At 40.1% G+C, this 288,358-nt stretch overlaps 2 protein-coding genes and 3 long non-coding RNA genes across 8 annotated transcripts; 3 read left to right on the top strand and 2 right to left on the bottom strand.

The window, feature by feature from the left end:
• Nucleotides 1-78,350: 78,350 nt before the first annotated feature.
• On the top strand, nucleotides 78,351-90,907 carry LOC134296201 (uncharacterized). 2 transcript variants are annotated; one of them, XR_010002816.1, is made up of 2 exons: nucleotides 78,351-78,480; nucleotides 89,883-90,907. It is a non-coding gene; the product is annotated as an uncharacterized LOC134296201 (long non-coding RNA). The 2 variants fall into 2 exon arrangements; XR_010002818.1 differs by lacking the exon at nucleotides 78,351-78,480 and adding an exon at nucleotides 78,567-78,795.
• Nucleotides 90,908-115,195: 24,288 nt separating this feature from the next.
• On the bottom strand, nucleotides 115,196-136,646 carry LOC134296199 (uncharacterized). 2 transcript variants are annotated; one of them, XR_010002815.1, is made up of 3 exons: nucleotides 132,953-136,646; nucleotides 132,520-132,618; nucleotides 115,196-117,387 (listed from the first exon to the last, which is right to left on the bottom strand). It is a non-coding gene; the product is annotated as an uncharacterized LOC134296199 (long non-coding RNA). The 2 variants fall into 2 exon arrangements; XR_010002814.1 differs by having other exon boundaries at nucleotides 132,520-136,646.
• A 60-nt stretch (nucleotides 136,647-136,706) lies between these two features.
• On the top strand, nucleotides 136,707-160,960 carry msh6 (mutS homolog 6). The gene is made up of 10 exons (XM_008102710.3): nucleotides 136,707-136,956; nucleotides 148,267-148,469; nucleotides 149,024-149,196; nucleotides 149,822-152,366; nucleotides 153,801-154,072; nucleotides 155,093-155,210; nucleotides 157,083-157,172; nucleotides 158,820-158,974; nucleotides 160,333-160,532; nucleotides 160,802-160,960. The coding sequence occupies exons 1-10, from the start codon at nucleotides 136,811-136,813 to the stop codon at nucleotides 160,872-160,874; spliced, it is 3,975 nt and encodes a 1,324-aa protein (XP_008100917.1). The 5' UTR covers nucleotides 136,707-136,810; the 3' UTR covers nucleotides 160,875-160,960.
• fbxo11 (F-box protein 11) lies at nucleotides 160,929-247,454 on the bottom strand. Of its 2 annotated transcripts, XM_008102708.3 has the most exons (23): nucleotides 247,075-247,454; nucleotides 195,974-196,101; nucleotides 195,253-195,334; nucleotides 190,708-190,852; nucleotides 187,350-187,479; nucleotides 186,302-186,385; nucleotides 186,085-186,217; nucleotides 178,757-178,863; nucleotides 178,552-178,663; nucleotides 177,862-177,968; nucleotides 177,644-177,781; nucleotides 173,217-173,434; nucleotides 172,764-172,849; nucleotides 172,583-172,677; nucleotides 170,753-170,875; nucleotides 170,590-170,675; nucleotides 169,277-169,353; nucleotides 169,042-169,185; nucleotides 168,085-168,195; nucleotides 164,741-164,848; nucleotides 162,485-162,593; nucleotides 162,299-162,397; nucleotides 160,929-162,216 (listed from the first exon to the last, which is right to left on the bottom strand). In XM_008102708.3, the coding sequence occupies exons 1-23, from the start codon at nucleotides 247,319-247,321 to the stop codon at nucleotides 162,087-162,089; spliced, it is 2,799 nt and encodes a 932-aa protein (XP_008100915.2). In that variant the 5' UTR covers nucleotides 247,322-247,454; the 3' UTR covers nucleotides 160,929-162,086. The 2 variants fall into 2 exon arrangements, with proteins under 2 accessions (XP_008100915.2, XP_008100916.1); XM_008102709.3 differs by lacking the exon at nucleotides 247,075-247,454 and having other exon boundaries at nucleotides 190,708-190,849.
• Nucleotides 247,455-255,734: 8,280 nt separating this feature from the next.
• LOC103277566 (uncharacterized) lies at nucleotides 255,735-268,418 on the top strand. The gene is made up of 3 exons (XR_505498.3): nucleotides 255,735-261,192; nucleotides 263,313-263,428; nucleotides 266,723-268,418. It is a non-coding gene; the product is annotated as an uncharacterized LOC103277566 (long non-coding RNA).
• Nucleotides 268,419-288,358: the final 19,940 nt, after the last annotated feature.

The raw sequence follows: 288,358 nt of genomic DNA, 5'->3' as shown, positions 1-288,358 counted from the left end.
GAAATCCACAAGTATGTGGACCATTTCAACAGAAAGAAGGAAACCATGAAAATGAACAAAATCTGGCTACCAGTTTTTAAAAACTCTAAAATCAAGACAGTAAATAAAGAACAACACTCAGAAAACAGGGGAGTTCCAGACATGAAACAATCAGGGCCAGCTAACACCTCCTAACAAAGGATTCCACCAGTCAGGAAGCAGCCAGTCTTTGAAGTTGCAAGATCATTCAATGCTAATCAAGCTGGCCAGTTGCAACATTCACACTTGCCTCAAGCAAACAAGAGGTTGTTTTTTCTCTCCCAACCTGGACATTATTTCCACAGACATATAAACCCCACTTGCCCAGTTTCCAACAGAACTCACAACCTCTGAGGATGCCTCCCATAGATGTGGGTAAAACATTAGGAGAGAATGCTTCTGGAAAATGGCCATACAGCCCAGAAAACTCACAGCAACCCATTCTACAGGAGGTTTTTAAGCAGAGCCTGGATGGCCATCTGTAGGGGGTGCTTTGATTGTGATTTCCTGCACCGCAGGGGGTTGCACTGGATGGCTCTTGTGGTCTCTTCCAAATCTATGATTCTGTGATTCTTGGGTCCACAGCTTTACCCAGAAAATAATGCTGCGACTCTTCAATTGTAACGAAAACAACAACGCTGTGTGTTCCCTTGATAAATGTCATCAATCTGAAGAAAGGCGTATTTAAGCTTTCCCACCTCCAACTGGGATTTATTCCCAGGAGGCTTTTCTAAATGATGCTCAAGGCAAGAGCATTTATTCCAAAATGAAATCATTATTTTGATGATCCTGGATTTTGCTTCATGCTCTGTGAATCTATCTGGATGCTGTGAATTTCATGCTAGCAAAGTAATCAGCTTTGCCGAGTGCTCCTTAATAGAGGGCATGTAGGATTTTTTTAAAGATAGTATCGTAGACTTACCTTTCACAATTCATAAAGATTTCATTGGAAAACACAAACGCTTAAAATGTGGGAAAGAGTGGAACAGCTATAATGTGTCTGTTTCTATGGAACAAGACAGTGTTAAAACGCAATGACAAGTGAGGTTATTTCCGACGAGTAAGAAATAACAAATATTGTGATTAAAGGAAAGTGTTATTGCAACTGGCAAAATACCAAGGGCAGGATGGGGTTGTGAAAGTGTACAAAGTTTCCTTATACAGCCCTTTGGTGATTTTGCTGGCTGTCGTTGCTTTCTAATGAGAAGGCTGAGTTGGTGAGGTCTGTGTTTCATTTTCAAACCTGGTTCCTACTGGGAGGGATTGCTGCAATGGTGACACCCCCTGGGAAAGATAACAGCTCTTATTAACAGAATGACAGTCAGGGAACATTTTCATAAATGATGATGCACTCTGGAAAATATACACACAGGCTAATGAGAACATAATTGAGGCTTATTTCTTACAGTTTCTCTTGATTGCAAAGGAACAGGGGGCTATTTCTATCTCTATCCCAATGTGGGCTAAACGGGCTAAATTGGTTTCATGACATTTCTATTTTTCATTGTGAGAAATGGGGGTTGTGAAGACAAGGTCCTTCCAGCACTTTGAGGTTATTTAGGGTGAAGAATAGCATGCAAACGTCAACTGGGGAGAGGAGGCTTTGAAGATCACCTAAGGAGCATTAGGTCTTCAGGACTGGATCACAAAGGTCATATATTGGTGTCTTGGGCACATATCTGATCCCCTATGGAAATGGTTGGACATTTTGTTTGTTGTGGAAGACTATGTTCTGTTCATGGCTGCAAAAGAGGAATTGCATATGTACACATGCACATGGGGTTGTGTATTGAGCACTGCTATTGACTGTACATTCAACCTGTAGCACAGGGGTCCTCAAACGTTTTAAGCCGAGGGCCGGTCTACAATCCTTCAGACTGTGGAGGGGCCGGATTATCATTTGAAAAAAAAAATACAAACAATTTCCGATGCACACTGCATATGTCTTATTTGTAGTGTAACAACAACAACAATGAAAGAACAATACAATATTTAAAAATAAAAACAATTTTAACCAACATACATTTATCAGGATTTCAATGGGAAGTGTGCTCCTGCTTCTGGCCAATGAGATAGTCAAGTTAATTAGGATTGTTGTTGTTGTTGTTGTTGTTGTTGTGTGCCTTCAAGTCGTTTCAGACTTTGGGCGAGCCTAAGTCTAAAATGTATTTATTTATTATTTATTTATTTACTGCATTTATTTACTACATTTGTATCACACCCTTCTCACCCCAAAGGGGACTCAGGGTGGCTTACAAATTATATGTACATACAATATATTATATTATTAGCATAGCACAATATAAGCATTACATATTACTATATTGAACTATACTGTAATATTATTAGTAATATAATATGTAATATAGAATATATAATTAATATTATCATATGGTGTTATTATTAGTGTTATATTGTATTACATTATAATATTATTATCAATATTATATGTATATACAAATATTATATTATAAAACTGAGGGTGGGGGCCAGGTCAATGACCTTGGAGGGCCGCATCCGGCCCCCGGGCCTTAGTTTGGGGACCCCTGCTGTAGCAGGTTGCCATTCAAAAGAAGGGCCACATAGACAATCAGTGAGTTATTCTGCATCAGAGATTCTCTTTCACTTCCCCCATCCTCTTTCTCCTTCTCTTTCCCCAACAACCCCTACTCTAATTCAACAGCACTTCAAATGGAGGACTCCTCTTTATATCAGTGGCTCCCAACCTTTTGTTTGACCAGGTACCACTTGACCAGGGACCACTTTGACCAGGGACCACTCTCCAACATTAGTACCAAAAGGGTTACGAATCAGTTTTTGGTCAACTTTGGATTCGGTTTGGTTATTTAGGATGCTGATACAGAAAACTGCATTGGATAGACCTTACTTACTTACTTACTTACTTACTTAGGTAATATCTCTTTATCTGAGTATGATGGTCCTCTAAGTGTAGTGTCTTGACAGTAGGTACATAGGTGACTTTGTAGTCCTATTCTTGACCCGCATGTTCTTCCACAGTGAGGGCATCAGATTCCAGATGGAAGGCAGTCCTGGTCAGGGGTTGGATTGACCACATCAGCTCTAGTTTCTGATACAGAACATATGCCATCCAGTAGTTGCCATCTGTTCTCCCACAAAAAACCATATTTAATAATCTAGAGCTGATGTGGCCTATCCAATGCAATTTTCTGAATCAGCACCCCAAATAATCCCAGGAACAGGCTTAAAAATGAAGACACCAAGGTGTCCCCACTTCCAGGCACCACATGGAACGTCTCCGCTCAGGGGGAGGGAGAAGGGGGAGAAGCAGCAGTCAGGAGGCTTGTTGTTGGGTAGCCAGCCTCCCCCTCCTGACAACCCCATTGCCTTGGCACTATAAGAGGGTTTCATGGTGTAGTAACAGTGAGGCTGCGGACCATATTTTAGTTCTTGAGGACCACTTCCATGGACCACAGGTTGGGAACCACTGCTTTATATACATTACACTCTGGTTAGAGTATATCCTACATGGAACAATCCAGAATTTTAGACAAAAAAAATCAACCCAAAATCTTGTTCAGTATATCCATGAGTCAATGTGAGACACAGAATCTATTGCGTACCTTAACTCTTATAAATAAGGAATAATCCCTTTCTCTGTGTAGAGTGATGAAAGGCAAAACTTAGTCTATTCCGGGAGAATTTCAAAATGAATCCACCCTCTTGAGGCTCCATTTCTGGCCTGCAGAATGACCTTTGACTTAGCCATCGGTGGTATCAAAATCCATAATTCCCCGCCTCCCCTTTCCACCCCATGATGTCCTTGACTTATACATGAGGTTGATTTATAATTGTGCATATACAGTATTTCATGGACTTCTTCCGTGGCCAAAGAGGATGAATTAGGAATTAATCTGTTCCGCCAGTAAAAGTGGGTGTTCCAAGCCTTGAAAAACAGGCCATGTGGAACTTGATAGATATAGACAATTAATCCACACACCGCATCCTCATTTGTATTAAACAGCAATGCATCCTTGTCAGAAATAACAAAACAAAGTGGAACAGATTCCGATGTCTCATTTAGATATCCTCACTAATCATTTACACATGGAAAAGAATCATGTGCCTGACCCGAGGAAAAAAAATCTGGATGGCCCAAAAAAGGGAATTATAAACTTCCCACTCTCTATCTGATGGTTAATTATCCCTTTATTAGTCTACTCCCCTGAAATGATAATATAATCACACTTCTATTTGAGGTAACATTTAGTTAATGAATCCTACAGTTGATAGATATCCTCACTGTTGTTGTGAAAAGGTAATTAAGGAGTCCCAATCTTACTTAAAGTTGATCAAAGGTTTCTCCTTAATCAGAATAGTCAATTAGTCCATCACAGCTTTTTCGCAGATCTGCATCAGCCATTTGTCTTACGCTAGGGTAACTGGTTCCTTCCATCTACGACAGCAGATAATTCCATGCAAGTGTTAAAATATACAATTTCAGCTGAAAAGTTTCGATTTTTGAAGCATCCCAAGTTCAGACAAGTTTTGAGTTGTCATGCATATGGGTTGCTAGATCGTCTTCTCCCTTGTTAACTGAAAGACAACGCTTGCTGAGTTCAAGATGCCATTGGAATAATGATACCACATTTATATATAGCACTTTTTAAACATCCAAAATGCTTCACTTTTCTGACTGAAAATAGGAAAATTGAGTTTTCAATAACTCTGTAGTGACCCACGAAGGTAACAAGGACATAAGGCCTCTTTTCCTTCCCTCTGTTGCTGCCAAAAGAGGCAGCACATCTGTTTTTCAAAACTATTTTTCAATACTTTCTGTTCCAATTAAAAGACAGGGAACCTACATATCTCCAGTTTCTTTGGATTGAAACTGCCATCACTCTTTGAATGATGGAACCAGTGGCTGAGGCTGAGGAAGGCTGTCCAGCAACATCCAGAGGGCAACACATTCCCATTCTTGTTCTAAATATGGTATTAGATTCATATACAGCCAGACTTACAAAAAATTGCTGAAATGAATAGGATTTCATTTGTGTTTGGGCATCTTGAATAAAGCAGCTCCATGAATTTTATATGGGCTGCATCTACATGGAACACTTTACATCTGTATGGTCAGTCCCTAGGCTACTGAGGAAGTGGAAAGGAGTAACGATTGTCCTGTGGCATCAAGTCTGGTTTGATGCCATTGGACAACCATCTTTACCTTTCCCCACCTGTTCTTATGGCTGGTGGCCATCACTTGTCAACTGGAATGACGTTGGCTGGGGCACCAGAGCGATGTGGGAGGAGGAGGAGGAGGAGGAGGAGGAGGAGGAGGAGGAGGAGGAGGAGGAGGAGGAGGAGGAGGAGGAGGAGGAGGAGGAGACATTGTGCTTGGAGGCCAATGTTGCTCCAGTTGACAAATGACAGACACCAGCCATTTTGGGGCTAGTGGTTGCTGCTATAATAAGAACAAGACTGGGGAATAAAGGATAGCTATGTAAACACTTGCAACCAGTTCCATATCAGAACAGCCCAACTGTTTACAGGGCTGATAGTCTGGGTTTGCTCTGAGTCTCAGGGAAATTCCAGAGCAACCTGCAACCTTTCTTATTACCAGCTTCTGATGATACGCCACTTGCGCCTCTTCCTAGAATTGGAGAACTTAAAGATGGTGGTGCACACACTGGTAACCTCAAGGTTAGAGTTTTGCAATGTGCTGCACATTGGGGCTACGCCAGGCTGTGGTGCAGGCTGGTGAGCAACCAGCTGCCAGCTGCAACAAATCACTCTGACCAAGAGGTCATGAGTTCGAGGCCAGCTCGGAGCCTGTGTTTGTCTCTGTCTCCATTCTATGTTAAGGCATTGAATGTTTGCCTTATATGTGTGCAATGTGATCCGCCCTGAGTCCCCTTCGGGGTGAGAAGGGCGGAATATAAATACTGTAAATAAATAAATAAATAAATACCTCTGTACCAAGTTCAGAAACTCCAATTAGTTCAAAATATGGCAGCCAGACTAGGAGTGGGCATCTCACTCATTGCCAACTAGTTTCCAGGCAAAGTAAAAAATGTTGGTTTTGACCTTTAAAGCTTTACATGGTTTGGGTCCAGGTTACTTACAGGACCACTTTCTCCTTTACAATCTGCCCCTAACACTGCGGTTCTCTAGGGGGTGGTTCCTCCAACCACGCAGAACCCAACTGGTGACTATCATTCAGAGGACCTCTTCTTTGGCCTCAAAAGAAGACTGTGGAATGACCTGCCAGAATGGCTCTGACAGCTAAATCAGTTGTCAGAATTTAAGAGATAATTGAAGTCCTATCTCTTTTGGCAAGCCTAACCAGTCAATTTTTAACAATGAATTTCAAGGTCATGTCCTGTGCCTACTGTATTTTAATCTTGGTTCTGTATATTTTAATATGTGTATGTGGTGGCACAGTGTGTTAAAGCGCTGAGCTGCTGAACTTGTGGACCAAAAGGTGCCAGGTTCAAATCCTGGGAGCGGAATGAGCACCCGCTATTAGCCCCAGCTCCTGCCAACCTAGCAGTTCGAAAAAATGCAAATGTGAGTAGATCAATAGGTACCGCTCCGGTGGGAAGGTAATGGTGCTCCATGCAGTCATGCCGGCCACATGACCTTGGAGATGTCTATGGACAATGTCGGCTCTTTGGCCTAGAAATGGAGATGAGCACCAATCCCCAGAGTCAGTCACGACTGGACTTAACGTCAGGGGAAACCTTTACCTTTATGTATATATGATGTGTTTTTAACTTTGTTGAGGCCTGGGTTGAGCCATGAGAAGAGGTGAATAAGAAGTTTAATTATCTTCCTCTTCCTCCTCCTTCTCCTCCTCCTCCTCCTCCTCCACAGCCTTGGTTCATGTTAACCTGAATGAACTCTGTGCATTATGTAGACACCACAGATTTGCTTTCCCTTTGGGGTTACATGTACATCCACAAATAATGTTTCCAGATTTTGCATTGGTCATAGGTACTGAACCAATTCCAATATTATATGAAAATGTATTGTTTAACTCTTGTTTGAAGAAGAGAACAGTTTTGTTTCTCCTTCATCTTTGTCCTTGCTTCCTGGAAATATCATGTTACGTCCTGGCTTAAAGAGTCCTACAAACATCCCTTTCCCTTAAAAGACACCAGTGGAAACTACCGAAATAAATTACACCGTACATCACTGAAAATGAGCAGTTCAGACGATATGAGATCCTGTTCTGAAATCAAACAGCGCAGATGAGACAGCCAATTGCTACCATCACAGGCCATTTGGCATGATAAATGTGCTCTATTCATATTTTTATCTGTTGCATATTCTTTAATAAATACTCACCCTAGGGAATGATAAGAGGCTCAAAGAATGTTCTGCAAGAACAAAACTAAATTCTACTACTGTAGCTAAGTCAGTGGAAGTATCTCTAATGGCCAGGTAGGCAATATATGGTCCATGGACCACATCTATTCTTCAGGGCCTATTATTGTTATTTTTAATACGTTTATTTATATCCCATTTTTTTTCTCCACAAATGAAACTCAAAGCAGCTTCCCTCTCCTCATATCTTTTCCTCTTCCCTTTTGCTTTCTTCCTTCCTTCACTGCTTTTTTCTTCCTTCCTTCTCTCCCTCCCTCTCTTTCCCTCCCCATTCTCTGTTCTCTGGTTCTGAGAGTGTTATTGAAAAATTGACCCCCTCCTCTAATAATAATATCTATACATTTATATCATATTTTTTTACAAATCTTAGCTGGGTTTTAGCCCCAGCTCAACCACAAACATTCCTGGGAGGATTAAACCCTCAGGCCATAGGCAATGCCATTCAAAGAAGACAATAGCCCCCACACCCCTCATAGAGACTGCATTGACAAAACATTTTAGGCTTCTCCTATGTCTTGATTCAGGTTTATGCTTTATTAACAAACAGAAAAAGGCTCACATATAAACATAAAAACTGGGGTACAACCATAGACACATTCCTGGGCACTTAAAGAAACTTGATATAAAATGGGCTTGGGAAACTGTTGGGAAACTCAACATCCAGGAAGCACTAATACTGATCAACTCTCCTTTTGTGATTCTTAGGAAGTCAAGATTAGGCTGTGACTATTAACCTTTCCTTCACCTCCCAAGCCTCATCATCACAGCCTGACAGACCAAGCTTTTTCTCTATGTCTAGTGGGAGTCTCTTTTCTTTTTTCCAAACTGCTTCACCGGTGCAAAACTGAATAATCATACTGCCAACTCCAATATGTTACCATTCTGTTCTTACAACTGAGCCCCTGCTGTATAGTATGTTGGAGTATGGTTGTATTTGTATGAAATGTAAATCAAGTGTTTACTGCTGATGAGCTAGAGTGTGTATTTTTCAGTAATGAAATAGTTAACAGCAGGCTAGTTTTGACTGACAGCCTGTTGTGATTGCTATGACCTATCAGGCTTGATTTCCTGCCTTTGAGGGTTGGAACTTCCTCCGGACTGAGGAATGTTGTTATCTTATCTGTGGAGTTCGGCTTGAGCATTCGCTGAAGATGGACTATGAATGCTATGCTTTGAAGCCAAGAAATGCAAACTGTAAATAGACATGTAAATAAAGTTAATAAACAGTTGGACTTCGCCTGCTGGAGTGTTTGTTTGACCAGTGCTGTTTCTCAGCATGGGAATACAGTCTGGAGAAGGAGGTGAGACGAGGATGATGAATTTTGGAATTCACTCTGCATCCCATCATCCCCTGACATAGTAGACCAGTTCAAGATCCATATCATAACTTAAATTATGTAGTGCTTATGTGACTTTAATGTTGATACACAGTGCCCCCCTATATCTCTAGTCCTTTTTACTTCCCAATTAAGACTGGAAATCAAGGAGACTGAAATTCAATAGTTAAATTCTGCATAACAACTAAGGGGTGGCCCTTACAATCAGAACAAGCCAAGATAGGGTCAAGAAAAGTACCACGTTTGATTGCCTCTGGATCATGGGTTTTATAGTCTCAAACTGACACAAACATGCACATGTACACTTGAAATCAAACATCCCTTTTCTTCTGTCTGTCTGTTATTTTCCCTTTCAGAGCTTATCCTTCTGTTCCAGCGCCTCTGTGTTTCTGTTCATAAGCATCCTTTTATTTTCTCTTTTTTCTGCAAACATTTCCTTGTGTTTCTAAATTTTTGCTCATTCTTTCCTGTTCCATCTTCTGTTAGATCAGCTCAATCTCCTTCTACTTTTTACTCAACTCTCTCTTGTACTGATACTTAGCAACACCTTGTCTCTTTCCACATTCCTTTTTGCTCCTTTTTCTCCTTTCCCATTCTTGAATTCACTCCTCCCTGTGAAATTCACTTTACATTTTCCTATTCCCAACACTGGACTATTTGGCTGCCTTGAAAAGCAACATAGATTCTTCCAGTGGACTCTCTGCTGAGATACTGATTGTCAGCAACCTCCAGGACCCAGGACTCATCAAATACTTTGTTTACCCACTTGATTGACTTTCCAGATTCCCAAGTCTCATGCTTTGTGTAGTAATTATTCCAAGCTTCCAAACTCTGTTAGTGCTAAATATGCATTCATTCCAGTCTGGACAATGGGTCCCACACTCTCAGATGTGGGCACAGCAACAAACGTTTAACTTTGAATACCCACCAATCCCAGCTGTTCTCTCTTTCTCTCAGCTCCAGTCTTTGATGTCATGAGGAAGTCTCAGCCAATGAGAAGGCAGATTCTAGGGGACACCTCCCCTGATCAACTAGGAGGGGGAATGCGAGGTTTGAATAGCTACCAAACTTTATAAAGTTATGTCTGTCTTTTTGACAATTACGGTGTTCTGTCATCCATCTGACCAGGTGAATAAAGCTCTGTTATTGCCTTCAAACTCTGACATGTTTTTCCTAGCTTTCAAAGTAGCATGGTGTTCCAGGCAATAGACCTACACTGTCCCCTGATGGCATATAGTTGAATCCAATAACAAGAGGTTCTACCTTGAAATCTTTCCCTGGCAACATGGCTATCTTTGTGGCTTTTAGTTTCCTTCCTTCCTCCTTTCCCCTCACACATGTCACCTTTCTTTCCCAGTGACATCACAGAGGACCACTTCACCTAGGAACAACCATTGTGGTACAAACAGACAGATGAAGATACTTGGACACACACACATACAGAGAGAGAGAGAGAGAGAGATTTCTATGTTCTAGTTCTCTTTCCCCCTTCTTTTTAATAATGTCTTTAAATTTTTATCATTTTTATTGTATCTGGGGAAAACTCTTAATATATAGTGTATTATGCACACATATTTAAAAAGGAAGTGGACAGAAATTACTTCCTAAATTGCAATTCATGCATAAAGATGTGTATGCTGTCCATTTTTCTTTTTATCAAAACATCTTGGGTGGGGGGGGGGAGAGAGAGACTGCTGGTGAAGAAAATGGAGCTGTGAGCAGTGCCTCAGTGATGGGATGTCCTTGGAGGTTTATCAATTGTATGAAATTGAGAAATATTTTTCAGAAAAGAAAAGGCACAAATGCAACCCCTCAAGATTCAAAGGATGTTCCCCAATAAAGCAGAAGAAGGGGGAGAAGAGGTGGGGACATTGTATACCCCAGCAACATTGTGATACATGCAGATGTGGACAGAAACATGCTTTGATTCACTTCTTAAAATACTGTATTTATACAAGATCTGAAAAAAAAACCTAAAATACACTCTTAAATCTGCTGTAAGCTTACCAACTTCATGGGCAAAAACATTTCTGGGCAAAAACATTTCAAAAACATACAATTGCCAGAACAGAAAATGAAAATATTGGGTTTTCTATAGAATCAAGGGAAAATTAGTAGTTCATGAATGTATTTATTTATTTACATTTACAATATTTATGTTCTGCCCTTCTCAACCTGAACGGGACTCAGGGCAGATCACAGAACATACATATGCAGCAAACATTCAATGCCATTTTTATACACAGACAAGACAGACAATTGAATATAGAGGTATATAGGCTTTCCCCATCTTTGGCTTCTTGGAGACTTGTGCTGTGTTCTGGCCACAAGGGGTGCTGTTGCTTCATCTCCCTGCTGAAGAGCTTTGTTTGTAACTTCCTCATTTTGATCGAATCACCATTATTTCCTTATGGGTGCCTTAATACTTCCCTGCTTTTAAGTGATCCTGCTTCTTGGCAGGAGGTTGGACTGGATGGCCCATGAGGTCTCTTCCAACTCTACTATTGTCACGACCCAGGCTACAGAGCACCAATAACCATACGCAGAGGCCAGATTCTATCTAATATCTTTATTAAGGAAATATATAAAGTTAGTAAAAGCAAATGTAAGAGTTAGTCCAGAAGTAGACCTTTCAGGGAAGGTCAAAATTAGTCCAAAAAAGCAATGTCCAATAAGAAATATTATGGTCCAAAGTTGTAATCCAATAACCGAAACACTCACTTTGCCAGGCAAAGTGAGGGGAGATGACAAGGTCCTTTAGTCCATAAACTTGAGCAAGGCTAGGAAATAACTTGATACTTGAAACAAGGCTTAAAACGTGGAACAAGGTAACTAGGAACAAGAACAAGGTCCGTGGAATAACTTGGTAAAATCCGTGGAACAAGGCAAGGATTGATCCTGGGAAACAAGGCAAAGTCCGTAGATAAACAAAGGCTGGGAAGCAAGGCGAGGGCTGGATAGCAAGGCAAGGCTTGAGCAGGAGCGAGGCTTGAATCGGAGCGCGCTGTCCAGACACAACTCGCTCCGTAGGCTGACGAATTGACTCCGCGAAGTTACTACGCGGGTAAAACACCTAAATAGAGTCTAACTTTCCCGCCGAAGCAGTTCTCTGGGAATCAGAACCGAAAGCTAAACTCTGAGACCAGATGTGAGACTCCCCAAAGATTCTCACGAGAAGCAGTCTTAATTGGCCACATTCTTAGCTGCAATCCTCGCACTCCTGCGCGAAGCTGATTCCAAACTTCTCTGTTGTTTACAAAACTCCCGGCGCAAGAACACGGGAGAAGTAGGCTCTGGGGTTGTTTGACATACTTCTGGGAGACAACTTTCTTGCAGGTGCACGGTTCCCAGATCTGCCTGGGAAAGATCTGGCTGAGAGGAATCCAGTTCAGACTGGGAAGGTAAAAAACCCAAGTTTTCATCTTCATCAGGAATTACAATGTCCTGAGCAGGACTACAAGGCCCATGGATCATCACACTATCCCCCTCCTCAAGGCCCCTCCCAAACTGGGACTCTCTCCCCGAAGCGCGAGGCCGCGGTTTGGTGGGATAGGTCTGATGAAAGCGACGGGTTAGATCAGGAGCGTGAACTGTGGAGGCGTCTTCCCAAGAGCGCTCCTCAGGGCCAAAACCCACCCAGTCAATGAGATATTGCAGGCGGCGGTGGTGAAAGCGAGAATCCAAAATGTCCTCAACCTCGAACTCCTCCTCCCCATTCATCAAAACAGGAGGGGGGGCCGGTTGGTCTGTATCAGGACGCACACCATCCGCCGGAAGGAGCAGAGAACGGTGAAACACTGGGTGAATGCGCATTGAACGCGGAAGTTGGAGTTTGAAAGTCACGGGGTTTAATTGCGCCACCACTGGATAGGGGCCAATGAAACGGGCATCTAACTTCCGGCAAGGGCGGTGGGAGGGCAGAAAGCGAGTGGACAGGAAAACCCGATCTCCTACCTTGATTTCGGGGCCCGGCTGGCGATGTTTGTCAGCGTGGCGTTTATAGTCCTCCTTGGCTTGGTCCAGTTGCTGGAGCAAAAGTTGTTGCACCGCTGTGAGTTCCTGCAGCCAATCCTCTGCTGCGGGGACTTCTGAAGTTTCAATGACAGGGGGAAAGAAACGTGGGTGGAAGCCGTAGTTTGCAAAGAACGGCGTTTCTTTTGTAGAAGCTTGAACTCCATTGTTGTAGGCAAACTCAGACAGTGGTAACAGAGAAGCCCAATTGTCCTGTTGGTAGTTTACATAACAGCGAAGATACTGCTCCAAGGTGGCATTGGTGCGCTCCGTTTGCCCATCTGTTTGAGGATGATGAGCTGAAGATAAACGAGAGTCTATGCCCAATAGTTTTTGTAGTGCCTTCCAAAAACGAGAGGTGAATTGAGAACCACGGTCTGTGACTAAACTCTTGGGCAATCCATGTAGTCTGAAAACATGTTGAAGGAATAGATCTGCAGTCTCTTTGGCCGTGGGGAGACCTTTACAGGGTATGAAATGGGCTAACTTGGTGAAAAGGTCCACCACCACTAGGATCGTGGTGAATCCACAGGAAGGTGGTAGGTCAGTGATGAAATCCGCAGAAATTATTTCCCATGGGCGAGATGGGGTAGGAAGGGGATGTAGAAGCCCTGAGGGTTTCTCCCTTCTTATCTTGGAGCGCTGGCATACTGGGCAGGTGTTGACATATTTTTCCACATCCTTGCGGATCTTGGGCCACCAAAAATCCCTTAGGATCAGATGCATGGTTTTAAATAGTCCGAAATGCCCTGCTGGTTTGCAGTCATGACACAGACGAAGCGCTTTTTCCCTGCCCGGTCCGGGTGGGATATAAACATGATTTCTATAGCAAAGCAGTCCATCTTTAAGCGAAAAGGGAAAATGCAGACCTTGACGAAGTTGGTCCTGCGCCCAGGCATCTGCTTGCTGACTAGCCCTGATTTCTTGAGCACAGATGGGTCCTGGAGTAGAGGAAGTTGAACCAATGGGAGTGGATTTGGTGTTCCCCACTGTGAGCGTGGCAAAGTTCTCGGGTTGTAGTAGTTGGGATTCAAAGGTCTCCTTGCGTCCTGCAGCGTATTCCGGTTTACGTGACAGGGCGTCTGCTTGCTTGGTTTGGGCTGGGGTCACATAATGGATCTGGAAGTTGAAACGTTCAAAGAATAAAGCCCAACGTTGCTGCCTCTGATTTAGTTTGCGGGCAGTTCTTAGATGTTCTAGATTACGATGATCAGTGTGGACTTCAATGGGAAATTTGGCCCCTTCTAGCCAATGTCTCCAAGTTTCAAAGGCTGCCTTTATGGCCAGTAGTTCTTTTTCCCAAATGGTGTAATTCCTCTCTGGTGTGGTTAGTTGACGAGAGTAAAAGGCACAGGGATGGAGGTGATCTCCCACCGGTTGTAAGAGTACAGCCCCAATTGCCACATCAGAGGCGTCCGCTTGCACCACAAAAGGGGTTCCAGGATTTGGGTGCTGTAGAATTGGCTGGGAGGTGAATAGTTTCTTTAGTTGCTGGAACCCTTTCTCTGCTTGATCAGTCCAGCGGAAAGGCTGCTTTCCACGGATGCAGCTAGTGATGGGGTCGGACCAGCGGGCAAAATCTGGAATGAACTTGCGGTAATAGTTCGCGAACCCCAAGAAACGCTGCACCTCTTTCTTGTTAGTTGGCGCCCGCCATTCCAATACTGCTGAAACCTTGGCTGGATCCATGGAAAGCCCTAGAGGCGAGATGCGGTAACCAAGGAAATCTACCTCTTGTAGATCAAAGGCGCATTTTTCCAGCTTGGCATAAAGTCCATGATCCCGCAATCGTTGTAACACCATTTTGACGTGGTTCTCATGTTCTGATTGTGATCTAGAAAACACCAAAAAATCGTCCAGGTAGATTATCAAGAACCTGTCTAGATAGTCCTGAAAAATGTCATTGACAAAATGCTGGAACGTTGCGGGAGCTCCGCATAAACCGAAATTCATAACTCGGGACTCGAATAATCCGAATTTGGTCTGGAAGGCGGTCTTCCACTCGTCCCCTTCCCTGATGCGAACTAAGTTGTAAGCCCCCCGAAGATCCAGCTTGGTGTAAACCTTGGCTCCTCGAAGCCGATCCAGTAGATCCGAGATTAAGGGCAGGGGATAGCTGTTCCGCTTGGTGATATTGTTCAATGCTCTGTAGTCCACCACCAAGCGTAGTTCCCCTGACTTCTTCTTCACAAACATCACTGGGGAGGCGGCTGGGGATTGAGAGGGTCTGATGAATCCCTTGCGAAGGTTTGTCTCTAGGAATTCCCTGAGAGCTTCTTGCTCTGGTTCAGTCAGGGAGTAGAGATGCCCTCGCGGGATCGGGGCCCCCTCCACCAAGTCAATGGCACAGTCATAAGGTCTATGTGGGGGTAATTTTTCGGCTTCTTTCTCATTGAATACATCCCAATACTCGGAGTACTTCTTTGGCAAGGTGATGATGGGCTCGGTGTCTGTGGCATGGCAGACCTTGGCTACGAGGCAATGGTTTTGGCAGTACGGTGAAGCAAACTGCAGTTCTCTGTTGGACCAGGAGATGTTAGGGTCGTGGAGAGTCAGCCATGGAATTCCCAAAATCACAGGGAAATGGGGAACCTCGGTAACAAAGAAGGAAATCTCTTCCATATGTTCCCTTATCCACATCCTGGTGGGTTCCGACCACTGACTTACGGGGCCCGTCTTGAGGGGGCGGCCGTCTATGGCTTGCACCACACGGGCATTCTTGAAATCATGATATTGTAATCCCAGAGAGTCGGCATACTCTCTATCAATGAAATTGTTGGTAGCTCCAGAGTCTATCATGGCGTGGATCATGACGGGTCCCCTTTTTGCTGACCATAATGTGACCACGAGAAGGAACAGGACCCCGGTTGGCGGCTCTTGAATGGATTTTTTGACCGGGTTGGCGAGCCTCTCTACACCCGGTCGTTGGCTTCCCCCGCCGGCTGTGTGCCAGTCGGCTCAGACGCCTTCGTCTCCGTGGAGGACGCCGCCGCAAGACGGGCGGCCGGCTTCCCTTTGGCTGGGCACTCTCTGGCGAAGTGGCCCCCGTTCCCGCAGTACCAACAGAGGTTTAAGCGTTGACGACGGGCCTTCTCGGCGGCATCTAGTCTGGGACGCACATTGCCCAACTGCATCGGCACCTCCTCGCCTCCTCTGGGGTATGGGGTTGGCGGTGGGGGTCTCCACACTGGACGTGGCTGAACGCTGGCGGGAGCGGGGGGTTTTGCCCCGGCTCTACTGCCCTGGCCTCGAACCCACTGTTTCCTGTTGGCAATCATGACTTCAGCCCGTAAACATTGATCAATGAGTGCCTCGAGGGTCTGGGGAGGATCCACCTTGGAGATTTCTTCCAGCATTTCAATGTTGAGACCCTCCCGGAATTGTCCTCTGAGGGCTACATCGTTCCAGCCGGTGTTGTGGGCCAGCACTCGGAACTCGGCTATATACTGAGACATAGGTCTGTCTCCTTGGAAAAGGCGACGGAGTTTGTGACCGGCTGCCTCCAAATTGTCCTCGATTCCCCAAGTCTCCTTGAGGTGGTCCAAGAAGTGTTGCGCTGATCTTAGGTGTGGAGAGGCTTGGTCGAACAGTGCCGTCGCCCAATTGGCCGCTGGCCCGTCTAGAAGACTGTAAACCCACGCCACTTTGATGTCTTCTTGGGGAAACTCGGCAGCCCGGGCCTCTAGATAAGCTTGACATTGGCGACGGAAAACATGAACCTTGGAAGCTTCTCCAGTAAACTTGGTTGGCAACGCCATGGCCGGAAGACGAATTCCGCGTTCCTTCAAACCCTTTATTTCTCCATCCTGTGCGTTGAGCTTATCACGGATTCGGTCCACCTCATCCTTGTCGATGGTGTAGGTAATCGGCTGGCCGCTCGGCCCAGGTACGACTCCGGTAGACATTCTGGCCGAGGTTAATTGGTGCTTAGGTTGGCGGAGTCAAACTGTCACGACCCAGGCTACAGAGCACCAATAACCATACGCAGAGGCCAGATTCTATCTAATATCTTTATTAAGGAAATATATAAAGTTAGTAAAAGCAAATGTAAGAGTTAGTCCAGAAGTAGACCTTTCAGGGAAGGTCAAAATTAGTCCAAAAAAGCAATGTCCAATAAGAAATATTATGGTCCAAAGTTGTAATCCAATAACCGAAACACTCACTTTGCCAGGCAAAGTGAGGGGAGATGACAAGGTCCTTTAGTCCATAAACTTGAGCAAGGCTAGGAAATAACTTGATACTTGAAACAAGGCTTAAAACGTGGAACAAGGTAACTAGGAACAAGAACAAGGTCCGTGGAATAACTTGGTAAAATCCGTGGAACAAGGCAAGGATTGATCCTGGGAAACAAGGCAAAGTCCGTAGATAAACAAAGGCTGGGAAGCAAGGCGAGGGCTGGATAGCAAGGCAAGGCTTGAGCAGGAGCGAGGCTTGAATCGGAGCGCGCTGTCCAGACACAACTCGCTCCGTAGGCTGACGAATTGACTCCGCGAAGTTACTACGCGGGTAAAACACCTAAATAGAGTCTAACTTTCCCGCCGAAGCAGTTCTCTGGGAATCAGAACCGAAAGCTAAACTCTGAGACCAGATGTGAGACTCCCCAAAGATTCTCACGAGAAGCAGTCTTAATTGGCCACATTCTTAGCTGCAATCCTCGCACTCCTGCGCGAAGCTGATTCCAAACTTCTCTGTTGTTTACAAAACTCCCGGCGCAAGAACACGGGAGAAGTAGGCTCTGGGGTTGTTTGACATACTTCTGGGAGACAACTTTCTTGCAGGTGCACGGTTCCCAGATCTGCCTGGGAAAGATCTGGCTGAGAGGAATCCAGTTCAGACTGGGAAGGTAAAAAACCCAAGTTTTCATCTTCATCAGGAATTACAATGTCCTGAGCAGGACTACAAGGCCCATGGATCATCACAACTATTCTATGATTCTATGATTCTATGATCCCTATTTATCTACTCACATTTTGATTTTGAACTGCTAGATAGGCAGAAGCTGGGCTAAAGGACAGGAACTCATCTTGATCCGGGCTTTGAACTGTCAACCTCTCGACTGACAACATTCATTGCAGCTGGTGGTTTAACCTGCTGTGCTAAAGCTCGGCTCGATATGTAAGTATAACAAGAAAAGAAAAAATAGGGAAGTTAGTGATAGGAATAACAGGATCCTTAATGATATCCAAGGGATCCTGGAAAGCTAATCTACCAGAGATAAGAAGCTTTATGACAAAAAGAATATTTTTTTTGATAAGGAAGAAGACAGTAGAGACAGGGTAGGAAGCATCAGTTGGGATTTCTATTTTCCATTTCACAACTTTTCTATCTTGTTTGTTTCAAAACACTATACAGCCACTTCTCTATCCTTCTGTTTTAGATAAGAAATGTTCTTTTTCTTTTTTAGCATCATAGAAACCGTTTTTGTATTAGATAACAATGGAAGAAGACAAAGATGCAAGATGTTAAAAATGCCCCTGTTCTAATCTACTCTTGTACCCTTTTCTCATATATTTGCAATAAAAATATATGGAAACTATTATTATTACTATTATTATTATATTTATTTATTTATACTCCTCTTTATCTTCCCAAGGGGGACTCAAAGCGGCTACATCTATGGGGGATTTAAAACAAAATATCTATGGGGGATTTAACATGGGATCCCAGACCAGATCATGTTCCCATTTCTGTTTCCTAATGAACAATTCCCTCTTCAGCTGCCATTTATCCCTCAAAGATGCTATTTAATTATAATTTGTGTGTTTTAAAAACTGAACATTGAAAGAAAATGCACACTAATTGTCACATTTAGTTTAGCCCTGAAGGCATAAAAGCCTAACAAAGTGAAACAACGAGGCTTTCCTGAATGAATAAAAAGTTCAGACCTGGCAAATTTCCCATAGGATAGGATTAAGAAATAAGCAGCTACTGTTCTTTTTTCTCCTTTTATAAAAAACAAACAAACATGTTTATATTCTGTTCGTTTCATTATGATCAAAGAAATAAATCCCCAAAGCTCAGCACTGAAGATTCTGGATTTATTTCGTCAGAACAATGATTATTATGGATGAACAGAGAAAAAGACAAAGAAACAGAAAGCAAATAAGAAACTGATTTCCAGACTTCTTAGTAGCAATTAATGTTATATTAATCTATAAGAAAGAAAATTACAATGCTTTCCTAGTACCTGACTTAATCATCTTCCTTCAAATTTAGTGTTGATAATATGACAATATGACAATTTAGAGAGACAGACTATCCCACTGAACATTTAAGCATTGTACCCAAATGTTTAATATCATTTAAAAATCATCTAGCCTTTCTGTAGATTCATTAGATATTATTCATAATAGCATTTAGTAATAAAATTTAACTATTTATTATTAATCTTCCTTTACTATGTCAAACACCATTTTGTCTCTTAGCTATACCAGCTTCAATCACATGAATCAAATTACTTTCTTCATCTTCTCATTTAACAACCACCTAACATAACATCAATTATGCTTCTCTTTCTCTCATTTCCCCTCCGCTCTCTATGCAACCACTAACAGTCATATTCTTCTATGTGTAAACATTATTTTCAATAATATATTAACATTAATTTCAAAAATCAATCTTCTTTATTCTATTTACTTTTTCCTTAAGACTGTGACATTACCAATCAAACAGGAAGGAGACAAAAAAAATCCATGGACCTCCTGTTGATATCTTCAACCAAGGGCTTGACCAAAAAACAAAAACCTTCCACAATCCAGACTCACTCTATATGGAGGGTTGGTTGCCTTCACAATACACAGCTATTTCCAGAATTTATCCTGGTTTGGGGTTTTTTTTGGGTTTTTTTTTGAAGTAGGGTTGTTTTTGTTTTGCTTTAATTCAACTTTCCCCTTCCATGGACAAAATCAGAGAATATTGTCAAGTTTGCTGGAAACTCTGGTGTATCCCATGACTTCGGGACAGTTTGGACAGGTAGGCTAAGTTTTATTTCAACCCATTTGCTGTTCAAACCCAAAATCGGGCACTTCTACATTGACACTGTAATCCATTTTGGAACTGGTTTAGAAGGAACCAGTTTCACTGTTTGGGTGATCAAATTACCATGCCTAGAATTCGTTTGATGTCAAGAAGGTGATTTTATTTACATGTCTCAAGCCACACTGATGCACTTCAATTGGGAAAAAGGGGGAAGGAGACAACAGTGGGGAGAATAAATTCGCCATCCCCGCAGGTTGATTTGCCACCTGCTGCCTAGCCATGATCTTGGGGCATTTTGGGTATTCCTTACCGCACTTCAGAAGGGGTGGAAGTCCACAATGTGCTTTGTGTTTTGTGAAGTCAATTTCATCCTGGATCTGGCATGCACTGCTTCTGCTGCAGCACAGTTTTTGACCAAACCTGGACTTTCCTGATACTTTTAAAATGTATACTCTTAATTGTGCACTTCAGCATGCATTACGGATGTGTGTCTTATGGCCACAGTGGCCTTGAACTGTCATCGAACTGCATTATTGTTGTGGACAGTGTGGAAAGCATGCATGGGGGAATGTGGGTGGAAGGCTCAGGGGTAGACCTGGAGCCTCATCCAAAAACAATCTAAGGAGACTTGTCTAGCTTGTGTTTTCTTTCTCATTAAAGCTTTTTCCATCTTGACTGCGTTCCAATGTTGTTGTGACACGTATTTTCATCTGTGAAATGTGGAAGGCAACATTGGCAACCTTAGTGATGGATCCTCTGAATGAAAATATACTTGTCCTAAAAAAAAGAGAACTTACTTTGGACATCACTCCACTTAACAACAACTTACCATTATGATAAGGTTGCCCATAGCCGCTAGCATCGCACAATTGCAATATCTCTCCTGGGAGAAGCTGTACTTCCGAATCAACAATACAACTCTTTCCATCTCTGCCTTTGTTTTTATGATGATGATCATCATCATGTTTTTATGATGTTTTTATGATGATGATCTCATTGCATAAGGTAAGTCTTGGGACCATGGCCGATTGGCAAGAAGTACCACACAACATTGTGAAATAGGGACTGTCACCAAAGGTGGTGATCTTGCTACTCTGCTGGTTCGTCACCTTCATGCAAAAATCCAAAAGCAGACTATAAATGTAATTATCAGACAATATAGCCATCATGACCCATGGAGTCAGTCTGTAATCAAATAAAGCTACCGTGTAAGTCTAATTGCTCAGTACTCCTGAATCACTTGGCCTAAAATAATCTAAATCAATTTCCTGTTCAATAATGATATTACTAACTAGTATAAAGTCTCACATTTCTTACCTTGTGGAGTATGGCAAGATAAGCATTCATAAAATATGACATCCAGAATCTCAGGAGACTTCATTAAGTTTAAAATTGGCCATGCCAAATGGATGCACACTGTCAGCAATTTTGACGCTCTCAACTAGCCATCGCGGCCACACCTCATCAGTCTTCACATTGTTGCTGACTTGAAGATAATTGCGAGATTTGCCCGGCTGAACAACGCACACCGAGGAGAGGCGTCTGGAAGAGTCTAGAACACCAAGGGCGATACTGGGAAAATGTGACAACAGGTTTGTCCAAATCTTGTCTTGCCTTCTGTTTACATGACAACAACAAACATATTGTCTGTGCTATCAAATTCTACGGGTCGTGGTAAGATGGCATTTTGTCATGCAATTTACCATATTCAAAATGCTATCAGCAGCGCCTCCACATTCTGGTATTTGTCACTCTTGCGCATATGTATACCAGTGCATTTTTCTTGGCTTAAACTAAATGTAAATCATCTATGATTTCACAATAAAAATCAGTCGATGACAAGAAAAAATTAACTCTCCCACACCTGTGCAGACAGATAAGCTGGGCCAGAACTGTTCAGGGCTTTAAGGGCTAAAGCCAGCACTTTGCAATGTGCTCGATAGCAGACTGGCAGCCAGTGGAGCTGACACAACAGGGGAGTTGTGTGCTCCCTGTACGCCACTCCGGTGAGCAACCTGGCTGCTGCCTGTTGGACTAATTGAAGCTTCCAAACAGTCTTCAAAAGCAGTCCCAAGTAGAGTGTGTTGTAGTAATCTATACAGGATGCAATAAGAGCGTGTACCACCATGGCGAAGTTTGACTTCCCAAGATACAGGCCCAACTGGCGCACAAGTTTTAGTTTTGCAAAAGCTCCCCTGGCCACCGCCGAAACCTGGGGTTCCAGACTCAGTGATGAGTCCAGGAAAACTCCCAAGCTGTGGGCCTGTATCTTCAAGGAAAGGGTAACCCCATCCAACGCAGGCTGTAACCCTATTCCCTGTTCAACCTTGCGACTGAACAAGAGGACCTCAGGCAGCGAACGAGGCAGATGGAGTAGATGGAGCCCGGAGTGGCCAGCAACGCTGACTGCCTCATGAAACCAGCCTCCGTCGATCTGCAGAGCAGAGAGCAGATACAATTCAGCCTTCCAAGGAGCCTCCTGATGATCACTCACCCCAGGACTCCATCCAGAATTGCAATGAAGGTGGAAATCACAGCCACAGTGGGAGTAGCAGGAGCAGTGGTGGTGAGAGCAGCTGGACAGGTGCTGCTAGCAGTTCCCTCTAAGCCCTTGTAGTCCAGAAGGCAGGCAGCAGCAATGCTGGTGTAGAAGCTCTTACCTTCTGGACTGTTTCTGCCACTGAGATCAGGAAGCTCTTAAAGGGTCCAATGACCCACCACCAAATGCAGCTTCCCTCAAGTGGGAGCCACACTAGGTACGGCGAGCTACACCCAATTTGTAAGTAAGCTTGCTTGGCAGCAGTTCTCGCAGCTTTTGCAGTCCAGAAGTCAGGCAGCAGGAATGCTGGTGTAGAAGCTATTACCTTCTGGACCGAGAAAATAAGAAAGATTTCTTCCCCCATATCATAAGGATCATGAGAACAAATTTGCCACGTACTCCTACAATGTTTTAGGCCTTTTTAAACAGGAACTGAGCCAAAGTTGACCAAACTTATCCCAGGAGTGACCCTGGAAACATGGTAGGAGTACAGGCTTTCAACATCTCTCAAAGGGCAGATGTGGCCCCCAAACCTTGCTGTAGAATTTTTACAGTATGACATGCTATTGCTCATTGCATGTTAAATGTAGTTTGTTTGACATACATTTACTGACAAAGGCAGGCTTTTCCATCTTCATACTACTGAAGTCAGGGCCGGCCCCACTATTGAGGCACCTGACGCCGCCGCCTCGGGCGCAGGCCCGGGGGGGGCGCCGTCAGGCTGGGCGGGAGGCGGGGCACCGCCCTGTCGGTGCCGCGCCTCCCGCCCAGTGCACCCTAGCCCGTCTGGCCTGCTAGAAAAGGCCAGACGGGCGAGCGGGAGTAGCGTGGGAGGCGGGGCCAGCTCTGGCCCCGCCCCCCCGCCCAGCGTGCCCTGGCCCCGCCTCCCACGTTGCGTGGGAGGCAGGGCCAAGGCACGCTGGGCGGGGGGGGAGCGGCGTCAGAGCTGGCCCCGCCTCCCACGCTACCCCCGCTCGCCCGTCTGGCCATTTCTAGCAGGCCAGAGTTCAGCGGAGGTCCCTCCAGGCCGCAATCGCGGCCTGGAGGGACCTCCGCTGAACTCTGGCCTGCTAGAAATGGCCAGACGGGCGAGCGGGGGTAGCGTGGGAGGCGGGGCCAACTCTGGCGCCGCCCCCCCCGCCCAGCGTGCCCTGGCCCCGCCTCCCACGCTGCGTGGGAGGCAGGGCCAGGGCACGCTGGGCGGGGGGGCGGGGCCAACTCTGGCCCCGCCCCCCTCACTATTCGCCCTGGCCCCGCCTCCCACGCAGCGTGGGAGGCGGGGCCAGGGCACGCTGGGCGGGGCCAGGGCGCCGGTGGCGGGGGCGCTTTTCAGCACCCCCGCTTCACATCAAAAAATATCTCCGGCCGGCCCTGACTGAAGTGTAACATTTCTAACCAGAAGATGTGGTAATGGTACGTATAATATTATATATATTTATTATAACACTTACTTATATTCCACCCTATCTCCCCAAGGGAACTCAGGGCAGATCACAGTACACATACACTGCAAACATTCAGTGCCATTTGGACAGACAGGACAGAACAGACAGAAAGGAGGTATGGTGTGTCGAAGTCCAGCTTTGTGTCTTGGAGGTTGTGTTCGGATTCAGCCATAGGGGAGTGCCATTGCTCCATTCTCTATAACGAAGTCATCAGGATTTCCTAATTCCTTTTGGTAACTGGTATTTTGTTCTTTTTCTTTTATGGTGTTGTAAAATCCCTCCCCTGGTTAATTAGCAGTACCTAATTTCTCTACTTACAGCTCTAGGTTGTTTTCGAACTCCTTAGGTAAACAGTGAGCTGGGCTTGACAGTTGGGTGCTCACCCTGACCGGGCTTCGAACTGGCCAGTTTTCAGTTCATAGATCTTATTATTGCTGGTCATTTACCAGCTGAGCTAATAAAACAGTCCTAAAAAAATAGCTATAAAACAAATTCTCTTAAATTATAATCTCGTTTTTTAAAAAAATGTAACATGGGTGTATGTGCCCTCAGGTTGTATGTGGTCTTATGCTGACCCCATTAATTTCATAGGGTTTTCTCAAGATCAAAGAACCATAAAATCTTAGGGTTGGAAGGAGCCACAAGGACCATCTAGTCCAATTTTCTGTCATACTGGCAGAAACAACAAAAAGTCCTCCTGAAAGATGCCCATCCAATCTCTACTTAAAGCTCTCCAAAGATGGAGACATTCATCACATTTCAAGGCAATCTATACAACTGCTAAATAGCATTTTAAATAAAAGTTTCCTCCTAATCTTAAGATGAAGCCTCTTTTCTTTTAACTTGAATCTATTGGATTTTTTTCTAGTCTCTGGAGCAACAGAAAACAAACTGGCTACATCTTCTACATGGCATCTCTTCAGATGTTTAAAGATAGCTATCGGGTCACCTTTCATCCTCTCTTTTTCAAACTAATCATAGCTGACTTCCTAAGTCGTTCCTCATAATGCTTGGCTTCCAGACCTTTGACCATTTTGGTTATCCTTCTCTGAACATGTTCCACCTTGTCAATACCCAGGACACAGGAAAGAATACTAAGAAGTGTTTTGCCAAACCTTCCTCTGAAATAGAGAAATGCAATCAATAACACTTGGTATTCCTTAGTGGTCCCATAGCCAAGTACTAACTACTAACTAAGGATATATAACCTCCAAAATTACACTGATGAAAACTGGAGCATATGTGACCAAGCAATATCGAAGTGTGGTCACGATAGTGAAAGATATTACGGAAGAAGAATAGGCAAGTTAAGAGACATTGCAGCAATTTCCTTTTGCCCGAGCCTACAGGAAAGGAAAAGATTCTACTCCCTCCTCTCCTTTCCCACCACATTTGCACTTTGAATTAATTTTGCAGCATTGAAATTTTCAGTGAGTTGCTGTGAGTTTTCTGTTGCTGTATGGCTGTATTCCAGAAGCATTCTCTCCTGATGTTTCGCCTGCATCTATGGCAGGCATCCTCTGAGGTTGTGAGATCTGTTGGAAACTTGGCAAGTGGGGTTTTTATATCTGTGGAATATCCAGGGTGGGAGAAAGAACTCATGTCTGTTTGAAGCAGACAATTGCAATTGGCCACCTTGATTAGCATTTAATGGGCTTGCAGCTTCAAGGTCTGGCTGCTTACTGCCTGGGGGAATCCTTTGGGAGGTGATTAGCTGGCCCTGATAATAATAATAATAATAATAATAATAATAATAATAATAATAATAATAATAACCCAAAAAAACAGTACAAGAAAACCGCACTGCAAACTAGAGCTGACAGCTGGCACAACAAAACATTGCATGGAAAGTTCCTTGACAAAATTGAAGGAAAAGCTGATAAAGAGAAGACCTGGCTCTGGCTCACAAATGGGACCCTGAAGAAGGAGACAGAAGGCCTGATCCTTGCAGCCCAGGAGCAAGCCATCAGAACAAATGCAATTAAGGGCAAGATCGAAAAATCAGCTGATGACTCAAAATGCAGACTATGCAAGGAAACCGACGAAACCATTGATCATATCCTCAGCTGCTGTAAGAAAATTGCACAGACAGACTACAAACAGAGGCACAACTATGTGGCCCAAATGATTCATTGGAACTTATGCGTCAAGTACCACCTCCCAGCAGCAAAGAACTGGTGGGATCACAAACCTGCAAAAGTATTGGAGAATGAGCACGCAAAGATACTGTGGGACTTCCGAATCCAGACTGACAAAGTTCTGGAACACAACACACCAGACATCACAGTTGTGGAAAAGAACAAGGTTTGGATCATTGATGTTGCCATCCCAGGTGACAGTCGCATTGACGAAAAACAACAGGAAAAACTCAGCCGCTATCAGGACCTCAAGATTGAACTTCAAAGACTCTGGCAGAAACCAGTGCAGGTGGTCCCAGTGGTGATGAGCACATTGGGTGCCGTGACAAAAGATCTCAGCTGGCATTTGGAAACAATAGACATTGACAAAATTACGATCTGCCAACTGCAAAAGGCCACCCTACTGGGATCTGCGCACATCATCCAAAAATACATCACACAGTCCTAGACACTTGGGAAGTGTTCGACTTGAGATTTTGTGATATGAAATCCAGCATGTCTATCTTGTTTGCTGTGTCATAAAATACAATAAAATTATTATTATTATTATTATTATTATTATTATTATTATTATTATTATTATTATATCTTGTTTGCTGTGTCATACAATAAAATAATAATAATAATAATAATAATAATAATAATAATAATAATAATAACAACAATACCTATTATTTATATTCCACCCTATCTCCCCGGAGGAACTAAGAAATTGTTTCTTGACAACCTCAGAGGATGCCTGCCATAGATGCAGGCAAAACATCAGGAGAGAATGCTTCTGGAACATGGCCATACAACCTGGAAAACTCACAGCAACCCAATGATTCTGGCCATGAAAGCCTTCGACAATACAATGAAAAGTACTGTTAGTGAATATCCATGAATTTTGAAAATATTAAGAAAGGAAATCCAAAAAGCAAACTTTGTATTTTACTAATTTATATAAGGGCCCCCATTTTATTATGCTTTTGTATATACAGTAGAGTCTCCCTTATCCAAGCTAAACGGGCCGGCAGAAGCTTGGATAAGCAAATATCTTGTATAATAAGGAGGGATTAAGGAAAAGCCTGTTAAACAGCAAATTAGGTTATGATTTTACAAATTAAGCACCAAAACATCATGTTATACAACAAATTTGACAGAAAAGGTAGTTCAATATGCAGTAATGTTATGTTGTAATTACTGTATTTACGAATTTAGCACCAAAATATCATTATATATTGAAAACATTGACTACAAAAATGGCTTGGATAATCTAGAAACTTGGATAAGCAAGGCTTGGATAAGTGAGACTCTACTGTAATGAGTTTTGAGTATTTTGGTATCCACTGGAGGGGGCCCTGGAACCAAACCCCAGCGGATACCAAGGGTCCATATAACCCATTCCTCAGAATGTGTGTGTGTGTGTGTGTGTGTGTGTGTGTGTGTGTGTGATAATTAAGTTGCTAAAATGACACTCCTGTGACGCCCATCCTCTTCGACTATGCTTAGCTGAAGCTGCTGGGTGTAGTAGGTTAAGATGCCCTGGAAGGCCACGGAATCTCTATCCCTTTTCTACAGCCATCTTACAGTATTAACAAATGCACCTTGATTTTCAATTTTTCATAAATGTTTTCCTTTGTTGGCAGATCGTAGCAAATCTCTGACAAATGAATTCACTACCTTTGTACCAGCAGCCCAGGAAATGTGTCATCGCTTTGTAATGTTGTCTGCAGTGGGTTGCACAGAAGATCAAAGGCCTTTTTGTTGCAAAGATGTTATTTATTTATTTGTTAAAACTGACATGTTTTACTGTTATATTGCATGCATTTTATATTATCTTATTTTTAGTACTGGCTTATGTGCTGTTGAGCCCCTGGTGGCATAGTGTGTTAAAGCACTGAGCTGCTGAACTTGCGGACCAAAAGGTCCCAGGTTCAAATCCCAGGAGCGGAATGAGCGCCCGCTGTTAGCCCCAGCTCCTGCCAACCTAGCAGTTCGAAAACATGCAAATGTGAGTAGATCCGGCAGGAAGGTAACGGCGCTCCATGCAGTCATGCTGGCCACATGACCTGGAGGTGTCTATGGACAACACCGGCTCTTCGGCTTAGAAATGGAGATGAGCACCAACCCCCAGAGTCGGTCACAACTGGACTTAACGTCAGGGGAAACCTTTACCTTTACCTTTATGTGCTGTAGCAGTGGTGGGCAGGCTTTGGGAATCAAGTGGTCATTTTGATGGCCACAGGATCCTCCATGGGTTACACCAGGCATTCCACATGAGGCTTGAAGTCACCTCCATTTTTTAAAAGTTGTTTTTTTAAAAATAGGTTTCATGCTAAAACAAGGTGAACGTGGAGGAGTGACCATGTTTTAAAGAACAATCACATCCCTTAGATAAACATGTCTGTCTTTTTTTTAAAGAAAAGCAAAAAAGGGAGTATGGGTTGGAAAGGGGGGTTGGTTGGGATGTGTCTACATGTTGTTTGATAAAGTGTGTTTGGTGCCATAACTCTGCTGCTGGCTCTAAAGAATTTGATAGATTTAGATATAGGAAGATTTATGAAATTGTAAAAACTGTATCAAATGAAATTAACTTTAAAAGTCTTGCTAAAACTCCAGATCTGCAAAGCTGCCTTGCTTAATCCTATGCCTTAGGACAGGGAACAGGCTAAAGCCAGCTAATGTATGCAAACCTGAAGATGCCCAAGTCTCATTGATGGAGTCTCTATTGTGTTTCTGTGAACCAAAACTCCTCACCATTGACAAACCTCTTTCCTATTGATAAATCTTCTGACGTGTATTGGGAAATTCCCTGGATTTCATTGATAAATTGGAGTTATCGGATGATATTGGCCGAGCCAGCCCATTATGCCATCAAGAAATTGCAATCACCCTTTTGCATTTTCTGGACTACTCCTTTCTGTTTAACTGGGCTGGCCATTAAGTCAATCATGGGACCATTTGCATTTGACAACGTGTTTCTGGTTTTGCACCCCTCATAGGGGTGGACCTTTAAATGGACTTGGGCTTTAAACCATCCTACTACGCGGTTGTTGTATGTTTTCCAGGCTGTATGGCCATGTTCCAGAAGTATACTCACCTGACGTTTCACCCACATCTATGGCAGGCATCCTCACAACCTCTGAGGATGCCTGCCATAGATGTGGGCGAAATGTCAGGAGAGAATACTTCTGGAACATGGCCATACAGCCCGGAAAACATACAACAACCCTGTGATCCCGGCCATGAAAGCCTTTGACAACGCATCCAACTCCGGTTTGGATCCAGGAGCCTGGATCCAAACCGGGGTGGCTTTTCAGCTGATCGGGCAGGGTGCAGGCATTCTGAATGGCTGTCAAAAGTAAATAAAATGCATGCCTTATGTCAATTCTTTTGAGAGTGCAGACTATGTACTGATATACTTATTGGCCAGAAAAAATAAACTGTTCGTTTTGCTTTCAAACCTGATTCGTGTCTTGATCTGGTCTTTGGAATAGTGAAGTGTGCCAGGCTCCAATCCCGCAGCAAAAGCCCTGGCATTCCAAGATTTAAAAACAAAACACAGAGAAGGAAAGCACTTTCAGAATAAGAGACATATTTGGATTCCCAAACCCATATAAAAGAGGAAAAAACTGTGAACTTTATGTAAACTGTATTTACAGGTATATGGAAATTTTTACATCTTCTGTTAGTATGATTAGATGCTACTTTTGTTGTTACTTAGGTATTAGAAGAAAGATATAATTTACAGACAATATATCAGTTTTTATATTAAGTAGAGTAAGCGATATTTTGCATATGGCCAATTAGAAACTTGTATGTTAATAGAGAACTTGATACTATAAATATCATATTCAAACTTGTAATCTTTAGCTAACTGGTCTTTTGTTGGTTATCTCCCAATTGGTCGCTCTCTGCAGATTTTATGATGAAATCTGTTGAGTGATTTCCTACTCTTGGTGTGATTTTCTGCGCACTAGACATGGCTGTTTGAGCGGCAACAACATGAAACACTGAAAAATCAAGCACAGCATCTCAAGGTTGGGCTCTTACAAACCCCAAAGCAGTTGCTTGTAGTGTTTGTTGTTTGTATCTGCTTTTTGTGTGCTTACTGCTCTTGGGTTTATTTGATTCTTAACCTCTGGACTGACTTGTGGTGTATGTCTCTTTGTTTTTCCCTTTATTTATTGTGAGTGCTGGCTTGTCATGATGGATCCTGGCATGACTGAAACCTTGCTATTGAGGCTCCCTTCAGCCTGAGTAAACCCTCTTGATTGCTCTCTATGACCTCCACTGACTTGACTCACTTGTACTGTAACTGCATCTTCTACAACCCGATTCTTTTGGCACTTGCTGCTCGTAGGCAGGGAAACATCTTAACCCATTCCCTCCTGTCTTTCCTTGTCTTGAGGGATGGCCAGCCATCCCACATACTTACCCATCTTTGCCCTGCTTTCTTCCGCATTCTTGCCAGGTGTCCCAGATTTTAATGGACGGTTCCATATTTAGATAAAATGTCCCAACTAGGACATCAGATGTCCCTTATGTCTGCTGATCACATGGAGCAGGGTGTCCCTTATTTTCACCTTCAACACCTGGCAACCCTAGTCAGGTAACACCTAACTCCTGAAGATGGGCTTCGGGCTCGTGTGGTGGCCTCCATGGGACTCTGTTTCTTAAGTGCATGGAAACGGAGCCCGAAGAACATCTGATAAGGTCCTATGCCAACATTCATGAATCTTAAATATTTATCTTCCAGGATGCGTGGAGATGTGGGGAGGCAATGCATGCTTCTCTGGAGATTTTTTTTAAAAATAATATTTATTGAAGTTTAACAGTTGCATATTTAAAAGAGTTGGTAGACAAGTCTGTGATGGGGAAAAAAGGAAAGGGGGAAAGGAGATAGGTAAAGAAGGGTTAGTCTAGGAAAGAAGGGGGGGCTTGTACTTCCATTCTTTTTCTTTGCAATCCTTTAAAAAAAGTATTTATCAAGTCTCTCTTTTTTTCTGTTTTCTCCCATTTTTCTTCCATCTCCTTCTTTATCCTTTATTCAAGGGCTTTCTCTCATTTAAACTTTCTTTCTGCTTATTTCATATTTAGATCTTTCTACTTCCTTTACATTTTCAAATATTCTGTTACAGGTCTCCAGTCCATGATTCTAATATGTCCTCCTGTACTTCTTTTCAATAGGTATGTTAACCTATCCATATCCATGATTTCAGATGATTTCAGCCAATCATCTTGGGTTGGAATTTTTGCTTGTTTCCATAATTTAGCATATGCCATTCTTGCTGGCGTACTTAATAGATTTAAGTACTTAATACACAAATAGAATATCTTTATTTCTATCCCATTGCTCTTCCTCTTCATCAATCATACTTAACAAAAAATACTCTGGTTTTAATTGTATTTTGGTTTTGATGATCTGTTGACAGGTTGTATGGACCATTTTCCAATAATTTGCTGCTTTTTTACATGTCCACCATGCGTGGTATAATGTGCCTTCTTGTTCACCACACTTCCAACATTTATTTTGTGAATTTTTTTTACATTAATCCTAATTTTTGTGGTGTCATATACCATCTGTACATCATTTTGTACCAGCTTTCCTTTAAATCAGTTGCATATGTGTATTTCAATTTTACATGCCACATAAGTTCTCAGTTTTTCACTTTTATTGTTCTGCCAGTATTGGAGGCCTTCTCTGGAGATTTTTAAGCAGAAGCTGAATGGCCATCTGTTGGGGTTGCTTAGATTGTGTTTTCCTGCAAGGCAAGGGATTGGACTGGCTGCCCTTGCGGTCTTTTCCAACTCCATTATTCTATTATTCTAAGTCATATGCCATAAGAAAAACCAAAAGGGAAGCCTGAAGGATGAAAATAAGAGACCAAATCAGTCAAATATCAGAATAATGGGTAGAGTAAAGGAGGAATATTTAGTTGAGAATAAAGGTCTAACATTATTGGAGGAGCAAAGTGATATTGGGAATCCTGTTTATTCCAAATATTTCTATATCCATCTTCCTGGAAGGCATTTGGGGAAGAAATTGAGGGGTTTGTTTGTTTTCGGGTTGTAGAGGGAGTTCTTTGGGAAGTGGGTAAGACAAAATTGTTGCCCATCCATATTTGATAAGGAGAGAAGAAATCTCCAATGTATGACCTGGCAGCCTCACATCAATACCAGGCAAAATTCTGGAAAAGATCATTAAGGAAGTGGTCTGCGAACACTTAGAAACAAATGCGGTCATTGCTAATAGTCAACACGGATTTACCAAAAACAAGTCATGCCAGACTAATCTGATCTCTTTTTTCGATAGAGTTACGAGTTGGGTCGATACAGGGAATGCTGTGGATGTAGCGTACCTGGATTTCAGTAAGGCCTTCGACAAAGTCCCCCACGACCTTCTGGCAAACAAACTAGTAAAATGTGGGCTAGACAAAACTACGGTTAGGTGGATCTGTAATTGGCTAAGCGAACGAACCCAAAGGGTGCTCACCAATGCGTCGTCTTCATCATGGAAAGAAGTGACAAGTGGAGTGCCGCAGGGCTCCGTCCTGGGCCCGGTTCTGTTCAACATCTTTATTAACGACTTAGACGAAGGGTTAGAAGGCACGATCATCAAGTTTGCAGACGACACAAAACTGGGAGGGATAGCTAACACTCCAGAAGACAGGAGCAGAATTCAAAACGATCTTGACAGACTAGAGAGATGGGCCGAAACTAACAAAATGAAGTTCAACAGAGACAAATGCAAGATACTTCACTTCGGCAGAAAAAATGGAAATCAAAGATACAGAATGGGGGACGCCTGTCTTGACAGCAGTGTGTGCGAAAAAGACCTTGGAGTCCTCGTGGACAACAAGTTAAACATGAGCCAACAATGTGATGCGGCTGCTAAAAAAGCCAATGGGATTCTGGCCTGCATCAATAGGGGAATAGCGTCTAGATCCAGGGAAGTTATGCTCCCCCTCTATTCTGCCTTGGTCAGACCACACCTGGAATACTGTGTCCAATTTTGGGCACCACAGTTGAAGGGAGATGTTGACAAGCTGGAAAGCGTCCAGAGGAGGGCGACTAAAATGATTAAGGGTCTGGAGAACAAGCCCTATGAGGAGCGGCTTAAAGAGCTGGGCATGTTTAGCCTGCAGAAGAGAAGGCTGAGAGGAGACATGATAGCCATGTACAAATACGTGAAGGGAAGTCATAGGGAGGAGGGAGCAAGCTTGTTTTCTGCTACCCTGCAGACTAGGACACGGAACAATGGCTTCAAACTACAGGAAAGGAGATTCCACCTGAACATCAGGAAGAACTTCCTCACTGTGAGAGCTGTTCGACAGTGGAACTCTCTCCCCGGGGCCGTGGTGGAGGCTCCTTCTTTGGAGGCTTTTAAGCAGAGGCTGGATGGCCATCTGTCGGGGTGCTTTGAATGAGATTTCCTGCTTCTTAGCAGGGGGTTGGACTGGATGGCCCATGTGGTCTCTTCCAACTCTAGTATTCTATGATTCTATGATTCTATGATTCTATGAACTCTGATCAAGGTTGGTAGATGTCACGACCCAGGCTGCAGAGCACCAATAACCATACACAGAGGCCAGAATCTATCTAATATCTTTATTAAGGGAATATATAAAGTTAATAAAAGCAAGTGTAGGAAATAGTTCAGAAGTAGACCTTTCAGGGAAGGTCAAAATTAGTCCAAAGAAACAATGTCCAATATGAAATATTAAGGTCCAAAGTTGTAATCCAATAACCGAAACACTCACTTTGCCAAGCAAAGTGAGGGGAGATGACAAGGTCCTTTAGTCCATGAAACTTGAGCAAGGCTAGGAAGTAACTTGATTCTTGGAACACAAGGCTTGATACAAGGCAACAATAAACGAGGAGCAAGAACAAGATCCGTGGTAATTACTTGGCAAGGTCCGGGAAGCAAGGCAAGATCCGGGGAGTAAACAAGGCTGGGAGCGGAGGCTTGGAAACAGGAACGAGGCTTGGAAACAGGAACGAGGCTTGGAAGCGGGAGTAGCGCTGTCCACACACACTACTCCAGTAGCTGACGAATTGACTCCGCAAGATTCCTAAAGGGCAAGGAACCTAAATAGGTTCTCGTTTTCCCACCAAAGAACACTTCTCTGGGGAAATCAGAACCGAAAGTCAATCTCTGTGCCCAGATGTATGACTCCCTAAAATTTCTCATGGAAGCAGGCTTAATCATCTGAATGCTTTGCTGCGATTCTCAGGCTTCTGCGATTAGCCTGCTGAACTCCTTTTTGTTGCTGATAATAATTACGGCGAGAAAATGGGGGAGATTTTGACTCAGGGCTTGTTTGGCAGATTTCTGGAAGACAAACCTCCTGCAGGTGCAAGGGCTCCAATTCTGGCTGGGAAAGTTCCCTTTCTGGCTGAAATGGTGGAAAACCCAAGTTTTCCTCTTCATCCGTCACAACAGCACTAGGAACGGGACTACATGGCCCATGAGTCATCACAGTAGAGGATCAAAGATCCAAAAATGGTTAGGAAAGGCATATCATATATTCAGTCTTTCTGACAAACTATGGCCACTATATTCATGGAACTTATATACAGTAGAGTCTCACTTATCCAACATCAGCTTATCCAACATTCTGGATTATCCAACGCAGTCTGCCTTTTAGTAGTCAATGTTTTTGTAGTCAATGTTGTGATATTTTGGTGCTAAATTCGTAAATACAGCAATTACTACATAGCATTACTGCATATTGAACTACTTTTTTGGTGAAATTTGTGGTATAACATGATGTTTTGATGCTTAATTTGTAAAATCATAATGTAATTTGATGTTTAATAGGCTTTTCCTTAATCCCTCTTTATTATCCAACATTTTTGCTTATCCAACGTTCTGCCTGCCCATTTATGTTGGATAAGTGAGACTCTACTGTATGTGGTTTCACTTATCCACAGTTTCACTTATTCTCTTATACAACCTGTAGCTACAGCATCTCTGTAGTTTATCTTATTAAAAATAATAGGGTTCACTATTTTCCATTATTCAATGTACTCATGTGAAGTCCAGGAACCATAAAGTTCAAAACATATTTAGGCTTGCTCAAAATTATAGTGATTACAGCCTTATTTGCTAATTAAATATCTCTAATGTTACAGTTTTCAACAAAATTATCACAGTTGTTCAGAACAGAATGGATAAATGCATGCAATTAGTGTATTGATCAAAGTGTAAAATAAGCTTTTAAAATACTGAAACAAAACAATAGACGTAATTGCATAAATTACACAAAGCTTCAACCCCAGAAATTAAATGTATAATTTTGCACTTACTTATTTTATTACCTAATATTCCTGTCTCACATATTTTTCTTCTTCTTTGTTTTTTAAAATATATAGTTAATGCTATGTACATACAAGTGGATGGATGATAGGTAAACTGGTTAAGACAGTCCTGTGTGTGTTCCTGTAGAATTATATCTGATTTTTCTCTTCTTAAAACAGTGACAAGAGGCAATAAATATGCTAAGCTTTCCCAGGCAGGCTTAGATATGGCATGCTGATGTAAAACCAGGGAGTGATATATTAGTTAATCTGGAATACAAGGGCAAGATCATGTTTACAAGAGAAATATCTTTCACAATCGACTTTTAAAAACATTGATAGAGGTACACATTTACCTATCAGCACAGAAAACAACAACTTTTTCTAATTTGTTTTTCAACTCTAATTGGTCTTAGAACGTAGCTATTTGTGAGATGAGCATGATGCTAGAGATAATATTTGCAACCCCCGTAAATAGGCAATTGGATTAAACCCACTGATGAACTGGGCAATTTGTACACTCTCAGCCTCAGAAGAAGGCAATGGCAAACCGCCTCTGAACAAAGATAGCCAAGAAAATCCTGTGATAAATTTGACTTAGGTCTTCATCACCTGCAAGTCCCCTCCACAAATTCCACACACTTCTAAAACAGTTCATGGACGAAATACCATGGAGCCCATCATATAGCACAGACAGACATCCAGCTGTCATCTGTGGTGTTTCGTCATTGAAATGTGTCAGAAATATGGACAAACTAGGGGAACTGACTGGGGAGAAACTGTCTTCTGAGCTCCTGATGCGCCTGGAAATGGGAGAAACCATTTAAAATCACATGGAATGGGATCTGTCAGAATCAGTCGTGTTGAGTCATTTCAATGACGTGGTAGAATGGGCATTCTCAAGAACAGTGCCTTGGGTCTCCTCTGAGAAGATGATTGAGGGGGGATGAGGCAATCCTTGTGATGGGGGTAAATAAATTCTCCGTCTTCTTTAAAGATGGAATCCCATGCAAAGAAGACGATTCCACATGAAAGAAGATGATTTTTCTCATTTTCCCCAGCTCTGCCTGATGAAGTCCTTATTTATTTATTTACTAAATTTATATCCCACCCTTCTCACCCCAAAGGGGACTCAGAGCGGCTTACAAATTATATGTACATACAATATATTATATTATTAGCATAACACAATATTACCGTTAATGGCGCTCCATGCAGTCATGCCGGCCACATGACCTGGAGATGTCTATGGACAACGCCGGCTATTCGGCTTAGAAATGGAGATGAGCACCAACCCCCAGAGTCAGACACGACTGGACTTAACATCAGGGGAAACCTTTACCTTTTTTAACACAATATTAGCATTACATATTACTATATTGAACTGTACGATTATACTGTAATATTATAATATTATATGTAATGTATAACATATAATTAATATTATTATATTGTATTATTATTAGTATTATATTGTATTACATTACAATATTATTATCAACATTATATGTATATACAATATATTATATTATTAAATATTATTGTATATTGGCCCCAAAGCATCAATTGGTGATAGGGGAGGGGCCTCCAACTGATAGCATAGGAAACAAGATGGTCTTAGATTAGAAATGACTTGAAGGCACACCACCAACACCACCACCACAACAACTACAATCCAGTTAAGGAAATGTATGTGTCCCTAGCCATTACTTCTTTAATGCAAAATATCAGAGATAGAAATAACTAAGTTTCTAGATTGCAAAAAAGAAGAACATCTTAACATGTTCCAACAAAATGTAATGGAAATAACATGCACATATGAAATTAAACAACCCATCCAGGTAAGGTTTGCACAAGGGACCAAACACATATTGAATCTTCTGGAAATCACTTGAAGTCTTCTTTCAAAAATACACCCAAGAATGTTGTTTTTTTCACAAGCCTCCATTCCATTTTTGTTGAAATCATAAATAAGCATCTATGCTTTTTAAAACATTTTGGTGGTGAGCTGCTGAGGCAGGTTTGTAAGCTTTCCCCCTTTCTCCCTGCTTTTCCATTTCCTCATTGTCAGTAAGGGATTCTGGAGAAAGCTGCTTTTCACCTTGCCTGTTGTAGGAGGGTGTATATGGCTGAGGTAAGATCAGCTAGAATAAAATCCTACTCTTTCTCCTGTTTTGTTTCTTGGATTGCTTACTATGTGCTGTTGCAACTTGATGTCAAAAAATGTGTTTCTCCGCCCCTTTTTCAACATCTTCCCAATACAAATACTGATAAAACACTTCCAGCTACACAAAGCATGAGAAGGAAAGTGAGGACTGCTCAGATGGAAAAAAAGACTTTGTAAAAAGGAGCTTTAGTCTCATTTTGTTAATTGCAGTAGGCATGTATAAGGAATGCTTTTTTGGTGCAAAAATTCGAGTTCTAGATATGTAACACTTGAACAGCAGGTGGATAGACAGCTCACTTCTCATTACATGGCATCTCAAGAGATGGAAGCATCAGGTTTCTGTAGACTAACTATTCACAACCTGTCCTGTTCCCGATATATAACATTTGGGGCAGCAGGTGGATAGACAGCTCAGGTATCATTAAATGGCATCTCAAGGGATGGAAGCACCAGGGCTCTGTAGACTAACTTCATTCACAATTTTTTTTGATTTTTTGCAGATCTATTTTGTGAATATGAAGCAAAGGAAATTATAAAAGGGTGGGTGACAGAGATAAAAAAGGTATTATGGAAAATAATTAGCTTGCCCTCTTTCTTGTGTTGATCCCTCTTCTAAGAGAGATAGTTCCTTTTAGTAAACTTTAAAATCTCTGATCTGCAGCAACTCTTTCTGGTGGGTAATACTGACACTAAGGTAGAGCATGTTGCAGCTGAGGACCATTCTTGTGCCACTGTCATAATCACTCATGCCATGCAACGATGAGCTCCCCGGTACTGACATAGAGCACATGGCCAATGGCCGAAAGGGAGGACAGGATGCTGCAAGGACACATGAACCAGCCGTGAAAGTCAACTGCCCCGAGGTGTAAGAAGGTGGACTCTGGTATGTGGGAAAGGGCAGGCACTAGAGGTTTTGAGTGATTTATGACATTGTAGCTATTAGGCCCTATATACCCTGTTTCCCCAAAAATAAGACATCCCCAGAAAATAAGACCTAGTAGAGGTTTTGCTGAATTTCTAAATATAAGGCCTCCCCTGAAAGTAAGACCTAGCAAAGTTTTTGTTTGGAAGCATGCCCGCCAAAAACACCAGAGCTTGCAGGATCAGTAAATGTACGTTGTACATGGAAATAATTGTAGTAACCAGAAATTCTTGATAAGATTCGCAGTTTGTTTGGTTATGCTGGTTTGTGATGACAACTACTGTACAGTATATAATAAATGTTCATTTTTTGTTCAACAATTAATGTGAATTCTTCTTCATGGAAAAATAAGACATCCCCTGAAAATAAGACCTAGCATATCTTTGGGAGCAAAAATTAATATAAGACACTGTCTTACTTTCGGGGAAACACGATAGATGGCCTGTGGGGGCCCTGGTGGCGAAGTGTGTTAAAGCGCTGAGCTGCTGAACTTGCGGACCAAGAGGTCCCAGGTTCAAATCCCGGGAGTGGAATGAGCACCCGCTGTTAGCCCCAGCTCCTGCCAACCTAGCAGTTTGAAAACATGCAAATGTGAGTAGATCAATAGGTACTGCTCCGGCGGGAAGGTAACGGCGCTCCATGCAGTCACATGACCTTGGAGGTGTCTACAGACAACGCTGGCTCTTTGGCTTAGAAATGGAGATGAGCACCAACCCCCAGAGTTGGTCACGACTGGACTTAACGTCAGGGGGAAAAACTTTACCTTTATAGATGGCCTGTAGTTGAGACTCTTGTATTCCAAACAATAAAAATGTATGGTACCTTCAGCCCCTGTGTGTCTTGGCAACATAGATGGAGCAAAAGACCCTTACATCCTCCCAGGATGCTTTTCAGATTTGCAAATTTTGTTGGGTTGATTCCCCAGATTTTTTGTTCCCACCTTCCTTCCTTCCTTCCTTCCTTCCTTCCTTCCTTCCTTCCTTCCTTCCTTCCTTCCTTCCTTCCTTCCTTCCTTCCTTCCTTCCTTCCTTTCTTTCTTTTGTATTTCCCCAAGTTATTAAAGAAAGTGGTGCATGGAGTTGGGGTTCCCCACAATTGCCCTGGAGAACCAATTATCTCTCTTGGAGGGCCAATGGAAAGCCTTTCACGACCTTTCTTGCCACAGTAGTCAGCTCTACTCATCTTTAGGTTCCACATCCATGGATTCAACCAACCATGCCTTAAAATATTTTTTTAAATTCCCAAACCAATGTACTACCATTTCATAGATTTTCAGGTTCCCTCCAGATCTCATTTGTGTCATTTACCATTTGATATAAAGGATGCCACTCTACTACACCATAGAATGGGACTTGAGCATCTACAGATTTTGGCATCCATGGAGAACCAAACCTCAGCGGATACCAAAGGTCCATTGTACTCTACCTTTCCAGAAGTGAAGGGAACACTTTTGGATCACTTTTAAAGCTACTCTATGGTACGGTCTAAAGTTCTGACATATTTCTCCATGGTAGAGAGCTGCTGCACTGTAGAAGTAATGCAAATGGATACCATTTTAACTACTGTGGCTCCATGCTATGGAACCATGGGAGTTGTAGGTCTTTCTTCTTCTTTGCCAAAGGGTGCTGGTGCCTCACCAACTACAACTCTCATGATTCCCTAGCAAGGCAGTTAAAGTGATGTCAAACTGTATTACTGGTAATTCTGCTGTGTAGATGCACCCTGGGAGCCTACTATGGGGTTCCCCACATCATCATAGGCTATCACTCGTGGCTGAGTATGATTGTTTTCCAAGTGTAGAGTCTTGCCGGTGGATCCGTGAATGTCTGTAGAGACCTATTTTCATTCCGCATGGTCTTTCCCACAACCTTGAAGTGAAGAATGCATTTTTAGACTAAAACAATGCTCCTAGCTGATACTTTTGTTGATGAAGTCCAAAGTGCATGTAGAAAATAATATGCTCTTTGATTAACATTTTTATCTATGTGTTTATAGTCAGATGAATCAGGCAAAAATGATGTTTACATCTCTACCTGTTCAAATGAATATTTGTCTTTATTCTGCTTTTTAGCCAAACTGCTTTGAAATGGGAACTACTACTGCTCAGTATACAAGAGATAAGGCATGGTCTTGTCTTTTACTTTGTTTGCATCAGCGTTGCCCATCTTTTGCTGACATTTATAGTCTCACAATCAGGAAGAGGCACAAAATCAAAGTTTTGTTATAGCACAGCTCGAGACAAGCATGTTTTCAGGCAGGGCTCCAGTCATTCCGGCCATGAAAGCCTTTGACAACACAATACACCATGTAGCATACCTACTCATTTCATCTTTCTTTTCCGGTAGTGAGAATAAATATTGGAGTAAATGAGTGAACAATAATGACCAGAAGATATTTATTTTAAAGAATTGTACTTGAATTAAATGCAAGGAATCCAAAGGAAACAGGAAGAACTCAGGAGTTTGGTCATAGTTACCTGCTTCCTCTCTCTCTGATCATACTAAACAAGAAGACAAAGTTCATTCTATTCCAATATAATGAGCGGAATTCTGGGTAGAATTCAAAGTGCTGATCATAATCTTTGACCTAGATCCAAACTATCTCTGTAACAACACACCTGAATTTTTAGATCTTTGTGGAAGAGCTCTTTTTTTTGTTCAGTCGTCACCACAGTAGGGCACATCTGCGGGTACCAAATGCACATTTTTAACAAACCATAGATCGTCAACATGCCTCACATTATTCAATGATGGTGACATTTTTGCTTTAAATATGATGAAAGACGCGAATTCACAGCACCAACATTAATAATATGGGGCATAAAATCATAGAGTTGGAAGAGACAACAGAGAAGAAACCTCCACAACTCCAAGGCACCACCGACAAGCAGCTCTCACGGTCAGAAAGTTGTTCCTAATATTTTGGTGGAATCTATTTTCCTGCAGTTTGAATCTATTGCTCTCTAGAGCAGCAGAAACGCCAGCTCTCTTTTCAATAGACATCCTTTCAAATATGTAAGCAGACCTAGTTTTTTTTTTGAACTGAACACGTCTACCTATATTTTATAATGTGTTTTATCTTATAATGTGTAATCTAATCTCACATATCTACACTGTACATTTTATAATGTGTTTTTATCAGTTATAATTTTTTAACTGATTTATATTGTACTGTATAATTTTTTATATATGTGTTTTATTGTAAGCCGCCCTGAGTCCCCTGTTGGGTGAGAAGGGCGGAATATAAATATTGTAATAAATAAATAAATAAATAAGCATGGCTATCATGTCCCTTGTCAACCTTCTATTCTCCAAGCGAAATAACCCCAGCTCTCTGTGCTGCTCATGGACTGTAATAAAGTCTTGATTGATTGATTGATTGATATCCCCAGCTCCTTCAACCACTCCTCACAACACATGGCTAGAAGCCAGGGTGGCGCAATGGATTAAACCCTTTGCCAGCTGGACTGCTGACCTGAAGGTTGAGTTGCTGACCTGAAGGTTGCTGGTTTGAACCTGTGGGACGGGGTGAGTCTGTCAGCTCTAGTTTGCAGGGATATGAGAGAAGCCTCCCAGCAGGATGGGTAACACATCCGGGTGTCACCTGGACAACGTCTCTGTAGAGGGCCGATTCTCTCACACCAGAAGCGACTTGAAGTATGTTCTCAAGTCGCTTTTGACATGGTCAGAAACAAAAAACAAAACAAAACATGGCTGTCAAATCTTTGACCATTGTGGTCACCCTTCTTTGGATAGGTTACAGCATAATTATCCACATTTTTTCACATCTGCACAAGGTCTAGGAACCTAACCCCTATGGATACAACTACCCTACTATATCCTACTCTTCTCAGTAGTAGGTTACATGACTTTGAACTCCTTTCCACCACAGGTTTATTTGGGGTCCCCTCTCCTGTTTTATTTCCAGCGGGTAAAGACTTTTTTATTTAGACCAGTTGTTGGCTCTTAACCCATGGGACAGAATGGGCTTGTATCTTTTTAATTGTGATTTATATGTCTTTTAAACTGTTTTTATTTTGTTTGTTTCTCAAGTTGTTCCTGATACGAAGAAAAAAACCTGTTATGATTTTGTGCTAGGAATATAATTGTTTATTTAATTGTTTATCTTTGGCATAATAGGTTATAAGTATGTGAAAGCTTGCAGACATCAGCAGAGCCGGCCCTAGGTATTTTTCAAGTGTAGGCGAACAGAATTTTGCCCCCCCCCCAAAACCAATCACTGAAAAATAAAAGCGTTGGATAAGCGAAAATGTTGGATAATAAGGAAAGATAAAGGAAAAGCCTATTAAACATCAAATTACATTATGATTTTACAAATTAAGCACCAAAACATCATGTTTTACAACAAATCAATAGAAAAAGCAGTTCAATACATGGTAATGTTATGTAGGAATTACTATATTTGCGAATTTAGCACTAAACCTTGAACAGGGATATAGGGCAGTGTGGATTTAGATAACCCAGATAGCCCTCAGTATTAAAAAAACTCTAAAATCAGGACAATAAATAAAGAACAACACTCTGAAAACAGAAGAAATCCAGACAGTAAACAATCAGGGACAGCTAACACCTCCCAAAAAAAAGACTCTCCCAGGCAAGAAGAAGCCAGGCCTTGAAGCCACAGGGTCATTAAATGCTAATCAAGGTGATTAATTACAACATTCACACCTGCTTCAAAGAAAAGTTCTTTCTCCCACCCTGGACCTTCTACAGATATATAAACCCCACATACCTAGCTTCCAAGTTCCCACAGACCTCACAATCTCTGAAGGCCCCAAAGGTGGGCTCCCGTGGTGCGAAGGTGGGTCTGCGCCGGCCGGTAAGCCCAGCACGGGCACCGGGAGGCCCAGCGTGGCCGCCGGAAGGCCCAAAAGAGAAGGAGGTGGAGAGTGGTGCCCTCCTCTCAGGACGATGGCGCCCCTGGGACGATGGCGCCACAGGCAAGTGCCTAGTTCGCCTTATGGTTGGACCGCCTCTGGACATCAGCCAAAACAGAATACCATAATTCCTCCTTTCTTTGGATGCCCTCAAAATTGTCAAAGGATGGATTCTTATTTTTGTTTTTGCTCTTGTTATTTTATCTTTTCCATGCTTTACTTTTTTTCCTCTTTAATGGCTCACTAGTCAGACTAGTAGTTTAAAATGAAGTCTATTTTTGGAAGCAGAAGAGGGAGTAGGACTCAAAGCGCATAGCACATCATATGTCATTTTATTATATTGTAAGAGACAGAGTATTGCAACCAGACTGAAACTTGCAATTAAAATCTTTTGAAATGGTGCCATTATTGGATGACTTCTGAAGATAGTTTAGTTTTATGTTCAAGGCGCGCCATTGGCACATGTACAATACACAACAAATATAAAGGCTATCTTTTTGGAATAACAATTAAATTATGAGTTTCTCCTGCAGGATATCTGCAAATACAGGTGCATGTTGGAAAGCTGTTCCTGGCTTCCCTTTTGATTTTGAAAAACAACTAGCCCATTAAGATTAGTTCACAAGCATATGTGCATCCATTTATTTCTCTGCATTTATTACTGCCAATTTTTGAAAGCTAACAACTACAGTGAAAAGTACTGCGTTATGGTTATAGTTACAAGTGTTTATTACTTACACGTCATCCTTTGATACTACAGTTATCAAGGGATGAAGATTTATGTGTAAACTATCCTTCAGCCACATAAACACCCTCTCTTTGATTGATAAGTCAATATGCTATGTAGTTCACTTTAATGATCACTGAAGAAAGAAACAAGGCTGGATATGTCATAATTCACTCCCATGTTCTGTAGCAGCTTAGAAATGCTGCATAGGTTTTTCTTGCCAAGACTTATTCAGAGGAGGTTTGCCATTGCCTTTCTGTAAGACCGTGTGGCTTGCACAAAGTCACCGATTGAGTTTCCATGGTTAAGTGGAGATTTGAATCCTGCTCTTCTGCAGTTCTTGTCCAACAAATAAGTTATTATACCATGCTAATATCCATTTGTTGGCAAACATTATAGATTTCTTTGTTTTTAGGTAAAGGTTTTCCCCTGATATTAAGTCTATTCGTGTCTGACTCTGGGGGTTGGTGCTCATCTCCATTTCTAAGCAGATGGCATTGTTCATAGACACCTCCAAGGTCATGTGGCCGGCATGACTGCATAGAGCGCCGTTACCTTCCTGCCAGAGCGGTACCTATTGATCTACTTATATTTAACCTGTGGGTGCCGCGAGGCAGATGCAGAAGTGGAGGACTCAGAACACTTTTTCTTAAAATGCCCCTATTACAACAGGATTCGATCTCTCTATTTAGAGCCTCTGCTTGAGAACCACACCCATTTAGAGAATAAGGAGAAACTGCACATCTTTCTACGGGGTTCAGATAAAAACTCTATTTTAAAACTGACCCTTTTTACACAAAAAGCGCTGGCCATCCGTGAGAAGATGGAAGCGGACAGCTGTGATATTAATGCCAATAACAAAATCCAAATTTAAAATTTTACTATAGACAAGCCACTAGTTTTACTTACCTTTGTCCCTGCTTAAACCTTACCTTAAGGGAATTAATTAATCTTAATTTTAATCTTTTTATTCTGTACTTGCACAACTACCAAGGAGTGGGTTGGTAGGCTAGTAGGCCAGGACGCCTTGTTTTTACATGGTTTTATTGTTTTACATGATTTTACTGTATGTATGGGTAAGGGTGTACGTTTTGTATGTTTTACATGTTTTGATATGGTCAAAACTGACTAATCAATAAAGAGTTGTTGTTGTACTTACATTTGCATGTTTTCAAACTGCTAGGTTGACAGAAGCTGGGGCTACCAGCGGGAGCTCATGCCGCTCCCCGGATTTGAACTGCTCAGCTTTTGGTTAGCAAGTTCAGCTCAGCAGTTTTATCCGCTGCACCACCGAGGGATCCTTTATTTGTTTTTAGTTTTTTTTTACTTTTCACCAAATGCTCTCAATCTGATTTAAATTCTTTATGATATGGATCTCCTTAAAGATGTACATATCCCTAACATATAATTCTACTTTTTCACCTTTCCTGTTCAGCATGTACTTTTGGAATAGCGTATATCCCTCTACTACTATATTCCAATCATACGATTCATCCCACCAGACTTCAATTATGTTGATTAAGCGACATTGCCTTTGTGTGCTAAGAGTTCATGTTTATCTTGTTTATTCCCTGTGCTCTCTGCATTCATGTAGACATATTTGGTACCATGGGTCTTTCTCTCTAGATGCTTCCTTATTGTCTTCTTCCTTTCATTGTTGACTAGTTGGTCCAATTCCTCCTGAATCATTGACATTTTTGACTGCAGTACTTGATGTTTCCCTATCCCATGTAATACTGTTTTCATTCTTGCCATACTCAGTTTAAAGCCCTCCTGAAAGTTAAACACATTAGCTGGCATTTAATGAATTAAATCAATTTAATATTGTGTCTCTCAGATGGGTCTTGGGAACTGTCATTTCTATGGGAAAAGATGCTAGGAATCTCTAAGAGACAATGCTCACCAGCTACAATGAACTGCAGGCCCAGAATTGTTTGCGTCAGGACACCCAGGGACTTGATACTAAGCTGATAAACCTGTGTCATTTAGAAATGTCCTTGGAAAAATTCTGGATCTCAGCTTGAAGAAAGACAAGACACTAATTGCTAAACTTCAGCCAAAGCCAGCCTTTAATCTTCCAACAGATGCCAAGGAGCTTAAGTGGCTAGAAATTATATTGACCTTGGATTTTCTGAAAAACTACTAACCTTCATTTAAAAATTGCTATTAGAAACCGTGTATACATTGTTCATTTGCCGTAGCCCATCTGTACAACTCCAAGTGATGTTCAGATTAGTTCAGAGCGTCTTAACATCAAAGGTAAAAGATATTCTCCTCTAGGGAATAAACTTTCAGAATATAATTTTCAAACAAGGCAGTACCTGCGGGCAGGAATTCAGGTATAAGAACCCCCCGTTTCTTATCCAGAGCTTTATGTCATCTGCTTAATATTACTCTCTTGCTGCTGCATTACCAGATTAACCCATATAGGAAATGAACAGGTGATTAAAAGCAAAATCAATTTCTCTCTGCTGAATTACAAACCATTAGGAATTTAAGATGGAAGCTTACACTATATTGAGCTGAAACGATTAACACTGTATTTATCCCAAACTTGAGTCCTATGAACAATTACCATTGGCATTATCCCAGAGCCCTGCAATGACTTGAAAATGGACACTGATCACCTCATCACATTGAGAGGGGATGGTGTGACCATCCCTTTAAGAAGAGAGAAAATGAGTCCAATTTCTCATTCTGCCTCCCCATGACACTCTCATTTGGAAACTTAAAGAGCTGGCAATACATTCATCTTCACAAGGTCAGTATTTATTTATTTATTTATTTACAGCATTTATATTCCACCCTTCTCACTCCAAAGGGGACTCAGGGCGGATCACATTACATATATAGGCAAACATTCAATGCTTTTTAACATAGAACAAAGACAAACAAACATAGGCTCCGAGCGGCCTCGAACTCATGACCTCCTGGTCAGAGTGATTCATTGCAGTTAATTGCAGCTGGCTTGCTCTCCCGCCTGCACCACAGCCCGGGTCAGTATTACATTTTTGTTTTTAATCAGAAGAAACAATATCTGAAAACCAAGAGATCCCTTGCCCTGCCCAAAGCCCCTTATATTAAAGGAGAATGACACCAGGTGAAAACCACTTCTTTCCATGGGATCCTATTGTTCTGCCCCAAAACCCATAGGATACAAGAGACAATGATCCAGGTTAAAGCCATTTCTTTCCATGAGATCCTATTGTTCTGCATCAAACTGCATTGGATACAAGAGACTGCTGACGTCTGGGCAATGAAACAGGACGGGAAACTTTTGATGGTTCCCATCCCACAAGTTTTTCAGTTGTAAACATGGGAGTAAAGTGTGATAAGCAGTAGGAGTTCTGAACACGATTGCTGGCCTGTTGTCAGAGTTCCCTCCTTTCAGGACATCTGCCTCTTTTCAACCCTGGAGCATGTGATGAGCTCCGTGCCTCTCCATACTTGAAAATAGGCTGAAGTGTCCTACGAGGGAGACATTTCTCAATGTGATAAGGTTGATTGCCAAAGTTCCCTCCTTTCAGGACACTTCTACCTCTTTTCAGACTGGGCTGTGGCGCAGCTGGCTAATAACCAGCTGCAATAAATCACTACTGACCGAGAGGTCATGAGTTCGAAGCCCGGGTCGGGTTAAGCCCCCCCGACCATTAAATAGCCCAACTTGCTGTTGACCTATGCAGCCCGAAAGACTGTTGCATCTGTCAAGTAGGAAATTTAGGTACACTTTATGAGGGAGGCTAATTTAACTAATTTACAACACCATAAAACTGCCAGCAACATGCTGGAAAAGGAATGAGGAAGTACAGTCAATAGTGGATGGTGAAGCAACAGCTCCCCCTGTGGCCAGAATCATGAAGCTGGAATGTTAAATACCTCTGTGTGTGTCTATACTGTATGTTGTTTGTCTGATGGCATTGAATGTTTGCCATATATATATTCACTAGCTGTGCCCGGCCACGCGTTGCTGTGGCGAAGTATGGTGGTATGGGAAATAAAGTATTGAGGAATTGGTGGTAGTTAAGGTCAAGGGTAAAGGTTTTCCCCAGACATTAAGTCCAGTCGTGTCTGACTCTGGAGGTTGGTGCTCATCTCCATTTCTAAGCCGAAGAGCCGGCGTTGTCCGTAGACTCCTCCAAGGTCATGTGGGATGACTACATGGAGCGGCGTTACCTTCCCGCCAGAGCAGTACCTATTGATGCACTCACATTTGCATGTTTTCGAACTTCTGGGTTGGCAGAAGCTGGAGCTAACTGTGGGGGCTCTCTCTGCTCCCCCAATTCAAACCTGTGGCCTTTCAGTCCAGAAGTTCAGCAGCTCAACGCTTTAACACGCTGCGCCATCAGGGGATATTATTTCCTAAAGGTTGTGAATATACAATATTTCTGATTGGGTTTTTTTGTTTGTTGGAGGCAAGTATGAATGCTGCAATTAGGAAAAATGATTAGGATGTAATGGCCTTGCAGCTTTAAAGCCTGGCTGTTTCCTCCCTGAGTGAATTTTTTGTTGGGAGGTGTTAGCTGGCCCTGATTGTTTCCTGTCTGGAATTCCCTTGTTTTCAGAGTGGTGTTGTTTGCGATATTTTATGTGCTTCTACTGTCTGTGGCCCTGAGAAAACAGAGGATTTTCCAGACTTTGATGATGGGAATACTTTGTTGGGAGGTGTTAGCTGGCCCTGATTGTTTCCTGTCTGGAATACCCTTGTTTTCAGAGTGATGTTGTTTGCGATATTTTATGTGCTTCTACTGTCTGTGGCCCTGAGAAAACAGGATTTGCCAGACTTTGATGATGGGAATACTTTGTTGGGAGGTGTTAGCTGGCCCTGATTGTTTCCTGTGTGGAATTCCCCTGTTTATTTACTGTCCTGGTTTTAGAGATTATATTGTTCTGCATTATTCTATCCCAGTAATTATTTCATATTAAAGAAGAATCTCACTTATCCAACATTCGCTTATACAATGTTCTGGATTATCCAACGCAGTCTGCCTTTTCATAATCAATGTTTTTGTAGTCAGTGTTTTAAATTCATTGTGATATTTTAGTGGTAAATTTGTAAATACAGTACAGTAGAGTCTCACTTATCCAACATAAACGGGCCGGCAGAACATTGGATAAGCGAATATGTTGGATAATGAGGAATTAAGGATAACCCTATTAAACATCAAATTAAGTTATGATTTTACAAATTAAGCACCAAAACATCATGTTAGACAACAAATTTGTCAGAAAAAGTAGTTCAGTACACAGTAATGCTATATAGTAATTACTGTATTTATGAATTTAGCACCAAAATATCACGATATATTGAAAGCATTGACTACAAAAATGCATTGGATAATCAAGAACATTGGATAAGCAAGTGTTGGATAAGTGAGACTCTACTGTAAATACTACATAGCATTACTGCGCATGGAACTACTTTTTCTGTCAAATTTGTTGTATAATATGATGTTTTGGTGCTTAATTTGTATAACGATTACCTAATTTGATGTTTAATTGGCTTTTCCTGAATCCCTTCTTATTATCCAACATATTCACTTATCCTGCCGGCCTGTTTACGTTGGATAAGTGAGACTCTACTGTATATTTCTAATCTTATATTATCTGCTCAGAACTGGATTATATGAGGCTCCTTCTTCACAGCTATATAAAATGCACACTGAAGTGGATTATATGGTAGTGCGGAGTCAAGATAATCCAGTGCAAAGCAGATAATATAAGATTCTAAATGGGTTATATAGCTGTGTAGAAGGGCCTTGAGTCTACACTGCCATATAATCCAGTGCAAATTAGATAATCTGTGGAAGAAGCCTAAGTGAGGCCTAAATCTGCCTGTCCCCTAACTGAAACCTGGCTGTCCCTTGGTTGCTAGGCAACCAAATGGGCAGAGATTAGCCCTCTAAACTGGCAGCAATTGGATAAAAAAAAATTATTGCTCTCCCTCTAATTAGGACTTTATTTTTCTTTTCTTTTTGTTGTATCAACCTTGAGGCGTGGGTGATGGGTTGTGTTGTCAAATTTTGAGGTTGGGGGGGCCTGTACTTTTGTTGTTTTGTGAATTGCCGTGATGCCATCACTCTTTTATATATATAGATTGTAATCTGCCCTGAGTCCCCTTCAGGGTGAGAAGGGTGGAATATAGATACTGTAAGTAAATAAATAAGTTTTCAGCCATGGAAGGCGATGCATGACAGCTCGAAGTAGTTTAACTCCTGTGATGAGCTCAGTGCTTCTCCATGCTTGAAAAGAGGCTGAAGTGTCCTACGATCAGGGAATTTCTCAATGTGATAAGGTGATATTTTCAGGAACCAGAAGAGCCATGGAAAATTGCCTTTCTTGAGCACCATCTCTGAACTGGAAACCCTATGCCCCAAACACATGAGCTGGAGGCCATGGATGAGCCTGTTGTGAATCAAAGACTTGGACAAATGGCTTACAGATCCTGAGCCTAGTTAATTCACCAAAGAATTGACATGCCCTCCTCCAAAGGCAATGGCAATGCCTTCTGAACAAATCTTGAAAGGAAAGCCTTATGATAGGTTTGTCTTAGGTCATCATAAGTTAAAAAATGATTTGAAAGCGGACAATAACAATAAGAAATGTGCAAGAATGCAGACATCATATCGGATATAAGTGCTTAGAAAGATAGCAGAGTGCTGGGTTCCAGTCCAGAGACCTGTTCCTTTAAATCTTAAGATCTTCCACTTTTCAGTAAGTTGGTGGAGTCCTAGAGACAAAGCTGGCAATCAAAGTATAAAGAATATCAGTCTGGGTTGTTGTATGTCTTTCGGGCTGTGTGGCCATGTTCCAGAAGCATTCTCTCCTGACGTTTCGCCCACATCTATGGCAGGCATCCTCAGAGGTTGTGAGGATGCCCTCACAACCTCTGAGGATGCCTGCCATAGATGTGGGCGAAACGTCAGGAGAGAATGCTTCTGGAACATGGCCACACAGCCTGAAAGACATACAACAACCCTGTGATCCCGGCCATGAAAGCCTTCGACAACACAATATCAGTCTGGGTTTGGTTTTATTGAAGCAAGTTGCTCCCTTAGAGCTGTCATTGATTTCATGTGATATTCTGCCACTCCTGATGCAACACCTTGGGACCAGGACGTGACATCCATTTACAGAATTTGGCAAAGTTACTTTTTTGAACTACAGCTCTCAAATAGCCATAATGGCCGGGGCAATTCGGAGAATTGTGATCCAAAAAGTGACTATTCTCAACTTTCGTCATTTCTATGGTCTTGCTCATGCCTGATAACTTTAATGTGCAGACCTTTGATTTTTCTCATATGACGAAAACTTCTATTGATTGTAGCTCAAAGTAAATTTTTTTCTCAGCATTTCCCTCAGTCTTAGAAATGCTAGTAATAACTACATGAGTGAAAATTCATTATCAGACCAAGCTGGAGTGATAAAACAACCTCACTGTGAGTGTTAAAAAATCATGAAAAAAGTCATTCTCTGGTAAGAAAACATTTATATGTACATAACACAAGAACTTCATTATTTAGTGGTGTGGCACCAAATACAACCAACATTGTAGTGGGTTGAGTTTTGGACTACGACTCTGGAAACCAGGTCCAATTGTCTGCTTGGCCCTGGAAACCCACTGGATGATCTTGGGAGAGTCACATACTCTCTGCCCCAGAAACACTGTAAATAACTTGAAGGCACACAGGCAAAACAAATCCATCAAGTAATACAAGGGCTGTCAGGTCTTATCTCTGCTGCCACAGAAGGTAGGGTCAAATCTGATGTTTTAAAGTTACAGGAGATGGAGGCAGTTGCCCAGAGAGTTGGTGGGGTCGTCTTCTCTGGATGTCTTCAAAACGTGGGTGGACAGCTACCTACTGGAGATTTTGCACTGAACAGGGGATGGGACTATAAGGTCCCTTTCAGCTCTGTGATTCCAGGAATGTCTGTTGGCCTTCACAGAATATGGTTATATTTGAGATTATGTGAAGCAACAGAAAACTCTTGCTAGCTGTTTGGCTAGTGTTAGCTAGTTCACATCTGCAAGGCATTGCTAAATTGTGCTTTTAATCACATGCTAAACATACATGTGTATACTCACCCTTAGTGAGTCTTCATAACTCATAATTTCAACAAAGATGGAGAACATGGTACAGCCCAAAAAAGAAGCTGAACTGTAAGGTGATATGGGATATTTCTCTATGATCACTCACCATGTGAATACTGAATGTGGGAACTTACCTGAATGTTTGCATGGAATGTTTGTGTGAAAAAGATAAAGGGACAGGTTTTATAACTGGCCTTGCAGCTTCATTTGCAGCAGTGGTTCCCAATCTTTGGGCCTCCAGATGTTTTGGACTTCAGCTGTTGGAAACTGTGGAAGCTGAAGTCCAAAACACCTGGAGGCCCAAAGGTTGGGAACCACTAATTTACAGCCTGAATAAGAAGGAGACATCTGAGATCAGTGATAGTCAATGAATCCAGTATCAGTAGGGCAGTTCATCTGTTCTGAGTCAATCCCCAAATCAGAATTCTTTCTCCAAAATATGTGACCTTCAAGTTGCTTATCGACTTATGGTATCTCCATGAATTTTATGGAAGTTTTTCAGACAAGGAACATTCAGACGTGGTTTAGTCAGTTCCTTCTTCTGAAATATAGCCTCTGATATTCCTTGGCAATTCTTCTGGCCTTGGGGAAAGTTCTTGTTTTTGGACTGTCACTCCAAAAATCCTCCAGCAAGCGATAGTCCAAAAAGCACCTTTTCCCATGCTCTGGAAGTTCTAGCCTGGAATGTTTGGGGGAAAGGGATCAAGGTCAGATTTTGTTTGTCTATGCACCTTCATAGGATTTTCTCAGGCAAGGAAAACTCATGGGTGGTTTTTCCAGTTGCTTTTGCTGAAATATTGCCAACAGCATCAAAGTGCTCACCAAGGCTTCCTGCTGAGCTTCCAAGATCAAATAGGATGTGGTGCCTTTAGGGTATTAAGGCCCTTCCATTCATCAGAGGTACTCCAAAAATTTTGGATCCAAGGAAGCTGACTGTTGATTGCAAATCAAATGCTATTGCAACAAAGACAAACACAAAACTTCAAAACAGTTGATACATTCAAAACATTAATATAGAACAGATTTTTAAAAGCAGTTGACATATATAAATAATGATACAAGTATAAATAGACATCCAGTATAGCCCCAATGAAAAGACCTTCTGTACCACTTAGTTATCTATAAATGAAGATGTATGTATCTGTGAAATCTATATATCATTCAAAATATCTGAGCGCTATTTTTAATAAGAATGCAGCTAACATTTCCTCTGATGTAGTGCCCTTTAATTTTGCATGCAGTTCCAAGAACCTGCAGCAAATATTATCTGATTTTTCCATTTTCTCTGCCTTCCATATATTGACTTCTTTCATGATCATTTCGTTGACGCATCTCTCAGAGTTTGTTGTGGATATTTGTTACCATTACCTGAGGACTACATGTTTAACAACTGAACCCAGGTTCTGGGCTATGTTTGTAGTGAGTCCATCCAACTCAATCCTAACAAACCCCAGGAAAAGTAATTTTTTCCAACTACAACCTTTAAACCTCAGGAAGTTGTAAACCCCACAAAAGTTTCAAGTTTGAGGTCAAGTCCTGTTTTGATTTAAGAGTAACAGAAAATGCTGATTTTACTTGTAGTGTTATTTTCTGTCATTTGCAATGCTTTAATTAATCTGGTTATTTGATTATGTTATTTTAAAAAATATCTTCATAACTCTCCATAGAGAGTTGGAATAAACATCTATAGAATTATAGATTGAAAATATATTTGATGTAAATCATCATCATCAACGGCAATCACTCGTGTCCGAGTATGATTGTCTTCCAAATGTTGTGTCTTGGTGGTGGGTCCATAGGTGACTGTAGACACCTATTCTTGATCTGCATGTTCTTCCACAGTGAGGACATCAATTTCCAGGTGGAAAGTGGTCCCGGTCAGGATTGACTTGATGTGCCTTCCTCTTGACACGTTTCTCCCTTTCCCCCTCCATTCATGCCTCTTCGAATTCCACAGCATGATAAGGATAAAATAATAAAAACACTAACCTACTAACAATCTAATGGTTGAACCTTCTTTGTAGATATTAATAATAAATATTTTTTTAAAAGTTTTAATGTGAAATAATCTGCTTCAGTTTAATTTCCATTCAAGAAGAATTGGAAAAGAATATATGAAGACCATGTTGTACCCTAAGCACTGAGACACCCTTTCACCCAGCACCCCACCAAGAGTCCAGTGATCCAGTAATAAAATGTTTATTGAAGAAAGTATATAAAAAGGGGGAAAGGACAAATCCAAAAGAAACAGTCAGAATATAAAATGTATTACACACATTACGTCAGAGTTCAATAGCAGCAATCCAAAAATGCCAGGATAAACTCCAAAACCAAGGAATCCAAAAACATAGAATTAATTCAAGGTATTTCCATGAACATGAACACAGGAACCTCTCCAAGGTAAATTTCCCAAAGGTACATAAGCATAGACAGGAACATGAAACAGGAATCTTGACAATACAGGAACCAGGAACTTGGAAATATGAACAGGAGATGGATCCCCATTAGCAACGTTGTCTCTTCTGAAATGCCTGAAGTCAAATGCCCGTGACATCATGCCTAACACATCTGGACTTCAGATATGAGGAATATCTAGTTTGCCTGCTTTTCATGCCCTGCGTTCTCAAGTCTAATCTACACTCCCTTGACACCTCCTCATCTTCCCAAGGCCTTTTCTCAAGGGAACTGGTTCTTTGATTTTCCCCTATTGCCTTGGAATGATCTGAAGAATTCCAAACATCAGTTTTGTCTGTCTGCAATTCTCTCTGAACACTCACAGATGCCTCATTTGGAACCCATTATTCCCCTCATCCTCTGAACATTCAGAAAAATCCTCTGATGTTTGCCAGACTATAACAGATCAGGAGACAATGTGAAAAGACAAAAGAAGATACAACCAACCAATGGACTTAAAATTAAAATGGTTAAATCCTCAATATATTATGTAATGTGTGTTAAATAAATAGAGAGAAAGACTTGTAATGATGATAATATAAAAGAACCCCTTATTCCTTAGCAATCTTCACCCTCTTTGTTTTCTCCTCATGGCACAGTAGACATTTGTAAAGATATAACTAACCAATAATTATTATACCCACATTTTTCTTTTTTTTCTTCCCTTGTCCCCCCATCCCTTACTTTCCCAGTAAATGTTTAATTTAAAAAAACTTGAGTTGGAATAAGCAGATAGATAGACAGATAATAATCTTGGCAATACATCTAGCACTTGATCAAAACAGAGCTAGGTGGTTCTATCTATTGATAGTCTGACTTACCTTTGAAGTGCCAAATACTTAAAATATTGGCTCTTTTTGTTGTTTGTTTGTTCAAAATTGGCAATGTGTTTATGCAGTATACCCTTCATAAATCCTCTACAGGAGACAACATATGGCAACACTGTTTTGCTTGCCTCTGACGAAATGTCAGGACGCATTTACTTGTCTTGGTTTTCAAATTAATTAGCAGATAGTGTTTCAGAGGTGTTCTTTTTTCCTTTTTTAAAAAGCACTACCTTGTACTCTCCTTGCTGGGACAACTTTTTCAGTGGATTAAGCCAGATTTGGCAGAAACCTGGCTGCTTTCAAGAGCCGTCTGGAATCAGAAGATATATGTGGAGGACTGCAATCTATAAAATGGTTTCAACAAAATCTTCTGGAATCAACTAGAAGAATAGTTTATTAAGGCTGGTTTCTAAGATTTTTGGTAGTCCTTTATGCCAGTCTCACCCATTGTAGGTGGTGGTCACCTGCTGGTTCCTGTCAACCTTTGGATCATAGAATCAAAGAACTGAACAGTTGGATGGACTTCAAGGGATGCACTCTAACTATCCCAATTTGACGCAATTCTAATTAATTCTCTGTCATCAGTGCTGTAACATTGTAGTGTGAAATGTTACCAGACCTCAGCATACTCTACTTTTCCTGCAAGAGACAAGGAAAAGTAGGAAATAAATCCCTGCTAATTATCACCCATCAAAGTTTTTCTGCAATTGTCCTATCCAAAACAAGCTATGCTGCAGAAATGGATCTTTACACATTGGACAGAAAGTGTGTACGTTTGCATCTATTTCAATTCCCAATGAGTCCTTTGAGCAAGGCAGCCTCCCCAGTATAGATTACAGGAGTCCAGACCTCCACAAAATCATTACATTTTCATAATTAAACGTGGCTCTCCTTTCCTGCTCACCCCCTTCATTATCTGACGGAGATGTTCTCAGCTGACCCCTATCTAGCTAATGGGAGCTTTACTGCTTACTTAATGCTGCATAGGCTCATTTTTATTGCCTCAATTTCATATTTAGGAGGAATAATTTCCTGCCTTCCTCCATTGGATTCAATAGGCAATTGAGGCTGGTTTTAATTTCTCCTTTGGTGAGGTGTCCGATCCTTCAGACTCCATGTAACAGACAGATGGTCCAAAATCAGACCCTTGCTTTGCATTTTGAACCTTGATGAATTATGGTTTCTCCTAACTGCTCAGCTACAGATTCATCTATACCATCTAATTACTTTATTTATATCTTACCTTTCCTTCTAAAACTGGGATACAAGCTGGTTTACAAAATAAAAAGAATACAAGTTGAGTATCCCTTATCCAAAATCCTTGAGATCAGATGAGTTTTGGTCTTTGGGTTTTTTTGGGATTTTGGAATATAGTAGAGTCTCACTTATCCAAGCCTCGCTTATCCAAACCTCTGGATTATCCAAGCCATTTTTGTAGTCAATGTTTTCAATACATCATGATATTTTGGTGCTAAATTCATAAATACAGTAATTACAACATAACATTACTGCGTATTGAACTGCTTTTTCTGTCAAATTTGTATAACATGATGTTTTGGTGCTTAATTTGTAAAATCATAACCTAATTTGATGTTTAATAGGCTATTCCTTAATCCCTCTTTATTATCCAAGATATTCGCTTATCCAAGCTTCTGCTGGCCTGTTTAGCTTGGATAAGTGAGACTCTACTGTACCTTTATTTGTATGTATGTACCCATTGAGATATCTTGGAGCTAGGACTCAAGTGTAAATGCAAGATTCATTCATATTTTATAGCTGGAACATAATATTATACAATATTTTTAAATAATTGTGTGCATGAAATGAAATTTTGTACACTGAAGCATCGGAAAGCAAAAGCTGCTACTTTCTCAAACACTTATGTAGTATTTAGCTTTCTCTGCCAGAGTGCTGATGCCTTGCTAAACTATAACTCCCAGGATTCCATAGCATTCAGCCATGGCAGTTAAAGTGGTGTCAAGCTGCATTAATTCTGCCATGTAGTATGCACCCTGTGTGATCTTAGCCATGCTGTCTGGAGTACAGAGAAAACAACTTTTCCAAACTGTGAGAAAGAAAGGACCTAAATATAAGCAGATGAGAAGAAAGAGGATATACTGTATAAAGACTAGCTTTCTTTTAGGAGCTCTGAATCTACTGCTAGTTAGACTTCTCATATTATAGGAGAAAGAACATTTCTCTCTGTACCATATATAATTTCCAAGCAGCTGCAATAGGAAATGGCACAGCAATTGTTACTAGTTAGTCACTGTACTGTCTGGAAATGCTTTCTTAGAACATCTTCCAAAGAAGTCTGGGATTTCAGGGCAGCGGTAGGTCAATGTGCGCTACTGTAATGATTTGCTGTGATTTAATCAACTATCATCCAGATGGAGACATTTTAGGAGAAAGAGATACAGCACCACTCTCTGTCATTTGATGTTCCCTCTTGGATCTTCCCTCCTTCTTGGACTAAATGCTGCTACATTTCCCTCCTGACTTTTATTTGATTTTATTTGTTTCAAAACCTGACCATACAGTTCATAAAGGCAACTTGTGTTTCATTTGTAGGTGTCTCTAGTGATGACAAGAGTTGGTCTATGGGTTGACCAAGGGATCTTTCAAAACCCAACCATATCAGCATTCAGTTGCTACACTGAAAATGGGAGACTATTCCTGTATTTGAATTGTATTGTATTTTTCAATGTATAGTCTGTCTTTGTAATGGAATGCTTTTGTGGGAGTATAGAAATCATTTTAACATATATTGCTTGTTACTTAGTTGCAAGACAAGCAACACCTATTGTTGCACCCTAAAGCTACGAGAGCACTCTGAAAACCACACTTAAGCCAAATTCACAAGCAAAGCAGTTTAATAAAGAATATACACATATATATGAAAGAGCAAGCAAATAACAAAAAGAGTCAATAGAACTAATAGTCCAATAATATAATGTCCTCAACAGTTCTGTAGATAGTTCATCAAAGTTTTATAAAGTTGTAATCCACAAACAGGACTTAAATAATTCCAACAAAGAGTCAAAGTCAGTTAATAGCCAGGAGTTGCGAGGATCAGAGACAAGACTCAGTAAAAACCATCAGTTATAATCCACATGAAAGGCAGTCATTGGAAAGCAGCAAGAACAAGATTAACAAGGCAAGGTATACTCGAGAGTCACAAGGCACGACCCTCAACTGAGAATCCTGGAAACAGCACGGGAACAAGGCAAGGATCAGGAGACTGGAATGGAGATGCTTCTCCCAAGGATGGCAATGTTGACACCGCAACGAAATAGGGAGCGAGGTACCTTTAAGGAAATTTCAAGGCTACTGAGCAATGAGAATGAGGACATTCACAGCTTCACATGGGAAAGTATTCATTAGAGCACTTGAGAGCCAAGCGTTTACTTCGTCTCACAACCTCCCTTCTACAACTCCATCTGGCGAATCCAGTCTTGAGTGAATATCGGAATGTTCCCCAATTAGCTGTTCCTCTGGAATCACAACTTCGGGCACCTGCAAAGCCATTGGGCTCTGATCCAAGTCCTGGAGAGGCCCAGCATGAGTCAAACTCTGTCTCCTGTGGACGGTCAGATCCTAACAGCTGAACTATAACACCTATTGAGATTTCCTCTTCTGCTGATAAACCCTTGTGCCGGCTGGACTGTTGACCTGAGGGTTGGGTTGCCGACCTGAAGGTTGCCAGTTTGTATCTGCAAGATGGGGTGAGCTCCTGTCTGTCAGCTCTAGCTTGTGGAGACATGACAGAAGTCTCCCAGCAGGATGGAAACACATCCGGGCCTCCCCTGGGCAACGTCTCTGTAGACGGCCAATTCTCTCACACCAGAAGTGACTTACAGTTTGTTCTCAAGCTGCTTCTGACATGATAAAAAAAACCTTAAAGGTATATCAGCAATTTTCTCTAGTTGCAGTTTTCTTCATGGTTATACCGTATGGAATTCTAGAGTTTGCAATAGTGGCTTGAGCACTGGATTGCAATTCTGGAAATGCAGTATGGTGACTCTGGGCAAATCAAACTTTCTGAACAAATCTTGCCAATAAAACCCCATGATAATTCATTTTAGGGCTGTCATAAATGAAAAATGACTTGAAGGCACACAAGAACAATAAGAAGTAGAATTCTCTGTCTGAGAATCCTCAATATGCCTCCTTAAATTGCATCTCTTAGGCTTTCATAGGAGATTGCTATGACAGAATGGAATTAAAGGACCATAATTGTTTAGTGTCAAAGGGCCCTCATTCTCTTGCCCCTGTCTCCAGTTTGAAATGTTAACATTCTCCTTCTTCTCCTAAGACTCCTAACTCTAAATCCCCTTCAGCGTTAGTCCAAAATTATATTGTAAGCAAGTATAGTCAGTCCTCCATATTTGTGAGTTTGATTTTTGTGAATATGATTATACACAGATTCAACTGAAATGTTCTTAGGAATCTCCATGCCCTCTACAGTCAGCTTTTACTGGGAGTTGATCACAGAGTCATGATGGAAGACCCAAGAGTAAACACTTCTTTGGGAATCTCTAGGTTCTACAATACAAATTCTGTGTTCAACTTCTGGTAGAAGGGGACCATAGTCATGCTAGGGAACCTGGAGATTCCCAGAGAGGTGTAAAATAACTAGCATTTTTAATATTTATGGGTTTTTTAAAAAAAATTATGAGGATCCTGTACCCCTAACTCCAACTAATGTGGAGAACTGACTGTACTACAGAGCCTCTATGAAAGATCACAGATGACAACATTTTGGGAAAAACTAAGGAAGATCTTCTGCTTCATGGAATCTGAAAATTCAGGATTGAATTTTGAAGAAGGCTGCGATGTTGGATTGGGTTATGACATTAGACAACCACTTTCTTCTGAGTAACAACATGGAGTTGGATTTTGGGTTCCTGAATCAAATTAGTGAGGGAATAAACACACACTTATTATTTTGTAAAAATAAATAAATAACAAGGCTGTTTTCAATTCACTGAAGGAAAATGGGTTTCCTGGAACTACAAAGACAAGTTTCCACTGTTATATTTATTTATTTATTTACAGTATTTATATTCCGCCCTTCTCACCACGAAAGGGACTCAGGGCGGATCACATATAAGGCAAACATTACACATATAAGGCAAACATTCAATACCATATAAACATAAAACACAGAGAGAGAGAGAGACGCAGAGGCAATTTAAACCTTCTCCAGCTTCCAGCTTCCTGAGGGTATGCTTGAATCTGGCCAAAGGGGGAGCAGCTGCTTCATCATCCACTGCGACGGCAACTTCCTCATTCCAACAGTGGCTGGATGATTTTTATGGTGTCGTAAATTAGCCTCCCCACATATAAGTGGTACCTAAATTTCCTACTTGATAGATGCAACTATCTTTCGGGTTGCTTTTTATTTTAATTGTCGAGTGCTCATCCTGACACTGGCTGGCCTCGAACTCATGACCTCTTGGTCAGAGTGATTTATTGCAGCTGGCTGCTAACCAGCCTGCGCCACAGCCTGTCACAGTAATACAGAATTTTTATAGTAATACAGAAATTTTTTTTGAATGCCATTACACCTATATTTAGTTCAATGCATCAATATGAATGCAAAACAAATAAAGCCATAAAAAGGACTGTTAGAATCACAGTAAAAAGAATATTTTTCTCTTGAAAGATTAATTAACTCCTCTTCTTGTACACAAAAATTGTTCTTTACTAGGAAATAGTAGACTCCAAATTCACGAATCGATTCCTCTTCTATATAATAATTGTTCTTATTTCTTTACTATGAAATAGCGGACTCCAAAACCATAACGGGTTTCAACTCAAGAGAGTCTTCATCAGGTGGAATGTAGCCTATTATCTGTATTATTTTTCTGAGTTTTTTTATATGGATCCTATAGGGAACATATATAGGGCTAAAGGTTATTTAAAATACACATGGTTGCATGAGATATATAATATGCATAACAAAAATATTGTAAAAATTATACTCACAGTAATGTCTATTTCTTTACATTCATACTCTGCTAACAGTTTTATTCCAATGCAAGTATGAAGCTGAGTAACTAATCTAACTGTTCATATGGGAAGCACGTCGGTCAGGTGGTTGCAAAGTAGCTGCTGTTACTCATGAATAGGAATATTCCCAAATAAAAACACTCAGAAAAACAATACAGGTAGTGTGATACTCTAGGCTGCATGAGCACTGGAAACCAGACACCAAGCCAATAAACAATCTAATATCTTTATTAAGGAATTGAAGAAATAAAACAAAAGTATGCAGAATATATAGTTCATCAAAAAACCTTCTGGGAAAGGTCAAATATAGTCCAGTATAAATAAGTCCAATGTCCAATTTTGGAGTTTAAAGATGAAATCCGTTAACCAAAACACACTCAAACTTCCAAGCCGTTTGAGTGGGGAATAATCCAGATCTTAAGCAAGAGTTCCAAGGTTCAGTTCAGAGGCTGGGAATTCAAGGCAAGGCTAGGCAAGGAAACAAGACAAGGCAAGGCTGAAAGTAGAGGATCCAAACGTGAGCCTAACTTGACTCGAAGGCGAGGCGTTGCGCCCAATCTACACACGAGTAGAACGCCACAAGGACTAGAGGCAAAGTGTTCACTCCAACTGACACGTTGACACCGCGCTGGCTAGCCAGCGTGCAGAACTTTTAAGGAACTTCAAATCTCCCTTTCAAACAGGTGTCCAACACTTTTCCCAGGGGAAAAACTGACTAGAACAACACCTCCAGCAGATGCGAGCCTCCTTGGAAACTCTCAAGGGAAACGGGCTAATTAACATTCTCTTTGGCCGCTAATCTTGCACTTCTTCTCAGGCCCGCTTTCTCAGAACGACTCACTTCCCAAAATAACCGCCGGGGGAAAGGGGGAGAAACGCTGGGAACCGATTCAGTTTCAAGGTCCTCCTTAATGAGCTCCGGGCTTGGATTGTCAACAGGGAGCATCTGGAAGGACGTGGACTCTTGCTGAGGCGGCAAGATTCCTAAATCTTCATCGCTCTGGTCCGCACTGAATGCAGGGCCATGACCCGAAGGTTCTTGTGACATCACAGGTAGTAGGCTACATTCCACATGATGAAGATTCTCTTGAGTCGAAACTGGTTATGGTTTTGGAGTCAACTATTTCATAGTAAAGAAATAAGAACAAATATTATATATGAGAAGATGAGTCGATTTGTGAATTTGGAGTCTACTACAGTAGAGTCTCATTTATCCAACATAAACAGGCCAGCAGAATGTTGGATAAGCGAATATGTTGGATAATAAGGAGGCATTAAGGAAAAGCCTATTAAACATCAAATTAGGTTATGATTTTACAAATTAAGCACCAAAACATCATGTTAGACAACAAATTTGGCAGAAAACATAGTTCTATACACAGTAATGCTATGTAGTAATTACTGTATTTATGAATTTAGCACCAAAATATCATGATATATTGAAAACATTGACTACAAAAATGCGTTGGATAATCCAGAATGTTGGATAAGCGAGTGTTGGATAAGTGAGACTCTACTGTATTTCCTAGTAAAGAACAATTTTTGTGTACAAGAAGAGGAGTTATTTATCTTTCAAGAGAAAAATATTCTTTCGACTATACTCTAACAGTCCTTTGTTTTCAATTCAACCCATTTGCAGCACTGGCCAAGATAGACTAACTTTATTGGGAAGCACCAGCCATTTATAGGACTTTTGACATTACATCAACAGAGAGAGATATACGTGTGTGTAAGTTGTTTAATGTATGTGGCAACTTTTAAAGAACAGAGTCGTGATTCTTATTAGGACAAACATCATTTCTATAAACAACCAGATGTTCTCAGGATAGGACATCCAGTTTCATGATGGGAGAAGAAAGACAAAAGCACCTAGGGCTTTTTCTGTTTGGAAAGAGAAGATTTCTTAAGTTAGAGAAATCTGTAACGTCATAAACAGTTTGGGGGCAATGCATTCTACTAGCTTCTCTTCTTGTCCCTCTTGAGATATTAAAATTCAGAGTGTTGCACAGAAATCGATCGACAATGGATCTGAGACCGAATAAACAAGCCAACAAGAAAACCACACAAAAATGCAGCCAGTCAGTTAGATTTATTGGATTTTTTCCTTTGCCAAAAGCCAGCACTACCACTGAAGATCTATTTTTTTAAAAAATATAAAGAAAAGGGAATTATTATCTCATAGAACTTTTCATGGGATGTGTATACATGGCATAATTATAGCACTCTTAACTTCTATAGCTCCATCTAATGCAGGCATGGGCAAACTTCGGCCCTCCAGGTGTTTTGGACTTCAACTCCCACAATTCCTAACAGCCGGCAGGCTGTTAGGAATTGTTGGAGTTGAAGTCCAAAACACCTGGAGGGCTGAAGTTTACACATGCCTGATCTAATGGAAGCTATAGGTCCAGGGAAGAGGCCTGGAACGATATAGTTCACTTCCCTGAACTACAGTATTAGAGCTTTCTAGCTGATAAGGTCTTTTTATAAATTATGAATAGCCACACCAGTACTTTCTCTTTGAGTGCTAGACCACACTGACTGTGCTTACATACTTTTCTTCTTTCTATTTCTCAAGTGTCAGAGGGGTTTAAAAAAAAAAAACACAATAGCAACAAATAAAAAACACACTTGCATGCAGATATGATATCTGTTGATGAATGGTAGGATCATAGTTGTTGTAAGAATAAAAATGAAATGACGAACAAAACAATCTTGTGCATCAGAAGGAAAATAATTTTCTGGTCTTTTACTCGACAGCTGCATTTGTCTTCACAACCTGCTGGCATTCATCTTTTTTTTTTCTTTTTAAATGTTTTCCTCTATTTTGCTACCTGATCTCCGGGCATTATTGCAACATGCAGTTTTATTATGCTAATAGTACGGTGCCAATTTGTTTACTAAATACAATAACCCATCCATCCTTGTAGAGTCTAGAGCAGGCATGAGCAAACTTCAGCCCTCCGGGTGTTTTGGACTTCAACTCCCATCATTCCTAACAGCCTCAGGCCCTTTCCTGAGGGCCTGAGGCTGTTAGGAATGATGGGAGTTGAAGTCCAAAACACCCGGAGGGCTGAAGTTTGCTCATGCCTGCTCTAGAACCACTACAGAAGTGAAAAAAATTGAATGTAAATAAAAATGATAAACACTGGGGGGTTTTTCTAGGCACTAGAATCATAGTGGAGCACTTAAAAATTCCTCCTAGACAGAACACTTCTTTGTGCATTTGCCGGTCCTTCAGCGCAATTCTCTTTTCAATTTTTGGCTTTGTTACATGTGAAAAATTATTAGAAATATTGCATTAAATTCACATTCAGACTATGTCTATCAGGTATATGAGAAATATCAAAGAACTCCCAATGGTGCAGTGGGTTAAACCCTTGTGTCAACAGGACTGTTCACCGACAGGTTGGCAGTTCGAATCCGGGGAGAGCAGGTGAGCTCCCTCTGTCAGCTCCAGCTCCCCATGCAGGGACAAGAAAGAAGCCTCCCACAAGGATGGCAAAACATCAAACATCCAGGCGTTCCCTGGACAACATGCTTGCAGATGGCCAATTCTCTCACACCAGAAGCGACTTGCAGTTTCTCAAGTTGCTCCTGACATGAAAAAAAAGGAAATATCAATGAATTTCATGATTTAGGTTTGGATTCCATTTCCATGATATCTCACTATGTACATATATGCAAATACAGGTCTTCCAAAATCTGGGGGGAGGGGGGGATCCAAAATCTCAAACACTTTCGGTCCTAAGCATTTTGGATAAGGGATATGCAACCTGCAAGATCAATATTGAATTAATAATTGGAAACAACCGATGTTTCCAGAAACCTTTTCCCATTAGGAGGCACCCATAAAAAGCTATAAAAGTGCAAGAAAGGGCAGTGAGGAGGAAGGAGAACATGATGCCATGCCCTGCTGCCATGCCAGCTGTCACAAATCAATACTGCCACAAGAATAAATCTCAGCACTTTGCATAGAGCCTGTAACAAATGTGAGTGTCATGGGAGGCTTTTCATGGAATTGTGTATTTAAGCACAACACAGATTTTAGTACCACATCAGCTCTTTTCAGCTTTTCTGCATTCACAAGAATGATTGGCTGTCGTCTCATTGACATATGGAGAAAGAGCTGGAGTCCACAATCATGCTGTAAATCTGGCTTGGATGCTGCCCACTGGTGTGTAAAGCTAAATTGGTAAAGAGAACATAAGCTCAAGAGGGGAACCGAGATCCCTGGATCAATGCCCCAGAAAGTTGGTGTGCTGTTGGCAAGTGTCCTCTCAAGGGAGCTACACGGGTGCTACATTTAGCACAGTACCCACAAAGCTATTGGGAGCTTTCTACTATTTATCTTATACTACCTTTTTCAGGATGGGTGGGTTCCTTCTACTAGAAACTGGCAGGAATGGTACACACACATACTGTATTGGTTAATATCATATCTTCCAACTGTCTTGATTAGGCAGGGACAGTTCTCATTCATCCTCTGTCTGGTGTTGTGACCTGGGTGTCAGACTGTTATTCTAGGGTGAGTTCATATTGGCTGGTAAATTCATGGCCAATCCAGAGCACAAATTCTTCAGACTATCCCTGGAGACAGCTACATGTATTTTGTTGAACCCACTGCAACAGCAGGTTGCCATCCACACGGTCCAGCCATGCTGAAACCTCATTAACCCCATTGAACCACCATTTACCTTCCATATTTGTTAGATTTTACAATGTATTGAGTCATGCACTGCTAATGGGCTTCTATTGGGAATGCTGATTGATTGTATATGGGGAATCGTTTGGGGAATGTGTTTGGGCCTACTCCAGGTGATTGTTAATGATGCAATCCTGAGTTTGGGTTGGGTCAATTAGTTGGTAACCAATCAAGGATTACTATGTGTAATTGTATTGTATATAAGGAACCATGTTCAGTGTATTTCCCCCCCCCTTTTTTTTTTTTTTTTTTGATGTTGTGAAGTCTATATGCAATTAAACCTGTCTACTAGGACAAGATACTGCGTACTGTGGTGAGTCTGTAATATCATCTAGACTAGGGGAAAGACAGTAGTAAAAACTGACAATGGCCGGGCATGTGCTCAAGTGTCTACTGTGGAAGCAGACTGGAAGACTGAAAGTACTGAGCAGGTGTAAGCTACTGGAAGGCGCTGAGACTGTGCAAGTATAAAGTTAAATCTTAACAATATTGCTGTCACCACTCCCAACTGCCACAAAGTTTTATGTAAGCTACTTTTTCCTATGGAAAGGAAGCTAGGTACTCACACAATCCTTATGGTCTCTTCCAACTCTAAGAAGGAGAAGTGGGCCAATTCCTGACCACACACCAGACATATTGATGTCATATGGGGTGCTCACATGGAGCTCTGACTGAGAGCGGCAAAGGAGTTCCATGTGCATGATCTGTCTTTTTTTTTTCCTTTTTCCCTATGCTGGTGAGTGGTAGGAAAAGGTAATGGTGGTGGTGTCTTGTGTAAACAGCAGACTAGTCTGAACCAGACCCAGTCCAGCTGTCTACACTGCTCCAAAGTTGCGGATATCTGGAGTTTTAAGCAAACTCCATGTTAAGATATACAGAAAATGGGGTGAGTTTTGCAAGTATCAGCACCAAGGTTGGAGTAGATCAGGGGTCCTCAAACTTTTAAAGCAAAGGGCCGGTCCATAATCCTTCAGACTGTTGAGGGGCCAAATTATCATTTGAAAAAGAAATACGAACAAATCCCTATGCACACTGCACATGTCTTATTTGTAGTGCAAAACAACAACAATGAAAGAACAATAAAATATTTAAAAATGAAAACAATTTTAACCAACATAAACCTATCAGGATTTCAATAGGAAGTGTGGGCCTGCTTCTGGCCAATGAGATAGTCAAGTTAATTAGGATTGTTATTGTTGTGTGCCTTTAAATCATTTCAGACTTTGGGCGAGCCTAAGTTTAAAATTATTTATTTATTCATTTACTACATTTATTTTCTACATTTATATCCCGCCCTTCTCACCCCGGATTCGGAGCAGCTGTATGTACATACAGATACAATATATTATATTATTAACATAGCACAATATTAGCATTATATATTACTATATTGAACTATACCACTATACTGTAATATTACATGTAATATATAACATGTAATTAATTGGACTCTGCTGTTTCCTCTTTCATCTGTGTGAAGCTACTCTGTCTCTGATGGACTATATTCTGTATAAACTGCAACACTCCAGAGCAGGAGTCCCCAAACTTTTTAAGCAGAGGGCCGGTCCACAATCCTTCAGACTGTTGAGGGGCCGAATTATCATTTGAAAAAAAACAAAAACAAATTCCTATGCATACTGCACATGTCTTATTTGTAGTGCAGCAACAACAACAACGAAAGAATACAATATTTAAAAATGAAAACAATTTCAACCAACATAAACTTATTAGGATTTCAATGGAAAGTGTGGGCCTGCTACTGGCCAATGAGATAGTCAAGTTAATTAGGATTGTTGTTGTTGTGTGCCTTCAAGTCATTTCAGACTTTGGCCGAGCCTAAAATTAATTATTTATTTACTGCATTTATTTACTACATTTATATCCCACCCTTCTCACCCCGAAGGGGACTCAGAGCAGCTGTATGTACATACAATATATTATATTATTAGCATAACACAATATTAGCATTATATATTACTATATTGAACTATACCACTATACTATTATATAATATGTAATTTATAACATATAATTAATATTATTATATGGTATTACTATTAGTATTATATTGTATAACATAAGATTATTATCAATATTATATGTATATACATTATATTATATTATTAAAACTGATATAAAAATATTATATTATAAAACTGAGGGCGGGGGCCAGGTAAATGACCTTGGAGGGCCGCATCCGGCCCCCGGGCCTTAGTTTGGGGACCCCTGCTCCAGAGCACCCCTCAACTTTGCCTGAAGCAGGGCAAACTTGGCATAACCGAGGATAATCCATTATACTCACCAGAAGTGCAGGAACGTTGTGAAGATAGGAGTTGGGTCTGGGTTTTCATGCTTGTGTAGAAAACACTAGGAGAGCAAGGACTGAAGTTTTGTTTAGCTATAGAAACCCACTAGCTTAACTTGGAAAAAACTACATCAAATCAAACCTGCTTCAAATCAGTCAATTTCAAGCCACATTCTAATAATGAGAAAGCAGAAAGGGGTGCTATTTGAGTGCTCCGCAATGACACTTTCAGACATTGTTTGGGTTGATTTTCATCTTTAATTTTGTTTTGTTTTCAGGGAAGATTGAAGGCTTTGGATGACCAGAAGAAGAAAACCATTGTGATATGGACACATATTTGAGAACATTTCTCGAAAATTGGCCTGAATTTATTTTTGGTCTGTGGGGATTAGGGAACTATTGGGGCCACGGCTGAGGGATCTCCAGAGTTGAATGCAACTCACAGGCCCCACCTTGCCACCACTGTGCTAGTGTAAGATGCAGGTAGGAGGAGATTATGTTCTGATTAGATACTACAGAGGGAACATAGAACTTTATTGCACAAAGCCGCTATTCCATGGCAGTTACTCTACCAAAGATAGAAGCTACATACCAGCAGTTCTATCACATGACTCTCCATCCATGCAACTGCACTAATTTGCTGATTTGTGATCCCACACTTATACATCTGCATAATCTCATAACTCCTTGTGTGATAATGTCCAGAATAACAAGCCATGAAGTAGGATATTACTGTCTCAGCAAAAGTAGTAATGTATTTACAGCTTCTTCTGAGGAAATAGTCTATGAAAGCCCATGCTACCAACTTTGTTTTCTCTGTTAATCTCTAATGTGCTTTATGCAAAAGACTCCTTTGCATAATGTATTTACTTTCCTTTGAAGACATTTTTCTGCAGAGAACGTCTATGGATCAAAACCTATTGGAAAATTCGAAAATTAATGGAACACGATGCTTTTAAGAACCTGGAAAGTATCTTCTCCAACCAGGAAGCATTCATTTTTTTCTTGACCTTTAATTACAGAAGCTAAAAACTCAATCTTTTTTGCTTTAAATATCACCGTTACAATTTAGTATTGCTATGTTTAAAATTATAACAGCCCTGGCTACTCTCTTCTGGCAAACTCTAAAAACAAATTTCTACTTTACAGCCATTAAAATAACCTCGACAAGCAGCAAAATCAAAATAAGTGTCTGCTCTCTTTTTAAAATGGCATTCAGCTTTGTTTTCATATACCCTTTGATATTTCTCAAATGCTACCTTGGACACCTGAACTTTGGGTGGTGATAAAAGAAAATCATCAGCTGGGGGATGGGGGCAGGAAGGAGCACCGGCATTTCTACAGAGAGGTAACAGGAACAGCACGTTGCAAGCTGTGTGAAAAAATAATGAAGAGATGGCTGAAAAATTATAGTTGTACTGCCAGTCGAAGTTGTGCCTGCACGTACAATTCTTCAACGTGGCATGGAGTTAAATTAGTATGATGACACTGGAGAGGTTGATTAATGACCAGTGACTTTAGAAATATATATTTAATGGTGCTGTGCAACTTTTCCCAGCTTTGAAGAGAAAGCGGGCGAGGGAAAGGCAAAATGCAAGCCAACACAGGCATCTGTGCTACTATCAGGCTAATCTGAGTCCTGTGGGCAGGGAGATTTTCTTTAGCAAAACCTGAGGACTTTATAACACAAAGCTGCTCTTCCATGGCAGCCGAGCTGATACCGGATACATACCAGCATAAGCACCTTTATTATAGCAACTATCTCAATTCATGCAATTGAGCTCATTTATTGATCCATGGTCCCGTGATTTTATTTCTGCATATGCTCGTAACCTGCCTTTCTGTATGTCTGCTGTTTTATTTTTTATTATTTTAAAATAATTTTGCAGTTCCAACAATGGTTCCTGAAATGTCAAATTTTACTATAAAACATAAAAGAAACAGTTAGGAAATAGCTAGAGGAAGGGGAGGAGAGTCGGAAGGGGAGGAGAGTCGGAAGGGAGGAGAATCCTGCTCCCTGAAGTCACTTCAGTGTTGGCATGAAGGCACAGAACATACCCAATGCACAAGATAGGTGATGGAAACATTACCAAACACACTCCAAACGCAGCCCCATATAGAATTGCATTGCAATAATCCAATCAGCATGTAACCAAGGCATGTGTCATTGTGGCCAGATCAGATATATCCAGGATAAACATTGCTGTTTTTGCTAAAAAGTCAAAGAGAACTCAATAAGATTTTGCTACTATAGTAGATTCTCAGTGAACCGGAACTCTCAAGCAACCAGCATTCCTTAGATCAATTTGGTTTTAAAAGCTTATCAGAATAAAAAGGTTTTGTCCTGTTGTTGGAAGAATAACAAGGAAGAGACTATTCTAGCTTCTTGAGGTAGAGAGATACAAAGTCTCTCAATCCCACCATGCAAGTGAAGATGGTGGGATTGAGAGAAGGGCCTCTTCCAATGATCTCAGAACCTGAGCCGGCTCATACAGGGTTATATGATCTGCCAAATAGCCTGGACTTGATCCACACAGCTTGAGCTTTATAGCCAACACTTTGAATTGTGCCTGGAAACAATCCAGTAGTTGGTGGAGATGTTTCAACAAGAGAGTTGTGTGATCCTTGTAGCCAGCCCCAGTTAGCAATCTGCCCGCAGTTCTTTGAGTCAGCTGAAGTTTCCAAACACTCTTCAAAGGCAGCTCCAAGTAAAGTGCACTACAGTAATCTAAACTTTATCCTAGTAACATAATATGTGTTATTAAAAGGTGCTTTAACTCATTATCACAGTTCCTATAAGCTGAAAAATACTATGCAGACCAACAGAAATAGTGATGTGGAAAGAATTACTTGTAAGCAAAAAGTATGTCATAGCACACTTGAAAATCATTTTTACTTTACTATTTCATTTTACGAAACATTTACACCCTGCAATCCTGCACAACCTTACTCAGAGGTAAGTCACATTAAATTCATTAGAGCTTACTGTACATTAAGTAGGAACATGCCAGAATCGAAACCTTAAGCTTTATATTATCTTATGCCAAGATTAAAATATTATTTTGGAAATGAAAATGCTCCAAAAAGTGTAGTCAAAGTTGCACGGTGCCAGGTCTGAAATACTGCAATGCGGTCGCCTTGTGTGACAGGTCTCTTTTGATCCATTGCAGAAATTCTCTCCAGATCTTCAGTGTCTATTTGGCTCTTAATACGATCTGACCATTTGCTGGGTTATATATTAATTCTCAAGTGTTCCCGGAACTTCAAAATCCACTTGAACTGAAATATCTTTCTACAGTGCCTCAGGGCTAAGTAGCGATTGACTCAGATGAAACATTTTAGATTCAGTCAGAATTAATCTTGAAGGTTGGATTCCAAAGTGGAGTGCAGGATTTCTTTTCACCAACAAGCCTTCTGTATTCCCAAGACTCAAATGACAATTGACAATGCCTGACACATGTCTTTCAGTGTGACTTTGCTACGTTCTAACCTAAAGCAAGGGGAGGGTTTCAGATAAAGCATCAAAGAGGAGAAGAGACAGGGCATGGCAAATTTCCAGTGTAATTCCTGCATCTCTTTCTCTCTCAATACACTAATATATACAAACACCCATAATTCAGTTAGTAAAAGTTTCTGAATGACTGAAGGTGCACCCACACTGTATAATGGATGCAATTTGATACAACTTTAATTGCCATGGTGCAGAATGAGAATCATAAGCCTCTGGACACATCTGGTCAGGTAACCAGTGTAAAACACAGCCTTAGCAACAAAGTGATTATCTGTCTTTAACACACAAAGGATTTCATCAATAAGCTGGGGAGATCGCTGGAGGGATATTTCTCAATGGTCCAGCGATCTCAGTTCCCAGGGGCTTATGTTAGTAGAGGTAACTGGGTAAAATGGTGCCTTCACAGTACAGCTGATTGGACGTTGTACAATTTCAATTAATACAACATACATAAAAATATCATTTTATATATTTAGTTAGTTAGTTAGTTTAGTCTGATAAAGTGTGGGGTTTAGTCTGATAAGATGTGAGATACGACTGCTGTTGGGTCCTTCTGAGGCTTCCAACTGCTTCGCAATAGCAGAACTTTGGGAAAAGCGGAAAAAATTAAAGATGAAAAGAAAAATTCATATAAAGCACGTCTGGAAATGGCTAGAGAAAACGAGAGGAGGGGAAACTGTAAACTAATGGCTAAACTATTTCTCTGCTTTAAAACTTGAAACTGAGAAGACTTTAAGAAGCTTCCAGCTGTTGGGGTCACAGTCCTCACTTTTTATCTTTGATGTTCTTCCTGTTGTTCTGTCGGGGGATCTTGTGCAAGAAGAGACCATATGGGGAGTGAGACAAAGGCCAGAAAAATGCAACTCCAGAAAAATGCAGCAGTAAAGTCACTCCTTTTGGGATACAGAATGTCTCTTTCCTTTTGTGAAATCAGAGGCTCTTTTCTCGCCAGAGAGCACTGCATTTCTGAAGAAGTCTCTGTATTGCTACCTCTGGAGACAGTTCGACATCCTCCACTGTTACTAAGGGCAGAGGATAGGATCAGATCCCTTGCAAATCATGTGTTTGAGATGAAGAACCAAACAATAGAAGCATCATCTAGCAAAAGCATCTTACAGGATTCAGGGAGACTGAAAATCAGGAATGAAGCCTTTGAGATCTTCAGGCGCCTGGTAAACACTGTTTATATTTACAGCAAACAGATTTCTTCAGGAGTAACTGGCTGCTGCTTTTAGAAATTCTGGCAAAGAGACTTTCTTCCCCCAAGGAGCTTACTCAAAGGTCATCAAGAAAAATATCTCTTCCATAGTTTTTCCCTTGCTACATGAAGTTGTCTCATATTTGCGGTTTTTGTTTTTTGTTTAGCTTCTTATCCTCTCTTGCAAAATGCAATAGGGAGAGAGAGTGAAGCTATTTTTAGCAAAGCCTCACTTCAAAGCTGGTTTTAATACTGAATAAAGCAGGTTTCTTTCCCAAATACAGGCGGTTGGGTTTTTTTTTAGTTCTGAACTGAATAGGCAGAACTGAATTGACACCTGACAAAGATCTTCAAAGAAATATTTGCCCCTGGTTTTGCTTCTGATGTATTTTTTTTTTTTGCATTGGACCAAGAGAAAATCATGTTTGTAAGTTTCACTGAGACCACTTTTTGATGCATCTGACCAAACATTGATGCATTTGCCTTTGGATAACTCTCTGCTGGATACAAGTGTTCTGTTTCTCTCTCACACACAAACACACACTCTCATACAGAAAGAGAGAAAGATAAAGGTCTTCTAAGTCAGCATTAACATCAATGCCAGATTGATGTACAATCTAATTACTATGTATACTCATAAGTAAGTCTAGATTGTATAGTCAAAAGACCAATCCCAAAAGTCTGGATCAAATTATCCACAGGTCAGAATACATACTGTATTATAACAGGGATGTCTTATTGCCCCAACCTTATTTTCTATCTTCATCGCTATACTTCATCTTGTTGATGGGAAGCTTCCCACCGGAGTGGAAATCATCTATCAGACAGACAGCAAGCTATTTAATCTCAGCAGATTGAAAGCTAAAACCAAGGTCACAACAACATTTGTTATAGAACTCCAATTTGCCGATGATAATGTAATCTGTGCGCATTCAGAAGAAGACCTACAAGCCACTCTAAACCCCTTTGCAGAAGCATACGAGAAGCTCGGCCTCTCATTGAACATTGAGAAAACCAAAGGTATCTTCCAGCAAGCACCAGCCAATTCCTCTGCAAGGCCAGAAATACAGCTTAATGGTGTAATATTAGAAAAGGTCGACCGTTTCCACTACCTTGGCAGCCACCTTTCCACAAAAGTCAACATTGACACCACACCTGGAAGACAATCATGCTTGTACAATGAGGGTTAAAACAGGAACTATCCCCTTCTCTAAGTAGAGTGACAAAAGGCAAGAGTTGAGTCTGTTCCTGGAGAACCTCAAAGAAGCACTGAACCCATTTACTCTCAATGACATGGCACACTTCTGACCTTTTTGAATGCCTGGGTGAGAAAATGACAATGGCCGTGGCCAAGGATGGAGGCTCCTTGCGGTGCTTTCTCCTCTATTTGGAATGACCAAAATCCATAATTTTGGCCTCCAAACCTGTCTCAACTAATACATGAGGTCGATTTAACATGAGTTAAACTTATCCATGATAAGTAACAGCTTATACATGGTTAAAAAGTGCGTAAATGCTGTGAACAGATCGAGCGCAGGTAACAAAAGGACATTCTATGATTGAAAAGTACCATATTAGTGAAGTGCCTTATAACAAGGTACACCTGAACTAATAAGAACATCCCTGCTTTTAGGGTTTCTTCATCCAAACTAATAATACACAAGGATTATGCTTTGATACCAGTTTGATTGATGGGGCTCCCTCCTATAAATGCTGGGAATTTTAGTTATGTAAGGCATATAGACTTATCTGCCATTCAGCTTTAGCTCCTCATTAAACTACATATCCATTGGATGCAGCCATGTCAACCGAGGTGCTATAAAAGTCCCGTAATTGTGTAGTGTGAAATAGACTGCAAAGTTAGCTTCCTGTCACTTACCAAGAAAGGAAGTCTTCCTAACCTTGTGTTGGTGATCTTTCATCTCATCCATGGTGACCTTCTTTCTACTCAAGCTGTTCGATCTGAAGTCTTCGGTTTCCTGAGTGAGCTAGATAGAACAAACTCCTGGATACTCAACCCATCTCAATAGTTGAATTTGCTCATATGTTGTTTTCTATTGCTAAAGTATGATGTTGTGTCTGTTTCTGTGAGTTTCAAGCAAGCATTGCAGTTTGAGATAAGAAAAGAGAATGTAATGATCACAATTCCTGCTCTTAGAACAACTTGATTTTAAAAAAGCTTAGTACAAACATAAGAAGTGGTCCTTCTTCAAACAGACATAAAGTGAAGAATGAATTGTATGTTGTATAATTAAATGTGCATTAACCAACATAACTAGTCCACATCATGGCTTGAGATTTACACAACCAAAACTGCAATGGAGCTGGGCACTACCATACCTTCCAATTCATCTGACTTGGCAGAGACAGCCCCAATTAGTCTCCTGCTGTCCCTCTTTCTCACTTGCTTTTACAACACTTTCCTCTGCCCACTTTCTGCTCACTTCAGTTGCTACAAACTGAGTTCAAAGTACAGCTTTAGTTTCACCTTTTTAGTTCAGCAGGAGGGAGAGCAGTGGGTATGAAGTCTCGTTCTTCCTGAACTCAGCCCATGCATTTGTGGGTTTCTCTGCTTTTTCTCGTTGTTCATACGTTCTTTCTCACTTAACCATATTGCTCTTTAATTGTCTGACCTCAAACTTTGATGACAGCTGATGAAGATCAGCCACTGTCAGGACCATAGGTCCTACTTTGCTGGTTTGTCATGCTTTAGCAGATGCTGTGTAACACTGAATTGTAAGATGTGTGATATAGCTGGTGATGCTGAGGAGAGGGATTATTTTTCACTTGTTACTTGGAATAATGAGCAGATATGTGAGGGAGGAAAACCAAAGACCTGCCAAGGCCATTCTTGTGAGAAATACAACACCAGATTCACAAGGTGGCAAACTGCTATTTGGGGTGGTGTGGAGCCATTTTGTCACATTATTTGGTTTCAGCCAATAGGTTTAAAACTGTATGTTGTGTGCCCATTGGCTGGGAGGGAACTCAATCACCTTGGGTGTGGTTTCCATTCTGGTTAGATGATTCGCCATTTAATCCAGTGCTGGAGCAAGCTCTCATCAGTTTTCTCTGAGCTTCATCCGACCTTCTACCTATGTCTTGTGAAACATTTTGTGCATTGTTAATTCCTCACAACCTTTATAGGGTGGTTGACATAGATCATGGATCCACGATAAAGTGTCCATTATACATCAGGCATTGGTTGTGGTGTGGTGTGGGTCATGGATCCAGGATCATGTGACCATTAGAGAACTTGAGGTGGTGGTCCAGAAAATATATTGCCCAAGTAGGAGACAAATACTTTCCATCGTCACCCCTGGTGACTGAGAGACCACGGCTTGGGTGACCCAGTGGGCACTTCTCGTGCCATTATGTGGAGATTTGGCACAGGAACAGATATGCAGGCTCATAGATCAACAGCTGGGTTGGCCAATGCCTGAATCTAGACCTATGTGTGGGCCGGGCTTTAGCAGAACAGGTTGACCACCAGCTGCAGTAAATCTTGCCAACCGAAAGGTTGACAGTTCGAAGCTTGGGTTGGGGTGAGCTCCTGGCCTTTAGCCCAGTTTCTGCCTATCTAGCAGTGAGTAGATAAATAGATACCGCTAAAAAGTGGGGAGGTATTAAGGCACCCGTAAAAAAATGCCAGAAAAATGCCTGAGGGACTAATTTAACCAGGGAAGTCAGCCATAGCAGAGCACCTGATGAACCAACTTAGACACAGCATATTATATGAGAACAAAGAAAGGCTGGACCACTCCAACAACTACCATGTCAGACTGCACAGAGAAGCCATTGAAATCCACAAGAATGTGGACAATTTCAACAGAAAGGAGGAAACCATGAAAATGAAAAAAATCTGGCTACCAGTATTTAAAAAAACCTCTAAAATTAGGACAGTAAATAAAGAACAACACTCTGAAAACAGGGAAATTCCAGACAGGAAGTAACCAGGGCTAGCTAACACCTCCCAATAAAGGATTCCCCCAGGCAGGAAGCAGCCAGGCTTTGAATGTGCAAGGTCATTCAATTCTAATCAAGATCGTCAATTCACACTTGCTTCAAACAGACAAGAGTTCTTTCTCCCAACCTGGACTTCCCATAGTCCCCCACTTGACTAGTTTCCAACAGACCTCACAACCTCCATGCCTGCTATAGATGTGGGCGAAATCTCAGGAGAGAATGCTTCTGAAACATGGCCATATGGCCTGGAAAACTCACAGCAACACAGATTTCATCTCACTTTCTGTCATTGTGATAATTGGCTGGAGTTGCATTTAAAGATGCACCTGTTTCAACTTACAAACAAATTCAGCTTAAGAACCTGTCTTGCTCATAACCTGGGGACTGCCTGTGTATTACAGCTATGTATGTCGCAGTTTTCATCCTTTAAATGCTGGGGAGGATGTACTAGCAGGCATCACACAGCAATACTCTCAGACATTGCAGTATAAAAGGGAACCATTTTCATTTGTTATCTTGCTCTGCATTGTATTATCATCACAATTTATCCAGCTTTGCCTTTGCAATGCAAAATAAGAGCAGCCCCTTGAAGCAGAATTATACTCCACTCTTTACAACATCCGAGAACATTTTCCTTAATATAAATGACCTTATCTTGAAATGGAAGGGTTCATAGTGTCATTGATAATACAAGCAGTTCCTGGGCAACTTTTGCTGAATACTTCATTAAATTGCCCAGAATCTGCTCTTGACAAGACAAATGCACTTTCTTCTATGAAGGAAATAAATGGGATGTGAAGCTATCCATCCTTCAGGCAAGCTTTGCATGACAGAAGGCACATGTTTAGCTGATAAAACAAAGTGGCAAACACTGCAAGAAAAGAAGCAACTAGGCATATTGCATTAACTGAGAGTCACACGCCATATCGATCATTAAGATAAATAAGGAATGGAGCAAAGGTAAGTTTCATAGCATAGGAGCAGAACACTTTAAATTTCAAATAGCATTTCTCACTAGAAAAAAGCAAAGGTGCTGTGCTTCAAACTGTGTGCTTTTGCAACTCAGTTCTATACTTAGAAGGCATGAAATAATGAATACATTATGGAAAGAAGAACATACCTGAATACATGTAACTTACTCCACAGGGAAATATCACAAAGAGCAGGAAGCACATTTATGTAGTCATAGTGAAAATCAATGTTATGGACTTGGACTCAAGAGACCTAGGTTCAGATTTCCACTGAGTCCTGAAAATTATTGGGTAATATTGGCTTAGTCCTTGGCTTGTCACTCATTTTCTACCTGGCCTTTTTCACAAGGATGGTGTGAGGATAAATAGGGTCATCCAGTCCAACCCCCTGCCATGCTAATTGTGCAATCTGGAATATCCTTTCAGAACCCGAGAGCAGCCACCACAAGGGGAGAGGTGTGTTCAGCACATGGCAGTGTGGTGCACATGTGATGCTGGAGTGAGGTTCGCACCTTTTAGTCCCTTCAAGGCAGGGGGGAAAGTGCCCACGTGATGTGGGACTGTGAGTGGCCCAGCAGCATCAGGAGGAGGAGGAGCAGCAGAAGCAACTTAGGTAAGTTGTAATGCTATTTATTAGAAAAAAGTCAGTCTTTTGTTTTTCTTATTGTTTTTGGTGAACTACAACTCTCAGAATTCAAAAACAGCCCCCCACCCCACCAGTATTTTTTTTCCCGTGTCAGGAGCAACTTGAGTTGTACTTCGACCTATGTACTTCTGCTATGTACTTGAGTCGACCTATGTACTTCTGCAAACAGAAGCAGAATCAACAAACAAAGTAAACATTCCACTATGCCAAGGGGAGAAATCAATAGATATGTTCCTTGTGGAAATATACAGAACACAGCTCTTCAGCATCTTCTGAACCAAGGTAAATTAGAATCTTTAATTTTCATCTTAATTAGAAAATTAATATTATATTTTTCCCATTGCCCTCACACTGTAATTAGGCAAGACCAAATATCTCGACAACACTCAATTGCAAACAAGAAAATTAAAACAAGGATAACAGGACCTCACCACTCAACAAAACATCTCAAATTGAATCCCTGTCAATTGGAACTTTGTATTTCATTGAGTACTTTAAATTGGAACAGATGGGGTAACAAAAGTCATGTACTCCACTCTCTAAGTCTGGAGTGAGAGAATTGGCCATCTGCAAGGACGTTGCCCAGGGACGCCCGGATTTTTTAAAATGTTTTTACTATCCTTGTGGGAGGCTTCTCTCATGTCCCCGCATGGAGCTGGAGCTGATAGAGGGAGCTCATCCGTAGTCTCCCCGGGGGGGATTTGAACCTGGCCGCTTTCAGGTCAGCAACCCAACCTTCAAGTCACTTTGTCCACTACGCCATCTGGGGGCTCCTACCCCACCAGTATTCATTGTTGGCCATGTAGGTAGTGTGCCAAGTTTGGTGCAGATCCATTGTGTGCTCAGTTCAGAGTGCTCTTTGAGGGTAGGCTAACTATAAATCCCAGCAACTACAACTCCCAAATGACAAAGTCAATTCCCCAACCCCACCAGTATTCAAATTTGGGCGTATCAGGTATTTGTGCCAAATTTGGTCCAGTGAATGATAATACATCCTGCATATCAGATATTTATGATTCATAACAGTAGCAAAATTACAGTTATGAAGTAGCAACGAAAATAATTTTATGGTTGGGGGGCCGCCACAACATGAACTGTATTAAGGGGTTGTGGTATTAAGAAGGTTGAGAACCACTGCACTATGGTCTCTTGCAAGACCAGCAGGCTGCATGGGAGAAAGGTGAGAAGTCCTGCAGAGCTTATTTTGGAATATTTTTTTGAAATATTTTGTTTAATAGTTCAATTAAACAAATATTTGAGTACTGTATATTTTTTATTGTTTTCAATCCGCAAGTGGTTGAATTAAGAGATCCAAAGCCCGTGGATAGGAAAAACTCACTGGAGCAATCATGAATACAGAACAGTTACAAAGATTTACTTTGGCTTCACTGTCTACTCTGGAGCTTCACTGGCTGCCATTTACTTTCCGGGCCCAATTCAAGGTGCAGGTTATCACCTACAAAGCCCTAAACGGTTTGGGACCCACCTACCTTAGAGACCGCATCTCCCTCTATGAACCCACACGTTCTCTTCACTCGTCGGGGGAGGCCCTTCTCTCGCTCCCACCACCCTCACAGTCACGGTTGGTGGGGACGAGAGAGAGAGCCTTCTCCGTCGTGGCCCCCCGGCTTTGGAACTCTCTACCTAGAGAGATCAGGCAGGCCCCTACCCTCCTCTCCTTCCGGAAGAGCTTAAAAACCTGGCTGTTTCAAAAGGCCTTCGATGTTTAGTTGTTGCTGGATTGATCTATCTGTCCATTCCATAATAGTCCCATTGTTGTTGTCTTGCCATTTTATACCGCACTTTATTGTCCAACTGTGAAATTTCCTTTTCCCATTTCGTATCACTCTGCATTTTGCCTGGGATCTACGAATTAGTCTCCTGTTTTTAACACTGTGTCCTGCTTGTTGATTTTAATAATTGTTTTTATTGATGTTGATGTTTTTTACTGGGATAATTGTTTTATTGCTTTGTTACTGTTTTGTTTGTTTTATCGGGCCTGGCCCCATGTAAGCCGCGCCGAGTCCCTTCGGGGAGATGGGGCGGGGTATAAAAATAAAGTTATTATTATTATTATTATTATTATTATTATTATTATTATTATTATTATTATTATTACTCATCTGTAACTGGGTTGTTGTATGTCTTTCGGGCTGTGTGGCCATGTTCCAGAAGTATTCTCTCCTGATGTTTCGCCCACATCTATGGCAGGCATCCTCAGAGGTTGTGAGGTATGGATAAACTAAGTAAGGAAAGGAAAGAATATATATCTGTGTAGAGTCCAGGGTGTGGCAAGAGTCCTTTGTCACTGGGAAGCCAGCATTAATGTTTCAGTTAATCACCCTAATTAGCATTGGAAATGTTAATCTGTAACTGTTCCACATTCACAATTGCTATTCAGTATGTTTATTGTGACACTATTGCCATGATAATAAGCCTCTACCACTTACTTTACTGAAAAGAAAACGCATTCTCCCCAGAATTGGAGAACAACTGAATGATGCTTCCATCATGTTTTGAGGGAGCAGTAGACAAAAGAAGTTAGTTAAGTATTTTGAATGCAATTTTCCTGCTTCTGGGAAGGGGTTGGACTGGATGCCCTGTCCTATGTTGGATGTTCTTCTCTTAAGATTTTGGTCAGAGGGTCAGGGATGGCAATTTTATGAAGTGCCATGACGAACCTTTTCAATATAGTAAAAGTAATGTCTCAGCATTTCCCTAACATGGAAGTAACTTAAGTATCAAAGGAGTCCCTTATCCCATAAGTATGTTGCTATGCCTCATACAACTAGACATGAATTGCTACTTTATTCATTTAAGTCTATTCCTCTTGTGGTTGCCTATAATGAACTAACTGTCAGTGCTTCATTTCCATGGTATACTAAATGAGGCACATTTGCACAAAAGTGTTTTCAACTACAAGGCATAAATTAGGCATTCAAAGGAACCAAAATCAATTTATTTTAAGAATCAGCCAGGGTTTTCTGATGAAATACTAAACACCTGTTCAGGTGGATACCTTGGTGAATATATATCTGTATATATACTTGCACACAAAACAGTGAAACAGAACCCAAATCCTAGAAGAATACCACAAACATAAAATAGATTTACATTGGAAACAGGTGTTTATATCAATATAGCATTGGATTTTTCAGCTTCAATCCTTCTTGGTCATATTCATTGGAGTGTGTGTATGCTTATATTTCTTGCAACTCAATTATTAAAGTTTTGTGCTAAATAAAATTATCTGATTCTCCCTAGTGGGTCTTCCAAGTCAGCAGCGTCCTATTCCCTGAGATGTGAGAAACAAAAAATGAGACCAGGCAGAGGGCCTTTGTAATATTACAGAGGTCAATTGAGAAAAGATTAAAAGGGGAGCTGGAACAGTTTTTGTGCTAGTTAATTATTGATGTGATCTCAAGGAGATTATAGCTAACGGCGTGATGGATCCACATCCATGCACCCACCATCTCTTTCCCTAGCTTCTGTCTCTTGGTGTGTGTAGCACTGATGTTACACAAGCACAAGCCACACAAAAAACATCAGTGTCCTGAACGTGAGAGCCCTGACACAAATTGGGAAGTTTCAGCAATGGACACTTAGGTTTTAAAACTATTGCACAGTCTGAAATAAAGCTTTTTCCTTCTCCTCTCCCACTTGAACTGAGATTTGCTATTTGGTCTGGTGGCTTAGGGAAGCAAAGCAAGTCCCCTAGACTACTGAGACTACTACTGATGAAATGGAGACTTTCCAATTTTTAAAAAACACCAACATTTCGCAAGATATCCAGTCAACGTGAGCCCAAGGCTGGCTCATGCAGCCACTGAATATTTAAAGATGAGCCATTTTTGTAGTATTTATTTATTTATTTACAGTATTTATATTCTGCCCTTCTCACCCCAAACGGGACTCAGGGCGGATCACATTATGTACATATAGGGCAAACATTCAATGCCCATAAACACATCGAACCGAGACAGAGACAACAGACAGACAGGGGATGTTCGATTCTGGCCACAGGGGGGAGAGGCTGCTTCATCATCCACTCTGATGGCACTTCCTCACTTCCTCATTCCAGGTTGTAAATTAGTTAAACTTTCCTCTCCACGTTTTTATAAGTGGTACCTTATTTCCTACTTGATAGATGCAACTATTTTTCGGGTTGCTAGGTCAGCAACGAGCAGGGGCTATATTTTATTTTTAATTGACAGGTGCTCACCCCGCCAAGGGCTGGCCTCGAACTCATGGCCTCATGGTCAGAGTGATTTATTGCAGCAGCTGTTTACCAGCCTGCGCCATAGCCCGGCCCTTTCCATGGAGGTGGGGTTTCATGCTCCAGTGAGGTATAGGAACTCATCTATACTAGAAGTGCTCTAAGGTGATCCTCAAGGCTATGGAGCCATTCAGATTTTTTCCCTGACCTCAGAGTCCTGAGAGTCGACCCAAGCAAAAGAGATTAAGCCCAGCTGGACTGTCATTCTTGTCATTGCAGCAGCTGTCTGGAGAGTTCTTGATAGCTCCTAGCCATTATTTTTCCTGACCATCGCTCCATGGCAAACTGCCACAGTGTTGAACATGGAACAGCCCTGATCCATTTGAATCCAAGGAAAAGGAGATGGTGGCACAGGACCACATGAACAAATGATTGTTTTGCTTTAGAGACAGCCACTTGTCCACACTCAACCTGAAAGCAAAATGCTAGAACTTTACCCAAATTTGCTTAATGCAGGACTAAACCAGCTTAGTTGGGTTTACCCCACGTAAAGGACCAGAAGTCCATTGACTTTATCTGGACACCCAGGTTCAACCTCCGATCCACTTTGGATTGTAGGGATGGTATTCACAAGCTCAGAATCCCCCAAGCAGACAGATATTTGTCAGAGAGACATTTTACTGAGGAACTATTTAAACTACCAAACTGAGGTTATTGTACAGTAGAGTCTCACTTATCCAAGCTAAACGGGCCGGCAGAAGCTTGGATAAGAAAATATCTTGGATAATAAAGAGGGATTAAGGAAACGCCTATTCAACATCAAATTAGGTTATGATTTTACAAATTAAGCACCAAAACATCATGTTGTACAACAAATTTGACAGAAAAAGTAGTTCAATACGCAGTAATGTTATGTTGTAATTACTGTATTTACGAATTTAGCACCAACATATCATGATATATTGAAAACATTGACTACAAAAATGGCTTGGATAATCCAGAAGCTTGGATAAGCAAGGCTTGGATAAGTGAAACTCTACTGTACTTTGGACATATCATGAAAGGATATGACTTATTTGAGAAGACAATATTGCCAGTAAAATAAAGACAATAGGAAAAGAATTCCGCATTACAGATGGATTGATTTAAACCAGGCATGGGCAAACTTCAGTCCTCCAGGTTTTTTGGACATCAACTCCCAGAAATCCCAGCCAGCTTACTGGTTGTTAGGAATTGTGGGAGTTGAAGTCCAAAACACCTAGAGGGCCAAAGTTTGCCCATGCCTGGTTTAAACCAAGGAAATAATGGGCCTAAGTTTGCAAAACCTGGGCAGGACTGTTGCTGACCAAGGTCCATGGAGGTCTACCAAACATAGAGTTACTAGAGGACAAAGTCAACTTGACAAATAATAACAATACATCTTGAGGGGTCTACAAACTATAAAGAAATGTTTTCAGTGACAATTTTGAGGGATATCACTCTCTCTTGACATAGAATAGCATCTTTGTTTACGATTCTTCCATTCTCACTTTACTGTGACAACAGAGAAAAATGACTTCTGCAGTGATACATTTAGCACTATTAATGTAGTGCTACTTTATTGTTTTACTTTTGTCAAACAAAAAAGTTTGGTTTTTTTTTTAAGAAAGTTGTTTCTCCAGGTTACTCAGAGTTTTATTTAATTCTCTGAAGACGCTCATTTATATAGATTTGTTTTTGTATTCTATGCTGCTGGTAAATTGGATTTAATATCTATTGATCTGAACTGGATTGGGTTGTTGCTATTACCTTGGTGTTTTTTTTCTCTTGTGTTTAATTGCTTTTTTAAAAAAATTACACTAGTTTGGCTGCCTTATGCTTCATTGTAAATTACATCAAGTGCTCCTTTAACAGGTAAAACAAGCTTTTAAAAATGGATAAACTAATTAAGGGAGAAAACAATGCTACTGCCTTTATCACAGGCCCGCCTTGTGGGAACAAGGGAGAGGGCCTTTTCTGCTGTGGCCCCCCGTTTGTGGAACTCACTGCCCATTGAGATCAGGCTAGCCCCCACTCTTTTAGCCTTTAGGAAAGTTTTAAAAACATGGCTCTTCCGGTGTGCTTTCGGAGAGTAATTGTATATACCTCCTGTGTTTCTCTCCCCAACATGTATTCTGTAGACCCTGTTCCCCATGGTTTTATTCTTATCTCTTCTTACCCCGAGTTTTTAACCTTGTGTCCATGCGGCCCGCCCTTGTTATGTTATGCTACGTTCTGCTTTTTTGCTCTGTATTGTGTAGTGTTATTGTTGCATTGTTTAATTGCATTCTGATATGTTGTTTTTATATTTTGTCTATTGTATTGTCTTGGGCATGGCCCCATGTGAGCCGCCCCGAGTCCCCGTTGGGGAGATGGTGGCGGGGTATAAATAAAGTTTTATTAGTTTTTATTATTATTATTTAATATTTTATTTCTTATGTAAGCTGTAGTTCAGCTATGCTGAAAATTGAACACGAGCTTTTCTATCCACTTCTGTTGTTGTTATGTGCCTTAAAATTGTCCAACTTATGGAGACCCTAGGACCAACCTGCCTTACAGTTGTCTTGGCACAATTGTTGGGAGGATGTTTGCCACAACAGGTTACGTATCCTTTATTCAGAAATCCCAAATGCTTCAAAATCCAAAACTATCCACATGGTTGGTTGAGATAGTGACAACTTTGCTTTCTGATCAGATAAACAATTGACTTATTATCAGGATAACTGTCTCTAAGGATGTTCAATGTGTTGTCAAAGGCTTTCATGGCCAGAATCACTGCGTAACTGCAGGTGGACAATTTCAACAGAAAGGAGGAAACTATGAAAATGAACAAAAATCTAGCTACCAGTATTTTAAAAACTCTAAAATCAGAACAGTAAATAAAGAACAATGCTCTGAAAACAGGGGAATTCCAAACAGGAAACAATCAGGGCCAGCTAATACCTCTGAACAAAGGATTTCCCCCAGGCAGGAATCACCCAGGCTTTGAAGCTAGTAAGACCATTAAATGCTAATTAAGCTGATTAATTACAACATTCACACTTGCCTCCAACAGAAAAGAGTACTCTGGACTTTCCACAGACATATAAACCTCCCTTGCTTAGTTTCCAATATATCTCACAATCTCTGAGGATGCCTGCCCTAGATGTGGGTGAAACGTCGGGAGAGAGTGCTTCTGGAAAATGGCCATACAACTTGGAAAACTCACAGCAATCCAGTGATTCTGGCCATGAAAGCCTTCTACAGCACATTAAAACTATTCTTGTTTTGTTCTGTTTTGTTTTACACCTCTCCTGTTTGTTTGTATTGTTGTTTTCCCGAAATTGTTTCAATATAAGCCTCTAGTTAGGTAATTCGCAGTGTTTGGTTTAACAGTTAAAAGAGTTTAAAATGTCAGACCATCTGTCCTCAAAGACAGGATGGAAAGAAGATGTAAGATAAATTTAAAGTAGCATCTGCTGAATTACATTATCAAAATGGTTGTTATCCTCAGTGCAGTTGATTTTAACAGGGATATTCTCCTAGATATTTATGGTGGGATGATTTAGCGGTTTGAATGTTGGACTGATACTTAAATAACTTTGGCCAAAGGGTCTACCAAGTCCCAGCACTACTTTTGGTCAAACCTATTCGTAGCAGTGTTTGAGATAGATGTCATTTATTTCAAGTATTTTATAGAACTTCAGAGTTATGCAGACAACAATGTCCACATGAGGAATATCTAATGCATATTATGCAGTAATCCTTATCTGAGGTCTATGTGACCATGTTTGTTGTTTAAGAGGATGTTCTCAGTGTCTGGCACTGTATGTAGCCATAACTTCTGTTTGTTGGTCCCGGGCACATCATATTGCAATGACAGCATTTACAGCCTAATACAAATGACAAAGCTCAACATACAATACGTGGGGAAACGTCAACTCTTCTTGAAACAGATAAGCATACAATTGAATCTTTAATTCTTATTTGATGTCAACATGTATACCAGAGAACAAGAAAGGGTACAAAGGGGAAGCAGCAACTGCAAAAGAGATAACAAATTAGGTTAGCTGAGGAATTAAATGCAATTGGTCTATGGTGACTTTACTTTCACCACTATGCCACCATTATGACTCAAGGGTTATAGACGTCTTCATTGAAATCTCACTTGCCTGAGCTAAATGCACAAACTGATGTTGAATCTCTGAATTGTTTTATTTATAGCAGCAGGATACCAGCCTGCCTTTGAAATACCATTAGCTGTGTGGTGATAATTTTTACTACATTGCATTGCTTTGGAATCCTGTTGTGTTCTTTCTCCAGGCTGCAAATTGACACAAAAGTGGGGCCACGGGTTCATACTGTTTGTGCTTAGCAGTCTTCACTTTGGATTTTTTAAAAACTTATATTTGTATCTTAAATCACTGAGTACAGTGAATAAATGGAAAGAAGAAATGCATTGCAAGCAATGTTTAAAATGTACAAGAATAAAAGTGAGTCTTCTTCCATATCTGAGTTCTTTCAAATTACTCTGAGGTCCCATCTACACTGAATCCAGATTGTCTGCTTTGAACTAGATTATATGACAGTGCAGACTCATATATTCCAGTTCAAAGCAAATAACCTGGATTCAGAAATTGAATTATATGGCAGTGTAGATCCAGCCTGAGATGTCAAAAGGGATGCTTGGCTTTTTGTACTTTCTTGCTTCACCCTTGAACATAATATGTCAAGTTAATCGTAAATATAGTATCCAAAATTTGGGGCAACCTTGAAAAGAAATTGTAGCTCACTGGTAGACCACATGCTTTGGATGTTAAAAGCTCCTAGGTCCAGTTCTTAGTATCTTCAGGTAGGGTTGAAAAGCCTCTTGCTTTAAACTTTGAGAGGGATTAACAGCCAAATATCTTTTCTCGTGAATCTTGCTGTCTCATGATATGTCCAAAGTACAATAGCCTCCATTTACTAATCTTTGCTTCTAGCAAAAGTCCAGGCTTGATGTCCTTTAAGTTCCTTTTATTTGCCTTTTTAGCAACTTACGGGATTTACAGAACTCAGCTCTAGCTTACAATTTCAAAAGAGCCAATTTTCTTCCTGTCTGCTTTCTTTATTATCCACTTTTCCCAATACCAAAAAATAACATTTCTCTGTAAATACAGTAAGCACTGCCAGCTTACAGTGCCACTTACATGACCAATTTGTGTTTTAGCCTCTAATTTAAAGTTTTAATTTAAAATCGCTATAGTTGATTCTTATTTAATGCTTGTATTTTAATTACTTTCATTTCTTTGTACATTAGTCAAGACATTGAGATGTGATATGTCGCATGTAGATTGTAATAACTGCAGTATCTGTTGGAAATTACAATCTTCTTCAAGCCTCCTCTAGAAATTTATCTATAATCCTGTTGCTTACTTATTGTATGTATGTTCCAATATGCAGCTTTATTTCCTTGCTCTATGTTTTCCTGAGAAGTTGTGGGAGGGACTGCAGACCACGTGATCCATTCTGAGACTAGCACAGACTTATGTAGACTTTCGGACTGCTCAGATCGCAGACTTGAAAACACTTGCCTGCTGTTTATTGTAAGAGAGATGTTCTGTCCAGATGGCACAGAAACTATCTCAAACATACCTGATAAGTTGTGTACCTGTGTATGCTGAACACATGAAAGTTGTGAGTAAACCAAAACATTATTTTAACAAAGTCTACTTTATTTTGTTTCTTGAATGCATAATATAAAACAAGTTGTTTGGGCACTGAAAAACACTTCTAAAGAACGGTTATTTTTATGCACTAACATATTCTTTGCTCCTAAAAGATCAGAGACAACAGGTTGCTCATTCTAATAACTGAAGCCAATTGCTTTGCATAATTACACTTGATTGTATGCCACTTGAGAAGATTCTACTCAAACGTGTTTTGGACTCTTCTATAAAAGGCTATGATCTCAAAAGGTCATGCTTTTATAAAAACATGGCATATAGATTGTAATAAGAACAATAACTGCAACTGGTACTAAAAGACTGGTACATTTTATTTGGTGTTATTTACAATAGATTTTGAGAATGTTCTATTTTAAATATAGTAGATGTAAATTGATACCAAAACCACCATTCTTTCTTAGTCTGCTTTAGTTTTTAATATCATCTTATTCTGCACTGTTTGAAATAATCCTCTAATTTTCCTTGTTTCATATAAAAAAAATTCATTATAATAGACTACCTGGAGACACTGTAGAATAGCTTTCTTTTCATTGTCTCTTGTTTGCGATATTTTGTATGAAATAATCTCTGGCGTATGCATAGTAGAAGTCGATTCTAAGTTCCAGTGAGGATAGGACCAACAAATCAAAAAGGATTTGATGAGTTAACACTTATGTAAGTTCCATTGATTTTGTGGGTCTATGCAACTGTGTTTCCCCAAAAAGACATACCCTGAAAATAAGACCTAGTAGAGGTTTTGCTAAAAGGAGCCCCGGTGGTGAAGTGTTTTAAAGTGCTGAACTTGCAGACCGAAAGGTCCCAGGTTCAAATCCTGGGAGCGGAGTGAGCGCCTGCTGTTAGCTCCAGCTTCTGCCAACCTAGCAGTTCGAAAACATGCCAATGTGAATAGATCAATAGGTACCGCTCCGGCGGGAAGGTAACGGCGCTCCATGCAGTCATGCCGGCCACATGACAACGCCGGCTCTTTGGCGGACAACGGCGGCTCTTCGGCTTAGAAATGGAGATGAACACCAACCCCCAGAGTCAGACATGACTGGACTTAACGTCAGGGGAAACCTTTACCTTTTAGAGGTTTTGCTGAATTGCTCAATATAAGACCTCTCCCAAAAGTAAGACCAAGCAAAATGTTTTAGTCTGTTATGATGAGCTCCCCCGGTGGCCGGAAGCTGCAATACTCACAGAAGCATTGGGAGTAAAATTTAAAGAACAGCAGGGATGCTGTGCAAGTGGTCCAGGAACTGCTGTGGGAGAGCGTTACAGTCTCCTGACAGTGTATGGGAGCCAGGTACTTTACAGCCCTTATTTTTTGTGGCCCTGTGTGTGAGTCGGGCAACCAGTGTGTCACTTTGATTCTTTAGGAAATGTCTGCTTTTCTGCTGAAAGTTTTAGAGTACAAGAAATAAACAGTGCTGGTATATTTTTACCCCTAGACATGAGCACAAAAAAAGAGCTATTCCGTCGAGTACAAGAATGGGATCATGGAATTCTTCTTCTGTTGTATCCCAGCCACAGGCTGGCCACGGCCACGTTCAAGATGATGACACTGAAGGGGATTTTGGTTTCCAAGATGGAACAGAAGAGGATTCTGGTTTGGGGATTTTGCAGCAGTCTGAGCTTCCTGTTAGAGACATGCAGTTTCACTTTTAGCAAGATGACCTGCTGGCCCCAGAAGAGTCAGATAACGGTCAAGCTGACATTCTTTCTTTGGGAGTTTTTGAGGAGGATTCGACAGTTGAGAGAAATAATGAGGAGGTAACTGGACAACTAACAAATAATGACGGAGCCGGGGCAACTGAAGACCAGGTGCGAGATAACAGTGACCCTGAGCTGTCCAGGCAAGACCGTTTGTCTTGGCGGGGCTCTGAGCTCCGCAGAAGTGATCGTTTGGCGCGCAAAAGACAGTTTTTGAAAGAATCAAGCTGTGGCAAAAGAAACGCCTTCTTGGGTTGCTATTAAAAGAAGCCTGTGCAGACCATGCCCTTTGTCAGAGCAATTCATCGCTTCATCCTTGTGCATGTTTCCCTTGCCAACGTCTTGGAAGCTAGGGCCTTGTTTTGTGCTTTCTAAGGACTACACTTTGCCTCTGGGATTACTTTGCATTCTTGGACCCTGTTTCTTGCTTCCTACGGATTAATACCTGGTTTTGTGGATTACTTATAGTTTGGACCTTGTGTTTTGGATCCTGTGGACTAAGACTTTGTGCTCTGAACTTCATGTTTTGGATTCTATGGATTAAGACCCTGTGCTTTGGATTTCATGGACTAACTCTATGCCTTATGGATTATTGCTATTGCTTTGCCTTTTGAACCAATGGACTTTGCCTTTTGAACTGATGGACATTTATGCATTATTGATTCCCTTCTACCTTTGGACACTTTCCTTATAACTTTGAATTATCTTTTGATTGCTTGCTTCATCTATATACTACTTTGCTTTAATAAAGACTTTAAAAGACTATTTGTGTGTTGACTGGGTATCCTAGCAAGGTGAACTTTGCCTGAGGTGCGACATCTTCATGGACTAATAAGACATCCCCTGAAAATAAGACTTAGCGCATCTTTGGGAGCAAAAATTAATTCAAGACACTGTCCTGTTTTCAGGAAAACAGGGTAGTAAAGACCAACAACAGGATTTTGGCCTAATTCAATCTAAAGCAAGGATCTCTTATTACAAAATGGAAAAAAATGATTCTTTTCTTATTGGATCAAATTTAAGATAAATTAACATTGGGCAGTTCCACACAGCACTTTAACCTGGGAGCAATTGGGTTTTAAAAACACGATTGCGCCCGGGTTGAAGTCTAAACACACCCCAGAATGCATGTGTTTTTCTGGGGGGCTTTCCAGAAAAGCACGGCTTTCCAGCAGCACACCAGGGCACAAAACAAAACCCCAAGAAAAGCCTTTTAAAAAGAAAATAACTTACCCAGCTGGCATTTCACTGGTGCCGGAGCTCTCCTGGTGTGTAGAAATGATGCTCTAGGCGAAGGGTGGGCGTTTGGATGCCACATGTGAAAGCATGAGCGCTCACGCTTTTAAGGGACTATCTGGATGCATCCATTGAAATATGTGGAAATCTGATGATAACATTCCAAAACAAACATGTTTCTCCAGCTATCTTATGATAAACCATACCCTTCAAATCTTCCATTTTGGCAGGACAATTCCAATTAATGGGACACTTCCAATTACTGACAGGGACAATTCCAATTAATTCTGTCGTCCCACATTTCTGGTGTTTTAAGGTACCCATTTTCTCTCCTTCTCCCCATTTATCTCCTTTTTCCTCAGATTAATGTATTTGCTCTAAACTGTGTCCAAAGTGCAAAAGTAGCTTGCATTCAAAAATTTCATAGAGGGAATCTTGCCCTTCCCAGTACCTCTGTCCAGCTTGTGTATTCTTCCTCATTAATAACTTTTGCCATTTTGAACACACTCTGGCCACATGTGTCTTGGTTTTTATTGGAAAATATGATAAACTAGCCACTGAGATACATCATAATGCCCTCCAGTATTTCTTGGCATCGGACCACTGTTATTTCTTGTTCATTTGTTTTAATCTTGCTTCTTGTTCTGTTAATCCTTGACAGAATAATGGCCAACTGGGCACGGCCTTCCCCACTGTGATAAGACATATTGTAATTCTATTTAAATTATAGTCATTGACTAAAATCCAAGATCATGGTTACATAGCACAGATTGCTGTGTGTGGAGTTATGCACTGTTTCTACTATGCAACTTTTGCAATGTCACCTAACCAGATTTGTAGTGAAATACACAATGCAGTGTGAAATGGCATTCACGTGAACCAATTCTGTATCTACAAGTTTGAACTGAATGTGGGCGTTCTGCAAGGAAGAAAAACATCCGCAGGCAACATATGTACGTATAAGACAACGACAGGATTTTGAATATTATTTCTAAATTTGCATCTATGCATATAAATTAGCGTATGTAAATGTGATACATATGTTGTTGTTAGTGTTGTTTGTCCTTAAGTTGTTTCCTAAAGCAGTGGTTCTCAATCTTCCTTTAATACAGTTCCTCATGTTATGGTGACCACAACCATAAAATTATTTTCATTGCTACTTCATAACTGTAATTTTGCTACTATTATGAATTGTAATGTAAATATCTGATATGCAGATTGTATTTTCATCTACTGGACCAAATTTGGTACAAATACCCGATATGCCCAAATTTGAATACTGGTGGGGTTGGGGGGGATTGATGTTGTCATTTGGGAGTTGTAGTTTCTGGGATTTATAGTTTACGTACAATCAAAGAGCATTCTGAACTCCACCAGTGATGGAATTGAACCAAACTTCACACACAGAACTCCCATGATCAACAGAAACTACAGGAAGGGTTTGGTGGGCATTGGCATAGAGTTTTGGAGTTGTAGTTCACCTACATCCAGAGAGCACTGTGGACTCAAACAATGATGGATCTGGACCGAACTTGGCACAATTACTCAATATGCCCAAATGTGAACACTGGTGGAGTTTGGGGGAAAACAGACACTGAAATTTATAGTTCACTTACAATCAAAGAGCCCCTTGAACCCCACCAACAATAGAATTGGACCAAACTTCCCACACAGAACTCCCATGAGCAACAGAAAATACTGGGGAGATTTGAGAGGAATTGACAGTGATTTAGGGGAGATGTAGTTCACCTACCTCCAGAGAGCACTGTGAATTTATGTGTTTTCTGATGGTTTTTGGCGACCCCTCTGACACCCCCTTGCAACTCCCCCAGGGATCCTGACCCCCAGGTTGAGAAACGCTGTCCTAAAGTGAAGCTATCACTGGGTTTTTTGCAAGATTTTTCAAAGGGATTTTGCCATTGCCTTCATCCAAGCCTGAGCAACTGTGATTTGCCCAAAGTTATTTAGTTTCTTTCTGTGGCCAAGTATGGATTTGAACCCTGGTCTCCAGGGAGCCCCAGTCCAATTCTCACATCATTGCACCATATACGGCTGGTACATATAATTGTTCATTTTGTCCCTTTGCATGGCAGTGCATTTCCTCTTTTCTGCTAATGAATGAGTGGACACAATTAAAAAATGTGGGATGGCCTCCCATCTCACTTCAGGCCTTGGCAAGGAGTTCTTGAACTGTCTCTGCCATCAGCTTATTTTTTTTTCTTGCAATAAACAAACAAAGCCTGTCCATAAATGCAGAAGTTAGGTTGGCATCAGTATTCTGCTATCTTGATCATGCGGATATTTTCAATTTATTAAATCTGGTGCCTTCACAGAGCATTGTAACAATATATTGTAACAGGATTAAATCAAATCCCATGGAGTTTCTCCTGAAATCAAGGATGTTGTGTGACCTGCGTTGCTAAACAGTTTGAAAAAGAACAACAAGGCCTGATTGCCTCTTCGAGAAAAGAGCTCACCTTATCACAGAACAGGAAATTTCTCTCGTCAACAGCATTAAAGAAATTGTAATTTGTGAATGTGCCCTAAAGTCACAGGGAGACTGCTGAAACAGAGGAAAGCTTGAGAATGCTCCATGAATTGTAGAGATTAAAATTGTGCCTTTTTGTTCATGCCGTCTTGCGAACCACAAACATTTACACTTCCAGTCCATTGCTTGGCCCCTTTCCCTGCTCTAAGTCATCTGGGCTGTTTTAATTCCTTCATCCAAGACTGTTTCCAAGCAGTTTAGTACCTAGCATTGAACTAGTTACAAGGAGTGCATATACAATGGGGCCACTCCATCTGCAAGGGTTTGATCTCATAGGTAAAGGTAAAGGTTTCCCCTGACATTAAGTCCAGTCGTGACCAACTCTGGGGATTGGTGCTCTTCTAAGCTGAAGAGCCAGCGTTATCCATAGACATTTCCAAGGTCATGTGGCTGGCATGACTGCATGGAGCGCCGTTACCTTCCCGCCGGAGCGGTACCTATTGATCTACTCACATTTGCATGTTTTTAAACTGCTAGGTTGGCAGGAGCTGGGGCTAACAGCGAGCGCTCACTCCGCTCCCGGGATTTGAACCTGGGACCTTTTGGTCTGCAAGTTCAGCAGCTCAGCGCTTTAACACACTGCGCCACCAGGGGCCCCTTTGGTCTCATATCTAGCTGCTAATACAAAAAAAATTAAGGATGATCACATACAATATTATTAAATTGCAATGATGTAAACAAGCATGTCTGCATGTTCTGCATTTACATCACTGCCATTTAGTAATATGGGGCACAACTGCACCCATTTATTCCATAGGGGTCAGTCTTACATCTGCAGTCTGATTCCAGTGTCAGGCTTCAGGTCTCTGAGCACACAGGCGACTGTGTTGTGACAATGCTAGATTTACCGGCACAGGTAACTAAAGGCAAGACTTCTACATTTAAAAAAAAATCCTATAACTCATCTAGAGCTTTATTATTCTGGCCACACACTCGGGCCAGAAGTCTACAAGGCCTTCCGGGATAAAACCTGTTAACCTGATTTTACTCTGCGTTAAAAGAAGCCAGGGGATGCTTCAGAGCTTCCTGAAACTTCAGAGCCACACCACACTTTGAGACTGGTGTGAACAGCTCAGTTGTTCCTAATTCAGTCTGATTCAGTTCTTCACATCATGCCATTTTTCCTGTGCACCATAGGAAAAGCCAGCTTGATTGTACAGGGCCAGTCAAGAATTCAGTATGACCGCCGCCCGCCCCTACATAGAACCAGTATCTGCTGTTTCATTCATCCACGTGCAATTCTTTGGTTTTCCTGGGCTAGAAATCCTTTGTTCCAATAAGGTTCGCTATTATGGTTTTATATATCCATGCAAAGTCCAGGAATGTATCTCCCACAGAAATGGGGGTTGTGCTTTATTTAAATGTCAAGGACACTTCAACCTGCACTTTTTGGATCCATCAAGTTGGGTAGGTGTTACTTGTCACTGAGGATTCGTGACTGTAGCTCAGCTCTCTCTGACAGAGGATTAATTTTGTACCATAGCAAGCGCTAACATGGAACCAATACGTTAGCTCTGGCTTGCCTAAAAGTTTAGTTTAGAGATATATAATTCTTACAAGCCAGTGATATTCCCTTGCCAAAACCATTTTAATGCATGACAAATGAATGGTTTGTGTTTATACATTAATTTGTGTGCCTTCAAAATACTGGCATAAGAATGAGCAGATCTCTGGGGTGAAAATAAATTAATAGAAACAGAAAACATATACCTATGGGAGAAAGGCTTGAATAGAAATTGTCACTTGGATGGTGTGCCACCTACAAAAAGCAAATAGGGAGCTGCTGCATTTTATATTGGGAAATGAATGGGACACAGTGCTTTAATTAAATAGAGCAAATTAAACATCCAATAACTGAAAAACTGTTTATTCAAAGGTGCAGAACATAACACTGCAAACTGTATAAAGCACAGAGATCATGCATATGATGGGAGCAAAAAACAAGCATTCATGTGCAAACTCATATCATAAGTATATATGCATAATACACCAGGTGAACTTCTGCAAACACAGATGAAGAAGAAAGACGTAGCCTCAAGCTTTTATGGTCATAGTGTTATAGTTGGAAAATACTACAAGGGCCATTGTGTCCAACCTCCTGCCATACATTCTGCTTGTTGTTCTGTGGTACAGTTGAAGATGCGGGCAGTAGGATGGGGCTGATCTCCAATGAGAGATTTAGGTACATTTGAAAGTAGCAGTAGAAAAGTTATTTTTTTTTATTTTTGAACTACAGTACAATTTTGTTAATCGCACAGTCACCATATGAGTTGCAATACAGACTTCACCAAACATTCTTGATTATTCAGCTTGGCAACTCTAGTGTCTATTCCCTTTAATCACTGGATACTAGAAAGCAAAACATATGAATTAAATTCATCCAGTGAACTGAGCGCAGGAGACCACTTTAATGTTTTTTGAGATATTTCCACTATTATCCATTCTTGACCATGGTTAAAGTCAGCCGGATATCACTATTGTGCTATCGCCACTCAGGGTGAGTCTACATGGGCATGAAAATCCTGACTCATCCTGAATTGACTCCTGGATGTTCCCATGACATTCCAGTAATTCTGGTGAGTATTGTGTGTTTTCCTGCGCTGCTTCAGGCAAAGTTGGGGGAGGCTCAGGAGTTTACTACAAAAATTGGGGTATTCCATTGCTTCAGGACAGTGTGGACAGCTTGATGGAGTCTGATTCGGACCGGTCCACTGTCCACATGGGATGCCACTTCCTTCTCCTTTCCCCTGTGTGAAAAAGGGTGAAGACATCTGCAACAATCACTAGCTTGCATGGAGCTCTGTGACTGACTGAGAGCAACAATGGCAATACCAGAAGTTGAGAGGACAGAACAGCAAGGCCAATTTGGACTTGGCCTGGCTGGACCGTATGGACTCCCACTCACCACTGTAGTGGGTTTGAGGGTGTGTAGCCACCGCCAGGGCCAGTCTTGAGCATATCAACTCTGGACTAGGCCTGGATTTAACAGCCAGTGAAGAATTGCTTTGAGTCATGCTGAAATTACCAGTTATAAAGCAATTTATGGAGGATGCGGCTATCACTACCTTCTATTTATGATTGATGTGTTTTGTGGAGCTAATAGGCCTCTCACTACCAGTTGCTTGGCTTGGGAATACAACGAGGAGGAAACTGTTACTCTTCTATCCTGCTGTTGGGCTTCCCATTGACATCTGGATTATTGCTGTGGGCAAAAAATGCTGTGTTAGATATGGCTTAGATCGGATTTGGCACAGTTCTTTTATCCTTAAATGAATGGTCTGCTAAAGCTTGCAGCCACTTCCCAATTCATCTTGTGATTGTAATTCACCTAGTACATCCTGGGATGACTTTCAAGACCAGGTTGGGCAACTTGGCAAAGGGAAGGAAGAGCACAGCATGACCTGCAAAACTTTCCACAGTCAGTCTTGGAAGATAACCTTCTCCTTGTTCTTCTCATTCCGGTTATTCATAGCTGTATTTGAAGAAGCCAGGGCTTTCTGAGCCATCACCTGAGCCCTTCCAGCACTTATATTGCAGTTGGCTGCCACTCACAGTTTGGAAGACATTCAGCTAACAGAGCATCTTCTTAAATGTCTTCATTGACTGCCAAAGAAAAAGAAGTTCTGCTGGAAAGTGCAGCGTCTAGAAAAAGATACGGGCTCCGTAGTCAATAGTTAAAAAAGCTACAGAATGTGTCCTTTGTGATTAAATTCAACACTGAATTGAAGGGGGAAAATACATTGCTAATAAACAAAGAATTAATTTCTACTGAAAGATTAATGGCTGGGGATCAGGAAACCTGAAATAAAATGCCCTTACATAAGAACTTACCTGAAATTTGAGATTCTGAGCAGATGGTGAATCCAACCATCTTGATGGGTTATTGAATTCATGAGACAGAGCCTCTTCTGTAGCAGCACCAGGATTGTAGAATTCCTGCCAAAGGAATGTCAGGTGAGGTCTAGCCATGTTGAGTGGTCAGCAAAAACTGGACTAATCCACATGACCATGGTTTTTAAATTTGTTTTTTTGAAATTGGCTTTCCGTTTTTATTTATTTATTTATTTACAGTATTTATATTCCGCCCTTCTCACCCTGATGGGGACTCAGGGCGGATCACATTGTAAACATATAAGGCAAACATTCAATGCCATATAACATAGAACAGAGACAGAGACAGACGCAGAGGCAATTTAAACCTTTTCCAGCTTCCAGCTTCCTGAGGGTATGCTTGATTCCGGCCACAGGGGGAGCAGCTGCTTCATCATCCACTGCAACGGCAACTTCCTCATTCCAACGGCGATGGGGTGATTTTTATGGTGTCGTAAATTAGTTTTTGAAAGTGGCTTTTGTTGTTTTGTGCCTTCAAGTCATTTATGAGTTAAGGTCACCCTAAAGGGAATTAGTCACAGAGGTTTCTCGCTGTCTTCCTCTGACTTGCCCATATTCACTCAGTGGGTTTTCATGGCCAAGCGGGAAAGTTATTATCTGTATTTACAGGGAACATATAATATCATCCAGATGTTTTATGGACAGACGTTTTATCTCCCAAGTTGTTCCATATGATAGGGATCACACAGAGGATCTCTTTAGTGTCTGTTGATAGGTGAACTACACTGTAGAATGAATACAGTTTAACTTTAGCTTCCATGGCTTGAGGCTATGGCATTCTGGGATTTGTAGTTTGGGGAGGCACCAGCACTCTTTAACAGAGGAGAATTGTTGTTTATTTGTTCAATCACTTCCAACTCTTTGTGTCCTCATGGACCAGCCCACACCAGAGCTCTCTGTTAGCTGTTGCCACCTCCAGCTCCTTCAAGGTCAAGTTAGTCACTTCAAGGATACCATCCATCCATCCTGCCCTTGGTCGGCCCCTCTTCCTTTTTCCTTCTGTTTTCCCCAGCATCATTATCTTCTCCAAGCTTTCCTGTCTTCTCATTATGTGACCAAATCTTTGCCTCTAATATCCTTCCCTCCAGTGAGCAGTTGGGCATTATTTCCTAGAATATGGATTGGTTGGATTTTCTTGTGGTCCAAGGAGGCTTAAGACCTTGTAAAACTCCAATTGCCATTATTCCATTATTGAGCCATGGCAGTTAAAGTTGTGCCAAACAGCATTTATTCTACAGTGTAAATACACCTAAAGTTGCAGATTTTTGTAGCAGGCTAATAAGCAGGCCCTCTAAAGATGAATCTAAAACCATTCATATTATCTCCATACTGATAGCAATACATGAATGGTTTTCGACACATTTTTAAAGACAATGTCTTTCTCTATAGGTATAAATTACTTTTATTTTCAGAGGCCTTGCTTGTTAGCAAGAGCACTTGATCCTCCTTTAGAATCTGAAAAATGGAATGCAAATGCTTGTATAATTATTGCAATAATACTTTAGAAGCCTAGCTGTCATTTTTCTTGAGCAGCATCTTTGCCATGATCGACGGCTTGGGCTGAAAGCGCTGGAGGATCATCATCTCATGCTGCCCCCTCCCCCCCCCCCCCCCGCCATGCCTCAGAGCAATTACTCCTATCATGAGCAGAGGCTGCAATGCTGCAGTAATAATAATAGCAGCAGCTGTAATAATTGTTTCCCTGCTGAGATGTCATTATCTTGGGGTTTTTTAAAGCTCGGACAAGCGATAGGCCACAGGGAGATGGAGAATGGATAACAGAAATGTTTTTAGGCTTGGCACCTGAAATAAGCCAAGAAACCTTTGCCTCTGAAGAACTATGGCCTACACATGACAGAAGCATAGCTCTGTGGGAAGAGATGATTTTACATGCAATGTAAAGAGTGAAGAGTGATAGGAGGTGTACTTTAGTAGGTCATTCTATAGTTTTTCAGGTTGGAATGATTTGTTTGCTAGCAGGTGACGGGAAAGACCTCTCTTTAATTGTTGTGTGCCTTTGAGTCATTCAAGATGCAAAGCAAACCTATTAATGGGTTTTCTCGGGCTGAGAGTGTGTGCTTTAGAAGATCTGGAAAATTGTACTTTGCAAGAGAGGATTTAACACCTTCCAGAATAATATTAATTCATATTAAAGTCTTTGGCAGGGAGATGGAGCGACAGCACCCCTTGGTAGCACAGCCTGTAAAGATGCCGAAAGATGGGAAAGCCTATATATATGGTGTATACACACACACACACATCTATCTGTTGTCTGTTTTGTCATTGTTATAATAGTCTCCAAATGTTTGCCGTATATATGTCCTGTGATCCACCCTAAGTCTCCTTCAGGATGAGAAAGGAGGAATATAAATACTGTAAATAAATAGATAAATCAATTATTCTTCCTCAAAACTATTATAGAATAGTGTGATCGAGGTGACCACCCTCCCCCCCCCAGGACTTTGTAAAAGATAGTTCAAAAGTCAAGACTTTATGTTCTATATTCCATATATTTATAGTAGAAGGTGATTGAGACTTTTTTACTGGAGTTTACTGTGGATTATCCCTGCACTCTGAGGCAAGAGATAACAACTTCATGAATTGTAAAATCATGCTGCTAAAACTCCACTTTTATGAATTTCCATATTGGGTTCCCCAGATGTTATGAACTTCGTTCTTATCAGATATTTTCAATTGTTTATATCATTCATGATTCCCCTTTATGCAATGTAACTCACTTTTATGGATTCTCCCTTATTTCCATGAAATCTATCTATCTGCCTATATGTATTTGTACTCTTTAGGATCCCCGGAAAATATGTATTTTTCCCAGCAGGGTTTATATTCCAACTTTATTTTATTTTTCATTTTATTTCATATAATTGTCAAATCATGAAATCAAATGGGAAATATTTTGACCCCAACATGAACCCCAGATCCTATGACCCAGGCTTCCCTTCCCAAAAACAAAAGGATAATCTGCCACAGCTTAATCCAATCTAATTCAGATTGCATGGACAATATAAGGCTTGAGTCGCCGAATTAAAGGTGATTCGCCCCCAAGGCAAACATTGTCATATCTCATCCTAAGGAAATTCCAGGACACCTCAGGAAGGCGCCCTGTGGAGCCTGTAAATATGGCTCATTACCACCCATCCTTACTTCCACCTCTGACACCCCAAGGCATATCTAAAATCTGTATACGTGACAGGAACCCTTGATTGCTGTCATTAATCCCTTTAGAAATCGGTCTAGCAGGAATTAATATGATATTTCCTGCCCTGTCACTTCATTGTTTCAATAACTCCCGCCTTCTCCTTCCTGATTGGCCTGGGTAGAGACAAAAAGCAGCTCCCTATTGGGCCAGCAGAGCAAGGCGGGAAACGAAAGCCCGCCTCGTTCAACCTTCTAGCCTATCAACGATCAGATGGGCGGGGGAGCGGGGCGGGAAATTCAAGGGGCTGTCAGACTGAGACTTTGTATAAATATGACTTTATTTTGATTATATGGTACCCTAGTAGACTGAATGATCACTACTAGAGTCCTTTTCAGCTGAATCGCTCAATAAAGACTCCTTGGCGGATTTTCCTTCAACTTTGGCGGACCTTCTTCATTTCGGCTTCAGGTTGTATTGCGGCTCATATTCTCCTATTGGCTCCGCCAAGGTCCGTTCTCTCAGGACCGGATCGGCTCTCTCCTTAAGGGGCCCAATCCCCTAAAAACGCGTTCGACAACAATAGTACGAAGAGAAGAAAGCGCTACTCACCAGGCCTAAATTGAAAAAAAGGAAAACTCAAGGTAAATTAGCTGTCTCCAATAACCAGGTGGTGGGAGAAGATTGCAATACCATTCGTATGTGCAGCTTCTCTTTCTAATTGGCAAGAATAGCATACATACCAGTCACTGTGATATACTGTGGTGGAAGAACACATATTTGTTCAATGTGTCATCTGAATGCAAATGCAGCCATACTTTGACTTGATTCCTCATCCTGACTCATCCCCACTCAGGGTTTGTTTTAAGGTTTTTACTCTCAGCATCCAACATCTCTTCCGACCACAATTTTGCCCAGATTTTGGTCAATTGTGTCCCCTGATGCAGATGACTCTGTGGGCTTCTAAGAAAAATGTTGCACTTTAAGGCTGATTGGGCCCATTTGGGGACAGAATATTGCCCAAAAATTGGCCCCCGAATTTAATTTAAAATAATTTTGGTGGACTGGCCATTGGATAAATCATTAAGAAGGCACATTTATCCACCCCGTCATAGAATAATAATACATAATACACTTTATTTATAGTCTATTTTAACTCCCCAAAGGGACTCAGAGTGGCAAACATTCAATGCCTTTTTACACAATGACATACAATACACAGCCTCTTTTCATCTCCAGCGTCTGGAGGCGATGTTCAACTCCGGCCATGGGGAGGTACTCTTGTTCCATTTTTCCATGCCAAAGAGTCTATTGTCAATAGACATCTCCGATCGTGTTTTGCTGGCATGTCTGCATGGAATGCCCTTTTACCTTCCCACCGAGGCGGTATCTATTGATCTACTTGCATTGCATGCATTCGAACTGCTAGGTTGGCAGAAGCTAGGGCTGACAGTCGGGAGCTCACTCCAGCTCGAGGCTTTGAACTGCTAATCCTCTGGTTAGCAGCTTTCCCTCTGTGCTATTGGGGCCCTGAAGATATTATTCAATTATACAACACAGTAAATATAAACAACAGTACTAAAATTTAGATTAGATAAAATAAGATTAGATAAAAGCATCCCCAGAGCAATCAACTACAATATCAACAATTAAATTTTGCCATTTTTTCATTGCTGCTAAAGCAAAAAAGAGAAACATTTCAAAATAGCAACAAGGGATGGTGGAATTAATGTTCAGCAAGGTTGACAATCAGGAAGTAGATATTAATATGTTTGCGTTCTACCAAATTGAAGAATTGATTTTAGCCATGTATTTCCTTGAAAATTGAACATGTTAAGCACTTTCATAACTTACATTTCTGCCTTTATATCCTTGGTTAGTCTATATAAAAGGAAAGCCTTATAATAAGGGACACCTGACAACCCTAATTGGAAAGATGTCATATCAGTTCCACTTCATGTTAAAGCTAGGCTACTAGGTGACCGAAATATTTCTGGAAGCTGTGACATTAGGAGATGCTTAAGGTGGGTAGTTTTCACTTTTAAATTGCCTTATAAATGGCCTTTGAGATAATCTGGGGACTTTGTGAGTGCACCACGAGGCTTCATTCTTGTTGTGTGCCTTCAAATCTTTTCTGAGTGATGATGACTGTAAGGCAAACTTTTCACAAAGTTTTCTTGGTAAACCTTGTTCAGAGTGGTTTGCCTTTATCTTCCTCTGCGACAAAGAGAGTGTGACTTGTCCAAGGCCACCTAGTAGGTATCATGTACTCCAGTTCAGAAAACAAAAGCACTCAAAAGTCTAGAAGCTTTATTTAAGAAAAAAAGGATTGATTTCAGCACAATGTTGTTGTTGGGATTGAAGGAATTGCAATTATACAATAAGTTTTATAGGTAAAGCAATACAATTTTTGTGAAGGCTCCAACCCTATTTGTCAATTAGTAAAAATATTCCCTCTTTTACACGGATCCACACTGGCCCCCCATTTATCAAAAAGCCACACATTTCCTATCTCTGCAATAAGGGTCCCACAGGGTAGAATTTAGTGGCTTGTTTACTAGCATGCTGCTCATGCACAACCTAACCTACCATGGTTCCCACAATGCCCAGGCCTGTCATGTCATGCTGCCCTTTCCTGAGAGTGCTTGTCAGTTACCTCCTAATCCTAATTGAGGAAACATAAACCAACCATTCCAAGCTACTGCACCAATTTCCTGAACAAAACAGTCATCTTCAACAATCTGTTTGGAGAGACACCCTGCCATTTTACCCTAAGACAGAGTTGTCTGTGTTTGTTTTTAGGAGAAAAAAAATGAATTACGGTACATTTTGTAAGAATTTCATACAGCATTTCTGCCAAACTCTTGAAAAGCCAACTTTCTGAAGCACTGATTATGCTAAGACCTGTAATAAGGTTCAAACATCAGACGGCTAGAACAATGCACAACAATGACTTGTGTCGGCTGCCAGTTCACGAGGTAACAATCCCTCCAGGCTGGGACTTTCAGAGTCTCAAATTCAATGTCCTGCTTCAATTAGATGCCTGACTCCAGGGAGTAGCTGTCTGAGCCATTTGCTTCCTGGTGACTTCAGAAAATCCATGTATCTTTTAGAGAGCACATTGTGGAGCAGTCCCTGTGTAAACAGGTTCATTATTATTTGAGCAGAATATTTCCACTGTGATTTCTTATCATGTCCCCAAATAAAAATGACTGAATCCAAGCTCCTGGATTATGCATTGTGCCAATATGTGACTAAGGAAGATCTTTTACAAAACTTTGACAAATGTACAGAAGTAATTTTAATACATTTTCAATGCGCACAATTTAGTTGGGAAATAAACTTGTAAGTGTCAACCAGGATGATAGCAAAGACATGACAAAGAAACATGACCTCTACACAGAATGAAAATGTATTTCAATATCAGCCACTAACAACAACAACAACAACAACAACAACAACAACTTTATTTTTGTATCCCACCAACATCTCCCCGAAGAGACTCAGGGTGGCTTACATGGGGACCAAGCTCAGCATAAAGATAACAAGCTAAAACACAATTAAAAACATCATAACACATAAACAATCTAATTAAAATAATTCAAAACAGCAGAGTAAAAATATCATAAAAATACATCAACCAACCACTTTTAAAAGCTGAAGTTGTCCATGCACACTCAGGTTTCCAAACCTTCTGTCCACAACATCCCTCTCCCCAGTTTTTGGATACATCATTCCTGATAACACTATGTAACACGATTTTTGTCCCTGATTTCTAAATATCATTTCCTAATTGATTCTATCATTTAAAACATGGGGAAAGTTTATTAAACTGCAAAAACTTTGTTTTTTGCGGTCTGCACAAAAGGCTACAAATGGCAGATGAAAAGTTAAAAATGGCACATTAAAAGGTTAAAATTAGAAGCAACTAAAACAAAATTTCTGGAGTATAATAACTACTTTCAAAGTGAGTACTGTACAATTAAACAGGAAATAACACTTTCAAACCAGGAACATAATTTTTTTCAAATTTTGTTACATAGTGTAGTTAGAAGTATGTTTCTCCTAAATAATTGTAGTCCATTTTTTTTCCGCAGATGCCCTCCCAGTGCTGCAATTTTTTAAAAAACACAGAGTATCATCCGAAGTATCTTACCTGGTGTAGCCTCATACCTGTCTTAGATTTCTGAATGGATAGAAGATATTCCCAGTATAGTGAGCAGGACCACAGAGCAGTACAGGTGGTTTTTCTGTATTTGAGTCACTATTCCAAGGTCTGTAGCTAGAACAGGGAAAGACTTAAGTAGCAGGAGAGAGAGTGAGACAGGTAACAGGAATTTTTATCTTCACATAGCGCAAAATTTATGACGGTGGAATTTTCTTTCACAATAGGTAGGGATAACCATGAATGCAAACAACTTTAAATGGAGACAAATTCATGACGGATACATCTATCCTTCACACTAATTAGCCATGATGGACATTAGCTCTGATTTCAGAGGCATTGTATCTTCAACAATTAGTTGGTGGGAAACACAGGTGTGAAAGTGAAATCTTGCTGAAGGACTTTACATGGGCATGTGGTAGGCCACTATGCAGAGCCAGCCCTAGGTATTTTTCAAGTGTAGGCGAACAGAATTTTGGCGCCCCTCCCCCAAGCCAATCACTAAAAAATAAAAGTGTTGGATAAGCAAAAATGTTTGATAATAAGGAGGGGTTAAGGAAAAGCCTATTAAACATCAAATTACATTAAGATTTTACAAATTAAGCACTAAAACATCATGTTTTACAACAAATCAACAGAAAAAGCAGTTCAATACCTTGCGGAGGCAGGCCGCAGGAGACAGAACTTGCCTCGATGGTGCCCCCAACAAGATGGCGCCACAGGCAACTGTCTAGTTGGCCTGGTTGTTGAACCGCCTCTGCCACTATGTTTGTTGTTTGTCACCATAATGGTGGCCATGGAGCTCTGGAGAGCTCCTGGCCATCATGGGGCACTTTTGCGAATATCAGCAAGGATACCGCATGACTTGGAAGGCAAAATAGAAGGGGTCTCCTTCCTCTCTCCAAGTTGTGTGGGTTTGCTGACATTGGCAGAGATATCTGATGATTGCCGTGAGTGCTCCACACAAGCTATGTTGACAAACAATGACAAAGATAAGAGTGGTTGTCTAGCAGGTTCAAACTCAAGTTCTCTGGAGCTCCATGGCTGCTGTTGTAGCAACAAACAACACCAAAGTGCCATCCCTTTTTCCTTGCACTATGGGGCATGGGGTAAAAAGTCCTAATTCCTATTCTTAAGTAACATTCCATCCCAAATGACATCAATTATATATATTATACCCTCCAACTGTCCTAATTTGAAAGCAGCAGCCCAAATAATAATTTTTCAGTTGCTTTTAAAATATTCTCTTTCCTCTTATCATTTTCCCACTTTGTCCCTTGCTGACTTCAGTTGCTGCAAATTTAGCTGAATGTGCAAAAATAGTTTGTATTCAGTGGAGAAATGAAATATGAAGATTTGACCACGTTTTGATATAACTTAGCGCCATGCTTCTCATTTTTCAACTGTGAATTGTTGGATTTTATGCTATATACACACGGTGCATACAACTATGCTTTCTGTCATAGTACAGTAGAGTCTCACTTATCCAACATAAACGGGCCGGCAGAATGTTGGATAAGCGAATATGTTGGATAATAAGGAGAGATTAAGGAGAAGCCTATTAAACATCAAATTAGGTTATGATTTTACAAATGAAGCACCAAAACATCATATTAGACAACAAATTTGGCAGAAAAAGTAGTTCAATACGCAGTAATGCTATGTAGTAATTACTGTATTTATGAATTTAGCACCAAAATATCATGATGTATTGAAAACATTGACTACAAAAATGCGTTGGATAATCCAGAACATTGGATAAGCGAATGTTGGATAAGTGAGATTCTACTGTATTATACTTTTGCAGTAAAGATCATGCACAATACTACTCATTTGCAAGCAAGTTTTTTGAGGTCTCCAAAGCTCCTCCCAAGGTTGGATATTAAAACAAATGAGCTTGGGCAGAAGATGTGATATGAAACCAACAAAGTCTGTGAAATGTAATAGTTTCACAATGGAGTCCAGAGGAAGTTGCAAAGACGTAGTTTTGTCTTTCCCAAAATAAGATTTGGGTTTCACAAGGAAAAAGAAGCAATAACAGGGGAAAGAAGCAATAATAGCTTTTATATCATATTTTGTAGGTATAAGATCTAGCTATTATTCTCAAAAACCCAATATTCAGTCTTCAGGAGGAAAGAACAGTTATTTCAGATGAAATTTCCAATTGTTGGGACCACTTTCAACTGAAAGTCTTCTATCTCCCTCTACTGGTAGAAGATAAAATTACTTCCAATTTACAATCTGTCCAATGTGCTCAGAACAAGACCAATTGGGCACTGTTCCATGCAATGCAGGTGCATGAAATTTAAATACACACAGATGGATGTTCTGTATTTCTTCTTAAACATCACAATGATTTTTCTCTATAATTTCCAAAGTATTCTATAGTTTGCTCTCCATATCTATGTTTCTGCATCCACAGATTTAACCATCCACAGTGTGACAATATTTTTGAAAAATTAATAAGACAAAGCCTGATTTTGCCATTTAACATAATGGACATCATTTTACTTTGCTGTTGTGCATAATGGTACTTGAACACTGATAGATTTGGATATCCACAAGAGGTCCTAGAAGCAAACCCTGGCAAATACCGAGGCCCCACCGTATGTGAGTTAAGATGTTTTCTTAATACATCACGAAAAACAGTCTTTGCAAGTTCTTGTAGACAAAAGCTTACAGTATCCCCAGTTAGGACTGCTCGTCATCATGCTGTCTGGGATGATCTGGGAAAAGTAGTAAAAAAAAAAAATCCCTGAACAATATAAGACACTTTCAACCTAAGGAAGGTAAAAGGCTGTCTATCTATGTATTATCTATCTGTTAAAACATTTACTATATCCCACCCTCATTCATAAAATCTCAGGTTGCTTTAAAATAAATATTAACAGAAAAAGACAAGTCGACAAGTTAAAACCAGCTTTAAAACTGAAATCAATTAAAAACATGTCCATGAATATCTTAGAATCGAAAGGATTGAGTAAATAACTGTTTTTACTTGGCACCTTTATAGCAAGTGTTGATAGAGGCTGGGCTTTAGCACAGCAGGTTAAACCACCAGCTGCAGTAAATCTTGTCAATCAAAAGGTTGACAGTTCGAAGCCCAGGTCAGGGTGAGCTCCTGGCCTTTAGCCCAATTTCCGCCTAGCGGTTCAAAAGCAAAATGTGAATAGATAAATAGGTACCGCTCAAAAGTGGGAAGATATTTTAAGGCACCCATAAGGAAATGCCAGAAAAATCCCAGCGATTCGATCAAGGACAAAGTTTAAAAACAAAGCAAGGAGATGGAGCGACAGCACACACACACACACACACACACACACACACCATGGCCTGAACCGAGCACAAGCCTCCAAGATGCCAAAGATGGGAATAGCCTATATATATGTATACCTCAATCTATTTACAGTTTCTGTCTTATCAGTATATAAACGGCATTGAATGTTTGCCGCATATGTATGTTATGCGATCCATCCCAAGTCCTCTTTGGCGTGAGAAGGGCGGAATATAAATACTGTAAATAAATTTTTTAAAATCCTAGAATAATAGAGTTGGAAAAGACCACATGGACCATCTAGTCCAACCCCCTGCCATGCAGGAAAAACACAATCAAAGCACTCCTGACAGATGGGCATCCATCCTGTTTAAAAGCCTCCAAGGAAGGAGCTTCCACTACACTCTGAGGCAGAGTTCCCTACTGAACAGCTCTTCATACTAGTTAGACTTCCAAGGTGAGGGCATTCCAAATTGGGGTGTCACAGCTGAGAAGTTCCACGTTTTACACTATATTTTACCTCACCCACCAAAGAGGGGTGGGTGCTCCAGAAGACCACAATATATAGGGAGAGGCATATTGAGATCCCAAGCTGTTTCAGGGTTTGGCATCTTGAATTCAGACGAGAAGTGTATGCCCAAGTGATGGTAAAAAGTGAGATGGGGGAAAGGTCCAAAAATATCACTCAAGGTACAGGTTGAGTATCCCTTTTCTAAAATAATTGAGATCAGGTTTGAATTTCAGATTTTTTTCAAATTACTTTACTATGTCTGCTACCGTCCGCCATGTTAGAATTTTTGTAGATTCTCTGTTGTGATAAAGATTGCTTTTCTAGTTTCTTCTCTTAATCAATTGAGTTTACCTATTTCATTACATTTTGTAATTTTGCTAGAGCCCTGTCTTGAGTCGTTTGGGAGAGTTTATAGAAGTTCTTTATCAATAACTCTTCCGTAACGGCGCTCCTTGCAGTCATGGCAGCCACATGACCTTGGAGGTGTCTATGGACAACATCGGTTCTTCGGCTTATAAATGGAAATGAGCATCAACCACCAGTGTCAGACACAACTAGACCTAATGTCAGGGGAAAACCTTTACCTTTACCTATTATCTCTGCTTGGTGTTTGTTCCTGCTCAGGCTCAGGCTCCAGCCCTGTTTGCTTTATTTTTTGCTTTAGGGGTTATTTTCCAAATTTGTTTCCTCGGTAGCAAAGGTCTAATACAAATATCTTTGAAATAGCATACAGCGAAGATTCCCGGAGTACTTAAGTATGTCTTCTTGCTCATTAATAGTCCAGGGATAAAAGAATCCTTGAAATAAAGCCACATCCTTGTAAAGTCCAAAGTCTCCATCAGAAGCTTAACTGCTGCAGTTTAAAATCCATCTGCATCCATTACTGCTTACTTCGCTGTTTACATTTAATCCTTCCATTTGAAATAATAAGCAATATATGCATGTCTTTTTACCCTATAGAAATTGGAAGTAAAAATTTAAATTTAAATAAAAACTATCAATACTTGATAGTTTTATTTGCATTAAAACCTTTAAAGTTAAACTCTTAACTGAAATTAGAAATTTGACGAAACAAGACGTTTCTCTGTTTGACAACACAAGGTAACAATTATAATTTAGTATGTGTACAAACGGGTGCCCCGGTGGCGAAGTGTGTTAAAGCACTGAGCTGCTGACCTTGCAGACCAAAAGGTCCCAGGTTCAAATCCCGGGGGCAGAATGAGCGCCCGCTGTTAGCCCCAGCTCCTGCCAACTTAGCAGTTCAAAAACATGCCAATGTGAGTAGATCAATAGGTACCGTTCCGGCGGGAAGGTAACGGCGCTCCATGCAGTCATGTCGGCCACATGACCTTGGAGGTGTCTATGGACAATACCGGCTCTTCGGCTAAGAAATGGAGATGAGTGCCAACCCCCAGAGTCAGAAATTACTGGACTTAACGTCAGGGGAAACCTTTACCTATTACTATGTGTAAAAACAGAAGATCAACTGTCTGAAATCCAAAAAAATCTGTACTTTCTTGTACAGCACACTTTATGGCAAACAGCTATCAACAGCCACCAGAATACATAAAACATCTATATTAGCAAAACAAACAAAATGGTTTTTAGTCAATGTTAACCGTTTAAAGAAACTTTTAGGAAAGAAGTAATGAGTGGCCTACAGGAATGTCAATAGCACTTATAATAACGATGGACTGAACCCCTTTTTCTTTTTCCTTTCCCTTCCTCCCTTATGAGCCTCTTCTTGTTTTTGAGATTCCACCGGGTGCTTTCTAAAGCCCTATGTGAAAGAGGAAGGATGTGGTGTTGCATATCAGTGAACATCTGTGCTCTGTTCTTGGTAGAGGACAGGTGCACGTTATTGCCACTAATAGACTGCTCTCCCCTATCAGTGCTCCATGAAAATAAGTTTGATCACCATTGTGTTAAACTTGTGCGACCCAGCAGAAGGCCTTTCTCACTAGGAGAGGGTATTACTCTGGTGTTAGAAGTCAACTTCCTCTTGCCTAACCCCAACTTCCATGGAGCTTTCTTCTTCAGAAAAGGTTGGACAGCTGTGTCCTTCATTTCCACCCGGGTAGATTGCATGGCAGATAGATAATTTGAATTACTTCAAGACTCCTCCCTTTCTAGTGATCTTTCTATAATGTCAGAATGCGTTCCAATTTAGTGTCTAGCTTGATAATCTGTTTATGTGTCTCAATTCTGTCCTCTTCACGAGACCTTGCCAGACCCATCAGTATGGCACTGTCTTCCGCCACTTCCTTAAGGTAGGCTTCTCTGTTCATCCGACTCTGTTAGTGTTTTCCATAATGCAACTTACAATACTTTATCTACGCTTTCCCCAAGATTTTTCCAATCTTGAATAAGTTGCTTCTATCTGGAACTGGGAGCTAATGCAGCAACATTTCTTGGAGCCTCTTCTTCTGTAGGAAAGAGTATGATAATCAGAACCTAGAGCATATTAAGCAGAGGTATTCCACAGATTTGTGCTAATGGTCCTTTTAAAAAAATTACATGTGGAAGATTTCACTCTATCAATAGTACTTATTATAGTAATGTTACTTATAGCAAATGTTACTTATAGCAAATCACTTGTTTTCATGATAATAATGCAACCCTTACACAAAGTATTAATACACTACATATACCTTCTCCTGGAAAAATGTCTCCTGTATAGCCTTCAGGAAACCCGGTTGATCCTCTCCTTGGTGTTGAGCAAGGTGATTGAGATAGCATTGGTGGAACGTGGACTTGGAAATGGTCAAAATCCTCACTGGCAACAAAAAAATAGTCTCGCTTATCCAACCTTCTGTGATGACTCATGGGCCTTGTAGTCCTGTTCCTAGTACTATGGTGGCAGACGAAGAGGAAAACATGGGATTTCCGCCGTTTCAACCAGAGCCGGAGCCTCTCCACCTGGAGGATGTTTGCCCTCCAGAAGTTAGCCAAACAGGCCTTGGGCAGAATTCCCCCCCGTTTCCCCGGAGGGACAATTATAATAGAGATAGAGGAGTCAGAGAGGTTAATCGCCGGAGCCTGAGAATCGCTGCCAAACAACTAGCTGATTAGGTCTGCTTCCCTTGGGAAATTCTAAGGAGTCATGCATCTGGACAGAGTTGGGTTTCGCTTCTCGTTCTCTAGGGAAAGTGTTCTGTTGGCGGGAAAACGAGACCCTATATAGGGGTTTTGCCGCAAGGGGAACCTTGCGGAGTCAATTGATCAGCTTGAGGAGAGAGATCGTGTGTGGACTTCGTAACCCCAGTTCCTTGCTTCCCGGATCAAGTTCCAAGCCTGCCTTGTTTCGCGTTTTGCCACGGACCTTGCTTCATGCTTCATGCTTCATGTTTGCCTCGTTCCAAGTCTTTGATCTAGCCAAGAATCAAGTTTATTTTCCAGCCTTGTTGTCAAGCTACATTGGACTTTAAAGACTCTGTCATTTCCCCACACTATTGCTTGGCAAAGTGTGTGTTTCGGTCAAGTGGATTAAAACTTTGAACTCTAATATCTTATATTGGACAATACATTTATGGACTATAATTGACCTCATCTGAAAGGTCTGCTTCTGAACTATATTCTTCACTTGTTTTTATTGACTTTATATATTTCTTTAATAAAGATATTAGATAGATTCTGGCCTCTGTGTAAGGTTATTGGTGCTCTGCAGCCTGGGTCCTGACACCTTCACTGATTCAACGTTCTGTATTACCCAATGCAGTCTGCCTTTTAGTAGACAATGTTTTTGGAGTCAATATTTTCAATACATTATTTTGTTTTAATTGTTTTATAGTCGTGCTATTGATATTGATTGTCTTATCGGGATAGGCCCCATGTAAGCCGCCCCGAGTCCCTTCGGGGAGATGGGGCGGGGTATAAAAATAAAGTTATTATATTATTATTATATTACATTATGATGTTTTGGTGCTAAATTCATTAAATACAGTGATTACTACATAACCTTACTGTGTATTAAACTGCTTTTTTCTGCCTGTTTGTTGTAAAACATGATGTTTTGGTGCTTAATTTGTAAAATCATAACATAATTTGACGTTTAACAGGCTTTTCCTTAATCCCTCCTTAATATCCAACATTTTCGCTTATTCTGCTGGCCCGTTTATGTTGGATAAGCGAGACTCTACTGTACTTTCAATTAATAAGTTGTTTACAAAACAAATTTATAAACAGTAGAATCATACAGTACTTGCCAAGACGCCAAGATCAGGTATTTCCTGATTGCACTGTGGAGTATGATTCCAGAGTTTGGTGTATTGGTTCTGAGAACTTACAGCATTATAAGCTGTTGGTACTTTAACTAACTTTGGGGGGGGGGGGGCAGGGGGGGGGGGCTTATCACACAAAATTTACCAAAATGTGAATTTGATATCCCCTCTTTTTTAAAAGCACAATGTTCCAATTCAAAAATAACATGTTGTGGACATGGTGATACAAAAAAATAATGAATTCATAGCTGTGCATGATTTACCCATTGTCCTTCTCTGTCAGTATATATAAATGCAAAGACAGCAGAATTGCTATTGCTGTTTATATTATGAAAATAAAGAGGAATTATTTTTAAAAATTATAAAAAAAACTATTAAATTGGGGTTGTTGTATGTCTTTCGGGCTGTGTGGCCATGTTCCAGAAGTATTCTCTCCTGACGTTTCGCCCACATCTATGGCAGGCATCCTCAGAAGTTGTGAGGTATGGATAAACTAGGCAAGGAAAATATATATATATCTGTGGAGAGTCCAGGCTGTGGCAAGAGTCCTTTGTCACTGGGAAGCCAGCATTAATGTTTCATAGTGTTACATAGGGACCACGAAACGCAGCACCCAAACAAGAGTCAAAGAACATGAAAGGCACTGCAGACTATTTCAACCAGAGAAATCAGCCATAGCAGAGCACTTGATGAACCAGCCTGGACACAGGATATTATTTGAGAACACAGAAATGCTGGACCACTCCAACAACTATTATGTCAGACTACACAGAGAAGCCATTGAAATCCACAAGCATGTGGACAACTTCAACAGAAAGGAAGAAACCATGAAAATGAACAAAATCTGGCTACCAGTATTTAAAAACTCTAAAATCAAAACAGTAGATGGGAACCAACACTCTGAGGGCAGAGAACAGCTAATGACCGAACAAAGTATGCCCCCAGGCAAGAGACAAAACCTTTTCAATGCTAATTAGGGTGATTAACTGAAACATTAATACTGGCTTCCAAGTAAGAAAGGACTCTTGCCACACCCTGGACTTTCCACAGATATATATAAACCTTCCTTGATTAGTTTCTCCATACCTCACAACCTCAGAGGATGCCTGCCATAGCTGTGGGCGAAACGTCAGGAGAGAATACTTCTGGAACATGGCCACACAACCCGAAAAACATACAACAACCCTGTGATCCCGGCCATGAAAGCCTTCGACAACACAACTATTAAATTGTTGTTAGCTGATAGAAAATAGTTTGTAGTAATGGCTTCTTCTCTTTGGTCGTCCAAGCCCCCAGGAATGCTGCAGAATCTGTTGCAAGAACTGAGGTTTGGGGGAGAGGCATGGCCTCAATACAGCATGGTTCCTCTTTTACAAAACACTGCCTTGAAGATAGTTTCTGATTCTGTTTTATCCCATGCTCCTAAATCAAAACTATAGCAGTCTGGTGTTCACAATATCTTTATTTATATAAAAAGTTCTTCAATATTGTCATGACATACACCACATACATTTATTGCATTCACACACACACACACACACACACACACATATACACACACACACTTTAAATTGGTTACTCTGGAAAGTTTTATTAGATCAGAAAGTGCTTGAGGCCACACAAATCGGGGTTCTCGATAAGCCATAGGCAATTCACATTAAAAATTGAGACTATTCCTTTTGGAGCAACAACACAAGTTGCAGAAGGTAAATTTCAAGAGTATGACACACTAACATTTAATTGTATAAATAAACCATTAATTAGGATTAGATGACATATTTTTATGACTTAATTTGGCACTGACATATGAATGCCTATTCAGTGACATGTATTTGGAGATAGGCCCATAATATCACATGTATAATGTTCTCAAAGCAGCATTTGGTTCCAAGTGCTTAATTTTTACAAGTCTAAGTTTCTATTTTTGTGTGTTCATGTGCCGTCCGCCGGACAATAAAAAAAAACTATAAAGCTGAAACGTGCTGTCCTTTATCCGGGCGAACTGCAAATCCCTATAAGCTGTCCTATAGATATTGAACGACTGAGTCTGGATAACTTCAAAAAAGGATGTTTATTCATACAAGGTTGTAAACCTGGCACAGATCTTAAAGTTGCAGAAAATGAAACAAATTTCTATAGGTTTTAGGTACAGAATTATCCCTGGTTCCAGAAAGCAAAGGTGATTATAAAACCACTATACCCTAATCACGCTGCCTATATTAGAAGGAGAAACTCTTTCCTTCCCTATCTTTACAGCAAAGATTAGTTCTAGAAGCGATGGAATAACCCTGCTCCTCTAACTAGATTTCCTATTCCAGATCAGTATAATTCAATACTTATCTAATTTGGATAGGCTTAGATTGGCCTGGTTTTGAGGATGATTTGTCCCAGTTAGCCTTGCACAGCTCCAGCACGTTGGAAGACTATAGCCAGAATGAAGCTCCAAAATGGAGACTAGACCCTGGTAAAAAGGGCGGTCCTAAGATGTTGCATTCTTTGACCAATCACTGCAAAGAAAACTGCAGCCAGCTCTTGCAGATTCCAAGCCACTTTTCCTAGGCTTTTGCAGCCAGAGGCTCAAACAAAATGTAAAGGAGGGAAAACAAACAAACGACCAATAGGTAAGGCAAACCATCGTCCTGGGGGACGGAACAGTTCAACTGTGTTGTCTCCTTTGTTTCCTAATTGTGTTGTGGCTGATAGGAGAGATAACACCAAGAAAGATCCTTTGTTGAAGCCAAAAAGGACAGTTTTTTTCAGCTGAGGCTCTGATGTGGAATTCCCTCCAAAAGCAAACCAGAGCGAGGATAAAGGCATTTACTTTCCCTTTTATACATTTTCAAATACAGGCAAACAAAGAAACATGCTCTTACATACATGTCGTCATCAGTACGTCACTTCACATGTCTACATACATGGACATATATATGCATGTCTCAGCATTTTCCTATCTAAGCACTCTAAAAGCAGCCTGCAGCCAGTTACAGATAACTAGGGTTCAGCTATAGACATCGATCAGGGGCCTACTTTTGACTTGTCAGGAGAGAGAAATCCATTCTCCCTCCATTAGCTGTTACAGGGACCATCGTGCACTGGAATGTATAGATAACAGGCCCCCCTTCTCCTCCTTGTCCTGCCAGCTTGTGCATCCTTAGAATCTAACACACAGAGAGGCTGATTTTTCTGCATTTCAGTGCTTCTAATGTGCATAAAATGTATGTCTGAAAATCTATATTTTGCAATAAAAGGTAAAAGTTTCCCCTGACGTTAAGTCCAGTCATGTCTGACTCTGGGGGTTGGTGCTCATCTCCATTTCTAAGCCGAAGAGCCAGCGTTGTCCATAGACACCTCCAAGGTCATGTGGCCGGCATGACTGCATGGAGCGCCGTTACCTTTCCGCCGGAGCGGTACCTATTGATGTACTCACATTGGCATGTTTTCGAACTGCTAGGTTGGCAGAAGCTGGAGTTAACAGTGGCCGCTCACGCCACTCCTGGGGTTTGAACCTGGGACCTTTCATTCTGCAAGTTCAGCAGCTCAGTGCTTTAACCCACTTTGCCACCGGGGCTCCATTATTTTCCAATACTTCTTCATTAATTGGTTTCTCATATACAACAGCTAAATAGCAGACAAGTATGTTACAACCATGTTTGTGTGACAAAGAACCATGCCTACTAACTTTGGCCAATACAGATGATTACCATTTTTGTTGTTCAGTTACGTTTTTGAGAATAACTTGACAATATCAACACATAAATTTGATGGAAATAGCTTGATTTTTTTAACATGGAAGAAAATACCTCTCATACTCTCTAACATGTCACAGATGAAAAATAGGGCATATAGAGCCAGACCATGGCCACATCTACACTGAGCACTTAGGTCAGTTTCAAACTGACATAGAATCGGTTCCAGTATGCCAATGATTAGATTGGAGATCCTGGAACCAGTATATTTATTTATTTACAATATTTGCACCCCACCCTTCTCATCCTGAAGGGGATTCAGAGCGGCCTTAGGCAGCAATTCGATGCCATATGAACAAACACAATAGAAATAACGTATATTGCTTTTTAATTTAATGTTTTAATTTATAAAACATTAGAACCAGTTATTAAAACCACACAACCCACTCTGGACATTGAGGTCTTCTGGGGGATGCTTCGCTTACTCCAACAAGCCAGAATGCGATTGTTGACTGTCACCCAGACCGTCTTTTCTACAAAGTTACAAAGGAGTCTTTTCTGAAGAAAAACAAAGATGTCTAAAATTAGTTTGGAATATAACCTTGAAAGACTGGCTTAGACAAAAGTAAACATTGCTTTACTGAATAACATTCAAGTGCTTTATACACACATGCATAATAAATAAATGAATATTAACTTACACCCCCCACCCCCCCAGGAGGGGATTAGCTGCCATTTTTACTACATGTGATATATAATATATATGTTGGGGGTGGCGACTTGATAACGAGACAGGTAGGAGGCGGACAGAAGATACTGTGACTTCACCATTGACACCAGCCAAAGGGGAGTAAAGGAGAAAACATGTGGTTGGGAATAGGGAATAAATAGAGAGCTTTTTATGTTTATCTTTGAAGCTGAAATCAGCTAACCACTTAAGGAGTGGTGTGGATCAATCACCTGGCGTAACTTGTCAGCTGCATGATGAAATTGATTAGAAGACAACAGACAGAGGTTTATTAACTTTCAGGCCTGAAATGATGTCTTATGCAGAGTCTGCACTCAAAAAGAATTGAACATACTCTTGCAACTCAGTGCAAACCATATCTGTTATGACTGAAACACCTGGATGTTCTCTCAGAATCTGATCTTAATTGGATCTTGAAGAAGAATGTCCTCCTGTTTGCTTTGCCTCCCTGAGGGAATTTCCTCCCAGCAGGACACTGGACCAGCTTCCCAGATGTGCCAACCCCAACAGTTTCAGAAGCATATATGTCACCATAAGATCTTAAAGTTCCCTGGGTTACACTGGGTCATATCTGCTGCTGTCCTGGCCAGTGCACCCTAATAAATTTCTTTATCTATTTCCAATAAATCAGCTCTATGGACCCAAACATAAGGGAAGCCTTAAAACAGTGGTTCTCAACCTGTGAGTCCCCAGATGTTTTGGCCTTCAGCTCTCAGAAATCCAATCAGCTGGTAAACTGGCTGGGCTTTCTGGGAGTTGTAGGCCAAAACACCTGAGAACCCACAGGTTGAGAACCACTGCCTTAGATGCTTACATAAACTTTGTTAAAGCTTGCTGAGTGACGGGCTGGGGATTATCCCATTGTCTGAGGTACATTTCCTTTTAATCATATTGTGAGCACCCCTGTAACTTGCCCTGCTAGACACAGATGGCTTTAAGAAGCCACCAGACCCTCCTGATATCGAGCTCTTTTAGATCGCTATCTAAAAGAGCTCGATATCACTCCCCTACCCTGTGGGCATTATCAGCATTAGCCTTGCACATGGTGGATTTGGGATGAAGAGTTCTGACTGATAAGAACTAGACAAAGGGAGGGTGCAGAGCAGAGGATATGGAGTATGAGCTGAAATTGCCTGATTGTCCTTTAACCAATTAAGTCTGACAATGATTGAGTGACACTGCAAAACAGTGGCACAGCACTGTGAAACTATAAAAGCAAATGTACTGTCACTGCTCAGGGCCCCTTCATTTTGGAGGCATCACTGAGAGCTTCAGTTCTCTGTATTTTCTACCTCATTTTAGTTTTTCAAAATAAAGCTTTCTTTCTGAAAGCAAGAAACGCCAACTGGTCATGTCTCTAAAACCACACTTTTTAAGAGACTGGGGTGACAGTTTGTGGTGCTGTGAAGTCAGATATCTGATAGACTCCGCGGGTGGAGGTGGAATTTTGGAGCAATCAGGTGGGAGAGTGCGGTGTCACAGACAGGTCTGGCAGCAGCTTAGCAAAGCGGAGTCAGACGGCAATGGTCCTTTGCAACATGACTGTCTTCTGGGCTGCACTGTGGGGGCAGGCCTTTCTGCTATGTTGTGATGTCTCCTGATCCAGAGAGCAGTGTGGCCTGTCTGAGTAAAGCCACACGGCATCCCCACCACATTGGTTGGATCTCACTGGTGAGTGGAACTTCTGACGGATTGGGGAACTGGGGACACCCAGTGTTTTGGTTTAAGGGGGTTCCGGAGAGGAATGTGTGTGTGTGCTTGAGACGTTCAATCGTGAATGAAGCAAAAAGGATCTGGGCATAATGCATTTCCAGATTTTCTCATGAGAGGAGTGGTCAGTTCCACAGCAAAATGTGTGGAATAAAGTTGCTTTGGTCTGGTGTGGTCTGGTGAGAGTGGCCTCCAAAACAGCCCATTGGTCTCAGATTTGGTCAGGGTGATCTCCAAACTTGTTTGAGTAAGTCAAGGAAAGGGGTCCCTGAGGAGGAGAAACCCCTAAGGCTCCTAGATTGTGATCTGCAGGACTGAGAAAAATTGGGATATGGGAGGAGTAAGAAAAGGCTCAGAAAAGTACTGCACTGAAATTTGTCTGCAGTACAGAGTCCTGGGATTGGATCAATGGGACACATTAGATGTTAAAAAGTAGTTCAATTAGATGTACAAGGTGGGGAAAATGACACAGATTATATAAGTGTCTTCAGTGAGGTATCAAGTGGGTTCTCTGTGAACCCCTGCTTGTGCACAAGGGTAGTCTGTGTGTTGTGTAAGGCCTTAAGATGTAAGGATCTGTGTGTGCTGTTTCTATTGTAAAATGAAGGTGCCTGTCTGAAAAAAACACACCAAAGGCTGTTTTAACTTCTCTTTTTTTCCTTTCTGCCAAAGTGTAAATTGTCTAGTACAGATACTTGAAAGAGAAAAGGACTTTCAAGGAAGAGGGGGAGAGATCCCTACCCCCATGAAGGCTGTAAATTATCTGCAGTCCTGATAAGCCTGCTGCCTTCTTTCTGCATCTATCTGTTTTACTTTGAAAATGCTATTTGAACAGCTTTCACTGACCTGGAGATAATGGAAGTTGTTTTTAATGCATCTGGCTGGGGCATGCTGCCATGAGATTTTGATTGATCCTTGACCCATTGGGAAACTGGAGTCTTAAAAGTGATCGGTGTGTTTTAACTGTGTTCTTTTTATTTTAATTGTATTCCTACTCCTGATGAATGCTTGTAACAAAATCCACTGTGTCTCTTCTTTCTTTATCTCAAACATACATAACCGAAATGGTTTGGTGGTATTTTATTTCTCCTCCTTTTGAGTGTGTCTAAACATTTGCTTTTTAAATGATAGAGCAAACATACATTTAGCCACGTCAATTTTAAAATAAAGTTAACATTGCTTTGCTGGTATTCAAAAGAGAGGCCCAAGGCATAGGAAAAGGGAAAAGATGTGAGGAAACCTGGAGACTTTTTTCTAGAATAATAATTGTGTGCGCACCTGTCCTTGAATGCAATTCCAGAACAAAAACTTCCCTATGGTCCAGCCTATGATGGTACAACCGAGCCTTTGGGAGAAGTATAGTGTCTGGCTTTAGTCAGGAGCAATCTGTATACCTTCTGTTAAGATCAAGACCCTTAACATACAGAGACACTTTAGGCAAGTGAGAAGATAACAATAACGAGTTTACTGAAAACAAGATGAATAAAGGGTTAACTACACCCGGGACTATTATAAGATAGCTTAGGACAATACATTACAAAAGGAGATTTTTCTGGTTGCAGTCATCTCTCTGGAGTCCTTGAAAGTCTTCCGCCTCTGATGCAAAGTGATGGTTTACAAGTTGGTGCTCATAACCTGTCTCAGTCTTCTTCCTTTTGAAGCTTAAGCTGGTCAAAAGCTTCTGTTGTCTCTGGGACTAGTTTTTTGTGTGTGTCAAGAGTGACTTGAGAAACTGCAAGTCGCTTCTGGTGTGAGAGAATTGGCCGTCTGCAAGGACGTTGCCCAGGGGACGCCCGGATGTTTTGATGTTTTTACAATCCTTGTGAGAGGCTTCTCTCATGTCCCCACATGGAGCTGGAGCTGATATAGGGAGCTCATCCACGCTCTCCCTGGGTTGGATTCAAACCTGGAAGCTTTCAGGTCAGCAACACAACCTTCAAGTTACAAGGCTTTAACCCACTTCGCCAGCGGAGACTAGTGATATATGAATACTGGCTAAATGCAGGATCCTGTTTTGGATTGCTTGGGCCTAGGATTACCAGGCAATGGCAAGCCTCTGGTCACTGTAGCCCTGCTGAAGAAAGAGGAATCTAGCAAGAGAGCTCTATACAGGCAAATGGAATAGACCACCTAAGGTTGGCTTTTAGGTGTTTTCTTATGCTCCACCCAAAACTAATACAAAGGGAGGTATCTACACTATTGGGAAAACCTACAAACAGGGGGGACTAAAGCAAAGGAGAGGAAAAGGCAAAGCCAAGTCTTCACAGTCCAGGTGATAACAAAATTCCTGCCCTTCAAAGAGGGCTAGAAAAAGCTGCAAGGCAGTGCTTTTTATTGATGGACTATTGAAGAAGGCTGAGATTTTAAAGGTGTGAATTTTAGAAGAAGAAAGTTCTGAGAATGAGTTACAGAGTGGGGAGAAAGGAGTGAAAAGGAGTGAAGGAATTTGAAAGAGATAAGTGTTCCCAAGCACTGGGAAAAGATGTGGGTAAGAGATGAAGGAGGAGATTGAAATGACCTGAAAGAGATTATTTTGAAGGAAAAAATGTTTTCAGAAAAAGCAGGATTGTTTTGAAACAAAGAGAGACAGAGAGAAACAGAAGTGCTCAACTGAAGGATAGAGCTGGAAGGGAAAAATGCAGACAGCAAAGAGGGGAAAGGTTTGTGTGTGTTTGCATGTTGTTTATTTCGATCTGGTCTCCTATAAAACCCATCATGCAGATTAGTCTGGTATGATGCTCAACTATTACAGTGTTCCCTCACTACTTCGTGGTTCACTTTTTGCAGATTTGATGTTTTTCGGTTTTTAATAAACTCTAAAAGAATATTCTAAATCATAAAAATTACAATTTGCAGCCTAAGGAAGGGAGGTGGGTGTTGGGGTGCTTTGAATGTGATTTCCTGCTTCTTGGCAGGGGGTTGGACTGGACGGCCCATGAGGTCTCTTCCAACTCTACTATTCTATGATGAAGCAGAAAGCCACCAAGGTTTTTTTATTTAATTTCAGCTGAAAGTGATGCTAGCCTGCGATAGTTCGCCAAAAATAGACAGATACATAACATAGCAAAGCATACACTTTTATATAGTTTTCAGGTTCAAAATTCCCACCCCCCTGGCTGGACCTGATGACCGTGGCGCCAGCTTTCAAATTGATTTAAACCCGCAGCGGAGAGTTCCGCAGATCCATCACCAAAGGAACGGAGCGGGACCGCAGCAGACTATTATTAAAAGATCTTTTTTCTTCACTTTCCCCTTCCCTGAACTATGTAACAAATCCCCCCAATAAAAGTAGCATTCATTTTTAACAGTAACACTCTCTATCTGGTTATTTTGTGTCTTTCCCTGACTCCTTCTTTTGCACGCAATCCCCCCTCTCTCTCTCTCTCTAACCCGTCCGACCTTCAAACCCTGGCGGAGGCTTCCCCGCCATAGGTTAATACGGCGGACGATACAAATTGGCTCATATCTTTATCAAAATTACCCCTAGCACGCTCCTCTTTCAGTCCTAACCCTTCCTAAGGCTCCTGACCCAAGGACCACCAACGGAACCAAAATCGGTCCAGTTCTCGGCACCTCATCAGCTGACTGTCAAACGGAACCGACTGCTCTTTTCAAGCCAGACTGCTCTCTTCCAGCCTTATCCCGGACTTTCCTCTCCCCGCGACCCGCGGGATGGTTTTTAAGAGATCACTGGTCCCTTTCTGTGAACTGTGGATGGGGGATCGCTCTCCCGCTGGGGAGACATAGTTCTCCAAGGACCTTCACCCTCTCTACAGCTGCCAGGAGGGTGCCTGGACGGGCGCCCTCCACGTTTCATTCACACCTTCATAATTTTATGAATGAGAAGAACACTCTTCCCAGACCTACCCCTGAACTTATGAAATCCTATATTTCCAAAGACTGCAACCCACATGTACCTCTTCCCCATGCTATTTCTATGAATTCCTTCCACCACAGATGAACTCTTTTCCCAATGTATCCGTGAATTTTCATATTCTATGTACCTGGACACCCTCATGAATCACTGTTGTATGAATTTCTAATCGTTGGGCTAACTTCATGAATTGTAAAATCATGCTGCTAAAACTCCACTTTTATGAATTTCCATATTGGGTTCCCCAGATGTTATGAACTTCGTTCTTATCAAATGTTTTCAATTGTTTATATCATTCATGATTCCCCTTTATGCAGTGTAACCCACCTTTATGGATTCTCCCTTATTTCCATGAAATCTATCTATCTGCCTATATGTATTTGTACTCTCTGGGATCCCCGGAAAATATGTATTTTTCCCAGCAGGGTTTATATTCCAACTTTATTTTATTTTTCATTTTATTTCATATAATTGTCAAGTCATGAAATCAAATAGGAAATATTTTGAACTCAACCTGAACCCCAGAACCTATCCCATTTCCTATGACCCAGGCTTCCCTTCCCAAAAACAAAAGGATAATCTGCCACCGCTTAACCCAATCAAATTCAGATTGCATGGACAATATAGGGCTTGAGTCGCCGAATTCGGAGTGTTGTCCTAAAGGTGATTAGCCTCAAGGCAAACATTGTCATATCTCACCCAAAGGAAAAACCAGGACACCTCAGGAAGGCGCCCTGCAGAGCCTGTCAATTATGGCTCATCACCACCCATCTCTACTTCCACCTCTGACACCCCAAGGCATATCTAAAATCTGTATACGTGACAGAAACCCGGACATCCTTGATTGCTGCCATTAATCCCTTTAGAAATCGGTCTAGCAGGAATTAATCCGATCTTTCCTGCCCTGTCACTTCATTGTTTCAATAACTCCCGCCTTCTCCTTCCTGATTGGCTCGAGTAGAGACAAAAAGCAGCTCCCTATTGGGCCAACAGAGCAAGGCGGGAAACGAAAGCCCGCCTCGTTCAACCTTCTAGCCTATCAGCGATCAGATGGGCGGGGGAGCGGGGCGGGAAATTCAAAGGGCTGTCAGACTGAAACTTTGTATAAATATGGCTTTATTTTGATTATGTGGTACCCTAGTAGACTGAATGATCGCTACTAGAGTCCTCTTCAGCTGAATTGCTCAATAAAGACTCCTTGGCGGAATTTTCCTTCAACTTTGGCGGACCGTCTTCATTTCGGCTTCAGGTTGTATTGCGGCTCATATTTTCCAATTGGCTCCGCCAAGGTCCGTTCTCTCAGGACCGGGTCGGGTCTCTCCTTAAGGGCCCGATCCCCTAAAACGCGGTCGACAACAGACCCAGCCTTGCTGTGACTGCCATTTATGTGGAATGATTTGGAATGTCCAAAGGTTGCTCCATTCTTAAGTGGTTTGGCTTTGCCTTCCGAGGCTTAAGAAAGAGTCCATTGTGTTATTTCCAGATGATGATCATGATGGTCCATTGAGTCAGGATATGGGCCTGGGGCAGGCTGGTGGCACCCAGGTCAGGATGGAATGCTGGCCAAAAGTTCACATCTGGGTCACTGTGCTTCATTTTATATGGGGGCAAGACATCATAAAGTATAATAATAAAAATATATATAATTGATAGGAGACACACATGGGACTCACAATGGGGGAGAAAAGGAGATCCAGCATCCCCATTGTGTTGGGAGACAAACACAATTTTCATCCATGGGGCTTTCAGGGGGCTTCGATCTCCCCTGTGTTTCCTATGGGGGACAAAGCAAGGGATCCTAGAGGTTCCCCAGCAGCCAAGAGGCTTTTAGTGTTCCCCTAGAACTGGGAGACGGCGCAAGGGATACAAAGGGGTTCATGCAGGAGGGGGAAATAAATGGCAAGGGAAAGATTATAAAGCATAATGTTTGCTTGGCTAACCTTTAGCCTAGATATGTAAATGTTTCTCAGCTCAAAAAGGAGTCCCTTTTGTTTGTGAGTCATTGACTGAGATGGGAAACAATTAGAAGCGTCATTAATTCTTTAGCCCAGGTGTGGCTCAGATGGAAAAAGTCAAATAACTTTTGTGACATGGTTTCCAGTAATAAATTTGTTACCTTCTGCTATAAATATATGAAATATAGGACATAAAGCCTTGATTAAATGTACACTATCTATCATGGAATGGGTCCTTGTTGTTGTTAGTGCCTTTGCAAATTGACCAAGACTTAACCCTTATTATCCAGCCTGATGTCCTTGTCCTTAGAAAAACTACAAGTTACTATCTTTTATTTTGGGGGGGGGGGGGCGACCTTCAACTTCACGCAGGTGACCTATAAAGAACAAGTGGTTTATTCTTCTTAAATCCAGAACAACATACGTACAATGTGATCAGTTGCACCAATTCACATAATGTCCTTTCATGAGAGATCTAAAATAGTATTTCCTTTGTCCATGTGAATAAATTCCTTCAGCAGGGTTGTTGTTTGTTTTCTGGGCTGTATGGCCAGGAATACTTCTGGAATACAATTCCAGAAGTATTCTCTCCTGACGTTTCACCCACAGAGGTCCAGAGTGCCTGCCATCCTCAGAGGTTCAGGATGCCTGCCATAGATGTGGGCTACATGTCAGGAGAGAATACTTCTGGAACATGGCCATACAGCCCAAAAAACACACAACAACCCTGTGATCCCGGCCATGAAAGCCTTCGACAATACATACCTTCAGCAGTTCATGAAGTGAAAGCATACCTCAAAATCTGTATCTCTTTCTCTGCTTCTCTCTTCAAACTCACTCTCTACACCTGCATAGCTCAAGCCTGAACAAAAATGCAACAGTATGGAAAAAATCCCAGGCTTAGCCAGCTCTCCAGGCATGGCTCAACTAATGAGATTCATGCATCTTATTTTCCAGTTGACACACACACACACACATTCCAAATATTCTGTTTTGAGTATGTTCAGTCAAAGTCCATTTTCACTGAAGGTCCTTCCACACAGCCTTATAACCCAGAATATCAAGGCAGAAAATCCCACAATATCTGCTTTGAATTGGGATGAGTCCACGCTGCCATATATTCCAATTCAAAGCAGATAATGTGGGATTTTATTCAGCTGTGTGGAAGGGGCCTCAGTCTGTCTCTCCATGTCTGCAGCTGTTGTTGGAGGGCTGTACGTTTTAGTGGCCGAGTGCTGTCATCTGCACATACCCTGTTTCCCCTAAATTAAGACATCCCCAGAAAATAAGACCTAGTAGAGATTTTGCTAAATTGCTAAATATAAGGCCTCCTCCGAAAGTAAGACCTAGAAAAGTTTCTGTTTGGAAGCATGCCCGCCGAACAGAATACCAAAGCACGCAGGATCAGTAAATGTACTTACCATAAAGTGTTGTATATGGAAATACTGGTAGTACCGTGTTTCCCCAAAAATAAGACAGTGTCTTATATTAATTTTTGCTCCCAAAGATGTGCTGGGTTTTATTTTCAGGAGATGTCTTATTTTTCCATGAAGAAGAATTCACATTTATTGTTGAACAAAAAATGAACTACTGTACAGTAGTTGTCATCACAAAGCAACATAACCAGACAAACTGTGAATCCTATCAAGAATTTCTTGTTACTACCATTATTTCCATGTACAATTGGTATGTACATTTACCAATCCTGCATGATCTGTTTGGCAGGCGCTGGGCATGCTTCCAAACAAAAACTTTGCTAGGTCTTACTTTCGGGGGAGGCCTTATATTTAGCAATTCAGCAAAACTTCTACTAGGTCTTATTTTTCGGGGATGTCTTATTTTCAGGGAAACAGGGTAACAAGAAATTCTTGATAGGATTCACAGTTTGTCTGGTTATGCTGGTTTATGATGACAACTACTGTACAGTATATAATAAATGTTCATTTTGTTGTTCAACAATAAATGTGAATTCTTCTTCATGGAAAAATAAGACATCCCCTGAAAATAAGACCTAGAGCATCTTTGGGAGCAAAAATTAATATAAGACACTGTCTTATTTTCGGGGAAACACAGTAGGAGTGTCCAAGGATGCATAGTCTGCAAGTCTGCTGTAGCAGTGTCCATGCAGAGTATGAACAGTAATCCACGACTTGCAACTGCCTTATCTTATCTGGTTGCTTCTCTCTCAGGCCAAGTTAACATTGACTTAAATGCCTCTTTTATTCCTGTTGCTAGGGAACTCGCTTTCCACTCACTGACCTTCCCTCCTCCCTTCTCTGATGGTACCTCAACAAACAAAGCCATGTTTGCAGTTTAACAGCTCAGATTGACCAAACAATTAACAGTTACACAAATTAACAATGATGCAAAACAATTAACAATGGGTATTTGCTACTACATACTGCTACAGTCTTACACAAGAAAGTGTGATCAAATTGTAGTTTTGCTAATTGATTGTTAATTGCAGAGTATAGCTGCATTGTTCAGTGCATGCTCAGATTGCCTGGAGGAAGGAGAGGTATGTGAGTGTGGTGTGCTTTAAAAACCATGTATAAAAAGCTGTTGCCCCCTCTTGTCTGTGTGGTACTTCCTGGCTTGACTCATGGCAGCCCACCCTTTAGTTACTACATTGCCAGATAAAATCCAGATGATCTGCTTTGAGCTGGATTATATGGCAGTGTAGATTCAGATAATCCGGTTCAAAGCATATAATCTGTAGTATATCCAGCAGTTCAGATATGGCCTTCATTTTTCAAAATAAAGCTTTCATTCTGAGAGCAAGAAACGCCTGGCTACTTTGCCGGCTGGCCTTGTCTCTAAAGCTGCACCTTTTAAAGAGATTGGGGTGACACTCCCGTTGTTGTTCTTAGACTTAAGATCTCAGAATCCCTGATCAGCTGAGGCTGCTGGGAGCTGGAATACAAAAAAATCCCCAGAGTTTGGGAAATATATCATTGCTTTTATATAATGCAATCTCTGTTTATTTATGGATGATGGATGTGTTAATTTAATATGTTTTGGTTCACTTTGTATGAATTTTGTGTTGTTACTGATGTCGAACACACAAGCCCCCGCACTCACATTGCTTTGACACACAGCTGATTTCTGCCAGGAGTTCCACAGGCTCTCAGGAACCCTGAATTTCCACTCCAGGTAGGCTTCAGTCACACAGAAACATTGTATCTTCCCTTCAGAACTGCCACAGTAGCTGAAAACCGCAGGCTCCATTGTCCTTTGCTACACATTAACGAAGAGTAATAAATTGTATCCGCTGTTTGCTTTCACTTCCCAGCCTGCAAAAGAGCTTTTTTGCAGGCTCTTCCCACAACCCAAAATTAACAATGAACCCCTTTCTGAGCTGCGGATCTCTGCCTCGGGAACAAAGAAATACAGTTTTTCCAGTCGCAGATACGGAAACCCAACTGGTCCCTGTATCCGCAACTCAACAGATTCATTCCGGACCAATTCCATTTCACTCCGGAACACTTTCTAAACTAAACTGCTATCTTGCTTTTTGCCACAATGGCCCTGATCCGCCTCCTGACAAATGAATTAGTTCCTTTTCATGAATGAGTTGCCTTTTTATGAATGAGCATGGGCAACACGATCTAAAATGTCCTTTTACGCCTTCTTATGAACTCCTTAGGTATCAGGGACCCCTTTTCCCTTTATGAACCCCTTGTATCCCTTGCTCCGTTTCCTAGTTCTAGGGGAACCCCAAAAGCCCTTTTGCCTGATGGGCTACTGGAGAACCTCTGGGATTCCTCTCTTTGCCCCTGATGAGAAACACAGAGGAGATCGAAGCCCTCTGAAAGTCTCATGGGTCTACCTGCGTCTATCCCCCAACACATGGGGATGCTGGATCTCATATTTCCCCCCCCCCATTGTGAATCCCACATGTGTCTCCTATCAATTTATTATTATTATTATTATTATTATTATTATTATTATTATTATTTATATCATTTTGCCCCTTATAAAAGAGGCACTATGACCCTGACGTAAACTTTTGGCCAGCACACCATCCTGACCTGAATGCCACCAGGCTGCCTTAGGCCATATTCTACAAACATGGATCGCCATGATCACCATCTGGAAATAAAACAATGGACTCTTTCTCAAACTTCGGACATTCCAATCATTCACCTAAATGGCTTAACTCCTCTGTGAGGAGGCAAGAGTAAGCCGCAGTTGTCAAGAAAAAGCCACCTCCCTTCCTCACATTCTGAATCATTTTTAATTCCATCAAGATTACCGATGCTGCTGCTCTTTTGAAAATAGAACTGACATTCAGGTGTCAGACTTCCACCCAAGGGACTTGTTATTCCAATCAGTATATAAATAGACAGGTCCAGTTAGCAGGGCCCTGGGCCGTTTGACAATGGACCCAACGTAGGGTCACTCATTAATCCTTTCATCAACATATGATTGCTTTGTTTCTCCTGTTGCCATGCCTCCATCTCTCCCATTGGCCAGCCAGGGAGTGATGTCACAGGCAGAGCTCGTGCTCCCATAGGCTGAAGCATGTGAGCTCCCAGACCGCTCCTCCTGGCCTCTGACGTCAGGGACTCCCCATGCCAATCAGAGCAAAGCCGGCCAGATGGGCGAGCGTGGGAAATTCAAAACGCAAAAGTATAAAATGTGTATTTTTCTATTAGGAATATGTTCATAACCTGTTAGGATTATGATACCAATATGGTTACAAAAATACAGAAGTCTAGGAGTTTATGTGACTAGAGGTGAGAAAAAGCAAAATAGTAAGCCTCCCTTTCCTTTTAAAAGAGTCATGCGCATAAAATAAACATCAGAGACATCAAAAGTAAAATAGTAAAAATATTTTTACTCGCAATCTTGTATGATGATGGTTATACAGGTAAAAACATCTTAGTTCTAAAAGAATACAGTTCAGGATACTACATATCTCTTAACAAGAAGTAACATCAGGCAGCATGGCTGGATGAAGAGCCAAAAAGAGGAAGAACAAGAAGAAGCAAGAAAAGGTGAAGAGAGAGAACAAAAGAAAGTATATTCTTTTATGCCCCAAATTCTAAAGGCATATATAACTTTCTGTATGCATGCATGATTGCTAGATAATCCAACATTTTCTATGTAATGGCATGCCGGTTCCTCTTGCAACTTATTGCAACCGTCATCCTGCTCCAGCTGGACCAGAATAAACTTGGTGACTTCTGCTTCAAACTTGGTGAGCCTTTTATTGGGAATAGGGAAATCTTTATTTTGCTTCTCACAAGCTTGCCAGGTGTTGTGCAACCCTCCTTCTGGGTTCTTTGTGGGTCTCCATTTCCAGCGAGACCCCCCAAATCTTTGATCTCCTCATCATTACTTTTGTTGAACGTTTGTATCTTTAACTTATAGTCTTTAACAGTCTCTTTGATATTGAATCTAGACTGCCATAATCTGAAAGTCCTGCCTGGCAAGGAATGCTAGCAATTAATTCAGTTCCCAGATTAGAATTAACTCACCAAAGGCAGTTGAAGACATAATACTGAGGCAGATTTATTCATCCATGGCCATAGGAAGGCGACCAGTGGGCTCACGCCCAAGTGACCGGCTTGATGCCTGTGCTCCTACAAGGATCTAAAAAGAATCTGTTTCATTGACTGACTGGGATTGGCTGAGCCTTCGATGGTGTGGCTAGAAATCTCCTCCCAGCCAGGCTGGGGCTTGGCTCAAGTGGGGAAGAATCCAGAGGGGAGGTTGGCATGTATCCAGCAGAGGTGATGAGATTAAAACCATATGACCATTACAATAGGGGAAGTTTCGAGTCAAAGTCAGAGCCAGTCTGTGTTCGACTTAATATTAATTCACAGAATGTATCAGGTCATATGAAATCATATCTTAGGATGGGCCAAATGCTTGGTCCCACAGCCAGGTCTTCAGCTGCTTCCTGAAAGACATGAGTGAAGGGGCTTCCCTAATCTCCCTAGGCAAGGAGTTCCACAGCTGCGGAGCCACCACCAAAAAAGCCCTGTCTCTTGTCCCCGCCAAATGGACCTGTGACGGCGGTGAGACCAAGAGCAGGGCCTCACTCGAAGATCTTAATCTGTGGGACAGCCCGTAGGGGGAGATACGTTCTGAGAGGTAAGTTGGACCAGAGCCATTTAAGGATTTATAGGCCAAAGCCAGCACTTGGCATTGTGCCCGGAAGCTAACAGGCAGCCAGTGGAGCTGCTTCCACAGAGGAGTTGTATGCTCCCTGAATGGCGCTCCAGTTAGTAACCTGGCTGCGGAACGTTGGACTAGTTCCAGCTTCCGAACTGTCTTCAAAGGCAACCCCATGTAGGTGTGATGTCTCATGGGCCTTGTAGTCCCGTTCCTAGTGCTATTGTGGCAGACGAGGAGGAAAACATGGGATTTCCACTGGTTCAGTTTGAAACGGAGCCTCTCCACCTGGAGGATGTTTGTCCTCAGGAAGTTACCCAAACAAGCTTTGGGCAGAATTCTCCCCCGTTTTCCCGAAAGGACAATTATAATAGAGATAGAGGAGTCAAGGAGGCTAATCGCCGGAGTCTCAGAATCGCTGTCAAACAACTAGCCGATTAAGTCTGCTTCCCTTGGGAAATTCTAAGGAGTCATGCATCTGGACAGAGTTGGGTTTCGCTTCTTGTTCTCCAGGGAAAGTGTTCTGTTGGCGGGAAAACAAGACCCTATATAGGGGTTTTGCCGCAAGGGGAACCTTGCGGAGTCAATTGATCAGCTTGAGAGAGAGATCGTGTGTGGACTTCGTACTCCTTGTTCCCTGCTTCCCGGATCTAGTTTCAAGTCTTGCCTTGTCTCATGTTTTGCCACGGACCTTGTTTCATGCTTCAAGTTGCCACGTTTCAAGTCTTTGATCCAGCCAAGAATCAAGCTCATGATCCAGCCTTGTTGTCAAGCTTCAATGGACTAAAAGACCTTGTCATCTCCCCACACTATTGCTTGGCAAAGTGTGTGTTTCGGTTAGTGGATTATAACTTTGAACTCTAATATCTTATATTGGACAATATTTTCCTGGACTATATTTGGCCTTTCCTGAAAGGTCTGCTTCTGAACTATATTCTTCACTTGTTTTTATTGACTTTATATAATTCTTTAATAAAGATATTAGATAGAATCTGGTCTCTGCGCATGGTTATTGGTGCTCTGCAGCCTGGGTCCTGACAGTAGAGCACATTACAACAGTCCAAACAAGTCAGGTTTCCCAAGGTATGGGCACAGTTGGTGCACAAGTCTGAGTTGTGCGAAGGCCCCCTGGCCACTGCCGAAACCTGGGACTCCACACTCAGCGATGAGTCCAGGAGGACTCCCAAACTGCAAACCTGCACCTTCAGAGGGAGTGTAACCCCATTCAGCACAGGCTGTAACCCTATACCCTGTTTGGCCTTGTGACTAACCAGGCGTACCTCTGTCTTATCTGGATTCAACTTCAATTTGTTCATCCTCATCCAGTCCGACACAGCAGCCAGGCACCGGTTCAGGATCTGGACGGCCCCCCTTGGACACTGGAAAAAAGGAGTGATAGAGTTGGACATCATCCGCGTACAGATAACACCGAACGCCAAAACTCTGGATGATCTCACCCAGCGGCTTCATGTAGATGTTAAACAACAGAGGGGACAGTACTGAACCCTGTGAGACTCCACAAGACAATGGTTGTGGGGTTGAACAGCTGTCCCCTATCAACACTTTCTGGGTACGGTCCACAAGGAAGGACTGGAGCCACTGCAAAACAGTACCCCCAAGGCCCATTCCAGCAAGGCAACCCAGAAGGATACTGTAGTCTACTGTATCGCAGGCTGCTGAGAGATCCAGGAGAACCAGCAGGAACACACTCACCTCCTCGGGTTGTACAAATTGAAATGAATCCATCAAAATCGGACAAGCAGGTGCTCTCGTTACATCTTAGGAGATGGCATCAACTGCAATCTCTCTTGTTGTTCCAGAGGAAAAAAAAGTTACTTTCAATAATAATAATACATCAAGTCAGAACCGGTTAGCCACTACTACCTATGATTCCCATATCGTTTCAAACCTATAACTGCAACAAGAGGAAGACAAGTTGGTGCTGAGATCAGGGTCAGTAACATGAAAAGCACCATTGTCTAAAGAGTCACATGTTGTTACAGCATAGAAAACCAATGGAATTGCATGATGATTAAGAAGCTTGTGATGCAGCCCACATTAGACGAATGGGGTAAATGATTTTTGTAAGCCAATAAGGATATGCTTACTATTTTCTGTAGAAGTGATAAAAACCCTTGCAACCATTTTGAAAGGGCAACAAATCCTTTTATTGATTGCATTGATGTATGCATGTTTTTGTCGTTATTGCTAAGCTCGCAATAAATAGTTCTTTTGCAGTTTGAAGATCCAACTTTCATGGTGTCCTTCCTCGCCCTCTCCACAGAAAAGGGGCCTCCTGATTTTGACTTTGGATTCAGAGGAGTATTTTTACATCTTTTACATCTTTGCTCCTTCACTTTCATGTTTTCTGACCCTGAATACTGCACCTGCTCATCTACTTCTGTTGCAAGCATAAGTCCAAAACCACTGGGAACCTTAGGGAGTACTATCTAACCAGTTATGTCCTTTCTGCAACAACTCTTTTTCCAAACATCAATGTTTTTTCTCTCAAACATAGGCCTCACTCAAACATAGGCCTCACAAAAGCCTTTTGCAAATTAGGTCAAATAGCAGTCTATCAGAACATATGGGACTTATAGTCATTAGAAGTATCTTTGAAAATTCTCTTTTTAAACCCACGTCTCTCTCAGTGAGGCCTATTGGAAACTAAGCAAGTGGGGCTTATATATCTGTGGAAGGTCCAGGGTGGGAGAAAGAACTCTTGTCTGTTTAAGGCAGGGGTCCCCAAACTTTTTAAACAGGGGGCCAGTTCATGATCCTTTGGACCGTTGGAGGGCCGGACTATAGTTGGCCACCGAGCAATAAATAATAATAATAATAATAATAATGATGATGAGGATTGGAAGAGAGCCTTTGAGTCCAATCCCCTTCTGCCTTAGTGCACTGAAAGAACAAGCAAAGCACCCCTGACAGATGGCCTCCCAGCCTCAATGTTAATAATAATAATAATAATAATAATAATAATAATAATAATAGACCCTTGGGCCATTGAGTCCAATCCCCTTCTGCCTTTGTGCACTGAAAGAACAAGCAAAGCACCCCTGACGGATGGCCTCCCAGCCTCAATGTCAACAACAACAACAACAACAACAACAATAATAACTGCAAAAGGCCACCCTGCTGGGATCTGCGCGCATCATCCGAAAATATATCACACAGTCCTAGACACTTGGGAAGTGTTCGACTTGTGATTTTGTGAAACGAAATCCAGCATATCTATCTTGTTTGCGGTGTCATACAATAAAATAATTATTATTTTATTGTATGGGCCATTGAGTCCAACCCCCTTCTGCCTTTGTGCACTGAAAGAACAGCCTCAATGTTAATAATAATAATAACAACAACAACAAAAGACCCTTGGGCCATTGAGTCCAATCCCCTTCTGCGTTTGTGCACCGAAAGAACAAGCAAAGCACCCCTGACAGATGGCCTCCCAGCCTCAATGTTAATAATAATAATAATAATGAAGAGTGTTGGAAGAAACCCCTTGGGCCATTGAGTCCAACCCCCTTCTGCCTCTGTGCACCAAAAGCACAAGCAAAGCACCCCTGAAAGCACCCAGCCTCAATATTAATATTAAGGGTTGTAAGAGAAGAAGAGACCCCTTGGGTCATTTAGCCCATCCCCCTTCTGCCCTTGTGCAGTGGGGGCCGGATTAATGGCTTCGATGGGCCGCATCCGGCCCCCGGGCCTTAGTTTGGGGACCCCTGGTTTAAGGCAAGTTTGAATGTTGCAATTGGCCAGCATGATTATTTATTATTTATTTACTACATTTATATCCCGCTCTTCTCACCCCGGGGGGGACTCAGAGCGGCTTACAAATCAAATGTACATACAAGATATTATTAGCATAGCACAATATAAGCATTAAATTACTATACTGTACTATATATACTATATCATGAGCTGCTGAACTTGCAGACCGAAAGGTCGCAGGTTCAAATCCCGGGAGTGGAGTGAGTGCCCGCTGTTAGCTCCAGCTTCTGTCAACCTAGCAGTTCGAAAACATGCCAATGTGAGTAGATCAATAGGTACCGCTCTGGCAGGAAGGTAACGGCGCTCCATGCAGTCATGCCAGCCACATGACCTTGGAGGTATCTACGGACAACGCCGGCTCTTCAGCTTAGAAATGGAGATGAGCACCAACCCCCAGAGTCGGACATGACTGGACTTAACTACAAGGGAAACCTTTACCTTTTACTATATCATTATATGGAAATATTATTAGTAATATTACATTTACTATATAACATATAATTAATACTATTATATTGTTGTAGATGAAGGGAGAGATAATGCAAAGAGAGATCCTTCTGAGAGGCCCAAAAGTCCGGTTTATTATTTCAGCTGAGTCTCTGGAAGTGGAATCTCTTCCAAAAAAGCAAACCAGAGGGACGAGATCAAGGCGTTGACTCGCCTTTTATACATTTTCAGACAAAGAACATGCTTCTACATACATCTCGTCATTAGTACGTCACTTCACATGCTTACATACATGGACATAAATATGCACAATCAGCATTTTCCTATCTAAGCACTCTAAAAGCGTGTAGTAAGTCACAGACACCACGGCTCAGCTTTTGTAGATTAATCATGGCCCCTTGTCAAAAGGGAGGGGGAGAGGTCAGCTCTCCTTCCATTAAGCTGTGCTAGGAACCAATTCACACTGGAATGTATAGATAACTGCCCCCCTTCTCCCCTCTGTCCTGTCAGCTTGTGCATCCCTAAAATCTAACACAGAGAGTCTGATTTTTCTACATTTCGCTGCTTCTAATGTGCATACAATATATGTCTAAAAATCCATATTTTTCAATCTTCATCAATATTATTATTAGTATAATATTGTATTACATTATAATATTATTTTCATGATTAGCATTGAATGGCCTTGCAGCTTCAAAGCCTGGCTGCTTCTACCTGGGAGAATCCTTTGTTGGGTGGTATTAGCTAGCCCTGGAATTCCCATCTTCTGAATGTAATTCTTTATTTACTGTCCTGCTTTTAGAGTTTTAAAAAAATACTGGTAGCCAGATTTTGTTCATTGTCATGGTTTCCTCCTTTCTGTTGAAATTGTCCACGTGCTTGTGGATTTCACGTGCTTGTGGCTTCTCTGTGTAGTCTGTCATGGTGGTTGTCAGAGTGGCCCAGCATTCCTGTGTTCCCATGGATGCTCTGTGAGGCTTCTGTGAAGGAAGGGAGCTTCTTTCCCGCCTAATGGCGCCTTCCAGGCTACTTTAGAGGCGCCCTCCTCGAAAAGAAAGAAAGAAAGAAAGGCGGGAGACGGAAAGGGCGGTTTGCCTTTCACAAACCTCCACCCGTGACGTCACTCACCGCGCGCTCCTCGAAAACAAGGGCGGGAGGGGGAGGGCGCAGCTTTGCCTTCTCCCTCGATCTGGTATCCCTCCGTCCGTGACGTCACTCGCTGGGCGGCAACGGCCGTTTCGCGCGCGCGCGCCGTGGTCGGGAGCCCCGCCCCCCTGGGAGCGCGAGCCACGGCTTCTCCTCCTCCTGGCTGGCTCCTTCCCCTCAGCCGCCGCCATCATCATCATCATGTCTCACCAGAGCAGCCTCCTCAGCTTCTTCCCCAAGTCGGGGAGAAGGCGAGGCAGCGACAGCGACGACGAGGAAGGCGCAGGCAGCTCCAGCAGGCCTCCCCGGAACAAGCGCGGCACCGCCAACCTCCCGCCGGCGGAATGGTGAGCCCCGAGAGAGAGAGAAGGGCTTCGGGCCTGCACTGCCAGGAGGGAGGGCGCCTGTTTTGCGGCCTAGCTTTCTTTAGGAAAGAATGCCGCTCCTTGAGGGATGGCGCGGGAAGGGAGAAGAGAACAATGAGCGGGACGTTGTTTTTGGTCGGAAGGAAAAAGGGAGGGGTGGAGTCAAGCCTCGTTGGAAGAGAAGAAGAAGCAGGCCGCGGTCCCCTCGTGTGGAGGAGGCCAGGCTTTGGAGCGATTGCGAGGCTAGCTGCATACATGGCAACAATTATGGACACCTACACTTCTGCAAGGGAAGACAAGACTTCTGAATTATCTAATCCATGCATGGGCAAACTGCGGCCCTCCAGGTATTTTGGACTACAACTCCCACAGGCAAGAGGCCACTATAGCTAGAAATGTAATCCAATAATATGAATTATAAAACAGTAATTAAACCAAAACATAATCCATGTGTTACCAACACACATACATTCATAGAAAGTAAAACTTTATATTCATATATACTCACAATTAGTGACTTATACAGTCCTCCATGTGGAACATGAACTCTGGTGGACATTGGACTCACAAACTCTGAATATAGTTTTACTTTCTATGAATGTATGTGTGTTGGTAACACATGGATTATGTTTTGGTTTAATTACTGTTTTACAGTTCATATTATTGGATTACATTTCTAACTATAGTGGCCTCTTGCCTGTGCATTTCAGGGAATCCTTTCTTTGGACTACAACTCCCACCATTCCTAACAGCCTCAGGCCCCTTCCTTTTCCCCCCGCAGCTGGGGGAAAAGGAAGGCTTGAAGCTGTTAGGAATGGTGGGAGTTGTAGCCCAAAACACCTGGAGGGCCGCAGTTTGCCCATGCCGGATCTAAGCTGTTCAAGCATAATTTGTAATACATACTTCGTTCATATAATTTTTATAATATTCACTTTTAGTGTATCTTTTAGTGTAATTAATTGAGCCATAGCAGGCATTGGGGATTGTTATGGCCGGGATGAAGGAAGGATACTTGGGGGAGGAAGTTATGGTCATAACTGAAACGTGGGATTTTGTTGAGAGTTGTTGTATCTATTTTGTTCTCTTGATTGAAGGATTTTAATGTTTGTATTCTGGTTGTAAGCCGCCTTGGGTCCACGTGGTAGAGAACGGCGGGATAGAAAAATCCTAAATAAGTATTTATTCTAAATAAATAAATTGCATAGTCTTAGATCAGGCATAGCAGCTGTTGCAGCTATTGCCATGTAAATTGGCAGAAACGTAGGTGAATAAATTATCCAAATTTGGTTGAGATGGTGTTTGCAGTTCTGGAGGAAGTCATTTTTGCCTTTCATAGAGTTAGCATGGCGATTTGGTTAACCAGCTAAAATTCTTGAGTAAACCAGTTTTTTTAAAAAACTGAAAATTTTCAGGGGTGAGGTGTTGGACCCATAACACCTACAACCCTCATTGGCTACAAGGCATGAGCAAACTTTGGCCCTCAGAAGTTTTGGACTTCCATAATTTCTAACAGCCCTTGCCTCTGGTGTACATTCATAAAATGCAATTCAATACAGTTATACTGCATTATATGAGCATACACTGACCATATCATGCTGAACAGATGGAAGTTATGTCTGAAAGACGGTGTGATGTGCTTTGAGGGAAAGGACTGTGTATTTTCCAAAGCTGTTGGAGATGCGGAATGGTGAACATATGGATATACTGCAGTGCCATTGTTATTGTTATTGTTATTATTTAACTAATTAAAGGATGAGCTGGGTAAATTCATTGGGTAAATAGGTAGACTGAAAATCTTTGGTTCTGAAGTACTGGATGTGAGAAGAAACTTCACATGCAATGCTTGTGACTAAATAAATATATCCTCCATTAACTGCATAGTGATCAGCTGCTTCTTGGACCATATTTTGTATATGTGCATTTGGCTTTGATAAACATGCACATCTGTTTATGAGGGCTTCTATGGTGCGGATAGCCCTAGAGGCCAAAGAAAACCTCATAAAGACTATTCATGTATGGTAGAGATTTCAGTTAGAAGAGTTTACCTGTGTGAACAGCTTCACCTAACCAGATGAACAAAACACCCACCCACCAAATGGGATATGTTGGGCATGGGCAAACTTCAGCCTTCCAGGTGTTTTGGACTTCACTTCCCACAACAGTAGGCTGTTAGGAATCGTGGAAGTTGAAGTCCAAAACATCTGGAGGGCCAAAGTTTGCCCATGCCTGGGCTACAAGCTTCTTGAAAGCTGGGAAGGAGGACATGTGGGCAATTGCCACCTTCCTCAGCCACTTTTATTCAATCTGTGTTCCTTCTGATCCTGAATGTCCCATATAAATATTGTGAAAAGGGAACTACTTAAACCATTATTAGAGTTTTTGAAATTTGGATGATGGTGAAGGGGTCACTGAACCAGAGTGACTCCATGTTTGATGCCTGTCTGCTTGAAACCAGAGATCAGTCTCTCCTCCAAAAATGATTTTAAAGTTTGCAACTTGCTGTCTTGTGACAAGATAGAATGTGTCCTGTATGTTTAGCAAGAATCAGTTGTGGTTAAGCTTGTGGTTAGCCGATTCTGAGAAATGTATGCAATACATGTACTTTTGCTTCAACTGTGACGGTTTGTGGTGGGCTACATCCTGGAGTTGTTTACAAGTCAGGATGTGCCTGCCGACCACAAACTGTACTTGTGGGTTTTCCAGTAAACCCAGTCCAGAATGAGGAACTAGAGATGTGATAAACAAGTGGTGTATAAAAGACCCCGAGCAGATTCGTTCGGGGCAGACAACTTTTGCCAGCTTCACTGCCGTGTTGCTATTGTCTGTCGGAAGCTTCCTAAAATAAAGGTGTTTTGTCCTCAACTCTTTGGTCTCCGAGTGTGCTCATAGCGGCTTGGCAAAACCCGGTATGTACATGTGATTGGGGGACACCCAAATCACCCCTTTCAATGGAAGCAATCGTGTTTCTTCCAGCTCTTACCTTGAACATGAACTAAAATCTGAAGTGTTTTTTGTGTTCGTTGTCTTACATTCCCGTGAAGTGTCTCTGCTTGAACGGAGAGGTTTTTTCCCCCCTTTGTGCAGGTAAGCATACATAGAGAACAAGCAGAAAATTACAGGTTGATTGATCACAAAAACACAAGCCCCCCGTCCGGTGCTAATACTTTTACTAATCCATGCAACAATATGACAGTTGTCATTTTTCCAGTTTTCATATTTCTCTTAAACTGACAATAAATAAATAACTCTTGCAGAAAGACTGCTTTACATTGCCTTCTTTACTGTCCATTTATAATAATTATGATGATGATGATAAAACTTTATTTGTATTCCACCCTATCTCCCCAGGAGGACTCAGGGTGGATTCTAATATATAACAGCAAACATTCAATACCTCTATAAAAACAAATACCAACATCAAATCCCAGAAAAACTCATATACGAAAAACGCCGCATAAAAAAATAAAACTTCACATCAAATTAAACCTAACATCAGTGAATTAAATCTAACATAAATAACTTGAACCAAACATAGTCAAACAAACATATATTGACTTAGAGTCTGCACAAACATCCACATTAATCTACAGAGCCAACTAGAGTTCACAAAGTTGCGTGTGTTAGTTGTGTGGCCAATGAAGGTAACGGGGGGGTTAACATGAACTAGCAGAGCCCAGATATAAGATAGATCTCAACCAGGGATCTATGTATCTCAACCTGACTTATAAACCAAGTCAGGATTTACATTCGCACTTCATGCATGTAAGTAGATTTCAGGTCTTACGTTAAGGGCAGGTTTGGGTTCCAAAAATAAGGATTTTTGTATAATTCATGGATAAGTTGAGGGTCATTTTGCAAAAAGGAGAATGCATCAGTGCCTCTTCAGGAGCTAGCCACTACAGGCTTCCACTGCCATTTCTCCACTCAGGCATTCAAAAGGGCCAGAAACTCCCAGAGATTCAAGGTTTGCCCAATGCCTGTCTTAAATGCTATGGTGGGGACCTGAAAGGTCTATATCTATTTATTTAAGATATTTTTACCACGCCTTTTTCCACAAGCAGACTCAATGCGGCTTACAACAGAATAAAACCATACAATACAAAGTTAAAACATGGTTAAGGTCACATGTTTGTAACCCCATCACCTCCTCCCCCGTAAAAACCATTTTCGATAAGCAAGTGCTTGAACCTGAAAACTCCATCCAGCCCTGGCACATACAATCTTTAGTTAATAATAATAAAAAATAAAATAAACTGTATTTGTATCCCGCCCCCTCTCCCAAAAGGGACTTGGGGCAGCTTACAGCAAACATACAATATACATAGAAATAATAACAACCAAAACAACACAGAACAACAAATCATAATCCAAAAATAAAAGCAGCCATAAAAATATTAAATTATAACATTTTGTGCTGAAATAAAATATACCTAAGAGGCAGAAAACTAGCTCCAATTAATAACCAATTAAAATCCAGTTGGCATTGGAATCAATTTAAAAATCTCCACCACTTATTTAAGCTTTCTTAAATAAGAAGGTCTTTACCTCTTTCTGGAAGCTCAACAGGGACAGGGCAGCTCTTAATTCTTCCAAGAGGGAGTTCCGGAAACTGTGTTTACCCTGAGAAGGAGCCTTCCCTGGTCCTACTTAAGTGCATATGAGAGGGGGCCTGTGTAGAGATAAGGGTCTCCCGCTTGACCTCATTGTTCACTCAGGTATGTAAAGAGGGACATATTCCAGGTAACCTGGACCGAAGCCGTTTAGGGCTTTATAGGTAAGAACCAGCATTTTGAATTGGACTGGTTATTTATATCCCGCCTCCTCTCCTCAAGGGGACTCAGGGCAACTCACAACACGAAAAACAGTGTACATGGTATCAATCACACTCAGAATCAAGGATTAAAGCAAATAAATCGAAAAGGGTGAATCACAGAAATTAAAATTAAAATCCAACAAACATAATTAATACAACTCATAAACATCAATCACATCAATGTAAGACGTAAACAATTAAAACATGTAATGTCATTTAAAAACAACACAGGTCATATGCTTGATGATAAAAGCAATAAAACCCAATTTAGAGTTATCCCCCCGTACAACTCCATCTTTGCGTTTACACTAGCCGTTTTCAAGTGCCATGTTTTTAACTGCTTCCTAGGAGCCCCTGGTGGCACAATGGGTTAAACTCTTGTGCCGGCAGGACTGCTGATTGACAGGCCGGCGGTTTGAATCCGGGGAGAGTGTGTGAGCTCCCTCTATCAGCTCCAGCTTCCCATGCGGGGACATGAGATAAGCCTCCCACAAGCATGGTAAAACATCTAGTCATCCCCTGGGCTACATCCTTGCAGATGGCCAATTCTCTCACACCAGAAGTGACTTGCAGTTTCTCAAGTCGCTCCTGAAACAAAAACAACTGCTTCCTAAATGCTGTTAAAGTGGGGGCCAGAGCCGCGTTTGTAACAGCAGCGGGCCCGAAAGGAGGGTCTCCCTGATGGATCTCAGAGCCCGTGCAGGCTCAAGTATTGTATTGTTTTATATTATTTAATCTATAGATTGTGTTTTTTATGTTCACCTCTAATATGGCTGTTTTAATTTTTATGTTTTGCTATGTTATTGTCTTGTTTAAATAGTTTTATGTTATTATCCATTTTAATTTGTTTATTTTGTTATATTGTTTACTGTTATATGTTATGAGCCACCATGAATCCCCCTCAGGGAAGAATACAGTAGAGTCTCACTTATCCAACATAAACGGGCCGGCAGAATGTTGGATAAGCGAATATGTTGGATAATGAGGAGGGATTAAGAAAAAGCCTATTAAATGTCAAATTATATTATGGTTTTACAAATTAAGCACCAAAACGTCCTGTTTGAAATCCAAAACCCCTGGAAGACCAGAGCTGGGAAAACACTGATAATACTGTAGATTAATCATCTCTAGAATCCCATATTGAGCAGAGCAATGGCAACACTGGGAAACCAAAGTTTGCTAAATATTTGATATTGGTCAAATGTCTCCAGAATCTCACCTGGAGCTGGGTGGCTCTGTGTTGGGAGGAGGGCTTGACTTGTGCCTTCCAGCCTGGCAGACCGGGGCTGGGCTGGAGAGCCTCTGAAGGGAGGAGGGGGTCTCTTGTGTTTCTAGGGTACTATGCCTCTAATGATCGTTGCTTGGGTTAAAAGAGGAAGAGGAGGAGAAGGCCAGAAGTGCAAGTTTCTGCAAAGCTGTTGGGTAAAAGAGGGAGAAGAGGGAGGAGGAGGAGGAGGAAGAGAGAGTGCGTAGGGGAGAAAAAGGGAGAAGGACAGAGAAGGGGGATCTGGAGCAAAGTGTGTGTGTGTGTGCGCATGAGGAAAGGGGGGTCCTCTGCCCATCCACCCAGGTAAGAAGACGACAGAAGGCAGCCAGCCCCCCGCCCCATTCGCCAGCCCTGACTTGGCCTTGCCTGTGGCCCTTTCCCAAGCCTGGGCCCGCTGCTTTGGCTTCTCTCCTCCCCATTCTTTCCTTCCAATCAGGAGCCATTGATTTGGAAACAAGGGCAGTTTGGAGACACAAGGCTCTGAGAGCACAAAGAGAGAGGGAGAGCCATTGCATTTAATCCCCCCCCCCATGGGATGATTCATCCCCTTCCATCCCTTCTGAGATGCGCTTTCCTCCTTCCAGTTTTTTTCCAACCGGAAAGAGCCACAGCTCTCACCTTGGATTAAGTGAAGGGTGCAATTTTTTCAATTGGCCACTAGATGGCGTCGGATAATACGGAGTGTCGGATAAGCGGAAGTCGGATAAGTGAGATTCTACTGTATAAATAAAGTTTTATTATTATAAGGGGAGACACGGTCACACAAATAGGCTGGACCAGAGCATAGGGCTTTATAGGTACACACACAATCAAACCTCTTCCCCCTTTCCTTTCACTTCCTACTTTGGGCTTCAATTAGGCACCTCTACATTTCTTCATTGCTTAGCAACGCTATCTCTTCCCAACTCCTTTGTACTCTCTCCTCCCCTCTCTTTAACCCATTCTCAAAACTTTCTTCTTATAAAATTCACATTTTTAAAATTTTAGTCTCATCTTTGTTTAAAATCTCCAGGGAAGGAGTTTCCACCATGCTCCTGAGGCAACACATGCCACTCTCAAACAGTTCTTGCCTTCAGGAGGTTTTTCCTAATGTTTTGGAGGAATCCCCCCCCCCCCCCCGCACACACGCACACACAAAATTTGGATCAATTGCTCCTTATCCTAGTTTCTGTAGCAGTTCCCTAATATCTTTCAGGCAACAGCTGAAGACATTCCTTCCTAAACAAGTCTTCAGCTAATAAATCTAGGCTGAAGCCGAGAAGGTTAATATCCCTTGGGCGGTAGGAAGTGCAATAAGACTCAATTTGACAAGACACCACAATATTTATTTTGTTTTAAATGCTTATATATGTTTTATGTTTTAGTGATTGCTTATTATGTTCTATATTTGTGGTTTGATTATGCTGTTTTTGTATTGTATGTTTACTGTATTGTTAACATGCCGGAAGCCACTTTGGGTTCTTTCATGAGATGAAAAGCGGGATATAAATAAAAATTTATTATTTATTAGCAGCAGAAAACAAGCTTGCCCCCCTCTCAATATGGCATCCTTTCAAATACTCAAACATGGCTATCATGTCCACTCAGCCTTTTTTATTCAAAGCTGAACATACCCAGCTCCCTCAACCTTTCCTCATGGGGCTTGGATTCCAGAACTTTGATCATGTTGGTCATCGTTTTCTGGATACATTTAATATCATTCTTGATATTGTGATACCCAGGACTGGACACAGTATTCCAGGTGAGGTCTTGTGGAAGTCGTAGTTTGACACTCTCTAGCAGAGATGACTAAAAACCTTATAAAACTACAGATCTCATTCTATGGCAAGTAAAGTGTCAAACTATTAATTCTACGGTTGTAGGTGTAGACTGTGTCCACCTTTGTCAGGATCTATCTGCAAGTTAACAGGTGTTTGGCTTTGTTTTAAATGACTTAGACCCAATAGTGAACCCTGACAGATGTAAGGAGGAGTGCAGTGAGCCCTTAGTATCTGGTTTTAGGACCACCCTAGTGGATACCAAATCTGTGAAAGCTCAAATCACAGTGCCATATTTGCTTGATTCTAATGCACCATTGAGTCTAATGCACACTTCTGGTTTCAAAACCCCAAAACCAAGTATTTTCTGGTGAATGTAATGCGCAGCAACAAAAAAGCGCATTCTTTGTAATTTGGCCAAAAAAGGTGTGCAATACAGTTGCTACCTGCTTAGAATTCCTTCTTTAAAAACAAAAGTGTTAAGACACCAACCCTTTCAGCAATGGAAAAGAAAACCTTGGGGTGTATCAATGCTGCAGAATGAATCCACTTTAACTGCTCTGGCTCAATACTATGGAGTCATGGGGGCTGTAGTTTTACAAGGTCTCGAACATTTTCTGCCAAAGAATGCTAATGCCTCACCAAAATCCAAATCCCAGGATCCCATAGCATTGAGTCTTGGCAATTCATTTTGTCCCTCAAAAAGGGACTGTATTATATGAATCTAATGCACATCCCCATTTAGCCAAAAACGGTGAGAATTAGATTCGAGTAAATAGTGTATATACAGTGCTGTATTAAAATGGTATGCCTCAAATGGCAAAATCCAAGTTTCTTTTAATTTTATGGGGAGAGATTTTTAGGCAATGTATAGTTGAAACAAAGATGCTCCTGAAGCAGCTTCTCCCTTAACTTTGGCTCAGCACTATTATTGTATTACATGAATCTAATGCACATCCCCATTTAGCTAAAAATGGTGAGCATTAGATTCGAGTAAATAGCATATATACAGTGCTGTATTAAAATGGTATGCTTCAAATGGCAAAATTTAAAATTATTTTAATTTTATGGGGAGGGATTTTTAGGCAGTGGATAGTTGAAACAAAGGCCTGATTGTGAAAAGGCACACTTCTGCCCAGCATTTCTGCCTAGTATTTCTGTAAGCCAGTAGGTTGCACAGGCTCAGTAAAGTGCAAAGTTAGCAAAAGTGCCTTAGTCATGTAAGCAAGTGAATGCTTAAGGAATGGGTGTGTGGCCTCCATCAGGAGAGCCAACAATACACAGTAGACAATCTCTTACCAAATGACAATATTTGTACTACTCCAATTATATAACCATTGTAACTCAAGATTTGGGGTCTCTGAGAATAAAGGTGAGATCCTGCTTGTGCACCCAGCTGTAAATAATATCCTGCCTTTTTTCCACTTCAGAAGACTCAGTGTTATCCTTGGACTGCTCAACCATTACATGGAAACAAAGGCCTGATTGTATTGTTCTATTTTGACACATACTCTGTGTGTGCACACAGGTATACTCAAGTTTTATATCATCTTATGGTGATTCCATTAATTTCCTAGAGTTTTCTTAGGCAAGGAATACTCGGAAGTAGATTTGTGAGTTACCGCTTATGAAATATAGCCTTCAGCATCTGTTATTAATTATCTGCCATCCAGTTACTAACTAGGCCTGATTGACTATATGTTCCTGCTAAGGTTGTTTTATTGATTCATCAAGGAACATGAAAGGCACTGCCAACTAACTCAACCAGAGAAGTCAGCCATAGCGGAGCACTTGAACCAATCAGCACCGAAATACAACACCATCTGAGCTCTGGGAGTGCAGCATTTTTTTCGAATGAAGCAGAGGGTGTTTGAGGATCAGGACATTTGTAGGGATACAAAAATGTTTGTTTATAAAGCTGTTGTCCTCCCAACCCTGTTATACACCTGAGAAAATTGAATGTCACTCAACTTCTGGAATGATTCCATCAGCATTGCCTCTGAAAAATCCTACAGATCTCTTGGGAAGACAAGACGGACAAATGTCAGCATTCTGGAAGAAGCAAAGACCATCAGCATTGAAGTAATGATCTTCCGTCATCAACTTCGCTGGACTGACCACGCTGTTCGAATGTTTGATCACCGTCTCCCATAGCCGTTACTATACTCTCAATTCAAGAACAGAAAATAGAATTTTGGTGGACAGGAAAAGAGATTTAAAGATAGGCTTAAAGCTGACCTTAAAAACTGTGGCATAGACACCGAGAACTGGGAAGCCCTGGGATTCTAACTAGAGGTCAGCTGTTACCAACAGCACTGTGAAATTCAAGAGGCACGAATGGAGGGAGAAAGGGAGAAATGTGTCAAGAGGAAGGCGTGTCAAGCCCACCATTGTCAGGACGATGCCCTCACAGCAAAAAAAGTGTGTAGATCAAGAATAGGTCTCTACAGTCCCCTACGAACCCACCGTCAAGACCCTACACTTGGAAGGCAATCATTCTCGGCCATGAGTTATAGCTCATATAGTTATATGATGATATAAAAGTGAAATTTTTTGTATCTGTTTGTATCACAGGCTATTGCTAGGTGAAGTGGTCTGTGATGTCACTGGGAATGAAAGGTGACATGTATCAGGGGAAGGGAGGGAGGGAGGAAGGAGCCACAAAGAGAGAGACAAGCCACCATTGCCAGAGTGTTGCCATGGAGACATTGTGAGATAGGCCCTTTCAGATCTAGAGAAATGTTAATGCACAATGCCCCAATATCTATTATTTTTATTTCCCAATCAAAGGAGATTAAAAATACAATTTTTTAATTCCGGAGAAGAACTGAGGGATGGTCTACAATCAAGTCAAGCCAAGAAAGCATCAAGATAGTATCACTTTTGACTATCATGCATCATGAGTCCCCATGGGGAGATGGGGTGGGATATAAATAAAGTTTTGATCAATTGATTGTTTCAGATGTGCTAACTACACAATGCCTCTATATACCATTTCTATTATTTCAGTCCACAAGTCCTACTGTGGTCATCTTCCTTTGTTTTTTTATGAATTCAATAAAGGGTTTCTATCCTTCTTGAAATTTCTGAGTATTTGTTTCTTATAACACTAGAGTTAGTTTATCAATTTCAGCCATTTCGAAAACGTTTGTAATCCACCCTTCTGTTGTTGGTTTCATTTCATGTTTTCATTGAGCTCATTAATTCAGAGTTTGCTATCATTATATGATTAAAGTTCCATTCAGTTTTGATGCCGTGTCTTTCGCTCTGGGATTTTCCAACTCTTATTTAAATAAATGTGCAGCAGTGCTTCAGAAGTAAGAAGAAATTCTGTACACATTCAAAAGCACTTTGTGTAGTATCGATATAATTGCCACTTTGTTAAGTGTTGTTGAAAGACAAATATTACTTTTAACAGATGATGAGTGTGGAATACATTTTCTCTCCTTTTATAGTGACTTCTGTGAATTTACGCCCGGTGATTTAGTTTGGGCCAAACTTGAAGGATACCCATGGTGGCCATCTCTTGTGTACAAGCATCCAACAGACGGAACACTTTTCCGGGGGAGAGGAAGAGCATCTCGCATCCATGTGCAGTTTTTTGATGATGACCCATCAAGGGGCTGGGTTAGCCTTAGATACCTAAGACCATATGCAGGTCAGCAGTATAAATAGCAGTTGACTAATTAATTCCTCTACGTTTTCTCATATTGGCTTGAGATGTATTTCTTTCCTTGGTATCTGTCATCCAGGAGTTCCTAACTTCAATTACTTTATATCAGTTATTTGTAGGACCATTTTAGAAGTTTCTCTTGAAACTTTTTTGGTACTTCATTTTGTGTAGCTAGTATGGTAGAGTAGTTTGAGTGTTGGAACTGCAATTCTGAAGAATGGTTCAAATTGTGGCTTGGCTGTGGAAACCTACTGGATGATCTTGAGTAAGTCATGTTCTCCATCTTAGAGAAAGGTGATGGCAAGGTCCTTTTGAACAAAATTTGCCAAGGAAACCCAGTGATAGGTTTGTCTTCAGGTTCAATCAGTTAGAAATGACTTGAAGCCACCCAGGAACAGTAGTAACAATAGTTAACAACTCTTAGGAGACAGGGTGTTTAAATTGTAGGGTTTCTTGCATGTTAGTTCATTAAGAGTGCAGATTGTGATCCCGACTGGCCTTGTTTCGCTTTCTAAATTGTCATTCCTTTTGTCTTACAGGTTCTACTGGCAGAGATACCCAAAGGGGAGGTATGTTTTACAGTTCAAGATATGAGATTAAGAGAGCAATGGAACTGGCAGATGCTGCTATGGAAAAAGATAAAAGTGAACGACTTGAACTGGCAGTGTGTGACAAACCTTCAGAAAGTGAGGAAGATGAAGATGAGATGGAGGTATCTCTAAAATTTCATTTTACAGATGACAACAATGGTCTTAACAAGAACTGTGCTGGCTTGTTTACTTCTTGAGCCTAATTCCAGAGTGTGATCTTGGCCTACAAAGTCTGAAATGGCTTGGGGCCAGGGTAATTAAACAGCCATCTCCTCTCATATGAACCTGGCTGAAGCCTGAGATCTGTCTCCCAAGGGAGGTCAGACTCTTTTAAGTTTTAGGTGGGCAATGAAGACAATGCTATTTCATTTGATCTTTGGCTTAAAATCAGGATATCTGCCTTGGTTTTTATTAAAGTTATTTCTAGATAATTTTTTCAAAGCTGTGATAAACACCATTAAAGATATTAAAGTGCACCTTTTTGCTGGCAGATGTTCAACAATATTGGGTTAGAATAGACTAAATATGCTGTTTGCCATGCTTGAATCCAGCTGCAGTTGTGCCATAAAATCCTGGATCTGACTATTTTAAGGTAATATGGCCAGGACTTGATTTGTATTAATCTATCATTTATATAGGCAGCTAGTGATAATTTTTGCCTGTGGTATAACTTGCAGCCTGAAGATATTCATTTACAGCCAGCATTTTAAACCTTTTTGTTGTTGCCCTTCTTCCACTCTTTCTTAGGTGAGCGATGAGGGTGAAGAATTTTCTGCAACAAAGGGAGCAAAACATAGAAATAAAAGAACAGTTGGACGACAACAGCATCATGGAAAAGCCAAGAAGAGAAAGCTTAATGATTTAGATAGTGATCATGAAGGTTCAGACATGGAGTTTAAGCCTGATCAAGCGAGCAGTGATGAAAATAGCCCTGGAAGAGGTGAAAGTGAAATTTCTGACACTGAGTTTGATCCAGAAAAGAAAAAAAAACGTCATATTAAAGTCTCTCCTAAACCATTCATTAAACCAACACAGGAAAAGGAATACAGACTTCCTCCAAAGGAAATTCCTAAAAATGACATTCTTGAAACTCCCAGCAGAGAAATTAATCTTTCCTGTGAGATTATGTATAAATTAGCATCTTTTGCAGCTCCTGACTGTTATGATTATCGTCCAAATATTAATGGAGGAGGAGAAGATGGTAGTCCATCTGTGTGGGAACATGATAAAATCGAGTGGCTCAAAGATGGTAAAAGGAAAGATGCTAATAGGAGACGGCAGAATGATCCAGATTATGACCCAAGTACTATTTTTGTGCCAGAAGACTACCTTAAGAACTGTACCCCAGGAATGCGGAAATGGTGGGAGCTGAAGAGCCAGTACTTTGATTGTGTTCTCTTTTATAAAGTTGGAAAGTTCTATGAATTGTATCACATGGATGCTGTTGTTGGGGTTAGCAAGCTTGGACTGGCATTCATGAAAGGCACTTGGGCCCACTCGGGTTTCCCAGAAATAGCCTATGACAGGTTCTCCAATACACTAGTTCAGAAAGGTTACAAAGTTGTTCGTATTGAGCAGATGGAGACTCCAGAGATGATGGAAGCACGCTGTAAATCCATGGCTCACCCGACAAAATATGATAGAGTTGTGCACAGAGAAGTATGCAGGATCATTTCTAAAGGGACACAGACCTACAGTATTCTGGATGGTGACTTTTCAGACACCCACAGCAAATACCTCCTTTGCATAAAAGAAAAATGTGATGATTCTGCTGGACTCCATTATACCTATGGAGTATGTTTCGTTGATACAACAGTTGGAAAGTTCTATTTGGGACAGTTCCTGGATGACCGCCATTGCTCGAGGCTTAGAACTCTTTTGGCTCATTATCCTCCTGTGCAGATCCTCTTTGAACGGGGGAATCCCTCAGGAGAAACACAGAAGATATTGAAAAGTTTACTTCCTTCTTCTGTACAAGAAGGCTTGATTGCAGGCTCACAGTTCTGGAAGGCATCTAAAACATTAAAAACTCTCATTGAGGAAGACTACTTCCAGGACAAGGAAAATCCAAATAGTGGAGTAGTTCTGCCTCCAGTAATCAAATCCATGACAGCAGAAAGTGACTCATTAGGACTTACTCCTGGGGAAAACAGTGAGCTTGCTTTGTCAGCACTTGGTTGTTGCATTTACTACCTTAAAAAATGTATTATTGACAAGGATATCTTATCAATGGCAAAATTTGAAGAATATGTTCCTGTGGACATTGATATTGGAAAAGAAATAAAGACTAGTAGCATTTTTGCTAAAACAAACCAGAGGATGGTGCTGGATGGCGTGACTCTAGCAAACCTGGAAATATTGGAGAATGCCACTGGTTCACCAGAAGGCACATTGCTGGAAAGGATTGACACATGCTGTACACCATTTGGAAAGAGGCTCCTGAAACAGTGGCTCTGTGCACCATTGTGTAATCCTTGTGCCATCAACGACCGCCTGGATGCAGTTGAAAATCTTTTGGCAGAAGCTGCCAGAGTGTCTGAAATTCGGGACCATCTTAAAAAGCTCCCAGACCTCGAGAGGCTTCTCAGCAAAATTCACAGCATTGGTTTTTCACTTAAGAACCCGAATCACCCAGATAACAGGGCCGTTATGTATGAGGAAGGCAGATACAGCAAGAAGAAGATACTTGACTTTTTGAGTGCATTAGAAGGATTTAAAGTTGTAGTAGAAATAATCTCGATTTTGGAAGATGTTGTTGATAGTTTTACGTCCAAAATATTGAGACAGACAGTGACACTCAAATCTAAAAACCCAGAAGGCTGTTTCCCAGATCTAACTGAGGAACTTAAGAAGTGGGATGCTGCCTTTGATCATACTACTGCACGTAAGACTGGTGTAATTAATCCAAAACCTGGCTTTGACTCAGACTATGATAAAGCTGTAGAGGATATAACTAATATTGAAGAATATCTTCGCCAGTATTTGGAAGAGCAGCGCAAAAGGCTTGGGATCAGAGCCATGATGTATTGGGGAGCAGGCAAAAATCGTTATCAAATTGAGATTGCTGAAACTGCAGTTCCACGGGATTTACCTAATGACTATGTGTTGAAGTCAAGCAGAAAAGGGTACAAGCGTTACTGGACCAAAGATACAGAGAAGATGCTGAACAAGATTGTCAATGCTGAAGAGCGGAGGGATGCAGCACAGAAAGCTTGTATGAAAAGGTTATTCTATGACTTTGATAAAAACAGCAGAGATTGGCAAGCAGCAGTAGATTGCATTGCAGTATTAGGTATGCATTCTTCCATTGTTGCATGTAACAAGTCCGCTTTTCACTCTTGATTTATTTTAGTGTCTTGTTTATATTTACGTGTATTATGGGAAGGATGGCAAACTGGTGAACAGTAGAATAAACCATAAAATCTTAAAAGAGTTGGAAGGTTACACAAGGGCCCTCTATTCTCACCAGCCCCCCACCATCATGCAGGGAATGAGGCCCCAAAATCAATTTTGTTTGATCCAGTTTTAATCAGACACTTAAAAAAATGGCTGAAGCATTATCTCTTGGGGAAATGATTAGTATTCTAAGGTTGTGTTGAATTTCCCTGTGGTTTTGTGTAATGTATGGTGTGCTCTGTAACAGATAAATCTTTCCTAGTAGTTTGTGGCCACATAAAAAAGTTAAGATATGTGACAAAATTTTAAATCTTAAATGCGTGCCTGAAAAATAGATTACTTCCTCAGAAGAAGATTCTTTGGCCAAAATCACTGTGGTAATGCATGCCCATCTATTGCTGTTGCAGCAGAATTCCTTGGTGTGTATTGTGAATGTAGAACACTAGGAAAGGACCTCTTTAGCCATATTAATCCATCAGGGCTGAAAAAAGAAATGTTCAAAATGACAAAGGATAAATACACATATATACACATGTGTGATTTGTATGCCTTCAGGTTGACTAGGTTGGGCATGAATTTCATAAGGTTTTCTTAAACGAGGAGTCATCAGATGGTTTTGCCAGTGCCTTCCTTTGCAATTCAACCTACCACATCTTTCATTTTTTTGGCAATTTCCCATCCAAGCATGTGCATATGTACACATAGACAGATAGATAGATATGTGTTGCATGTAAGAAATAAGCAGAAAAACTATGCATTCTTACCCATCTACTGCCTTCTCATGGATTGCATGGCTTCAAGTCAGATACTTTTCTACTTCTTATTTAAAAGAAATGTCCATATTACAAAACAATTTGTTAATCTTCATGATATTCCCTATGTAAGCAATAGCACTGACATGAAAATACAATTTGCATATGGGTGTAAAATATTGGTCTGACTTCTGGAGATGTGTAATAGGTCAGCATAGAGCTAGTTTCCTTTTTTTAAATGTGTTAGAATTCTGTTTTGGCAATAGGAATTTGAATTTTACCATTCCACTTTAATTTTATTAGACCAGAGAATTGGGAATTATTTCTAATTAAATATGTTTCAATCATTAATTTCAGTTGTGCTTTATGTATATTAGTATAGTTGAGTGGAACAGTATTAACTGCTACAGAATCTTTGAATTCCTCTTTTGGCTTAGAGGGCAGAACAATTAATAGATATTTTGAGATTTAAGATTGAGCTTTGTATACAGGATTTGGTTTTCTAGCTACCTGCTGTACAAGAAGGAACCCAGGAATCAGAAAACCTAACTAACTGGTCTTTTATTTTGATTTCATAGATGTCTTGCAGTGCCTCGCCCATCATAGTCAGGGATGTGACGGACCCGTGTGTCGACCTATAATCTTGCTGCCAGATGAAAATACACCACCATTTCTGGAGCTCGAAAATTCACGCCATCCATGTATCACAAAAACATTTTTTGGGGATGACTTCATACCAAATGATATCTTCATAGGGGTAAAGGATGTCAAGGGGAACTCTGAGGCGAAGGCACCATGCATTCTAGTGACTGGGCCGAACATGGGAGGAAAGTCTACACTCATGAGACAGGTGATTGTAGAACAAGGCATGATGCATCATACTTTACATTCTTAACAAACTAGTCATTTAACCATATAAACTGGAGCCCCAGGTGGCATAGTGGACTAAAGCCTTGTGACTTGAAGGTTGGGTTGCTCACCTGAAAGCTGCCAGGTTCAAATCACACTCGGGGAGAGTGCGGATGAGCTCCCTCTATCAGCTCCAGCTCCATGCAGGGACATGAGAGAAGCCTCCCACAAGGATGGTAAAAACATCAAAACATCTGGGCGTCCCCTGGGCAACGTCCTTGCAGACAGCCAATTCTCTCCAGAAGTGACTCAAGTTGCTCCTGACACGAAAAAAAAAAACATAAACTGGCTGCAAATTTTGAGCTGATTAAGATATTCCTCTCCACGTTGATATATTATGGTGCAACATGTAAATTAGAGTAATTGCTGTTTTGATTTGGACTCTGTAAATGGAGTAGTAATAGGGCTAAAGGTTAAATAAGTCAGGTTCAGATAGTTGGAAATATAAGATCTTCTGGACCCTTCTCCAGATAAAGAGATCAATGTTTTTAAAGAAAGCAGGTATGTTCCAGGTATATGTTATAAGAAAAAAAATGGCTCAGTTGAGAAATGCTTTTAGAAATGCAATTAAAATGTGGCTACACCTAAAATTAATGAGATATCCCTGTTCTACCTGCATTTTGTTGGAATAAGCATGCAGTGGAAGTCAGTGTTTAAATTACATGGGTTGTTTTTCATAGAATTTTAGAAATCTACATGTTGCCTACTTTATCCTAATGATAGTTGCCATAAGGAGAAAAGCGAACAAAGTGCTCCATGCCAACAATGCCTTGGACACCAAGTTTGTGTACACTGTATCATCGGAAAACCCAGATGCCACTATTTCAGCCACCCTCGCAGATGATTTTGGATTGTTTTGGATAAAGAATTCTGAACCTGCATTTCTTTCTTGTGTTTCTTATTTTTGAAATAATTAAGTGAAGATAGTGTCCTAATGACTGTTGGCTTTGTTGCTTTGCAGGCTGGACTGTTGGTAATAATGGCCCAGTTGGGATGTTTTGTGCCAGCTGAATCTTGCAGGCTCACTCCTGTTGATAGAGTCTTCACCAGATTAGGGGCTTCAGATAGAATTATGTCAGGTGAGTTTGGGGTGTTTTTATTATAAAGTAATGATAAAGCAGGGCACTCTTACCAATACAATATATAATTTATTATGCTTTTGTTTCCAAACTGGATCAGCTTCAAAAATTCATCCTTAACCTAAAAAGAGCTAGTAATAAGTTCTAATTATTTGTTAGAGAATAGTGATAATTAAATTCATTTGTCTTTACAGTACAGCTGCCTAATGTATATATTATTTCAAGGTACTAGCATTTTCAGTTTGGCTATTTGCAGCATGTGTGGCTGGGAAGATAGATCAAAAGAACACTAAATTTAAAGGGCTGACTTTCCCTGAAAAGGTGAAGAACTGGACTGCTCCAGAAAGTGATGATCCACATGGATTTTGGCTCAAGAAACTAACCAACTTGCATGAAAGAATCACCAGATAGTCGAATCAAGTACTGCAAACAGGCCAAATTGAAGAATGGATGACAACAGTCAAACATTCTGAAAAGGGAGCTATTCCTAGCAATTACAGGCCAATCACTTGCCTACCAACAACCTTCAAGCTGCTTATAGGCATATTAGCTGATGCAATACAAGACCATCTGGAATTGAAGAATTTTCTGCCTCCTGAACGAAACACAGGGGAACCAAAGACCAACTGCTGACAGATAAAATAATCCTTGAGAATTGCAAAAGAAAGAAAACTAACTTGCATGTAGTTTGGATTGATTGCAAGAAAGCATTCAACGAATTGCCACATAGCTGGATAGTACGAGGATTGAATGAAAAGTAATCCCTCTACCTTTGTTACTTGGGTTTGGATGGGAATATTTTAATAAAACAAACACAGAAATAATCCTTAGAATGTGCTCTTTAATTACCACTATTCACTTTTCCACATCGTCACCAGACAATTGGATACATTTCTGCCAACGATGAACAAGTTTTCTGAAGCCGTCATAGAAGAAGTCTACACGGTATCCGTAACCAGCATCTCACAGTACCCATCGTGCACAGATCTTCCGATAGCCAAGCAAAGCAAAAATGTGACCCACACATTCTTGTGAAATGCTGATTATGCTTGAAATTTCTCTCTGAGTGATACAACGATTGTCCTGAATCAATCTGACAATCTTTTGCTTGTGAAACTTGGTGGTTGCTGTCACAGGATGTCCAACGTCACAACAGGATAGCAGCAATGGTGCACTGAAACCTTTGCAAGAACTATGACCTACCCTGTAGTAAAACCTGGTATAAGCACAAGCCGGAAAAGACTGTGGAAAACGAAGAAGCAAAAACTCTAGGATTTTAGAATCCAAACAGATAAACACCTGCCACAACACATCAGATATAACGTTTGTGGAAAAGAAACGTGTTTTTATCGACATTGCAGTAGAGGAGAGGACAAACAGCTGGAAAAGATCACGAAATACCAGTACAAATTGAAATTAAACGACTGGCAAAAGAGAACAACAGTGGTATCAGTAGTGCTTGGTGCTCTTGGAAGCCTTTCAAGAAACCTTGAAAAACACTTGAAAAATCTTAATTTGGATATATCAATCCACATGCTGTAGAATGCAGCACTTCTCGGAACTGCGCACATTCTACAAAAATACCTCTAATATCCTAGGCCCTTGGGAAGAGCCCGATATTCAGAGACAAATCCCAGACACTTGGACCTAATGTGCATGTGTGCCTTACAGCTACTGTCAGACAGTAGGGCTCCTATTGGCTGGTGATGATGTGTTCCAAACCCCATTGAGGAGGCTGACACACCAAACTATGCTCCCATTGAAGTAAGAGGTCTGCTTCTTGATAGGATTTTCCATAAGCTAGAGGAGGGCTTGACTACTAAGGGTCTTTGGAAGGATTATGCTTATTATCAAATGTGTTTCCTTCACCAGGGGAAAGCACATTCTTTGTGGAGCTGAGTGAGACCTCCAGTGTGCTACGACATGCTACAGAACATTCCTTTGTTCTCATGGATGAATTAGGTATGTGGACTGACAATGCAGAAATGTTATGATCAAGCTAGAATATTGACCCGTCACTACCTCTTGACATCTGTTCTTGCCTACCACATTAATGCCTAATGATAGGGCCCCAGCATTTCATTTAAACTGGCCAGTATATGTGCATTGACATTAGCACAGCATATGTGTGGTCTATGGCTCCATGGTGTACACAGCATGCAAAAGAGGTAGAAATCCTGTTTTAAATATGTGGTGGCATGATAGTTGGGCTTGCCAGGACAGCTGAATCATAGGTGATGTAGTAGTATAACATTAGTCAGCATGTCTTCATCAAACCAATCTGCTAGCCTATAGAGCTGTAGGAATAAAAGAATTCTTACTCAAGAAGTTTGCACCCCTGCCACTTATTTACAATTCCAGTTACTAAAATGTTAAGTGCAAACCAAAAGCTGGAAATATGTATGGATTTCATTTCTTAAGGTTTGACTTCTTGTGAACTGAATTTGTTTCCTTCTATGTACAATGCATACAGAACTTACTCAAATGCAGAAAAGCAGGAAAATACTGTTACTTCATCTATCATTACAAAAAGTTCCAAGAACACTTTTATTCATTTTATTTACCACATTTATATCCCATCCTTCTCACCCTGAAGGGGACTCAGCCTTACACTAGGGATTAAAGCTGGTTTTGGAAATCTTATTAAATCTTTCTCCTCTCTGTTCAGGCCTTTGATTCTCCATTTGCTTTTCTGATATTCCTGTTAGGAAATAGGCTGACCATCCAGGAATGATATGAAATACAAGCTGTGAGGCGCAAGTTATTTTTGTCCCTTCCAGACTCACTAAAGCTACTGTTAAAATGCTAATTTTTAGTTTTCAAATGTGTATATTAGGGAATTTAATGAGATCCTAAGATGATAATCAGATATTACAAAGCATGGGAAGAAATAATTTAATCTCTGTATGTCCTGGCAGTATAGCCAATAGTGAAGAATTCTGGAAGTTTCAGTGCAACATTCCAATCCCTACTTTTCGATGCATCCTTTCCTTTCACATTCCAAGTGACAGGAATGTGGGATCATCCTAAATCATAAGGGGGTGGGGATTGTAATGCTTTCTTGCATATTTGAGAACTATCAGTGTTCTCTATTTAACTCAGATAAAAATATGTTTCTAAAAATGTTATTTATTGGCCATAGCAAGAAAACTGGATATTTAGAATTGGTTTGAATCCACCCCTTTAAACTAATTGTTCATGCTGGCTATAAAATGGATGGTTCATACTGTAGGCCGTGTTGAGGCTTAAGTCTTTAGCAATATAGATTGCATTCTTCAACTGGCTTTTAGGAAAATACATCAGAAATTTGTTAAGGTCAAATCACTGCAAGTTTTGAATTTTCTCTTGCAGTGGTTCTTATTTTATTTATTTGAAGATGAAATCTTTTTATTGGCCGACTTATCACCTTCTCTGTTTGACATGAAATCTGCTTAGTCAACACAGAGATAGTACCAGAAATGATTTCCCTGTGGCGGATTCTGGCTCCACGTTTTGGTGCGCTCCTGTGTGATGTGACAATGTCATGAGGTTATTAAGCCAAGGAACCTAGAAAGCATGCTCACCAGTTCTGATGTCTTGAATTTTACTCCGTTCTCTCTCAATTTTCAGGTCGAGGTACAGCTACATTTGATGGAACTGCCATCGCAAATGCTGTTGTCAAAGAACTTTCAGAGAATATAAGATGCCGCGCAATGTTTTCAACACATTACCATTCTTTAGTTGAGGACTATACCCGCTGTCCCTCTGTGCAGTTGGGACACATGGTACATACTTTTTTCTTGTGTTGGCTTATTGGTTATAGTATCATGCATTGTGTATGATCTGCAATTTTCACTAGAGGCCAATTTCCTCCCAAGTGCAGAGTTCTGCTAAGCATTTGCTCAGATTGGGTTTCTTTCTGAACACACTTTGCAATCATTATCAAGGAAAGGTAGATCTTGCATCTGTCATACTGTGGATGCTTTACAAAAGTTCAACACTACAAAGTACTGCTGTTGTTCAAGCCTAGGTACTGTTATTACCTTTATAGGGTTGTATGTTTTCCAGGCTGTATGGCCAGAAGTATTCTCTTCTGACGTTTTGCCCACATCTATGGCAGGCATCCTCAGAGGTTGAGGTTATACCATGAAAGCCTTCAACAACACATTACTTTTCTAATTTGCACAATTTGTTGATTGAGTGCAGTAATTATCACTAAAATTGATCAGTTTTAATTAAGGCAAGAAATTCTGTTGACAATGTTTGTGGTGAATCCTATGGAGCGGCTATAGAGCAAACTACACAAGAATCAGCAATAGGACATAAGCGTAATGGGAAAAATGCCAAACCTCATTTACACAGCATATTTATTGTGAAGCACTTATAAGGGGTTGTTTAACCTGATTTGCTATTCATATTCATACTGAATGATTGTCATAAAATAATGCATATCTGATAAGCATGGCAATACAAAACGTTTGGGAAACTCTTCTCTAAAGAATTGCAGTTCTATGGCCAACCTGTGGCAGATGTTGAACACAAGAGTTGTGCTGCAGAGCTACAAATGCTTGGTGAAGAGTTATCTAAGATAAAGGGGTTTTTTAATGCATTTTTTCTACTTTCATAAGGGTCCTGTGACCTTAATCCCAGCAGATGTGGAGTACTGGTTGTGATATTTTGTTTCATTGCTGTTTGTCATTTGGATTTGTTTTGTGCATTTCAATACATCTACTTGGGAGTTCTGGAATAAAAGTACAGAAATTTAACACAGTATTTTCAGAAAAATGCTGGCCAAGAGCCAACATTACTGACAATGTGGTACCACATGTGTAACTTCGTATCGTCTTCTGGTTTCATCCTCTCGCCAGCCACTAGTACTAAACAGCAGAGATCTGTTCTGTGGCCAAATCCTTCTGCCATTTTGTATTTAAAATGGTGTTTGAGGGGGCTGGGCATTTATTCAGTACAGGGTGCCAGCTACTTACTTAAGCTGATGGTAATTAAGATCCAATCTAAACATTGTTTTTAAAAAATTACTCATGTTACTTTGTAGCCAGTCAGTAAACAAGTCAGGTGGACAAAGGAACAGGTTTGAAGGAACAAGGAAAAGCCCTTGAACTAATAGAAGTCTTCTCTTTTCTAGGCATGTATGGTGGAAAATGAGAGTGAGGATCCTAGTCAAGAAACAATCACCTTCCTCTACAAATTTATTAAAGGGGCTTGCCCCAAAAGCTATGGTTTTAATGCTGCAAGACTTGCTGACATTCCAGAAGAAGTTATTCAGAAGGGTCATAAAAAAGCAAAAGAATTTGAAAGAATTACTCATTCATTAAAAGCGTTTCGGTAAGTTTTCTTATTAGATCCAGTTGAATTTTTCCTTGTTTAACAGAAAGTTCTTTTTTTCAAACCACTTCATTTGTCCTGTAGGAGAGTACACAGAGTAACTTATTTCTGTTGTGCTGGTTGTACACTTCATTAGGTTGGTGGGAAAGCACATTCATTGCACGGTGCTGTTGTGTTTTAATGTTTAAAAACAGCAAGTTCTGCTTTTGATGATAGTTTTACACCTTTTTGTAAGAGTCTCTTGAACAAATACGTGTTTCTTTTCCCAGGAATCTCTGTCGGATAGCCGATGGTGCACCGTTAATCAAAGATGATCTTAAGAAGAGTCTGCTTCACGTTTGAGAAACCTTGTATAGTTTCTACCGCCGTTTTGGTAGCCAGAATGCAGACAACACAGTGATCTAATAAACTTTATTTTTTAAAAATGACCATTTTCCATTGTCTTTCCTAGGAAATTAAACCCTTTTAATTCTTACCTACCCTCTACATAATGGTTATTGAATACTCCACAATATATTAAGTCTAGATGTTATGGTACATGCATACACTTTCAGGCTGTTGATTACCCACTGTCACCAATACACATAAATGGAAAAAAGCTATGAAACTGTATAGGGCCATCTATATACTTTGTCATCTTCATTAGAGCAGGAAATTGCAATTTTCAGCAGTTCAGAAGAGTAATGTTGAAACTGTTCAATAAAACTGTGAACAGAGTAAAATACAGGATTGTTTGGGGAGATTCTTACAGTGTACTTTAAAACATAGTAAAACTTCAATTTTCAAACTGCTGCATGTGTACTTTGTTTTATAGTGCATTCTCTCCCAAGATGTCTCATTTGTAAAACATTGGTTTTTTTAAGGTGATGTAATAAAAATCATGAGGGAAGGGGGGGCAGGGGAAGTTCTAACTGCAAAGGATACCAGAAAAATTGCTGGATATAATTTAAGATTAGTGTTCTCTTTCATAGAAAGAACGTACATACTGGGACATGAGTACAGTTACAGCAAGTCTAGGTGTGCTAACAAAACAGGACACATTCAAGTACAATAAGATTTGCTTGAAATTAAAAACTACATGAGATTAAAGCATTAAAATCATCTCAATCTGAATAAATGTTAAAAAAATCAAAATAAATGCAGAAGTGCTAGCTCACATTTTTACCATATTACAAAAAGCAATTGGTACCCATGTCCATAAAGGCAGCAACAAAGACTGCTGCTCGTCTACAGAATAGTACTGCAAATGGGACTGAGTTTCAATGCTACTTGTAGAAACACCAGCCTTTGGGAAGTTGGTATCTGTACAAAGATGCAGCTTATTATCTTCACATCTGTCCCTTAGTCTTTGTTTACACAGTAATGCTGAAACGCCCAGTTCTGTTATCCTGAGTCAACATATTGCCACTTTCTTTTTGGTAGGTTGAGCTCCATAGTGTCACCACTTTACATATCCATTTTAAAGTCTCTCTGCAGAAATGGGCAAGTATAACTTCCTCAAAAAAACAAAATTAACAGTTATGATAGAATGGCAGGACTTTTTTTCAAAGTAATTCAGTTGTGCTGCAGTGTATTAGATTCTATAGGAGGAGCAGAGTCATATAGTGTATCTGTATCATGTGTTGGTTCTCCGGCTAGTGTACAAGGATTGGACAATGTTCCAGCACCACAGTCGCAGAAAAACCTGGAAGAGAGAAATAGTTGAAATGCGTACTTACAAAATAATTGTACTTAAGCTTTCCACCCAATGCCATTGTTCAACATACCTATCGTGTCTAATAAATTCCACATCATGTCCTTGATGGCACTTCTTAATACAGTTTACGCATATAGCGTTGCGGTCTGTAGTATTACAAGTGTGACATCTAGAATACAATGTTGATTTTTTAATAAGTTTTTTTAAACATTTGAAAAAATTAAGATGCAAAAACAACAATACCAAGCTCACTTACCTATAGAAATCATGCATAGGGTAGCTGGTGTAACTTGATATTTTATATAAACACTGGCCTCTACTAACAGCTTTTTCTATGGCATCTTGATTGTTCATGATTTTGTTATCTGTAAAAAGATGGCAGATTTTAATTTAGTCTTCCAGGATGAAACACAGTTTAATAGAACATCCAAAACCTGTATCTGAACACCTTCATTATCCAGCGAGTATTCTGAAATAAGGCTATATAACAACTCCTTTTCAGAGATCTGAGTCTATAGTTGAATGCTGCAACAAATGATCCGGATATGCCTTATTCTGTAATTGTGCAGCATGGCCCCAAACTGAAGTCACAAGGCAAAGGCAACAAGTTTACTGGAACTAAACTTGTGAAAAGGAGTCTGCATTTTCAAAATATATAAAAATATTTGAACTAAAAATAATAAATCACATTCAAAGTGCAAATCTACATGTCTACTTTGAAGTCTGTCCCAGTGGGACAGACTCCTAAATTAGGATTGAAGCTCTGTTTCTTTGTTCAAATAACAGCTTTAGGATAGATGGCTCAATAGCATGCAGTGTTCTTATTGCTTATAGAATAGACACCAAGAAATCAGTATGTGTACAAGATTCCAATGAGTAAACGTTACTTCTCAAGACAGTCACCTAAAGTCCAAATTGGAAGCCACCTCATTTGACTAGTTTTCTATCTAGTCAATTTCATCAAAAAAATTTTTACAGAAAGACATTAACATGCATGTTCACACACTGTCTCCAATGTCACATGTTTATAATCCTTACAATAAGGATTTGGTTACACTACCATTCTGATATCAGAATAAAAAATTGAGGTGGATAACAGATTTCAGCTTATCAATAATGCTACATAAAACAACCATATTCAAAATGTATTTTACACAATGGTTCTACTTGCACCAATACTGTGAATTTCTTGTGTTTTTCTTAAGGAGAGAAGGACTTACAGTGTTCCCTCACTTATCGCTGGGATTAGGTTCCAGGACCACCCATAATAAGTGAAAATCCGTGAAGTAGGGACACTATATTTATTTTAATATTACGTCTTCATCAACTAATTTAATAAATCGCCACCTCCTCCCGTTGCCTCTTGGGCTCCTTTTCTCTCCCTTTGGTTTCTCCTTCCTCCCTTCCTTAGGCTGTGAATTGTAATTTTTTATTATTTATAATAGTCTTTTAGAGTTTATTGAAAAATCGCGAAACAGCGAATCCACAAAAAGTGAACCGCGAAGTAGTGAGGGAATACTATATTATATCATTTATTAAGAGCCATGCCCTCATCACTTTTACATTTAATTTCTCTAGTAATTATCAAGTATCTGTGGCCTATGACCTGGGATAAACTGGTATGTCATGATGGCTAGATTTGAGTAGACACGAATAAGGTATGCCCATCCCAATGTTTCCATCAACTGCAACAGCTAGTAGACATTCTCTCTCACTTGCCTCTCACCAGATGTCATTTTTGCTCTATTGTGTGGGTAAGAAAATGACCACTGCAGATAGGCCAAGTGATAATGGATGAGATGGATCTGAGTGTGAGCAGCCAACAAGCCCCTTATTTTTTGTGTGATAGCCAACAAGCCCCTTATTTCTTTGTGTGATCCTTCTCTCAATTTTTCTGGCTCTTCACCATGGAATATTATCTCAATTTAGCTAACTGCATAGCACACTGCTGCTTTTGTTGTCACTTTGGGAGTTGTTCAGTGTCCTGAAACTGAGGAACTACGCACTAATGTGCCTTTATGTTCCATACAATCCTGAATATACAATCAAGATTTCACTGTTGCTGCAGTAGATGCAACCAAGAATGTACCTTGAATTTATTCTTTTGGCTACAACTATAAAACCTTACCTTTTCAAGGCATAAGTCAAATTTCATTAAGCAATACATTATATTAAAGAAGTTTAAGTAATACATAGCTTTACAATTGAAGTTTTTGTTAAATACTTTCTTCAAAAGTAACAATAGTGCTTCAATATTTGGGTAAAATATTAATGCATAAAAAAATAAAGTGTACATTTCTTGGCAGCCAAACAGTAACACTATTAGACTGAAACCATGATCACAATGAAAGAAGTATCAATACAAATCACTAAATATGAGGGAGTTGCCTTTTAAAGTAGAATGGTTTTTATGGACAAAATGTGGTTTCACCAAAGGTTCCCATGTCTTTAATGCAAAAGTAATAAATGTCAACAATGTTACACATTTTCAGATAAGCATAATGAGACGTACCTTTCATTGTCACATTGACACCAGATGCTAGAAATAAACCTCCAAACCGGTTATTGAAAATCTGATTGCCTTCTAAGGTCGCAGTTGCGTGATTTGTTATTTCAATACCTTATATTTTAAAAAAGGAAGAATGACATTAGTCTAGCAAAATGAATCCATTTGGTAAATGTAGCTATTTAACAATGAATCACTAAATGTACAAATACAAAATTCGATCCTGCACTTGTATCAAATTTACAATCTTACAAAACCTGACTACAGAAATAAAAATTGAATATTTCATAACTCATATTGCTAAGTTACAGTACGTCAAGGAATTGCCTTTCCAGGGAAGGAGCAGGTAGATCCAAATGGTAAGTACATAAAACAGTGGTGCTAAAAACTGGTTTTCTGGATTATACCAAAGGCTTTATTTAGTCAAGTATGCTTAAAGGAATTTAGAAATATACTACTTTTATATATGGAAGTTTTAAGTGTCATGACAAATAACAACTGATACACCACCAATTCTCTAATATTGTTTATGCCAGTAGCAATTACATCTTACAGTACTCCATTCCGTATGTTAATTATGCATTGTTCAGCTTTTAGCCTACTTCTAAGTGGCTGCTTCAGGATCAGGAACTCTAGCTCCATTCACGGAGAAGCATGCAATCCTCCATAGGTTGTTGGTCTGCAGGTCCCATCACCCTTATCAAACATAAGCAATCTGAGGACTGCTGAGAATTGCACCCAACAACACATGGAGGGCTGTGCTGAGGTTGATCTGCATCTGGGAAAGAATACTTTAAAAAAAAAAACCAAAAACCCAGGGATTTTGGTGTTTGAGCTTATTTGTTTGCTAACAGATGACTGCTGATTTTAATGTATTTCAACTAAGTTTTATTTTCCTTAATATTTTCACTGGATTTCTATATTTTCTCTGTCATGAATATTATTTTACTGAAAGGCAGCATATACATTTAATGAATAAAGAAACAAACTACAGAGTATTTCAAAAAGATGGATCTGATTTGAAATTGTTCTATCTTTAAAACCATGAAGTACTCATAAATGAAATGATTACCACTTGAAAGGTTAGGGCAGGCATCCTCAAACTGCGGCCCTCCAGCTGTTTGGGACTCCAATTCATGCAATTCCTGACCATTGAACAAGCTGACTAGGGCTTCTGAGAGCTGGAGGGACACAGTTTGAGGACGTCTGGGTTAGGGCAAAGTGTTTCAAATGATTACTGCTAGATGCCTCTCCCAGCACACAAACAGCCTCTAGCCTCATTTATTTGCAAGATGGCGACCCCACAACATAAGGCACTTTTTGTTCTATTTTTGAAAATGACTGAAATACATGAAATCAGGTTCAACTTTTCGAAACACTGTATTGCTCCAAATGCTGGTCTGACCAGAACAGGAAAGCTCCTCTATCATCTGCACAATCTGCAAGAGCCAGACCTCATTCTTGAACAATTACCAAAAGAGCTGTGCAATGTCAGAAGTGGAATTGGAACCAAAAAAAACCTCAGCCTGGTACAGTAACACCAAGCAGATACTATACAGTTCTGTGAAAAATTACACTTCACAATAGGGTGAAGAAGGATATCTGTCTGCATCATAGATTTATAGTAACAAGGAACATATTTATTAATCTTTAGAAAGAAAATTGCCATGATGATAGGCATTTTTATTTTCTCTTATATGACTTGTTGTTTTGGAATTGAAGAGAAACAATGTTTAGCACTGGCTACCATATATGTGTATACCTCCCCTCACGTATAAGCCAAAGGGAGGTTATTACTTATTTTCAGTGTCGCCACATGCAGACTGCAGTGGCGACACTATTAGAGGGGGTGACAAAATGACTGCCATCCAAACGGCGTAAGAATCATGGTTGTCACCCCAAGGAACTTATTATTGTATCACAATTCCTGCACTACCCCTTTGGGCCACTCACAGTAAGGAGAGGATGGTTTACTCGTGAGTAAGCACGTGGGCAATCAACTGTTACCATAAGTCTTTGTCCCATGTCACCCGTTGTTGCTGCTGTGGCTGCTGGTGCTATCTCATCTTCAGCTGGTGAGGCCCAATACCCATGCTCCTGTTCTAGTTCTTTCTCAGTCGATAACAGCAGTGTGCTCCTCTCCTCCAGCTCCTTGGTGGCAGGATGGTCACAGCGGGCCTCAGGGGTGGTGCGGGAGCAGCTCTAGAGCAGCTCTACAGTGTCATTGGCAGACTGGAAACTGGAGGAGAGCAGCCCACTTATTTCAAGCGCAGGCACAAGCGCATGAACCTGGGCCTTCATGGCTGAAGAGTGGATGGTGGCAGCGGAACTGCCAGCAGCAATGGGTGAGAAAAAGTGGTATGGACAAGGGGGGGGGGGAGAAGTGATCTTCCTTCCTCCCTCCCTGCTCTGAGTAGTTAAGAAGGAAAAATTCAGTATAGGGATTGTAATATAGGAAAAGCCAACAAACCTAGTGATGCCTCTACCTTTCACCACTACTCAAAAAAAGGTGTACAGGCAATCCCTGAGTTAACATCTGACTTACAAATGAGGTCAGACAACAGGAAGTGAAAAAAACTACACCTCGGAAGAGAAATACACTCCTGGAAGAGTTATCATGGGGAAAGAGGGTCTCCTCTGAAGCTTTTTCACCAATTGTTTCCACAACAAGCCAATTTTTTCAAAATCGAATTATCACAAGGACAGAAAGTGAGGTGACATCTTCTAAACGGGCACAGACAGCAAAACAAACATCACAGGGATGCTAACCCTTCCCTATGCTATACAAAACTTATATATATGGAATTATATGGTTGGAATTCTACTTTAAAATGTGTCTGTTCCAACTTATATACAAATTCAACTTAAGAACAAACCTACAGAATCTACCTTTTTCTTTTTATACCTACAGAACCTATATTTTTTGTAACTTGGGGACTGCCTGTAGTTCCTTTTTTGCTAAAAGCTAATACCAAACCTTACAATTTCTCAAAAAAGGAACCATCCTATTTTCTGAGATGAAAGCTTAGTTTGTCACAGGAGAATGTAAATAATTGCAAATGGCATCTACTGTTTCAGCTGCAGCAGGGAAATACCACAAAACCATAATCATTTTCCTAACCAGGTTAATACACTGACCTGTTGATGGTTGACTCATGTCTTTTGGGTCAATGTTTAGTCAAACAATTTTGGCCTTGTAGAATGAGTATATAGAGTATACTGGAAAGGGCAGGAAATTTGTAACAAAACTAAAAATTAGTAAAAACCCAAAACTTTTTTTAAAAAAGTGACTGACAAGGCCTAAAGCCCTCAGACTGCTTATGGTAACCAATATTAAATCAACTACAAACCTGCAGCAAATCCGTCAAATATTCTATTTTTACGTAACACAGGGTGACTGTTCGTGCTGATGAGAACTCCAGCTTGTGCATTCCTAAAGATATCATTCTCTTCAAGGAGGCCTAACACAAAACAAAGTACAGGAGCTTCAATCTGAAGTTTTATGAGCATAGGAAAAAACATGATAACCAACTGTAATACTGAAGGTGTTTTCCTTTAAGCGTTACAGTGTGATGGTACAGAAATGAAAATAGAGTGTTCCCTCTATACTTCGCGGTTCACTTTTCGTGGATTCGCTGTTTCGCGGTTTTTCAATAAACTCTAAAAGACTATTATAAATCATAAAAATTACAATTTACAGCCTAAGGAAGGGAGGAAGGAGAAGCCAAAAAGAGAAAAAGAGCCCAAGCGGCAACAGGAGGAGGAGGAGATTTATCAACATATGATTGGTTGATAAAGCCTTAAAATAGTGTATAACTACTAAAATAATGTATAAATATTAAAATAAATATAGTGTCCCTACTTCGCGGACTTTCACTTATTGCGGGTGGTCCTGGAACCCAACCCCCCGTGATAAGTGAGGGAACACTGTATACAACTTGTCTATAGAAAGTGGGGACAACTGAACTTCAATGGCTATTCCAACTGGAAAATCATCATCAAGTAAGTTGACCACATGGATTTTTTTAAACCACTGCACAGAAAAGGTGAATATTGGCCAGTAGAATTCTGACACAGCAATGCAGACCAATTCTAGGTGGGTAAAGAAGACTATTGTGTGATTTCTGTTACAGTAAACTTAACTAAACAACTTCCCATTGGCTAGTAATAAAAATGGAATGGGATGTGTGTTTTTAGGGAGTTACAGTGGTAAAGTTGACTCAGCAAGAACAAGGGAAATTTATGTTTTTACTGCAAATGTATCTGTCTTGCTGTTAGTAAATGTGATAAAAGTGGAAGGACAATACCTCTGCCACCATTAAATATACAGATGCCACCATCTCTTCCATCGTGGATTTTGTTTCTTCTTAATGTAGGGTTACTGTCTGTCTTAATCCATACTCCAGCCATTGCATTATCAAAAATTTCATTATCTTCTATAAAACCAAGGCCTTTAAATAATAAAAAAACAGTCAAAGCTGTTGGAGCGATGGAACAACCTTGTATTATAAATTCTGAAAATTAAGCAAAACAGAAACTTACCGGAGTTATAAACAAGAATCCCACCGTTCTGTCCTCCCCAAATTTTGTTGCGCCTAATTTTGGGGTTGCTTCCAGTTCTGTGGATAAGGAAATGCCAAAATGTTTCTTAGAATTTTCTATTCTATAAACTTATATTTAAATCGATATTAAAATGGAAAAATAATTATTATCACTGCACAATTTGGAGTACAATTCAGAAATAATATGGGCGCAAGCAGAGTGAATCTGATATCAGGTCCAGTACTTGGGCTCCTCTTCTACACTCTCATTCTGACCATGTATAAATAAAAATGCTTGAAACATTAACACCCCATATTCATCTGAATGCTATATCATCCACATATTCTGGTCTCCAAGCCCACAGTGAACTGTTCTGGCACATAAAGTATCTGAAGGTTAAGTGTAAATCTGCCCTGAACATTCTCTCATTTTAGTGTTTACACTATGTTTGTGTGCATGCTTAACCCCTTAGCTGAGGAAAACTTTACACACATTTAATCCCCATTAGTTGCAATTCATTCACTTTTCTATGGAAGCTTGGCACTATTTTCTCCCCATAGTTTAAAATCTTTCTTAGAGTAAGTCTAGCTAATCAGAGGAAACAAAAGCCCATTCCAAAAGTGAGAACAATTATTTCTGAATAGGAAAAGCATCTGATTTTCTTGCAAAATGACCAATGAAAACATTCAGCACTAGGAGATTACACTTTTTACAAAATGACAGCATTGTATTTATTTATTTACAGTATTTATATTCCGTCCTTCTCACCTCGAAGGGGACTCAGGGCAGATCACATTACACATATAGGCAAACATTCAATGCCTTAACATAGAACAAAGACAGAAGTCAAACGGAGGCTCCAAGCTGGCCTCGAACTCATGACCTCTTGGTCAGAGTGATTTGTTGCAGCTGGCTGCAGCTGGCTGCTCAACAGCCTGTGCCACAGCCTGGGCATGTGAAAAGTGGTGACAAACATTCTATAAAGCAGGTTTTTACTGTTCTCTGAAAGGAAAAGGGAGGTGGAAAGGCAGTGATGTGCCTCAGAACACTCACTGCAGCATTGATCAAGGTCAGATGAGAATCTATAACATATCCAAAGTGACTAGGCCCTTCTCTACCATTAGTTCATATCTAGGATAAAATCTACTATCATACAATTCCCTCCCAATGAAACATAAAAGAAAGGCAGCCAAATTGAATGGGCACATAAAAATCAACTGCTAGGGTGGGTAGGTAAAAAAACATGCTTTCAATTGGGATATTTGGTTTATACATTAAACTATTTAAATAAGTTAAATAAAGGCATATTTTACCTGATTTGAACCCCTGAGTACATATGGTTATAGATATCATTATCCTCCAGCACTCCATGTCCATTGTCATAGAAATAAACACCAACCTGAGGAAGTAAAAAGGTATTTCATAACAAGTTTCAAAGCATCATGGATGTAATCTACACTGTGATTAGCACCATACCTGTTTACCACTATGTATTCTGTTTCTTCTCAGCACTGGAGTGCTTCCTGTTGTTACCCAGACTCCAGCCAATGTATTACTGTAAACTTCATTTTCTTCAATCACACCTTGGCCTTTTTCATGCTAAAAAGGAAAAAATCAAATAAATACACAAGTGAGGCATATGGAGGTTATCACACTACACTTTAAAGAATTGGCATTCCACTTTCATTCCTGTGGATGCCTTCTGCAAAATTCTGGGGTTTGTAATTTACTGAGGCCCAGGATCCCTCTAGCTGAGAATTCTAAGGCCCCTCACTAAACGGCAAATCCCAGAATTTCATGTGGGATACCAAGTCTTTAACAGTGTAGTGTGATAATCTTAGAATACAGAATTCCAAGCATATGCTCCCTCCTCTCAAAGAGAGGGTCTCAGTCAGCCACTCCAAGCTCCTCTTTGACTTCTCCTCCAGCCCGCTCCATTTCTCTTCATCTTTCCTCCTGAAACTGTCATTCTGTAATTATTTAGCATGCTACATTCCCACTGGTCAATTTGGGTGGCAAGCATTCAATTTATATGTGTTGCTGCTGTTGGTACTATGCAATGACTCACATGCTGAGGAGGCTGTGAGCGCACAACTGCTCTTAACCTTGTTCTGTTGAGCCCCCTCTTTCTGAACATTCTGTGCTTTAGCCCACACACACTCAAGAATGAGCAAAGATGGGCCATCTGCCCATATGAGGAAATGAGGGAGGAAAGGACTGGTCAAATTGAGAGGAAGGACTGAGGAACACAATTTTTACTTCTCTCTATGTATGTGTATGTTTAGGAGGGGCTATGAAAGACTCAAAACCCGCCTTGGGTGAAAATACCATGTAGTTAGCCATCAAGGGGAATGAGGAAGGGGAACCTTGGTGAATAATCCTTTGCAATCTTTGGCCGATGCCGAGTTGAGAGCAGCTCCTTTCTACAACAATAACTAAAAGTTAAAGCAAAGAGATGTGCTTAGCTGAGAAAATATCACGTATTTGATTCAGGGAGACTAGCAGGCCACAAGTTCCTTATCTCTGATATAAGCTATATTTTGAAGCAATTGCAGGATATATTGAGTAGTTCTGCATTCACAGACTATCGTTCAGTGCAGCAAGATCAGGTTTAAAAAATAATTGGATTAAAACTTCTGGCAAGCTTAATGTTTTGCTTTCTGGTATAGTAACTGGAAGGGGCAGAGAAGTAAAATGGGAAAGGACCCAACTCAGTGGGAGGTTGCAGTATTCAAAGGAAAGAGGGACCAAGATCAACCGCCAGTATTTCTAGAGCGACCTGGAACAGCCAAAATTTTAGAGAAGTACTGCCTGTCGACACTGAAAACAAGACCTTTCCTAAACTGGAATTTTGCTCATTAGCTGAAAAGGGTTCCCCATGTTCAAAATGCTCTCTATACCCTTTTTCAGGAGCTCAAAATATAGGAAATAAAAACTGGTGCATGTGCCTTTTGGCAGGTCTTTGCCTGTAACCTTTATGTAAATGAAAGCCTTGCCTACTGATTTTCAAACACGTAAAATGGAATAGAGCCATTCCTCCCCAACCTGATCTGCCTATGTCTGGAATCCACACTTACCACAAGTATCTGGAACAAATCTGGGCTAGGATTTAAAGTATCTATTACATAAGACTATCATTGTTGACTACTATAATTTAATTTGATTAATTGTAATGGAAGAAAAGGAGAGCATACATTTTTCTAAAAATAAAAAAGATTAAACATTCAACATTTCCAAATGTAGAAAAGGGGATCTAGAGAATAATCCCTACCAAAGCTCATGCTAAAACCACATTAAAATGCTTACCACATAAATGCCACCATGTTGGCCATCATGGATCTTGTTGTGTCGAACAATGGGACAGCTGTTAGTTCGAATTTGAATCCCTGCTAATGCATTCCCTGTTAAAAGATGTAAAATATGAGACAGTGTAGCAGAAGGATACAAAGAATATCAAATAAAATGGATCAGATATTCAATTATTTACCATAGATGTCATTTCCTTCAATAAGGCCTCTACCATCACCAAAGATGTAGACTCCTCCTTGATTCCCATTAAAAATTGCATTACCCCTAAGGAACAAAAGCAAGAGAAAATGAAGCTGCATATGTCAGACACAGGCTGTAACACAGGAACAAAATATTTTAAATAAATAAATAAATATTGAAGACATAAAGGCTGAAACTGTAATTCAGAAATCACAGAAATTTAGTCTGAAAACAAAATGAAGTCTGATTTTTTCAAAAAAGCAGCAACTATTACTTCATACTTGCAGGCTATTAAGTGCTTGTTTTCAGATGGTCTCCTTTCTCCTTCTCCAAAAGCTTATATGGTCATAAGTATCAATTGATGAAAACCATCTATAACAAACACTTTAAATTTCGTCAACACACATAATGAGCCAACCAGCATCCCCAAGCAAAAAATAAAAATGATTACCTTATTGTTGGGTCACTATTTGAAGTAATCCATACACCTGCAAAATTGTTTGCATAGATCTTATTTTCTATAAATTGTCCTCTTCCTTTTTCGTGAACATAAATTCCTCCAGTCTGACCATGGTGAATTTCACAACGTACTACAGTGGGGTTGGCATACGCTTTCACTTCAAAACCTGCTATTCTATTTCTGTGTATGTTGCAGCTTTCAAAATAGCCCTGATACAAGGAAGATGAGAAGGGAGGTCGGTTAGTAAAGAAAAAGAAAAAACCAAACAAAAAAACCAACTAGGAATGTAAGTATGAATCATTTTCTTTCCCAACCTTTTTGACAGAAACCTTCAGTGGACAGATACTCATAAAATCTATTATTATTATTATTATTATTATTATTATTATTATTATTATTATTATTATTTCTGTAACACTTTTGATATACATATGAGCCATGGGGCAGTGGTTTGAATACTGGACTATAACTCTTGAAACCAGTTTTTGAATCCCTACTTGGCCGTGGGAGCCCACTGGGTGACCCACTCTCTCAGCCTGAGAAGAAGGCAAAGCAAATCCCCTCTGGACAAATCTTGCTAAAATGTGAAAGAGTCACTCTACGTTGGAAATGTCTTGGAGGCACACAACAATCAGGATGCAGTGTACTTTATATACAGTGCTAAAGGAGACAAACTCTAGGGTTTCTTATTCTAGTAAGGTATTGTTAAACACTTACTTAACTCCAGCAGAAATCTAATTATTCTTCAGCTAAAAACAACTATTGTGTACAATTTTTAAATGTCAGGGCTTAATTCAAAAGGTCCTGTTGAGTTATTAGTCCGGGTAACAACAGAGACTGGATTCAGAAGTTATATTGACATTGACAGCCAAGTATCCCAGAAGTGAATGCAGATCAGAATCAACTAAAACATCTCAACTTCCAGGAACCCCAATGTTTTCTCCTCTAAACCTTATCATGATTATTGAATTCTTATCAAAGTATTCTTAACCTCAATGAAACATTTGAGATCTCTGTTCTTGGCCAATAATGATTTTACTTTAGAAGGCCAGTAAGGTTCACATCCCAGATTGTCAATTTAGAACAAATAGATTTTATGTGGACTCTGACATCAATCAGTTCAAAGCATACAACCTCAGATGGCCTTTCTTGCTGCAGTGCCTTACCTCTTCCACCACACACTGTGATGTACTGTACTGCCAAAAAATGGCATCAACATTGTCCAATGCTTTACAACTATATCAGTGTAGGAACTGAATGGTTTTTGTGGCTTGATTTATGGCAAACACACAGCCACTCAAACCCAGCACTTCGCAACAATACACAGTACATGAAATGCAAAAGTCAACATGACAAGCCATTTTAAACTGACAAACTGTTCAATCTAGGCAACCGTGAAACAGTGCCACCAAGCACTAATGCAAACACTGGAAAAGTGCCACCCTGTAACAAGTGGGCTACATAACTACTAGAGTACTAAGAAGCACAAAAAAATCTTAAGCAATAAGTATGATGAAGAGAGGAATATATTGCTCTCCCTTTTTGAAACCCACTGAAAATAGGTTTGTGCGTAAAGATGGACCAAAGCATCGCAAAAAAAGCTGCCTTATGTTCTTAAATATAATTTGAACATAGCATAGTTGTACAAAAGGCAACTATCAAGAAGTAGTAACAGGTTTTCTAATGAAAGATTTTCTATTTTCAATTCCAAATCTCATAAAAGACCAGAGAGAGAAAATGTGTAAATTGACATCAACACTGGGCTGCGAAACATTGCAATGTTGCCATAACAACAACAACAACAACATATTTAAATATCTCGCCTCCATCTCCCCAAAGAGACTCGGGGCAGCTTACATAGGAACAACAAGCCCGATCCAACAAAAATTAAAACCAAACATACGAGGGCTATCCACAAAGTAGATTACGTTTTGGAATTAAAAATTAACAAAGTATAGGAAAAAATATTTATTATATACAGTTGAAAGCCACACTTAGTCACTTTTCGTAACGATTAATGAGTTTGGAAAGTTCTTACCCTCAGCACTTTCCCACCCTGAAGAGTGTGAGACCCATGCTATTGCAACACTGAAACTCAGCCAGCTGAAGAATGAATGCAAAAGGAAGGGAGGAGCAAGTAAGAACCCCGCTCTCTCGCTTCTTTTGCAAGATCTCAAGAGAGAATCAAAACATTCCGGCTTCCCTTCCCATTCCTGCCAGCTCTCCTCCTATACTTTGTTAATTTTTAATTCCAAAATGTAATCTACTTTACCCTCGTAGATTAAAGCATAACTCAATAAAATCAACAATATTACAACAAGACAATAACATAAAAACAGCATAATCAACAGCCAATAATTTGAGCAATAATGGGTACTGAAATTTGGGGGGGAAGGAATTGTGCAATACGATTTCAGAACAGGGAGGGGACAAAAATGCAAGGGCCAATAATAAATTAGAAGTAAAATAGCACTGTCAGTTTAAAAAGCTAAACCTATAGGAGGAAGGACAAGGATAAAGTGTGGGAACTGCTGGTAGATATAGTTGGGGCCGAATATCTTGTGAACTGCTTAATTGAAAGCACAACAGAACATCCACGTTTTTAGCTCTTTCCCCTTTATAAGTGAATTCACCCCCCACACAAACACACATAAAGAAATAATTAGATCAAATTCTGTTTAGGACTTGAATGGGAGACCACCAGTAAGTACCAGGCGCTGTAAGTTGTATTTCAGAGAAAGGACCTGGGAAAATCACTTCTGTGGTTTCCTTGTATAAGAAAACTAGGAAATTAATGTGGTCATCATGTGACTTGAAAGCACAGACACACAAATGATATTTCAGCAACTGAGAATAGCTAAAATAAATCATGCCCCAATTATAATCTTATTTACGGGCTGCAAAGAATACAAATTATATGAAAACAATATAGATAAAAACATAAGCCATACATAAACACATGCAGCAGATCGACATTAGGACTCAGTTGTTATGTACAGTTTCCACCTAACAATCAGTTCCATTTTTGACCCGTGACAACACTCTTGACATTTAAAAATATTTTCCCTATTTCATGATATTCCATTTGTGGTTATGGGTAAAGCATTTGAATGTTCCTTAAAAACAATGAAATTTTCAATGTAATTTTATGGCAATTGCAAAGATATATGTCTGATAATATACACTAACTCTGAGTGTGTTATGAAAATGAGCAGCATCAATGAAACAGCAGATATTTTTGTCAGAGATTCTAAGCTGGAAACAGGAATTTCACACATTCTCATCCCACAATATGCATATCAGACTGCTGTCACAATTACTGCAGAGTCAGGTTTGGTTATTATCAGATATGAAACTGGAATATATGACAAAATTGAAGGATGACAATCTCCCCATTTCGCTGCAATGACACCACAAGTGGAAAACACTTGAATCAGCCATAAAATCTCATTCAGTTATCAGCAGCCAGAGAACTGCAGTTTTCATTTCATATGAAAGGATTTCATGCCAAAACCTGAGGATTCCTGGACTCACAGACAATAAAATCTGCAGCTGTGTTGGGAGGGGGGCATTAATTGTCTCACAACTGCTGAAGCTCAGCTACACAACTGGCCTTCAAGGAATCTGGTAAACAAACATTTATTTTGTCGTTGAGATCACAACAGCCCAGCAAGTCCTAGCCTCATTTTGGAAAAATTCTGACCCGAAGGTTGGGGCTTGTTTTAATGTTGGGCAAGCAGCCCAATCAAGTCTTTCTGCCAACCAGCTGCAGACCCGAGGACCGTGGCTTAGATCTTAGTTTCCATTAGGAGACGAGTACCCATTTCTCTGCATAGTTTATAGTTAAACGGCACATACAAAGAAAAAAAAACGAAACACCAGCATAAAAATGAGTTTGAAACAGGTTTAAACATCTAATCACAAGAATGGTGAGGATGTGACACTACACTGTAATTGGTATTAAATCAAGCAAGAAAGGAAAGCCACAGATTGGAATAATGAGTCCCTACAAATGTTGGTGGACTGCAATTCCCCTCAAGGCCTAACCAGGATTGCCAAATGTGAAGGATACTGAGAGATTGGTATAACATTCCACCCCAATGTAGGTAACATAATCTAATGCCCATGTCCAAACATCTAATCTCCTAGGACAGTGGTTCTCTACCTGGGATCCCCAGATGTTTTGGCCTTCAACTCCCAGAAATCCTAACAGAACTAGATCTTGTTCTTCATAATCTTCTACAGACATTCTAAATACTCAAATTCTATATATACAAGATAAACCCTCATGCTGGAAGAAGAATAACCCAAACCAGCATTAATATTAACAAAAGCCCACTTTTTCCACAAGTACATATAATGTTAAGTGCACATCATATACAGAGCAATTGCTTCTCAAAAGTAAAAACATGCATTACCATGCCATGGTCAAATGTAAATACACCAACATCACGACCGTGATGAATGTGATTCCGTCTGATGATAGGGTTTCCGTGGTTTTTAACCCAAATCCCAGCTAATGCGTTATTAAAAATCTCATTGTCCTCGTATATCCCCTAAAAGATCAGAGAAGATTGTGGTTTTAGGGTGGGTCAGAAACCTTTATTTTTGCAATGAAAATTATGAAGGATTTTACCTGTGCATGATCTGTAATATAAAGTCCAACATTTTCACAATCACTGATGTTACAATGCTTGATAGTGGGACAGGCTCCTTGGCCACTAACACAAACTGCAGAACCAACTGAAAAAAGGTTTTACACATAAGAAATTTAGATCACTGTATATCTTCAGGAGACACTTACAACTTATGTCATCAGATAGAAATAGAAAGTGGAAGTAACTTGGCTAGTTAAAGTTAATGCTCTAATACAAGGTTTTTAGAACATACTACAAAACCAAGTACTTAATTGATTTAAGTTACCTGTTCTCTATATGGGGAAAACTGTGAGAGGCAATGTATTGTGTGCATACCAGAAAAAGAAAAAAAAATTACCTAAGAGGATCTTGGGGAAAAACCGTACAGAAAAACATTACAGGAGAGCAGTATATAATCATACATTCAATTTTCAGGGACTGGGCAAAAAGGTGGGAACAGAAAGTTCTACCCAAGAAAGGAAAAGATTTTCATTACTTGGCAGTTTCAACCTATAAATGAGCTCAACTTTCATCACTTTTCTATCACCGGAGTAGCAGGCAATGCAAGTCCTAAAAGGATCACAATGACCTAACAGAACACTTGTTAAAAAGAAAAATAATATCAGACAGACTTTATGTCTTAGAAAATAATCTCATCATATGAGAGTTTTAGCAGAGAAAGTACTAACCTGTACAAGTACTCCGAATAATACAGTGGTCTATTATTGGACTGCAATTGACTGTAATCTCTAAGCAATGGTGGGCATTGTGATGTTGTGCAGATTTGTCATCAGGGTTAAACTGAAAGTACATAGAGTAAGAGTCTTCACATGCCATTCCTGTATTTCATTTTAATGTAATTTCAACATACATGCTTGGTCCACATGTTCTTACCCTGATTGTCATATAACCAACGTATGCATCCTCAGACCCCTCCATGAAGACGAAGGTTGAATCTCTTGTATTTTCTATAATGACTTTATCTGCCACTTTCCCAGGAGCTGTGTACAGAATTTATTGTAATTTAAAGCTTAATCATTACAGACTGAAAATACACATTCTATTTCTAACTCTCTTTAAAACACAGCATTTATCATCAGTCCTTCACAACAAAATACTTTAGTGATTCAAGAAAATAGCTCAGGGCTCTTAAGCCTATTAAAGCAATCTATCTCAGAATAAACCTGAGCTCATAAGGAAAAAGGTTGTTCTTCTTAGTTCGACATTCATAACAGGTTTCTAGTTAAAAGCAGCAGAATATATTATAAAATGTCATTTGTAGTTCATGCTCAAAACATTTGCTATAACTTTACTTGTATATAGGACAAACTGAACAAGGGATGCCATAATTGTACAGCAAGTATGAATAGTCTGACACCATGAACGTTTTGTACTTTATCAAACTGATGTATATGAAAATTAACAGTTTCTATTGGGAGTTTTATAGCAGTTCAACATATTGCCTGCTTAAGATACTGGATTTGTCCTTCATAATATGGAGAAGCAACAGGAAAAAAGGTTTGTGGTAGTGCTGCTCCCTTCCCAACTTATAAGTGTCTGAAATAAATGCCAGGTTTATTGAGGAAATTACACAACATGCTATTTCAGGGTTACTAACATTCAATTAATCACAGGGTATGTTTAGTCAAAAATATCTGTCAGTGAAAAAGCAACCCACGTGTGATATTTTCAAGAAGTCAGTAGGGGGAGCACAATGCCGCAATTCAACATTTTTACTCTGATTTCAGTTGCATACGTGCATGCTAAGTGTCAGAATGAAACAGAATAGAAACAACCCACTGGGTTTAGTACAGAATCCATACAGCAATATAGCATATATTCTGTGTAGTTTTAGAAGCTGTATTCTAAAAAACAAGGAAGCAGCATCTTTACAAACACTAACTTCTGTAAGCAAAGACCAATGAATGGGGGTTAAAATTTCTCTTTGCTGCCACTTGCATTATGTCCAACGATTCAGACTCCAGTTGCCATGGATTTCAGTGTGCATATGTGTTTACATACATGAATGCAATAGATGTAAATGCAGACACACAAAAATAAGATGGGCTGTATGGGATAATCAGTGAAAAACACACTGCATTTCTTTGTTACTTCATATAGTAAGAACGCATGACACCACCATATAGTGAGTAACCTGAGTTTCCTTCCTAAACCTCTAGGATCTTTGGCTGTCAGACATGATTGGGCCTAGTTAGTATATAGATATGAAAACACCGGGGGCTTGGTATTCCCGGGTTCTGCATTCACTGATTTCATCCAACCACATCCCAAAAATATTTGTGTGGGAAATAAAAATCCTCAAACCTTGATTTGTGCCACGCATCAAGCACTATACTGATGTGTAGGCATACCTTGCTGTAGTCTCCTGCTATTTTACAGATTCTCTCCAGGACTCATTTGAGTTGCTTGCCATTTTACTACACCACTGTATATAATAACAATTGAACAGCCACACGTTTTTGGGATCCACAGTGATCCTGAAAACAAACCGTAGTGGATGCCAAGAATGGACTGTATTTTCTACATCGTATAGCAGGGGCATTCGGGGGTGACAATTATATGTTCGTACTCTCTAACTATCCCTCAAGCTGAATAAAATGTCAAGAACATATGGCCATGGCAAAAAACCAAAGCAGAACAGCCATATGAGTAGCACTTCAAATTTAAACAACCAGTTTTACAGTTTCCATGTGCCACTCCTAAAGGTAATCATTATGAAACTGTCTATTATCTCTTTTGACAAACTCAGTCAGAAAAGGTTTCGTACAATTTAGTGTATGATATCTCACTTTTCTGAGATATCAAGTTTATTCACTATAAAGCCACAACGAACTTTCCACTTTATAATGACCCTTCTAAAGTTTAATGAGTAGTATCCATTTGCTTTTAAAATTGTATTGGTTTTGCCCTAAAAATAATTTGCCATTTCACATTTAATTTTTTTATTATACACCATCCTTCAAGAAATATATCCAGCACACAATGCACATATACATAAAAACAAAAAATACAAAATAAAAGCATTAAGTATCTTTGATTAAAACTATGGGGAAAGTAAGATCTTCCTGATGCCCAAAAAGACTTTAATTTTAGCAAAAAGTCACTGTTTCCATCAAGACAATTTCTTCCAGACAATTCTCTCTACCAGAGCTTTACAAACTGTGCATCACAAACACATTTGTGCGTAGGTGTGTCACATGAACGTAATAAAAAACCCGAGTCTACATGAAATAAGCAATAAATCATACATTTAAAAATATAAATGAAAGGTTTTAATGAGATATGTTGGGTTCTTATATATTTCATTATTAAAATGTATGTGTTTGTCCATATCTTTTATAAGGGGTTGGCTTAACCTTCGGTTTGCTAGTAAAACTGAATTACTGTGTCATGAAATAATGCATGTGTAAAATGTGTGTCACCTACATGACATGTTTGGAAAGCTCTTCTCCAGGCAGTGACCACCTGGTCCCACATCAGAAAAGGAAGGGGGATTGTGTGGAGATTGCAACGATTAGCCCAAGAGAAAACAATCTTTGAGAAGGTAATGAAACTAAGCATCAGCTCTTCAGGTTTTTCTCAGTGTGTGATTTTTTCCAGGCAAAAATGTGTTATTAATAATTGGCCAAAGTTATTTTCAAGGAGGTAAATATATTAATCTGTTCCAATATATAAAGAAGGGAAGTAACGGTTTTGTGGCATTAGTGTTTGCAATCTATGCAGGCTGGATTTGCTATAATCCTAAGCAGTCTTCAAACATAACACAATGCACCATGGCAGGGAGGCTACAACAGGTTGCTAGAGCAAATGGAATTTTGTTGAGGCTTCCAATGACAACATCAGATTTATAATCCATACCAGAATGGAGACATGATGGGAAAAGAGTGCAAGAGGTTGGACCCTCCCCTCCTAACTTGTCAGAGATAAGCTTAAAATGTACTTTTTCATTGTGGAAAAGAAATAAAATCAGAACAAGAGCTAGGAAAATGAAAACATGAAACTGTGAAGTCTAAAGAAGTTTTGGTTTTCTAAAGATAAACTCCACTATACTTTTAATCTCTAAAAATATACTGTAAAAAATCATAGAGAAATCTCAAATATGTGCACTGCGTGAGCTTTATATTTCATCATCAAATTACTTTCACTCTAAGCACTATCTTTAATAGTATAAACTATGTTATTGACACAAAATGTTTTTGGTGAGATAGAATGTGGTTGAGAGTCTGCCTAAAGAGGTAAATTTAAAAGTATTCTGTAGGCAGGTTATAAAAGAAGCAATGCAGGGACATCCACTTGTCAAATGACTGCAAATCAATTAAAGAAGAAACATCCTAAAACCTTTTTTTTAAAAGGTTTAAGAGGCCACATAGCTAGATGCCAATATGTGTCCAGGATCAAAATACATATTCACCTTATACTGTATATTCAAGTGAAAAAAAATCTGAAATAAAGCGAAGGATGAAACTATACAATCCCTAGTTGAAAAAAGGCAACTGACTTTAAAAAGTCAAAATCACCAATAGGAATAAAGTAAATAATTTAAAAAGGAATGCCTAACAACACTACACTCTTCCAACTAACATTATCATATGTTAACATTACCAGACCACAAAAACGCTTACAAGAATCCATCAGTCCATTTCAAGATAGCTAAGATGCTACAGATAGAATATTCAGAACACTGGGCAGATGAATTAAACAACCCAAAGAAAGAAAAATATCGTCTGAAGTTATCCTTTTGAAGTAGTTCCAACACATGCACTCAACAATGAAAATATTAACTAATAAATAAATATAATAGGAAAATATTCAGGCAGACTGCATGATTCAGAACGATCAGATGTTAGTCTGTTATTGTTAATTTCAATTTACATACATTCAATATACAAAAGGAAGAAAGAGGCCAGTAAAGAAGGAAGTCCACTGTGCCCTTTTTTCCTGGCCATTCCATTCCATTCCATTAAGTCCTTTCACTTAAAGGACCCATAACCTTCAAGCAGGTAATTGCAATGGTAGAAATTGTGTAGTATGGCCAAGGACCGAAATTCCTGAACTCTTACAAGTAACTAACAACAATGTATCAACATTTGAAACAGAATTTTGTGGCAGAAAAAATATTTTTTAAAACTAAGTATTTGATGCACAACTTTTAAAAAGAGGGTTTTCTTTTCTTTATTACTTTAAACTACAACACTTCTTTCCAATCACCACAATCAATGTCAGTTGTGGATTTCTTAGCTATACTACCTTCAGATGTGAGTCTGACAGTCACAATTGGGTCCAACAGGAATGATCAAGCAACTCATTCACTAGCTACCTGACGACAGCGCTGCAACCCTTCTTTAGGTAACTAAAACTGCCATAAATAGATTTCTTTGACATTTCTACTGACGGACAATGATATAAAATTATAAAACAGAGATGATGCTCTTGGAACCACATGCAGTCCTCAGATTATTTTCAAAACCCAACTTCAAGAAAACACATCGGGCTTCTACCAGTGGAACCTATCCTGTTGACAGTAATGCTCAAATAAAGCCCATTTAGGAAAACTGATAGAAATAACCTCTTTATATAAAGCAGTGGTTCTCAACCTGTGGGTCCACAGATGTTTTGGCCTTCAACTCCCAGAAATTCTCACAGCTGGTAAAACTGGCTGGGATTTCTGGGAGTTGTAGGCCAAACACCTGAGAACCCACAGGGCAAATTCCCCCTGAACAAATCTTGCCAACCCCCCCCCCCCCCCCCCAATAATAGAATCATCTTAACCTGGAAACGGCTTGTCTGAGATGTCTTCTACAAATTAAGGAACCAAATTGATTCTATTGGGATCAGTACTATGATTAGAACAAAAATACCATATGTAAGTCAACAATTTAAGCCACCATAAAATATCCAAGGTGAAGTACATTATACCAAACATTCAAAACACAGCATTCATTTCGTCCCACCAACAGATATGTGGATAACAGAATAAATCTGATATAAATCACTCACTAAAATATGCAAGCCAAATATTTTAAAAATCTACTCCATTTGCTGACAGATTATTAAAAGAGTGCTATGCTTTCTTTAAAAAAAAATCTAGGAAAGAGTTCATTGACTGAAGATGCTTCAGGAGCTTGTGGAAGAGCAATCTAATCCCAGATGATACTAAAGTTTCTCTATGTCCACTATTCTTGATCAAACAATATAGTTTTTAATCAACTAATACTGCCTATTCAATGAAATTGCATCGGTACTATACACTTTACCACCATATTAGATCCACATCAGGTGTACTTTCACTGCCACATCTATATAAATAAAAATGTAATGTCCACCGATAGCTATAAAATTTGGACACAACATAGCATTCGACCTGGTGAGTGTTTTAAACCTACTCTCACAAACCTAACCCACCTGAGAAAGGTAAAAGCAAACCCCAAAGCAACAGCCAATCAGTCACCTCCACCCTTAGCTACTGTCCTAACAGGCAGCTGACCTGAAAGCTGCCAGGTTCGAATCCCACTCGGGGAGAGTGCGGATGAGCTCCCTCTATCAGCTCCAGCTCCAGCTCCATGCGGGGACATGAGAGATGCCTCCCACAAGGATAGTAAAAACATCAAAACATCCAGGCGTCCCCTGGGCAACGTCCTTGCAGACGGCCAATTCTCTCACTCCAGAAGCGACTCAAGTTGCTCCTGACACGAAAAAAGGAAAAAAAAAAAAAAACCAGACAGCTCCTCCTCTTAGCAATGGCCAAGCACTCCCCTCCACCCTTAGCAACCATCATAACAGACAGCCCCTCCCCTTAGCAACAGCGCAAGCAACAGCCAAGCAGTCTCCACCCTTTAGCAACCAGTGTGGGAAGGGCTGCACAACACGAGGGGAACGGATTCCTCGAAAAAGAAAGGGAAAAGGAATAGGAAGGGGCCTGAGGCTGTTAAGCATGGTGGGAGTTGAAGTCCAAAACACCTTGAAGGAGGGCCCAAGTATGCCTAGGCCTGTTGTGTTTCTTTATGTTATAGAGAAGGCCTGGGCCAACTTGGGCCCTCCCTCTAGGTGTTTTGGACTTAAACTCCCACTATTCCTAACAGTCACAGGCCCCTTCCTTTCCCTCCTCAGCTGCTTAAGCAGAAAAAGGGAAAAGGAATAGGAAGGGGCCTGAGGCTGTTAGGAATTGTGGGAGCTGCAGTCCAAGACACCTGGAGGGAGGGCCTAAGTTGAACTAGGCCTGTAAGAGAGAGAGTGCTCTGCTCATGCCCAGAGGCACCCTGGTACCCGCCTCTTTCCCAGGGGATAACCAGATGTTTTACCTAACAAGACTGTGCCACAGCAATGCGTGGCTGGGTACAGCTAGTTAAATAATAAATATAATAGCATCCAGTTTGAGAAAATGTTTTGTACTGTGACCTTTATGCAGGCAAAAACAATTTAGCTGCAGTCTCCATGCTGAGATTTAAGTTTCTGCTAGGATTCTTATGACTAAACAAGTTGTCTGTCTATGGACAAGAACATGGAATTTAAGAATCATCCACAAAATAACTCACAAACAGCTGGACAGTTCACTATATCCTTTACCAAAATCATAGATGGGGCAATACTCTGCATAAAAAACATTTTATGCTGACCATGATTTAAAAAGATAAAGTACAAGGGTATCTTTTGATATGCATTAGTAACCTCCCTTAAAACTAGCGGAAATGTAGAATTATAGTAACTAAATGTTTTCTTTCTGGTTTAGAAAAGACCCTTGGAATTCCTCAAAAATAAAAGTTTACAAAAATTACCCCAGGAACATAAAGAGCATTTGTATCAATTAAATAAATATACCATTGATCATTTCTATGCTTCTGGGCACTTCAGGCATCTCAAAGAGGCTCCAGAGCCATATTTGCCTATGGGCCCATCCTGAGTTCCTCCTTAATATTTTCTGAAATAAAGAATTACTTTAAAAGAATGTGTTTTAACTCCATCACAAACTTTGAAGCTGGCAGCTACTGCTAGTTTCACTTTTAGATATTGTTCAAACCTCTACATTTGACAAAAACTCTTTCTTTTATGGAAAGTGCTTCGTGGAGCTTGTTACAATTAAGCCATCACATCAGTTCTATTCTTCATTTTCTGCTATCTCCACCGAGACTACAAAGCAGTTAGAAATGTTATAAATTCAAGGAAATGTAAGCCACTGGGACTCCAGTGATTTTCAAAAGATATACCTGCACCAATCATGGTGATAGGAGATTCAATATAAATCCATTCGTCCGTGTATATCCCAGAATGAACAAAGATAAGTCCATCAAAATGGGCTTCTTGAACTCCACCTAATGCATCTTCAATGGTGTCATAATACTAAAAAGAAAACAAAGAGTTGAATGATCAACTGCCATGGAAAAAGGCATGCCAATATTCAATTAAAGTGATTTACAAACATACCAACATGTTTTCTCTTCCTTTATATCTTGCTGGGTTACTGTAGAAGTGTTCAGCAAATCCTGGCTTTACATGGGCCCCTTTATACTAAAAATGGGGGGAAAACAGTATAAGTTGATGGTGAATCAAATCCTATGAGATACATTAAAAGAGAGAGAAAAGAAGAAATAACAAACAAGTGTAACATTGCAAAGCTTCTGAAAATAGTTCATAACACTATCACATGAACCAAACTGAGTAGGCAGATCTAGATTCCAACTTCTGATGCTTAGCAAGTACAAATGAAAAAAAAACTTTAGTAAGGAGGAAGATGCCCATATTTAAAGTTATCGCTCACTCTTATCTGCAGTTTTGAGCACTGTACTATTCCTGTTGCTACTATTCAATGAATCTGATTCAGGTAGTCCTATTCTTAACCAGTTCAAATTTTATTGCATTGGTGCTGCAATCAGGCATCGTAAGTGTTTGCAGCCCTCCTTACAATCATGCCAATGCTGCTAAAACTACAGGGGACAAGGGAGAAACAAGAAGTGTCCAGACATCCAAGGATTTTTTCTAGTTTTGAAAAATACATTAATGCTCAATAGTGCAGACTTCACAATCCATTTAAAATGCACTACTCCCAAAGGCTTACAGCAGAAGCAATTCACATTTTAAAGGCCAAAAATGTGTGGTTCAGAGGATTTTGGACGAATGGATTTTAACTTGGATATTTTAAATTTTACATAATGTTTTTATTCTGTAATGTTACGTTGTTTTTATATGAACTGTTGTTTAGTGTATTGTTTTCAGGCATTGAATTTTTGCCTATTTATTGTAAGCTGCCCTTGAGTCCCCTCGGGTGAGAAAGGTGGGGTAAAAGTGCTGCAAATAAATAAATAAATAAATAAATATTGGAAGGCACCTGCTCAGAACTGACTGAGGTGAGAAAAGATGAGAAATGAGACCTAACTGTCCAGCTGAGAAAAATATCTATTCACAAACTTCTTTTAGCATTTAAAGCATTCTACACATGAAAAAAAATGAGGAAATGGTTAAAAGACATTTATACCAGCTGCTGAAAGCTTTCCTTCCAGGGATTTGGGTGTTCATACTCTTCTGGGTTAATCTGATAAAATTTACCAGGTTCAGGGTGCATCATTGGACGTGTATACTCAAATACTTCCATATAGAGTCGTTTCCTAAACAAAGACACCCAAGGATATGAAATTGTGAACATACTTTAATAAAACAAACCAAGAATTTTATGCAATAAAAAATAAAAAGTAAGACTTTCAGTAACACCACAAATATCTCAATTCTTGTTTCCATCATTAAAATTACATATTTTAGATAGAAGGTCTCGGGAGTAGTACTTAAGATAAAATTCAAACCACTAACAATGCTTCCAGATGTACATTTCTTATTTGGGCAACAACATAACTGTTAGTAAAGGATTAATCATGTGCTTAACATTAGGCATAGACTTAGAAGCATTTTGATGAATAGAACTGAATGTATAAACAATAACTATTTACTAGAGTTGGGCCCGAATACCATTTCATCTGTTTCTTTCGTGTTTCCATACTGTTCCATCCATTCGGATGGCTTGGAATGGCACAAGCCCCTCTGGAATGGAAAGAGCAGCGAAGCAAAAGAAGGGGGGAACAGTAGCCGTTTGGTCGGCTGATTTTCGGCTCGAAGCTCATAGGCCCAGCAGGCAGGGCCTACAGCCAAGTGTTCAACGCTCATAGGTCTGGCAGGAAGGGCCTACAGATGATCTCTAGACACTTGTAGACCCGGTTCGCAAGCCTTACAGTCGAGCATCGAGTGTTCAGCTGTAGGCCCTGCCTGTCGAGCCTATGAGCATAAAGCACTCAGTGGCCAGGGCCTACAGCTGAGTGCTCGCCGCTTGTAGGCCCAGCTTGCAGGGCCCAGCTCGCAGACTCTGGTGATTTGCCGCCCGAGGTCCGAAAATCTTTGTTTTTATTCCGACCTTGGACAGAAAAGCTCATTCGTATAGGCACCCATTTTTGGGAGCGGAGGACGGAAACGGGGCCATACGAATGGGACAAATAGAAACAGGTAGCAATTCCATACAAATATATGAGACTACTATTTACCCTTTTCTTTGTGCTTTTGTTTACATCAATGTGTAGAAACAAGTTACTTATCTCATTTGGTGCTCTTATTTATATTAATAAATATTTGAGCAATGTACATTGATGATATATGAAAGTATCTTTGGGAAGGATAGTCTAATTATTGGTCCTCCAACAAATAAAGTTTTAAAAATCAGAACTCCTATAATCCATCATTTTGTTTTAAGTAAGGCTTTGTTTACTTCATATTGAAATCCCCTAAGACAGTGGTTCCTCAATTTTTTTGGTCATGGAACACTTCAGAAAACACCCACCACCACCCCACTCCATCCCCAACAGAACGCTAACTCTGTCCGTGATTTTCCCATGAAATCCTAACTCTGTCCTTACATATTTATAACCCACAAAGTTTTATTTCATCTCCTTCTATTGGTTGGGGTTTTTTTGTATGCTGTAGTAGGTTTGGAAATAAAGAGATTCAAATTTCATATTTAAAGCAGAGGTGAATTGAATTTCGATAAGATCTTCATATTCTGGCATGGACTTTTAAAAAATCATTTTAAAATATTTTTTGCGGAACCCCTATGATGCTTTTGTAGAATGCTAGGGTTTTGCGGAACACTGTTTGGGAACCACTGCCTAGGGACATACATCTGTCACTTTTCTTTTTCAGTTGTCATGTTAAAATCAACCCTATGATCTCAGGCCTTTAACGATATTTTCTCTATCTTTTCATGATAAATCATATTTTTGTGCATCGTTTTAACAGCCAATGTTTTTATTATGTTTTCCCTATATTCATCCCCTCCCATTTTGGGGATTTCGGCTTTTTACAGATGTGACAATGCCTTGATATATTCATTAGAAAGGAGGAATACATCCTAAGATAAAAGTTTAAAATCGTAATTACTACATCTGTTATTAAGTAAACAAATATTGATTGTTAAATGGAGAAATACCCTATTTACAGGTTTTGCTAATATACAGGCTACACTTAATGTATCAAATATCATATTTCTAAGCAGCCCTAAAGGATCGTAATAACAAGGTTTCCACTAAACTGCACAGACTGTAAGATTTCATTTACACTGTGGGAAGTAACTTCAATTTGAAAACTTTCAATGCAATTTATAATGTACTTGTAAGCTACAGTTAGGATATAAAAAAATGAAGACATTATCTCCTCTCCATTATTTTATTTTATGTGTAATCAATCCCATTCAAAATGAGAGACTGCTTACATGAGCACTGTCACTGACCACTTATCAGAGCCAGCAAGTACAATGGCAGCAATTTCTAGAAAAGGGTCTGTAACAACCAAATGACTATCTACATAATTTGGAAATATGCATGAAAATATACGTAGTAATGTGGGAAGAGGGTTCTGACCTGGGGATGGACAGATCTCTTAACTGTAACTGTAGTTCTTAGAATCCTCGTCTGTGAACGAACATAAATGGGAAACCTGTGCAGTGTATCATTCAAACCTTTTGAGCTATTACATTAGCATTTGGGCAGTAGCCTCACCTACTCCTCGCATGCCATAACAATGTGCTTCCCACTTAAACTCTGTTTCCTGGATGCTGAGGTAGCAGCCAAGGATCTAACGACTGACAGGACAAGAACAGGGAAAGATGAGTGGTTGGGGTTATATGAATTAATAGATGAATACTTGAAAAACTACAGTTACAGGTAAGCTACCTGTTCTTCATGGTCTCTGTGATTCATAGCAATGGGAGACTAGACAGGTACTAGCCATAAGAGGAAGGACTGCCATGCCACATAGAAAAAGAACACCACCCAAATGCAGCCTCCACCTGAGACCTCAGTTCCAGTTTATAATGCGATATGAAAGTGAGTGCTTAGTTCTACAGATGTCATGTAAAGAAACTCCTTTCAGAAACACAGCCCAAGCTGTGACAGCTCAAGGTGAGTGCCTTCTCACATGGGCAGGAGGCTGTTTGCCGTCTATTTCATAAGCCAGATGAATAGCTACTACAAGCCACTTGGAAAGATGTTGTATAGAAACAGGCAATTCCCTCTTTGTAGATGAATAACACAAAAAAGTACAATCAGCGCAAAAGGCCAACGCTCTGCAAGCATCTAACTGCATTGAACTATATTATAAATTAGCCTACATGGAGCAGATAATGCAGTTCCAAAATGCATTATATGGCAGTGCAGACTTCTGCTACCCCTCCTGATGATATCCAGGAATCAATGATCCAGGGTGTTTTAATTCAAACAGATGAAAAGGAATTCATTTTTTCTACTGTACATAGCATAAGTGATATACTTCAGGATAATCAAAGACACTTTTTCACTTACCACAAAATTGGATCATTAGCCAACTCACTGAAGCGCTTACACACACAAGCTGCTCTACAAAGATCTTGTTCCAGCAAATATGAAAAGATTTTCAAAACCACTTCATCTGGCAACTTCTCTTGAAGATATTGTTCTGCAGGTGCTGCTATCAAAATATGAAACATGTAAAATACGATCCACACACTTAACTCTCTAGAACATTCCATCAAAAATGTTCTGGACCTTCTGCATCTTTCCCATAAGTCAATTTTGTGAAACAGGCTTAATTTAAACGGAATTGGCAAAAATCAATTTTATTCATTTCCCACTAAAATATACATGTGCTCTTTCATTTTTCTGAAAGAAGGTTATGAAGGCAAGCATTCACTACTTTATTTAGTAGAACAGTCAATTTAAAGCTTATCAGCACAATTCTATCCACTCTAGTTACTACAACTGAATAAGGACTAGCATTACATGGGTACAGATAAGTTAACAGTAGTATGATATGGCTGCAAACATGTATCAGTAGTATCTTTCTAATGTGAAGTGAAAACATATATAACAGAGACAAACAAACCACATCCTAAAAGCAGATCAAATTCCTATGTATTGTACAATGTTATCTCCATAAAGGAGAGGGATGATGTAACTAAAACCCATCAAGTTCAATGGAAGTCTATTAACAAACTGTTCTCTTCCCTCTCCCTTCCAGCCACACACTAGAGCAATGGTTCCAAAACTTTTTTTTTTAACTAGGGCCTACTTGACCAGGGACCATTCTGACCAGGGACAACTCCAACATTAGTACCAAAAGGGTTACGAATCAGTTTTTGGTCAACTTTAGATTTGATGATTTGGTTATTTGGGGTACTGATTCAGAAATTGCATTGGATAGATCACATCAGCTCTAGCATCTGATACAGAATATATGCCATCCAGTAGTCACCATCTGCTCGCCTACAGAAAACCATACTTAATAATCTAGAGCTGATGTGGTCTATCTAATGCAATTTTCTGAATCACCACCCCAAATAACCCCAGAAACAGGCCTAAAAACTAAGATACCAAGAAAAAAAATTCAACTGATGTGTGGCAATGGGAGCTAATAATAATATTATTAATAAAAATAATGATAATTACTTTGGGGGCTAAACAGGGTCTTACAAAGGGCTGCTTTCCCATTACAACTGATGTGTGGCAATGGGAGCTAATAATAATAATAACTATTATTATTACTTTGGGGGACTCTCCTTCTCTCTCTCTCTCGTGCGTGCCGCCAGATGAGTCTTCTTCATCATGGCCTGGGAAGCCTCCCAAGGCCAAGAAAGCGCTGGCACGCGCAACGGCATTCCTTCCTTCCTTCTCTCCCTTTCCTCTCTCTCATTCCCTCGCGAATGCCACCAGGTGAGTCTTCTCCACTCTAACCTGGGAAGCCTCCCGAGGCCAAGAAATCACTGGCAAGGGCAACGCACTGGTGGGTCCCGTTCCTTCCTTCCTTCTCTCCCTCACTCTCCTGCAACGGCGGCACTTACCCCCACCGCCAAATTACTCACATGTCTCGCGGACCTTATTTTAGGTGTAGAAGGACTTACCACCAATTGTAATACATATATTTCTACTAGCTGCCCTGAGTCCCTTCGGGGAGAGTGGTGCGGGTAAGAAATAAATATTTTATTATTATTACTTAACTGATTTCCAAAGTAAATACAGTAGAGTCTCACTTATCCAACATTCGCTTATCCAACATTCTGGATTATCCAACGTAGTCTGCCTTTTAGTAGTCAATGTTTTTGTAGTCAATCTTGAGATGTTTTGGTGCAAAATTCGTAAATACAGTAATTACTACATAACATTGCTGTGTATTGAACTGCTTTTTCTGTCAAATTTGTTGTAAAACATGATGTTTTGGTGTTTAATTTGTAAAATCATAATGAAATTTGATGTTTAATAGGCTTTTCCTTACTCTCCTTATTATCCAATATATTCGCTTATCCAACATTCTGCTGGCCTGTTTATGTTGGATAAGTGAGACTCTACTGTACAATTATTTTTAATTTGATTTTAGAAATCAATTCCACTACCTTTAAAATTATATTCTGTCACTACATTGAAGAACTAACAATTCAGAGAACCAAATACTTCTGGTCTACTAAGCTTGGTTGAACTGCAAACCACTATGTTTTATTTATTATAGCAAGTAGTTTCTCTACATACATGTTCAGGAAATGAATGGATTTCAAAATAGGGGTTTTAATTATGTTAGTCACTTTCCTGGGTGATAAAACAGATCAAATTATAATTGGTTTGATCTGGCAAACATTGTCTCATCTGACTGTCCCATTAGCAAATTTCTGCTAATGAGATTTCAGGATTCAAGCGATAGTTTTACATTTTCAGCCACTCAATTAAAATAAACAGAATGAGCTATTCCAGCTAAATTGTATGTATACTATTTAAATTGCTCTTGGAGGGTGAAATTATCTACTAATGTCTTACAATGCCCTCCTATATATGTCCATTCAGAAATCAGTCTAGTAATTGCAATGGAACATGTTCACAATAAAAATTTTAAAATATGAATTTTAAAAAATCTTCTAAAACCAAATTTATGTTTTAGCTTGTATTTCCACTGAATGAAGCAAAAATACTGTCAAAACCTCAAAGGGGGATAAAATCTAACAATTTTCTATGCTTAATTTATATTTGCACAAAATCCAGAATAAACTACTAATGTGCACAATAAAAGCTACAGAATATAGTGCAATTTAGATATTATACCCCCCATGGTATAACATAAAAAGTATTTCAAGTATCTTTTTCTTTTAAAAAAAATCCATGTTAGCCTTCGGAATGGTATGTTTCTTGCCTCTATAGCAAACAAAAGTAGACAAGATCTATAACACAAAAAACAGGTTGAGGGACTGGCTCTTAGAAGAATTTTAGTTTTTGTACATGAAATGACAGGGAATGCTAACACCACAAGAAATAAAATTATAGCAACATGAAGGATTGATTTCATTGATAATGAACTCATATAACAAAAAGAAGTAGGTGTTTCACAAGAGAACTGCATATTCTAATGTATCATCACAGTGAGCAAGAATTTTCAGAAGACACCCGATATGACTGTTAAAAGAAATATTAAGAATTTATAGTAAAATAGTTAAGAAATAAGGCAACAATCTGAGTATTACTAAACACTATTATAAGTGTGTGATCAATCAAATTCAGCTGTTGAAGTGTGTTTCAAAGGAATGTTTTGGGGTTTTTTAAGCGGCTTGCTTGGCTTTCTAAAGAAGCGCATAGTGGACACTAGCAGACCTCAATGTAAAGCGCATCCTACAGCCCTCAAACCACAAAAGAAAGATTGCTTCCCCTGCTCCTTATTGGTCTTGTTTACAGCATAGGGTGGGTATCAATTGAATCTAGCACACCCAGAATACATCAGCAAAATTCAGATTCATGTGCAACTGTTTTTCACAGACATGGGCCATTCAAAGGTTTTAAAAGTTACAGTCAACACCTTGAAGTGAACCTAACTCAGCACAGAAAATAAGTAGCTGCGAATAATATTACCTTTAGAAATACAGGAAGACTAGGCACAGCTGTTGAATCAGCTGCTACATAGGCAACAAATCCAGTCTTTATTTTACCTCTGCTCCCCCAAACTGAATGGGATCTCTCTTGGTGCTGGGCCCTACCATTTCAGATCAGCACTGGTTGCTCACCTGTGCAGGGAATGGTGGTAAAATGAAGAAGGGATTCACCACCCCTGAAGAAGACAGGATTACAGTAGAGTCTCACTTATCCAACATAAACGGGCCGGCAGAATGTTGGATAAGCGAATATGTTGGATAATAAAGAGGGATTAAGGAAAAGCCTATTAAACATAAAATTAGGCTATGATTTTACAAATTAAGCACCAAAGCATCATGTTATACAACACATTTGACAGAAAAAGTAGTTAAATACTTAGTAATGCCATGTAATAATTACTGTATTTACGAATTTAGCACCAAAATATCATGATGTATTGAAAACATTTGACTTCAAAAATGCATTGGATAATCCAGAACATTGGATAAGCGAATGTTGGATAAGTGAGATTCTACTGTATTTTCCATCTTGTTCAGATTAATTTTTAGATTTCTCCTAGGCTTGATCTATATTCTACAATTAATGCAGAAAATTACAACTCCCGTAATTCCATAGCTTTGAGCTATGACAGCTGCACTAATTCTACAGCATAAATGAGTCCTTAGTTACATAGATTACTTCCAGTCTAGTGTCCATTCTAAGCATTGGATTCTCCCCAGTCAATGAAAAATCCATCTTCTTCCTTTCCTGCATGCTGAATTACAAGTAAGTTTATCTCTGTTACATACATGCACTTACATCATTACCATCTCCTCAAGCAAACTGGTATTGAAATAGCTTTCTTTGTCAAAAGGAAAGATACTTGACTATTACTGTCCCAACATTTTCCCTTTAAAAAAACTTCATATTTAAAGGCATTTGCTGAAAAATCATTTTACTCTTCCAATTACCAGAAAAGATAATTACCTGATAAATCTTGTGATTTTCCAGATACTCTAGCACGTTTTGCACGATGACCAAAGTTCTCTGTGGCTGAAGTAGAAGCACCCTGGCAATTTTTAAAGGAAAATAAAATTAGCTTTCAAAAACATATATTAGGAATACAGTAGAGTCTCGCTTATCCAACATAAACGGGCCGGCAGAACGTTGGATAAACAAAAATGTTGGATAATAAGGAGGCATTAAGGAAAAGCCTATTAAATGTCAAATTAAGTTATGATTTTACAAATTAAGCACCAAAGCATCATGTTTTACAACAAATCGACAGGAAAAGCAGTTCAATACATGGTAATGTTGTGTAGTAATTACTGTATTTATGAATTTAGCAGCAAAACATCACAATGCATTGAAAACATTGACTACAAAAACACTGACTACTAAAAAACTGACTACAACTAAAGATAGAATTGCATAAAATGAATTTATAGTAACAACATTGTCAAAAGTTAAATCCGTAAAAAAAATTCAGTCCTTGCTGCCTAGAGAAACAGATGTGGATCTGGACAGAAGGCAGACTGCATTGGATAATCCAGAATGCTGGATAAGCGAAGGTTGGATGAGCGAGACTCTACTGTAGTTAGGTTTCTCAAAAATTCTTTCCCAACAGACTTTTTCTTAAGAGTAAAGTGTTAACTAATGTGTTATGCACTCATTTTAAGAAATATAAAATTACTATTTTCAAAGTTACCTCCATACTGCTCTTTGCAGGGCAAGCTGTTCTTTTAGGTAAAAGAGTTTTTCTGCGAAGTTGGTATGGACTATTTTGTGCACCAGGACCTGATTCTTCTGCAACCATATCTGCAGGTACATCATCATCTGTGAAGAAACAAAAGAAAAAATAAATGTTATAAGACCACAATTTTCATATCAAAATAGTTAATCCTGATTCTGTGAATATATACAAAAAATAACAGCATTTACAAGAAAATGTCAAGTCATATAATGACAGAAACGTGGTCTCTTACCACAGTTGAAACATCAACTACACCTCCATCTTGATTAAATATGCTGTTCATTTATGGGAAGGGGTTGTATTAATCTGGATTGTTATTTTAGACCTTTAAAATTCTTATATATTTACAAATAAACTGAAACTATTCTCCTAAGTAACATATAAATAACCTGCAATGCAAAAATGGATTTCTACAATTCATAAAAGTAGTTTAACTATAGATAATACATGACATAATTACTTCCTCAAGCTTAAATACTTGATACTATAAGCTATAGAACATTTACAGAACAGGATCTTCAAGACACAAAGAGTCGTGCAAATGCATAAAGTTGTACTGCAAAATGAACACAATGTTCCAACACAACAGGGGGGAAGAGAAATGATAGAAACGGGATGATTAAATAAAATTGAAAAATAAAAACCAAAGATGAGGGAAGAACTAAATTCTATCGCCACCATAAACCACTGAGCAGGAACAGTGGGAACCATACCCTTTGAGAGTATGCGTATTGTGGACCAAATTTTTACTCAGCTCTAAAAAGCACTGAAGGAGATCTTTTGCAGCCATAGAACATGAGAACATATGAGAGTCACAAAGAGCTCAAAAGATGTAACTGCAAAACAAGCTGACAAGTAATTCAACGTATTCTTATGATACAACCCACAACCAGCTACAAAAACATGATGCCAGGCTAAACATGCTCCAAGCCTGGTCCAAAATTGTTTTCACTCTGGAATGTGACAAAAATCAAGAGAAAAATCAAGATAATTATTGCTTTTATAAATAGTATGATACAGCCCTCTATGTATAGCTCCTATACTAAAAGTTCAATTTGTGTAACTCCAGTGTTTCTCAAACTCTGCTCCTCCAGATGTTTTGTTGGACTTCAGCTCCTAACAGCTGGTAAACTGGTTGGGATTTCTGAGAGCTGAAACACCTGGAGGACCAAAGGTTGGGAACCACTGGCATAAACTGCAGTTCCATCTCATTCAGTAGGATCTAAATTTTTTAAGGGAGGGGGACATAAGGAAGCATACATTCACCAGGCTTGTTATGTAAACATAACTTTTGCATAGCATTTTTCTTTTTTCTACTGTAATCATTTTTTTCTGATGTAGGAAAATTTTGATTATATGCAGCCTAAGGAATAAATCTAATCAGGATAAGACAATTATAGCCACAGATGTTAGAGAAAATGAGTTCTCTTTAGAGTTGTGTAAAGATAATGATAATGTATTTTTAAACCATATAAAAGGTACATGCACATGATAAGGTGGGCTAAAAACTTGGGACATAGCATTCAAATGGATATATGAGGTAAATGAAGTCTAAAGATATAAAATGTACTTTGTGTAGTAATTTAAAAGAAAACCTATCTAAGTCAATGTACAAATGGTATTTAATCTCAAATATACTCACAAAATATCTCTGAATGTTTCAATCCAACATTGTGTATGTCAAAATAACAAGAGCTCCTTTTTCATATGTAGTGAACACATAAAGTTACTTGTCTAAGATTCATGTTAATCCTAAAAACCTTTAAAGTAGACTTTGTAATGTTACCAGAAATATTATGGATAAAGAACTGAATAGTAAATATGGACCACATTTTCAATATATAAGAACAGCAGCAAGAATATTCTTTGTTCATACTTGAAAATGAATAAAGCATTAATGATAAATTTATTCTATGATTCTATGATGGAAAAACGGACTGATAAATTCACCAAGTTAGCTCAGATTCTCAAATTAACATGGGTTTTAAAGGATAACCCAACTGAATCTTTTCTGAAAAATAATGACATAATAGGATTATTTACTGGGATCTGTAATACTTTCCCCCCCTTGTTTTCCCCTTTCATTAGTTATGCTGGGGAGAGAGATCAGAGCTTATTGTTTAGGGTTTTAGTACTATTTTTCAGTTTTATGGTTTTTCTTCTTCATTCTGTTATATTTCTGCCTTTTTCAAAACAGAATATTATGTTGATTGTGAATCAATTGTTTATTTTATTACTTATTAATTTTTAGACAAAATAAAATGTAACCTTCTTATAATATTAACATCTTATATTGGAGGGACCATTGTTGCTAAAAAAAGTGATAACTAAGAATGTACAGACCTTGCACTACATTTTTATGTACACGTATTTGTTGTTCTCCCAGTTTCTTTCTCCAAGTAAAGACTGTTTTTTGGCTACTGAAGATTGTTGAAGGTCAAAAGAACATCGTACAACTCTTCTACACTGGTGAGAAAACTAATTACAGGCAGTCCCCTGAGTTACAAATGACTCATAGTTAAGAACAGGAGTGAGACAACAGGAAGTGAGAGCAATCTACCCCTCAGAAGGGAAATTCACTCTGGAAAGAGTTATCAAGAGGAAAAGGCATCTCCACTGAAGCTGTATCACCAATTCTTGTTTCCACAAGCCAAATTTTTCATAATACAAGTACCACAGGGGCAGAAAGTGAAGTGAAATTTTCTGATCAGGGGCAGAGAACAAAATAAACACCACAGGGTGCTAATATGTTATCCAAAGCTAATAATATATTTTTGGCTGGAATTATACTTTAAAAATGTACCTGTTTCGACTTACAAACAAATTCAACTTAAGAACAAACCTACAGAACATATCTTGTTTGTAACTTGGAGAATGTCTGTATAAGGCTGGCCTCTTCTGTTGTAAACAGTTGAACACTCAGATTTTCCAGTTATGAATAGGTTGCTTACCTGCAGATGTAGTTTTTCAAGTGGTCATCTGTAAATTCATACAAATGAGTTATCTGAACTTGCGCAATCCATAACCTGGAGCATTCTAAACTCTTTATGTAAGAGTCTAAAATGTTCCATATGATGCACTGAACAGTGTGAGTGTGACAGAAACCATGAACAATTTAAGGATACTTATGGCATATGTAAATAGTAGGAAACTTTGGGAGGCTGCACCAATACCTCTAGCTTAAAACAAAAACAACATTTTGCCCCTGCATGGTCCTCCAATGCCCCATTCTTGCTATGTTTTTATGACCTCTTGGGCCAATTCAGGTCCACAAAAGTCTCTTTTTTCTCAAACAGTAAGTGACTAAGAGCCACTTCTGATTTACTTCCAGTTCTAAAAAACATTCTCTTTGTTTAAAATCACCTTTGTGGGGCAAAGCATGGCAGATAGCTCCCCCCTTCCCAAAAGTCATGGGGAGAACGGGGGACGACAACACAAAACAAATTTGACTTTGTGTGCCCACGAGCCTTAAAAATTGCCATGACAGGTTGCATGCAGCCTGCAGGTCGCACTTTCTTTATCCCTGGTCTACTTTTATTTGCTAATCTGTTAGCAGATTAAAAGTACTGTAGTACTTGATCAATGAATGTAAAGTATAAATGCTTATTTCATCCAAACAACTATGAACGCACTCAGGATTAAAGATGGCACTGTAAATTCCTTCTCCCTAGGAGGCCAACTAAATGTATTATTTTACTTCTACGCAAGAACATTTATATCCTGCCTTTTGGACTAAAAGGATGCCTCAACAGAATTAGAAACCACCAACACTGTATTAATACCTTCTTTCTTATAATCAGGGCTCAAAAAGAGCATTCTGGATCAAATAATTGTTTGAGGGGTTCTGCAAATTCAAAGATTTCTGGTTTATGTTAACTGAACAGCTCTCTTACTTCAAACAGAGGGGAAGTTTAAAAAAGAGTCTATTTATGAGAGAATGCTAAAGGAAGAAAAAAAATCCACAAAGGATCAGTGAGCCCCTGTAACGTAAGACTGTGGCTGCTTTCCCTTGTTCACTACAGCAGAATTTTAGTCATCAGTGATCACAAGAAATGTAATTGCCCCAAATTAATTCATTTTACACTATGGACCAATGTTGTTCCAGAAACTGCATATCCCAAGACTTCTTGAATACATATAACACCTCCTCCCAATTTGCTAGGGTCAGAAAGCTTGTGAGAATTGTAAAATGTAAAATAGAAGCAAGCATGGCAGCCTTTTATTAGTTTGAATGTTCATTTTTGGCATTTTAACTGGGGCAGCAAGGGAGGGAGAATAGGAGAAATTGCCCTTTCCCTCCCCTCTCACTTCTGAGAGCACGATAGCAACTGCCATCCCATGTCCTTCAGCTGTCTGAACACAGGACAGCAGTGCAAACAGTTGTGGCTGGTTCTGAAACAGAACCGACTCAAATGTTCAAACATGCCCAAAGCTGAGGAAAAATCCAAATACTGGGTCAGAATTCAAACTATGCTCTGATTCTTGTTAACATGCAGGCAAGGCTACATTAAAGTGGCTTTGCCTTTCATTATCCTGAATCAGCTCAGTATGGCATTTGATAGCCACAGAGCTGATCCAGCCCCAATTCAATATAAGTGTTGAAATGGTCCAAGTTCTAAGGAATGCAAATAGGACTGGTGTTGAATTAGTTGAATAAAATTAGGTTTCTTTTTATTTGAACTTTTCAAAAACAAGTACAGTAGAGTCTCGCTTATCCAACGTTCTGTATTATCCAACGCAGTCTGCCTCAAACCCGGATCCACAGTTGTTTCTCTAGGCAGCAACACACAGTGGACAAACATGCCCATTAGCAATACAAGTGCAGCCACACTCCCAAACAAGTGGCAGACTTTTTGTAAAACATGATGTTTTGGTGCTTAATTTGTAAAATCATAACATAATTTGACGTTTAATAGGCATTTCCTTAATCTCTCCTTATTATCCAACATTTTCACTTATCCAACATTCTGCCGGCCCGTTTGTTGGATAAGTTAGACTCTAAAGGGAAAGGGAAAGGTTTCCCCTGACATTAAGTCCAGTCGTGACTGACTCTGGGGGGTTGGTGCTCATCTCCATTTCTAAGCTGAAGAGCCGGCGCTGTCAATAGACACCTCCAAGGTCATGTGGCCGGCATGACTGCATGAAGCGCCATTACCTTCCCGCCTATTGATCTACTCACATTTGTATGTTTTCGAACTGCTAGGTTCGCAGGAGCTGGGGCTGCACAAAATGAACTTACAGTAACAACATTGTCAGAAATTAAATCAGTAAAAAGTTCAGTAGTTGCTGCCTAGAGAAACAGCTGTTTGCATGTTTTCAAACTGCTAGGTTGGCAGGAGCTGGGGCTAACAGCGGGTGCTCATTCCGTTCCCGGGATTTGAACCTGGCACCTTTTGGTCCGCAAGTTCAGCAGCTCAGCGCTTTAACACACTGTGCCACCAGGGGCCCTACTGTACTATTAATTACTAGGTAGAAGTAAATTGTTTTTTCTAATAAACAGCAGGTTAATACCCAAGCTATCTGAAAGAGCAGTTAGAGGGCAGAAATTATGTATATAAATTCATCTAACTCAGTAGTTCTCAACCTGAGGTCCGCAAATGTTTTTGGCCTTCAACTCTCAGAAATCCTAACAGGTAAACTGGTTGGGTTTTCTGTGAGTTGTAGGCCAAAAACATCTGGGGACCACAGGCTGAGAATCACTGATAATTCGTTTTAAAAGATAATCATTATAAGATACAAAAGCATGGCCTTTCCTGTAATTTCTAGCTAGATCCAGTAGAAGTGCACAATAATAAAATGAATGACATAATATATCTGCAAAATCTGAGCCTTCAGAAATCATATAATTTTACATAAAAATCAGTCCTCAACATTTTCTTCATTAACTTGTACTTGGTATTAAACTGTGACTTTAATATGTTACATTGTCATATATTTTGAAGAGGTATTTGTTATCATTGAGGTTTCTGGACTTTGCTGTAGTTTGTTCAAAATAATTACACATCTCAGGAGTCACTACCTACAACACAATCTAGGAACCTGCACTGAATGAGTGGAAATTCCTTATTTTATACTGTGAATGCTAAAGGCCTCTTAAAATGTTTACCCACATTTACTTGCCAAACTCCAGGAGCTATAGCTAATCTCTAGGTAAATCTTCCATTTTTATTAGCAGGTCGTTCTGGTATCAAGAATGTTTCCAATGATTGACTGATGGATGGATGGATGGATGGATGGATGGGAACTATGCTGTATCTGGCCTCTGTTAGTCTATGTCAGCCCAATGTACCACCAAAGGCTACATAATCCAACCAATACCACTGTGTTGAACTTCAGTTGGCTTTTGTAAATTACTGTGAACATTTATTTAGATTTTATGTCACTATATAATTCTTGTTTGATTCTATCTGACTATATTGGTTTAATTTATCAATGTTATGTTCAATTCACTAATATTAGGTTTAATTTGATGTTAGGTTTTCATATGTGGGGTTGTGTTGGGATTTTATGCCAATATCTATCTGTTTTATGAAAGCATTGAATGTATGTCGTTTGTTGGAATCCGCCCTGAGTCCCTTCGGGGAGATAGGGCGGAATAGAAATAAAGTTTATTATTATTATTATTATTATTATTATTATTATTATTATTATTATTATTGATGATGATGATGATGATATAATATTATTATATTATTATTGATGATGAATGAAAGCACTCGTCCTTACAGGATTAGCTTCAAAAAAAGCACAAGTAGAAATAGGTAACCCTATTTTTCAGACAATATTTCTGGTGAAATTCTTGGCAGCATGCAAATACAGCTCCTAAGGACTGGAAACTTTCTAAAATAGTGGTGGAAAAAGAATTTGAAGAACGATACTTGAATATCTGAATATTCTATTCAAAAGATTGCAAGAACTGATGCAAAAATAGGTCTGCATCAGTTTGCACCTACCTCACTCAAGCCTGTTTGCACCTAACTTGCCCATTCTTCTTCCTTAAGCTAGTTGCCTCTTGCGGACATAATGTCTCCAATGATTTCAATAGGCGGGGTTACAATCCTCTCACATACAACTGCATGATAGCCCTCAATCTTTTGCAAATACTTACAAAATCTTCATCACTGTCAAGGCTAAACATTTTGGTAAGGAATGTTGCAACCAAGGCTGCAGCATAAACAGAAACCAGGTGAGACTTTGCATGATAAGGCATTTGCATTCATGTAAAGTGCCCTATATATCCACCCCACACACCCCATTAGCACAAGAGAAAGGGTATAATGGTCTTCACAGCACAAGCTGGCTGCCAATTAAGGAAGCCTAGAAAAAGGCAAAAAAATTGCAGTGTTCCATCCATCTGCTGCATGCTTACCTCCTGCATTATTTTCACCACCATATTCCACACATCCTGCAAATGTCACACATATAAAACAAGCTAACACTTTAACTGATGAACAAAAAAAAGGTCAGTGCATAATTTTCATGATCTGTCACCACAAATAAGCAGGAAAAAAAGTCCTCGCTTAATCATCCTAATTATGTGCCGCCCCATTTGGAGGGTTTTGTAAAATTGTCAAGCAGGTCTTCTGTCTGGACTGTTTACAATTATAATGCAAATGACAGATAATATTTCAATATTTGTACACATAATATACTCTGATATTTCCATTCTATTCTGTTGTCATCTACAAAGTTCGTACTGAAAAACTGTGCAACTGAGTCACAAAAAATATTTAAAACATTAAGTTATCCATTTTGTGTTTGGCTGCATTCACAGGTGTCTTGGGTCACAGATTGGACAATCCTGACCTAAACCTTTCTTCACCACAGCCACCAAAAAGATTGCATTTTTCAGTACTTATCATTTTGAGTGACCATGTGGCATGTCCACTAGACTGAAATATTTTCGAAAACAGCAAGTCCAGAAACCAGCCCCACATGTGAATGAAATTCTCAAAAAAAGAAAAACTAGTCACTCCCCCACCCCCACCCTCCCAAAAAACTTATGGCCACCCTATTCTTAGGTTTTCTTGACAAAGTTAGTTCAAATGGTATTTTTCCTGGTCTTGGTTTTACGCTGAGTGTGTGTGACTGGTCCAAGGTCACCTAATGGGTTTTGATTGCTGAACAGGCATTTCAACCATGGTCTCCAGGACTGCAGTACACAAACCACAATACCACACTAGCTCTAAAAACAAGAGTATCTTAAAATTCCCTGCTAATCTCTAACTGGAGGACAGCAAGGGAAGACGTTAATCTCAATCTCAAGTGTCAGAGCTGACATAAGAAAATTTAGGGTAATTAGTCAGCTGTATAAGACAGGGAAAATCACTGACACGGTTATTACAAGTTTTTCTGACTATTTTTGCTCCTCCCAATTACAGCTCAAACATACTCAAAGACCCTAGCATTATTCAGGGATGAGGAATGTTCAATTCAGGTTCTTGCTTTGTTTAACCAATCAATGTAAGCTGCGGGAAACCTTCCCAGACTTTTACTGCATGCTAAGCTATTGCTGGGACTAATAAAAGCCTAAATATTAGAATGGTGCTATAGACTTTGTAAATCTGGTTTCTGCAAATTTCAATGTGGAATGCAAAGGTATTTCAATTCAACTCAAGATCTTTGAATCAAAATTGTTATTTTCTATGCTTCAGTCTCTATTTTAGTAATTTGAAAATCTAATACATTTATAAACAAAAAACATGATCACCTCATAATAAATTTGCAAATAAAAGATTCTGATCATCTTCTGAGCAAATACGGTCTCTATATAATAAACATGTGAACTACTCGTTAAAATATATATTAAGTTGCTTTCAGAATAGTCTATTTAACTTATGCACCTCTTTCTGGCAGTAACTCCAAAATTTTAACTCCCTCCTTTTGCACTCATAATATTAAGACATCCCTTCACAGATAAGCTACTATAAGAGAGATATGTTCCCTGCCTTGCGATGGCCACAGGTTTCTCAAAAGATATGTGAATATGATACAAAACAGTATAAATTTCTGATCAGTTTGCTACAGTTAAGTGACCCAACTGTAAAAAGTTAGGCGGAATATCACACCATATTAATCTGAGGGCATACTCCCATCTTCCATGTATTAAAGTACAAATTCTTTGTGAAAGAGACTTCAACTCTCATAGAATCATAGAGTTGGAAGATACCTCATGGGCCATCCAGTTCAACCCCATGCTGCCAAGAAGAAGGAAAATCGCACTCAAAGCACCCCTGACAGATGACCATCCACAGCCTCTGTTTAAAAGCCTCCAAATAAGAAGCCTCCACCACACTCCAGGGCAGAGTTCCACTGCTGAACAGCTCACACAGTGAGAAAGTTCTTCCTAATATTCAGGTGGAATCTCCTTTCCTGTAGTTTAAAGACATTGTTCTGTGTCCTAGTCTCCAGAGAAGCAGAAGACAAGCTTGCTCCCTCCTCCCTATGACTTCCCCTCACATATTTCTACATGGCTATCATGTCTACTCTCAGCCTTCTCTTCTGCAGGCTAAACATGCCCAGCTCTTTCAGCCACTCCTTGTAGGGCTTGTTCTCCAGACCCTTGATCACTTTAGTCACCCTCCTCTGGACACATTCCAGTTTGTCAACATCTCCTTTCAATTGTGGTGCCCAGATTTGGACACAGTATTCCAGGTGTGGTCTGATCAAGGCGGAATAGAGGGGTAGCATGACTTCCCTGGCCCTAGACACTCTACTCCTATTTATGTAGGCTTTCTTAGCTGCCACATCACATTGTTGGCTCATGTTTAACTTCTTGTCCACAAGGACTCCAAGATCCTGTCAAGCCAGGTGTCCCCCATTCTGTATCTTTGCATTCCATTTTTTCTGCTGAAGTGAAGTATCTTGCATTTGTCCCAGTTGAACTTCATTTTGTTAGTTTCGGCCCATCTCTCTAATCTGTTAAGATAATTTTGAATTCTGTTCCTATCTTCTGGAGTATTAGATATCCCTTCTAATTTGGTGTCTACAAACTTGATGATAATGCCTTCTAAACCTTCATCTAAGTCATTAATAAAGATGTTGAACAGAACCGGGTCCAGGACGGAAACCTACGGCACTCCACTTGTCACTTCTTTCCAGGAAGAAGAAGATGCATTGGTGACCACCCTTTGGGTTTGTTCACTAACCAATTACAGATCCACCTAACTGTAGTTTTGCCTAGCCCACATTTGACTAGTTTGTTTGCCAGAAGCTCGTGGGGGACCTTGTCAAAGGCCTTACTGAAATCCAGATACGCTAGATCCACGGCATTCCCTGCATCTACCCAACTTGTAACTCTATCAAAAAAAAGAGATCAGATTAGTTTGGCATGACTTGTTTTTGATAAATCCGTGTTGACTATTAGCGATGACCACATTCCTTTCTAAGTGTTTGCAGACCACTTCCTTAAAGATCTTTTCCAGAATCTTGCCTGGTATCGACGTACGGCTGACCGGACAGTAATTGTTTGGGTCATCCTTTTTCCCTTTTTGAAGATAGGGACCACATTTGCCCTCCTCCAATCTGCTGGAACTTCTCCCGTTCTCCAAGAACTCTCAAAGATGATTGCCAGGAGTTCTGAAATAACTTCTGCTAGTTCCTTCAATACTCTTGGATGTAGTTGATCTGGCCCTGGGGACTTGAATTCGTTTAGAGCCGTCAGGTGTTCCTGAACAACTTGTTTCCCTATTTGGGGTTGGATTTCTCATAAAATTGTCTGCAAGGCAAACGAGGAATTTGTTGGACTTCATCCATTCCATGTTGCTGAGGTTGAGGATGGCTTTCTTTTTGTGAGAAGACTGAGACAAAGAAGGCATTAAGTAGTTCTGATTTTCCCTATCCTGTCAGAATTTCCCCATCTTCTCCTCGCAGAAGCCCTATTGCTTCCTTGTTCATCCTTTTTCTACCAACGTAAGCAAAGAAACCTTTTTTATTGTTCTTAATGTCCTTGGCAAGCCTGAGCTCGTTTTGAGCTTTAGCCTAGCAAACCTTTTCCCTACAGAAGTTGCTTATTTGTCTGAATTCTTCTTTGGTGATTTTTCCCCTTTCCCACTTTTTGTGCATGCCTCTGTTGAGTCTTAGGCCAGTTAAAACTTCTTTGGACATCCATTCTGGCTTCTTTGCACTTGTCTTATTTTTTTTTCTTTGTTGGCACTGTTTGCATTTGCACCTTGAGTATTTTTTGAAAAGTTCCCATCCATCCTTAACTCCCTTGTATTTTAGTATTGGCATCCATAGAATGCCGCTCAGTATGTCCTTCTTTTTTGGAAGTCAGCTCTCCTAAAATCCAGAATGCATGTTTGACTTGTCTTAGTTTCAGCCTTCCTTTTTATGGCAAGCTGCAGGAGCACATGGTCAAATGCCCCTAAAGATCCAACCACTTCGACTGCATTGATCAGGTCCTTCGCATTTGTTAAGATGAGATCAAGAGTGGCCGATCCCCTTGTTGCCTCTTCTACCTTCTGGACCATAAAACTGTCTGCAAGGCAAGCAAGAAATTTGTTGGACTTTGTACTCTTGGCCAAGTTTGTTTTCCAGCAGACATCAGGATAGTTGAAATCGCCCATGACTACTATATCTCTTCTTTGTGCCTGTTTGGTCAACTGCTGACAGAAGGATTCGTCAGGTTCTTCATCCTGGCTCAGAGGTCTGTAGCAGACGCCCACAATGAGATTTTTGTGAGTCCTTGTTCTCTTGATTCTTATCCAGATGCTTTCAAGCTGGTTTCCCGGATTGCAGTCTTGCATCTCTTCTGCAACTTAACTTTTTTTTGACATATAAGGCTACTCCCCCTCCACTTCCCTTTTCTGTAAAAGAGGTTGTAGCCCTCAATGGCTACATTCCAGTGATTGAGGTAGTGAAGACATGAGAAGTAACTGTATGGTATACTGCATCTCTACCTTAAATGAAACATTTGGCTCATGTGAAAAATGGCCATCTATGAGAATCTGTTTTAAAACTTTATTTTATTTCCTTTTTACACAAATTTGTGACATGCACATTCTCTCTGATGAAAAGAATAACAGAATATATTTTAAAAGAAAGCTTATTATATTAAAACAAAAAACAATTGTCCAATATGTATGATTAAAGACAATTCAAGGTATTTTTCAGTGTTTGGGCAGAAAAACAAATCATCTAAATTACTGCTCTTGATGGAATGGGAACGGTGTTACATAAGTACCTTTAATTATTTGTTTATTTTATCTGATTGTTGTGATGATACTGTTTTAATTATTGATACTTGTTTTAACTTGTTATGTTCTGTTTCCTTTAGGCTTGGCCCCATGTCAGCAGCCCCAAGTCCCTTCAGGGAGATGGTGACAGGATAGAAAAATAAAGATTATTATTATTTTATTATGACACAGCAAACAAGATAGATATGCTGGATTTCGTATCACAAAATCACAAGTCGAACACTACCCAAGTGTCTAGGACTGTGTGATGTATTTTCGGATGATGCGTGCAGATCCCAGTAGGGTGGCCTTTTGCAGTTGGCAGATCATGATTTTGTCAATGTCTATTGTTTCCAAATGCCGGCTGAGATCTTTTGGCACGGCACCCAATGTGCCGATCACCACCGGGACCACCTGCACTGGTTTCTGCCAGAGTCTTTGAAGTTCAATCTTGATAGCAGCTGAGTTTTTCCTGTTTTTCGTCAATGCGACTGTCACCTGGGATGGTGACATCAATGATCCAAACCTTTTTCTTTTCCACAACTGTGATGTCTGGTGTGTTGTGTTCCAGAACTTTGTCAGTCTGGATTCGGAAGTCCCACAGTATCTTTGCATGCTCATTTTCCAATACTTTTGCAGGTTTATGATCCCACCAGTTCTTTGCTGCTGGCAGGTGGTACTTGAGGCATAAGTTCCAATGAATCATTTGGGCCATATAGTTGTGCCTCTGTTTGTATTCTGTCTGTGCAATTTTCTTACAGCAGCTGAGGATATGGTCAATGGTTTCGTCGGTTTCCTTGCACAGTCTGCAAGGAAACCGACACCCCGCAGGTGCCACCTTGATGTGGTGTGTGTGTGTGGGGGGGGGGGGGGCTTAACCATTCCAATGATGACTGAGGGCTGTGCTGGTGGTAGTGTAACTACCGGCAGGTCCAACCAAGCCAGAGAGGCCTCAGCTGAGGAGTGGAACTAAGAGCACCTAACCCATTAGCATTATGGAGAATCAAACCAAAGCGAAGTCTATACTGGCTCGGTCGTCGCCCAGGATAAAAAGGTGGATGCTGCTGATTCTGGACATCCATCGACAAGTGAGCTATGGAATCAAAATACAAATGAACAGTCACAGAAGCGGGAAAAATATACAATGCCAGAAAACCGCACAATTATTATTATTGATCTCATAAAACAGGTGAAACAGTCAGATGAGAATGAACGTGACCACGAGTGGCTGTAAGACTACTTCTGGGTTTTTTTAAAGGATATTTTATGTTAAAAGGTGAAAGGGGCCTGTCATATCTATTTTATAAGTGATTTTGCCACTGCTTGAGGTTTCCAGGGAAAGCAAAAGGGTTTTTTGGACAGAAAATGGATGATTACTTTTTTAAAAAGTGTTTTTATTAAGTACATAATAACACAATCAGTGAATAGGTAATAGACAGCTATTTCTTATAGACACTATATAATGGAACATTTCTATTAATCTCTTTTACAAAATTAATATTCTTTTCACTTTCCCCCCCCTCTCTGCCTCCCATCTATATACCTATCATGTTTTCCTCTATATCTTTATCATTAACAATGAACACAATTTTCTTAGTCTTTGTATTATATTTGTGTTGAATTCACTACTATAGAAAAGTGGTGGTTCCAAGAAGCCTGGGGGTGTCAAGGCTCTTCATCTTGCAGACTTTGCCTACATCTTAATTTGATAGCATGTATTATGTATTAAGAGCATTTTAATGTGGAAATGTATAGATGTTCAAAATATTTATCTTAAAATATTCCAAAAAAATCTTTAAATTCTAATTTAAGGTTTCAAAATTAAGGTAACACTGGCTGATCATCTCTATACTTCTTTAAAACCTAAGCCCCACTAAATTTAAAAGGGGTTCTTCCTAAGCGGCAAGCTGTTTTCTTGCATTGATATAAATTCCAATGAAACAAATGTTACGTCCACTTAATATCTCAGTACTGCTACCATTCTTTTCTTTCATCCAGGATTTAATATAAAATAGAGTATCACTCTTGGAATCATCAACAATTATGAAGCAAATAGCTATCTACAATAGCTTGAGTTTGAGAAAGCACAACCCACAACTGTCTGCACTGCATCAGTACTGCAACAATAGGTTGCTATTCTTTTAAACCAATACACTTTGTCACAAGGTAGTTTGCTCTACAAGAGAAGTAACTAATATATTTGGAAGCTTTCTGAGACACAATTCCCACTAGCTTTTGACTTGCGTTTCAAACATGGAATGTCTAAGAGTCTTAGCTTTCAAATGATCCAGCTTGGTATCTTAATGCAATATAGAAAGAGCCACAGAAAATCAGCATCCTATACTGCATTAAATACGTATACTAGTGATGTGTTGAAAAGCTTTTCCTTCATTTTCTTCGTGCTATCGTTTTGTTTCGACCGTTCGTCTACACCAAACAAATGACAACATTTTCATAGGAAACTATAGGCGACATAAAAATGAAAGTCGCACAGTCATCGTACTTGCTTTCGTTTTCCTTTCATTTCGGCCCCATAACAATAAGCAGGTACTGACAGAGGACTGCTTTTCCATTACAGCTGATCTCTACCAGTGGGTGTTAATAATATTACAAGGCCATTAAATGCTAATCAAGGTGGCTAATTGCAGCATTCATTCCTGCCACACCGAAACTATTAATTGCTATTCAACCTGGCCAACCAAGGATTCCGAAAAGGTAGAAAGTGGCCAGGTTTGCAAACAGCAAGGCTATTCAGTGCTGTTCATCCTGGCCAACCAAGATTTTCCTAGATAGAAAATTCCCAGGCTTTGAAACCACGAGGCTACTCTGTCTCATTCAACCTGGCCAAATAAGGATGCCCCTATGTAGAAAGCGGTCAAGTTTTTAAGCTACAAGACTATTCAGTGCAATTCAAGCTGGCCAAACAAGGATTCCTTTGCAAAGCAAGTAGCCAGGCTTCAAGGCAGCTCTTAGATTAAGGGTACTATTCCAGCTCGCCAAACAAGAAATCCCCTAGCTATAACACAGCCAGGCATTGAAGCTGCAAGACTACTCAGTGTAATTCAACCAGACCAAGAAAAGATTAACCTTGGTGGAAGGCAGCCAGGCTTTGAAGCAGCAATACTACTCTGTACTATTGAAGCTGACCAACCAAAGATTCCCCTACGTAGCAAGCAGCCAGGCTTTGAAGCAGCCAGGCTACTCATTGCAATTCTAGCAGCCCAAAAAACTATTCCCCTACAACGCTAGTATCCAGGCTTCCAAGAAGCAGGCCTATTCCATTGTATTCCAGCTCACAAAACAAGGATTCCCATAAGAAGAAAACAGCCAAGCTTTGCGGGTGCAAGGCTATTCACTGCTATTCCACCTGGCCAACAAATGATTCCCATAAGCCACAGCAACGTGTGGCTGGGCACAGCTAGTATTAATATAAATAAAATAAATTAATATAAATTCTGGGACCCTAAATTGAGTCTGGGAGAGGAGAGCCTCCCCACTACATCGGATGTGTACCAATGGGTCTTAATAATAATATTCATATTCATATTATGAATGCCACGGTCACGTCTAGGCTGGACTACTGCAACGCCCTGTATGTTGGCCTTCCGATGTCCACGACCCGAAAGCTCCGTATTGTTCAGAATGCGGCAGCCAGGCTACTCACAAGAACACCCATGAAATGCCACATAACACCAGTGCTGCAGCATCTGCATTGGCTTCCAACTGATTACCGTGGTCTATATAAGATGCTAGTTCTGACCTTTAAAACTCTTTACGGCCAGGGCCCATCGTACCTTAGGGACCGTCTCTCCTTCTCCCATCATTGGAGGTCGCAACGACCATCCCAACGAGACTTACTTTATGTACCGGGTCCTAGAGAAGTGCACTTGGAAAGGACCAGACGCGGAGCTTTTTCTATTTCTGCCCCTGCCTTATGGAATGCCTTGCCACCCTATATGAGAGCCATGCGTGAGTTAGGGCCTTTTACCCTAGCACTCAAGTCCTGGCTCTTTACTAGAGCTTTTAATCTATGTCAATTTTATCAATATTTGTATGTATGTATTTTTATCCTTTACAATTTTATCTTGTAAATCACCTAGAGCATCGTGGATGGAGGGCGATTAATAAGTAATTAAATGATGATGATGATGATGATATTAAGAACGAGTGTTACTCTAGGACCCTAAGCCGAGTCTGGGAAAGGAGTACTTCTCCAAGACAGCTGATGTGTGCCAATGGGTGTTAATAATAATAATATTAATAACAATAGTACTCTGGGGAAGACCCAAATGTTTTAAAAGTTGGTGGGCTAAAAGTGGGCGAAATGTCCTCTGTGTATAGTGATTTTCACACTTCTAGCCCAAAAACTGAGAGGGAGGGTGATCCTCAGAAGCCCTCCCATTGCAGCCAATGGTACGAAAATTTTCGGGGGTTTTTGTAAGCAAGATGAAAATTCTGTTCGTATAGGCCAGTGAGAACAAATATGAAAATGAGACAAAACTAATAACTGCACAAAACAAACAGCAATTCCATACAAAATCACAACACTAATGTATACTGTATATTTAGCTGTACTAATAATTATTGCGATGATGTACTGAAGTATACAGGCAGTCCCCGAGTTACAAACTCACTCCTTACAAATGACTCATAGTTACAAACGGGGGCAAGACAACAAGAAGAGAAAGAAATCTATCCCTAGGAAGGGAAATTTCGATCCTAAAGGAGTTTTCATAGGTCTCCACTGAAGCTTTCTCACCAATCCTTGTTTCTACAACATGCTAAATTTTTCAAAATCAATTTATCACAGGGACAGAAAGTAAGGTGAAATATCCTGAACAGGGGCACAGACAGTTAAACAAACAACACAGGGGTGTTAACTCTAAAGCTTATATCTATCTATCTACCCTGTTTCCCCTAAAATAAGACATCCCCAGAAAATAAGACCTAGTAGAGGTTTTGCTGAATTGCTAAATATAAGGCCTCCCCCAAAAGTAAGACCTAGCAAAGTTTTTGTTTGGAAGCATGCCCGCCGAACAGAACACCAGAGCATGCAGGATCGGTAAATGTACGTACCATAAAGTGTTGTACATGGAAATAATGGTAGTAATAAGAAATTCTTGATAGGATTCACAGTTTATCTGGTTATGCTGGTTTAGTATGACAACTACTGTATAGTATATAATAAATGTTCATTTTTTGTTCAACAATAAATGTGAATTCTTCTTCATGGAAAAATAAGACATCCCCTGAAAATAAGACCTAGAGCATCTTTGGGAGCAAAAATTAATATAAGACACTGTCTTATTTTCGGGGAAACACGGTATCTATCTATCTATGGCTGGAATTACACTTAAAGAATATACTTTTTCCGACTTACAAAAAATTCAACATGTGTGCTATATTTCCGCATGCATGTACATGTAAGCAGGAATGTGCTGAATGGTGAACCAAAGAGAATCTGTAGTTGCATATTACTTAGTACAGTAATAAAGGATTCCAATGTTGATTCTCTGTGAGAAAAACTGGTACATTTTGATAACATCCTGACACACAAAATTAGGTCTATTTTTAATTATATATCCATGCCAGAAAAAGCTTCAACAAACAAATTTGTGTGCTTTTCAACTGTGTAAGAACAGGATCATTAAAAAATAGCTTGATATAAAACCATAGATGAAGAAATGATGTCCTCTCTCACTTGGAATCATCAGTAAAGTAAACCATATTACTGAATTTACACTGTTTCATTTTGAGAGGGAATGTGACTACAGATTATAGTGCTAAATAGTTGTGGCTAAAAAGCAAGGGTCAGTGCTGCAACACTCCTTATAAACCTTTCTGCATACACCCATGTTTTAGGGGAGGGGGAACTCTTGGTATAGTAGTGCTTTTCAAGACAGTTGCAAATGTGAATCATGCTGGGTTTTCAATTGTCCTTTGAAAGCTGGTAGAAACCTTGAGCTGAATGCTGAAATCACAAGGAGAGGAACACAGATGTGGAATGTTGGACAAGAAGCTTATGTTATCCAGTGATTGATACTGTGGGCTTGCTTCACAACTGTCATTGTCATTTCAGAGGTAAGCCCACAGTGACCTCATATACAAACATGTAAATGCTTGTATATACTGATGTTTGTAGTACTACACATATTTACTTGAAATAATCCCCAATGGTTTTAAAGCAGTGGTTTCCAACCTTTGGTCCTTCAGTTGGAGAATCAATGGTTGGGATTCACTGTTTAAAAGGGATTTGGGCAACTGAAACAAGATCTTCATTTCTGAAAACAGTTTAGCGTTGCATGTTATCCGAAGACAGATCCAACCAGATATTGCACTGTTCATAAATGACATTTTACCAACATGTTTATCTTTAACAAACAATACAGCCCATACTTCCAATTTATCAATTATATTTTCTTTCACCTTTCATAATCAGCTTCAATGTATCAAGTACAGCACTATCCTAACTGGTATCATTCTTCACTCTTGATGTACTGAAGCACTGCTCTTTCCAATATGATCTTTAAAATATGAGTGATTTATTTATCCCAAGTTCTGATTACTTTCTAGTAGCCATTTAGATATCATTAGCTCTTCATACTTTGTTTCAAACCTTCTCATTCAAATGCAAGAAAATGGAAATGGAAATTGAGTATATTAATATGCCATTTAACAATCAGATTTTCAATCACTCTAAGGCAGTGGTTCTCAACCTGTGGGTCCCCAGATGTTTTGGCCTTCAACCCCCAGAAATCCTTATAAATGGTAAACTGGCTGGGATTTCTGGTAGTTATAAGCCAAAACACCTGGGGACCCACAGGTTGAGAACATCTGCTCTAAGGAGAAAGAAGCATGTTTAAGACCATGGTTTTTTAAATCAACATCAGCATCAACCTGCTAGGAGACAAAGGAAAAGAGCCAGCACCCAGCAATGATTTGCGTGTTGAATGATGACTCTGAAGACTAGAGTTCAAATTGCTCTCAAGTCATGGAAACCTATTGTGTGACACTGGATAAGCCACAAACTCTCTGAACAAATCTTGACAAGACAGCCCAGTGATAGGGTCACTTTAGGGTCAGCTTAAGCCAAAAACAACTTGAAGGCATACTACAACAACAACAACAGCAAAACACTGGTTCCTTAATCATAGCAATGGGACTACATATATGCTACCCAGTTTATCTTAAATCGCTGTAAAGTTATATCTATGCTTTGTTCAACCAGCATGCCAAGAATGATTTCCTGAATATAGATGCTTTAAAATATTTTATCATTATTTTCAGTGAGGACAGAAGCAAAGAAAATAATTATCAACCCAATTTATATGGTTTTAATCTGTTAAATGATTTATATGTGTTTTGATTACTTATATATTTTGATTGATTATATTTGATGAGATGCTTTTTATTATTTACCTGTGTGGCATTGAATTTTTGCCGGATGTGTAAACTGCCTTGAGTCCCCTCCAGGACTGAGAAAGGCAGGGTAAAAATTGAGTAAATAAATAAATAAATAAATAAATAAATAAATAAATAAATAAAATGTATTTGCATAGTTATGCACTTTCAAAAAAATTCAGAAAGCAACTACTGTGACATGTCATTAATGTTTTTAAGACAGCAAAGACTATTTGTCGTGCTACATGTTCACTCCACCCTTCCAAGAAATACAAGCAGCCACACAAGGTACCCCTCACAACAATCTGGTCAGTTTCTTTAATCAACTGGAAACTTGTTGTCAGCTGAATGATCACAGTGACCCTTTCACACCATTACTGAACACACAGTCAAACAAAGGAGTGTGGTCAAGAGGGATGCTCTCACTTCCACATACTGAAAGTATGAATGTGGTTCATATGAAGAAATATATCTGAACAAACTAGCGGTCATAATAGTCCTGCTTCTGTTTGTATTAATACTAGTCATTAGTCACACTGCACATGAATGTATAACTAGCTCCAGGCAATATTCAAGAGTATACTAAAAAACTTCTTATTCTGGCACTTTTACCTTTCACAAAGTATTTCTGGGCTTTTTCTCCCTTCATTGACTGTCTTCTTTGTGCTGGTCATGGACCGCAATAAAGTGTTGTTATTGTTGACTGTCTAAATGTTTTGTTTGTTATAGTTCCCAAGGACAACTACTGAAGAATTCATATCAGGATGCTAGTTTCCCAAAGTGATAATGACCTCGCCAAGATGTTCTTAGTTTAACACTGTTAACCATATCATGTGATTTCATATACTAAGAGTGAAAGATTTTAATAATAAAACTTTATTTTCCATCAAAATTTAAATATGGCCCAGACTGTACCCCACTGTAAATATTATCACAATTGAGACTAAGTAGCAATTGTGAATATGGAACAATTACAGTACCTAGATTTATTTACCCATAACTGCTTAGCATTCTTTTGATAGTTGTCACAATCATAACCCCCTTCCCCAAGCTACTTTACTTGAAAATGCCTACCTACACACACGTATTAGCTTAACACATATTAAAATATGTTGTGCCGATTAATTTTGGATAAGCAGGCAACACAAATGACTACAGCACTACTGTCATTACTATGATACTAAAGTGGATTTCTAGAGGCTTCAGTTCATATGAACAAAATTGTAAGGACTACTAAAAAACTGAAACATTTTTTCAATGTCTTTTCACTTCCAAAACAGACAATGTATTAATGACATCTAGTTTTTTGTTTCAAAAATCAATTTAATTCTTCAGCATCAAAAAACAAAAAGTTCAAACGTTCAAAATTTCACAGATGTGCCTACCTTTAACATAATATTTGCAAGTTTGATATCTAAATTATGCCAAATGTTCCAAAAAGACTAAGCCAAGGAAGACACCACCGTAGAAAAGACATATTTACTATGATGCCGTAATATAATTTGTTTAACCCAACACATTTCAGATACATCCTTCACCTGGGTCACTGGGTACTTCCACGGGAAAAGTGATTTCTGAGGGTCCCTTTGGAATAGATTGGCTGGACTAAATAAATTATATTTAAGTACATCTTAGATGTTCTATTCTGTTGTTTCAGATATCAGCCAAGACAAATACCTGATTAAATTTTCACCACTTGCCAAAGAAGATATTGTTATTAGATGATTTATTCAAACATACACTTTACAAGGAAACAGATTAATCCTTTGTTCTACTTTTTCAAATTAGAGTGTTTTCATCTTTCAATAAAGAAAAGTGGACTCTACCGCCCCTGCCCCCCAGTGACTTATTACATCTGGTCAAATAGCAGTTTTTCCTGACAGCTCCTATACTGATATGCAATCCAAATAGGTGATCTGCTGAAGGAGTAACAGGTAGCTTGCCTATACCTGTGATTCTTTAAGTGGTCATCTGTGAACTCACACAAATAGGAGTGCATCCCTTGGAACCTAAACCAATTACTTGTTTTGGCCCCACCCACTCCATACATATAATAGTAATAGTAATAGGAAGAAGAGGAGGAGGAGGAGGAGGAGGAGGAGGAAGGAGGAAGAAGGAGGAAGAGGAGGAGAATTATTTCTTACCCACCTCTCCTCATGGCTTGAGGTGGATTACAAATTAATTAAAACGCATACACATTGTAAAATACCACAAATACACATATTAAAATTTATTTTATAAAAGATACAGACCAAAGCATTTTTTTAAAATACACAAAACAGAGTTTTGTGTATTTTACACAAACAGGACACACATTTCAAATTCATTTTAAATACACACACAGGACACACATTTTAAATTCATGCTTAAAAACTGGCTGGGTAGTCCAGCCTCAGAGGTAGGTCTTTACATAGTTTTAAAATTCCAACAGCTCATTTAGCTGTTGGAGCTCTTCTGGCAAGTCATTCCACAGTCTTGGGGTGGTTGATGAAAAGATCTGGGTGATGGTTGCCAGTTGGGTTCTGGCAGAATGAAGCAACCGCCCCCAGAGGACCTAAGTGTGCAGGGTGACTGCACGGGAGAAGGCAATCCTTTAGGTAACCTGGACCCAAACCATGTAAGGCTTTAAAGGTCAAACCAATACCTTGTGTTTTGCCCAGAAACTAATTGGCAGCCATTGGAGTGAGTTTAGGATAGGTCTAATATGCTCACTCCTAGATGTTCCTGTAACCAATCTAGCTGCCGTATTTTGAACCAACTGAAGTTTTCGAACTTAGTACAAAGGTAGCCTAATGTAAAGCGCATTGCAGAAGCTCGACCTTGAGGTCAGCAGGTGAGATTTGTAATAATAATAATAATAATAATAATAATAATAATAATAAGCCTTTATATACCGCTCCATCTCCTTGAGAGGACTCAAGGCGGTTTCCAGCATGTACAAAACAGTCAAAAAACACACAACAGCATGAACGAACGGACGAGGGTTGAATGAAAAGTAATCCCTCCACCTTTGTGACTTGGGTTTGGATGGCAATACAGTAGAGTCTCACTTATCCAAGACTCACTTATCCAAGGTTCTGGATTATCCAAGGCATTTTTGTAGTCAATGTTTTCAATGTATCATAATATTTTGGTCCTAAATTTGTAAATACAGTAATTACAACATAATATTACTGCGTATTGAACTACTTTTCTGTCAAATTTGTTGTCTAACATGATGTTTTGGTGCTTAATTTGTAAAATCATAACCTAATTTGATGTTTACTAGGCTTTTCCTTACTCCCTCATTATCCAAGCTATTCGCTTATCCAAGGTTCTGCCAGCCCATTTAGCTTGGATAAGTGAGACTCTACTGTATTTTAATAAATCAAGCGCAGAAATAATCCTTAGAATGTGCTCTTTAACTACCACTATTCACTCTTCTACATAATCACCGGACAATTGGATACATTTCTGCCAATGATGAACAAGTTTTCTGAAGCCGTTATGGAAGAAGTCGACACTTCTGCAACCAGCGTCTCAAAGTACCCATTGTGCACAGATCTTCCGATAGCCAAGCAAAGCAATAATGTGACCCACACGTCCTTGTGAAATGCCGATTATGCTTGAAATTTCTCTCTGAGTGATTCAACTATAGTCCTGAATCAATCTGTCCACCTCGGTGGTTGCTGTCACAGGTCGTCCAACTCTTTGTTTGTCATGCAAGTCTGATGTTCCCACCTCAACATCTTTAAACTTACTCGCTCAATGACGCACAGTACTCACATCAACACAATCACCATAAACAGCTTGCATTCTCTGATGAATCTCCTTTGGGGTGACACCTTCTGCTGTCAAGAATTCAATGACTGCACATTGCTTAAGTCGCCTTGACCAACCGTCTGCGCAGGGTTCCATACTTCGCACTTTAACAACACAACCGTTCAATGCTAAGGCTTCCCACCAAAACATAACTGAACATAATCTACTGAACAAGCCAGTACCTGCCGCATGCCAGTACTGCCATCTGTTGAGGAGTTATGAAGGTGGACGCATTACTTTTCATTCAACCCTCATAATAAAAATAAAACAGCAGTAAAAACAGTTCAATCTAAAATGAACACAGTTACAGTACCAATCAACATGAAAGAGTCCAGTACAGTTTATTCATCAAGACACAGAGTATCTAAGAGCTGAAGATTGAGATAAGTGTTTATAAGTAGCCACTCACATCAGCCAAACATTAATGTAAGGAAATAGAACAAAATCCTGTTGTTGAAGCCAAGCTGCAAGCACTGCCTTCCATTTGATGAACACAAGTAGGATATAGATCAGCAGTAAGTCCATAAGTGGCAAGCCAATTGCCCTTCTGCAATAGAAATTGTTCAGTATGACTATTCTGAAGTGTCTGGGTTGTACACAGAACTTGACATCTAAGATCCAAAATGGAACCCAGTTCCCATCCTTTTTAACACAATGCAGTACTGCGAGAAAAAACTCCATTTAAGCTAAGAGAATAGGATAGGCTCAATGCTTCCTTTAAGAAGCAAGATGTTCACCTATTCTTTAAGCCCAAACAAAGGAGTAAGTAACATAGAGAAAACCTACAATAAGAGCTTTCCAGAATTCTATATCCTCTTTTGATGCTATCAAGGGCCCACGAATCTGAAGTGATGGAGGCCCAGGCATGAAGGAATCTGCTGTGCTTGTCAGCAGAAAATCAAATGTGGCTAAGAGGATGGCAGTTCTGAAGTAGCAAAAACTGAGAACAAAGAAAAATTCAGAAGTCATTGAGTGTTTTGATGCGGTGTGCTAATGGTGTGCGATAAGTAGCCAGGGCTACTATCAAAACCTATTTAACAACTCTAGAAGTTTCTGAACAATACATTGTACAGGTGCAGATAACCCATTTTGTGTGAGTCAGAAACCACAAAGAAACATTTGCTGTGTCAGATTACAGTAGTGCATCTGGAGTGAACAAAACAATAAAGGTTGATCTGGGAAAGAATGTGATCTTATACTATCTAATCCCACTGTTACTGCATATGACTACCTAAAAAAGGCAAGTACGGAGCAGCTGCCTCCAAAAATCCTTACTCAGCATGCATGAAGAGCAGAAAAAACAGGAAAAAAATGGAAGGGAGCTAAACCTGCCTTAACAGCTATCTCTCAGCATGTAAAAAAAAGCAAAAACTGACAAATTTACTCACTAAATCCCATTAAATTCAATGGATCTATTATATCTGGAACCAGTAATTGGATTTATTTATCTCTTAATTTCTTATCATTCTTCTCTAATCCCAACAATTAATCAATGCCCTTTGATGGATGAGTAAGAGAAGAGCATGCCTAGTCACCAAGTTATTGAGACTGCGGTGGAAAAAAGATTATCAATGATAAAACATCATTTACAGTTTGTTAGATACCATGGTTAAGCAAAGAACTAATTGTGTCACGAAGGGGTAATTGTGTCAACAACAGTAATTTATGTAATACATGTACATTTCTTTTTAAAATGGTAACTTATGCTTACCTTAACAATTGATTTTATGCATCAGAAAATTCCCCTACTAAAGATAATGTAAACTAATCTAAATTTTGCAGTAACATTTAGCCATGTATAAATATGTGAGAGGAAGTCATAGGGAGGAGGGAGCAAGCTTGTTTTCTGCTGCTCTGGAGACTAGGACGCGGAACAATGACTTTAAACTACAGGAAAGAAGATTCCACCTGAACATTAGGAAGAACTTCCTCACTGTGAGAGCTGTTCAGCAGTGAAACTCTCTGCCCTGGAGTGTGCTGGAGGCTCCTTCTTTGGAGGCTTTTAAGCAGAGGCTGAATGGCCATCTGTCGGAGGTGCTTTGAATGTTATTTTCCTGCTTCTTGGCAGGGGGTTGGACTGGATGGCCCGTGAGGTCTCTTCCAACGCTATGATTCTAGGAAATCAACATGTGAGGATAGAAATCTGCTGATCCTACCCTTCTTTCCCCATTTTAATAATCCAAAGACAGAAAGATGGAAAACCAGAGTTCAGAACTGTGTGAATCCCCATGCGTAAAAGAAAGAGGATTACTCTAGCTTTTTTATTTTATCAGCTAACTCGCATTTTCTGTGAAAATAAAATGAGTTTTTAAACTCAGTTGTTAGCATCAAAGCCAATTTTTAACTGACAAAACAACACACCTATAGCATTTGCTTAACAATGCCAGTGCTTTTCATCTTAGCAAATCAATGGCGCAAGCTCAATGAAAGCAGTTAGAATGCCAAATAAGCTTAAATATTCATATGCGCTTAGGTGTGTTATCCTCAAAAGGATACCCTTAACTAATCTTAAAGGTCACAATGGAGAACAGAGAGGTGGCAATTACTGTGTTAAATAGCCGGAAGCTATCCAGTACCTAAGGCCATTAACCTTGAACTACAGGAAACAGGCTATACTTGACTGGAAAATTTAATACATACCCTGTTTCCCCAAAAATAAGACATCCCCAAAAAATAAGACCTAGAAGTTTTGCTGAATTGCTAAATATAAGGCCTCCGCCGAAAGTAAGACCTAGCAAAGTTTTTGTTTGGAAGCATGCCCAGTGCCTGCCAAACAGAACACCAGAGCATTCAGGATTGGTAAATGTACATACCAGTTGTACATGGGAATAATGGTAGTAACAAGAAATTCTATATAGGATTCACAGTTTGTCTGGTTATGCTGGTTTGTGATGACAACTACTGTACAGTATATAATAAATGTTCATTTTTTTGTTCAACAATAAATGTGAATTCTTCTTTATGGAAAAATAAAAACATCCCCTGAAAATAAGAACTAGCACATCTTTGGGATCAAAAATTAATATAAGACACTGTCTTATTTTCAGGGAAACACGGTAGCCAGTGTTTTTATAGCCTCCCTCTATCTTTGAGGACTGTGTATTCAAATACTTTACATGGACTAGAGAAAACAGGTAGTCTGACTGAAACACAACACACTAATTTTTTCACTAAACATATCATTTTTCATATAAATTAAAATTCTCATAGACACCACATGTAGCTTTTCTTGATCTTGCAATAATCAGGAATTATATGGAACAGCTAGAAAGCCATGTTTTAATGTTTTTCCGCTATCAAATTGTTTCACTTAGAAGTTAGAAAAAGCCATTTTATGTGGTATTTTCCACATAAGAGCACATTAGCAGCTTGTGCTTTCTGTACCACTTCTGATTTTTAAACTGACATATATTAAAATGTTATTAAAAGTATTGTAATGTCAATAATACTGTAATATGTTAAGGAATGGAACTTCATCTCTATTATTCATAAGAATATCTAAGTAAATTGGGATAGGTATGTGGAAATTCATATATGGTGTATTTTTGAGGCTTTTCAAAAGGCAGGAGCAGAGTATACATGGGGAATTGTGTATCATGGTGACCTCTGGAGAAATGAATTTCTAACACACTATTTGCCACTTTTCTGTATTCCATTTAAATTTGGGGGGCAGAGGGAGGGGGAACAGGATGGAGGATTACAGTGCTGAGGAAATCAAAAAGCCCTCGTGTGTTAAATGTGGCCTGTAAATCACACAATTCCCATCTCTAATCTAGAGATTCTGGTTTGGATAGAGAAAAATCACTGTCCACCACAGTATCAGTCCAATTCCTAAGACTAAGATTGATTAAAGATCAATCCTCATGCTTGCTGTAAAAAATAAAACTACCAAAGATTCAAAATAGAGCATTTTAAAAACTGTAGTATTCAGAAATCATGTTCTTTCTAAACTAATTTCATGGTTTTAAGGGGCTATCAATTTCAACTTTTGAAATTGCCAATACCAGGATCCAGAGGGCATTTAAAGATGGCAAGAAAATGCAACACATGACACACAGGTCCTAAGCACCAACAACTATGTTTTTAAGATAAGACTCTACACAAGACGGAAGAAACAAAAATAAAGCAAATCATATATAGCAGTTGGGAGAATAAAAGGAAACCCTCCCCATTATATAGTAGTTTCAATTAACTACCCATCTTTGTCACATGTCATATTAGCTTAATTAATTGTAAAGACAGAATTATTAATTGTAAAGCGCTCCACGCGGGGCTGCCTTTGAAGACTGTTCAGAAGCTTCGGTTAGTCCAACGGGTGGCAGCCAGATTGCTCACTGGAGCGGAGTACAGGGAGCGCACAACCCCTGTTACTCCAGCTCCACTGGCTGCCAGTCTGCTACCAAGCAAAATTCAAAGTGATCTATAAATTCATTGATCTATAAAGGCCGAAACAGTTCTGGCCAAGCTTTTAATGATTTTAATATTTGTGTTTATTGTATCTGTTTGTTGTTTGTATGGCATTAAATATGGCCAACTTGGAAGCCACTCTGAATCCCCTTCGTGGTGAGAAGAAGGGGGTAAAAATATAGCAAATAAATAAATACACTTCATAATTCAAAGACCTCATATGATCTCAAGACTAAATCTACTGTAAGCAAACAAAAAGAAAGAAGGAAGCTTCTAAAAATAATGAATAGTTTATCATGAGATTTCAGTCAGACATAAGATGCATCTGAAGAATTGGACTACAGTTCATGAAGCTCATGTCTAATAGAACTTGCTAGTCTTTAAAGTGTCACAAGACTTTTGCTGTAACAGATCAAACTGATCATGGACCCGCTACTGTTTCTAGATATGGTAGAGTTAAATAACCACAATTTATGAAATTCCATGTATATAACCTAATTTACTTAGAGCGATATCCATATGGATTGTAGAGATAGAAGTTAAACCCCTTAACATCTCAAAACATACACCTAGCTAAAACTACTCAACTAAAGGCTTAAAGCCTAACCTCATCAATGAAAGTTTTTTTAAAATTTCATTTACTTATTCTATTTACATGTTCCATTTTTGTTGAAATGAAAGTATTCTTATGATTTCCATTTTGGTGGACAGATTTATAGAGCTACTCTTTCTTGATCATCCTGGGGCTAACTGGTAAAACAGGGTTGCCTATTCAACCCTTTTGTGTATGCACCATAAGGCGTTCTTGAGGGAGCTGCTATTTATCTTTTAGACAGTAACATAGTTAAAGTAGGGTTGGATAGAGCAGAGCTTTCTAAACTGTGTGTTGTAACACAGCATGTTGGATACAAAGTATAGGTGTGCTGAACAAACATAAAAAGAAACCTCTGCGTATATGTGAAATAAGCAACAAATCATATTTTTTTAAAAAAATTAATGAAATATTTTCATGAGGTATGTTATGTCCCCATACATTCTGTTATTATAATTTATGCACCGGTATATGTCCGTACCTCCATATATAATACAACAGAATTACGGGCCGGGCTGTGGCGCAGCTGGCTAGTAACCAGCTGCTCTAAATCACTACTGACCGAGAGGTCATGAGTTCGAAGCCCGGGTCGGGTTAAGCCTCCGACCATTAGTAGCCCCGGCTTGCTGTTGACCTATGCAGCCCCGAAAGACAGTTGCATCTGTCAATTAGGGAAATTTGGGGACGCTTTATGCGAGGAGGCTAATTTACAACACCATAAAACTGCCAGCAAAACACGAGGAAATGAATGAGGAAGTACAGCCACTACTGGACGGTGAAGCAACAGCTCCCCCTGTGGCCGGAATCGTGAAGCTGGAAAAATGTTTAAAATGCCTCTGAGTTTGTCTAATGTATGTTGTTTGTCTGTTGGCATTGAATGTTTGCCATATATGTGTTCATTGTAATCTGCCCTGAGTCCCCTTTGGGGTGAGAAGGGCGGAATATAAATACTGTAAATAAAATAAAATAAATAAATACTGCGTCGTGAAATCATGCATGTCTAAAAAGCATGTTACCAAATGAAATATTTGGAAAACTCTGGACTAGACTAACATCTCATTTTTTCACATCTTAAGCCTCATTACATAATTTACTGCAGACATGCTGCTGCAATGTGATACTGCAATCCTATGTATCTCCCATCTCTTTTATCATGCTCCCAATGCCAATGATGCTATAAAAAACCCTATCTAAGCAGAGGTTAAGGAAAAAAAGAAAGGCTGAGGAGGAATAAAATACAATAATTTGTTTAAAAAGAGCTTCCTTGTTAAAAATTTTGTTAACTAAGGTATGTCTGTACTCAATAATTTGTTAGTAACACCTAGGTGAAGAATGCTAGAAGTCCTACTTATTTTACCTACTCCTCTGCCTCTGAACACTGTATTTCACTTGCCCCTTCCAACTCCAGTTCTTCCAAACCCTTAAACATATCTATTACTCACAGGATTATTACTGCCTTCTTAAGATAATTTGAGCAAATTCTCCTTCTAGAAATGATTACTAAAAGACCAAACAATCAAAAGATGTTATGCTCATAACCACAACATATCACTTTGCAAGTACAGTAGAGTCTCACTTATCCAACATAAATGGGCCGGCAGAATGTTGGATAAGCGAATATGTTGGATAATAAGGAGGCATTAAGGAAAAGCCTATTAAACATCAAATTAGGTTATGATTTTACAAATGAAGCACTAAAACATCATATTAGACAACAAATTTGGCAGAAAAAGTAGTTCAATACGCAGTAATGCTATGTAGTAATTACTGTATTTATGAATTTAGCACCAAAATATCATAAGTGAGACTCTACTGTATTGTTCATTCCTAAAGTTACTATATGGAATATGTTATCAGATATTTTTGTCCAGGTTTTACAAAAGACAGTGGAGAAAATATGATGTCTCTTAATTTTCTGATTTTTACATCTTTTTACAATCAAGTAGGTACATGCAATCCCTAAGGAAATTCACCCCTGAAAGGTGTGGGGAAAGGGTGTCTCCACTACATCATCAATCCTTGTTTCCACAATAAGACTTTTTTTTCAAAATCCAATTATCACAGGGACAGAAAGTAAAGTGAAATCTTCTAAATAGGGACACAGACAGCAAAATAAATGTCACAAGAGTCTTAACCATTCCCTATGCTATCCAAAGCAGGCTGGAGTTACACTTTTAAGAAGTATCTGTTCTGACTTACCATATATATTCAAAGATAAGCAGAATTTTTCAGCCCTTTTTTGAGCTGAAAAAGCCTCCCTCGGCTTATAAAGGGGTCAAGCTGGGCAGCTGAGCCTGGAGGCAATTGCTTGCAATATATGATATATTTCTCTCTCTTCTTCTCCTCCCTTGACAGTGTGCTTTCTTTTCCAAAGCCTCCTTCCTCTTAACCAAGGGAATGTTTTGAAAAGGGAAAGGAGGGGGAGGGAAGCCCTTGCAAGTCAGGAAGAAAATATATATATTCATTAATTTTATAAAAGCATTTCCCCCTGAAATATTTGTTAATCTCGCCTACTGATATATAGGCATTTCCCCCTGCAAGCCTTTGCAATCCCTATGTACCTATATATCTGTGTCTCTATACATTAATGTTAGGTATGAATTTTCCCCTCATATGTTTGCAGGTCTTTGCAAATCCTATATACATATAGATAACTAGAGATTTCCATGTACCTGTATTATCTGTATCCATATGTATACATTATTTTTATATATGAATTTTCCTCTCATACGTTTGCAAGTACAGTAGAGTCTCACTTATCCAAGCTAAACGGGCCGGCAGAACCTTGGATAAGCAAATATCTTGGATAATAAGGAGGGATTAAGGAAAAGCTTATTAAACATCAAATTAGGTTATGATTTTACAAATTAAGCACCAAAACATCATGTTTTACTACAAATTTGACAGAAAAAGCAGTTCAATATGCAGTAATGTTATGTTGTAATTACTGTATTTACGAATTTAGCACCAAAATATCATGATATATTGAAAACATTGACTACAAAAATGGCTTGGATAATCCAGAAACTTGGATAAGCGAGGCTTGGATAAGTGAGACTCTACTGTATCTGCAAATCCTATATAGATATAATTATCTATATATAGAGCGATGTCTAGATAGATATATATGAATATAGATATATAGGGCTTGCAAATATTACAGAGGGCAAATACACACACAAATATATAGACATGTCCAAATAGATATGAATATAGATATATAGGACTTGCAAATATTGAAGGGGAAATGAAAACACACACAAACACACACATATATATATATATAGAGATGTCTAGATAGATTTAAACATAGATCTAAAGGGCTTACAAATATTGCAAGAGAGAGGATTTGCAAACGTTTCGAGGGAAATGCGTATGTGAAATTAGTATGTATAATTATAGATCTATATCTAGCTCTACATTGTTTATATAGGCATTGAATGTTTACTATGTTGGAAGCCAGCCTGAGTCCCCATGGGAAGATAGGGTGGGATCCAAATGAAGTTTATTATTATTATTCAGTTATTATTGATACCATATTGTTTTGTTGACCTTACTCTTTCACTTATAGAACTAGTTTACTGTTTTTCTTTGAAAATTCAAAAATATTTAACCTACAGATGCCTCAATTAATGTAATGTTATTGGTATCAATTTTTATTTCGAAATGTACCATTAGCTGTTGCATTTCCTACCCTCGATTTATACTCTAATCAATAAGTTTTCCCAGTTTTTGTGGTAAAATTAGGTGCCTCAGCTTACATTTGGGTCGGTTTATACTTGAGTATATACAATATATACAATTTCAACTTAATGTCCAAATCTCAGCTCAGGTAGATGTGACTGTCAGGAGTGCTTACTATCAGCTTTGGCTGATACATCAGCTGTGCCCCTTCCTGGATCTGGAGGACCTTAAGATGGTAGTGCATGCACTGGAAACCTCAAGGTCGGACTTCTGCAATGCGCTTTACACTGACCTACCTTTGTATTTTATTTATTTTATTTACAGTATTTATATTCTGCCCCTCTCACCCTGAAGGGGACTCAGGGTGGATCACAATGTACATATATATGGCAAACATTCAATGCCATTAGACAAACAACACTGAGACAAATACAGAGGCTATTTAACTTTCCAGCTTCTGGCTTTGTGAGGGTATGCTCGATTCCGACCACAGGAGGAGCTGCAGCTTCATCATCCACTGTGGCAATGATGGTAGTACTTCCTCATCTGGCATGCACGCTGCTGGACGTTATTTATGGTGTTGTACATTATTTAAATTAGCCTCCCTGCATAAACGGTCCTTAAATTTTCCTACTTGACAGATGCAACTGTCTTTCGGGTTGCTTAGGTAAACAACGAGCTGGAGCTATTTAACAGTCAGGCACTCTATCTGATTCGGGCTTTGAACTCACGACCTCTTGGTCAGTAGTGATTTGTGCAGCGGGCTACTAACCAGCTGTGCCACAACCTGGCCCTTGTACCAAGTTCTGAAACTCTAGCTGGTTCAAAATATGGCATCCAGGAGTGAGCATGTCACACCTATCCTAAAGTCACTCCACTGGCTGCCAATTAGATTCTGGACAAAGTACAAGGTGTTGGTTTTGTACTTTAACGCCCTACATGGTTTGGGTCCAGGTTACCTCAAGAATCGCCTTCTCCCGTACAATCCGCCCGCACAATTAGGTCCTCTGGGGAACGGTTACTCCAACCTGCCAGGACCTCTTTATCGGCTGCCCCAAGACTGTGAAATGATCTGCCCGTAGAGCTCTGACAGCTAGATCAGCTATCAGAATTTTAAAACCATGTGAAGACCGATCTCTTCCAGCAGGCCTAACCAGCCAGTATTTAAGCATAGATTTTAAATTCATGTCATGTGTTTTAGTCTCTGTCCTGTGTGGTTAATTTGTATTTTACATAAATGCTTTGATCTGTATCTTTTATTGAATTAAATTTTCATATGTTTGTAGAATTTTTATAGTATTTGTGTGTTTTTAACTGTGCTGTGACCCACCTCAAGCCATGGGGAGAGGTGGGTAAGAAATAAAATTATTATTATTATTATTATTATTGTTATTATTATTATTAAGAACAAACCTACAGAACCTTTCTTGTTCGTAACTTGGGGACTGTCTGTAACTCAATTTGAAGCAGTCCAGGAAGTGTACTAGAGGCCTCACAACAGATGACTGAGTTGATGATTTCAGAGAGTCATTTGTTTTAATAATATTATAAGCAAGAGACATTTTAAACCTGTTATATAGCTTTGTATCACAATAAATTTGTTAATCCTGTACACAATAATTTCTATAGCCAAACACCACTACAGGCCTCAAATGTCTTATCAAGCAATATTAGAGACATATTACCCAAATCTCTCTCTTAAAACACTATTAGTTTAGGATTGCCTGGTTATACATTTTCTAATGGAACCATTCATAAAAATCAGAAAGTTAACCATGAGTATTTTGCATTAATTGCATTAAAATGCATACCCAGGTACATAAGCTAGTTATTAATAAATGGTTGTTTTGAGTGAGTCACATTGTCTCAGCCTAGAATCACACCTTTCAGCCTCAGAGAAAGGTGCAGACAATACACTTTTAAATAAATGCTGAAATTGCTGCCTTGGGCAAGTTACACTCTTTTGACCTTGAATCATACTTTCTCAGCCTCAATGTCAGCACCTTGCTTCTAAAATCAATTTTAATATATTTATTGCTTTCCTGACTAGCAAAGAATAGCCTTTGGAGTTGATATGTTTTGTCTAATACTAGGCCTCTTCTTGGCCTAACCACTTGGAAGTCATCATCTTTAATGGTCAGAGAATGGTGCAGGCACGCACGCACACCTTCCAAAATATAAAAATTAAGTTGCTTACTTCCTTATGGGGTGCAGTTTTTAGAGCAGACATGAGCGAACTTCGGCCCTCCAGGTGTTTTGGACTTCAACTCCCATAATTCCTAACAGCTTGAAGGCTGTTAGGAATTGTAGTCCAAAATACCTGGAGGGATTAAGTTTGCCTGAGCTTATTTTAGAGGATGCCATTTTGTATACCAATAGCTAATCCTTTCTATCTATATACTACCCTCTTGTGGTTTTATCTGACAGCAACATAGTACATACAGTATATGCAGTCTGGTGGTAGCATCTGAGCATACGTATCTTTTACTTTTGAGGGCCCTTGCTTCAAAATGGTTTTTTGTTGTTGTTGTTCAAACCCCTCAATTATTTTAGTTTGGATAATGAAGGGTAGTGTGCCAAATCTCATCAATATCCATCGAGCCATATTGGAGCTTTTATGGATCAAACAAACAAACAAACACTTTGTATTTTATATAGAAAGATAAACAGACATCAGATATTAGGGCTGTAGTTCTAAATTCGCTCACAATGGAATATTCCTCAATATAATTTAGCGATCCTTACTTCTGAATAATCCTTTCATGGGAATGTGAATTAAAACTTTTAATCAAATAATATCTTTTTTCTATATGTTTCATATAATATCTTTTTTCTATATGTTTCATCTTATGAAAGCAACTGTATTCAAATTACTGTATTTAAGGAATTAAACAGATACATTTCCTCATTTTTTCAATATTACATTCAACAACCAAAAGCAAACATTTTAAGTTAACTGGATGGGTCTTGGCTTTTTCCATGAATTGAAAAGTAAATTTCCATGACAGGTAAAGAACCAAATACCTATCATTAAATAGCTAAGAAAGTAGAACTCTGGAAAACAGAATGTTTACATACCACTATTCCCTTAGAATCTGAATTTCTGGGAAGGAAAGAAGCAATATGCATAAATAAGGTATCAGTCCCTTGCAGAAAAAGAAAAAGTGTTGGTTTCCTGCACTATATAGCTTGAGACACAATGCTTAAGAGCTACCTCACTAATGTCTCCATTAGGGTCAGTGTGGCATAGTGATTTGAGTGCTGGGCTAGGATTCAGGGAGATCAGAGTTGGAATACCTGCTCAGTCATAGAATCCACTTGGTTACTTTGGACAAGTCACTCTCGCTCACTTCAGAAGAAGGCAAAGGCAAACTCCCTCTAAACAAATCTTATAATAAAAGATTCACCTGAGAATCAACAATAATCAACCTCACATTTCGTAACCAGTCCTTTCAAGAAAGAGAACAGCTCCACAATAACAGTCCTAAATGCCAATAACAAAACAAGCAATTGTTTCCAAACAAAACAGAAAAGTTCATAAAATTAATAGCAAGTATAGAAACTTAGGTTTCCCAATATGAGCAGCATTTATTCACCAAAATGTTAGAAAGACACATACTGCAAGCTAAACCAGATTCGACTCAATGAAGAACAATGAAAATAACATCTCAAACAAAAATATTTTTCCATCACACAAATCTTTCAAAAGCACACTACAGTTCCTTTTTAAAACTGAAATTAATGACAATGTTGTTGTAACCACTGCAATCTCATTAACTTGCAACTTTGTAAAGTGCTAGTTTTTGATTTTATACAAACTTTTAATAAATATTAATGAATTAAATATCTAAAGTTTCAACTTTATAGTTTAACTGCCATTAAATTAACTTTTATATTTATACTTTTATCAATGTTTTGTATGTTTTTACATTTGTATTTTTAAAAATACTGTTAGCCACCTATGCAGATCCTAGAGAAACAAAACGTATTTTATGAGGGAGAGATATAGGGTTGTTGTGTGTTTTCCGGGCTATATGGCCATGTTCCAGAAGTATTCTCTCCCGAAGTATCGCCCACATCTATGGCAGGTATCCTCAGAGGTTCCTCACAACCTCTGAAGATGCCTACCATAGATGTGGGTGGTATGTCAGGAGAGAATACTTCTGGAACATGGCCATATAGCCCGGAAAACACCCAACAACCCTGTGATCCTGGCCATGAAAGCCTTCGACAACACAGAGAGAGATATGTTAAGCGACAATGTTTGCAGCTTTGCTTGAATTGGTATCCTGACTTGAGTTTAAATAATGCTGTGTTTTCAAAAAAGTGATAAGGACATTCTGCACATATAGTTTGTATGGTGTGCTGATGCACATCTACATAAAATATACCCTGGCATGATTCTAGAGATAATATCCCCAGCTATGAATAGGATTATGATGAAAGCATAGCAACAATAAAGTTTAAGGAATCTGTCTTTAAGTATAGGCAATAAACTGTTTAAAACAGATAGATTGTTTCTCTAGGGCTCCCAATATGAACTTATGAAAATAGCAATACAAAAATATGCAAATTCTAGTCACACAAAACTTCATTAGTATTAGCAATAATATCATAAAATTAGCATAAATGAAAAGGACAGAAGATATTTTCTCATAAATAAATGTAATTCTTTCTATACTGGGTTACATGGAATTTTAAATTTGAATGGTTTATGATATCTGTTCCTACAGTAATTGAGAATTGAGAGATTATGATTTTGTGTCATATTGATAAGAGGTTGGTTTATAATCATCTTGACCTGAAGAATTTGGAAGCTGGTAAGGGCAGAGGATCTGGTTAAGAAGTAATCCACCTGAAAAATCTCTGCATTACGCCTAGCTTCAATTGGAAATGAACAAAAACCAAGTCCAGACTAATTCTTGGTGGATTTTTTCTCATGTTGTTATTGTTATATTTATACCCTGCTCTTTCTCTCCACAAGGAGACTCATAGCGGCTAAAGCAGTGATTCTCAAGCTGGGGTCCCCAGATATTTTTGGCCGACAACTCCCAGAAATCCCAGCCAATTTGCCAGCTGTTAGGATTTCTGGGAGTTGAAGGCCAAAACATGTGGAGACAGGTTGAGAACCACTGGGCTGAAGTATATCATATTCTCTACTTCAGGCACCAAAATGTCTTTGACTTAGTCCCCTCACATAAAGTGTCTGTTTCTGCTCAGGTGAATAGATTTCAATTACTTTATCTAGAGCAGCACAACCTTTGGTTTTTGGACTTCAACTCCCAGAAATCCCAGTCATTTTAGCAGTTGATAGGAATTGTGGGAGCTGAAGTACAGAACACCTGGAGGCACAAAGGTTGTAATCACTGGACTAGAGCAGTGGTTCTCAACCTGTGGGTCCCCAGATGTTTTGGCCTTCAATTCCCTGAAATCCTAACAGCTGGTAAACTGGCTGGAATTTCTGGGAGTTGTAGGCCAAAAAACACCTGGAGATCCCAGGTTGAGAACCACTGGTCTAGAGAAAGGCTTTTAAAATTAGGTCCTTTTTTCTTTAAACATAATATTTCTTTACTTTTAAAATTAATGGTTAAAGAGATTTTGGAATACCAGAAGACTATGTAATATGGATAAAGCTATAATACAATAATCCAACAAGTATGGTCTGCTGCCCTGCAGGGATTTCACCACCCTCCAACATCACTGTTGGTGTGCATGAAGGATCATCACTCTCACCATTACTATTCATGCTCTGCCTTAAAACTGCTACAGCAGACTATGCATCCCTATATTTAAATGCCATAGCACTCAGCCACCAAAAACGTGCAGCCCTACAACACCTTCAGACATGGAGTGATAGACTCAGTGAAAATGGACTTCAACTGAGCATACCCAAAACAGAGTATCTGGAATGTGGCCTTCAATCTTGAAAAAACAATTAATGGACAAGCACTAAAGAAGGTCACCCAGTTTACCAAGGTTCACTGGTCTCCACAGATGGCAACACAATGCAGCTGGTTGAAATGGCGGCAAACTACTAGCTTTCTGTGTGACTCAAAAATGCCTGAACAACTCAAGGCTAGGATCTACACTACAGTTGTCCGCCCAGTAGCCTTCTACAGGGCAGAGTGCTAGCCAGCAACAAAGACACATGAAAAGGCCAGGCACTTAACACAATGGAACTGAAAATGCTGAGATAAAACACTTGGCTTCACACTTCTTGACCATGTGCCAAATGATGACACTTGTCAAAGACTTAGTAATAAAAGCAATCAGCCAGAAAATGCAAGAGGCAAGATTATGGTGGTATGGCCATGTTATGAGAAGAGAACCAACATCAATAGCACAAACAGTACTATATTTGGAGAATGCAGGAAGACGACCACGGGGATGGCAAAAAAAAGATGGGTGGACACCATCAACGAAGACATGTATCATACCAACTTAAGACCTAAGGATGCCGGAAACAACAATCACAATGCTAACCCCTCCATTGTGAAAATAGCTTAGAAAGAAGAGGGAGGCAGTTAAAGAGATTTTGGAGCAAAAAATAGGTCTATCGTTTTTTTAAATTCAAAGGAATTGTGGCACAAATGGCCATTTTATGTAGTTTTTTTTTCAAAGGGGGTACACTGGGTTTTAAAATACGGGGCATGCTCTGATGAAGTTTGGAAATTGGTATCATAGTATTGCCTCGCAATTCCAGTAAATGGTTTTATTAGGGATTCACCCTATGTTGGATGGGATGACACTCATCCTGAAAATGGAGGCATGTCTGGATTCCACCTGCTTTTGGAAGTTCAACTTTCAGGGGTAGCTGGAGGTGAAACTGAACAGTTAATGCTTGTGCCACAGGTGCACCTTATATTTCTTGAGATTTCAAGACTTGGCCATAGTACCATGTGCCTTAGTTGCGACCTGCTTAGATTAATACAATGTGCTCTCTGTTGATCTGCCTTTGAAGAGTGTTCAGACAGCTGCAGAAAGATTGTTAACTGGAGCAAGCTACAGGGAGCATGCAACTCCCTTGTCTGACTACTTCCTCCCATGGAAGCCAACCCAGTTGAGATCCTCAGAGGAGTCAGGTTGTTATGGACACCTAACAGAGCTTCATCATTTCAGAAGCTCTTAGGCGCTGGTTGGAAATAACGAAATATTTTAAGTAATTACTTAAATATATGAGAGCCATGCGTGAGTTAGGGCCTTTTACCCTAGCACTCAAGACCTGGCTCTTTACTAGAGCTTTTAATCTATGTTAATTTTATTAATATTTTTATGTATGTATTTTTATCCTTTACAATTTTATCTTGTAAATCGCCTGGAGCATCGTGGATGGAGAGCGATTAATAAGTAATTAAATGATGATTAAATGATGATGATGAAATAAATTGTTGAAATGGCTTTACTGGCTTCCAGTATGTTTTTAATCACAATTTTTTTAAAGGCTCATGGTCTACAGTTGAGGACCATGGGGGAAGCACCGTGCTCCCCCATTTAAACGTAGTTTTAAGAAATCTTCTAGGAAGGCACGTCTCTGTCCCATTATCCTCACAGGTACATTTGTTGGGAACACATGAGAGGGTCTTCTCTGTGGCTGTTCTCAGGCTTTGGAACCAGAGAGGTTAGACTGGCACTCTCATTGTTACCTCATTATTGCCTTTCCACAGGCATGTGAAGACCTTGATCCAGCTAAGAATTGAGCACTGAAATGCTAAGAATTGAGTATTTAGTGGGGAAGCAAGCTTTGTATAACATGCTGGATTTTTTTTTGAATTATTGAAGTTCTTATTGGTTTAAAGTTTTGGAAGTGTATCACATATATTCATGTATAATTAAAAAATATGACCCGTGGTTAAACTGAGAGTCATTCAGCAGAGAGAGGAAAACACCTGTGCCACCACAGGGGGTCAGCCATACAAGTCCGCTACTGTCATTTTCCCATCCGGGAATTCAAAATGGCTATAAGCAATGACACTGCAACAGATAAAATGGAAAAGACTGGTGCTTCTTTTAGATTCTTCCAGGGTGGACTAAGCATTTGTTTTTTCACTACTCTACTCAGAGCAGGGGGTATCATACTTTAACTGTTTTTTTAATAAGAGTTAAGGTACGATACTTGCAAGACCTATGCGTACTACTTCTGGTTACAAACCTTTTGAATAAGGGATCCTCAACTTGTATAAATAAAAATATTATAGTATAATATAGTAAGAATAGATGGCAACCACCATATTCAATACTTATTTTCCGATTCACCAAATCTTGAGATCTCACTAGAAATACTGTACGTAATATTACACATACTTACGCAATGGCATCTAACAAATTTATTCTGAAAGAAGTAAATAAACATTCTGCTAAAGATAATAGTAACATTTCACCAGTAACAAGAATTCATTCTTGAACTGTAACTTTCCTGATACATTTTTTCCATGTGCCTACATGTTGTTCTCTAACTTTATCTTTATTCTGTAACCAGGCACATAAGACATACGTATTTTAAAACATCCATAATGACTTTTGAAATTAAGTTTGAGCGTAGTAAATTTCTGTCTTTTTAATACATAGAAGCAGCTTATACACACGTGGTTCATAAAGTGCCTTTTTTTACATGTCAGGAGCGACTTGAGAAATTGCAGATCGCTTCTGGTGTGAGAGAATTGGCCATCTGCAAGGACATTGCCCAGGGGACGCCCGGATGTTTTGATGTATTTACCATCCTTGTGGGAGGCTTCTCTCATGTCCCCACATAAAGTGCTAAAAACTGTGAACACAAAGAATACACCAAAAATTTATGTATAAGTTGGCCTCATATGTAAGTCAGAGGCAAGTCTGGGGGCCAAAATCATGGGGCCAATTACCTTTGGCTGCTACCGACATTTCCTCACTCAGGCATTCAAAAAGGCCAAAAGCGGTGATGTCATGGCAGAGAGAATAGAGCAGTTGATGCTTCTTTCAGGCTTTCTTGGGATGGACTAAGATTTTGCCTTTCACCAGAGACTTAAGGTGCAGTACTCACACTGACCCATGGATCAACTGATCTAGGTTTTTTTGGGTTAATTTTAAAACTAAAATTTATATATTTATAAATGAATATACACACAATAGGAACATTGTATTTGAAAGATATTTTCCAATAATATTTATTTATTTATTTAATATTTTCCAATAATAGAAAATGCCACTATATTAACAAGAAATTTCCCACCATCAGTTATACATATCAGCAGCCACAAGTTCCCAGCTTCTCTTCTCTAGCTGAAGCTATGAAGATCTGTCTGTGACAGATGACGAGTCATCTCACTTGATGGGATGGAATGATGTCATTCATCAGTATTAATCTAGCATACAAAACTGGCAGGGGTAGGAGCCAGAAGACTGCAAAATAGCATGCAAAACATTCATTATAAGTATAAAGACAGTAAAGTGTCCTCCTAATGACCACATCTAGCAAACATAATTATGAAGACACTCATGGAATCCAGAACCATTCGACACTTTAAGCAAGGAGAGGTCTAAATAGGTCTTCAGTCAATAAAACACACACCTACTAGCACTTGACAGGGAGCTCTCAAATCCATCAATCAGACCCCAAGAAGCAGCCCCAGCTCTTTATTATTCATTTTAAAGTGACTATTGAATTTCAGCTTTGGGTGGACATAAGGAGATGCAAAAGGAAAGCTAAGGCAGGACTCACTGCCATAATGTACGTACATTTATAGTTCTCTGTATCCAAATTTACATAAATAAAGTTAACTTCAACTTTAAAAAATAACAAAAAAAAGTTGGCAAGGGTCTAGGAATAGCTAAAGAATACATCTTACATCTTATTATCATAGGTCACTTCCTTATAAGAAGAGCCATGTGTCTTTATTCACTACACTTTTGCTTGCTTATACTTGCACTCATTATTTTCTACAAAAAAGGGGGTTGCAGACACCCTATCAAAGTGGTCCCTGAAGCCAAAAGTCTGAAACGGGAATTGAGTATATTGCCTCCCTAGAATCACAGCAGTAACTCAACACCACCACATCCTAAGAAGTGTCATAAAACATATCATATGCAAAAGTAGCAGAAAACGTGGCATGAATTACAAAACAGTTTTCCAAAGCATATAGCACAAACCCATGTGTGAACTACTTCAAATGAATCAATTTTGCATCATTCAAATTCAGTATTTCAGCTGAATGAGGCTTACACACCTGGAGTTTTAAGTTACATCTTTTATTGCTTTGTAGTACTCAATCATATGTTACACAGTCTTTCATGAGGTCTGCAAGCAATAAGCACTGCTGAAAAGTAATGGTTTAGCTACAGCTCTCCTTAATTTTATATGAAATATGTATTCAGTAATTCTGTTGTGCATGATAGAATGAAAACAGATTACCCAATCGGATATGGGCAACAGATATATAGAAGCAAATTTCTATGCACATGTCACAGAAAATGTGTATAATCAAATAGGCTGTTGAAGGGGAGTAAAAACTGCTCCGTGAGAAATATCTGGTAATATCCGTAAGACCCAATAGCTACATGCCATTCTTGAACTCCCATGAATAAACAACTGTATGTGTATTCTCACCTACAAAAGTTTGCTTCCTGCTCATGGATCAAATACACAAGTTTATCTCCCCCTTTTCCAAAAGGATTATATATTAATTGCTTTACTAAAAATTAGCTTTTTTAATTTGAATAAACTTGGCTTATTATTATGCCAACATTATATTGTCCTCTGATATACTGACAATTCGGAAAATCCATGAATGTGTTTCATATTTCGTTCCTTGTAGTTAAGTGGCCCTATGTATCTGTCATGCAGACAAGTGCAAAGCAGCATACCAAATCAAATTCAAAAACAACATCTGCTTGTATTTGTAGGACTAGAAACTGCTCCCCCACCAATAAAAAAACTTTCCCCCAATAAATGTTACATATTCTTAAGGAAACTCCACCTATATATACAGTCAGCCCTCCACATTTGGGGGCTTAATTTTTCAGGATTTGTGGGTTTAGATAATTTATTCTATCCAAGAATCTCTATATCCAAGTCTATGATCAACTTTTAGCAGGAGCTGATCATACAGCTGTCCTGGAGGAACTGGTTTCCTAGAGGGGTTTAAAAAATAGTTTGTTTTTCATTACTGATCTTCCACTCTTGTGTTCCTAGGCCTAATGAGAGTAGAGAACCTACTATAAAGTCAAAACAAAAACCTTGCTTTACTTGTGTAAAGTTGAAAGTGCTTATCTGTAAAATAAATCTGGATTTGTGTCTGATCTACAACACGCCTACAATGTAAAGAATGGAAGCATGAACATTTCTCACCTGCATCAAACTGTCACGGTTCCCCACTAACTCCCAACATATTAGTCTACAGCCGGAATAAGATTCCCATGTTTTGGACTATAAATTCCAGCATTTGTTACTACTGGTTATGCTGCCTAAAGGCTTGCATCTCAACCATATGTGGAAAGACATGATTCCCATCACTGGCTAAAATAAGCTATGTAGCATAAATAAGTACCCATATTTACTCGAGTCTAATGCGCCATCAAATCTAATGCTCACCTTCCCTTCTTCTCCCCCCCCCTTTTCCTACACTAACCCCCAACTTCTCCAGATCCTTTCAAACTCAACTCCCGAACATTATCTCCCCTATTCCCTTTTTAGCTTTTTCTTTTAGAAAAAACTCAATACATTTTTTTTTAAAAAAAATCTAATGCTCACCTCAATTTTCTGAAACCCAAAAAAAAGTGTTTGCTGGTGAATTTAATGCACAGCGGCAAAAAGTGCACTCTTTGTAATTTGGCCCAAAAAGGTGTGCATTACAGCTGCTACATGCTTAGCATTCCTTCTTTAAAAACAAAAGTGTTAGACTACCAAAGCTTCCAGCAATAGAAAAAAAAACCTTGGGATGTATCTATGCTGTAGAATGAATCCACTTTAACTGTCTTGGTTTAATGTTATGAAATCATGCAGTTTTTTAAGGTCTTGAGCTTTTCTGTGCCAAAGAATACTGGTGGCTCACCAAACTACAAATCCTAGGACTGCATAGCATTGAGCCATGGCAATTAAATTTGAGGTGACGTACCTCAAATAGGAGCTCCTGTCGATTTTGAAGCAACTTCCCGTTTTACTTTGGCTCAGCACTAAAACTACCATATTACGCAAATCTGATACGCACCTTAATTTTGGCAAGGTAATTTAGCCAAAAAAGGTAAGCATTAGATTTGAGTAAATTTGGTGGTTTATCAGACTATTCTCATAGAATCATAGACGCATAGAGGTGGAAGAGACTGCATGGGCCATCTAGCAGAAAAAGCATAAACCACCCCTGACAGATAGCCATCCATAGCAAAAAGCAAAAAGGAAACTATATACTTACGTTGAAATCTGAAATTCATATAATGGCATTTGTATATTAGGCAATTTGATAACTACCCTGTTTCCCCTAAAATAAGACATCCCCAGAAAATAAGACCTAGTAGAGATTTTGCTGAATTGCTAAATATAAGGCCTCCCCTGAAAGTAAGACCTAGCAAAGTTTTTGTTTGGAAGCATGCCCACCAAACAGAACACCAGAGCATGCAGGATCGGTAAATGTACGTACCATAAAGTGTTGTACATGGAAATAATGGTAGTAACAAGAAATTCTTGATAGGATTCACAGTTTGTCTGGTTATGCTGGTTTATGATAACTACTGTACAGTATATAATAAATGTTCATTTTTTTGTTCAACAATAAATGTGAATTCTTCTTCATGGAAAAATAAGACATCCCCTGAAAATAAAACCTAGAGCATCTTTGGGAGCAAAATTTAATATAAGACACTGTCTTATTTTCGGGGAAACACGGTATGTTGTGTTATATTGTTGAATGTGTCTATTTTGTTTATTGTCTGTAGAGTTTCTTTCTGGCAATTGAATGTTTGCCTTACATGTTGGAAACCGCCCTGAGTCCCTTTGGGGAGATACAGCCGTATACAAATAAAGATGATGATGATGATGATGATGATTTATCAAGAACTAAACTCTGAAGCATACCAACTGTTTGAAATAGGAAAGAACTCATACAAAGGCTATGAAGCCACTAAAGGATGTCATGGATTCTGGACATCTGTGGAAGCCCAGACAATCAGACAGTAACCCTAAGGCCACTTTCAATCCCATGGCCTTAGGTACCCTATCTCTTGTTTAAAGGACAGCAAGACCAGGATTAGCATAGAATATTAATATACCCTCTTGCCAAAGCTGGGAATCCTCCAAAACACCTGGGACCATAAGTCTTTTAGATTTCAGATTCTGGAATGCCTACATTTTTCTATATGTGCCCAATAAGATATTTTGGGGAGGGGACCTAAATTTAAACATGACATTCATTTATGTTTCATATATACCTTATACACCTAGCTTGAAGGTAATTTTATATAACATTTTTAATAATTCTGTGCATGAAATGAGGTTTGTATAAATTGAACCATCAGAAACCAAAGATGTTACTGGTTCTGCCATTCATGTGAACAATATGAGTATTTGGATTCTCAACCTGTATTGCTATAAATATACTGGGGACTACATATCTCTAAAGTAAAGTAGCACAAGATTTGTTTACATTCTACTCAGTTTTATTTCCGAGAGATCCTTACAATTATCTACCCTGCAAATACATATGTAAATACAGAAACACAAGTGATACCTTAAAATTTAATCTGATCACCTCCACCTGAGTTTCTGCAGAGGTCTACAGGCAGTGTTTCCATATATCTGTCCCCTAAGATTTAAAAAAAAGGTATTGCCCAATATAACTCGAAGAAAGTACAAAACCTTTTATGTTTATTTAAAGTAAGTTAAACTGTGCTTCATCCTGTCATATAACAAAATTATAATCAAACAATTCCATAGTAATTTTATTTATTGTACTTATTTACTTTATTTTCATACCACCTTTCTCCCAGTATAGAGACTCAAGGAGGTTAACATAAAAAAGTTTGACCCTTTTTAGCAATATTATTAAATTAATTTCAGAATAATTAATTATATTTGAGCACCTCAGATAAAGATTTCAGTACTATACAGTTGATTTTCTGCTTTGTACAATGCAGAAAACTGCTTCACAAAACTGCAATTGTCAATACTTGCATGTATTGACAAATCCATTCAGATTTCTTGGACTTCAACTCATCAAATCCTCATTACTGGTTCTGATAGCTGGGGCATCTGGGAATTAAGGTCCAAAAAAGATGAGAAATTGGGGAGCAGAATGTGAATATAGCCTCAAACCAATTGTTAGTCTCCACCAACCCCCACCCACCCACCCACCCCCAAGTAGGCTCACCAAATCAATAAAATTTATGAAACAGTTGATTTATCAAATACTAATTGATTTAATTGATCTATTGTGATTAGGAAAACCAACTGGATTTAGGCCATGTTTAATTGATTACCAACATTAGACTGATGAAAGATATGTTACTACTGATGTTCAGAACAATAAGTTTTTAAAGAAATAAAGAATATGTTCATAAATGTTCTTAAATGTTTTTTGAATGAATGAGTGTGATCCAAAATCTAAGAGCAGCCATAATGAGACTTGTTTTATATGTAAACAACACAGGTGTGCTCATTGATTTACCTGAAGAATATCCCCTGGAGTTGCTCAAATTAACTGTATACTGTATACCAGGGGTCCCCAAACTTTTTAAACAGGAGGCCGGTTCACAATCCTTCGGACCGTTGGAGGGCCGGACTATAGTTGGCCACCGAGCAATAATAATTAACAACAACAACAACAACAACAACAACAACAATAAAGAGGGTTAGAAGAGACCCCTTGGGCCATTGAGTCCAATCCCCTTCTGCCTTTGTGCACCGAAAGCACAAGCAAAGCACCCCTGACAGATGGCCACCCAGCCTCAATGTTTAATAATAATAATAATAATAATAATAATAATAATAATGAAATCCAGCATGTCTATCTTGTTTGCTGTGTCATAATAAAATAATAATAATAATAATAATAATAATAATAATAATAATAATAATAATAATAATGGCTGTAAGAGAAGAAGAGACCCCTTGGGTCATTTAGCCCAACCCCCTTCTGCCCTTGTGCTGTGGGGGCCGGATAAATGGCTTCGATGGGCCGCATCTGGCCCCCGGGCCTTAGTTTGGGGACCCCTGCTGTATACAGTATATACAAATTAACTGTATACTATGACTGGATGTCACCAAACTTTAAGTCTTGTATGAAAGAGAAAGCATTTCCAAATCATATTTGTGTAATGTATTGTAGTCTTTGGAGTTGAACATTCAGCGTATTTATGCTATAAATGTGAACTCAGTAAGAAAAAAGTATAATTTGCTTATTGCCTCTATCTCATTTTCCCTATTTTTCACAAAAGCCTGCACAAGTAACGAAAGCTGTCATTGATATAAATGTATATATTAAAAATCTACTCAGTGCTAATTGAATACATGAGGGCAAACGCTTGTATGACGTACAAAAGGAGGAAATTATTCCCCATATTTTAAATAGCATATTACAAGGTCAGTAATTATGTAACCAATGCGATAATCTTTTAAAAAATGGTTTTACACAAAAGGTATAATTGGACATAAGGAATCACGTCCCCTGGAAATCACTGGTATGGGCAACATCCTCTGAACAAGTAGGAGTGAGAATGAGATACCAGGTAAAAGAAAAATTAAAAGTATTCCAACATGTTACCTTTTCTTTGTCTAATGAGAGAGCATTTAGTTCCCTTTAAAAAAAAACCTCCAGTAAATCACAGCAATCAACATTGTGTCTCCAACCTCTATTCTCCCCACACTCTCAAACAAAAGACATTCCTCTGACAACGGCTAGGGGTGTTTTTCTTAAACGTCTCAAACCACAGCACCCACAGGTCATTCGCCTTTTATCATGCGATAGGTGCAACACCCGGCGCATAAAAAATTGAAATCCAGCCCACCAGATAATAGATGCAAAATGTCTCCTTCGATCCCACCCCTGTTCTTCGCCTTTAGAAAATAGCCCTGCAAAGGCAGCACAGGGAGAGAACCCCAGCCAATGAATATGGCAACAGTTATGCAGCCTAGTAAGCCATGGAGTACCCCCTTTTCTCCATTTCCCACTCCTCTCCCCTAACCCTTCCAGGCCACTCAAACAAACAAAACCCTTGCTTTTCTTTCTTTTCATGAAGGATCGTTTTAAAGGCTCCGCTTCGGTATCGAAGCATTTACAAAAGCCAAGGGATCTATCCAAGATTACATTCCCAGCTTTCTCTCCCCCCCCCTCCCCCAGACAATGGTGCTTCCCTGCCCAGCTCCACATTTTTGCACTAGGCCCCGGCCCGACACGCGTTGCCCAAGATCCAAAACCTTCTCACACTAAGGGAGAAAGGGCGAGGGCTGCTCAGTTTCCCACAGTCCTGGCAGCCTCTGACACCGAGAACAAAACCCCAAAAAATAATAATCGGTGGGGTTTTTATTGAGGTTGGTGGGTGAAGGTGGTGAGCAACAGACTTGCAAGGGGGAGGAAAGAGAAGAAAAGGGAAGAGAAGGAAGCAGACACATAAATGGCCGATGATCTACTACCTCGACAGAAACGCCACCACTGTGTATGCAGGGATGGAATTCGCCTCTTCCATACTAATCCAACAGGACCCCTCCCGATCTTTCTCCCCCCCCCAGTTCCCCCTTTCCCCCCTCCCTTCGGGTAACCACAGCCACCCTGAATGCAAACTGCGCAGCAAAAACACTGGGGCAGGGCCAGGGAGAAAGAGGAAGGGGAGGGGGAGAGTTCTTCTTGTCTCCATGAGACACCATTACAAAAAAGAAAAAGAAGGGGGTTGGTAGGAAAAAGCGGGTGGAAGAGGAGGGGGAAACGAAGAAGAAAGAACAGCAGGAGGGGGAGGAAAAGAGAGGTGTCAACATAAGTTACTGTGAGACCCAGCGTGTCCCGGGCACAAGGGGAAGCTTCCATTCTACAAGGTGTCCCAAAAGTCTCCATACATGGGACTAAAATAAAAATTAACGCAATTATACTTGCATAACAACACAGATCTTAGAACGTGTGCGCCATGAGTGAGAGAGAAGACTTCGAGTGTGTGGAAAGGGGTAGAGAACATTGGAGAAAAACCTTGTAAATAAAGGTACATTTAAGCTACCATATCCCACCTTTCCCATGTATGGTGACTTTTTTGGAAATCCTGTATTTGAAAGGTGTGTACGTGATGAAGTTAAAACTACAGTTTTTTTAAAAAAAGAAAAAACCTTGTGAGCTCTTTGCATTTCAATGTTAGCGATCATTGCTGGATATAAAAACTTAGTAATAATAATAATAATAAATCTTGTGAGCTGTTTGTCTCTCAATTTTAGAGATAAATGCAAGATATTAAAAACATAGTAACAATAATAATAAATCTTGTGAGCTGTTTGTCTTTCTGGACTCTTCCAGACAGGCCCTATATCCCAGGATCTGATTCCAGGTTTTCTGCTTTAAAATGGATTATATGAGTCCACACTGCCAGATAATCTGGGATAAACAGAAGCCTGGGATCAGATCCTGGGCTATAAGGCCTGTCTGAGGGCCCTTCCATACAGGTCTATATCCAAGAATATCAAAGCAGAAAATCCCACAATATCTTATTTGAACTGGGCTATCTGAGTCCACACCGCCATATATTCCAGTTCAAAGCAGATAATGTGGGATTTTCTGCTTTGATATTCTTGGATATAGACCTGTATGGAAGGGCGCTTAGAGATAAATGCGGGATGTAAAAAACATAGTAATTGTAATAATAATAAAACAATCTTGTGAGATATCTGTCGCACAGGGGCCTTCCACACAGCCATATAACCTAGAATATCAAGGAAGAAAATTCCACAATATCTGCTTTGAACTGGGTTATCTGAATATACACTGGCATATATTCCAGTTCAAAAAAGAAAATGTGGGATTATATTCAGATGTGTGGAAGGGGCCTCAATGTCAGAGATAAATGTGGGATATAAAAACATAGTAGTAGTAGTGATAATAATAATAAATCTTGAGAGATGTTTGCCTCTCAATGTTAGGGCTCTTCCAGGCAGGCCCTACATCCCAGGCCCCTTCAACACAGCTGAATAAAATCCCACATTATCTGCTTTGAACTGGAATATATGGCAGTGTGGACTCAGATAACCCAGTTCAAAGAAAATATTGTGGGATTTCCTGCCTTGCTATTCTGGAATATATGACTGTGTGGAAGGGATCCCAGGAGAAGATCCTAAATTTTCTGTTTATCCCAGATTATCTGGTAGTGTGGACTCATATAATCTGGATTAAAGTAGAAAATCTGAAATCAGATCCTTAAGAGATAAATGCGAGATATAGAAACATAGGGCTGTGTGGAAGGGCCCTCAGGGCCCAGGTTTATTATTATTATTACTGTGTTTTTTATATCCCGCATTTTATCTCTAACATTGAGGCCCCTTCCACACACCTGAATAAAATCCCACATTATCTGCTTTGAACTGGAATATATGGCAGTGTGGACTCAAGGTAACCCAGGGCCTTCAACACAGTCCTCTATATCCCTGAATTTCAAGGCAGAAAATCGCACATTGTCTAAGTGTGGACTCTGATAACCCAGCTGTGTGGAAGGGGCCTCAATGTTTGAGTAATAATAATAATAACCATAATAAGAATATAATAAACCTGGGCCTATCTTCTCTCCCCTGGGGAACCAAGGGGGCGCTGTGGCCTCAACAAAAAAACCAGAAGTCTCTCCAAAGGGACCCACAACCAGCCCATCAAAGCCCCCATATCTACCCAACACGCAAACAAAGCGCGGCCTGGGGACAGAGGTGAAACACAGCCCACAATTTAATTGGGAGGAAGGGGAGAGAGGACCCCACCCCATCCGTTTTTCTTCCTTCCATCCCTCTCTTTTCCTCCTCTCTCTCTCTTTCCCTCCCCCCCTCCCTTTTCAATCCTCCATTTTCTTCTCCTTCTTACCCCGTTCCCCGGCGGCGGCGGCGGCTGCTGCGGCAGCGTTGTTGTTGTTGTTCCTCTCCGGGGGCGGCGGGGGCGGAGGAGGGGGCGGCAGTTGCAGGGGTTGCTGCTGTGGAGGCGGCTGCTGCTGCTGGGCCTGGGGCGGTGGGGGCGGCGGCGGAGGAGGAGGGGGCGGCGGCGGAGGCTGCTGCACCGGGCGCGGCCTGGACACTCGCCGGGGTCTCCTGTTGGCGGCCCGCACCGAGTTCATTTGCCGGCCTGGGCGGGGGGAGGAGGGGGCCGCTCCTCCGGAAACCGGGACTGTGAGGGGAGGGGAAAAGGGAGAGGGAGGGAGAGAGGGAGGGAGAAGGCCCCTGCTCCTTCAACAGGAAAGGAAGAAAGGAAGGCCTCCTCCTCTGCTTCCTCCTCCTCCTCCTCCCTCCTTCCTTCTCCTCAGTGGCGGTTGATGAAGGGGACGCTCGCGCACACGCTCCTCCTGCTCCCCTCGCGGCTGCGCGCGCTGCTCCTCTCTTCTCCCCTCCCCCCCTCCCCGGCCCCCCAAACGCCAACGCCGCCTCTCCTTCGCTCTGAGGGAGTCACCCGCAAGGCTCTTCTTCTTCCTCCTCTCTGGCCCGGCTTCGGCTTAAGCCCGTCGCCGCCACCGCCGCCACCGCTCTGTGGCAGGAGGAGCCATTGACGCTGCCAGAGAGGGAGGGAGGGAAAGATGCGCCCCTCCTCACACACACACAGGGTTGAGTGTACGTTTCGTTCCCGCACGACGGGCGCCCGGCTCGTCCAATCCGAGGCTCCGTCACGGAAAGGGCAAAACGCCTCGGCCAATAGCGCCTCGGTTTGCATTGAAGACCGCGCTCGCGCACACTCCTCTCGCATTCACACACTCTCCCTCCACTACACTCGCTCACACACACACACATGCCCTCGCGACGGGCACCTGGCTCGTCCAATGCGAGCCTCCGTCGCGGAAGGGGCGAGGCGCGTCCGCCAATAGCGTCGGGGTTTACGTTACAGGCCGCGCTCGCGCACACTCTTCCTCCCCCCCCCTCTCCTTCACTCAAGACGAGCGCTTGGCTTGTCCAATCCGAGCATCCGTCACGGAAAGGCCGAAGAGCCTCCGCCAATAGCGTTGGGACTTGCATTATAAGCCGCGCTCGCGCAATCACCCCTTACTACCCTCTCGTTCGCTCAGCCCTCGTGACGGACACCTGGCTCATCCATTAAGAGCCTCCGTCTCGGAAGGAACAAGGCACCTACACCAATAGGGTTCGGGCTTGCTTTATCGGCCGCGTTCGCGCATTCTCCCTCCCCACTACTCTCTCGCTCTCGCATGCTCTCGTGACGGGCACCTGACTCATCCAATAAGAGCCTCCATCTCGAAAGGGGCGAGCGCTTTCGCCAATAGGATCAGGGCTCGCAGACTCTCCTCGCGCATTCTCCCTCCCCCTACTACTCTCTGTCGCTCTCTCTCATATGTCCTCGCGATGGGCACCTGGCTCGTCCAATCCGAGCTTCCATCACGGAAAGAGAGAGGCGCTTCGGCCAATGGCGTCGGGGGTTGCATTATAGGCCGCGCCCGTGCACTCTTCCCCCCCCCCCCCAGTACTCTCTCATGTCCTCACGAAGAGGCGCCCGGTTCGTCCAATCCTGGTCTCCGCCACGGAAGAGACAAGTGTTTCGACCAATACCGCCGAGGCTTGCATTTATTTGCGTCGTGAGGAGGTAGAGAGAAAAAAGAAGAAATGAAGGGAAGGGAGGGGAAGAGAGTGAAAGGAAAGGGAGGCAGGAGGGTTGGAGAGGGACTTGTGGGAGGGGAGACGGTGGAGGAGGAGGCCACAGAAAGAAATAGTATGAGGGAACGAGTTAAGTCGTTGAAGGAGACGATGGAGTCTGAGAATACTTCAGAATTCACCTCAGAAAGAAAGGCATTCAGGGAGTAGATTATTCAGGAAAATAAGGGTGAGAACCCGAGACTCAGAAACCTGGCATGGGATCCTTTATTTTCCCTCTCAATGGTTTAGCCCAGGCATGGGCAAACTTGGGCCCTCCGGGTGTTTTGGACTTCAACTCCCTGATTGTTTCCTGTCTGAAATTCCCCTGTTTTCAGAGTGTTGTTCTTTATTTACTGTCGTGATTTTAGAGGTTTTTTTTAAATACTGGTAGCCAGATTTTGTTCGTTTTCATGGTTTCCTCCTTTGCTGAAATTTCCACATGCTTGTGGATTTCAATGGCTTCTCTGTGTAGTCTGACGGTGGTTCTTAGAGTGGTCCAGCATTTCTGTGTTCTCAAATACAGAGTCTCGCTTATCCAACATAAACGGGCCGGCAGAACGTTGGATAAGCGAATATGTTGGATAATAAGGAGATATTAAGGAAAAGCGTATTAAACATCAAATTAGGTTATGATTTTACAAATTAAGCACCAAAACATCATGTTATACAACAAATTTGACAGAAAAGGTAGTTCAATACGCAGTAATGCTATGTAGTAATTACTGTATTTACGAATTTAGCACCAAAATATCACGATGTATTGAAAACATGTGTTGGATAATTCAGAATGTTGGATAAGCGAGTGTTGGATGAGACTCCACTGTAATATGACCTGTTCAGGTTTGTCCATCAAGTGCTCTGTTTTGGCTGACTTCTCTGATTGAGTTAGTCTGCAGTGCCTTTTGTGTTCCTTGATTCGTGTTTGGGTGTTGCATTCAGGACAGTAAATAAACAACACCAGACATGGAACAATCAGGGCCACCTAACACCTCCCAACAAAGGATTCCCCCATACAGTAAGCAGCCAGACCTTGAAGCTAAAAGGCTATTCAATGCTAGTAAGGTGGCAAATTGCAACATTCACATCTGCCTGAAACAGACAAGAGTTCTTTCTCCCTCCCTGGACATTCCACAGATATGTAAACCCCACTTGTCTAGTTTCCAACAGACCCCACAACCTCTGAGTATGCCTGCCATAGATGTAGGAGAAACATCAGGAAAGAATGCTTCTGGAACATGGCCATACAGCCTGGAAAGCTCACAGCAACCCAGCTGATTCTCTCCTCTCTTTAGATAAGGAGAAAGAAGACATAGGTTGTTAATGTCTTTTAATGTGTCAGAGAGAGAAATAGCAAGGGAGGAAAGGGAGACACACTTAATCACTTCCAGACACACAAAATACAGATCTTTTGAAGGAAAGAAGCAAGTCTTACCACCTACCACTTACTTCTGAGGGAAACCTTGCTGGAAAAAGGCTGAAGAAAACGTGCCAAAAGAGTGCAGGTGTGAAACAGGTATTGTGTATATCTAGTGTGCACCTCCTTGATATACTTGGTCCTCCCTTAGGGTTCCTTGCTGTTATTTTATAGTTCCTTCTTGCCTTTTCTGTTGTTTGTCCGTGAGAAAACTAGTGCTATTTCAGTGCAGGGGAAAGCTGCCTTTCCAGTTGCCCTTTTTTGGACATGGATGGACAAAGTGGTGTGTTTTGCATGCATAAAGGGCTTGCGTTCGGTGTCTGTTCAGAAGCGTCGGAGTACAACATACAGAATGGGTGGATTCCAGGCGTTAAAGATGGGCTTGTGCTGCAGATCCAGTTCTTCATTTGCAAGTGGGATTGATACATTCTTCTGCAGGCATGGTGAAACTTGGACCCTACCAGCTGTTAGGAATTGTGGAAGTCCAAAACACCCAGAGGGCCCAAGTTTGACCATGCCTGCTCTATAGTATTCTTGAGTCAAGGGTCCTTCATTTCAGTGAAGGTTCACTATTATCCACACTTCTGCATTTCCACACAAAGTCAGGGAACATATCCCCCATGGATATGGGGGTTGTACAGTTTGTCATTTTACTACTAGGTACATTTTTATTTTTCTTAAATGTAAAAAACAAATCCATTGTTTTTTATTTTGATTATGCTATTGTTTTTACTCCTCTGAATGCCCATGTTTTTTTATTTAAAGCCTTTTAGTATAACTTTTGTCTCTGTGTATGACATATTAGAAACTTGTTGAAAAGCAGAGTATAATTAAATATCAGAATATTGTATGTAGATCTTCTGTTTTGTCTCCTCGCTTCTTTCAGGGGACTTTAAATTCTGTTGTGTATATGTGCCTATGCCTATCCAATCTTGTACTTACAAAAGTGGTCTGGCACACTAAGCTAAGTGACATTATCTTCCCCAATGTCTGCTAGCAAACTCTATGGCAGATGGGGCAGTTATCGTGAATATCCCCAATGTGGGCCATTGCTTTGGTTTCTTTTGCCAATATCAGGTTTTTCTGTCTCCATTACTATTTAAGGTAAGGAAATTTCCTATTGAAGTCCACACTATTTTGTCGGTGACCTCATGCTGATAGTGGACCAGGTAAAGCAAAAAGTAGGCAAGCCCCCTCCTTAAGTCCAATAAACTACTATAGGGACCTCGTCACACTAGAGCTTGGATCCATTTTAAATCCCCTTTAAATCCGCTTTAGGGAGGGGGCTTTAAACAGTTCAGCCAGACAGGTCCTGGGCCTCACCAAACTACAAACCCCAGAATTCTGCAGGAGGCAGAAACCAGATTTAACGTGTATTCATGCTCTAGTGTGATAAGGCAGCAGGTAGATCTGGCCATGAACTGATCCCTTGAAGAGCACTTTTGAAATTAGGCCAAGTGCTCCAGTTTTTCTCCTCCAAGCAAATGGATTTTTATTTGGAATTGTAGCTAGCTGATACAACAAAAACGATTAAGTATATTCATTCAAAATAACAATGATCTATGTTAGCAAAGCAAAATATAAAGATAGGTATGAACAAGGAAAAAGCACATGTAGCCCAAAACAATACAGCTGCTTGAATTTGGTTTTTATAACAGATTTTAAATTAGTTTTAAAAATTGAATTGAAAACAAAAAAAATCATCTAAATCAGAGGAAAGCAAGGCAAATATCCATTTAAGAAATTCTACCAAGAAAACCTTGGAGTTGCCATAATAATTACTTGAAGGCACACTACAACAACGGTATTTAAAATAGGCTTTTAGAGAAAGTGAACAATGGGAAGTGTTTTTATAAATAAATGAAATAAAAAGCATCAAATGTGTCCTTTTTTCACTCCACATTAAAATTAAAAAGTCAGATTTACTATAAGAGGGCAATTCCAAATTCTGTCCATCCAATTACTGATAGACAGTGCTTTTGCATCTTTCCATGTTCTAGTGACTTCCAGTCAACAGGGTGAGGACCTCAATCTGGCCACCCTTGCTGTAAAGGTATGTCGTGCTGTGCAGAGCTTTAAACACAGAAATAGAATTGAAGGGGTGTATATTTCAACCTTCAGAGAACTAAAGATGAAGATGAAGAAATAAAAGATGTCAACAAAATCTTGGCAAGTGAACATTTTTTTTCCTGCAAAGTGGAGGTGCTATACGTATGTTGAAAGTGGTATGATAGAAAAGTGTTCAACTTTAATGTAAATTGTACCTAATTAAATCCAGAAAATGGTGCGCTACACACAGAAGATCTGGATTGTATTTTGGCTTTTAAGTTTATGAAAATTCTGTATTGATCACTCTTTCCAAATTTTGAAGTTCCTTCATTAGAGAGCATAGGCTGGCTCCCTCCTTAGTATTCTTCCACTGGTAAGTAAAGATTTCACTTCTTTGATGAGGTGCTATCTTGTTGATGTTTATCTTCTGTTTTGAATACATTTTAATGCTTTTTCTTCTGCAAATTGTTTAACAGTATTTTGAATTAAAGTCCCAGCCCAAAAGGGTTCCCGAGGCAATGAACAAATAATGTCAGGAATGGTCATTTTATTCTTATCTGGGAGATCTGGCAGACCACCATTCGAAGCAGAATGTTGGGTTAAGACTAAGCAATAGATTTTAATGATGCTGTACCTGAACTAAATAAAGTTCTTCAGTAGATAGATGAGAAGGATTGCAAAGAATTGATTATAGCATATTGTTTCCCAACCAAATAAATGTATTTGTAAGTTATGGACCAAAGCAAGTCAACCAATTCCTCCTCCAGGGAATTCTACTCCTTAAGAATGATTGCCTCAAAGTACACAGCCTATAGTGTTCTAGAACCCTATGATAAATTCAGTATTTGAAGCCTAGAAACTATCATGACAAACTACTTGAAAAACTATCATGACAAATTGCAAACCATCAAACTTGGACTGTAGATAGATATGAATCCACTGTTAGGCCTCTGGCTGATTTGTAGTGGAATTACAAGAGTTTCTGAGTGCCAATTGTTTTTTAGCAGCAAGAGCAGCAACAAAGTAACTCCTTAATACACTTTAAACACTGTAAGTGAATAAAGTGTGAAGTAACTAAGTGAAATTTTTGAATGGAAGGGCTGTGCATCATTAATCTGGGGATTCAGTTCCTGAGCTCAAAATGTCTTAATCTTATATGGTACTTTCTTTTGCAGCAATTCCAGATGGTGAATTCTATTTTTTTACAAAGAAGTAGATCTATCAAACTTCAAGTCTGTCAACCCACGTGATACACATTTCTGTCTCATTGAGAGGAAAGATTGATGTATAAATTGAATAAATAAAATACCAATCAAATATACAACTATCAAATATACAATAAACTATCCACTTTTGAAATTTAATAGTATTGACTGAAACCATGTTATGCCATCTAGAAAATTGTTTTTCTCATTGTGATTCATTAGAAAAATGAGCCTTAAAGAAGCATTAAATCATGGGATCATGGCAATTAGTGATGGACATAGATAAAATTATTTTGAGTATACCTGCTTCTGCCAAACCCGATTAGAAGACTCGCTCCTGTCCCTTGAGAACCTACAGTTACTTTCAAATGGCTCCATCAGCTCTCGGATTTGGATTCTAAAGTCCTGTTCATTGATCTACTCATTTCAGTCTAGGGATAAAACCAATATTGAGACTTGTATTGAATTCATTATATTCTGTATATTTTCCATATGATCACTATCTAGAATAGTTACAGACAAATTGTATTGCATCCTTTCTGTTTTCTTTTGGGCTGCTTTCCTAACAGCAGAAAGTATCAATTACTTATAGAGTTACTTTTCTAAAAAGATTATTCTAGATATTGGTCAATAAATCAGTGCTGTGCAGAAAGGTTAAATTTCCTACTGTACAGAAGGGTGAGGAAATTTGGCCTTGTAACTGTTTTTTGGCCTAAAACTCCCATCAACCACAATGCTCACAGCAGATTCTGAAGGATTCTGGGAGCTGCAGTCCAGAAAGATCTGCAAGGGCACAGATATCCAGATCAGGAGCTCCCTGAATAAGAAACAAGATTCACAAACCTGTTAGATGTTAAATGAGAAAGGTTATAATCAGCATGTTTCAGTTTGATATGCCATATCTGGTGGAAAGAGTGTGTGGATTTTTGTTAGGCTTACACTACATCTAAACCAGGGTAAAAGACCTTGGTCCTTTCAAATTGTATTATCCTGGACTAGACAAAGGGTAGGGTTGCATTACAGCAGCAACAGTTTTCTCACTTGTTTGAAAATGTGGTGATTTTACTTGTTTATTTATTTATTACATTTCTACCCTGCCTTTCTCAACCCTGGAGGGGACTCAAGGCGGCTTTACACATAGGCAACTAATCAATGCCTTAAAAACAGTGTATAATTAAAATGGACATTAAAAGAGAATTATAAAATACATTAAAACAATTAAATATTTTAAAACAGTACATTTGCTATTAATCATGTAATCCACAAGCATAATCCGGGCCATTCCAAGTCATTGCACATCATTCCATACATGTCTATTTCACATCATTCCATATGTCTATTGCAACAATTCTCCAAAGGCTTGGTCACAAAGCCACGTTTTCAGTCTCTTACAGAAGATCAGTAGGGAAGGGGCTGATCTAATATCCCTAGGGAGGGAATTCCATAGCCAAGGGGCCATCACTGAGAAGGCCCTGTCTCATCTCTGCCAATCTCGCCTGTGAGGAAGGCGGGACTGAGAGTAGGGCCTCCTTTTGGGGGGGGGGGGTTGTGTAGCCACCACTTTGATTTCACAGGACTTCTCTTCCCACCAGGGAACAGAAAGCATTGCATGTTAGGCATTCAAATGTGAGGGGGAAAGTAGTATTACCTTTGAAGAGAACTACATTACTCTCACAAACTGTCCAAGATGTCAAAAGGTATTCTAGCTGGAGAATTAGTGACCTGCAGAAGTGGACATAAATGAGCCAGTAAATAATTATCTTTGCAACAGAATGCATAACTGTTCTACAGATTGAGCTTTTTAGCTTTATTAGAAAGCAGGCTATTCTATTATCCAAATACTGTCGCCATAGGGCTTACATCTCCTTTGTGGCAGGAGGTTGGACTTGATGGCTCTTGTGGTCTCTCCCAGCTCTATGATTCTGTTTATGGTCCTGACTACATAACTGTGACACAGAAATTAAAGATAATGCTTTATGATAAAATGTATTTTATGTGCCAGAGATGATAGGATAGGATTGCTCCCGAAAATGCATTTATCTGTATGTAAGCCCCCAATGACAACAAATGAGGAACCTATTTCCCATTATGTTCATTGGTGTAGTTATTGAGTATCAGCATTGTTATCAGTCAAAATGACAGTGCTGCTAGAGTGGGGTCTCTTGTAATACATCCAAGTTTTGTTTGTTCTGTGAGGGGGGGGGGGGGTTGTGGGCTCAGACACAACAAAACATATGAGCACTCACCTATACTGTGGAAAGGGATGTTGAATGATTCAAAAACTATTCTGAACAATTCCTTTGGACATAAATTATCTCCTGAAGTTTTATTTATTTACATCATTTATATACCGCCTTCCTCCCCAAGGACACCCAAAGCGGTTTACAACATAATATATTCTGCATTATGCAGACTTGTCTCCACCAGCCTTGCCTTTCAGGGGTCTTCCCAAAGGGTCTGCTCTTAGCTATGGTATCCTTTGCCATAGAGTGCAGATGTGTATGCACAGGGGCATGCAGTGTGTGGACCAGAAACCAATAGCTGGTTTAAGGAGCTGATGTGCAAAAAGGAAGCTACTAGCTGAGAAGGGAGAAGATGCTTTTCTGCATACACACACACACACACATATATATACACACATATACATATACATACATACACATACAAGGTGTTTTAAAAAGAACTCCCTATTCGCCATTTAAATTAAATGGTGAATAGGGAGTACTTTTTCAAACACCCTGTATATAATTTCATAAGCATTTTGAGCTTGATAACAAAAGGTGGGATAGCCGATTATTATCTGTATAGTTTAAGACAATTTTATAACAGTCTGTAGTCTGTGGTGTGAAGACATGGAATTCCCTTGGTTAATTAAGTGCAACATCACATAATGGTTAGCTATGTGTAACATCAAAACAATGCAAGTAGTCTGATAAGCTTAATGTTGTTCAACTTACCAATTTTAATAACATTTTATTTTCTGTTAAGTGCTAAATGTTTAGAGACTTCTTTGTTTTGTTTTTTTGCTGAACATTTGGAGAGATACATTTTTCCTCACACATCTATAAATAGAAAGGAATTAATATTTCCTTTTAAAATGTATTTATAAAAACTGATAATTAAGTGGGTGGATCTAGATTATTTTTCAAGATGTCTCTTCCTGATTACTATAGCATTACTCACTACTATGTAAGTTAGCCATTAGGGATTTTTAAAAAAAATACTTAATTTCAGGAAGTGACATAATTCTCCCTTCCTTCTGGTCATTAATATGATACAGTTATAGGCCACAATTTTTCTTGAAATTAACTATTCCTGGCATTAGTTGTCTCTTCCCTAGGCAAGACCTATATCTAGAATTAAGTTTTTCCCCTTCATGAAAAGATAATGGAAAGTGGATACCAAAGGCCAACTGTACTTTTTGAACTTATTTAGTCAAAAAATCAACCCCCAAATCCTTGGCCAACCAATCCACAAGGCAATTACGAGTACTGTACCTTAACTCTTATATTTAAAAAAGGAACCACTCCCTGCTATACAATGTAGAAGCACCAACGCTCTCTGCCACAGTGCTGCTTCTGACTTTTATGAATACCTGGGCAAGACAACAGAGGCACCAGCAGCTCTTTAGCACTTCCCCTCAAAGGTGCACCACTTTTTGATAAGAGTTAATACTATACGATAACTTTTATCAAGAAAGGAATCATCCACTTCTCTTAAGTAGAGAGGTGAAAGGCCTTTTTGAATGCCTGGGTAGGGAAATGGCTGTGGCAACCAGAAGCTGTCCCCTCTTAGATAAATGATCCATGACTTATCCACGTATCATATCTAAATCCATAATTGTTTCCCCAAAACCTTCCATTAATACTCATACACAATGTCAGATTATATATAAGTACCGTATATGGGTTTTTTTTTTCAAATTGTGATTTGCAGAGGCCTTGAGGAATACATTTGGTTTTGTAAATGTAACTTCCTCTGTGCTTCCTGTTTGTTTTTTGGTCCAAAGAGAAGACAAGTCATGTTTTCCAGAATGCATTGCTACTTTAGAATTTGCCATTAATCTTCCCTGCGTCACCTTGAGGAGATAGGACAGAATACAAATAAAGTTATCATTATTATTATTATTATTATTGGCACAACAACATTGTATGACACAGCAAACAAGATAGATATGCTGGATTTCATATCACAAAATCACAAGTTGAACACTTCCCAAGTGTCTAGGACTGTGTGATGTATTTTCAGATGATGCGCGCAGATCCCAGTAGGGTGGCCTTTTGCAGTTGGCAGATCGTGATTTTGTCAATGCCTATTGTTTCCAAATGCCGGCTGAGATCTTTTGGCACATTATTATTATATTTGGGGGAGGGCTAAGAGAGGGAAAGGGGGCACTGTGGGACCTTAAGATTCCACCCCCAGTGTCTAATTTGGGGATTTGGATATTCCATATAGACAACACACAAGTATAGAGCTCACAGATGAAAAAAGAGAAGCGGAACACACTAAGCAAACAGCATGAATGAAAATCAAGATGAAATCTAAATATCATGAAGGTATAATGATATATGATCATGCAAGTTAATCTCAATCAGCCCTGGTTAATATGTGGGTGGGAGGCCAAGACGTAATGGCAGGTGCTGTAAGATAATTTTTAAAGGAAGACAATGTTAAATCACTTTGAATGTCATGGGATTTCTCTTAATTGGCAAGTCACTTGCAGGCACATAGACACACAGTGGTATGATGGGGGAAGGGGGACACTAGCCACAGTTCTCATGGAACCTAGCTGGGGTTTTCACTTTAAATTTTAGTCTGCTGCTTTTATATTTATTTAGACATAGATGCTTTTCATTCTTTCATTAAACGTTCTGATTAGATTACAGAACGTGTAATACTGAAGTAACTAGATTAATATTAAGATACACGTGGAACCTGAAATATAGCCCCTACTCTATAATATGACCCCTTCACCACTTCTTCCAAATAAGAGGCATACAATCCTTTCAAATGATGCTTACTTTCAGATTCGGTATGCTTCTCTTGTGAAAGATATTTAGCACCTAGTAATAAAGACCACTTCGGCAAGCCATGTTGTCTACACTCATATGTGTAGCAATAGTGGGGCTGGCTCTATATCACTATGTTACACAATTTTTGTTCCTGGGTTATAAATGTCATTTTCTAATTGATTCTATCATTAAAACATGGAAAAAGTTTATTAAACTGCAAAAGCTTTGTTTTTGTGGGACATCCTACAGCACATTTTGCAATAGTTTTTCACTGAAGATCTCATTGAGTCTCAACCACTTCAACATAGTTTGTGGCAGCCACAAAAATGAAGTTTAAGGAGTATAACAATTACTTTTAATGTAAGGACCACACAATTAAACAGGAAATAATACTTTCAAACCAGAAACAGATTTTTTTATTTAACTGTTTGTGATTTCATGATATATGGAGAGAAGAAGCAGAAAACATTAGAGGGGGTTGTCAAAAGCAATAGAGATCTCAGAATGAAAGATTTTTTAAGTAGCCTTATGTATTCATTGATGAATTTACATAATTTAATTGATTTCATCAGACTGGTATTTGCACTAACAGCATATCCTATTATGGCATTATATTGGTGGGGCTGGACTTCATAGCTGAAAGGGAATAACTTGGCTATCAAACCTGGCCAGACTTTCTGGCCCCCTGATATTGAAGTAACTTACCAGGTAATGGTTGAGAATAGGTGTATGAAGTGCTTAGGAAAATGAAGTATAACTTTCATGATAAATATGTCCTCTTGTAAAACAAGAAACACATTCTAAAATTAATATCCACGTTGCTTCGTCTTCATAGTCAAATAATGCCCAATTCTAACACATTAGTTTAAACCTGACTTTTAAAAAGACAGGGAATGAAGTTCAGTTCCCATAAACCAGAATGACTCCTCCATCTCATAACGCATTATGTGTGTATGTTTTATAGAGAGAAATATCTCAAGATACTCATGTTAGATTTAGATGGCTAGCTGTGTTTGTAAAATCCAAATGCAGTGGCAAGTGATGGTCTTTAGTGTCCATTGCTTGTATAGAAATGCAAGTTTGCATTTCTGTTTCTGTGACTTCAAAGCCCACCTCTTTCAAATCTCCTTACTCTTTGCTTGTTATGAGTCATCTCCAGGAGTTGCAATTGCTTTTATTGTGTATGTGTTATTCCCAATTCCCGTTGCACTATCATTCCTATTATTGCCTCCTCCACTACTGAAATTTACTTTGCAAACTCTTGGGGCTGGGCTCTACCCTTTTGCTTTAGTAAAGTTCTTTGTACATTGATAGCACATATAAATTAAGTGATGAAATATTAAGTTATTAATATCTCTGTCCAGGACTCTTTGCCTTTTCAACCTAAAGAATAAGACACATCTATAACATAATGTACCCACAAGAACCATATTGAAATGCCTACAGATCATTGTGATGGATGTGTGCAAGTGCCTACTTAGTATCTACTTAGTTATACCTAGAGAGGAAATTCTCAAACAAATAGACAAACCACAGATGTTCCTGAAATATATAAATTACAATTAGAGATGAAATGATGTGTTGTTCTAACAAACATTTGTTCCCAAACCTAAATTGCCAGTGGGAGTCATACAGAGGCTGAGAGGACGGTTGGTAGTAGGACTTAAAGGTAAGCAGGGAGATGTAGGTCCTTTTCAGCTCACTGATTTTCTTTCCTATAGAAGAAACACCAACCCATTTCTTTGACACCTAGACAAGAAAAACAAAGAATTGCTTCTTGCGGTGGTGGTACAAACCCCACAACTGTCCTGATTTGGCAAGTACAGTTTTCCAACAACTTTAAGTTTCCCCTGTTTCTCTCTCCTTCCATTTTCTTGCACTGTCCTCAACTGCTGCAAACTGAGTTCAGAGTGCAAAAGTATTTTCCACACAGTTAATTCATCAGAGAAACGAGGAAAGGGCAGAATCTTGCCCATCCAACTGAGTAGGCAAAAGCAAACTGCTGCAACTCCTCCTAGCTTGTCTGTTCTTCCTCATTAATAACTTTTGTCATGTTGACCATATTATGATTTTGTATGGCCACACTTGTCCCAGTTTTCATCTGTGAAATATTGATATGCCGGTAGGGTTCGAGAAAGCATGATGCTCAGTCCTACATTTTGTTTCTCTCCTATGAGAGTTCCTGCACATGTGTAGCTATGAGGCAAGAGAGCAGCTCAGAGGTAGACAACTTTGCCAGGTCTGAGGGCTTTATTTCTGGTTACTTAAGATGTCAGATCTGGCCATAGTAACACATGCTTTCATTATATCCTGGTTGGATTACTGTAATTCACCCTAAGTGGGACTGCCTATGAGGAGTTTTCAAAAACTTCAACTGGTCCAAAGAATCACGGTCAGATTGTTAACTGCAGTTGACTCCTGGGTACAATCAACTCCCAAATTGGAGCAGCTCCATTGGCTGCTGTTCCATTTCTGGGAACAATTCAAAGTACTTATTATGACCTGTAAAGCCTTATATGGCTCACGTCCAGATTATTTGAAGGACCATCTTCACCCTTATAAAGCAGCCTTTGAGATCTAATGAGGAGGCCCTTCTCTCTGTGCCGTTTGTTGAGAACACAAGAAAGGACCTTATCAGTAGCTGTCCGAAGGCTAGAACTCCCTTCTAAGAGAAGGTAAGCTGGAACCCTCCATGTCCGTTTTCACAGACAAAGACTTCTCTATTCTGACAGTCATTTGATGAGGACTATTTTACACCGTGTGTTGGATTATACTAATCACTGTGCTGGTGTTTGTTTTAATGATATATGTTTAATCTAGTTTTAATTTAATCTATTTTGATAGTTTAATATTGTTTTAACTTTTGTTATCTCATGGATTTTAATTATATCTTTTTATTGTTGTAAGCAGCTTTAAGTCATAACAACAACAACAGCAACACCAAATAAATCAGTCACCAGAAGTCCATTTCTGGTTTGAATAACAGGTTTTTATGCTAAATGGTGATGGAGGAGCCTGTGCCTATTTAAATGATTGGTTGCAGTTCCTCAAGGCTTCCAGGAAACACAACTCATCTTAATTTTTTTTTGTAGGAGCAGTCTAGAGCTGCAGACACAGCCTTGGGAGGCACATGCATCTTTTGAATTGCTTAGTAGCTTTGCTTTCAGTTAACTTGCTTTAATCCCTGGACCATCAATACTGAAGTGGAGTTTCATGTCTATCTGCTGCATTGTTTTTCATTTTGAACTATAATTGGTTTTAAGTATGAGTGGTCTTAAAAATGAGCGAGAAAGTTCAAGACAAAATGAGACTAGGAACTCTTGCATATTATGCAATCATACCAATATAATTTTACTTTAACTGCCATGACAACATCCTAGGGAATTGTATGGGGTTTTTTTTTAGTTTGGTAGGGCACAAGAGTAACCTGGCAGAGAATCCTTTTTAAACTACAAACCTCATGATTTTATATAATATAACTATGTCAGTTAAAGTGCAGTCATAGTGCTATAACTGTTTAGTGTGAAAGGACTTGAGATGTAAACTGCCAGAGGGACGGGGACAAATTCAGAGGGACGGGGACATATAAATGGCCACTAAGAAGAGTGGAATTTTGTTGTAGGCACGATCAATCTTGTAGCAACAACTAACAGAGCTGCCTTTTTTGGGGGGGGGGGGGATGATTCACATTCAGGAAGGAGTGAAATATTGAAAAAATGCTGAATATAAATTAGAAGGGGTTAATCAATGGAGACATTGATGGCATGACTGCAATTGACATTTCTTAGGCTTTTTAAAAATGGTAGCTGTCATCAGAAACGGCAAATACAGATGAGATTATCCATTCCTGTCCTTATTCTATTGAATTCTTCTAAAACTGTTGTTGTTGTTGTTGTTGTTGTGTGCCTTCAAATAATACATTTCCAACTTATGGGAACCCAAAGGTAAACCTAACAAGAGATTCCTTGGCAGGATTTTTTTCAGAGGAGATTTGTCTTTGCCTTCCTCTAAGATTGGGAGAGTGTGGGTTTCCATAGACAAGCAGGGAATCCAACCATGGTCTCCAGAATTGTAGTTCAACACTCGGAGCACTAAACCACACTGGCTCCACGATAAACTTCCTTTTAATGCTCAAAAGGACAATCTGCTGGAGTCTTCTCTTCTCTTCTGAATTACAGCTCTAGAGGACATATCTGATTGAACCATGGCATGAGCGAAAGGTTAACACAAATACACACCTGCTGCTCTTTAAATTTCAAAAAAATGAGCACGGTAATTGCAATCACTGAGTTAATATCTCCTTCACTTTGTCCCTTACTCTGTTGCAGCACTGTACCGCATGCTGGGGTGCTGTTACACTCGTATAGGTCACAAGAAGACATGCCTAGCTGGAGCATAAGAACTGGAACAGTATTTATCTTGCCCTGGATTTTCCTCATAGCCTATTATTGTCCAAATGGCATGAACTGATTTTAAAATAGCTACTGGTGAACTGGCATCTTATCTCTGGGGTGGAGACTGGGTTTGATAAGTTGTGCAGCTTAGTATTACACAGATTCATTCAGAAGAAAATGCCACTGTGTTCAATGAGGCTTACTACAGGGCAAGCAAGCATTGGATTTTAAGCCCTTTCATCCATGCAATGTTATGACTTCCAAAATCCTAAAATGGCAACTGAGGAACCAGCAGCAATCTCAACACTGAACTATCATGTTACTTAAAGCTTCATAAGTAATTTCCTAAGACACCCTCCAAATACCTTGGGGGTTTTTTTTATTCCCTGCTTCTTTTTCAGATGCAGACTGCAGCATGCTTGCATTTAGCTCCCCTGTTCCATTTCTGGCTGTGCAGAATAAAACCACTCTGCTTCTTGGCATCACTTTTTAATTCACCAGGAAAGCACTGGGAGCAGTGAGTAACTTCAAGATCATTCAGCACCTTTGATCTTAATTTCCAAATGCTGTAATTTCTTTAAAGTACACACACTTTCCTCCCTCTCGCCACCAAACACATAGACTTATTTGAGTGTCAAACAGGATTTTAATGAGTCCCGCAAGAGAGTGGGGAAAGCAGCTGTTCAAGTTAGTTTCTATAAATAATTCTATATGATGGTTGCTAAACTTTTAAGAGCTACAGCTTGAACTTGTGTGTTTCTTCTCATATCCATTGGAAAGAAAAAGGGTGAAGCGAATGACTTCGCCAAAGATCTTAACACATGTATTCATCATGAAGGAAAGACTGGAGCTGCACTATGTAACACCCTGATGCTCTAAATGTAATTCTTTTAGACAGAGAACATGAAGTGTGCCTTGTGAATGAATGTCGCGTAGGCACATCTGTGTTGTTATTGCTTGATTGACGGCACTGTAAAGTGCTTCCACATTAGATCAACTGTGTAACTAAGATTAACATTCTTATTCTTACCTATGAATCATCCATTCTCAGAAAGGCAGTCAAATTGCAGTTATCCATGCTTCAGTAACATACAGGTGGGATTACTATGTTATGTTACATGTGGGGTTGCCTCCCAAAAACATTAAGAAATTTTTGCTGGGGCCTAATGTTGCAGTTCCTTTAAGTGTAATGGACTTTAATGAAGAAACTCTCAAAATTAAAAGATCTTCCTAATATTAGACTCAGATCCACATGATTTTAGAAGATATCTTAAAACTAGTAATGAGACCTGAACTTTATCTGTTGGGAATGATGGATACTCAATTGGAAAAGAAACACACACAAAATCATTCAATACATATGCACAGCAACAACACTTTGTATGCTCCGAGACAGAATGTCACTGACATACCAACTCAAGAAGATTGGCTAATGAAGTTATGTGAGATGTGCCAATTAACAATTTTGATTAAGATACTAATCTGTATCTAAATTTAAGAAAAAAATTGGATTCAGTTATCAGCTATATATATATAAGATTTATTTTTTGTTACAATGATAAAATATAGAGTTAAAGAAATAGATAAGAAGGAATTATAAGATAGAAGATATAGTCCAAAGTATAACATATTTATATATATTAGATAATATTTACAGAGTTTCAGTTGTACTAAAAAAAGTAATATTATTATTATTAATAATAATAATAATAATAATAATAATAATAATAATTAATAATAAAAAATAAAAAAGTGATTCTGAATAATATATTATTTAGTCAATTGCTGTGTTTGTTGAGCTTTTGTGTTAACTTAAAAAGAAAAGAAAGTAGAAGATAGAAGATGATAATGATGATAGAAATAAAAGAGGTAAAAATGATTTGTTTTTGACTTTCTGGTATTTTCTTGAGGTCTTGTCCTTTTCTTTTCTTTTCTTTTTTATTGTTCTTATTCTTTCTCCCTTCCTTCCTTCTTCCATTTTTTATTTGTATTTTCTTCTTTTCAAATCAGTATCTTTTTATTCTTTTGTATAAGATAGTCAGTTACTTGTTTCCAATCGGTTTCTTTTATTTTTGTTTCCTTATTCTTTGACATGAGGAAAGTAAGTCTGTCCATATTTCTCATCTCTAGTATTTTTGTTATCCATACATCTTCTTCCTATATTTCATCTTTTTTCCATACTTTTGCATAACACATTCTTCCAGCCGTAGTCATTAGAAATAATAATTTGCCTGTGTTTTTTTTCCATCTTTATCTCCTTTATTCCCAATAGGAAAATTTCTCATTTCCATGGTATTTCTATTTCTAGTATTTTCTGAATCTCCTTCTGTATTCTTTTCCAGAATTTCTTCACTTTATCGCACAACCACCATAAGTAGAAGTATGTTCCCTCCTTTTCTTTACATTTCCAGCAGCCTGTATTTATATTGTTATAGCATTTTCCCAGCTTCTTAGGAGTCATATTCTACCTATATGCTGATTTTAACCAATTCTCTTTCAGATCTGTTGAGTATGTATATCTTAATTTCTTTATCCAAATTTCTTCCCATTCTTCTTTCCTAATTGCCCTTCTAATATTTTATTTCCATCTTTTCATATAATTTTTTCTTCTCTCCCTGCAATTTCCCATTCCAGTAATTTTTTAATATATTTTTGTTGTCAATTTCTTCTCAGATTTCATTATGTTATCCCAAAAATTAATTTCTTCTGTTAATCCTAATTCTTTATCTTTTTTGTATCTTTCTTTTATTTGCCAGTATTGATACAGTGATATCCTTTGATTTATTGTATTTATTTCTTGTTGTGACTTCATATTCATCTCCCGTCCTTCTTTTTTTAGAATTTCTTTATATTTAGACCAATCCTGCCATCCCAGTACCCTTCTTTGCCCTGCTTCCAATGGGAACAGCCATAGTGGTGTTTTTTCATAGATTTTTTTTATATTCATTCCAAATTTTATTGATGGCCGATCTTATAAAATGATTTCTGAAAATGTTTTCAGTTTTTGTTCCTTCATACCATAGGTATGAGTTCCATGCTGCTCATAATTCTATCCCTTCTAAATTTAATATCTTTATTTTTTCCAGTTTTGCCCAGTCTCTTAGCCACACAAGTGCACTGGCCTCGAAATATAATCTTACATTCGGTGTTGCTAGCCCTCCCTTTTCTTTTCGTTCAATCATGTGCTTGAAATGAATTCTCGGTTTTTTTGTTTTCCCAGATGAATTTCATAATGTCCCTGTTATCAGCTTTTTGAGGGGATGGCATCCTATTAATTGTTGAGATTTGTTAGATATATGCTTATAGCAGTCCCCTTTATCTAGCTGTAATTTAGTTGTATGTTAATTGTGTGGTATATATTACAGATGTCTTAATTTTTTGTACAGAATTGCATTATCTTTGGCTAGTTTCCCCTGAAGATCATTTTACATACCAGAAATGTTTGTGTTAATATTTTGTTTAATAAAAAGAAAACAAAAACATATTCACTGGTCCCTGTTCACTGGTCACAGTTCAAATTATTTTTGATATTTGAAGTCCTGAAACTAATGGGATTATGATATTTGGATCTAGTTTCTCCTATCTTCGCATGCCACACACAATGAAAATCTGGGTATACAGCTATTCAAGATTTTTGAAAAATTGTACTACATGTGACTAATGTAATATGTGATGCCAATTATTTTCAATGTAATAAATTTTTAGACAGAGCCATAGAATTGTGTTTTAACAGGTTATGAATTGTACAAAAGAAGAGATGTATGATTGCCACCAAAAATATTCTCACTTCTCTTTTTCTCTTTCCAAATAGAGTGCACCAACAAAACATATGATTTGGCCATTATGAGATGCTCTCTGTCCATGGTTCCACTTCATCAGCAAGAAGACCCTAAAGTTAATTGGCTTCTTGAAACATCTTGGTTTGTTTGAGTTAATCCAATAATTATATAATGTTGTGCGACAAAAGTAGAAAATTGTGCTCTATTGGCTGAGGCTCCAAGGAGGGTGGTGCTGAGGAAGAGCAAGGAATGTAAAGAGAGACAGGAGAGAAAATGTGGCTTGTTAGCCCTTCACAGTTTTCCACCCTCTTAAGCAATCTAGAGAATAGGTTGAACATCTTCGTTATATTTAAATTGAGAGAATTATAGTTTATTCTATCTTTTTGTTGTTGTTTATTTAATCAGTCGCTTCCGACTCTTTGTGACCTTGGATTCATAAAGGCCCACATGTTGCATGATGTGTTCTGAATAGGTAGGGTGAGAATATACAACCCTGTCATACTCAATGCGTTGTCGAAGGCTTTCATGGCCAGGATCACAGGGTTGTTGTATGTCTTTCGGGCTGTGTGGCCATGTTCCAGAAGTATTCTCTCCTGACGTTTCGCCCACATCTATGGCAGGCATCCTCAGAGGTTGTGAGGTATGGAAAAACTAAGCAAAGAATGTTTATATCTGTGGGATGTCCAGGGTGAGAGAATAACTCTTGTCAGTTTGACACCATGCAGCTGTGGACAAGTATACATAGGGACCACCAAACGCAGCGCACAAACAAGAGTCAGAGAACATGAAAGGCACTGAAGACTAATTCAACCAGAGAAGTCAGCCATAACAGACCACTTGATGAACCAATCTGGACACAGTATATTATTTGAGAAGACAGAAATGCTGGACCACTCTGACAAGCACCATGTCAGACTACACAGAGAAGCCATTGAAATTCACAAACATGTGGACAACTTCAACAGAAAGGAGGAAATCATGAAAATGAACAAAATCTGGCTATCAGTATTAAAAAATTCAAAAATCAGAACAGTAAATAAGAAGCAACACTCTGAGACACGGGAACTAGGGGCAGTTAACAAAAAATGCCCCCAGGCAGAAAGTAGCTAGTAGATGTAGCCATTCAATGCAAATTAGGGTGGTTAACTGGAACATTTACGCTGGCCTCAAACTGACAAGAGTTCTTCTCTCACCCTGGACTTCCCACAGATATATATAAACATTCCTTGCTTAGTTTTTCCATACCTCACAACCTCTGAGGATGCCTTCCATAGATGTGGGCGAAACGTCAGGAGAGAATATTTCTGGAACACACAGTCCGAAAGATATACAACAACCCTGTCATACTCCTTTCCCAATCTTGAACCAGTCTGTTGTTCTGTGGTCTGTTCTTACTGTTGCTGCTTGGTCGTTACACAGATTCCTCAGGAGACAGAAAAGGTGACTTGGTATCCCCATACCACCAAGAATTTGCCACAATTTATTATGATCCATACAGTCAAAGGCTTTAGAATAGTCAATAAAAAAGAAATAGATGTTTTTCTGAAACTCCCTACCTTCCTCCATTATCCAGCAGATATTGGCAAATTTGGTCTCTCGTTCCTCTGCCTATTCTAAACCCAGCTGTACATCTTTATTCCATCTTGGTCATTGCATAAATCATAGAAAAGGTCCTAAATAGCCTAAAGGATCAGATCCCACTTGATCTCAGAAGATATGAAGGATCAGTCCTAGATGGGAGACTGTCAATGAATACCAGGTATTTCAGAGGGAAAGTATTGGCCAAACCACCTCTTACTATTCCTTGCCTCTAGCTCCATCTATCTATCTGCCTAGATTCAGAATATACATACATGTGTTTGTAATTTTCAATGTTTTTTCTCTAGTTCCCCACTACACTAATTTCTCAATAAATAAAGGGTTTACTGACTTGATTCTGGCTTTCTTCTGGCAGAGTAAAATGTATGTATACATAACTATCTCATAAAATGTATAGTTCTTTTATAATTCTTTTGGCATCAATATAGATAAGAGCTCTGTAGAGCACATGTGGTTACAGATGATCACTGTAATTTCTGCTGAGCTCCACTTTGCCTTCAACAATTTAATCATTGCTTGCACATTTTCAAATCTGCTTCTTACAGTCATGAAATCCAGAAATGTCCCCCCCCCCCCCTCTCTCTCGCCTGGTGGTTTTGCTTGGGCAATAGCAATGAAAATATGCTATTTTCTTTCCCTAAAGTTTAGAATGGTTTAAGTGTGATACCCAAGTAAGACATCAAGAAACTTACACAAGGTCATACCTGTCTTCACATTGTGTCTTCAGATCATATATTTATACACTGAACTAGCTTAAACAAAAGCTGAGCAAAATGTATTTATTTATTTCATGTCAAAAGTATTGCATAAATAAGTACAAAACTTATGAAATAGAGGGAGCACGAGTGGCTAAATAATTTTTGACCAAAAACGGGCCACAGCGACCTCATTGTGTTCTTCCTCTGTGCATAAGGCAGGGCACTGTGGGCAAACATACAGATGTGGAGTTGTTTGTTCTGCTTCACGGTCACATAAGGTGGAGGATTCTTCTAGGTCGTACCATTTTGCAAGGTTGTCTTTTGATCTGCCAACTCTACTTCTGGGTCTATTTAGGGACTTCCAAGATGCCCATTCTTGGTTTTCCCCTGGAGGAAGACCCTCGTGGGGGGCCATCCAGTTGGGATTGCCTGGTTTAGCTGCTCACAGGGATACTCTTGCTGTTGTTGTGGGAACATTAAGAGGAGTGGTGGTTCTCATGAAGCTTTTCTATGATTTGAGTCTAGTGGAAGGAGGCTGATAACTATGCAATGGATGGCTTTCACAGTGTTCAGCCTTATTTCTCACTCAGTTAGCAGCAACTTCCTGTTGCACATTGGGGGGGGGGGGGGCAATGCCAGCAAAATTAAACTGAGGGTTGCCATAATAATAATAACAGCAACAATAATAATAACTTTATTTTTATATCCCACCTCCATCTCCCCGAAGGGACTCGGGGCAACCTTCATAGGGACAAGCCCAATCCAATAAAGATGAAAATCAAACATAGATTAAAACATATATCAATAAAATCAACAACATTACAACAAGACAATAACATAAAACAGCACAGAAGTACAATGTAACAACAAAACACGGAGTCAAGCAGGTAAGAGAGGTAACAACACTTTACTGTTTAAGTTTCAAATTAGGACAGGTTCTTAGCCTGTGGTCCATGGACTGTAGATGATCCATAAATGGGTTTCAGGGGGTCTGTGAAGAGGCAATTTTTCTTTCTTCTTTCTTGTTACTTGAACATGTCTTCGGTGGGTGGGGGGAGTCATACCAAATTATTTTATTAATGTATTGTTTCACTCCAATAACTTTTTTGTGTGTCAGGAGCGACTTGAGAAACTGCAAGTCACTTCTGGTGTGAGAGAATTGGCCGTCTGCAAGGACGTTGCCCAGGGGATGCCCGGATGTTTTTGATGTTTTATCATCCTTGTGGGAGGCTTCTCTCATGTCCCCGCATGGAGCTGGAGCTGATAGAAGGCTCTCCAACAACTGAGAGCCTTCTATGCAAGGGCAGGTAATGTATAATCACTATTTTATCATATAATCATATTTGTAATGCAATAAAATAAATTGAATGCAAAATGTTGTGTATGTTAATTTACCTGTTTTTTTTTTTCTGGGGAAGGAATCTGGGTTCTGCTCTGAGACTTGAACATTATTTTATCCAATATTAGATTTAGATTTTATTATTTTGGGTTTCTTAAATTCTTATATTTTTTTAAAAAAATTACTCAATGGTGAACAAACAAAACATTTACTCACTGGATTTCTGCATAGCTTTTGATGAAATTTGTTAGCTATTTCAAAAAAAGGAAAGTGAAAACAAGGACCACTGTTAAAAAAAATCAAAGTATGCATGCTAATTCTTCCTGCTACATACTTGGGTTACAAGGTTATTTTGTCAGGAATTGTCATGCAAATGGTAATTTCAATGTTACCCAGTCCTCTTTGAGATATATTTCCCTGTAATTATTTTAACATTTGTTTGTCTATCTTTCTATCTGTCTATTTATGTTCCACTGTTTTCCCCTCATTTCCTCTGTGGGTTTGTGGGGAGAATGGGATGGGAGAAATATTGGAGAAGTCTCTCCCTCCCACACACACATTTCTTCAAGCTATTTTCTGGATCATCACATCGCTAGCCCACAACATCTAAATTTATATAGATTCAGATAAATGGGTTAGGCTTAAAGGCAGTGGCCTAATTGGGCACAATTAAAATTCAGTACAAACTTTTCATCTCTTCTTAGTCCAAACCTCCCCTCTTATCTATTTTTTGTCAGTAGTGACTTGAGAAACTGCAACGTGAGAGAATTGGCCATCTGCAAGGATGTTGCCCAGGGAATTCCCGAATGTTTTTATTTTTTTACCATCCTTGTGAGAGGTTTCTCTTATGTCGCCGCATGGAGCTGGAGCTCTAGAAAGATCTCATCTGCACTCTCCCCAGGTTGGATTTGAACTGGCAACCTTCAGGTCAGCAACTCAACCTTCAAGTCATCAGTCCTGTCAGCACAAGGATTTAAACCACTGCGCCACAAGGAGCTCCCTCTCATCTATTAAATCCATATTCCTTTTTTGGTATACTGAATGGAGCTTTTCAAAACCATCCCACCCCAAGGTTTCAGGGCATGTGACCCTCTTGAAATGTTTTTGTACTTTAACCCAAAAGCCATTTGATATGAACAATTAACAATATCTTATGTATGTAGATATCAGACATACAAGGTTAGCTTTGGTTATATTAAATTGTTGCTAACACTGAGAATCACCCTGAGTCCCCTTCGAGGTTGAGAAGGGTGGTATATAAATACCACAACTAAATAAATAAATAAATGCATTTGAGAGTTAAGAGAATTCAAAACATCGAGAAGACCTTTTTGTGCAGCTGCATGGACCTGATTTGCCATATACTTAGTGTAGTAAATGAAGACCACCTCTGTCTGAGGTCATGATACAACTTACAATATCATGAGGGCTTTATCGTCCATCTCTGAGTCCCACTTACCTCATCTCAAATGATAAACCCAGAGGAAATAGCTTTCCAGGGCATATACATCCAAGCAATACTGAATATATCTGTTTCTCAGAGATAGAGCTTCTCTAAACCTAAGTTAGATGCAACTTGCCTTCTGCATCATCTTCCACAGTGATTCCAGAGGAAATGGCAAATCCATCCTTTCACTGCAGCCTGAAATAGTACAGAATAGATTATGCCTAATGCTACTAACAATTTCTTCTCCTGTCCCTTCCTAATATGTAGCATTCTCGACCTGACCACCGTAAAACAAGATTCATATGTGATCTTGGAGACCCACCATACCATGCGCAGAGGAGAGATAATAATCTGTAAATACGGTGATATCAGTACTGTTCAATGGGATTGTCCAAAGCATTTCACACCCTGCACATTCCACTTGCCTTGTTTCAAACAGACCTCACAGCCTCTGAGGATGCCTGCCATAGATGTAGGCGAAACGTCAGGAGAGAATGCTTCTGGAACATGGCCATACAGCCCAGGAAACTCAAAGCAACCAATTTCACATGTATTAGTTATCTTAGTATTCTCTAATAATTACTCTATAAGGTAATAGTTTTCATAAAGATGGCCATGTTGATGTTTCTATTTCAGTATGAAAAGAAAGGAGACAATCTTTATGGCTGACTTATTTCTTCATGGGCTTTCATTCATGTATGTCAGTCCACTTCTTCATAGAAACAGATGCAATACTATATTCAACTCATAGGTTATTAAGCACAGTTACATAGTTATGGGGCTGTGATCAAACTACAATCATGTAATACTTTGTATGATTAGCTGTGGCATGAATATTATATTCCATCAGTGCATCTTAAAAGCCCATGTTGAAATAAAATGTTCTTAAATGTGCTGCATGTGTCACAGGAGTGGTGAGCACATGCCTCAGGACTGCATATCTAGAACATGGAAATAACAACTTGCTAGTGATGTAAATTGCTTGTAACTTGTTACACTGGAGTAATTAACAAAATTGCATTTCGAAACCAATGACTAATTTGCAATAGTAATTTTACTTTATCAGTAAAGTGAATAACAATTTCAACTTAGCGTCTCAAGTTTCTTTCAAAGGGTTCCTTATGGCAGCACCAGAACTCAGAAAGTTACATTACTTAATGAAAAATAAGTTTGCTTGTTTTGTGACCTTAGTGTAATTTTAGTTGCTTTATAGTCACAAGTGTTTGAGGACACACACAACTGTAATTATGAAACAGTTAAAGTTATATCAGAAAAGAAGTAACACAATCCTTCATTAAGTTATAGTCACATTGTAGCTACACTTTTGTTACTAGAAAAGGGAATTAATTGTAAGGAATTAGAGGATCCTACCAACTACAAACCAATCGGCTAAATTTTGATATTAGCAAAAATTTAGAACAGATCAGTAAATAGGCTGTGAGTATGTAGGGAGAAATGTTCTGTGTATTTTAATATGTATTTTATAGAAATATGTTTTAATATATGTATGTTATAGAATGTTTAAGATGATTATGTGTTTTAGCTATATTGCATCCTGCCTTGAGCCATGAAGAGAGATGGGTGAGAAATAAAATAATAATAATTCTTCTTCGTCGTCGTAGTAGTAGTAGTAGTAGTAGTAGTAGTAGTAACTGTCATAATTGCTGAAAGCTACCATAGGGTTTTCAAAGTCAAGTCATTCCAGGTCAACCTTACTTATTTTTTTAAAGCGTTACAAACTTGGCAGATGCAGGAAATGTTGTCAACATAATACATCTTGATTTCAGCAAGGCTTTTGACAATGTCTCCATGATATTCCTACAGACAAGCTGATAAAATATAGACTAGATGTTACTGCTGGTGGATTGGTAGCTGCTTGACAGATTGAACTAAATGAGTACCCAGCAATGGTTCTCTATCACACTGGGGAGAAGTGACAAAACAGATGTTTCAGTTTTCTGTTCAAGACCCAACATTGTTCTGCATCTTTATAAATCATTTGGATGGAAGATCCAAATTTTGTAGATGACAGCATACTGGGAGGGGTAGACAACACCACAAAATATAGAATGGGAAATTTAGCTTAAACAATCAGAATTAATTTTTGCATGGGTACATGTAAGCAGGGCCGGTCGGAGATAAATTTAAATATTAAGCGGGGGCGCTGAAAAGCGCCCCCCGCTGGCCCCGCCTCCTGCGCCCTGGCCCCGCCTCCCAACCAGCGTGCCCTGGACCCGCCTCCCGCGCTGCGTGGGAGGCGGGGCCAGGGCACGCTGGGTGGAAGGCGGGGCCAGGGTTGGCCCCGCCTCCCATGCTATTCGCCCTGGCCCCGCCTCCCACGCAGCGTGGGAGGCGCGGCCAGGGTTGGAAAGAGGGAGGCTTCGCCGCCCGGGGAGGGGAGGAGGCGATCCCTCCTCCCCTCCCCGGGCGGCGAAAGAAGCAGGCTTCGCCGCCCGGGGAGGGAAGGAGGCGATCCCTCCTCCCCTCCCCGGGCGGCGAAAGAGGGAGCCACAAGGCCAGGGCGCACTGGTCGGGCGGCGGGGCACCGTCAGAGCGGTGCCCCGCCTCCCTCCCAGCCTGACGGCGCCCCCCAGGACCTGCGCCCGAGGAGGCGGCGTCACTGGCCTCTATGGTGGGGCCGGCCCTGCATGTAAGGTGCTAAGTTTAAACAGGAAATTTATAGCGATTATTGTAGCATATTATTATTATGTGAAATAAGAAGCAAACTTGCTGATTGCCGATCCAGAGGATAGGATTGAAGCCAATGGATTAATCTGAGTTTCAGATTCTTTTGGAAAAGCATGACCTTTTATAGCCTTTTGGAAAACCAAGTATCTCCATAGCCTTTTGGAAGCATGACCCTTTTGGAGATTAATTGGCATCTACAATATTTGGAATAATCATTACCTTTTGCAAAGTATGATCTTCCTAAGAAGAGTTAAATACTCGTTTGAGTGAATCTTCTCCTTAGTGGTAAATATCCACTGCAAGGCAAATTAGGCTTCTCAGTTGTTAGATTGATATACCTGATTATCTCTCTGAACTGTTAGGAACAAAGATATGCCAATTCACAAAATATATAGCAGATCTTCAGAAGTGTTATTTCAGTTGCCCCAAAAAATCCACTCTCCCATAAAATATCTTAGTTTTTAAATCATGCTTTCGAGAGACCAAAAATATGTAGTCTTATTTAAAGGTAATATAGGGTTGTTGTATGTGTTCCGGGCTGTATGGCCATGTTCCAAAAGTATTCTCTCCTGACGTTTCGCCCACATGGATGCCTGCCATAGATGTGGGCGAAACGTCAGGAGAAAATACTTCTGGAACATGGCCATACAGCCCAGAATACATACAACAACCCTGTGATCCCGACCATGAAAGCCTTCGACAACAAACGTAATATATTTGATATACTTAGAAGTTTCGTGTATTCAGCATACAGGTATATTTCTTTTTAAACAGTAAGTTCTCTAATGCATTTTGTTTTAGTCTCATCTTTGTTGCATACAATCACTCTCTTCAGTCTACATTATTGAACATTGACTCAATAAAGACTGACTACACACTGCAGCATACTGACACTGACTACTCCATACTAACACTGCTGACTTTGTAAACTGTCCTGACTTCTAAAATGTACTGGAATGCTTCTGATGCAAACTGACTTCTAAAATGGAGTCTCAGTCTGAATAGTCCAGGTCTGGTCACATGGTCTGCAGTCCCTCCCACAACCTCAAACAACATAGAGTTAAGGGGAAACTGCACATCAATATATGCATACAATATAGTAAGCAGTCACAATTATATACATTACAAATAACTAGTATAGGAGGCTTGTAGAAGGATGCTTTTTCCAACAGATTCCACCTTAATATTAGAAACAACCTGATGTTAAGAACTGTCCAACAGTGGAATATGCGGCCTCAGAGTGTGGAGGAATCTCCCTACTTGGAGGTTTTTAAAGAGCTTCAATGGATATCTGTTGGGAGAGCTTTTATTGTGTCTTTGTCAGGACCCAGGCTGCAAGGCACCAATAACCATACACAGAGGCCAAAATCTATCTACTATCTTTATTGAAGGAGTTTATAAAGTTGGTAAAAACAAATGTAAAAGTTAGTCCAGAAAGACCTTTCAGGAAAGGTCAAAATTAGTCCAAGAACCAATGTCCAATATGCAATATTAAGGGCCAAAGTTGTAATCCAGTAACCGAAACACTCACCTTGCCAGGCAAGGTGAGGGGAGATGACGAGGTCCTTTAGTCCACGAACTTGAGCAAGGCTAGGAATTAAGTTGATACTTGAAAACAAGGCTTGAATCGTGACACAAGGTAACGAGGAACAAGAACAAGGTCCGTGGAATTACTTGGTAAAATCCGTGAAACAAGGCAAGGTTTAGTCCTGGAAGGCGAGGCAAGGTCCGAAGGTAAACAAGGCTGGGAAGCAGGAGCGAAGGCTTGAGAACAAGGACAAGGCTTGAACAGGAACGAGGCTTGGAACGGAGCGCGCTGTCCAGACACAACTCGCTCCGGAGGCTGACGAATTGACTCCGCGAAGTTACTTCGCGGTTAAAACACCTATATAGAGTCTAACTTTCCCGCCGAGAGCAGTTCTCTGGGAACCAGGAACAAAGCTAATCTCTGAGACCAGATGTTTGACTCCTTAAAGATTCTCACGGAAAGCAGGCTTAATTGGCTAAATTCTTAGCAGCTATTCTAGCACTCCTGCGCGAGGCCGCTTCCAAACCTCTCTGTTGTTTACAAAACTCATGGCGAGAAAACACAGGAGATGTAGGCTCAGGGTTTGTTTGACATACTTCTGGAACACAACTCTCTTGCAGGTGCAAGGTTCCCAGATCTGGCTGGGAAGAACCTGGCTGGGAAGATTCCAGTTCTGACTGGGAAGGTAAAAAACCCAAGTTTTCTTCTTCATCAGGGATCACAATGTCATGAGCAGGACTACAAGGCCCATGAGTCATCACACTATCCCCCTCCTCAAGCCCCCTCCCAAACCGGGACTCTCTCCCCGAGTCGCGAGGGCGTGGCTTGGCGGGATAGGTCTGATGAAAGCGACGGGTTAGATCAGGAGCATGGACTGTGGAGGCGTCTTCCCAAGAGCGTTCCTCAGGGCCAAAACCCACCCAGTCAATGAGATATTGCAGGCGGCGGCGGTGAAAGCGAGAATCCAAAATGTCCTGAACCTCGAACTCGTCCTCCCCATCCACCAAAACAGGGACGGGGGCCGGCCGGTTTACATCTGGCCGCACACCATCCGCCGGAAGGAGCAGGGAGCGGTGAAACACTGGGTGAATGCGCATTGAACGCGGAAGTTGGAGTTTGAAAGTCACGGGGTTTAATTGCGCCACCACTGGATAGGGGCCAATGAAACGGGCATCTAACTTCCGGCAAGGGCGATGGGAGGGCAGAAAGCGAGTGGACAGAAAAACCCGATCTCCTACCTTGATTTCGGGGCCCGGCTGGCGATGTTTGTCAGCGTGGCGTTTATAGTCCTCCTTGGCTTGGTCCAGTTGCTGGAGCAAAAGTTGTTGCACCGCTGTGAGTTCCTGCAGCCAATCCTCTGCTGCGGGAACTTCTGAAGTTTCAATGACAGGGGGAAAGAAACGTGGATGGAAACCGTAGTTTGCAAAGAACGGCGTTTCTTTTGTAGAAGCCTGGACTCCATTGTTGTAGGCAAACTCCGACAGTGGTAACAGAGAAGCCCAATTGTCCTGTTGGTAGTTTACATAACAGCGAAGGTATTGTTCCAAAGTGGCATTAGTGCGCTCCGTTTGCCCATCTGTTTGGGGATGATGAGCGGAAGATAAACGAGAGTCTATGCCCAATAGTTTTTGTAGTGCCTTCCAGAAACGAGAGGTGAATTGGGATCCACGGTCTGTGATCAAACTCTTGGGCAATCCATGTAATCTGAAAACATGTTGGAGGAATAGATCTGCAGTCTCTTTGGCCGTGGGAAGGCCTTCACAGGGAATGAAATGGGTTAACTTGGTGAAAAGGTCCACCACCACTAGGATCGTGGTAAATTCACAGGAAGGTGGTAAGTCAGTGATAAAATCCGCAGAAATTATTTCCCATGGGCGAGATGGGGTAGGAAGGGGGTGTAAAAGCCCTGAGGGCTTCTCCCTTCTTGTCTTGGAGCGCTGGCATACTGGGCAGGTGTTGACATATTTTTCCACATCCTTACGGATCTTGGGCCACCAGAAATCTCTTAGGATCAAATGCATGGTTTTAAATAGTCCGAAATGCCCTGCTGGCTTGCAGTCATGACACAGACGAAGTGCTTTTTCCCTGCCCGGTCCTGGTGGGATATAAACATGATTTCTATAGCAAAGCAGTCCATCCTTAAGCGAAAAGGGAAAATGCAGTCCTTGACGAAGTTGGTCCTGCGCCCAGGCATCTGCTTGCTGACTAGCCCTGATTTCTTGAGCACAGAGGGGCCCTGGAGTAGAGGGAGTAGAATCAATGAGAGTGGATTTGGTGTTTCCCACTGTGAGCGTGGCAAAGTTCTCGGGTTGTAGTAGTTGGGATTCAAAGGTCTCCTTGCGTCCTGCAGCGTATTCCGGTTTACGTGACAGGGCGTCTGCTTGCTTGGTTTGGGCTGGGGTTACATAATGAATCTGGAAGTTAAAACGTTCAAAGAATAAAGCCCAACGTTGTTGCCTCTGATTTAGCTTGCGGGCAGTTCTTAGATGTTCTAGATTCCGATGATCAGTATGGACTTCAATGGGAAATTTGGCCCCTTCTAGCCAATGTCTCCAAGTTTCAAAAGCTGCCTTTATGGCTAATAGTTCTTTTTCCCAAATGGTATAGTTTCTCTCTGGTGCGGTTAGTTGACGAGAATAAAAGGCACAAGGATGAAGGTGATCTCCCACCGGTTGTAGGAGTACAGCTCCAATTGCCACATCAGAGGCGTTCGCTTGCACAACAAAAAGGGTTTCAGGATCTGGATGCTGAAGGATTGGCTGGGACGTGAATAATTTCTTTAGTTGCTGGAACCCTTTCTCTGCTTGATCAGTCCAGCGGAAGGGCTGTTTCCCACGGATGCAGCTGGTGATTGGGTCAGACCAGCGGGCAAAATCTGGAATGAACTTGCGGTAATAGTTCGCGAACCCCAAGAATCGCTGCACCTCTTTCTTGTTGGTTGGCGCCCGCCATTCCAATACTGCTGAAACCTTTGCCGGGTCCATGGAGAGCCCTAGAGGCGAGATGCGGTACCCCAGGAAATCTACCTCTTGTAGATCAAAAGCGCATTTTTCCAGCTTGGCATAAAGCCCATGATCCCGCAATCGTTGTAACACCATTTTAACGTGGTTCTCATGTTCTGATTGTGATCTAGAAAACACCAAAAAATCGTCCAGGTAGATGATCAAGAACCGATCTAGATAATCCTGAAAGATGTCATTGACAAAATGCTGGAACGTTGCGGGAGCTCCACATAATCCATAATTCATAACTCGGGACTCGAATAATCCGAATTTAGTCTGGAAGGCGGTCTTCCACTCGTCCCCTTCTCTGATGCGAACTAGGTTATAAGCCCCCCGTAGGTCCAGCTTGGTGTAGACCTTGGCTCCTCGAAGTCGGTCTAGTAGATCCGAGATTAAGGGCAGGGGATAGCTGTTCCGCTTAGTGATATTGTTCAATGCTCTGTAGTCCACCACCAAGCGTAATTCCCCTGACTTCTTCTTCACAAACATCACTGGGGAGGCGGCTGGGGATTGAGAGGGTCTGATGAATCCCTTGCGAAGGTTTGTCTCTATGAATTCCCTGAGAGCTTCTTGCTCCGGTTCAGTCAGGGAGTAGAGATGCCCTCGCGGGATCGGGGCCCCCTCCACCAAGTCAATGGCACAGTCATAAGGTCTATGTGGGGGTAATTTTTCGGCTTCTTTTTCATTGAATACATCCCAATACTCGGAGTACTTCTTTGGCAAGGTGATAATGGGCTCGGTGTCTGTGGCATGGCAGACCTTGGCTACGAGGCAATGGTTTTGGCAGTACTTTGAAGCAAACTGCAGTTCTCTGTTGGACCAGGAGATGCTTGGGTCGTGAAGTGTCAGCCATGGAATCCCCAAAATCACAGGGAAATGGGGAACCTCAGTAACAAAGAAGGAAATCTCTTCCATATGTTCCCTTATCCACATCCTGGTGGGTTCCGACCACTGGCTTACGGGGCCCGTCTTGAGAGGGCGGCCATCGATGGCTTGCACCACACGGGCATTCTTGAAGTCATGATATTGTAATCCCAGAGAGTCGGCATACTCTCTATCAATGAAATTGTTGGTGGCTCCTGAGTCTATCATGGCGTGGATCATGACGGGTCCCTTTTTTGCTGACCATAAGGTGACCACTAGAAGGAACAGGACCCCGGTTGGCGGCTCTTGAATGGGTTTTTTGACCGGGTTGGCGAGCCTCTCTACGCCCGGTCGTTGGCTTCCCCCGCCGGCTGTGTGCCAGCCGTCTCAGACGCCTTCGTCTCCGTGGAGGACGCCGCCGCAAGACGGGCGGCGGGCTTCCCTTTGGCTGGGCACTCTCTGGCGAAGTGGCCCCCATTCCCGCAATACCAACAGAGGTTTAGGCGTTGGCGGCGGGCCTTCTCGGCGGCATCTAATCTGGGACACACGTTGCCCAACTGCATCGGCACCTCCTCGCTCCCTCTGGGGTATGGGGATGGTGGTGGGGGTCTCCACACTGGACGCGGCTGGACGCTGGCGGGAGCGAGGGGTTTTGCCCCAGCTCTACCGCTCTGGCCTCGTACCCACTGTTTCCTGTTGGCAATCATGACTTCAGCCCGTAAACATTGATCAATGAGTGCTTCAAGAGTGTGGGGAGGATCCACCTTGGAGATTTCCTCCAGCATTTCAATGTTGAGACCCTCCCGAAATTGTCCTCTGAGGGCTACATCGTTCCAGCCGGTGTTGTGGGCCAGCACTCGGAACTCGGCTATGTACTGAGACATGGGTCTGTCTCCTTGAAAGAGGCGGCGGAGTTTGTGACCGGCTGCCTCCAAATTGTCCTCAATTCCCCAGGTCTCCTTAAGGTGGTCCAAGAAGTGTTGCGCTGATCTTAGGTGTGGAGAGGCTTGGTCGAACAGTGCCGTCGCCCAGTTGGCCGCTGGCCCGTCTAGAAGACTGTAAACCCACGCCACCTTGATGTCTTCTTGGGGAAACTCGGCGGCACGGGCCTCTAGGTAAGCCTGGCACTGGCGGCGGAAAACTTGGACCTTGGAGGCTTCTCCAGAAAACTTGGTTGGCAACGCCATGGCCGGGAGGTGGATTCCGCGCTCTCTCAACCCTTTTATTTCTCCATCCTGCGCGTTGAGTCTGTCACGGATGCGGTCCACTTCGTCCTTGCTGATGGTGTAGCTAAGTGGCTGTCCACCCGGCGCGGCTCCGGTAGACATTCTGGCCTTGGTTAATTGGTGCTTATGGTGGCGGAGTCAAACTGTCAGGACCCAGGCTGCAAGGCACCAATAACCATACACAGAGGCCAAAATCTATCTACTATCTTTATTGAAGGAGTTTATAAAGTTGGTAAAAACAAATGTAAAAGTTAGTCCAGAAGCAGACCTTTCAGGAAAGGTCAAAATTAGTCCAAGAACCAATGTCCAATATGCAATATTAAGGGCCAAAGTTGTAATCCAGTAACCGAAACACTCACCTTGCCAGGCAAGGTGAGGGGAGATGACGAGGTCCTTTAGTCCACGAACTTGAGCAAGGCTAGGAATTAAGTTGATACTTGAAAACAAGGCTTGAATCGTGACACAAGGTAACGAGGAACAAGAACAAGGTCCGTGGAATTACTTGGTAAAATCCGTGAAACAAGGCAAGGTTTAGTCCTGGAAGGCGAGGCAAGGTCCGAAGGTAAACAAGGCTGGGAAGCAGGAGCGAAGGCTTGAGAACAAGGACAAGGCTTGAACAGGAACGAGGCTTGGAACGGAGCGCGCTGTCCAGACACAACTCGCTCTGGAGGCTGACGAATTGACTCCGCGAAGTTACTTCGCGGTTAAAACACCTATATAGAGTCTAACTTTCCCGCCGAGAGCAGTTCTCTGGGAACCAGGAACAAAGCTAATCTCTGAGACCAGATGTTTGACTCCTTAAAGATTCTCATGGAAAGCAGGCTTAATTGGCTAAATTCTTAGCAGCTATTCTAGCACTCCTGCGCGAGGCCGCTTCCAAACCTCTCTGTTGTTTACAAAACTCATGGCGAGAAAACACAGGAGATGTAGGCTCAGGGTTTGTTTGACATACTTCTGGAACACAACTCTCTTGCAGGTGCAAGGTTCCCAGATCTGGCTGGGAAGAACCTGGCTGGGAAGATTCCAGTTCTGACTGGGAAGGTAAAAAACCCAAGTTTTCTTCTTCATCAGGGATCACAATGTCATGAGCAGGACTACAAGGCCCATGAGTCATCACAGTCTTCTTGCATGGCAGAATGGGCTGAACTGGATGTATCTTGTAGTATCTTCCATGATCTTATAAGAAGGGAGATTCTGATTAAATACAGTGTTCCCTCACTACTTCGCGGTTCACTTTTCGCGGATTCGCTGTTTTGCGGTTTTTCAGTAAACTCTAAAAGACTATTATAAATCAGAAAAAATTACAATTTACAGCCTAAGGAAGGGAGGAAAGAGAAGCTAAAGGGATAGAAAAGGAGCCCAAGCGGCAACAGGAGGAGGAGATTTATCAACACACGATTGGTTGATAAAGACTTAAAATAGTGTATAATTTATTTATTTACAGTATTTATATTCCGCCCTTCTCATCCCGAAGGTGACTCATAGTGGATCACATTGCACATATAAGGCAAACATTCAATGCTATAACATAGAACAGAGACAGAGACAGGTTGGCCTCAAACTCATGACCTCTTGGTCAGAGTGATTTGTTGCAGCTGGCTGCTAACCAGCCTGCCCCACAGCCCAGCTAAAACAATGTATAAATATTAAAATAAATATAGCGTCTATACTTTGCGGATTTTCGCTTATTGCGGGAACTTATCCACTTATCACTTATTGAGGGAACACTGTATTGGGAACTGTATTGGAAGGTGGCAGATTTTCACTGGAGATTTTCAATCAGAGGTTGGATTCCTCCAACCATGGATTCCTGAACTGGCAGAAGGTTGTGCCAGATGGCCCTTGATGTTCCCTCAAACACGATAACTTTCTGATTCTAACTAGTTCTCTGTAACTAGTTTCTTCCACACTCTGGCCAGCAGCTTTTCTTGGACACATTTTAATGATTTGCTTGAGTGACTTGCTATAGAGGAGGGTTACAACTTTTAAGACTGGACTAGATCTCGAAGTTTGTGGTTTGTTATCATGCATTTATAACTGGGCTGAAGCAAGCATTGAGAGCTTCTGTTTTTGTAAACACAGAGAGACACCCAGTGGACAAGGAGAAGAAGCAGTATTTGGTTGAAAGGCAGTGAAATATTAATACAGCTCCAGAAACCTTAGAGAGAGGGCTCCTAGCACTAGAGTGCAAGTCAAAATCACTGGGTTGCTCTAAGTTTTCCAAACTGTATGGCCATGTTCCAGAAGCATTTTCTCCTGATGTTTCACCTAAATCTATGTCGGGCATCCTCAGAGGTTGTGAGGTCTGTTGGAAACTAGGCAAGTGAGGTTTATATATCTGTGGAATGTCCAGGGTGAGAGAAAGAATTACTGTTTGTTTGAGGTAAGTGTGAATGTTGCAGTTGCCCACCTTGATTAGCATTGAATGGCCTTGCAGCTTCAAAGCCTGGCTGCTTCCTGCTTGGGGGAATCCTTTCTTGGGAGGTATTAGCTGGCCCTGATGGTGTCCTGTCTAGAATTACCCAGTTTTTTGTTTTTTTTTAGTATTGCTCTTTATTCACTGTCCTGATTTAAGAGTATTTTTTAATACTGGTACCCAGTGCCCAAAATACATCACTGAGCATGGCAAGTTGTAGTCTAAAAAAGTAAAAAAATTCCAAGCTTGGGTGAAAAGTAAAGATGCCAGAGACCTCCATAAAACCCTGTGAAGAAAACAAGGTAGTTGAATAATTTTTTGAAAGTAACTTATAAAAATATTGAATTTCCCCACAAAAAGATCTACATCTACATCTACACATTATATGATTAATATGATAGTATTTGTGCATCTTAAAGCCTTTGGTTACTGGTTGGAGCCACCGTTTATTTTAAAGAGTATGTTATTGTTCATGAATTGAAAGCTTGCTGGGAAGATGCATTTACTGTAACTTCTAGATGCAGCAACGGCAGTCATTGCTTTTCTTTAGATGCGTTGTGTTCATTTTTCATCTGTGCCACCAGTAGCCATAATTCAAACCCCTTGTGGCCATTGTAATTCACAAGAGTTATTTTTGGAAGGCCTAAATCTTGCAATTGCATGATTAGATAAGGAAACTCACTGATGGGTTGAATGCTTTACAGGCAAAGGATTTCTGAAATAGTCCATGGCATAGCTTCATAGAGCGGTTTTAATGGGTTGTGAGGGTTCTTTGTATGATGTATATGTTGTACAGAATACGTGTCCCTGTCTTATGACTCTGATTCACACACACACACAAAAACCCAAGGAAATGTTACTTTTACAACCTGTGCATTGCAGATAGATTTCAATTTTTACCTGCCTTTCTCAAGTTACATAAAATGAAATACAATAATGGGCTTTTACTCCCTCTTGTGGACTCCTTAGCTATTGCCTCAAGTGTGGACTTCTGCTTAGGATTTTTATTGTGCTGTTTTAACAAATTTCTAATTGAGCCAATTTTGAATTACGTAATACGGTCATCTTGACCCCTCTCCTTACATTGGGCTCCATCATTTAGGGATCTGTTGGGGTTTTTTGCAATAAAGATTTGTCTGGATAATACACCCCTATACATAGGTTTTGCCCATTTAAGGATTATACGACTTGACAGTAAGGCTGGATTTATACTGTCCTATATCCCAGGATCTGACCCCAGTTTATCTGCCTATCCCAGATTATCTGGCAGTGTAGACTCATATAATCCAGTTCAAAGCATATAATCTGGGATCAGATCCTGGGATATAGGGCAGTGTAGATCAAGCCTAGAAGTTTCTACCTGTTGAAACTCCCACCAAAATGACCCTTTCCAAGCTCAAATATGACCAGATGCAACAGTGAAGACATTGGCTAAATGTGAGTCGGATGTGAGCAAGGCTAAAGCGCATAATGAGCTCAGGCTTGCCAGAGACATTAAAAAACAATAAAAAGGGCTTCTTTGTTTACGTCGTAGGAAGAGGAAGAACAAGGAAGCGACAGGGCCTCTGCGAGGAGAAGATGGGGAAATTCTGACCGGGGATAGGGAAAAGGCAGAACTATTTAATGCCTTCTTTGCCTCAGTCTTCTCACAAAAAGAAAGCCAGCCTCAACCTCAGCAACATGGAATGGATGAAGGATTAGGGAAAATCCAACCCCAAATAGGGAAACAAGTTGTCCAAGAACACCTGGCCACTCTAAATGAATTCAAGTCCCCAGGGCCAGATCAACTACACCCAAGAGTATTGAAGGAACCAGCGGAAGTTATTTCGGAACCACTGGCAATTATCTTCGAGAGTTCTTGGAGAACGGGAGAAGTCCCAGCAGATTGGAGGAGGGCGAATGTGGTCCCTATCTTCAAGAAGGGAAAAAAGGACGACCCAAACAATTACCGTCCGGTTAGCCTCACGTCAATACCAGGCAAGATTCTAGAAAAGATCATTAAGGAGGTGGTCTGCGAACACTTAGAAACAAATGCGGTCATTGCTAATAGTCAACACAGATTTACCAAAAACAAGTCATGCCAGACTAATCTGATCTCTTTTTTCGATAGAGTTACGAGTTGGGTCGATACAGGGAATGCTGTGGATGTAGCCTATCTGGATTTCTGTAAGGCCTTCCACAAAGTCCCCCACGACCTTCTGACAAACAAGCTAGTCAAATGTGGGCTAAACAAAACTACAGTTAGGTGGATCTAATTGGTTAAATGAACGAACCCATTGGTGATCACCAATGCGTTGTCTTCATCTTGGAAAGAAGTCATGAGTGGAGTGCCGCAGGGCTCCGTCCTGGACCCGGTTCTGTTCAACATCTTTATTAACGACTTAGACGAAGGGTTAGAAGGCACGATCATCAAGTTTGCAGACGACACCAAACTCGGAGGGATAGCCAACACTCCAGAAGACAGGAGCAGAATTCAAAATGATCTTAACAGACTAGAGAGATGGGCCGAAACTAACAAAATGAAGTTCAACAGGGACAAATGCAAGATACTTCACTTCGGCAGAAAAAATGGAATGCAAAGATACAGAATGGAGGACGATGCCTGGCTCGACAGCAGTACGTGTGAAAAAGACCTTGGAGTCCTCATGGACAAGTTAAACATGAGCCTACAATGTGATGCGGCAGCAAAAAAAGCCAGTGGGATTCTGGCCTGCATAAATAGGGGCATAGCGTCTAGATCCAGGGAAGTCATGCTCCCCCTCTATTCTGCCTTGGTCAGACCACACCTGGAATACTGTGTCCAATTTTGGGCACCGCAGTTGAAGGGAGATGTTGACAAACTGGAATGTGTCCAGAGGAGGGCAACTAAAATGATCAATGGTCTGGAGAACAAGCCTTATGAGGAGCGGCTTAAAGAGCTGGGCATGTTTAGCCTGCAGAAGAGAAGCTGAGAGGAGACATGATAGCCATGTACAAATATGTGAGGGGAGGAGGGAGCAAGCTTGTTTTCTGCTGCCCTGGAGACTAGGACGCAGAACAACGGCTTCAAACTACAGGAAAGGAGATTCCACCTGAACATCAGGAAGAACTTCCTCACTGTGAGGGCTGTTTGGCAGTGGAACTCTCTCTCCCGGACTGTGGTGGAGGCTCCTTCTTTGGAGGCTTTTAAGCAGAGGCTGGATGGCCATCTGTTGGGGGTGCTTTGAATGAGATTTTCCTGCTTCTTGCAGGGGGTTGGACTGGATGGCCCATGAGGTCTCTTCCAACTCTATGATTCTATGATTCTATTGTATCTTCAGGTTGGAAATGCTTGGAAATGTACCTTCAGTTATTGACTTGGCTACTCCCTGACTGGCACTGGACTCATAGCCTGAAGGTATATTTTAATAACTTTAGGCATAAAAACAAATGTACCTTGAACCATTAGAAACAATTTCAAGCACCTATGTAGACAGATTTAGATTTTGGAATACTGGATAATAAAATCCAAAATCAGCCTGTATTGTTGTTGGTTCCTATTTTTGTGACTGTTTTCAGGTTTGTTTATTTTCTTTAAATAAGCAGTTAGCATTTCATTTATTCTGGAGCATTCAATGTCAATCTCCAGTAGCAGAAACATTTTATGCAGTAATTTGCATTACTTGTAATTTGTTAGGGTCACCATAGGTAGAAATGACTTGAAGGCACACAACAACAGTGTTCTCAGAAGCATGTGTAATTTAAGCAGAAGCCCAACACACAGTTAAAGATTACTTGGTGGATGTAAGCTTAAGCTTACATAATTTCAAGGCTTCATATTTTGCTCATCCAAATCCTAACTGACTCTGACAAATCCCACTAAGGGCTCTTTCATAGTATTAATGTGTTAATTTACTTTAATTTTATCCCATCTATCTTGCAATAGAGAGACTCAGGGTGGCTGACAATAAGTATAAAACAATGCTAATTACAGACAATGTGAACACATTAAAATATAGATATAGAAATTGAAAAGAAACAATTTCTGTTATTAAACATTAAAATACCCAGTGTGTTGTCGAAGGCTTTCATGGCTGGAATCACTGGGTTGCTGTGAGTTTTCCAGCCATTGAAATCCACATGTGGACAATTTTGACAGAAAGGAAGAAATCATGAAAATGAACAAAATCTGGCTACCAGTATTAAAAAACCTCTAAAATCAGGACAGTAAATGAAAAACACTCAGAAGACAGGGGAATTCAAGACAAGAAACAATCAAGGCCAGCTATCACCTCCCAACAAAAGATTCCTTCCCCAGGCAAAAAACAGCCAGGCTTTGAAGCTGCAATGCCATTCGATGCTAATCATACTGGCCAATTGTAACATTCACACTTGCCCCAGGCAGACAAGAGTTCTTTCCCTCACACTGAACATTCCACACATTTATAAACCCCACTTGCCCAGTTTCCAACAGACCTCACAACCTCTGAGGATGCCTGCCATAGATGTGGGCAAAATGTCAGGAGAGAATGCTTCTAGAATATGGTCATACAGCCCGGAAAACTCACAGCAATAATTAAAATACCCACCTTATGATTCCACTCTAACTGCCTCGGCTGCAGTCTGTGGGATTCTGGAGTTTGTCATTTGGTGAAATATTAGCAATCTCAGGCAGAGAATCCTAAATTGCCCTCTTGAAACTGCAAATCTCAGAACTCCATAGATGGAGCCATGGCAGTGAGGTAAGACAAACTTAACTACAGCTACGTTGTAGAATTAATGCAGCTTGACATCACTTTAACTGTCATGGCTCAGTGCTGTAGAATCGTGGGAGTTATAGTTTGGTAAGGCCGTAGAACTATTTGGCAAGAAGGCTTGTAAAACTACAACTCCCATGATTCTA

This window comes from Anolis carolinensis, chromosome 1, assembly GCF_035594765.1.
Source record: "Anolis carolinensis isolate JA03-04 chromosome 1, rAnoCar3.1.pri, whole genome shotgun sequence".
Classification (NCBI taxonomy): domain Eukaryota; kingdom Metazoa; phylum Chordata; class Lepidosauria; order Squamata; family Dactyloidae; genus Anolis; species Anolis carolinensis.
This window is presented reverse-complemented; position numbering and strand designations above follow the sequence as displayed.

Coding starts and splice junctions, on each gene's coding strand:
- msh6 (XM_008102710.3), top strand. CDS start 136,811: ATGTCTCACCAGAGCAGCCTCCTCAGCTTCTTCCCCAAGTCGGGGAGA. Junction 136,957..148,266: donor AACCTCCCGCCGGCGGAATG/GTGAGCCCCGAG, acceptor CTCCTTTTATAG/TGACTTCTGTGAATTTACGC. Junction 154,073..155,092: donor AGTCTACACTCATGAGACAG/GTGATTGTAGAA, acceptor GTTGCTTTGCAG/GCTGGACTGTTGGTAATAAT.
- fbxo11 (XM_008102708.3), bottom strand. CDS start 247,321: ATGAACTCGGTGCGGGCCGCCAACAGGAGACCCCGGCGAGTGTCCAGG. Junction 186,218..186,301: donor AAGGAAGAGAAAACATGTTG/GTATGTTTGTAA, acceptor TTTTCTTTTTAG/TATTATGACACCATTGAAGA. Junction 170,876..172,582: donor AACATGGTGGCATTTATGTG/GTAAGCATTTTA, acceptor TTTCCTTTTTAG/CATGAAAAAGGCCAAGGTGT.